Source organism: Lepidochelys olivacea (assembly GCF_965140295.1).
Source record: "Lepidochelys olivacea isolate rLepOli2 genome assembly, chromosome: 5".
Classification (NCBI taxonomy): Eukaryota; Metazoa; Chordata; order Testudines; family Cheloniidae; genus Lepidochelys; species Lepidochelys olivacea.
Genome location: NC_140415.1, coordinates 85,798,788 through 86,081,596, shown reverse-complemented (window position 1 = coordinate 86,081,596; position 282,809 = coordinate 85,798,788). Strand labels below are relative to the sequence as shown.

Below are 282,809 nucleotides of genomic sequence, written 5' to 3'. Positions count from 1 at the left end.
TTGAGAGTGGGAGTGAACCTCTCAGGTCAGGTCAACTTGCGGTAGTGGGGCTTAACCAGTGCTTTGAAGTTGCAACATCCAGATAACTAGGCTTCAGAGCCGGAGCTCCAGCCTGAACCACAACTTCCAAGCACTGTCTTGTACAGCTATTTTTAGAGCACTAGCACAAGCCCAACTAGCCCAAGTGTGTTGACCCAGGTTGGGAGGCTCACTCTAAAATGCTGTGTAGAAATACCCTCAGAGGCTCTACTGAGCATGTGAAAGAGGTGATTTTCAGGGACTTATAACTTAGCCAAATCTGAGTTATTATCCTGGGTCAGTAAAAGATACTTCTCTGACCCCAGTACCATTTCTGCTAAATTTCAAGTCCCTGCTCCAAACAATGGAGTGCTAGAGCTCTTATACGAAACTGTTGCAAAATATTTTTACCATTAGTTAAACTACCTATTTTTCCATAGCTTCATTCTTGTAGGGAGCAGTTTTTGCTGATACCTGGCATTTCAGGAAAGTATGACTGCAGAGTATTTAAGTAGACAGAATGTTATTTTCAAATTGTAATTCGACAAGGACATTAAGGTTAACACACTACTCTTGCAAAATGTCTCATGGGACTTTTAATGACCACAAATGATTGCTCGATGCCTCGGTTTCACTTCTCAAATAAAAGACAGCACTTCCAATGCTACCGAGCCCTCTGGCACCCTATGGGGACATTGGTTCACAACAAGAAGGAAAAATGCCACTTACTGAATCCATTTTCTACCCTACCTAGAGTTGATCAGCTATCTCTTATCCAAGTACAAACCAGGTACAGTCCTACTTAATTTATGAGATCACAACTTCAGGTAGCATGGCTATAACCAAGAAAAAGAATGTTATGATCTCATCTTCTTGGGAAGAGAAGTGGCTTTTTTAATAAAGTAAAAACCCCACAACAACTTCAATGTATCTATTCTAAGGGTATATCTCTGATATAGCATATTCTTTCTCTCTCACGCAGAAACACACGACCCTATGAAATTTCAAAGGCAAATCAGATAGCTGATGTAAATATTCAGAGGAATCACAGTCCGCATCAGTGTTGTAAGCAATAACTGGTGACTGTACTCTATTTCAATTCTTTTTGCAGGAAACAAACATGGTGTGGGTTCGCATCATTTAGATTTTCCATACTGAGCATTTGGTGGTTGCAGAGCTAATACAGTATCATGTTTATATTACCCTATGCCAAAAGGAAATGAGAGCAAAAAAATATCCTTTTGCATTTTCTCTTTCACAAATTCAAACTCAATTGCTTCAATGAAAAATTCCTGCAAACTCCCCCCACCCCTCCCAGAGTTTCATTGTGTTTCCATGGTAACCTGGTTGCTAAGGTTGGGCCCTGTGAATACATCAGAGTACTGTGTAGAGCTTTGTAAGTTGATCCTGTGGAAGGCCAGGTTGGTGGAAATATTGTTATTTAAGGGCCAACTTCTGATCTCAGTCACACCAGTGTAATTTGAAATACCTCCACTGGCTTCAGTGGAGTTACTCAAATTTTAAACCAGTCTGAGATCAGAAGTTGGCCCTAAATTAGTATCGCTTTCCTTCCTATGCAGAGTATTTCCTCAAAAAGTTTGTATTTTACATGATAATGCTCTTGTTGCAAGATATTGAAATACTTTTACTCTTAAGACAAGTAATTCTGTGAGATGACTTATGAAAATTGGTAAGCAAATTAAAGCTGTAACTCATTGTTCTCCACTAGTGGATCCTCTCTTATTGTCCTATTGTTAAAAGCCATTATTATGTAAAAAGGTAATAGTAGAGATGGGCCAGAACTAGCTCTAAATATGCATTTTGTGGCACAGGACCATCTCTGATAAAGAATTAATTTCTTTTCTTAACTCTTACGTGCTCCATCACAAACCATTGAGGGGAGAAAAAAGAATCAACAATATAGGGAGACCGTATTTTCAAAAATCAAACCACAAGATGCAACACATTTTCCTCAGTCTTCTTCCATCCCTCAAAACTACTTAATTGAGTCTCTCCCTCCTTCCCCTAGTCCAAATTCCATTAGGAGATATTTTCCTCCCTACCTTCCCCATAGGTCCTACTCCTGCTCTATTACTGGTCTTAAATCCCTATTAGTTTTTTTATTCTTGAGTTCTGACCTTTATACTGTGTCTTCCTGTTTTTATGAGTTTTCAAATTCTCTTCCTTTCTTTTCCAAGTGCAGGCCCAGTCAAGACTTCATAGACTTCAGGAAGTCTCCTGCTCCAGGCTCCAAGTTGATATCTAAGACTAGACGGGAGCTCTGTTGGTTGCAACACAGATTTTCGAGTCTCTCCTTCCACCTTGCCTCCCATTATACTCATAAACTTAAGGTCATGAAGATCACAGTCGGTGCTGCACCCTACAACCTCATAATGACCCCATATTCTGTGTCCTCCTCTTACATAGCCTCTCACCCTGCTGGAAATTGTAGTTCCATGTGGGCAGATATGTATTCATATGCTAAATAGCAGCCACTATCACAATCGTCAAAGAGACAGGACATGTACTGCCTACACTGCCTGACTTGCATTGAAATTTAGAAGCCAAAAAGATGCAAGATAGCAACTGAGACAAAACATTAGAATTTTGTAAAATTCTACCTTGGAGCTAAAACATGTCTGCAGCAGGATGACTACCCCCACTCCTGCCCTGAAGGGATTAAAGCAGCCTGGGAGAGGGCTGTGAATAGGGAAAGCAGGCTGATTGGGAAAGCAGCCACAGCTGTGGCCAGCTTAATCAGGGTCCAGCTGGCCCTTATAAGAGGGCTGTGGGCTAGAAGCAAGGACAGACTCTCTCTTTAGTTTTAGAGAGAGTGTCAGTGAGTGCAAAACAACCTGGCTACCTAGGAAGCTAAGAAGGGTACTTAAGATGGAACAGTGCTGGGGAGCTCCAGCTGAGCAAACCCCCAGGCTGCAGGCCTAGTTAAGGACACACAAAAGGTACTAGCAGGGTACCTGAAGTAGAGTAATGCTGGGGAAGGGCAGAGGGAACTAGGGAGCTCCAGCCTAGCAAAGCCCCAGGCTGAAGGCCTATGAAAGGGTACTGGGGCTGCAGAGGGGCAAACCAGAGATAAGCAGAGGGCAGCTGGTCCAAACCCCCCCCCCCCCTTGCCGATGAGTGGTTCATATTCTACAGTCTGCCCCAGGGAGCGGAGGCTAGATGGTGACTGGCAGTGGCCACTGAGACAAGGTGGGGCTAGAGGGTTTGGGGACACCCTGGGTGGGGAGACGTGGATTACTGCTGGGGTGGAACTCTGACGAGGAGGGCACCGAGGTCTGGGAGGGGCATGGGGGCAGGCGAGACACGGGCTTGCAGAGGACGCTCCTGGCTGGAAGAGCTAATTCCCAGGATGACCAACAGGAGGTGCTGCACTGGTAAGTCGTTTGCCCCACGACAATGTCCCTGAAACCAAGCTACTTCTGGAAACCTAGTGCAGAGGCTTACTCTACTCCAATATGACCATTTTGGTGTAAAATCACTTGAGATGTCCTAGATTTAGAAAAACTAGCTTTAGTGAGAAAAGCAACTATTAGGTGATTATATTTGCAGTCTGGTTATTGTTTAAGTGTAGTGAAAAAAAATAACTCTCTCTAGTCAAGTCCACACCATTCAATTCCTTTTTATTTATTAAATATATTAAATAATTCAGTAATTCCCTGTTCAGCTTCATTGCTCTATTCCTGTTTACTTTCTTTATCCTCTGTGTTTATAGCCTGTTTTTGTTTGAAAAGTAGTCTGACATATTTACAAACTAGTCCAGTTCTATTTGCTCTCTTTTAAAACTGGGAGTAAAATCCTGGCCCTACTCAAGTCAATGGGAGTTTTGTCATTAACTTCAGTGGGGCCAGGATTTCACCCTGGTTCTTTTTACACCAACCAATATTAGTGCTGTAATAATGTAACAACTACAGAAATTTTAAATGTTTCTGAATTTGCATTCAGAGACCAGTTTTGGAGCTTTCACAGGTACTCTGAGTACCTTTCTCAGACCTGAAGAAGAGCTCTGTGTAAGCTCAAACGCTCATCTTTCACCAACAGAAGTTGGTCCAATAAAAGATATTACCTCGCTCACCTTGTCTTTCTAATATCCTGGGACCATCACAGCTACAACACTTTTCTAGAATTCTGAAAATACTTCACAATATGAAAATATTAACAGTCTACATCTACAATGTAGTAGAGATACTCTTCCTGGTGTATGCCTAGCCAGTGTAAAACTATGGGAGGTTGGCTGAGGCCTCATGAGACTGGGGCTGACACTCCTTTAAGTTGGAAGGACAGATAGTGAGCAGGAGGAATCTGCTGTGTAACGAGGAATGTTTGTGACAAGGAAGGAAGAGGTGCTCAAAGCTCCTAAGCGGCTCTGTGAGCAAAGAACAGGAAGGGATCCTAAAGAAGCAAGAGTACTAGTGAACCAGGATGGAGAAGGGGAGGCTTAGCATGTGGAAAAAAAACCACTATGCAGAGTTAAGACTCCCAGGAGAGAAGTACTATTCCAGTGCAGTGTGAGCAGTGTAGGAGCTTCACATGATTGCAGTGATTTCTATTCCTTCCCAGAACCTAAACTGCATGAGAACAGAGATCCGCCGCCCCCCCACCCCTGCATAGGAGCTGTGTAGAAGGGGAAAGCAATAGTCATGTGGACCTCAAACTGTGCAGGAGCAAAAACAGCATTAATTCTTAGTGTTCCTTCTGGTGCTGCTACTGAGTGGCCAATAGCAGCACAGCTCTTGGACAGGAGGAGGTAATTCACCAGAGTAACAAGTGCTTTGTCTGTCTGATGCCCTCTCCAAAAGTCTGACAGAGAGATCCAGGATACTGGCAGCTGATAGGTGGTTATTGTCCTCCCAAATCCTTTGTGTCAATAAAAATAAAAGGTATAAAGGGTTTATAGCATTTATGGACTACATTTGATTATTCCTATGTGCTTGCCTAAGGTATAAAATTATGCTCCAAGGCTCAGTTCATTGAGAAATAACCTATGACTGGTGATAAATGCATTTTGATGGTATCCGAGCAATAATGACATTTAACACATTAATTAACAAAATGTCAGTTTGGAGATACGAGAGCCTATCTCCTGCCTGACTATAATCAACATGATTGCTCACATTTTAATACGTGTAAATAGGCTAAGTCCCTATCTATCCTTAGCAGACCACCTGGACCCTGATTGAGCATCTAAAACTCACCTCCTAAGCTCCTTTTTTCAAAAAGTTTAGCTTAGTCTCATTTTTAATGTTCTAATGTGTGCGATTTTGCCCACAACCATCATTCTCCTTTCATCAGAAAGTTCTGATAATGCATTCTCCCCTTTGGATTTATGAAATTGTCTTTTCATTCCTACTCTAAGTTCCTCTTAGACTCAAAAGTGCCTCAGTTACTCATTTCAGCCTGAATCCTTTATGGAAGGCAGCTTTATTTTTACTTGAAACAGCAGGGAAAACAACAATGTTAAAATTAGTATTTATCATGGTTGCTGTCAGATATACAATGGTTGGGTGCACAAGACTGTGTAATGCATGCACAGAGACAGGACCCTCAAATAACCTTGGAAATGTACATTGTGCACACCACAATCATCTAATGGAAAGGAAACCTATTAAAAGGGGCTAGGGCTGTGATGTGTGGGTGGACTGGCAACACTTACAATCACTGTTCCTTCTATCCTTGCTAATAAAATTTTAGTTTTAATGTTTTCTGACCAAAAATGTCTCTTTCAAAAGAAACACGAAGAGTTTAGTACCCCAAGAATTATTTTACTATGTTGGCAATGGTGATTGCAAAAAAAAGTGCAGATTGTATTTAACTGGTTTCATCCTACAGAAGTCACAAAAATAGAAAAGTGCTTTCATCTTCCCTTTCATGGATAAAAGATGACATTCCATATTCCAATAAACTTATACAAACATAGAAGACTTACTTGCTCCCTCTGCTGTGTAAAAGGAGGAAGAAAGCATAGGGATTGGGTGTGTCTACACTGCAACTGGGAGGTGTGATTCCCAGCACAGATGGACAGACCTGTGCTAATTAAACTCAGACTAGAGTGCTAAAAGTCTTAGGGCTTATCTACATTACCCTCTGGATTGACGGGCAGCAATAGATTCAGCAGGGGTCGATGCATCGCTTCTAGTCTAGATGCGATAAATCGAGTGCTCTCCTGTCAAATCCGGTACTCCACCAGAGCGAGAGGCGCAGGCGTAGTCGGCGGGGGAGCATCAGCCGTCTACTTACCACAGTGAGGACACTATGGTAAGTCGATCTAAGTATGTCGACTTGAGCTACGTTATTCATGTAGCTGAAGTTGGGTAACTTAGTTAGACTTTTTTTTTTCCCCTACCCTCTCAGTGTAGACCAGGCCTTAGTATGGATGTTACAGCACTGGTGGTGGATGGGGCTAGCTGTCCAAGCTTGGATCCAGGCAGCTAGCTATACCGTGTAAGCTACAGAGTAGGTTAACTCCTTCTAGCCTGCTAGGAGCAAAGGCCAGCTCAAATGCCACCCTGAACGTACCTTAAGAGAGAAATGGTCTGTTGGTTAAAGGTTTATTAGTATTATCAATTATTTGTATTACTCTAGTACCTAGGAGCCCTAGTCATGGACCAAGATCCCATTGTGCTATGCTCTGGACAAACAAAACAAAAAGACAGTCACTGCCCTAAGGAGCTTACAATCCAAGCATAAAGAGACAGCTGGATACAGACAGGTTGTCTCCTTGTATTCCCCCATCAGTGAGACAATACTAGTCAACATGATACTAGCCAATGCACAGCTACAGACTAGGGACCGAATGGCTAGGCAGCAGTTCTGCGGAAAAGGACCTAGGGGTGACAGTGGACGAGAAGCTGGATATGAGTCAGCAGTGTGCCCTTGTTGCCAAGAAGGCCAATGGCATTTTGGGATGTATAAGTAGGGGCATAGCGAGCAGATCGAGGGACGTGATCGTTCCCCTCTATTCGACATTGGTGAGGCCTCATCTGGAGTACTGTGTCCAGTTTTGGGCCCCACACTTCAAGAAGGATGTGGATAAATTGGAGAGAGTCCAGCGAAGGGCAACAAAAATTATTAGGGGACTGGAACACATGAGTTATGAGGAGAGGCTGAGGGAGCTGGGATTGTTTAGCCTGCAGAAGAGAAGAATGAGGGGGGATTTGATAGCTGCTTTCAACTACCTGAAAGGGGGTTCCAAAGAGGATGGCTCTAGACTGTTCTCAATGGTAGCAGATGACAGAACGAGGAGTAATGGTCTCAAGTTGCAGTGGGGGAGGTTTAGATTGGATATTAGGAAAAACTTTTTCACTAAGAGGGTGGTGAAACACTGGAATGCGTTACCTAGGGAGGTGGTAGAATCTCCTTCCTTAGAGGTTTTTAAGGTCAGGCTTGACAAAGCCCTGGCTGGGATGATTTAACTGGGAATTGGTCCTGCTTTGAGCAGGGGGTTGGACTAGATGACCTTCTGGGGTCCCTTCCAACCCTGATATTCTATGATTCTATGGTAGGCAGTGGTCTTAGCACAGTAATAGCCTAATTGTGGTCAAGTATTCTGTAGGTATCCTGGCAAAAAAACGAGCATTTTCAGGAAGGATTTGAAGATAGAAAATGAGTTAATTTTGCAAAAATTTCCTGGGAGCTCCTTCCAAATGTGGGGGGGGTAACACTGGAGGAAGCACAAAGGTACTTGTTTGGAAATTTAACAAGTGGGTGATGGAAGCTGGTATTGTGGGCCAGTCAGAGGCAGGGGAGCAAATAGGTAGAGTGGGGTTAGTTTTGAAGGGCCTCAAAACTGAAGATAAGTAGCTTATGTTTGGTGTGATAGAGGAGAGGGAGCCCATGGAGGGACTCAGACTGAGTGGATGACAGGTTGAGCTGTGTGAATGGATAGGAAAGGCCATGTCTTAGAGATGTTATGCTGAAAGAATCTAAAATATTTAGATGCAGCCTGGATGCGAGCACCTAGAGAGGTCTGAGTCAAAGATGACACCAAAGTTACAGGCCTGAATCACAGGCAGAATGGTGGTGGTGTCCACGGTGACCAAGAAAGGAGGGAAGAGCTTGGGGAGAAAGAGTTCTGTTTTATCTGTTACCTGAATAAGTGCTTTAGTTTGAGAACCCTCAACTCCTACTGTCTTAAATTCAAAACTAGCCAATGTACTAAGGAAAGGCATGCCCTCTTTGCATACCTCCACAGACTCCTCCAAACAAACTGTTTCAGTTTCAAGGACCTCCACAACCTATCCCCACCCAACCTATCCTCTCTCATTCGCTCTCAAACTGTTGGACCCCTCCCTCCGATCAGCCCATAATGCCAGCTTCCACCAACCACTTGTTACGTTTTCAAACTAACTCCTTCATGCTTTCTCCCATGCTGCCCCTCACACTTAGGACAAGCTCCCAGTAAATGTCTGCAAAGCTACTTCATTATGCAGCTTCTAATCCCTCCTCAAACTCTTCTTTGCCATGTTGCTTACAAAATCTTGACAATGGTTAGGCTGCTGGTGTGTTGTGGCACTGCCTATCACCAGTAATGTTGCATTGTTTCTGTCATCTCTTGTCTTGAACTGTAAGCTCCTCGGGGCAGGGACCATCTTCTGTTCCCTATTTGTATAGTACCTAGTACAATAGGCTAGTCCTGGTCCATTACTAGGGTTCCTAGGCACCAGGGTAATACAAATAATAAATAACAAAAGTTGTTTACCAAAAGTAATCCAGCCCTACTGTTGTCAGTAGTTTTACTAAAGTAATGACCCAATAAAATAATATTGTTTAAATAGTTGCTCAGGTCCTTAATGTGACCTGCACTACTTCTATAGATTATCAGATTTTTTCCCCCTGAAACAAGTGTGTGTTCAAAATAAATAAATGTTCCTGTCCTGAAGTTAGTCATAGGGACAATTTCATCATTTCCTTGACTAAAATCTTAATGAATGGTCTTGTGATAACATTCAACCTCCTTCTCTGATCCTTCTTTATGCAGAAAATAATTATTCTTCCTAATGTCTTAGCCACCATGCCCTCCTCTTGCATTTTCGCTTTGACTGTTCTTACATTACCATCTTTCTTCCTTCCTCTTGTGCTGCCATTTTTTATTAAGATGTTTCTTTTCTATTATTGTGGGTGGTCCAACCTCTACCGCAAAACTCTCAGCCAGGGAGGTACCCAGCTGAGATACATGATAGGGGAGAAGTGATAGATGTGTTACATCTTGACTTAAGTAAGGCTTTTGATATTGTCTCGTGACCATCTCATAAACAAACTAGGGAAATACAGCCTAGATAGAGCTACTTCAAGGTGGGTGCATTACTCATTCAAAAACTGTTATCAGTGGTTCATAGTCAAGCTGGAAGGGCATATCAAATGGGGTCCTGCAGGGATCAGATATGGGTCCATTTCTGTTCAATGTCTTCATCAATTATTTAGATAATGGCATAGAGTGTACACTTAAAGTTTGTGCATGATACCAAGTTGGGAGGGGCTGCGAGTCCTTTGGAGGATAGGATTAAAATTTAAAATGAACTGGAGAAATGGTCTGAAGTAAATAGGATGAAATTCAATAAGGACAAATGCAAAGCACTCCACTTGGGAAGGAACAATCAGTTGCACACATACAAAATGGGAAATGACTGCCTAGGAAGGAGTACTGCAGAAGGGATCTGGGGGTCATAAGCTATATATGAGTCAACAGTGTAACACTATTGCAAAAATAGCAAACATCCTTCTGGGATGTATTAGCAGGAGTGTTGTAAGCAACACACAAGAAGTAATTCTTCTGCTCTACTCCATGCTGATTAGCCTTCAACTAGAGTATTGTGTCCAGTTCTGGATGCCACATTTCATGAAAGATGTGGACAAACTGGAGAAAGTCCAGAGAAGAGCAACAACAATGATTAAAGGTCTAGAAAACATGACCTATGAGGGATTGAAAAAATTGGGTTTGTTTAGTCTGGAGAAGACAGAGGGGACATGACAATTTTCAAGTACATGAAAAGTTGTAACAAAGAGGAGGGAGAAAAATTGTTCTCCTTAACCTCTAAGGATAGGACAAGAAGCAATAGGCTTAAATTGCAGCAAGAGAGGGTTAGGTTGGACATTATGAAAAACTTAACTGTCAGGATAGTTAAGCACTAGAATAAATTGCTTAGGAAGGTTATGAAATCTCCATCCCTGGAGATTTTTAAAAGCAGGTTAGACAAACATCTGTCAGGGATGGTTTCGATAATACTTAATCCAGACATGAGTTTAGGCAACTGGACTAGATGACCTCTCGAGGTCCCTTCCGGTCCTGTGATACTGACTGTTACAATACATCAGCAACATAGGGTTAACAATGAGTGGTGTTGTCATGGAGTTGCAATGTGGTGACACCACATCGCGACATCAAATAGTATTCAGATTTAAAGGTTTAAACTGCATTAAGTTGTGATACAATGTTGGGGCCTCAAACCTCATTCCTTTGCTCTAAAATCCTAATATTGCTAATAATCTGGCTGATAAAATATGGCCATCTTTTAAAAAAAATTTTTTACCCCTTCTTGTCTTGAAAGGTGGGGATAAGTCTGCTATAAGTGCTAAACAGAATTGACTTGAATATATCTCACCATATCTCTAAACCTTTGTCCTATTGGTTTTAAAATTATTTCAATTAAGGGGATGAAGTAGAGGCTGCAGCTGTGCCATGTTTCCAGCTGTCATTTTGAACTGACGAACAGAGTTGGCAGGGAGGAGGACATGCATTTCCTGGGCGGGACAGAAGATGGCTGGGGAAGGAAAATGGATAAATGGGCACATACCTTACATATCATAGGCCTAAAAATGGTCAGATGTGGGGAGTTTACCATGAGACAGAGGCCAATTGCCCAGCCAGAGCAACTGCCATTTTAGAAACCTGTATGGTGGTGCCAAATGGACAGAATTGGGACAAGGCAGGGAGGGAAAGTGGGGGGCCTAGGAGTCTGAAAGGCTCCTAGCTCACATCCACTGAAAATGGCTGCAGACATGCGGCACCCAGAACAGAAGCTAACATGGCAGCATAGCACACTAATAAAGGGTAGAGACAGATACTTACATGTCAAGGTTCCCTCCATAGGATGTGCTGCCTCAATCCCAACTTTGGTTGCTGTGGGGCAAGGATTGGGCTTGTCTTCTACCTGCCTGGCCACAGGGTCCTGAGTCCTGAAGAGATCCTAGCTTTCCAGGGGGATCTCCTCACTGGCCTCCTTCTGCTCAGCCTCTGATGAATCTTGCTGCTTATGGAGGTACAGAGAGAGAGCAGATAGCAGGCTTTCTCTGCTAGATTGAAGAGCCCATTATTAAATACTTATTTCCCATCTATGTACTTATAGACTGTGATCAACTCACCCCTTAATCTTTTTGACTGAGCTCTTTGAGTCTATTTAGTTTATCACTATAAGGTCTGTTTTCTAATGCTTTACTCAATTTCATGGTTCTTCTCTGAACCGTCTCCAATTTATCAACATCCTTTTTGAATTGTGGGCACCAGAAATGAACACACATATTCCAGCAGCAGTTGCACCAATGCAAAATACAGAGATAAAATAATCTCTACTCCTCCTTGAGATTCCAATGTTTATGCATTCTAGGATCACATTAGCTCTTTTGGACTCAGCACCACACTGGGAGCTCATGTTCAGCTGATTAAACACCCCAATCCCCAAATCTTTTTCAGAGTCACTGCTTCCCAGGATAGAGTCCCCCATCCTGTAAGTATGGCTGACGTTCTTTGTTCCTAGATGTACACTTTTACATTTAGTTGTATTCAAAAGCATATAGTTCACTTGTGTCCAGGTCACCGAGAAATCCAGATCACTCTAATCAGTGCCTGTACTTAGAGAACAAACAGTCAAATAACCCACAGAAGACAGACCAAATGCACCATTCATCAAGTTCTGCTATGTCCAAGCACAGGGTCTGTGCTATATTGAATTGTCATGTGTACACAAGCATTTTCAAACCAGATTCACTCCACTTAATCTAGTTTAAACCACCCATGTGCACAAGTCTTTAGTGTGCACTGTTCCCAAAGCTCCACATATTAAAGTTATTACCAACCATTTCTGTCTGGCAGTCAAAAATTCATAGAACCATACTAAGATTACTGTTTGGTATTCAAACCTCAGGATTCCTTAGTGTTTTGGCAAAACCCAGGCAGTAATCAGTTGCACTTTCGTTACTGCTGGCAAAGGGACTACCACCAAGAGAGAATTCTCTAATAACAAAATATGATATTATATAGTCAACAGTTTAGCACTAGGATTAAAAACCTAACATTAATATTCTCAATTCACAGATCCCAAGTCCGGATGGGAGTATGGTGGTGTTCTAGTCTGACCTTCTGCATAACGCAAGACTTCTCCAAAGTACTTCCTGCTTGAGCTAGAGCATCTCCTTTAGGAAAGGGAGGAAAAAAAAAACACCGGACCTTGGTTTAAAAATTGCCAGTGATGGAGAATTTACCACAGCCCTTGGTAAATTTTCCAGTGGTTAGTTCCCCACTAAATTGTTTTGTTTATATGTATATCTTACCTAAAATAGGACTTCAGAATATGACCTGGCAATCATATTCACAACATTTTAATATGAAAATCTTTTGTTGACATTTGATGCAGAATGATGTATATCTAGTGCAAGGGTGGCCAGCCTCAGAAGGAGCCAGAATTTACCAATGTACATTGCCAAAGAACCACAGTCATACGTCAGCAGCCCCCCATCAGCTTCCCCCACCCTGGCTCCCACCGGCTGCCCCGCCAATCAGCCACATATTAACTTCTGAAGAGCAGCGTGTGGCTCCAGAGCCACAGGTTGGCCACCCCGAGTGATTCATGCACTTGCATCAGACAAATGACGATAGTATGTTAACAGAACTTGGACAAAATCTAAAAGTAAAAAAGGATACTAGTCTCTGTGTTTTGGATGTGTGCTATCTTATTGTGCTACCGTTGTTTTCTGATTACTGTATATCAAGGCATTTAATGTACTAGTAATACTTATGATTTTTATATGTAACATGGAAGCCTTATCTAAAGAATGAATGGAAATTTTTCAGAAAGTATCATAGGCACTATTGGAGGGGGAAAAAACCCTATTATTGCTAAAGAACTAATTGTGGCGGTGTATTCTAATATTGGCATTTTAGGGGATTGCTTTTTAAAATGCAGTCATAACAAATCCTTGTAAATAAAACGTTAGCATTTAAGATCATGTTATCTACTGTAGGTTTAATGGTTCTCTCAAAACAACTATACAATATACAATTTAAAGTATATTGCCAGTTTATTTCTAAGAGCTTTTCCTTTTTAAGCTATGTTGATTAACTGACTCGATTATACATATAGCTTGATCGAAGATGTGATCTATGAGCTCCGATTACAAGGAACTGAATAGCAAAATTAGTGAACATTTTCTTCTGTAATCCAGTTTATTTTCTCGTTAATATATAGTACTTGACTAGTAAATATAACCCTGCTTTCCCCATTACTTCCTTAAAATACATATTCACTGCAGAATGCCCATATCAGTGTTTAGAGCATATTAAACTCTTTTAATTCTTTAAAGTGTGCACATTAAAATTAGCAATAATATTAAATCAGTTTTAATTTCATCAAAGGAAGCCTGATACACTTACAAATAACTAGCCTTTAAAGCCTGCCTTGCTTTTCATTTTAATTAGGAATCATGTCACTTCAAAACTATCATTTGAGTCTGCTTGATATGGAAATGAAAGTCAGTGCTTGTAGGGTTAATCTGCTGAGTCGTGACTACTTGTAACTGTCAAATTCTCTCCAAGGATAAATAATTAAAGCTTCAGAAAGAATAAGCACACAGGAAGCAGTGGAGATTGGATGTACGTAGGTGTTGAGGGCATTCATTTTTACCCAATCGCTGAATAAAGAGCGCATTATTCATGCAATCTTGTTCATTCACTGCTACGTGACCTGCACCACAATAGGAGACTGCAGCATCCAGTGCTGAACTGAACTGCATTAGACAAGAAGGAAAGAACTGTAACTGTACCAGTACAAAGAAAAGGAGGACTTGTGGCACCTTAGAGACTAACCAATTTATTTGAGCATAAGCTTTTGTGAGCTACACCTCATTTCATACGGTTGCTACTCTGAAACCTGTACCAGTACAATATTTCAAACAAAAGAACAAAATGCTGCCCTGTAGGTGTATATACAGCCTGTGGTTAATGTTATACTGAGATGAGTTACAGTTCTGATGACTAACAGTGAAGCTGCTCATAAAAAAAGTATATTCTTTGTCATAGTTTTTCTTCATACTCTCCAATATGACTTGCAAATATTTGCCTTAAAATGAAAACTCTCCCTCTCTTTTAACCTCTCTCTTAAATTTGTGATTAAATAATCTCTTCCAGACTTTTTAAAAAAAAAACCTAACAGATGGATGCTGATCACCTATTCAACAATTCACACAGAAATAAAGAGAAAATATTATCTAAGAGCAGCTTATATTGTGAAATATAAAACCTGTAGCAAGGCACCTTAGCACTATAACTTTAAAAACCTCTGTTGGGTCTTTTTTAAAAGCTGAACGTCTTCCTGTCCTTTAAATAGTTCCTTTTTTCTCTATATACTCCATGGTATATACACCACTTTTACTCATTCTGATATCCATCTTTAACATGACACATCATAGCCCTTGTTAACACTTCTCATTGTATGTCTTTCCAGATATAATTGTTGTTTGCTTACCTACTTCTAAAACCAAAGGGAAAAAATGAACTCCCCCAACATGACTAAATCAGCTAATACAAATTTTAAAAAGCCATAATATAGGATCAAAGTCAAGGAAAAATATCATCAAGCTAGGCTTTGACATACCCAGAGGCAAAAGCACCACTCTGAGAGATTTATACCTTTTTTCCTAACTATGCAGTTTAGATACCAGGATCGACTACATCCAGCTTCATCATCTTTGGAAGTATATGTAATAGATTTAGATATTATATCCCAAGTCATGCAATGGTTGCAACCCTATTTAAAAATCAATAATGGTGATCCTGGAGAAAAGACTGAATAACTCTAACAAAAGATTGTTATTTTCAATGCTGTGGTAAACAGAAACTCAGTTCTATTTTGATACTAATGATAAAGGTCAAACATTATCCAGGATGCTTATAAAACAGAACTAAGAGGAAAAAAGAAAGGGAAGCAGAAAAAGCAAAAACACAAGAAATTGAAAAAGTGCAACCTTTGTATACAAGAACTGGGTCAAGAAGTATATTAAACACCTCTCCCCTTCCTCAGAGGGATAACTAAATGCCATTCTTATTGATAAAACTAAAGCGTCTCTCAGCTGGCTGAAACAGAGTATTATGAGTGGTGGAATAAAGCTCATAAATTCCTCACCTATAGATTAAGAAAAGGAAAAGTCAAATACAAGCAAATAAAAAAAGGAAAATATAAGATCACAGAAATTGTTGAATTCAGGAGGTTTTATACAAATCTTTATATCTTCAACTAGAAAGAGCCTATGGGAAAAATTAAGGAATATAATAATGAAGATAACATCCCAGGGTTAATTCAGAAACAACTGATTGATTTAGAAAGACAAATAGGGGAAGAGGAGGTTACAGAGGTGAATAAATCAATGTCAACACACAAATTCTTAGGACAGATGCATGCTAAGTAGAGCTTTATAAAATATCAGAAATCACTGCAGGTAAATTAACTACTCTACATAATGATTTGTAGAGAATAAGGAGGTTCCATATACACTGAAAGAGGCAGATATAGTAATAATACCAATGCTACAAAAAGACAAGCTGCTATCTTGCTTCTTGATGTAGACATGAAAATATTTTCAGAGACTCTTGCCAGATTCTTGCTATTCAGCACTGGTGAGGCCATATCTGGAGAATTGTGTCCAGTTTTGGTCCCCCCTGCTACAGAAGGGATGTGGACAAATTGGAGAGAGTCCAGAGGAGGGCAAAGAAAATGATTAGGGGGCTGGGGCACGTGACTTACTAGGAGAGGCTGAGGGAACTGGGGTTATTTAGTCTGCAGAAAAGAAGAGTGAGGGGGGATTTGATAGCTGCTTTCAACTACCTGAAGGGGGGGTTCCAAAGAGGATGGAGCTAGGCTGTTCTCAGTGGTGGCAGATGACAGAACAAGAAGCAATGGTCTCAAGTTGAAGTGGGGGTGGTCTAGGCTGCATATTAGGAAACAGTATTTCACTAGGAGGGTGGTGAAGCACTGGAATGGGTTACCTAGGGAGGTGGTGGAATCTCCATCCTTAGAGGTTTTTAAGGCCCGGCTTGACAAAGCCCTCACTGGGATAATTTAGTTGGTGTTGGTCCTGCTTTGAGCAGGGGATTGGACTAGATGACCTCCTGAGGTCTCTTCCAACCCTAATATTCTATGATTCTAAGAATAGAAGTAGTCCATCCTCAGTCAGTACACATTGATCAAATAGGGTTCATATGTAACAGAAAACTGAGTGATCACATTAGAAAAATTATTAGAGTAATTCATGATATACAGAATTTTTAAAAGGACTATTGCTATCCTTTGACACTGAGAAGGCCTTTGATAAAGTAGGGTGGTCTTTCCTAAAGACACTGCATTTGACGACAGATTTTGGAGGTGATATGACAACTTGGGTAACTATATGACTTTCTTTCTCTACTAGGATAAAAGTTAATGGAGAATATAGCAAAGAACTACAAATAAAGAAGAATCAGACAAGGTTGTCCTCTATGTCCCTTGTTGTTCACCTTCTTTATTGAACCTCTGACCCAAAAATACATCAGAATAATAGCAAAACAGGGGTTACCATTAATAAAAGATAACATTAAAATTGAGCTGTAGGCAGATGATGTAGTTCTAATGGAAACCAATCCACTACAATGTATGACTTGCATTCAGGATGTTAATAATGAACTCAGTGATATATCATGTTATAAAATTATACTAAATCTGAAATATTAAATGTAGGACTGGAGGAATGTATGATTAAATAACTACAAAATACATTTGAGTTTGTGTGGTATAAACAAATAAGCACTTAGGACTGAATATTTCTCCTAACCGCCATTGGTTCTATGAAATGTATTTTCCTTTCATTATTTCAAAATAGAAAAATGATTTCTCTGAACAGAAAAAAAACTATATTTGTCTTGTCCTGGCTCTATAGCTGTGCTAAAAATGAATTAGTCAACAAAAAATAACTTCCTGTTTCAAGCCCTACCAATATGGATACCAGAAAGAACTCTAACGGAAATTCAAACAAGAATTGTTAAACTTGCATAGCCCAATAAGTTCCCAAGAACAAATAGCAAAAATCTCTGTAAACTCACTCGAAAAGGTGGATTGGTAGTACCAATTTCACTAAAATATTTATTGCCAGCTCAGTTAAGATCACTATCAACCTGGCATAATAATGACCTCAATAAATGCTGGGTGGAAATCGAACAGGACTGAAATATAAATTTAGTGCATTGATTTTCTTATCCAAAAGATTTAGACCAAAGCAACTGGATAACAATCCAGGTGTCCGAATGACACTTTAGTTATGTTCACCTGTTTTTTGTGGCCTACAAATCTATATGTTGTGTAGCATTGTGTAGTTATAAATATCCAAACTTTTGGATAAATTAAATGAAAAACCAGGTCATCCCATAATCTTATTCAGATATCAAGCAAATAAAAAACTGGAAAGGAGAAAACTGAGAAATAGGGGGTCTCCTTACATGAAATAGTAATTCATTCTCCAGGCCCACTCAGGGCTGACATGTTGCTATATATACATGCTGCATGTGGGAGGTTTCCAGGTTCAAAGCTCAAGTTGTATTTCTGTTGTTTTGTTTGAGCTTGTCTCCTAATGCATAATTCAGACTCAGATAATTTTCATATTTGGGGTCCAAATATATGAATATTCAGAACACCAAGTATAAATCCCATCCAATCTTTAAAATAAGCTATTATACTATCCTCCTTCATATTAGTATCTCCCTCCCACGCGCACTTCTCTTTAGTTTTTTCTGCAGAAAGTAGCCCAGCGATCTTCTAATCACCTCTCCCTACAATGTTTGTTGTCTTCAAGAGAAGGCTGTTTTTTCCCATTATCTCTTCCTTATGTGGCAACTTGGTGATGAGCTCCTTGCTTCTCTGGGAGAGCAGCAAGGTAGACCTGTTTAAGTTTTTTCTCAGGTATCTGCAAGTGGGTGAGTAGCTTGTCCACCCACCTCAGTCAGTAGACCAGTGTACTCTGGGGGTGAGGATCTGCTGGGATCTTCAACCCCCACCCACTAGGAAGAGACAGGGCAGGAAATAAAAGCACCACCAGTTGCCTAGCTTTATTCTACAGAGTTTATTGAGAGGGTCTGAAGAACCTCTGACAAACAGCCTGTTGGAAGTTATATTGAATTACAGGATACAGGATGGTATCGCCAGACTTGGAAAATGCTAAGAAAGAAACAAGAAATAGTCAACTTTAATGCCGTATATTTTATACCCGTTCTACTCACCTACCAACAGTTTAAAAAAGATTTAATATTGGAGACTAACCAGTTGATGCATATAATACATGTTTTCTTAGCCAATTTATAATTAGACAGTAAGGCAAAAATAGTGATTGTGATTATTGTAAACACAGCCCTGAGCCTCTTCAAGAAACAAAAACTTGCTGAACTCTAATATCCTTAGATATAATTATCTCATGATAAACTAAGTCACTGGAATTATCCAGCTACTCAAATTTATATTCTGAAGAAAAAAAATGTGCATTTCCTATGATGATAGGATATGTTCATCACAGCTCGAGCTCTACATAAACTACATAGTCTATGCAGATTAACCTACTCCTTAAAACCTCCACACCAACTTACGCTGCAATGTCTGTAAGAAATATCAGGTATTTCTTTTAGATATTAAAAAAAATTCTGCCTACCATGCTATACACTAGTCCTTACTGAATAACCACATACTCTCACAGATATAACCCCTATCCATCCCCTCCCCCCTGCTCCTCTTGTATCATGGATGTAGTTAAGCCCCAATCCTGCAATAAACTATGCATAGGTGGACTTGCATACTCACACAGAAACTCAATGGCTTTACTGGGGTTCTGTACACAGTTCACTGTGGGTTGAGGGCTTTAGATTATGATCTCTTCAGAAGGTTCATATATTCAGGTGAATAAAAGTATTGGAAGCTATAGTAATACAATGAAATGAAATAAAATTTAAAATACCTTTATCTCAAGCACGAATCAGTATGTTATTTCAGTCCTTACTTTAATTTTATTTACTTATTGTTGTCAGTAAAATAGTGTAAGCAGAGTCTGAATGAGCTCTCCCCTGGCATCTAGTGGTGAGCTGTAGAAAGGGATTTTAGGAGCTGATCTCATTTGCATGGGCACACCCACCCTGCCTAGGTGCTCAACATGATGGGATTGCTTGCCCAATTGGTCACTTTTGGCTAGTGTGGGATCCCCTTTCTCCTTGTTATTGAGGCAGGAGTAATAAAGTCACTGATACCTAGGTCTAAGTATTAGACCTACTTTGGGATAGTGTCTCTGATGCAAGAGACTGCCCAGTGTGCATCAGCAGTGAGGCTCCCCCGCTAACAGCTGAAATCACAGAGAGCTGTGTTAAGTGGTGGGCCCTGAAGACACCTTGGTGCAGGGCAGCTGGCAGAGAGGTGCAGCCAGCAGGGTGGCTGGTGGAGAGTACCAGAGCAGAGCCCTGCAGAAACTTGTGGCGAGTCAATGCCTGAGCACCAGAATGAGTAAAGTGCCTCCTTATCTTCCCCACCCCACCCCCAGGGTGGGGAGGTGAACTCTGCAGATGCATCTCTGAACTCTGGGTCTGCACTGTCCAAAGGACAGCAACTGTGAGTGCAGAGAAGGGACAGGTACGTTAAAGGGACTTTTGGGTTGCTGGACTGAAGAACCTGAGGGGAAAAGGACACTGCCCAACTTACTTGGTGGTGGGTCTTTTGCTCATGGTTTATGTCTATAAACCCTGTTTGTGGTGTTTCCCTAAATTAATGCTGCATTATTTCCCTCCTTTTATTAAAAATGTTTTTGCTACACTCAGACTCTGTGCTTGTGAGAGGAGAAGTATTGCCTCTTAGAGGCATCTAGGGGGTGGTGTGTAATTGTCCCAAGTCACTGGGCGGGGGCTCAAGCCAGTTTTGTGTATTGTTGAAAAGGAACCCCTAGATACTGAACCCGGCCCTTGCTATCAACTCTGACTGGCAGAAGAGTTACAATAGGAAAAGAACACTTTTCCTTAAAATGTAGCTAAAATGAAAATTGGGAACAAGTACATTTTAGGCCTAGTTCTCCTCTCACTTAAAGTCAGGAATCACTCCAATGAAGTCAATTAAAATGATGCTGATGCACAAACTGTAGAAGGCTTACCAGAATCCTTTTTGCTTTAGAAAGCTTATTTTTAAAGTACATTGTAAAGACCCTTAGCCTTCTCGTTGGTCACCATCTTGAGGAAACAACAAGATCATTTTTTCAGAAGTCTCTCACAATTAGCAGCTTTGTTGGCAATTTCTGTAGAGAGATGAAGAAAAAGTTGAGCATAAAGACTACAAAGTCTGATTCTCCACTACCTTAACTTTGTGTAGATATTTACACTTGTGAGTGTAAGATGCTACTATTCTCATTTGGTAGAATTTTACACTCATTATGCCTTGTTTTATTCAGGTGTAAATGACTATATAAGATGCAAGGTAATTGAGAATCAGGACCTGCATTTTCAATTTCACCTCCTAGGTCAAGGTTGATGTTCATCAGCAGAGCAATGTGAGGGAAGCCTGTTCTTCAGATACCTTTCTGCACATGTACTATGGATGAAAAGAGGACATCACTTCCTGGGGCTGTCAGTCCAGCAACATACACAAGCACTAAAATTCACTGAAAAATTAGAAATAGAAACACAAAGAGCCCAATTCTGATAATTGCAGATGTCCCTTATCCATATTGTTATTTTTTTTTATTTGTATTGTGGTAGTGCCTAGAGATCTCAGCCATGGACCAGGACCCCATTGTACTGGTACTGTACAAACAGAACAAAAAGTCACTTCTTCAAATAGCTTACAATCTTAAGTAAATCCTGTTCAGAAGAAGCTCCATAGGGACCTGATCTATTCTGTGAGGACACTCAGGCTAGTGCAGTAGAGACTCATGAAGATCCAGAAGGGTGCAGGCAATTTATTCAAATGATCTGCACCTTGGCAGGTCTCCACAGATCCTGAACTTTTCAGGAGAGAGATCCGGAAGAGATACACAGAAGGACAGCAATAACCCAAATTAAAATCCATATCTAGGAAAGAGAGAGGGACCAAGTGGTTGGGCAGCTGAGAGTGGAAAGGGGTTCAGACAGTACATTCAAATCTTAATTGGAGGATAGGGAATTGGATAAGTCAAGAAAGTGGAAAATGTGATGGCTTTCCCCCTCCCAATTGCCTGCGTTGTGGAAGAGATCAACCAGTTCCTTTCTCAAGAGGCAGATGCTTTCATTTGGCTCCAGGTCTGGTTGGATGTGGGCATTCTTAGCCCTTAGGGTCTCCCTGGCAGAGAGACAGAAGGGAGCCTGCCCTCATGTTGGGATGTTGTGGGGAGACACCTCCTCCACAATGTCACTCCCCTGGTAATTTCTCCACCCAGAGCCAGTGCGAGGCATAAGCAGACTAAGCAATTGCTTAGGGCCCCAGCCAGCTGAAGAGGGCCCCTTTTAATTGTTAGCATGTCTTCTGCGGGGGAGGGGGGAAATATTCCTGCTTAGGGCCCCCACAATGGGCTAGCACTGGCACTGCTTCTACCATATGGATCAGTCAATGGGAAGAGCCATAGACTCAGCCACTGGAGGGATGGGCAGAGCGGATCAGCCACAGACCATTCCACAGCTACTGCTGAGGAGGGCGTCCCTCACCTGAGATGCCATTAGCATTTCATGAGTGTGAATCTTAACAAGGTTAGAGAGCTGTGGCCAGTCTCTGTATGCACTGAGGATACTTCACTTGATTTTGACAGTTTCATCTCTAATCCAAACAGCTTCCAGCATTTTTTCCTGGTACTGAAGGCAAGGCAAAGCTTTGTAATTACCCTCTGCCATTTAATGTGTGCATGTGTATATTTAGTACTCTTGAAAGGTGTTTAAGTAACAGCCCTGGAAACTGAAATCCTCTGTTTAACCATAGAAGAGACTTAACATTGTCAGTGAAACATGCAAGTTGCACCATCTGACAGGGCCTCAACGCTCACCTAAAAGGATCACCTCCCAAGCATAAGATTAAGGAGTCTTTTTTTCGAATCCAAAATCCAGGACAGTTTCATGGCAACATTTTTACAGGTATAAAATACTCAAGTGCTCTGCATTCTGCCTCTTTCCGTGATCTGCTTCACCTGGTAGAAAAAGCTCCAACTGGAGCCATGGAATAGATCAAGGCAAGGTTGATTTCTTGCTCTGCACTCCCTTTTCCTACCTCCATACTATCTATGGTTCTGGTGACCATGAAAAGGAAAAAAGTGAGATACAGAAGGACTGCCAGGTGCTTATCCACCTTCCTGTCCAACTCCCTCCCCTTCTTTTTTGAGGTCCAAAGCAGGGGTTTTGCATTGGCTAGTCTGTGTCATTGACTCATCTTACAATTTGCAATGTTGGTGCCTGATGAGCTTTGGCCTTGAACAATGGATGGTTCAGAACACCTGCTTACTACGTAACAAGAGTGAAACAGCACATACAAAAGTTTCTGTAGTAGTGTAGCATTATGTAGTTATAAATATCCAAACTTTTGGATAAATTTTATGAAAAACCAGGTCATTCCAAAAAGTTCTTGAGACACCAAGACAGCATATAAAAAATTATGCGATGCTCCCGAGAAAACTGAGACATAGGGGTCTCTTTAAATAGTAATTAATTCTACAGGCCCACTCAGGTCTTGACCTCTCTGCTGACACTCTCAACAACGATAACAGCACTAATTTCGGTAGGGATTAGTTTTGGTCCCAGTCCCATGGGAAATGACCACCAAACAGGCATAAGATTAAAATTTTCAGACACTCTGAGTTGAGCTGGATGTGAACTGACCTATAGGTAAAAAGCTCTCTTTTACCCCTATCCTCAACCATCCAGTTCACTAGCTATACTTTTTAACTTCTTCTTTGGGGGGAGGGGAAATTTACCCTCCCAGAAATGTTTTGGGGAAAGCTGTTTAGGGTTAAGAAAAGCTTGTCATTCGTTCTGATATTAATTTTGATTTATTGAATTTTCTCATGTAATATCAGATAAATGAGGGAACATGTTTAACTGCCAGATGATACATTAAAGCAAATAATCCAGTAATGTATCATCAATCATATGAGGCATGATTTTTTGTAACAAATTTATTTTAGCATTCTGTTTCAAATTTCTGCACCAGCAAAACCCTTTTCTCCATGTAGCTCCATCTGCTGATTGAAGAAATGTTACAAGGTACCATGGCAACGCTTGCTATGCTATAACACGTATTGAAGAAATACATTTCAGACTCATGAGGCATAACTAAGACATACAAACATGCACAAACACTAAGAAAAACACCCTGGAGCAGGATTACTTTGAAAAAAAATACCACTGATTTTTTTGTTTTAAATTAAAAAGACAATGTAGTGGGAAAAAATGAGCTTGCTTTAATAAAATGCAGTTTTGTGTTTTTAAAATGTATTAAATCCTGCAGTTTGAAATAAAATTCAAGAACTTGCAGTGGCTTGAATTGACAGTTTTGGTGCCTAGGCTTTACAGCTCAGTGCTCATCAACCAGTTCACAACTCCCCATGTTATTTAAAGGCAAATTCAGTCCTGTTCTTCACAGAATGCCCCTTAGCAGCGGCAGAGTGTGGCAATGGAGAGGAGGAAACAGAACCTTGTCTGGCTAGATGACATTAACGGACCTACTTGGATGGAAGCAGGCAAAAGCATGAAAGGTCCCACAGTGCCTACCTCAGCCAAGTGGAACCACTGGAGGGAGGATTTCTCCTCCTGACCCACCTACTCAAGCTAGAAGTTGGACTTTGCATTTACTCCTTGCAACGTTGTAAACAAATGTCAGTAGTTCATTAATATGAGAAATGCTATTCTAAACAGTCTCTCCTTTGAAGAAATGCAATGTGGTTTTCACTGCTAAAAATACAAATGTTTTTATGTAGAATACCACTCTTGCATTTGTGATTTCAGTAGGATTGTGGCTTATTGTTTATTTATATTGTCATTGATATACATGACAATGGATAGACAAGGTTATAAAAGAAAAAAAATTCATACATGAAATGGAAAGCATTTTATCTGCCACGACCTGAATTCAGGGCTCAGAGTTTCTCCTACAACAGCTGGTGACATCTCTAATATGGAGAATGGAACAGGTTAGTAAAGAAGGAAATAATTGTCAAATATTTAATTTTTAAATTATTTTTTTGTAACACTGGGGTAGAAATCTGTGGATTAATATATTTGCATGTGCTCCATCTGTGGAAACTAGGGGAAGAGATGTACTACAAAGAATTCAATATGCCAGCAGTTTTAATTTGGGATGTTCTAGTACAGCAGAATGCTTCCCCTTCATGAACTCCTGTCACTAAAGAATTGAACATAGATAAGAAATATTAGTATTCCAAAAGTGGAATAAGATATGGTAAAACTAGGTAGATCTCTGGGAATTACCCTAAAATAGTAAGTTTACAGAATTGTACTGTTCATGTAGGGACCTCTCCAAATCCCATTGAAGTTGAACAGTCTTTCCATTTACTTCAGGGGACTTTGGATCAAGCCCATAAGCTTGGGATGACTGTAGGATTAGAGCAGAAAAAACAAAAAGACTGACACACCAAAAAACAGCAACAAAAATGAAAATAAAAAAACCCTACATTTTTCAACACATCTGCAAGTTGCAAAACCAGGGCTCAACTCAGTATCCATGACAACTCCACTGATGTGTTGCTAAAAACAAGACAAAGGCATTAAGTTTTAATACCTATACAGCTAGCTGAATCAGTTTGTCTGAATCGTTGCTGAACTATGCATTGCTTAATTTTTATTAAATTCAGACTATTCCACACAGAGGTTTACTATATATCCTGAAAATATGTAGATGTTCTCCACTGGAAGAGCACCATCAAGTAAGATTTCAATCAGATGTCTACATAGAATGACTCAAAAAAGGGGGGAAGGGGAGACATCATAGAAATGTAGGTCTGGAAGGGTCCTCGAGAGGTCATTTAGTCCAGAGATTCTCAACCTTTTTCTTTCTGACTCCCCCACCCCCCTACATTCTATAAAAACTCCATATGGGCCAAAATACCTGGTTTTCTGCATATAAAAGCCAGGGTCGGCATTAGGGGGTAGCAAGCATGGCAACTGCCTGGGGCCCCATGCCACAGGGGCCCCCACAAAACTACATTGCTTAGGCTTTGGCTTCAGCCCTGGGGGGGCTCAGGGACCCAGACTTCAGCCCCATGCACTGGGACTTCAGCTTTCTGCTCTGGGCCTCAGCAAATCTAATGCTGGCCTTGCTTGGCGGCCCTCCTGAAACCTGCTTGTGGCCCCCCAGGGTGACCCAGACTCCTGGTTGAGAACCACTGATCTAGTCCACTCTTCTATGCTCAGCAGAACCAAGGACACCAAGACCATCCCTGACAGGTGTTTGTCAAACCTGTTCTTAAAAACTTCCAATGATGGGGATTACACAGCCTTCCTTGGAAGCCTATTCCAGTATTTATCTATCCTTATAGTTAGAAAATTTTTTCTAACACCTCACCTAAATCTCCCTTGTTGTAGATTAAGTTGATTACTTCTTTTCCTATCTTCAGTGGCCATGGAGAACAATTGATCACCATCCTCTTATAACAGCTCTTAACATATCTGAAGACTTAACAGGTCCTTCCTCAGCCTTCTTTTCTTAAGAAAAAGCATGTCCAGTTTTTTTAACCTTTCCTCATAGGTTAGGTTTTCTAAACCTTTTATCATTTTTGTTGCTGTCCTCTGGACTCTCACTAACTTGTCCACATCTTTCTTAAAGTGTGGCAACCAGAACTGGACATAATACTCCAGCTGGGACCTCACCACTGCTGAGTACAGTGGGACAGTTACCTCTTGTGTCCAACATATGACACTCTTGTTAATACACCCCAGAATGATGTTAGCCTTTTGCAACTGCATCACATTGTTGACCTATATTCAATTTGTGATCCATTATAACCTGATCCTTTCCAGTAGTACTACCAGCTAGTCAATTATTCCCCATTTTGTAGTTGTACATTTGATATTTTCCTTCCTAAGTGAAGTACTTAACACTTGTCTTTACTGAATTTCATCTTGTTTATTTCAGACCAATTATCCAAATTGTCAAGGTGATTTTGAATTCTAATCCTGTCCTCCAAAGGGCTTGCAACACCCCCCAGGTTGGTGTTATCCACAAATTTTATAAGCATACTTTCCACTCCATTATCCAAGTAATTAATAAAAATATTGACAAGTACCAGACCTATGATTGACCTCTGTATATGCCCTCCCAGTTTGACATGAAGCCATTGATAACCAGCAGGAGAGCTCCTGGTAATAGCTCACCTTAAGTGATCACTCTCGTTACAGGGTGTATGGTAACACCCATTGTTTCATGTTCTCTATGTATATAAATCTCCCCACTGTATTTTCCACTGAATGCATCCGATGAAGTGAGCTGTAGCTCATGAAAGCTTATGCTCAAATAAATTTGTTAGTCCCTAAGGTGCCACAAGTCCTCTTTTTCTTTTTGTGAATACAGACTAACATGGCTGCTACTCTGAAACCTGTCACATTTACCTAGTTTGCTTGTGAGTCTGTTATGTAGGACTGTGTCAAAGCCTTACTAAAAACATCAAGATATATCACATCTACTGCTTCACCCCTATCCACTAGGCCAGTAACCCTCTCAAAGAGGGAAATTAGGTTGGTTTGGCATTTTTGTTCTTGACACATCCATGTGGGCTCTTTCTTATATCCCTGTTATCCTGAAGGTACTTACAAAATTGATCGTTCAATAATTTCTTCCAGTATCTTTCCAGGTATTGAAGTTAGGCCAACTGGTCTATAATTTCCCAGGTCCTCTTTGTTCCCCTTTTTAAAGATATGTACTACTGCTGCCCTTCTTCAGTGCTCTGGGGCCTCACCCGTTCTCCATGAGTTCTTAAAGAATGATTGCTAATGGTTCCAAGGCATAAATTCAAGGTTCTGTATTTCTCCTACAAGAGATGACAGCTCTAGCAACTAAGAAAAGGCAGGGAGCCACAAGGGACTTAACAAGTTGAGAAATATGGGAGGACAAAAAGGAGATTTAACATGAAAAATGCAAGATACAACACTGGGAGAAAAAGATTTCAAATGGATCTTCAATGCAAGAAAGGCACCTGCAAATGAGCAATACTCAAAATTATCTCATGGTCATAGAGAACAATAAATTAAAGAAGTTCCCATGAGATATGGCAGCAGAAATGGCAGTACAGTTATGCGGTATTATACATACACAGGCATTGCCACAAAGAACAGAATAAATGGTCCCTTCCCTGTGCTGCTCTGGTGCAACATTGTATTCAGTTCCAGAACAAGTTATTACCAGAAATAGGTTGATAAACTATAGGGAACTCAAAGAAGACTAAAAATAACTAGGAGTACTGATTAAAGACACTAAATATGTATACTTTGGTTAAATTAATTAAATGGGGGACATAACAATCAATACCAGAAGGGTATAAACACCAAGGTCAGACAGGAATTTAGGCTTGTATAAGTAAAAAGTATAATAAGAAATAATGGAATTAAATTAGGAAAAGCAAGATTGAGTGGGGTTCCAATTACTCTTCCTTCAGAAACAAAATTCCCTTAAACTTCAACCAGAGCAGGATTGGGTACAAAAATACTAGGAAAAACTGACAGTGAGATGTAATGTATTAGTCCTCAATTCCACGCTCAGACTCTTATTTCAGCAATGAACCAGTTTGCTAATGGCTGACTCATCTTTGAGCCCAAGCTGACTTTAGCACCATGCTCAGAATAGGGGTGTCAGAAGGCATCCCTTCCTGGAGCACTCTTGTGCAGCGAGCCAGGGCACAACAGGCATGTTTGACTCAATTTCTCTTTCAGAGCCCCTAGAAGTAGTCCAAATAGTCTAAGTAGTCCTGTACGTCACGTAGAGCTCCTCACCATGCCCCAGCTCTGCAGTACTGCCTCACTCTCATCCTTCAGCTCCGAAAGCTAGCAGGCATCTCTCTCTGCTATTCTAAACATTCAGTTCTCACGGGCCTTCTCTGCCCTTGGGTTCTTTGGCTCAGGGGGATAAGAAGCTAGCCCCTCCTCTAGCTTCCTGATAATTGCTTCCTCTTTCAGGGAGAGAATGGTAGGGGGAGGGAGGAATTCCAGATCCCCAGAGACCTGCTCCACGCTCCTGACTCTCTGCCAGCTCCCTTTTCTTGATGATTTTCACAGACTTCTGAATCAGCTAGTCTTCTCCCTCTCAGGCTATGTTCACACTAGGAATGCTACAGTGGCACAACTGTGCCAATTTAGTATGAACACTTACTATAGTGATGGAGGGAGCTTTTCTGCCACTGTAGAAATCCACCTCCTTGAGAGGCATAAACTAGGTCAACAGAAGAATTCCTCCGTCAATTCTGAGGCATCTACAGCAGAGCTTAGGTCAGCTTAATTACATTGCACAGAACATGACATTTTTCACATGCCTGATCCATGTAGTTAAGCCAACCTAATTTTGTAGTCTAGACCAGCCCTCGGGCTCTCCCTGGTTCTTTATAGCCCCAGGTGCAGCTCCACCCTCTTAATTCACCAGACTGGCAGCACCTGTTCTGACACAAGGAAGCTGGACCTGCTTCATTTACAGGGGCCAGCAGCCATCCTGTGATAAAAGGGAAGGGCCAGTCTGCCAGATTTGGGGGTAGCTTTTCCATGGGCAGGAAAACCCTGACACAATGATGCAGGGCTGTCCTCTCTTGTGGCTTTTACCCAAGAGGGGACAAGCTGATCCTTGGTGTTTATTCTATGTCGTTTAGATCCTCCTACTTTTGGAAATGTTCCTACACCATGAAACTTAATCACATAGCATATAGATTTTCAGATGAAAATCTATCACTATCTGTACCCACAGGTACCAAAAGTAGACATGCACAGAAATTATCTGCAAAAATTCCATTATCTTCCAATTTTCTCAAAATGTTTAATACATTTTGATCTCCTGATATTACCAGAGCCAAAAACTAGGGAAAATACTAGCTTTTAAAGACCTTCTGGTCATTTAACATGGCACCAGTGAGCCCTCCAGTGGCTGTTTTAAATGTTGCACATTATAATGCATATTATAATAAAGTGTGTAAAACAAACACACAACAAAAACACTAATCCAGGAACCTATCCTTGCAACAAAGCCCGTTGCCAACTGTGTACACATATCTGTTCAGGGGACACCATCATAGGGCTTAATCACATCAGCCACACTATCAGAGGCTCGTTCACGGGCACATCTACCAATGTGATATATGCCATCATGTGCCAGCAATGCCCCTCTGCCATGTATATTGGTCAGACTGGACAGTCTTTACATAAAAGAATAAATGGACACAAATCAGACGTCAAGAATTATAACGTTCAAAAACCAGTCAGAGAACACTTCAATCTCTTTGGTCACTCGATTACAGACCTAAAAGTGGCAATTCTTCAACAAAAAAACTTCAAAAACAGACTCCAATGAGAGACTGCTGAATTGGAATTAATTTGCAAACTGGATACAATTAACTTAGGCTTGAATAAAGACTGGGAGTAGATGTGTCATTACACAAAGTAAAACTATTTCTCCATGTTTATTCCGCCCCCCCCAACCCACCCCCCCTCCGTACTGTTCCTCACACATTCTTGTCAACTGCTGGAAATGGCCCACCTTGATTATCACTACAAAAGGTCCCCCCTGCTCTCCTGCTGGTAATAGCTCACCTTACCTGATCACTCTTGTTACAGTCTGTATGGTAACACCCATTGCTTCATGTTCTCTGTCTATATAAAATCTCCCCACTGTATTTTCCACTACATGCATCCGATGAAGTGAGCTGTAGCTCATGAAAGCTTACGCTCAAATAAATTTGTTCGTCTCTAAGGTGCCACAAGTACTCCTTTTCTTTTTGCGGATACAGAATAACATGGCTGCTACTCTGAAAAGAAACATTTGTGACACTGCACTCCATATTCTTCATAGTTGTATTATTATGATATAATTATGATGCATTTTGTACACCATATATGTCTTGTCAGGTGTCTATGCAAAAGTTATGATTTGCTGAATATGATCATCCTAGTTGTATGCATGTATCATTTTTGTATCGGAAGTTCTGAATATTGACTAGGTATCTGTATTTCAAATGTGTTTACTCTGGGAACATCCACAGCTAGCCTTTCAGGTTCAGCAATAAAGAAGCTAGACAGTGTTGATGGCCCATCAGCAAAGATAATGGACTATGGAAGACTTAGCCTTCTTGTAAACATTTCTAGAGCTGGGGCACACCTGCTGGGAGACGGGGCTGAAGCCCCAAGACCCCCCCCCCCACTGAATAGAAGCCCCTACCCCACCACCCCACTGCAAGGCATAGGTCCCGAGTTCATCCCTCCTCCCATATGGGAGGCAGAGAATGGGCAGATTGGGGGCTTGTGAGCTGCACTTTAACAGTAAAAGAGCCGCATGTGGCTCATAAGCCACAGTTTGGACACCCCGCTATATAAGGTGAGGTGTGACATCATCTAGTGGCCTCACTCCTCACACAAGAGCACTCCTGGAAACACCAGAGAAACAAAGACTGAACTGGGGGAAATGCTGGTCCCAAGCTAAAGGGATTTCTAGCCTGTGTATGGAAACTTGGTGGACTGCTTGTATCATCAGCCAGAGTGAGAAATTGCTAATTCATATCAAATCTATCTAGTATGTTAGGCTTAGTTTATGGTTTTGTTTATTTACTAGGTGTGCCACTCTGTACCTCGGAAGAACACCCTACATCCCCATGTTCATCCTTATAATATGATTGTGTGGTATCCAATGCAAAGTTTGTCATTTGGGATGTCTTTGGATGGCTCATGATGCATTGTTGTTATAGTAATTATGAAAAATGAAGTGGGGGGTAGCTCCCTTTTATGCACTTCCAGCCAGCCAGTTATCTATAAAATCCCCGTTAGTAGCTATTCTCTACTTGCTTTACCAGTAAAGGGTTAAAAAGTCCATAGGTAAAAGGAAGGGAGTGAGCACCTGACCAAAAGAGCCAATGGGAATGCTAGAACTTTTTAAAATTGGGAAAAAACTTCCCCTTGGTCTGTGTGTGTTTCCTCTCTCAGAAAGGAGGGACAGAGCAGTGATGCGTAAAAAGCTTTGGGCCAGGTATGAAAATCATCAGATCATAACTAGAGAGTACTCATTTGAAACCCCAGATATGTAGGTAGATCAGGAAATGTCTAGGAAGACGTGATTAGGTCTCTCTCATTTTATTTCTTTATGGCTTGTGGACTCCTCTGTGCTAATCCCAGATGCTTTATGTTCAAAATGATCCCACCGCTGTGCCACCATGTCAAGGCTGATTCCCCATTCTGGCACTTCGAGTGCAGAAGGTGGGGGCCCGAAAGGATTCTAAAAATTAATACTGACCACTCCAGGCTTGTATTAAACCCCCAATGTTACAGCCTCTCTCTGATCTTAGATGGGTAGATGCTGCCATAACCCAAGTGCAAAAAACCCCTTTTGGAACCCAGGAATGCGCACTTGGGAATTCCTTCCTGTGGGGTACCCTCAAGCCCTTTCACCCCCACTCCAGGGAAGAGCTGAGAAAGAAAACAAAGAAAATTAGCTGTTGCCACCAGCTAATTAAACAACATATGCACAAACCTCTTAGGATGCAAAAATCCAATCCTGTTCTTAAAAAAAGGTAAATTTTATTAAAAACAAAAAAGAAAGAAAATACATTTGGAACTTAGGCTTTTTGCCAGATTTAAAAGAAAATGGTTACAAGGATTAAGCATCAAGATAGCTTTCTTGAGGTCCAGCTTAATGGCTACAAGCAAAACAAAAGCACCTGGAGTTAGCACAGAGGAGTACACAAGCCATAAAGAAATAAAGAGCAATAAACCTAAGCAGATATTCCTAAACATTTCCTGATCTACTTACATAACTGGGGTTTCAAATGAGTAGTTTCTAGGTATGATCTGATGATTTTTCATACCTGGCCCACAGCTTTTTACAGTTTCATTGCTCTGTCCCTCCTCTCTGGAAGAGCAAACACACACAGACCAAGGTAAAGTTTTTTCCCAATTTTAAAAAGTTCTTCCATTGGCTCTTTTGGTCAGGTGCTCACTCTCTTCCTTTTACCTATTGACTTTTTAACCCTTTACAGGTAAAGCAAGTAGAGAACAGCTACTAACAGGGATTTTGTAGCTAACTGGCTGGCTGGGTGTCCATATCCCCCCTTCATTTATCACAGTAAAGTTAGAGGTTGTAATTTTATGTATATAGTTATGAGGCTGAATATGTGTCCTCATGGCTTAAACCAAGCCCAGGCAAAACTCTCCAAGAGCAGAAGGGAAGTTCACACCTCATTAAGGCATGTATGGGACAATCCCAGCCCAGCCTCACAGGAACAAAGGACACGGGCCCAGGCAGCAACAAAGGATCTGTTGGACTCTCGAGTGAGTCACCCCCCTTCCCTTGGTCAGTTTGGGACTACAATGAGGTAATGCTCCCCTGACTCTGAAGCAGGGGGGAAGCCAAGAGGGAAGAAAGAACATGACAAAAGGGAGAGACATTTGCCATGCTCTCTCTCTTCCACCTCCATCTACAGACACCACCACCAAGCGACTGAAGCGCTGATCAAAGGAGAGAGCCTGGCTGAAGGACAACCAGCCAGCCTGTGGTGAGAAGCATCTAAGTTTGTAAGGGCACTGAAAGTGTTAAGATAATCTTAGAATGCATTTTGCTTTTATTTCATTTGACCAAATCTGACTTGTTTTGCTTTGACTTATAATCACTTAAAATCTATCTTTTGTAGTTAATAAATTTGTTTGTTTATTCTATCTGAAGCAATGCCAGAGACTCCCCTTGGGATAATAAGCCTGGTACATATCAATTTCTTTGTTAAATTGACAAACTCATATAAGCTTGCAGCATCCAATGGGCATAACTGGAAACTGCAAGACGGAGGTTCCTAGGGTTGTGTCTGGGACTGGAGATATTGGCTAGTGTCATTCAGTTGCACAACCAAGTAGCGGCTGGCCAAAAGTGCTCACTCATGTAGCTAAGAGCAGCTTACATGCTAGAGGCTGGGCGTGCACAGCCCAGGAATGGGGGTTCTCATAGTAGAGCAGGGTAAAGCTGGATCCCAGAGTTGAGGATTGGACTGACCTAGTGGATCACCAGTCCAGATAACGCCAGGGGAACATCACATTAGGTAATCTGCTTTGTTCTGTTTGCTATCACTTATAATCACTTAAGATCTATCTTTTTGTAGTTAATAAACTTGTTTTTTGCTTTATCTAAACCAGTGTGCCTTTGAATGAAGTGTCTGGGGGGAAATCTCAGCTTGATTAACACACGCTTGTTGCATATCCACATCGAGGGGAAGGCAAACTTTATTAATGAGCTTACATTGTACAAATCCCTATGCAGTGCAAGATGGTATAACTTTGGGTTTATACTTCAGTGAGGGCTGCGAGCCTGAGGAGCTGGGAAATTGGCTGTCTTTAAGTGGCTTAGGTATGCACCCAGGTAGCTCAGTTTGGGGGTGCGGCACCACCTGCTGTCATGTCGGGTGGTAACAGGGCCTAGTGAGGCTGGCCCTCCAATTAAGTGTCTCCAATCAAGAAGTGTGGGCAGGGCTAGCCCAGCTGGGTGATTAGAGGGGCACAGCGGTTCCCACAGCTCCCAGACTGCATCCCAGGGGTGACAACCCATCACAATATTCTTAAATTGTTTTTACATAGAAGTGATTTGTTCAGCTTCTATTTAATTTTAATCAAATTCAATGTCCCAGTAATCTTACACTGCTCTGTTCATTACATGTTATAAAAACCCAGATGCAAACTTGATAATACAATTTCAGCTCAGGTGCCATCTGTTCCCTCTCATGTCCCTGATCATTTTGAAAATAAAACAAATAAATAATAACTCAAAACAGATAAAACTAGAGAAACAACCCACAAAAATTAATGAAGCAAAATAAATGTTCAGAATTCTTTGTAAATAATACCTGCCCAGCTACAGTGTTTGCTTTTGTGTCATTGTGTTTGATTCCCATCATCTTCTCTCACCATGTTGTGTTGGACTTTCTCATTGTGTTATCCATCTAATTTACGCCGATACTGCCAAGACTTAAACATGTGCTTAATTTTTCACACAAGTACTTTCAGTGAAGTCAGTAGTAAGAATGTGTTTAAACCTTTGCAGGATCAGGGTCTTAGACTCCTTAGTGTAGGAAACTTGAGTGAGATTCACAAAGGGACTTAGGCGTTGAACTGATGACCATCACAGTGCTTACCTTTTAGGCACCCAGAAAATCACAGGAACACTCCTGTTCAAAGCCTCTCTTCACCTCAGGTAGAGAGTGGGAATTGAATGTTGATCTCCCACACCCCAGGTGAGTGTCTTAACAACTGAGCTAAAAGTTCTAAAGTGGGGACTGGCAGCACCACCTCCTCCTTTGGCTGGATTCTGAATCGGATCTGATCTGGTAGGCCTCTGAGCACACTTACGGGATTGGGCTCTGTGTACAACTTAGACAGATGAATGCCTATCTTCCCCTGGTCTGTGAATCGCTCTGGGGCTTAGGTAGGGAGATGGGCATCCAGATGCTTATCGGGAGGCAGCAGTGCACCTGCTCAGAGGCTGAAACTTGGGTGCCTAGGGAACTTTTACCTAGAAAGAGTAGGCAGTGAGTGCAGTTAGGCACCTACAGAATTTGGCAGTTGTTTTATTGATTGCAGTGAAACCAAAACTGGGATTTAGGTGCCCAAACCTGAGACTTTGTGGATCTGGGCTCTTATCTCTAGACTACTATGGACATGGAAGGCAATGAATAAATAAATAATAATAATCATTACATCAAAAACTATTGGCAACCTAAAAATAAAGCCATTTTCCCACTTTGGGGTGTTGTGATGCTGAACAGCCGATGAGGAAATTCTGGGCAGGAGGCAGGATTGTGCCTCCTCACACTCCATTTTCTTCTGCTTGATTCTCCAATTATTATACCTTGTAATCCTGTCTTTGAGATACCAGAGTCAGTTGCTATGGAAATAATCATTTCCTAAATTCAGTGTTATGATTTCGTTAAGCACAAGTATTCTTCAATAGTGACTTCTTTTGAAATCCATCTGTACCTTACTACTGTTCCAATCACTCCCCTCACAAGAAAACATCCAAGAGTGGAGTAAATGGAAGGAAATCTCAGCAAAATTATCCTCACAGAGATGATTTGCCATGAAAAACTCTATGGGCCCCCAAAGCCTGTGGATCTGCAGGGACCTGCCTCAATCCTCCTGAGCAACCAGGAGGCACATATGCAGAGGCCCTGTACTTCTGCTGTACCCAGCCCTATGCCCAGCCCTGGTAGAATGGCTCCATTGGAGCCATGCAACCAAGACTTTCCCCACATCTGGCTGCCCTGGACCTTCCTTAAAAGGGGAGAATGTTCAGAATTCTTTGTAAATAATGCCTGCCAGTTACATTGTTTGCTTTTGTGTCACTGTGTTTGTTTCCCATCATCTTCTCTCACCATGTTGTGTTGGACTCTCTCATTGTGTTCATCCATCTAATTTAACCCCTGATACTGCCAAGACTTAAACATGTGCTTCATTTTACACACAAGTAAAAGTGCATCTCTTTCCAGTCCTGCCTGGCCCACCCACTCCTTCCTAGCACATAAACTCTCCCACCAGCTCCCTACTTAGGGAATCATAGAATATCAGGGTTGGAAGGGACCTCAGGAGGTCATCTAGTCCAACCCCCTGCTCAAAGCAGGACCAATCCCCAATTTTTGCCCCCGATCCCTAAATGGCCCCCTCAAGGATTGAACTCACAACCCTGGGTTTAGCAGGCCAATGCTCAAACCACTGAGCTATCCCTCCCCCGCATAAGTTGGAAAACTTATGGATTTCCAGATCCATGGAGCACTCTCTTTAGTGTATGGGCTGCAGGAAGGACACTGCCATGACAGCAGCTCATTCAGAATGCTCTATGTGAGGTGTGATCTACACACGGAGGTTCCCCATTCCCCATTATGCAGGCACAATTGAGCCCTAAAATGCTACACTCTGTGGCACCAAAGATCTGTAAGTCTGATCTAATTTACAGTTATACCCACATTTTTACTCCTTTCCTTCAGTCTAACTCTCAAGCTGACAGAAGTAGCAGTTCAACTGTTGTTTATATTTCCAGGTCTGATTCTGCTCTCAGGTAGATACACACACAACCCTATTGAACCAAATTCTGTACGGTTATCAAATAGCTGCAACTCTAACTGATCTGAATTTGGATGAGTGGGTTTCCACCAACGAAACATTCTTCAGTAGAAGTATGTATACATGTTTTTGGGTAGAATTTGACTCAAGTGACTAGAAGTAAAAAACTGGAAAATTACAATATAGCTCAACATACTACTTCTTTCCTGAGAAGAAGAATGGCTCACTGGTCATGATACTAGTCTAGGACTTGGGAGATGCGATTCAATTCACGGCTCTACTACAGATTTCTTGTGTGATCCTGGGCAAGTCATTTGGTCTTTCTGTGATTCAGTTCCCAATTTTAAAATGGTGATAACAGTATTTCCCTACCTCCCAGGGTTGCTGTGAGGATAAATACATTAAAGACTATGAGGTGCTCAGATAATAGGGGCCAAAGACGTACTTTAGATAGAAAGTCACTAAGGTAAAGAACTGAAATGAATTCAGGACATACCATGCTTTGATTCTAAAGAAATCAGGGATTAAAGGTGAATTGAAAATAAAAAAAAAACAAAGTTTTTCAAATGTGGGGGCTTGAATTTAAACATAAATTCATCTTTACACTGGGGGGTGAGGGGTTTCAATCTAAGAGTATGTCTACACTACGAAATTAGGTCGAATTTATAGAAGTCTTTTTTTAGAAATCGTTTTTATATATTCGAGTGTGTGTGTCCCCACAGAAAATGCTCTAAGTGCATTAAGTGCATTAACTCAGCGGAGTGCTTCCACAGTACCGAGGCAAGTGTCGACTTCCGGAGTGTTGCACTGTGGGTAGCTATCCCACAGTTCCCACAGTCTCCGCTGCCCATTGGAATTCTGGGTTGAGATCCCAATGCCTGATGGGGCTAAAACATTGTTGCGGGTGGTTCTGGGTACATATCGTCAGGCCCCTGTTCCCTCCCTCCCTCCCTCCGTGAAAGCAGCAGCAGACAATCGTTTTGCGCCTTTTTTCTTGAGTTACCTGTGCAGACGCCATACCACGGCAAGCATGGAGCCCACTCAGGTAACGGTCACCGTATGTCTCCTGGGTGCTGGCAGACATGGTACTGCATTGCTACAAAGCAGCAGAAACCCCTTGCCTTGTGGCAGCAGACGGTACAATAGGACTGGTAGCCGTCATCGTCATGTCCGAGGTGCTCCTGGCCATGTCAGCCAGGAGGGCCTGGGCAGACATGGGTGTAGGGACTACATTAGAAGTGACTTGACCAGGTCATTCTCTTTAGTCCTGCAGTCAGTCCTATTGAACCATCTTATGGTGAGCAGGCAGGTGATACGGATTGCTAATAGTCCTATTGTACCATCTTCTGCCGGGCAGGCAAGAGATGAAGATGGTTAGCAGATCTATTGTACCATCTTCTGCCGAGCAGCCATGAGATGTGGATGGCTTGCAGTCCTTCTGCACCATCTGCTGCCAGCCAAAGATGTAAAAGATAGATGGAGTGGATCAAAACAAGAAATAGACCAGATTTGTTTTGTACTCATTTGCTTCCCCACCCCTGTCTAGGGGACTCATTCCTCTTGGTCACACTGCAGTCACTCATAGAGAAGGTGCAGGGAGGTAAATCTAGCCATGTATCAATCAGAGGCCAGACCAACCTGCTTGTTCCAATAAGAACAATTACTTAGGTGCACCATTTCTTATTGGAACCCTCCGTGAAGTCCTGCCTGAAATACTCCTTGATGTAAAGCCACCCCCTTTGTTGATTTTAATTCCCTGTAAGCCAACCCAATAAGCCATGTCGACAGTCGCCCCTCCCTCCGTCAGAGCAACGGCAGACAATCGTTCCGCGCCTTTTTTCTGTGCGGACGCCATACCAAGGCAAGCATGGAGGCCGCTCAGCTCACTTTGGCAATTAGGAGCACATTAAACACCACACATATTGCCAGCAGTATATGCAGCACCAGAACGATACCAGGCGAGGAGGCGACGTCAGCGCGGTCACGTGAGTGATCAGGACATGGACAGAGATTTCTCTGAAAGTATGGGCCCTGCTAATGCATGCATCATGGTGCAAATGGGGCAGGTTCATGCAGTGGAACACCGATTCTGGGCTCGGGAAACAAGCACAGACTGGTGGGACCGCATAGTGTTGCAGGTCTGGGACGATTCCCAGTGGCTGCAAAACTTTTGCATGCGTAAGGGCACTTTCATGGAACTTTGTGACTTGCTTTCCCCTGCCCTGAAGCACATGAATACCAAGATGAGAGCAGCCCTCACAGTTGAGAAGCGAGTGGCGATAGCCCTGTGGAAGCCTGCAACGCCAGACAGCTACCGGTCAGTTAGGAATCAATTTAGAGTGGGCAAGTAGCCCACGCAATCAAAGATCTGCTGATATCAAGGGTAGTGACCCTGGGAAATGTGCAGGTCATAGTGGATGGCTTTGCTGCAATAGGATTCCCTAACTGTGGTGGGGCCATAGACGGAACCCATATCCCTATCTTGGCACCAGAGCACCAAGCCAGAGAGTACATAAACCGCAAGGGGTACTTTTCAATAGTGCTGCAAGCTCTGGTGGATCACAAGGGACGTTTCACCAACATCAACGTGGGATGGCCGGAAAAGGTACATGACGCTCGCATCTTCAGGAACTCTGGTCTGTTTCAAAAGCTGCAGGAAGGGACTTTATTCCCAGACCGGAAAATAACTGTTGGGGATGTTGAAATGCCTATATGTATCCTTGGGGACCCAGCCTACCCCTTAATGCCATGGCTCATGAAGCCGTACACAGGCAGCCTGGACAGTAGTCAGGAGCTCTTCAACTACAGGCTGAGCAAGTGCAGAATGGTGGTAGAATGTGCATTTGGATGTTTAAAAGGCGCGCTGGCGCAGTTTACTGACTCGCTTAGACCTCAGCGAAACCAATATTCCCACTGTTATTACTGCTTGCTGTGCGCTACACAATATCTGTGAGAGTAAGGGGGAGACGTTTATGGTGGGGTGGGAGGTTGAGGCAAATCGCCTGGCTACTGGTTATGCGCAGCCAGACACCAGGGCGCTTAGAAGAGCACAGGAGGGCACGGTATGCAGAGAAGCTTTGAAAACCAGTTTTATGACTGGACAGGCTACGGTGTGAAAGTTCTGTTTGTTTCTCCTTGATGAAACCCCCCCGCCCCTTGGTTCACTCTACTTCCTTGTAAGCTAACCACCCTCCCCTCCTCTCTTCGATCACTGCTTGCAGAGGCAATAAAGTCATTGTTGCTTCACATTCATGCATTCTTCATTCATTCCACAAATAGGGAGATGACTACCAAGGTAGCCCAGGAGGGGTGGTGGAGGAGGGAAGGAAAATGCTACACAGCACTTTAAAAGTTTACAACTTTAAAATTTATTGAATGCCAGCCTTCTGTTTTTTTGGAAATCCTCTGTGGTGGAGTGGCTGGTTGGCTGGAGGCCCCCCCACTGCGTTCTTGGGCATCTGGGTGAGGAGACTATGGAACTTGGGGAGGAGGGTGGTTGGTTACACAGGGGATGTAGCGGCAGTCTGTGCTCCAGCTGCCTTTGCTGCAGCTCAACCATACACTGGAGCATATTGGTTTGATCCTCCAGCAGCCTCAGCACTGAATCCTGCCTCCTATCATCACGCTGCTGCCACATTTGAGCATCAGCCCACCACTTACTCTCTTCAGCCTGCCACCTCTCCTCCCGGTCATTTTGTGCTTTCCTGCACTTTGACATTATTTGCCTCCACGCATTCGTCTGTGCTCTGTCAGTGTGGGAGGACAGCATGAGCTCAGAGAACATTTCATCACGAGTGCGTTTTTTTTTTCTAATCTTCACTAGCCTCTGGGAAGGAGAAGATCCTGTGATCATTGAAACACATGCAGCTGGTGGAGAAGAAAAAAAAAAGACAGCGGTATTTACAAAAAAGACATTTTATAAAACAACGGCTACACTCTTTCAGGGTAAACCTTGCTGTTAACATTACATACATAGCACATGTGCTTTCGTTACAAGGTCGCATTTTGCCTCCCCCCACCATGTGGCTACCCACTCAACCCTCTCCCCTCCTCGTGGCTAACAGCGGGGAACATTTCTGTTCAGCCACAGGCAAACAGCCCAGCAGGAACGGGCACCTCTGAGTGTCCCCTGAAGAAAAGCACCCTATTTCAACCAGGTGACCATGAATGATATCTCACTCTCCTGAGGATAACACAGAGAGATAAAGAACAGATGTTGTTTGAACGCCAGCAAATATACAAGGGAATCATTGTACAACAAAGCATTGCAGAGTACGTGCTACTGGCCTGGAGTGGTAAAGTGTCCTACCATGGAGGACACAATAAGGCTGCCCTCCCCAGAAACCTTTTGCAAAGGCTTTGGGAGTACATCCAGGAGAGCCGCGAATGCCAGGGCAAATTAATCCTTTCACATGCTTGCTTTTAAACCATGTATAGTATTTTAAAAGGTACACTCACCGAAGGTCCCTTCTCCGCCTGCCGGGTCCAGGAGGCAGCCTTGGGTAGGTTCGGGGGGTACTGGCTCCAGGTCCAGGGTGAGAAATAGTTCCTGGCTGTCAGGAAAACCGGTTTCTCTGCTTGCTTACTGTGAGCTATCATCTTCTTCGTCCCCAAAACCTGCTTCCCTGTTGCCTCCATCTCCACTGAAGGAGTCAAACAACATGGCTGGTGTAGTGGTGGCTGAACCCCCTAAAATGGCACACAGCCCATCATAGAAGCGGCATGTTTGGGGCTCTGACCCGGAGTGGCCGTTCGCCTCTCTAGTTTTCTGGTAGGCTTGCCTCAGCTCCTTAAGTTTCACGCGGCACTGTTTCGGGTCCCTGTTATGGCCTCTGTCCTTCATACCCTGGGAGATTTTGACAAAGGTTTTGGCATTTCGAAAACTGGAACGGAGTTCTGATAGTACGGATTCCTCTCCCCATACAGCGATCAGATCCCGTACCTCCCATTCAGTCCATGCTGGAGCTCTTTTGCGATTCTGGGACTCCATCATGGTCACCTCTGCTGATGAGCTCTGCATGGTCACCTGCAGCTTGCCACGCTGGCCAAACAGGAAATGAGATTCAAAAGTTCGCAGTTCTTTTCCTGTCTACCTAGCCAGTGCATCTGAGTTGAGAGTGCTGTCCAGAGCAGTCACAATGGAGCACTCTGGGATAGCTCCCGGAGGCGAATACCGCCGAATTGTGTCCACAGTACCCCAAATTCGACCCGGCAAGGCTGATTTAAGCGCTAATCCACTTGTCAGGGGTGGAGTAAGGAAATTGATTTTGAGAGCTCTTTAAGTAAAAAAAAAAAAAAAAAAAAAGAAGGGGCTTCATCGTGTGGACGGGTGCAGGTTTACATCAATTTAACGCTGCTAAATTCGACCTAAAGTCCTAGTGTAGACCAGGGCTAAGTTACACAACTTCAACTAGGTGAATAACGTAGCTGAAGTAGACGTACTTAGATCTACTCAATGCAGTATCTTCACTACGGTGAGTCTACTGCTGCCGCTCCCCCGTGGACTCTGCCTGCGCCTCTCGTGGCGGTGGAGTACAGGAGTCAACAGGAGAGTGCTCGGGGGTCAATTTATCACATCTAGACTAGATGTTATAAATCTATCCCTGCTGGATCAATCGCTGCCCACCAATCTTGCTGGTAGTGTACACATACCCTATAAATTAAGACAGTCTAATTTTCAGAGGCCCCAGTCCTGCAACAAGCACATAATTAACTTTATGCATGAGAGTAGCCCCATTTAAATTTTCAAAATCAGGGCTTCAGCATGGGGTTTGCTTTTTATTCTAATTGTCAGGTTTCTTGCAAAGCCTGTGGTGCTATATAATTCACAAACAACAACAAATGATCGTGTGTCATCAACACATAAGTGTGATTCACGCTCAAAATCTTCCCAAACTATCAACTGCTTCAGTGATTGTTACTTATTAAGGCAGGGACTAAAGGTTCTTTTGGCACTAATCTGACTGTTCTACTCATCCAGGAAAATATTCTGTGCCAATTTCTAATAAGAACATGTTTGAAAATTGAACTACAGTAAAAGTACATCTAACTTAAAATTCCTCAAATATTTTGCAGAATTAAAAAAGAAAAGGCTGCAGAGAAATCTAATCAGAAATCATTATGTAGACCACAGATGAGAAGCTTTTCACCTTCTCCTTTCTGCCAAAATACAAGAAAACTATTTTTATTTTCATGTGCTAGGCACAAATCCTGGGTCCTGTGCATGTAACAGTAAGGCACAGATAAGTCCCTTGTCACCATGTATACTGGTTTACAATAGCCCAACAAACGCAGCATATCATCTTCTTGTCATGTCCTCATACTGCTTTCCACCACACCTGCGCACATCCAATTGCCTGATCATTGCACTCTGTCAGGTCATTGGAAGAGCATTTATGCTCAAGCAGCTGGCATCACAAAAGATGCTTCATATTTTGAGTCTGCTACAGTCTGGTATTGGACTCAGTGATGTAGCCACACTTTATCATCAGGTCTCTAGACCAGCCAACTCCAGTGCAGATGGAGTTGATCTGTACCAGGAGATAGGTGCTCAACTGGTGGCAGCTGGAGCACACGGGCTACAGTGTCATTCTCTACTCTTTTTTGCCATAACTGAACCCTTGGCTGTTTGGGTGATAGTGTTAAGGGGTTTAACATGGCAAGAAAACTTTGTTATGACTTCAGTTGACTCAGAGTCAGTGTTATATCATTACTCCTGGGGGAATTCTGCACTACTGTGCACTCATAATTAACGTGCCATGCATATTTTTAAATTTTTGCACAGAAAAAGAGCTTCTGGTGAAATGTTGCTGAAGTTCTGCCTTTTTGCCCACTAGAGGGCACTGTGGCTATAGAACACAGCAGGTCCCAGCCAGCTAGGAAAGAGAAGAATCCTGCAGAGCCTTCTTTGCAGTGGGCCAGGTCAGGAAACAGGAGCTATGGGGAGACAGACAGCATGGGGTTTGGGGGGGGGGTCAGACAGAGGCTCATAAGGGCTAGTGGGGGAGGACAGACTGGGGCAGGGGCTGAATGGGAGCGGAAGCACAGGGCCACAGTAGGGAGGGAGGTGCAGGGCCACATGGTGATGGGGGGAAATGGGTGTCTGCGTGGGGGTGGAGGGACACATGTGGGTGAAGGAACACATGAGGATAGGCGCAGATGTGCCTGACTGAATGGGAGAGGCTAGGGGTCAGCCAGGGTCTGCATGGGGGAAGCGTCTTAACAATCCCTCTCCACCCACCCACCCCCAAAAAACCCTATTCCATACTTTTCCCACCCATACCCAACAACTCTTCAAGTTCACACCCAGGCTCCTTCCCAGCAATTTACTTCCCTCTCCCTCAACTCTTCCGTTAGCCCCAACTCCCACAAGCCTTTGCACTGTTTGAGGGGTGTGGGAAATAAGGGTCTGTATTTTAGTTTAAATGAATTACTCATAATTCTATATTAATATGCCTAGTAAGGAATCTATTTGTCAAAAAACATTTCCTGAATCTTTTTTGTTGTCTGTATTGTTACAGACATACTTGCTGACAGGTATTTTGAAATAAATGACCAAAAATAATTGAAACTGGTATGATTATATTGTGTTATATTGACAAATAAAATATGCAGAATTTTTAAATACTGTGCGCAGAATTTTTAATTTTTGGTGCAGAATTCCCCCGGGAATATACTTTTTTTTTTCCCCCTCAAGAAAGGAGGAAAAATGGCTTCATGATTTAGATTTTGAGCTGAGGGTTTGACTACAGAATTCAACTAAATCGTGACGTGCACTTATGTTTTTGTCATTTACCTCTATATTGTCAATCTGGAAAAAGATCAACAGAAAATTTGTTTCTTTAGAAAACTATATTAAAGCTAAAATTAATAACAAATACATAATTGCATTTATACAATTATTTGACTGTGCGTAGATGGGTAAGTATTATTAGCCCATTTTACAAATGGGGGTACAAGTGGTTATAGGAGTCAATAATAGAGTCTAAGAATAGACCCTAGATGTCCTTATAATTCTGCCTTCTCAAGTATACAGACATGTTCTAGTAATCTTATATTATTTGTTCAATCAACTGGTGTAACCAGAGATGGGTTAGCACTAGGACCTCTTGGTTTAAACAATGTAAATGGAACCTGAAAAAGAGTTTTGTGCAAGCTTAAAAGCTAGGTATCTTTTAACCAACAAAAGTTGGTCCACCTTTGTGTCTGTACATGTAAATAGACACACATGCAGTTTTTCAGCTACCTAGAATCCTCAGTTAAATTTTTACTCTGTGAAGACAAGGGTATCCCAAATCATTGCCAGATATCTTACAGATATCCTGTCCAACAAAAGCTAGAAAACCAGCCCCAATACATCATGCATTAGTCAGTCTTAGTCATTAACTAGGATACCCAGTAACCGAGCTAAGAGAAAACAAGTACTGTGGTTGCCTGCTGGTGAAGTCAGTCTGTCCTTATTTTTGCCTTCATGACTCTTATGGATTGCTGGAACTGTGACTCTGGCACACAGCACTTAAATAGTTTTGTCATGCCAATGAAACACTTTGAATTGACTGTCTCTCAATAGCCTAAGAACATTCCTAAGTAAACATCTCAAAAAGCTAGAGCAGAGATATTCAATAGCCAGACCATAGGCCAAATTCAGACCGCCACGTGCTTTTGAACGGACCCCAAAATCTTTTCATTTACTTACTGTCATTATCATTGCGTTTATTAATTATTATTATATTCTCTGGAGGCTGGACCTTGACTATACCTTTGACCAAGAAATTTGGACCTTAACAAAATAATTGACTACCCCGGAGCTAAAGTAAAAGCATCCACACAGGGAGATACATTAGTGTAACTCTAGATTTATAATTACTCTGGTATAGTTTGCTTGTAAATTTTCACACGTAGACAAGCCTTAAGACTCAATCCAGATAAAACAAAGGCACTGTTGGTAGGTTATAGGAAGTAGTTGGATGAACTGGCAAGTATTATAACACCATCTGTTTGTCACTCAGGGCAGGTTTACACTTACAACGCTACATTGGCACAGCTACATCAGTGCAGCTGGGCTACTGTAGTGCTTCAGTAAAGATGCTACTATGCCAACAGGAGAGTTTTTCCTGTCAGTGTAGTTAATTCACTTCTGTGGAGGCGGTAGCTATGTCGACAGGATTTTTCACACCTCTGAGCAAAGCAGTTATACTGATGTAAGTTTAGAGCAGACCTGGCCTCAACTTTACAATTTAGGGGTATTGTTAGACCTATGGCCACTTTAGTTGGATAAGAAGAAGTCACTTTAGTTGGATAAGGAGAGAGTGACCATTTATTTTTGATATGGAACTGGTAATACTTTATCTACCCATGGCTTTATCACCTAAAGATTAGACTGTTGTATGTTAAGACCATTCCAACCGAACAGATGCAGCATTTATCAGTTTGCCTACTGAGGCCAGGAATTCATGATGGTATCTGGTATTTGCTCTGGCTACCCATGAATTTTTGGGTAGAAATAATGGTTTTAGCATTAACCTTTTATCCCTAAATGGGTATTTGCGAGAACTCCTCTCCTGTCATGCAATTCTGCTGCAGAACAAGTGCCCTTGGTCAAACTAAGGCATATTGAATCCTCATCCCACACTTGTACGGTACATGTATATCCCAATCCCTGGGTGCAAGCTTGCAAACTGATAGGTGTGTAGTTTCCAGCCTTATCAAGATGCACCCATTTATGCTCCTCAATAGGTACAAGGGATGTTCATTAGAGAAAATTCCCAATGTAATAAGCAGATGTACTACTTCCACTTGAGCCTGTTTTAAGGTCAAAATTATAGAGATGATAGTATCATGTTCATAATACGTAAAGGTGAGCATTTTCCACCATTGGTGATATTGTTTCTCAAAGGAGGATACCTGTGGGAATATGATTCTCTTGAATTCTAGCGGAATTTGTTGATCTATCCCATCTCATATTATAGACTTAGCCACTGCAAGTAACTATTGTTGGTACTGAATACAACTTAATGTCCCTAAAGCCTCATTAATGCATAAGTTAACAACTGTACTTGCATCCATTGTGGGAAAATTTTGGTTATATCTACTGTGGTGGAAGCTAATGTTGAGAAAGCGGAGGCTATAGGTTCAGATAAAGATGCATCATGTCCAGCTTCCCCTATGTGCTTGGCTAGGTGCCACTGATCAACAGAATTTAACATTTCCAAACTAGCTGCCACTCCTCCTAAAACTGTTGCTTCCAGGTCTCACTTATTACGAGTTAGAGTTTGTGAATGTGGTGGGAGAACTCCCTGCAACCAGGTTTTCCATCCTAATATTAAAGGAGCAATATAATATGCATAGGTCCGATGGATTGTGGACATAGAAATTTGCATGGGCACAATTACCTTTAGGAGTAAATATTGGGACTCTAACATGAGAGTTCTTGAGACATCTCTTTTAACAGTAAGAGGACCCATACGATATTGCGAGGGAGGTGGGATTACCTGTACTTCTCGCATTATCTCAGTTTCAAAAGGTGCCTTAAAGGGCCATAGTCCTGAATGCAGTAAAGTTACACTAACCACTAAATTACCTATACATATAATCAAGTTTATCATGGGGCTGTTTAGTAGACAAAAAACTTAGAAGTAGTATACTCAGGAGTTGAAACGTTACAACCATATTTCAGAGGGGCACAATTCCTGGTCAAGATTAAGCTAGAGTTATTTGGGGAGAGCATTCGGACCTTTATTTTGGTTAATTGAGGGTCCTGGTGGATCATTTCCCCATGGATGCAAAGCTCACCTGGGACTACTAAGGGAGGCATGTCTATTTTTATATAGATGTATTTTGAAACATTTCCAAAGGAAAGCATTAGTGAGCAATTTGCGAACATATCAGCCACAATATTACATTCACAATTTGGACTGATTTTCCTAATGGGCCCAGCTTCAGCTAGGAAGGGTCCCATTAGCTTGTTAGTTACTGCGAATGCTATGTATATATTCTGTCATGACCAGATGACAAACACCTGCTAGCTGATTGGATGCCAATGGCAATAGTAGCCGTTGTTTGTTATAGACTGCTTCTCTTTTTCTTTTTTCGGTGACTGGCTTAAATTGAACCCATCCTTGCTGCAAGTCTCCTATGAATTGCTTTGATCTTATCTTTTCCTTCCTTTGGGGCTACAATTTCGAGGTTGAAGGTTGTATTGTAGAAAGAATTGTGGGAACCATTACCTTGATATCCTCTTCCTATTCTTGGTTGAATATCTCTTCCTGAGACCGGAGTATGTCTTCGATGATGTTTATGCTTGTATTTAGCTCCACTTGCGAGTTATCAATTCCGAATCTTGGGAGGCCTAAGTCCTGCACAATCTCTGGTTGAATCATGCACTCCCAATGCTTGTTTTCATGTATCCTAAACAGATATATTAGATGGTTCCTATCCTTTTCCAAGTTCATATGATAAAAAGAAATAGCAACAATATACAATAAAAAGAATATGGTAGCACTTTCCATCTTCTCTGGATGTTTATACCTGCAGAAAGAGAAGAGAAGACTGATTAGTACTTCAGCCTACAGAGGTTTCTGATCTTCTGCTTTAGGTTTATGGTTGGAGTAACCCCCTTCCATGGCTTTAATTGGGTACTGTGAAATCATTTAAAAAAAAAATCTTTCCTTTTCTCAGTACTTAGTTCCAGCAGATACACAGTAGGACCTGCTTTTTGTACAATTTTGGTGGGACCCATCCATCTGGGACAAAGTACGTGGTACTGTTTGAGATATGATTTGAATAGGACATGGTCTCCTAATTCCCATTCCACTATTTTAAGATTCTCCCTAAGCCTCTGGTCCATGGCTTTGATATTGCTTTTGAGGTTGACTGCCACAGACCTTTGCACTTGTAAGCAAGTTTTGTACCCAAGCCTCTGATTTGTCTGGGGCAGAATTCCTCAGGAGGCACCCCTCCTGGAAGGCACCAGACTTCAGATGTCCTCCTGGGCCTTCCAGTCATGACCTCATGTGGTATAAATCCGTGAGATCCTACAGAGGATCTTATTGCCATGAGAAAGATGATGGGGATCTTTTCATCCCAATTCTTTCCAGAGGACTTGAATACTTTCCTCAGGCAGTCTTTTAAGGTGCGGTTGGTTATTTCGACCAGTCTGGACAATTGCGGGTGTCCGGCAATGTGAAATTGCTGCTTTATTCCTAATGCCACGCACACCTGTTTCATGAATTCAGCAGTGAAGGGACTCCCTTGATCAGAAACTAACTCTGGGGAGCCTGAACCTGCTGAAGAGGTTTCCAATAAAAGCTTTGGTGTTCGTCGCTGTACATCTAGTTGTCGGATAAGCTTCTATCCATTTGCTGGATGGATCTTAGACCACTAGACAATAATTACCCCTCCTTGATTTTGGCAAGGGGCCAATGTAATCTATTTGAAGGTGGTGCCAAAGGCCTTCTACATCTTGATGCTTGAGTGGGCCCTTTAGGATTCATGCATCAGGGTTGTTGACAGTGCATTGGAGATAGTAACATAAAATACAAACTGTGTCCCATTGCACAGACTGCCACCATCCTATAGTTAATATGCATTGCAATGTTTTTTCAGAAGCAAAATGCCCTTGTTGGTGTGCCAACTGAATCAGTTCCAATCTGATAACTCCAGGAATCACCAGTACAGGCAGAGAACCCTCCCCTCCTGGACCGTAATCTTGAGCCATTTTAAGCCCTGATTCATGGGTTGTAATGGTCCGGTGTTTATATTTTCCATGCTTTAGCAGCTGATGGAGCTCTGGGTCAGCTTTTTGTAAAGCTAGAATGTCCACACAGTCTACTGATGACTTTCTTGGTTTTACAGCGATTATTGGAGCTGGTATTTTATTCCATAATGCTTCTGGTCCCATTCTTGCTGCCTGCTTGGCTAATTTGTTAGCCATGTTATTTAAAACAGACTTCTCCCTGATTTTTCCTGTGAGCTCTGACCTTGAATAAAAATGTTTCTCCTGATTGCTTTTCTGCCACCTTCCATGCATATAACAGATATTCAGAATAGGTTACTGGATTGTTGTCACTCGTGGTCATATCTCTAGTTTTCCACATGATCATCCAGTTGATCAATGCCCTTACTACCTAGTCCAAGTCAGTACAGATGGTAATATTCTCGGCAGGGTCAGCATTTTCTAGAGCTGAGGTGACTGCAACTACCTCCGTCGCCCGAGCGGAGTGTTGGATTATTTTTTCCTGAAACATCTCTCCTATAGTAGCGTTCATGGTAGCAAAACCAGTGGCAGGCTTGCCATTATGCATTAGGCTGCTACCATCTACCACCCATATGGTTTGACCTTGATTTTTGGCATTCTCAAATTTCGCCTCTAATTTAAAAGGTGACTTGAATTTGAGCGGCGATGCATCCGGGATTGGACATTCATGATTGCTGGTGTTAGCCAGAAGCACACAGAGCGTGTGTGAGTTGACTAGGGGAGCCAATTTTCCTCCACACTGACCTGTTTGTTAATAAGAGTAAGCATCCAATTTGCTAACCTCAGGTGGCTAGTCTGCCTTTGGTTTGCCTTGCCAGATAAAACATATTTTACTGGTGTATGAGAAGTCCAGAGAAGCACCAGGGCAGTACCTGTGAGAAATTCCCAGTGCAATAGGGCCCACACCAAGGCCAAAACCACTTTCTCGCAACTTGTGAATTGTACTTCCACAGGACTTAACAACCTGGACCCATATGCAATCAGTTTTACTGAGCTACCTTGTTCTTGTAGGAGCACAGCACTGATAGCAGTGGATGTACTAGATATTTGAAGGTGGAAGCCCTTATTTGGGTTGCGGAATGCCAAGGCGGGAGCCTCCATTAAGGCCTTCTTGAGTGCCAACATGCCTCCTGTTGTGAGCCTCCCCACTCCCATGGTTGTTTTCTCCTTAGTAGAGCATACAAAGGTTTAGCCTTCTCACTATAGTTCTCAATAAAAGTCTTGCAAGAACCCCACTAGGCCTAAAAAACGACCATAATGAAGTGATGTCAGTTGGGGCTGGTAGTTTGGAGATAAGTCGCACCCTGCTTTCATCAGGGCAACTTCTGGTATAGTCTAACTCAGGGGTGGGCAAACTATGGCCCGCAGGCCGGATCTGGCCTGTCAGGGCTTTGGATCCGGCCCACGGGATTGCCCCCCCGTGGTGCCGCAGGCTCCGCGCTGCTCTCAGAAGCAGCCAGCACCACATCCCTGGGGGGGGGGGGTGGGAAGGAGAGAGGGCTCCATGCATTGCTTCTGCCTCGAGGCACCGTCCCCCGCAGCTCCCATTGGCTGGGAACGGGGAACCGCAGCCAATGGGAGCTTCAGGGGAGGTACCTAGAGGCATGGCAAGGGCAGCACACAGAGCCCTGTGGCGCCCCACTCCCACCCCCGGGCCCACGCAGGGACGTGGTTCCGGCCACTTCCTGGAGTGGCGCGGTGTGGGGCCAGGGCTGGCATGCAGGGAGTCTGCCCTGGCTCCGGTGTGTGCCACTGCCACCCCAGAGCTGCTTTAGGTAAGCGGTGCCGGAGCCCAAACCCCTCCTGCACCCTGCCCCCCAACTCCCTGCCCTAAGCCCCCTGCCTGCATCTTGCACCCCAACCCCCTGCTCTGAGCCCCCTGCTGCACCTACAACCCTCTTGCACCCCAAACCCCTACCCTGAGCCTCCTGCTGCACCCCAACCCCCTGCCCTGAGCCACCGCTGCACCCCACACCCTTCCTGCACCCCAAACCCCTACCCTGAGCCCCCTGCTGCACCCCAACCCCCTGCCCTGAGCCACCGCTGCACCCCACACCCTTCCTGCACCCCAATCCCCTGCCATGAGCTCCCTCCCACAGTCCACACCCCTCCTGCACCCCTGCCCTGAGCCCCCTCATGCACCCCAACCCCCTCCTCTGCCCCAATCCCTTGCCCTGAGCCTGTTCCTGCACACTGCACCCTCTCCTACACCCCACACTTCCTCCCGCATCCCAACCCCCTGCCCTGCATACAATTTCCCCACTCAGATGTGGCCCTCGGCCCAAAACGTTTGCCCACCACGGTCTAATTTAACCCCTAAATAGGTTACTTGCTGTTGAAGCAACTGGGCTTTCTCGGGATTTATGAGGAGCCCAGTCTCCTCAATTATTTGTAGCGCTTCTCCCAACACTCAGAGATTGTCTTCCCGAGATCAGGTGGCTATTAAATGTCATCTGTGTAACTGACAACATGCTTAGAGTTCTTCAGGGATTTCCTCATTGCTGAAACCAGCTTGTGACAGATGCTGGGGGCATTGTGCAGGCCCTATGGCACGCTGGTAAATATGAGAGGAGAGTTGTCAAGCGTAAAGGCAACTTTGTGTTGACATACCAGGTTTAGCGGAATAGAGAAAAAAGAATCAGTGAGATCCAGCACCGAATACCCCTGTGCCCCAACTGTAATTACCACTATGTCACAGTGTAGCACTCACCCCTGCGGTGCCTCCTGCTGGTCATCCAGAGAATTAACATTCCAGCCTCCAGAGCACCTTCTACAGGCCAGCGTCCCGCTTGCCTCTCCCAGTGCCTCTTTTACCCAGGGTGCTCCCCCTGGGCAGTATTCCCACAGTCTCTGGGTCTCCCCTCCCCAGGGAACCTCCACCTCACCTCAGTCTTTGGATACTGTCAGTCACCATTGAGCCCCTGCACACTGGGGCGGACTGCAGTGTATAAACCAATCATCACAGGCAAGGTGAGTTTAGACCTGCTGCCTCTGCCTACCCATGGGCTGCCCCCTGCAACCCCAGTACCTATCCTCAGCCATCTGCTAGGCCTGCAATCTGGGGCTTTTCCAGTCTAGAGCCTCCCAGCTTCTCTGGCCTTCCCCAGCCCTACTTCACCTCTGGTACACTCCCCAGCAGCTAAGCCCATCTCCCTCCACAGCTAGAGAAGACTCTCTCTGCTTCTGGCTCACTGCCCTCTTATAAGGGCCAGCTGAGCCCTGATTGGGATGTGGCCACAGCTGAGCCTGCTTCCCCAATTCAGCCTGGGAACAGCTTACTCCCAGCCACAGCCCTCTCCTGGGCTGTTTTAAGCCCTTTAAGGCCGGAGCGGGTGACCACCCTCTACACACCATTATCTCCGGATACCATGTGATCATAGGTGCCCTCCTAGGGGTATTTTTGTTTAGCCCTTGGTAATTGATGGTCCACCATGCGGTCCCATTGGCTTTTTTGATGGGCCATATGGGCGAGTTACACAGGCTGTTGCAGGTAACCAACACCCGCTGCTGGAGTAGGGCTTCTATAGTTGGGCATATACCCTGTTGGGCTTTCATCGAATAGCGATACTGCCTTACAGGTTTTGGGTTTGGGCCTTGGATGTTAATGCAGGCATTGATTTTGCTGCAGCTTAATTTTGATTTTGTGAAAACCCTCTCGTGTTTGTTTACCTCATTCATCACCTTCTGTTCCCAAGCTGGCATTTTCAGTGGTTGAGGGGCCTTAAACACAGCCACTCTATGTGTGACTGAATAACTTTGCCTTCCTTTCCCAGCTCTGCCAAGCTTAAGGTCTGATGGGGCAGATCGACTATAACTCCAAACCTGCTCAGCATGTCAATTCCAAGAATACCCTGCTCCTCTAGATCCTGTAACCCAAAAGACCCCTTCTGTTTTAGCGAACCTAGGATGCACATAATGTCCTTTGTAAATGGAATCAGGCTCTCTTTTTCATTATATGAAACAAAAGGCCTAAATTTATGTATTGGTAGTTGTATGTCATTTAAGTGTGTCTGATCCAAAATGCTGGTGGAAGCCCCTGTGTCCACCGGAACCTTTTGGGAAAATGTCCCCAAGTTCCCCTTTAAAGTAATTCTCACAGTCTGCCTTCCCCATTGATCATTTTGAAAGGGGGCCACTACGTTGGGGCTTAGGGAGCCTGAGCACCCTCAACAGGGTGTTTGCACAGACCCACCCTTGGAGGCGGCTATTGGATCCTTATCAGTCTGCTTCCCTTACTTGTATTTGATTAGTCTGGAAAATAGAGAGTCTAGGTTCAGTTTATCTACCACTTCTTGGGGTTTGTACTTATAGAGATGCTGAGCTAACACTTGCTTAGCAGCCCCAAATATCTTCCTTGTTCCCTTGGATCATATACTCTCTTGATCGATAAACTGATCTTTTATAAGACTCTGTTTTTTCTTGGATTCTATTACCTTTATTACCCTTAATTTGGTTGGTACCATTGTTAAACGCAGAAACGTGTTTTTGGTTGGTATAGTATGGGCATTGGACATTTGCTGGAGCTCATAGATTTCTTTAACCTGAGATTCCAGCTCCTGGTTTCCTACATGTTGTACATTTATAGGACTCAAGGCTAGCCTAATCCCTGGTCTGAGTCCCTGCAAATAAATACCTCTTAACTCTGCTGTATCATATGTTGTAACACCATTTATTGTTCTGCCCATTCCCGCAAGCCAAAATAATAACTTTTTTCTCAAAAAATACCTTTCAGGTTTTTCCCCATCTTGCTGTTGATCTGCATATGCCAAGCCCGTTACATTCTCTTGGGGGTTGAACATTCTAAAGACACCCCTATATACTTCAGTTTGGTTGTTATGCATATTCATAATGACATCAACTGGGACATTTGCAAAATCTTCCATTGACATACATTGCCTTAGCAATGCAATGAAATCATCGTGGGTTACAGTTGGAATAACAGAGATTCTAGGTAAGTACTCTAATGCAGTTTCCCGCATACACTTCCCTAGTTGCTTTCCCAGGGTTTGGGTTTGTTCTGGTGTTAACACCCTGTTCTCTTCCTTTACTATAGGAGCCTGATTTAATCCTGGATATCGAGTCACCAACGTGATGATTGGAGCCATAGGTGTTACGGGCGAACCATCATAAGTAGCATGGCTAAAATAATCTGGGGCAGTGGTGAGACTAGGATACATACTACTGTGATAGTCCTGGTTAACCATTTTTTTGTTATTATATGTACACTGGGGTTGATTCTTTTCCTCCACCTCCATTGTACTTTCATTGTCTGATGAGTCCGCATCCGTGCAATCCTCCTTGGTTTCAAAAGCCGCTAGAGGATTGCACTTCTGTGCCCCCAAAAATCCTTTGTCTAATCTGAGTTCCTTTTGAAGGTTAAAAATCTTAAACTGGCATACAATGTGATTTTGTTTTGAGGTGAGCTTCTCTCAAACCTCTATCAATGACTGTCTCACCACAGCCTGAACCTCTTTCAGTTCTACCTCCCCCTTTTCGGCTGCCCTCTCTGCTGCAGTAGTCCTTTAAAATGTTTCTCCAATTTGCATTTCTAACATGGAGACTTGGAGGGTTAAGGAAGTGATTTGGGCTTTTTCGGCATTTAAGTCCAAAAGGCATTGTTGGGCTCGTATATCACATTCCCGTTTCCCTTTCTAAGCAGAGAACTTTTTCCTTTAATTGCTCAACTTGATTTTGTAGTTCTCGGCCGGTTAAAGCCAGATCGTAAATTAAGGCGCTTCATTTTTCCTTTTTTTTAGGTTGTGGTTTGCCAATGTTATCTCTTTCAGTATTCGCCATCTGTGAAGACTGAATACTTGGTTCATGACAGCTCCTAGGGAGTCCTACCACACTCCCCTATAAAAGGTTGCAGAAAAATGTTTTTGGATGGAAAACCTTAATGCCAAAATTATGCGGGATCTCTACGCTGGTGGTTGACTCACCGAGAGCCACCGTTAGCTGTGAGGATATCTCCTTCACCGGCCCCAGCTTCGAGACTATCCCTCGCCTATCACAGCACGGTATTCCCATTCAGAAAAAGACAACACAAGTGCCTAATTAATCAGCCCCTGGACATTGCTGGGCAGCCAGTGCACTGTGTGCTGGGGTAGTTGAGCACTTACTAACCCCTATTGCCTACTTAAGGAAAGAAGGGGAGGGTTAAAACTAATGGATTCTTCCCACAGACCAGCAGTATTTATGTGCCAGTTGTCCTCCTACTGCTTCGGAGTTCGCACCACGACAGTGGATTTCAGAGTACAGGCTCCAACCTGAGCAAGGACATCTACTGCTATTTTTGCAGTGTAGACGTACCCCAGGTCTCCACCACTATTGTAATCTGAGGTAAGAACAGACAGCAGAGTAGTCTACAGTGCAATGTTAAGTGCAAATTTAGGAAAACTTGAGTTAGCAGAGGGGATTTATTAACGTAAGGCTTGAGCAGCTACATTTATTTGTAACCCCAGGTTAGGAATTGTTGAACCCTGATTCCCACCTGCAGATCCAGCCTATCCACTGCATTAAACAGGTCCAAGTCCAGCCACCCATATCCCAGACTTCCTAGTGCTCTCCCAAAATGTGTCACTCTGGCCTTTTGTTCATGGTGCAGTGTGGAGAAATTTGACTGTCCAGCAGACAAAGCCAGGCTGCCCATGGGATACTTCTAGGGTACTCCCAGAGAGAGCACAAGTCCAATGAGGCTATGTCTACACTGTAAAACGATAGGGCTTGAACCCTGATTCCTGGCTTGACTCAGGCTTCAACCCTCAACTCCCATAGGGTCCTAGGTGCCAGTTCCAGGTTAGTGTGATTGGGGAGCAGGGGAAGGAGTTAGGCTTGAGCCTGTCTGAACCCTGTGCTGACACTACAGTATAAGCACAGCCAGACCGCCTCTCACTGCTAGCTGCAGCAGGTAAGTAGCGCTGTGGGGGGGCGCTGCGGGGGACACGCCTCAGCAGAGGGTAGGAGACGAGCAGGATCGGCCCCTATGTCGGGAGGAGCGGGGCAGCTCAGCAGCCTGTCAGCTTCATCCGCACATGAAGCTGAAGGAAGTCTACAAACTGCTGGAACCCGCCCCGTTCCGTAACCGCTGGCAACCGCAACCCATCCCGCCCCTAACCGCCCCACTGCAGCTCACGAGGCAAGCGCATGTCTGGAGAAGACCAAACGGCCTGAGCGGGCGCACGCGCTGACTCCAACTCCCTCCCAACCTCTGCGCGCGCAGCGTACTTTAACCGTCCCACTCATATACCATGCCCTTCGCTCTCATGGCCTCTAAATGGTTGGTCGGGAGAAAGTGAAGGGTACGGGTGATGTAATTGTCTGACGTATGTGATAGCGCGCTCTGTGATTGGCTGGCACTGCCCGCCAATAAACGTTGAATTGTTGGATTCAAATTGAGTGGAAAGCTGAAGGGGTCAGTTAATCAGCGGGCGCTGCCTCAGGTTAAGGAACGCGAGCTGGGTGCTGCTGGTGTAGCTGCCTCCGCCATGGCCCACAAGCAGATCTACTACTCCGACAAATACTTTGACGAGCACTACGAGTATCGGTGCGTGGGTTGCTTCTCGCTGTCCTCCACCCCCTTCCGTGCCGCGGGGCGTGAGCTGGCTGGCCGGCCGCGCGCAGGGGCGTCCGGGGGGGAGGCGCGCGGCGCAGCGCTCTCTGGGGTGGGGGGTGTAAATGCTTTGCCCCGCTGCTCCCCTCCGGGGGTGTGGGAGGGATCACTGGCTCTTCTGGGGCTGCCAGGGGGCTCGGGTCAGAATATGGCGCTCTAATATCGGGACCCGACTCAGGCTCTCTCCGCCCGTCTCGAGCGCAGCCGCCGCCAAGTCCGCCCCGGGAAATGAGGGGAGGGCTGCTCCTTCCGCAGGGGTTGGGGGAACAATGGGCCCTGCGCGAGGAGAGGGGAGCCTGGGGCGGTCGGGCTGTGAGCGCTGAAGGGGCTCGTGAGCCAGTGACTAAGTCGCGGGCGCTGCTCGGAGCCGTCTCCCAGGGAAGCCAGGTTTCCTGGAGTTGATCGCGGGGGAGTTGCTGTGAGCTCACTGTCCCCGAAATTCACTGGGGACACTCTAGCGGCCATTGTTGAGCACTGGCGGGCTCGCAGGTCCCCTTACCCGCTCGGAGCAGACATTGGTGGGACTGGGTTTTACTACCTGTAAACAATCCTGATCTCTGGAATGGGGTGACAACAATGGCGACTGCCTGTTGGCCACATCAGGGGAGGTGCCTTTGGCTCCCTCCAGAACCTGACTCTGCTTTCGCTAGCTCAGAGTGAGGTAATTACTGCTCTAGTCACTTTATAGACGCTCAGTGAGACCACGTGGCCTGGGCAGATGTGCACTTAGCCTTTTGGGGTGTAGCTGTTCTGCAATGCAAGGGAGTCTTGGGAGGTTAACTTGAAGTGTATTAACACACACTACCCTGAACAAATCTTAGTAGTAAAGATGTCATGCTTTCTGTGGGAAGTTTTGCTCCGGGTATGTTGCTGACTCCTTATGCAGGTTAATGACATTGAGTGCAAGGCTATGGGATAGATGACCTCTTGCTTACCCCACTTGAGTGTTTTGTTCATTCAAGCTTGAAACAATGCTGTGTGACCAGTTTGCAAAAAAAGGGAAGCAGAATACACTGGTCTGAGAGGGAAGAGGTAAACAGACTCCACAGTGCCCTATGAAATACACTACAGTGCCTCTGTTTTGTGACTTTATTAAATGTTACTCTCCTGAAGATAGGTTTGTGATCTGCATGTACAGTTTGGTATTCAAGGGCAGAGGTGAGATTATGTTGGTCAGCAGTTGACTTGGCTGTGATAAGTGGTTTTAGGAAACATTCTTATACCACCAGTCCTGATTCACTTATCTGATCAAGTAGATAGGAGTTTCCTTTGTCTCTTAAACAATGTGGCAATAACCAAATGCCAGGAGCACTCTTTGCTTTGACTAGGCAGGCATTCTCTCCTGGCTCAAATATATTTCAGATGAAGTAGGGAATACCTTCCCTTACATGGCTGAAGGGTTAACATCTACAGTACTGGCTCTTGGATTTCAAGATTTAGCATACCACCTCTTTTTTTAAGCTTAAAAGTGTTTTAATATGAATACTTAAATCTGCATGAATTAAAACTATTGAATCTTTAAATAGCCCGTATATTGCCATTGGTACATCAACATGTAGAACAGTTGGTCTCTCTCCCAGGAAACTTGAGAACAGATGGTGGGCATCCTTCTAGCAGCTAACAGAAATAGATCGGGAGGGGCACAATATCTTAGGAAAAGTGCACTGGGCTTCCCACTGGTGGTCAGGATATTGCCAAGTTGCCTGATATCCTCCATCTGGAGGATATCGTTTTTCTGGTGTCTGGCAGACTGAGTCCAGCTTAAGACATTTCTCTAGGAAAGGCAGTAAGGGTTATAGCCTATAAATACAGGTGTTCTCAAAAAGAAAACTGATCTGTACTGTAGGATAACTTTAGTACTATTATATCTTCAACAGACATGTGATGTTACCCAGAGAGCTTTCAAAGCAAGTACCAAAAACCCATCTAATGTCTGAAGAGGAATGGAGAAGACTTGGTGTCCAGCAAAGTCTTGGCTGGGTCCATTACATGATCCATGAGCCAGGTAAATAGAATGACTGTTCTATTGCTATAATGGCACTTTTAACTGACTATGCAGGTACTTGTTGGGATTAAAAGGACACCCTGAATCTTCTCCTATTAGCAATACCCAACGTTACAGGAATCAAAAGATTGTCATAACTCTGTAGTTGCTTGGAAAAACTAACAGCAGTGGAGAAGCATTGGGGTCATTTTTTTGTGGGGGGAGAATGGGAAGGGGTGGAGGGTGTGGCTTCAAATTTCCTTAACACTTACTTTTTAGATCCAGGGCAGGATTTCTCTGGGTCTAACTAGTGGGCATCTCATGTCTAGTTTGTAGCTGTCAAACTTTTCAAGCCCTGAACTAGAAAACTAACAAGTTGCTATCTGTGCTAGATTAAAGCTTAGACACTAAGGGCTACTCTACACTGGCAACGCTCAAGTACTGCCGTGGCAGAGCTTTAATGTGCCTTGTGTGGTTATGGCATGCGTGGTGTTTTTTTTTTTTTTTTTTTTTTTTTTTTTTTAAAAACCACCTCAACGAGGAGCCGTAGGTCCCAGCACTGGGGCATTGTTTACACTGGCACTTTACAGTGCTGCAACTTGCTGTGCTCAGGGGGGTGTTTTTCACACCCTTGAGCAAGAAAGTTGCAGCGCTGTTAATTGCCAGTGTAGACAAGCCCTTCTGCAGTTTCCACGATATGCATCCGATGAAGTGAGCTGTAGCTCACGAAAGCTTATGCTCTAATAAATTGGTTAGTCTCTAAGGTGCCACAAGTCCTCCTTTTCTTTTTGCAAAATAAAAACTGTCGTCCAAGTGGCTATATTATAGCTGATTTGCTCGAAACAACAAAAGTTAAAGATTAGAAGATCTTAACTGTAATATTATAATCTTTGTATCAAAGTACAAGTGACTCAATTTCAGACCCTACTTTGGTACTTATCATGAGTGTTTAAAACTAGTACAAACCTGACTGACAGTTATGTTAACTGTCAGTGGACAAACTGCAGGTGATCTCAGTGGTCTTCCAAGTTCGCTGTTTGGAAGAACCAGCAAGCAAATTCAACCAAAGGTAGATTCAAATTTTCTGCAAGCATGGCCTTTCCTTCCAATGACTTACTGTATTTTACTCTCCTGCTAAAGGATGTGCATGCACCACTTGGCCTGAAGGTCTTGTTAATTGATTCAACTTCCTTGTTTAAACTAGACCTGCCTAGAAATCGGTCTAGTTAAATCAATGTACCCACTTGTGGAGACACTCTTGAGCCAGTTTAAAACCGACAAGCCAGCTCTCTACTAGAAAAGGTTGGCTGTATAGCCAACCTGTAGTGTAGATAATGGAGCATAAAGGTGCTCTTGCTAGTATAAGCCAATATAAACTGCATCTACATAGGAAGGTTTGGTATGGAAATGTTGCGAAAAATCAAACTCTACTGACTTTACGGTACTAGCAATAGTCTTCTGTTAAACTGATACAAATTCCTTACCGAAACATGATCAATGCTTATGCATTACAGTTACACATAGATATAATTTCACACTAAAATGTACTGATCAGTCATTTCCAAGTATTTGAAACTTGAGCATTCATGGAAATACTTAACTATTATAGTAATTCCCATCTTAATTTTGAGTGGCCTCTCTTGGCACCAAGGGTAAAACTTCTTAAAAGCACCTAATTGGCTTAAGAGCCTAAGTCACTCAGGTGCTTCTGAAAGTTTTACCCCATATAGAAGGGCAAGCTTGAAGGCACTAATAGGAATGGTCATTTTTCTTACGCTCAGTGGGGAGACTTAACGTTTTGTCTATTAAATGTAGTAATTGAGTACTAAGCTGCTGTACACAAATGTGCAGGACTGGCAATGATAAATATTGCAGGATAACATTGAAATTTGCGTTCAATCTTATTTCCACAGAACCACACATCCTTCTCTTTAGAAGACCTCTTCCGAAAGACCAACAAAAATGAACTTTTTTTTCTGGAAATCTTCTATTAAATCTTCTGGAACTTTATGTATATGAGTGTATATATGTTGGTAGTATTCAGTGAATACTTGAAAAAAATGTACAAAACATACATCCGTATCTGTGCATGAGCTGTATTATTCACAGCAACAGAGCTCAGTCAAATGCAATTCCAAGTAGGCTGCTATGGTGTCTAAAGATTAATAAAAACATATCCCTTTACTGTAATATAAATGCCTATTTGACTTTTTATTAAATTACTTTTGTTTAATAAAGTGTTCATGTTGCATGTCTATGTCCTGACTATAGACTTTCACTTATTACATGTATTTTTTTCTTTAGAAACTTGAGTAACTCAGTATTGAAACAATGTACAGCATTGTAATTACATATGTTTGACTAGTTCAAAGCCCATGGCTTCCCGACTCTTCACAAGGGGTCTAAAGATTTCTTAGAAAGACTTCACAAAAGTAAATATCTAGAATTAAGAGAGTGTTTATTTCTTATGTGTTAGCGGATCGGAATCAACTACGTAGAATTTAGGAGTTAAAGCTAAACTAGTGGAGGAGGAGGTACCTGTCCAAAACTGATCATGAAATCACTGCATAGGTGGAAAAAAACCACAACTGTGGCTTCACAGGGACATAGTTCTCTATGACATAATACCTGTCTCTGGGAAGACACAGTTGCTGGCTGACTACTCTGAATCAAGAATCTCTTCACAAAACAGGCTAATATAGGCTCTGCTGCCCCACAACAGAATGTGCCCCATCACTTTGCTGCGCTTAGGCTATTTGAGCCACCTCTCAAATCACTTTAGTATGATGAAGCTAGTCAGAAGATCACACTAAAACCAGCTGGAGAATGCAGTTGGCTGTCCTGGCTTTAAGATTATAAATATGCCTTGTGCTGCGTGAGTTTGCATTCAGTGAATAGCAAAAATTCCAGGCTATTCAGGTATTAGTTGTATCTGTCTGTCTTCTGACCACTCATTCCCTTCTGAAGAACTTCCTGCTATAATTTTATATCTAGGCCATCTCAAACCCAAGCCTGGCAATACACTTTCACAGCGTGTAGTGTAAATCCAAATCAAAGTTGCTATGGTAAGCTTACCCCGGCTATCTTAGCGGGGTGTATCAGCTCAGGCATCTGTATTTGTGGATTTCTAGGCAACGTGCAGGTATTTGACTCTCTACTATGCCATTATACATGAGTCAAAAGTAAACGACTGCTAACTGGGCCTTCTCCCTAAAGGTCTCTTGACATTAGTGCTTCCCTTTAGGAAGGCATAATTTGTCAAAAATCTAAGTATATGAGCAAGCCATGCTGTTTACTGGAGGTGTCAGCTAATATATTTTCCCCTCCTACAATAGTTTAGCTCATGAATCATGGTTAATACTTAATCACAGTGCAATAAGCTGTAGCCTGAGAATACATCCTTGAAAGGTGAATAGGATAGAGTAAGGGCTGTTCCACTGCAGTCAGTATATTCAGAACTGTATGTAGATTAAAAGCATTAGATTGTAGAATGGTATAGGTTGATAAGGCCATCGGGGCTAGAATCGTCTTGTTAGTACTTTGTAGAGCTGAATCTCAAAAATCATTAATGTAACTTCCTAATTATGTTGTAGCTGTGTTTGGTCCCAGGACAAGAGAGACAAGGTGGGTGAGGTAATATTTTGGGATCAACTTCTGTTGGCAAGAGAGACAAGTTTTTGAGCTTACACTGAGCTCTTCGCTTCTAAATTAGTCCCCTTAATTGTCTTAAAGTTCTATCCTTGCACTGGTCAATAGACATACCAAGTGCCTGTGGCTATATCAGATTTAACTTGGGGCTGGCTGTCTTTAGTAAATTACATGTTGGTATTTTATGTTCATGTTATACAAGCACATTGCTTTCTGATATGCTAAGCATGATGAAAGTTTAAACAATGAGATCCTTCTAAGAGTGAAAATGTCATCCTTGTTTTTTATTTTTCATATAAGTTAACTGATTTAGCTCAATGTAAATCAGACATTGGAAATATATTTCAGACATGTTACAAACATTGAGAATGGGCTCTCTACTAGTGCAGTTCTTCTATATCATTACTTCAGATTATTAAAAGATTTTGTGGAAGAAATAGAAATTTTACTCATGATCATAAACACACAGTTGCACACAACTGTCATAAAAATGGAACAGCCTCAGTAAAAAATGTGCTTGTGTATGCTTCTCACAATGGTGATGATAAACTCTCCTTGTTTCCTTGATGGAGTCATGTATCTGACCCACATGGCTTGCAGTGGAGGGCTGCAAAGACAACACATTCAGAGAACAGCAGCTATGAGTAAGTAATTTTTCCAAAACATCCTCAGATGAGTGATTACTAACTTTTAAAGGAAATAAAGAGACAACTTGGATGAGGTAAAATCTTTTATTGGACCACTTCTGTTGGTGAGAGAGACAGAGAAGCTTTCAAGCCACACCAAGCTCTACTTCAGATCTGGGAGAGGTACCTGAAGAAAAGCTCCATGTAACTTGAAATCTCACCAACAGAAGTTGATCCAATAAAAGATTTTATTTCATCAACCTTGTCTCTAATATTCTGGAATCAAAATAGCTCTAACTACATGCCATAAAGGACATTTGCATGAAAAGTTTATGGGATGCCCTCACAATGTTTTGTTGCTGGTGCAAAATCATACACTTGTATCAATTTTTGAATCTTTGCATTGTTATTGCTGAAATACAGGACAAAGAGGGTCCTGTATTGACTTGATGTGGAACTTTAGGCACTGCAATGTTTATCACCACTCAGTCATCAAGTTTTTTTGAGAGAGAAGACACCACACACATCAACTGGCAAGTACTTTGTTCAAGACTGCTCAGAAATATCATATGCGAAGGGGAGTACTGGGCACAAACTTCCATTCAAGAAATTGAATTTTGCATTGCTGATGTACTCATAGCACCACATTGATCCCTCTAAGACTTGCTTTCTTGATGGCCAAAGCTCTGTGGTTGGGAGTGGTGGTGTAAAGTATCCCCCCACACACACACTTTTTAAAATTATTATTTTAAATAGGAAGGAGGGAAGAAATTGAGAGGCCTTCAGTTGCCCCTACTCTAAGAAGTTCTCATTCTCTTTCTCACTATGTGTAAGAGCAGCCTTAGATGTTGTGTGCATGTGCCTATTAGCTGGCTCTAGGTGCCTTGTTTTATTATTACTGCACTGCTGTAGTACTGGGGAAACAAACAAGCAAATATAAATAGAAATGGTGAAAATGGAAAGAAAGGTGCCTGATTAATTTGTGCAGTGATTGATGGGAATAAAGTGTTCTCAGATGGTTGTAACAATCTTGGGGTTAAATAACAAACGAGTGAATGAAAAAGGCATACAACTTTAATAAAATTGGAGAGTATCTGTGGTGAACTGAGGCACACAACTATGCCGTGTTACCAACCCTTGCCTCCAGGGCACATCACCAAATGCCTAGGTTCATAATGTTAGGGGGCTTATTCCTTTGCCCACTTACTTCCCTGGTCCTTCTCACATGAACAGAGAGCAATGATACCCAAAGTCCAAAAGTGCAAACAATTTGATGTTTATTGGGGTGAACTTCCAGCAAGCATGATCCCAGTTTCCTTCCTTAGTATCCACCCTCCCAGCTCTGACACCACAGAGCCTTACCTGTGTCCCTGTTCCCATTCCCCGCAAAACATGATTCCAATTTTCCCATTCCCATTTCTGCCCCTTAGCAAAACATGATTCCAATTCCCTCTTCCCATTTCCCTCCTTTACTTCCTGATTGACTGCAGACTATATAGTAAAACTTGAGTTCTGCTTAGCTATACCTTAACCAATCATTTTCCTGAAATTTAACTAACCAATCCTAACATATTGTAACATGATTATTTAACCAATTATATCCCACTACCTTAATTAGTTTACACCCAGCAAAATTAATTATACAGCAGACAAACAATCACAGAACCAGAGAGAGATTATACAGACAAACAATAGGGAAATGGGGACTACAATGATAGAACAACACAGAAATGAAGATTTCACAACTACATCTCTAAAGACATAAGGGTTTCCCAGCTGTGTCTATTGATAAGTGAGTTCTTGCCTGACAGGATGCTATCAAACTAAGTTTCCTTTTACATCTTCTAGGTGCTTCCCTTTCTCTGGAGGTGATAGGCGTTATCGGGACAGGATTGTACCTAACAGCCCAATAGCACCTTATTTCAATGTGACTAATTTGGAATGTGAGTATGTGACCGTTTGCTTCTCAGCTTATGGCTGCCTCTGCAGCTTAGCCAAAGGCCTTAGCCCAAGAACAGGGCCTCAGACTGTCACAGTAAGAGAAGGCCCTTACACTGACAGACAGTGATTTTGATTCTTTCTTATATATCTCTATAACTAGCGAAGTGATAAGAATACACTTAAATTCTTAGAGTATAGGCGTTTACAGACAGGCCTGAATATCTATATCCTAACACATAATACTATCCCACATAAGGGAGCATTTCTAAATTATAATAGTCTACAAAATACCACTATAGTGTTTACTTGGCCATGAACTGCAAGAGCCAGATAAGAAGGAAAACCCTGGAAAACTGACAAAAATACCATAATTCCAAATGGATTATTTTCACAAAATAACACAAGCAGCTCTCCGTGAGCCACACGCACAGGAGCGCGCCACCCAGAGGCTTCAGGGAGTACCACCCAGTCTTGCGCACCGCCTCCAAACTCTCGGGTGGCAGGTTGGGCAGTGCGGTCATGTGACCAGACCAACAGGCTCCTCGTCAGTCCCTCGCTGCTGCAGTTGATTGGAAGGTGACGTAGAACCAGCTGCGCCGCGGCCCTTCTGACGCACCTGGCTGGCGTCATCGGCCAGTCAGACTCGGGAGCTGGTTTGGGGGAGAGGCGGCGCGCGGTGCTGTTGCCCTTCCCGACCAGCCATGGCCACGGAGCGGGAGCCGGGCACGGCCAGCGAGGTAAGGGCGGGAAGGCGGCTCTGGGCCGCGCAGCCCCCCCCCTCATCCGTTACATAAGCGGGGGCCTGGTTACACCACTGGCCCCGAGGCGCCCTATGCCGTTCCCGAGTCCCTGACAGCGGCGTCGGGGGAGCCCCCGAGAGAGTCACTAACCATCCCCGCGGAGCAGCCGCCCGGACCTGCCCCCGGGGGTCCATGTCCTGCACGGGGAGCCGGGTGGAAACCTCCCCCGGCGCTGGACTGCCCTGCGGACTCGTGTGCTCTGCAGCTCTGCCCTGGGGCGGGGTGGGGGGGAAGCAGCGGCGGCCTCAGCCTTGGCCCTGCGTGGGACGGGCTAAGGGGCTCCGAACTGGCCTTTGAGTCCAGTGGCTTTCTTTTTAAAGGGACCATCAACTTGAAATGATACTTTTGGTCTGAAAATACTTTACCTGCTGTTGCTGCAAGTACTCCACCGGTATTACTGCAGCTGAAAGGGAGCCGGGTCAGGGAGATACCTTGTCTTTAAGTTTTTCTTGTGCTTTTAACAGTTGTTTAGCCTTGATCTTACAATCAGATCCGTGCAGGTGAGCTCTGTGTGCGTGCAGAGCCATGTCCAGGTGTAGGGATTTGCTTATATATGGCTCTGATTGCAGTGGGAGAGGCAGGTCCTTTGCCTGTCATAAGTTTCACACTTTCTTTGTGAAGTCTTAGAACTTGTCTATATGGGAAAGTTATACTGGTGTAAGCTAAAGTGTGCATATAGATCTACTGGTATAACCTCCTGTGTGAACAATCTTATTCTGGTGTAAAGAAATGGCTCTTTTCTGCGTAGCTGGTGTTGCTTGGGAATGGGTTTAATTGATTCTGCAAACGCTCAAGCATGTATGACAGGTTTCAGAGTAGCAGCCGTGTTGTAATTTTACTCCTGATTAGTCCCAGTAGTGTTTGTCCCTGATTCTGCAGCTGGATCCATGCAACTGTTGACCTCTATGGCTCTCTGCATAGGCGTTGGGGTCTGCCTCCTCAGATCCAGTTGCAGGATTGAGATGTCAGTCCTGCAAAAACTTAAATACGTGCATAAGCCTTTACAGAATCAAGACTCTGTTGTTTGTGTGAGCCTTTCACGCAACATCAAGGAAGAGAGAAACTTTTATGAAAAGGAATATATGTTTATGAAACCACAAATAAGTAGGAGAGTCAGGAGCTTATGTAGTAACTGAAACATCTTATTAATTTTTAAAGATGGTGTTTGTTCTAATTATCCCAAAGAATTAAAAACCTTTTGTGAGTATTTTGGGCAGCATAGGAAACTAAATTGTGCGTGCTGATCTATATGTGAAATATACTTTTCTCCCAAAGCCCTGAAATAGTTATTTTTGTCAGATACTTGTGGAGGAGAGAAGCAAGTAATTCAGAGAAGTATATACAATATTAAGAGCATACTTAAAGGAAACTGCTTTAGAATGCTTCAAGTTCTTTGACTAAAATCAGTCTTTTTACCATTACAGCGTTATCAGCAGGAAATGTATTTGAATAAGCATTCAGTGAATATATTGCACCAGTACCTTAAGAACCAAAATCTCATGTTAAGAGACTAAACACACTGTAGGCATGGTGAAGTGTGTGTGTGTGTGTGTGAGAGAGAGAGAGAGAATATGTATGAAAGGAACCCATTACTTTTAAGAGTCAGCTATGCTATGGGATAGTCTTCTATTACATTCATTCTGTGAATAATGCCCCCTAGGTTGTGTGTCAAATATAAAATGTACATATATAACCAATATGGCACTAGATTCCATAGAGATCTCCCAGTCAGACTAAGATGTTCTTAAAATTAATGATCAACCCAAATTAAAAGTATTGTTATGGTTGGTATTATTTATGCCTTATTCATTTGTCTGGTAACTAAGCTTTAACTCCAAAAATAACTTGGATTTGTTTTTATACTCGTGTGTACATATTTCATGTCCTGTTTCTCACCAATGCAATCTATATTTTGTATTTAAATGGCCAGGATACATTTGACAACAGTTGAAGTGGACACACTTCTGAAGCCAAGAATCCATATTATCTGTTGGGTTGTAAAAGCCTTAATCCTCAAATTTCCAGGTGCACACTTAACCACAAGAGGGTGCTCATGTGCATTCTAAACACTGACATTACTGTCAGTGAAACATTTATATAAACAAGTCTCCATGTGCCCTTGCATGGATACAGCAGTTCATGAAGTTGACTTTGTTTTACTGCTTTAACAATGAGAACTAATAAAGCAAGTTATGCCACTGTCTTAGTTATGAAGACCTATATAATCAGCTTTAAAATGACTTACTGCATGTATTAGAATGAATGGAATTATGAAATAGTACTTTGTCCAAGCACAAACTATGAAGTGCAAGCAACAAGTAACATCAATAAATACATTCTGGTTTTAACTTTGGAGCCTCCTTTACATTCAGAAGGCCTCTTGAAGGCAGTAGTAGTCCAGCATGTGGAACACCTCCAAAATTGGGCATGTCAATATGAATATATTAGTGCTGTGACAATCTCATTAAAAAGATGTAGAATTTAATGTTTGATCCATATTTTTTAAAAAGTATGCTTATAGTCAGTCACACTTACTGTACCTTTGGAGACAGCTTTTACAATAATGCTAATAATCTGCTGAGATGATTAGTCACTTAATCAGTATAATCTGAAAATGGAATATTCTTATTTTTGCATCTCACATGTTAAGCAGGATCCTAGCATTTTTGTAATGTAGCTTTCTTTTGTGTATTTTCTGTTAAATGTAGGCATTATGTGGAAATAACTTTCCAAAGCAATCAAATCTTTGCTGTTTATTGTTTTCCCCTTCACTTTCCTTCTGAGAATTTTGTTGTTTCACAGCTATTAGTATTATTATTAGAACAAGTGAACAAACTAGCTCTTTCTTGTGCAGTTTTGCTCTCCCAGAGAAAAGGTTGGTTCCCCTCTACCCCACTTACTTTTGGTTCATCTCAAAATGCATGTATCCAAAAAACATTTTGTTTCTCAGGGCTTCAGGTTCTCAGCAGATGTCAAACCGTTTGTCCCAAAATACACGACAGTCACTGTGGCATGGTCAGAACCCTCAGAAGCATGCGTCTTTCCTACTACATACTACCCATGTGTTCAGGAACAATCTGTGGATAAGTATGTATTTTTCTGAATCTCATATGGGTAATTTTAACCTTCTAGTGCCTTGACTTTGACTACTTTTTCAAAATTGCAGTAGGAGCCTCTAATGCTTTAATTCTTCTAACTGTAGTAGTGCTTGCCCAATGGTTTAGACTTCTACATTGCTCTCTGAGTGATACAGATTTGGTACCTAGGTTGTTGATCCCAAAGACCTGGTATTGTGGAGTCACTAGAGAAGGACAAGGAAGAGTCGTGTTGCTCTGCAGTGCCTAATCTAGCTGATTCAGATGTGGTGTTTGGCTCTGGAAGGAATCACATTCAGTCCTGGGGTAGAAGAATGATAGCTATTGTTTCTCCCATCCATATAATAGCCTATGTATAGAAGGGGAAGGGAGGACCCTTGAGAATGGGGAAGGGGGAGCCTCTCCAAATGCCTTCCTTCTAGATATAAGGAATCTTCACGGTCCTTCCTTGGTGCTCTCCCCCCCACCCAAAAAAAACCAAACAAACAAAAAAACAACTTATTTTAAAAGGTAAATCTAGTAAGAATAAGATACACTTGCAAAAAACCCCCAAACAAATCTATTTTCAATGTAGCAGTTTTCAGGATTTCCAAAAGTAGATTTTACTAAATGGATTGTTAATGCTGTATATTAGGATAAGAAAAAAACAACAATTAGAAGGGTTGGGTTTGATATTCAGTAAGTGTCCTAACTTTTTTATTAGTTTCTCAGAATGGTAAGCATTGGTTTCATTTTAGGCATAATTGCAGTGTCCTGCAACTCATTTATTGCCTTAAAAAACCCCCAAAGATTGTGTTCTTTTTTTTTATGCCTTAACTGACTTTTCCCACGGGCGATCTCAGAATTGTGACAACATTTCCTTTGTATGCAGCCTGTATTTTGGATTGTTCTGATCCATTTAATGATGAGCTGAATTGAAGTCTGATTTATGACAGAATATAATATAATTAAAGACATAGTGAGAAGCACCAATATTGTGATTAAGGTTGCATTGTTGGGGACTTAAGTCAGAAAATGAAGGTTAATGGTTGATACACTATTGTGCATATTTCTCCATATAAATTAGGATAGGCTGAAGTCAAAACAACTCTTACTACCAGAGGGAGAGCATTTCTTCTTTTGTATTGCATATCTGAAGTATCTGCTTATTACAGAATTGAACAGATATATGAAAATAGGAAAACATCAGGCTTATAAACTCTGGCCACACTAAACTGGTTTTTAAAATTGGATATGCATAAGCTAACATTTGTTTGCTCAAATTGAGACTGTCACCACTAGCTGTTCACTTTACATCTGTAAATGTAATTTCTGTGGGAAATGTGTCTTCACTTTCAGAGGCCCGCTTAGAATTTGGCATGATCTGGGTGGTGGAGCCCTTACTGATATCAATTTAGAAAATGTTTCCTTTTCCTCTTTTTTTTTTAAACTTTCAGATACGTTGAATTTGCGCAAGTTGTATTTAAGGCTTCCTTTAGCCACTAAGCACAACCCAAATATCTACCATCTAAGCCAGTGGTTCCCAAACTTGTTCCTCCACTTGGGCAGGGAAAGCCCCTGCCGGGCCGAGCCAGTTTATTTACCTGCCGCGTCCACAGGTTCGGCCGATCGCAGCTCCGAGTGGCCGCGGTTTGCTGCTCCAGGCCAATGGGAGCTGCTGGAAGTGGCGCGGGCTGAGAGACAAACTGGCCGCCGCTTCCAGCAGCTCCCATTGGCCTGGAGCAGCAAACCGCGGCCACTGGGAGCCGTGATTGGCCGAACCTGCGGATGCGGCAGGTAAACAAACCAGCTCGGCCCGGCAGGGGCTTTCCTTGCACAAGTGGCGGAACAAGTTTGGGAACCACTGATCTAAGCACCTTTTACTATAGTGTTTTATTGGGATAAATTCTGTCCTACAGAGTACTATATTTATACTTCTGTTTTTCAACTGTATTTTAAAACAAGTTTCAGTACTTCATATTCCTTTTATTGTAGCGAAGTGCATTCGCACACATCTCTTAGTTGTATTACACTTTCAGTCCTCTCTGTCTTTTAGTTTAAGCTCACTCTTTACCACAAGGAAGTCTGGCAAAATAATAAAGAACTTTCCATCAACTGTTAAAGCTGAAATAGGGAAGTATAACTTTAAGTAAAGCAGAATAGTTTTGAAACTCAGTAACAAATATTTTTATAGGTAGAATCATTGTGGTTTTTGAATTTTAAATAACCATTATGAAAGTTTAACTGTAAAAAGGAGAGAAACATTAATATTTTAATCATGTTTGAGGAAAAACTTGAATTTTATAGTTAAAACTCTTATCTAGAAAGCAGTGAGTAAATACTTAATTGAAATTATGGACAATGCTTTTCTTGCAAAATATTATGCCTGCCTTGATATTGAACAAAATCTTCAACTAAGGAATGGTGTATTTATTTAGGCCACAGATGTGTGCAGAAGATGTGTCCTGGAATGGCGCTTCATCTCTTTCTCAATATATATCTGGTAGCGTTATGGGATATACTCCACTTGGTGAATACTCCAGCTCGCTGTCTTCATCCGATGCTGCACCAAATATGTACTCACTAGCCAGTGCACGGTGTAATTATAACAACTCTCAACACTACAGTCATTCCAGGATAGTTAATGAATGTGCCGAACAAATTTGTCCAGTCAGACAGGAGACTAGAAAGACTTCTAAGGTAGGTGAATAACCTCTTCTGTGAGCTTTAAAATGAATAATCACTATTTGTTCACTATTGCTACTACAACAGCATTTAGAGAGGTTTCAGAGTAACAGCCGTGTTAGTCTGTATTTGCAAAAAGAAAAGGAGGACTTGTGGCACCTTAGAGACTAACCAATTTATTTGAGCATGAGCTTTCGTGAGCTATAGCTCACTTCATCGGATGCATACCGTGGAAACTGCAGCAGACATTATATACACACAGAGATCATGAAACAATACCTCCTCCCACCCCACTGTCCTGCTGGTAATAGCTTATCTAAAGTGATCATCAAGTTGGGCCATTTCCAGCACAAATCCAGATTTTCTCACCCTCCTCCACCCCCCCCCCCCACACACACAAACTCACTCTCCTGCTGGTAATAGCCCATCCAAAGTGACAGCTCTCTTCACAATGTGCATGATAATCAAGGTGGGCCATTTCCTGCACAAATCCAGGTTCTCTTACCCCCCCCCCCTTTTTTTTTCTGGGGACACACACACAAACTCACTCTCCTGCTGGCAATAGCTCATCCAAACTGACCACTCTCCAAGTTTAAATCCAAGTTTAACCAGAACGTCTGGGGGGGGAGGGTTAGGAAAAAACAAGGGGAAATAGGCTGTGCAGTTTCCACGGTATGCATCCGATGAAGTGAGCTGTAGCTCACGAAAGCTCATGCTCAAATAAATTGGTTAGTCTCTAAGGTGCCACAAGTCCTCCTTTAGCATTTAGAGAGATGTTATTAGCAGTAATATAGACTAGATTTAGATTTTTGTAGCAGCAAGATTTTTTTTTTTTTTACAGAATCGAAGACCAGTAGAAGTATTTCTATGAAACTCTTACAATTCAAGTATGCACAATATTTTAAAATTCCACATCTTTTATTTGTCAAAATAACACAATATAATCAAGCCAGTTTCAATTAGTTTAATTTATTTCAAAATACCTGTCGTCAAGTACATCTAACAATACAGACCCCAAAAAGGATTCAGGAAATGTTTTCTGACAAATAGATTCCTTACTAGGCATACTAATACAGAACTGTGAGTAATAGTTCATTTAAACTGTGATACAGAAATGTATTTCCTGCACCCCTCAGAAGTAGTACAAAAGCTTGGGGGAGTCAGGGTAACGGAGGAGCTGAGTTGCTGGGAAAGAGGCAGGAAGTGAACCTGGAGCCTCGTTGGGTGTGGGTGGGAGAAGTATGGAACAGGTTTTTTTTTTTGGTTTTTTTTTTTTTTGGTGGGTTTTGGGAGGGCGGGGGATTGTTAGGGAGCCTCCCCCATGCAGACCCTGGCTGACCCCTAGCCTCTCCCATTCAGTCAGGTACATCTGCCCTGTCCCAGTACCTCCATTTAGCCAGGCATATCTGCATATGGCCCCTCACCCCCACTCACATTCAGCTCCTGGTTCAATGTTGTTACCCCACTAGCTTCCGTGTCTCAACCCCAGTCTGTTCCCACCACTAGCCTTTCTGAATCCCAGTCTGAGTGAGCCTCCCAGCAGCCCTGTGTGCCCTGCTCTGTTCACCCTCCCCCATGCCTCATGCCTGATTACCTGGCTCTGTGGGCAGGGTGCTGTGAGGAAGGCAGCCTCTGGCCTATGAGCCAGTTGCTCTCTCTTCTGGCACCACATCAGACCCTGGTGGGTGAAAGGTTTAATTATAGTGCAACCCCTTTCATGGCTTCCCTTAGGCTCCTTGTCAGAATCAGTTCTTCTGCGGGAGGAAAAATCTGTGGTGGACATTAATTCTGCACTTGCGCGGTGGTGCAGAATTCCCCAAGGAGTAATATATATTTGAACAAATAAACACGTCTCTGAACTGAGTTGTCAATTCTCCCAGTATTTTTGTGAGTTGCCACTTCTTTTGTGGCATTAAAATTGTCCTCTTACCATATCGCCAGAAATTCTTGGTGGGTATCTCAAGGTTTCTGACTGAGGTTAAAGAGATACTGCAGTTCTTGCTGCATCCATCAAAGGCCACAGGTAGGAGACTAAATAGCGGGGTTTGGATATCCGTTCCAGCTGCCACCAGCATAGGCTGCTGCTCTCTTTTTTTGACCTGCAAAACGAATCTCTATTTCCTTACTTGTGCTCACTGTAACTAGAGCTAAGCAAATAATCGATTTTTCTGGTTTGGAGGCCAAACCAAAAAATCTGAAATGTTTTTCGACTGAGATTGAAATTTTTCTCACCCAAAAACTTGAAAAAATTTGAAAAAACTTGAAAAAACTTTCAGAAAATACCACCACACCGTGTTTCCAAAAAGAAACTTGCTTCCCAGCACTGGCAGTTGCTAAGTGAAATTAGCATTCTTTTCAATTTCAGCTACTGCAGCAGAGCAATAGCAGTGGTGAAAATGATAAGAATGTCATTTTCTCTCAGCAGCTGCTGGTGCTCCCTGGCTCCCAAACAGCCCCACCATGCATATTGCCTAGGGCTTCCAGATTCCCAGCCCTGCTTGGACAGTCCACATGGCACCACTGCCATAGACCCTGGGATGCTGACCCCGGGCATCTAGGCTTCTGGGTCTGAGGCAGTGAAGCTGGAAGCTCTAAGATCCCTGGCTTGAGTTGGAGTTCTCAGGCCTGCAGACTCCCTGCTGCAGAGCCAGGAGCTGAGTCCCAGGTCAAGATGGGGCTCCCATGGTAGGGTGGGCATTTGACCAGTCCAAAAATAACTCGTCAAATATTTAAAGCAGTAATTTATTGGAACAGTAACGAAAAGAGTAAGACTTTATGGTCTCCAGTAGGCCTAGACTTAGCCTTAGAGTCTTATCCCTAATTGCAAAAAACAAGTTACTTAAATGAGTTGTTTTAACTCGGAAAAATGCAAAACACAATGAAATCAAGTTCTAAAAAATGAAAGAATGGCACCAGATGCTAGGCCGCTGCCTACATCAAGGCATCACTGGAATATTTGACCATGGTTGTTAAAAGCAGGTCAACTGACCAGCTTGCTAAGCCTGTCCCATAGTTTCCAGGCTCTCTGATGCAGAGCTAAGAGCCTAGAAGTCATGCAAACCCTGGCTCAGCTGGGTCTTCCAGGGCTGCCCTGGAGCTGCAGACTCTGGAAACTCAAGCCACGACTCCAGGGGGTTGCGGACAGTTTTCTGCAGAGCTGCTGTGGACCCTGAAATGCTGACTCTAGATTCGGGGAAATGATTCAGACCACAAAATCGACATTTTTCTGACCAACTCTCACTGTAACAAGCATGGGACATGTAATCTGTGAGACAAGTGGAGAAGCAGGTGAGCAAGGATAGTAAAGTGGGGGACCAAGAGGTGTAAAGGTGATCCAAAGAGTGTGTATGGTTCCCTTTCCCTGCAGGAAGTCAACTCTGCTGCACACTCTTAAGAATTGGCAAGGGAAATATGGAAGGGAGAAGAAGGTGGACTGCAGCAGTATCAAGAGTCTGGGGGACAGAGATTGGCAGGAGTCAGAGGTAGTGCTTTGGTAGAAGGAGAGCTGAGCAGAGCCACTCTCCATGGATGGTGAAAAAGGTGTTGAGCAGGGGACTATGTCCTTGAGTGGAGCAGGACAGGGCAATGGCCAGCTGAAGTAGAGCGAGGTACCCATTGGAGGGAAGGGCCTACAGAAGGGAAGGCATAGAGGAGGGAGCTGAGATTAGTGTTTGGAGAAGGATTCCCCCATCAATGAAAGAAAAATGGAGGCAGTCTTCCAGTCTATGGAGATTTTTTATTTGTGCATTTTAAGATGAATTTCCTGAAATCCTGAGGAAGGAAGGCAAGTCCCCAAAAAAGTTTACACATGTTTTAAAAAACCAAAGAAAAACTGCCACAAAACAGCATGATGTTAAGCCATTCTCTTGATGATTTTGGTCTGTTGTGATTTTTGAACTTGTTAGGTTAGCAGTTTTGCAGGCAGCATGCAACTCAGACTGCCTGTCCTGAAATTGCATCCACATAGCTTTCAGAGTAACAGCCGTGTTAGTCTGTATTCGCAAAAAGAAAAGGAGTACTTGTGGCACCTTAGAGACTAACCAATTTATTTGAGCATGAGCTTCCACAGTATGCATCCGATGAAGTGAGCTGTAGCTCACGAAAGCTCATGCTCAAATAAATTGGTTAGTCTCTAAGGTGCCACAAGTACTCCTTTTCTTTTTGCATCCACATAGCTGGCCTCTTGCGCCAGTGCTGAGCCCTGCTGACTCCAGTAAAACCCTGTCTTTGTGCGGTAGCCCACCCATGTAGATACAGTTGCAGGATCAGAGCCTAAGTATGCATTAGCATGAAGTGTCATGAGAACCTCAAGGTCCAATTGATTACAAATAAGTGGACTAATGTAGTTTTGTTGTCCAAACTGTGAGACATGCAAAAACTAAATAGCAGAAATAACAAAATGTAAATCAGATTTAATAATCTAAGAAGTTCCTCTGATTTTTATTGGTCCTCAAACTGTGTTGGTTATTTTAGTACTAATTTAAAGTCCAAACTCTTAAGGTTATTCTAGTTAAGTATAACTTAAGTTATGGTAATGGAAATATAGTGATCTGACCAAGTGTAACTAAAAAATCTTCTGGAAAGGTTTTCATTTATTCAATTGTTTCTTATTCAATTGCCAATTCATTGTTTCTTACAGAGGAGATCAAAAGGCGATGAGCAGAAATTGGGCAATAAAAGGCTTGATGGAAGTGAGTCATCAGACAGAACAGCAAATAGAAGTTCACTTCTTACTTCTGTGTACGGCAGAGATGCTTTGAAACCAGGTACAGGTGCTAATATGTGGCTTAGTTAAAATATATGCAGTAGAAATTATAATTGTTAATTATTTAGTAGTTTCTAGTTTAGTGTGACTATATGTTTCTGAATCTCGAGGTGCCAAGTCAAGGGGTATGGGGAGAATACTTCTTCGAGTGACTCCCTTTTTGAGAGAGGACCATGAATAACCTTATTTGCTGACTCCACAACATAAGGTAGATTGATATGAAGAACTTCCTAGGCAAGCAACTTCTCCTAGGTTCACTGTTAAATTATTCTTTCTGCATCTTTATTATAATGATTAGTGTACCAATATCTTCAAAATGAGATATCGTTGACCTAAAACTATTCTATTACAATCAGTGTGCTTGGATATCATGACATTTGAGGTGACGTAAAAATCTGGGTATAATTTAGTGATAGTTGGCTTCTTTGACTTTACATGTTTTAATTAGACAGGTCTCATAAAGCCATGAACTGGAAATCAAAACAGATTCCAAAAACCGAGTCTCTTCCAAAACCTGCTTTTGAAGTTACCCTTTCGGATTTCCCTAAGTTGCAGAGTCTGGGAAACAATGATGTAGTGGACCTACAAAAACATAAATGGGGACCGTTATGCTCAACTGAAGGCAATACTGCACTCTTGAGACAACCAGTGAGAACACAGACTTCTGCTTTGGTGACCACAGAGGTTAGTTGATGTTTGTACTTTGGAGCCTTGTAGAGTATTTCATAAAATGACTTGTTTAGTGATTCATTAAACCACTTGTGTCATCAGTAGGGTGATTAAGTAATACAAGAACAAGGGGCTGCCAAATGAAATTAATAGGTAGCAGTTTAAAAACAAACACGAAGTATTTTTTCACGCAATGCACTGTCAACCTCTGGAACTCCTTGCCAGAGGGTGTTTTGAAAGCCAGTACTATAACAGGGTTCAAAAGGGAGCTAGATAAATCCATGGAAGATGGGTCCATCGATGGCTATTAGCCAGGATGGGCAGGAATGGTGTCCCTAGCCTCTGTTTACCAGAAGCTGGGACTCGGTTACAAGGCATGGATCACTTGATGATAACCTGTCTGTTCATTCCGTTTGTGGCACCTGCCATTGGCCACTGTTAGAGGACAGGATACTGGGCTTGATGGACCTTTGGTTTGACCCAGTGTGGCCATTCTTACGTTCTTATGTAATTCTCCCCCAAGGAGTTCGGTCACAAATTTAATTAATGCATTATTTTTTTAACGAGCGTTATCAGTATGGAAGCACGTCCTCTAGAATGGTGGCCAAAGCATGAAGGGGCATATGAATATTTAGCATATCTGCACGTAAATACCTTGCAATGCCACTACAAAAGTGCCATGCAAATGCCTGTTCTCACTTTCTGGTGACATTGTAAATAAGAAGCGGGCAGCATTCTCTCCACTGTAAACAAACTTGTTTGTCTTAATGATTGGCTGAACAAGAAGTAGGACTGAGTTGACTTGTAAAACTTCAGCACCTACATTGTTTTGTTTTTGACTGCAGTTATGTAACAGAAAAAAATCTACATTTGTAAGTTACACTTTCATGACAAAGATTGCACTACAGTACTTGTATGAGATGAATTGAAAAATACTATTTCTTTTGTTTATCATTTTTACACTGAAAATATTTTTAATAAAAAATAATATACACTTTGATTTCAGTTACAACACAGAATACAATATATGAAAATGTAAAAAAAAATCCAAAATATTTATTTAATAAATTTAAATTGGTATTCTGTTGTTTAACAGTGCAGTTAAAAGTGTGATTAATCATGATTGATTTTTTTAATCGCAACTGATTTTTTTAGTTAAGCTCATGAGTTAACAGCCATTAATTGACAGTCCTACTTATTAGCAACTGATGGATAACAGCAACCCCTCAGGTGCCAGCAAAAAGTTGCTAATAAGTTGAATCTATCATAGTAAGATGCTTCAGTAGCTCATCCCCTCCTTGTTCCCTCCAGCTACTTTCTTACGGGGGGGCGGGGAATAAGGCAACAATCACCACCTCTGTGCAAGGCATTGCCTGTCGATTAATGACTAACTGGCATCAGCTTCAGCCAGTCATTAATTACCAGGAAATGCTCTGCATCTCATTTTTATTGCTAAAGTAAAGTAAGTCTGTGTTCTGATTTGCATTTCGTTCACATAATTGCTGGAGCCTGAGAGCAGGAGTGTCATGGAACCTTTTATGCCAGATCTCCACTGGCAGGAGGTATTCTCAGGGTGCCATTTCTACCCCCTTTTAAAGATGCTTTTTTACTAATTGAATGGTATAAAAGGGTCTTGGTATAGTTGCAGAATATAATCGGGCCCAGTGATTCTGTTCCAGATGAGTCTAAAAAGTTATGTACATTTGGGAGTCTTCTGTATTTAAGAATACAAAACAATATGTTGTTGCTTTGTAGAATGAAGCTTCCATGGAAAAGAAAGCTGTATCAAAAATTTATACAGAAGCAGGTTCAGTTTCCTCTTCACTTGATACTAGAGGTAAGTGCTGGAGAAACCCCAAAATATCTGCCACTTATTGGGTTTGAATTGACTCTGCATCTCCTTAATATAAAAGTTACAGTAGTGCTGAATGCTTCTTGAGAATAAAATAAATGTGCACATTTTAAAAATAAAAACCTACAATGTGAAAACTAACCAGTGAGAGATAATGAAGCAAACTTGAAACCAATTTCTCCTTCACTGAAGTGTCTGTGTGGCTTGAGGGGACACTTAACTTGAGTAATTGTTTTAATTGCTATGTAAATATCTTGACTTATCACAAACTACTTCCAAAATATATGTAAATAATGGATTTCTAATGCAGCGAGAGTTCTTAGTTTGTAGCAGATCTCTAGGTTTAAAGTTAAAAATTCACTTTTAAAAAGCAAAAATGGCAAAAGGAAAATTGTTCTTAGCAAACCACTTTGCATTGAAAATGCATTCATTTTTCTTTTAGGGCTTAGGTCTCCTCAGATTTTATGTATAAGCTTATCTTGTAGGGTTAAGAATATTTTATGGTAATGTATCAGTTTTTATGTTTCAAAACTATATCCATTTGTATTGCAGCATAAATATCTGCTCTCTCAATTAACCGCAAGTTGTTAACGGGTGTATATAGAATTCACAAGCTAATTGTCCCATTTTTGTCTGTGATGTCATGGACGTTTAAAGAGTAGTGCTGATGTACTTATTCCTGTGCTGCTGCTTTTTTTTTTTTTTAATTAAGAGAAATTATCAGGTATTGAAGTATTTGAAGTCTAGTGATCTTCGACTTCTGATGTTAAGAGTACTCCAAGTTTAGAGCTTTGCTTTCTATTAAAAAAAAGATCAGTAGCAAATTACAAGTACCCTTAACAACATTTAGTAAACCTTGATAAGCAAACTTGTTTTGAGTGGTTGACTACCTGGTTGTTAGTAGCTGTCTTCTTTCACTGGCTGGCTGAGTCCTTGCCATTACAAGTATATTTCATGCTGTCTTGCAGATAAAATGGATCCAATTCAGACTTCACTGTCTGTTTCTGTGGCTGCAGGGCAGTGTCTTGAGAGGAGAAATGCAAGGTCTTCGCTGCTTGAATTTGGGACAGTCTCTCTCTCTTCCCTTCCCCCCCCCCCCCCCCCCCCGAGATGGCAGAAGTGTTGTGAATACTTTTTTGTCATGAGCTGTGCTCTGGACTCGTGTTCCTTGCTGGCTGAAGGCCAGGATGAAAAATCTGGCTCAATTTATTGGCAGAGGTCATCAGTGCCTACTTTAGGGAGAATAGAATGCTAGCTTCTGCTAAAGAAATAGCCAACTATCAGCAGTATCATTCAGTATTGTGGCAAGACAGTTCTGAATATATGGCTGCCTCAGATCTCCTTGATGCAATCTCAGTACAGACTTGAGCACAGGAACTGGTAGCACTACTAGATGAACTCCTCATGTCTATGCTGATATTAAATCTATCTCTGCCTTTGATCCATTGATTGTGAGGTGTTGATGCCTTGTCTCTGAACCCCAGCAGGAGTAGATGGGTAATTTTGTTCTTATGGTCCATGTTGTCTCTCCTCTATTGAATAGGTAAGTGTTGCCTATTATGGAAGGCAGTTGAAGGGTTTGAGTTGCTCTCGCCCAGCCCAGCCAGTGCTGTCAAGATATCTGTTCAAATGTCTTGGTATAGTAGGGTAGACAAGGGAGGTAAGATGGTAATGTTTATTGGACCAATTTCTGTTGGTGAGAGAGAGAAGCTTTCGAACCACACAGAGCTGTGTGGCTTGAAAGCTTGGACTTGTCTATGCTTACATTTTATAGCGCTCTAACTTGCTGGCTCAGGGGTATGCAAAATCACCCCCCTGAGTGCAGCAAGTGTGAGCGCTTTAAAGCGCTAGTGTAGAGAGGCTTCAAGCACTGGCAGCCGCACTCCCAGCTCTCGGAGCTAATCTCCTTATGGAGGTGGATTACCAGGAGCGCTTGCAGTTGCGTGCGACCACACTCTCACTTCAAAGTGCTGCTGCGGGAGCCTTCCCACAACAGCGCTTCGAAGTTTCCAGCGTAGCCATGCCCCTTGTGTCTCTCACCAACAGAAGTTGGTCCAATAAAGGATATTGCCTCACCCACCTTATTTCTCTAATATCCTGGGACTGACACAACTACATCAATACTGTATACAACATTGATATGGTTGGGACATGGATAAGAGCTAGCTGGCTGAAGTTCAGCCCAGATAAGACTGAGGTAGTATTGGTAGTTTGAGTGAGTGGGAGAAGGGAGCTGCTGGCAGGAGGTTCTTAGTGTGAGGATTCCTACTTCTCTTTGACTCTCAGGGCACTCTTGAACCTTATTTCTTTATCAGGGCTATTGTGGGGTAAGGGGTGATGAGGTGGTATTTAAAACAGAGTTATGTTGGGGTGTTCGGTTTCTCATTTTGGCTTTATGGTGGCTGTTTATAGTTTTTTTTTTTGTTTTTTTTTGTTTTTTTTTTAAATCGAACACTTGAGCCTAGAATAGTTCGGAGGGGGGGTCCTCTTGCATTTAACTGCAGTTGTTTTCCCAAAACTTAATTTTCAGTTCTCTTTTGTAAATAAAAATTAATGTCAAAGCCCACGATCTGCATAACAACAAAGAAGTATGCATGCCCAGTGGAGGAAAAATGTAGTAAGGAAACACTTTGCTCTCTAGCTGCCAAGTAACTAATTTGAACAGCAGTCAAAGAAACTAAATTAAAAACATTCAGAATACCTTGTCACTAACTGTAGACGTGGTAGTATTTGATTAATTCCTAAACCTTTTAAATATTAAGTATCTTGTGAAATAATTTACCTTTAAATAGCTCTGAATATTTTTTTTCTTTCCAGCAGCCCTTCCTCCGACATCTGCACCTTACTCCACGCAGTCACATTTATCACAGGCCACCATACTATCGCAGGCTCCAAAGAGAGTTGTTTCCTCACCAGCCTCTGAACTTATTTCCAATAACCATTCTTGCAGCAAAGAAAAACCAGATGTTCAGGCAAATAGTAAGGTATTCAGAGAATTGTCTGTTACACTCCATTGATCTTACAGTGGTTCTCAAACTGTGGGTCAGGAACCCAAAGTGGGTTGTAACCCTGTTTTAATGAGGTTGCCAGGGCTGGCATTAGACTTTCCGGGGGCCGGGGCTGAACCCTGAGCCCCACCGACTGGGGCTAAAGCCCTTTAGGCTTTGACTTTGGCCCCCCCCACCTGGGACAGTGAGGCTTTGGCTTTGGTACCCCTGCCCAGAACGGCAGAGCTCAGGTGGGCTCAGGCTTCAGTCTGTCTTCTTGGTTCAGTGAAGTTTGAGAACCCCAACATCATCCATTGACACATTTAATGGCTTTTTTTTATAGTATCTGTAAACCAAATGCCTCTTTGCTAAGGTAGTTTAGGTGTAATTTTACGCTGTTTGTTAGAAGTGTTGTCCATAATTTTAAATTACACTTCTTCCACATCTTGCTGTCTTCAAAAGTTAAAGTTGAAACATGTCCTCTTTTAGGAGAAATGTTTTCTGCCCAAATCACTGTATCCAAGGTATGCTGTGATAATTGTGCAGTACGTTTACAGCAATATGTTTTCTGCTGTGCTCTAACTGCTGCTGGGTCTTAAATGATGATCAAACTCTGCCCATATGCTATCACAATGTAGATTGGTTAGGGCATACTTTGTTGTACATGTTTGATCATTTGCATAAGTTTGGTGTTTTTTTAAAAAATATTTTTACTTGTATTCTGATACTAGTCGTCTGTAAATTGTTGATTTACTCCACTCGTGGTCTTTCAATAGACAAAAACAAGAAATGATGCTCGTGAAACCGAGCCTGAAGAAGGATCAGAAAAGAAGAAGAAAAAAAAAAAGAAAAAGAAACCTAAATCAAATCCTGAAGTGGAAAAACCTCAAAATGACAGCTTTATAGTACAGGAACCACCGAGGATTGAGGTACAGTCGAAATGTGTGCACATTAAGGGGTTGGTATATGATTTCTAATTTGTAGAAACCTGGATTCAGGTCTGTGGTGTAGACTGATTCTGTATGTATATTTAAGAAGGTAATTTTCTCCCTAGTCCCAAAGTACAGTTGTGACCAGAATCCCAAGGGATCCAGCTGAGGTCACTCAGTTAAGGTGAACCCCAAAGAATGGGGCAGACAATCCCCAAAGCTGGTGGATATTCCAATACTTATATTTACCAAGCCAGCACAAAACAGCTTCCATAATAACCTCACTGGTTACCCAGAAACCAACAACACACTTTCCTTAAAGTAACCCAGCCTCAGGCCTCCACCGAGGCACCCACGTTAGATATGATGAGGATTAACAAATCTTATTCATCATACAAAAAAAGGTCCTACCAGTCCCAAAGGATCGGACATATTACTTCCCAAGTCAATGAATCTTCCAGATGTTACTTAAATACACGATAAGAATTATCAGCCAATTCTTATTAACTAAACTAAAATGTATTTAAAAAAAAGAAAAGGGAGAGAGGATTGGTTAAAAGATCAGTATACATACAGACATGAGTCAATCTTGAGATTCAGATTCATAGCAGAGATGGTGAGCTTGTAGATGCAAAGAGTTCTTTCAGAAGTAGTCCATAGGTTATAGTCCAATGTTTATATTTCAGGGTGGTCCAGTCAGAAGTGGGATCTCAGTCCTTGTGGCTTAGGGTTTCCCTGCATGAAACCTCAAGCAGATCTGAGATAAACAGGATCAGGACCCAAGGGTCTTTTGATACAGTTTTCTAGCAGCCACTTGACCATACAGTCCTGGGTAAACAATAGGCTTTTGATGTAACCTTCTGTTTCCTAAGCACCACCAGTAATTAGTTACACAAATTAACATAGACTGCCTAATGGATAAAGTGCTGCATCACAAACTTCAAAGAGACATATAGACATTGACATTATTTCACCCAAGATTCATCTAAATGTTAATACTCCCTTTTGATATCTGAATTAATAGTTCTAGTCACAGATGGCTAAACAGATCGTTCCTATGTAAAGTTTGAGTGCACACAGACAATTAGTATCACTTCTAATGTCTAACAATATAGGTTTGCATTTCAAAGTTCTAGCCAATCTAACATCGAATGGTCCTAATTACCATTTGTAATATGTCTCTATAGGTTGGCTCTGGGTTGGTTAGCCTGCAAGCTATTTAACCCTTTCTGGCTGCGTGTTACACTTTGTATAAGATTCGTTGCAATTATATAACAGTGGTAGCAATGATGATTTGCATGGTTATATTTTAATTAGACAATGTCACAACAGTATATTACAAAACCCTAACTGAGAAGTTAGGCAATTCAGACTCTGTATGTGACAATGGAGATCAGAGGGGAAAACAGGGTGTGGTAGCATGACCCTTGCACATGTTAAGTCCCACTGAATTCCACACCAGTTCTAGTAGATTCCTCTGCAGGATTTGCAGCCATAATGTGCATCATGACTACAAGCAACTAAAACCTTCAACTTGGGATTTCTTTTTGGTAGCAAAGGAAGCAATTAAAATCTGCTTCTTATTGCTTTGCTACACTGTACAGCTAACATTGTGTCATGTGCAGAGCCTTCCTTACCCATATGCAAAGTATGCAGCTGCGTAGGGTACCAGGAAATTTGGGGCTCAAAATTTCCTGGTGCCCTGGGTAGCTGCATGCTGCTCCGGCTCTTCCCCAAGCCCCCGCCCCTGCTCTGCCCCAGCCCCGCCCGCACTCCCCTGAGGACTCTAGAAGCAGTCGGGCCTGCACTCACCGGTAAGTAGAGCTACCTGGCCCCAGCCTGCTCCGCTCCCGTGGCTCCCAGCTGCACCACCGGTGAGTGCTGAGGGACGGTTCCCCCCTCCCCCCAAGGCTGGGAGCCAGGGGAGCAGAGCAGGCTGGGGTTGGGTCACTCCACTTCCTGCAGGAAGTGGCCAGCCCTGCTGCTCCCCCCTGCGGAGGCCTGGGGTCGGGGCCCCCCGCGGAGGCCTGGGGCCCCACACAGACCCCCCCTCCCTTGTGAGGTGGCTGCATAGGGCACCAAAATAGCTAGGGACAGCCCTAGTCATGTGCTTCAGATTAAGTATTATATTGGAGTGGGGGAAGATCCAGTTGATTTGTCCAATATAATTATTCAGGAGAAAATCAGGTATTCTGCTAGGTAAAGATTACACATGTACATTTTTGTGTATTACATGTTAAAAAAAAAACAAAACAGCCTTTTAATGGTAAGTAGTAACTCTGAACATTTTTCCCTAAGATTACGGAATTGTTCCTGTGTTTGTGCATTGGACAGCACTTTGTATGTTAATTTTTGTTTCTCTAGTAAATGAAGCAGTTTCCATTTGTTTGTGTGGCTCTTTCCTCCTACAGCAGTGGGGAGAGAGGCTTTTTCAAAAATGTGTGGTAAAACATTGAACTGACTGGGACTTGGAGGGCAGGACATGTGTAGGACCTCAGATTACCCTATTTTTTTGACATTGTCTACATTTTAAATTGGTTTCCCTTTTAAGATTTTCATATTAACCTTAACTCTTCCACCTTACCTACATATAACCCAATTTGGTCTTCAGATTCATGCAACTCCTGCTGAAATTGATCAATATGAAGGCATAAGTACTCCTATCTTTATATAAATGGTATATGTTTACAACAGACCTATTTCAAAATATGTGTGTAATTTGGGCAATTTAGGGTTACTGTGAGAGTATTAATGTAAATTTGTTTTTCCTGCCTCCAGAAAAGAATAGTTCTAATCAGCATTATTTTTACTCTAAATTCCTATTGTAATTTAGCTATTGCACAAATAAAACTGAGAAGTAGTTTTCATAGATAACATTCAGTTTTACTTAGTGTAAGTTGCATTTTAAAGTACATTTTGATTGAAAACTGTTTTTTTAATATATTCAAAAATTCCATTAAGCATAGTGTTATGGTGCTAATTGGCTGAGCAAAGAAGTCTTTCACTCAGCTCAGAGATGTCAGTCTGTTCATTACAGATATTTGAACACCACATCCTGTCAGTTCCAAAACTTGATGTTCTAAGCATCAGTGGGCAAAACTCCAACTGATCTGGGTAAAAATTGAAAAAACCTGAAGGGGGAAATAGGGGATTCATGGAGCTCCTTGAATCTTGTAGCAGCTTCAGCTACCTCTGTAATGGTCTTTAGATTGAAGAACTAGTTGATGGCAGCCATTAACACTTTCCAGTGTATCTATATCACCCATCTCAGATCTGCCTATCCTCCAAGTACAGTTTAAAATTGTTGACATCCTGAATTACTTACCTCCCAGTCAGAGAAAAAAAGAAAAGAAATGAGAATGTGCGGAGAGGGAATAGGGAGGAATGAGTAGGCAGGCCATTTGTCCTGCTTTTTGAAGGTTTGTTCCTATCTGATACAAAATTAGACGTGGCTTCCAGAGGAAGTGGAGACATGCCATTCCCAGAAGTACTAAAATGTCGTATTCTGGGAATATGTGAGTGGCCTTTTTAGGAATGAGGGCACATACAGAGGGGACCGCAGGGGTGGGGTGGGTGGGGAAAGCATGGAAAATGGTATGGGAAAGGGAACATGGGGGAGAGATGCCTACCATGTGGCAGAGTGGGGAAATGAGCAGGGACAAAACTCCTGGCATGGGAGGAGGAGGACAAATGGAACACAGAGCTCCTGGCATGTGGCAGCAGGAAATGGGGAGGGCACACAGAGCCCATGGCATGGAGAGAATGGAGGGCCATGCTATCTTTGGCCTGAGGTGGAGGGTGGGGTGGCTGCAAGGAGTCCCTGAAATTGTGGGAGATTGGAGCATGGCATACAAGGAGCTTGTGCGGAGAATGAAGGCAGTCAGGGAGCCTGTAATGTGCTTTTTTTAATGCCCTCGGCCTACAGAAGCAACAAGAGCATGGCCTTCTAGTTGGTTTAATATTGTATACTGCATACATGCATTCTCTGTGCTGTTGTTTCGCTGTAAACGTACATGGTCAGTTGTATCAAAACGTGCATATACTGATTTCTTTGAGTTCACAATTCCATAGGCCAAAACTTGTGGCACTCTATTTTGTCCCCCTTCTCTCTCACCTACGCTTTTTAAGTCAGAACTACATAACTGGAGGCTAGAGTTGGAAATGGGGGCTTTGTAGTTCAGAATGCTTGTAAATCATCTAAAGAGTGGTTCCTAAAAGGAGCCATTTTGTTACTTTTAACTGTCCATACTAGTTGGCTGCAGTACTGACTGCACTCAGAGTACAAGAAAAGATTCAAGGTCTGGCATCTGTTAATGCAAGCTTTTTTTTTTTTAAAAAATAATCCCTTCATCTCTGAATTGTTTGCTGCCAAATGCAAAATCTGTGCCTTCTGCAGCTTTTAAGCATTAAGATGTTGTTAATAATTGAAGGAGACGCACTCAGATCTGTGAACCTCTATACACCAAAACAGATGATGTATGTTTCTTTATGTGGAAGAGAGGGAGAGAATGTATATTTGATTTGTAGCTGGGAATTTGGAGCTGATTGTCTTCTTTAAAAATTATGGCTTGTATTTTATTTAGGATGCTGAAGAGTTTCCTGACCTGGCAGCTGCCGCTGACCGAAAAAACAGGGTGGGGGCTCAGAAATCATCCTATACTCCTCCTGTTAGCAGAAGGCAGCCTGAAGTAAGAAATCTTGTCAGATGACTCCCATACACTTGCTTTGTATCTCCAAAAACCGAACAGAGAAAAATGGAAACTTTAAAATGTTGAATTTCCATAGTAGTTGTGCTTCTATTTGGTGAAGAGGCTTGCTCTTAGAACGAGTAAGGGAAAATGGACACAGGTGTCTACTGCAGTGTTGTAGCCATGTTGGTCCCAGGACATTAGAGAACAAGGTGGGTGTGATAATATCTTTTATAGGACCAACTTCTGTTGGTGTGAGACAATTTTCCAAGTTTACACAGAGCTCTTTTTCAGGTCATATGTAAGCTCAAAAGCTTGTCTCTCACCAACAGAAGTTGGTTTGATAAAAGATATTACCTCACCCACCTAGACTCTCAGATGTCTGTTGCTGAGTATCTTCAGCTTCTGGCTCTGCAGCCTGATCAGTGTTAAATCTACTCAATTATATATCTAGGGCACCTAGAACACTACATTTCAGTGCCAGTCTGCAGCAAGGGTAAGAACTGTGCAGCTTTTTGGCAAAAGTAATCTACCTGCATATGCATTCCTTTCACTATTTTCCACTTCAAAATTACTCTATAGTGAAGGAGTAAATCTAAGGCTTGACCTGTACTATCAACTTATGTCAGCATAACTACATCGCTCAGGGGTGTGGAAAAGTGACATAGCTATACCAACCTAACCCCCAGTATAGACAGCACTGTGTTGATAGGAGGGCAGCTGTCATGTCAGCATAGGTAGTGTCTTGGCTAATTGCTACAGTAGCACTGTGAGTGGGTAGACAAGCCCTAAGCCATTTCTGTGTTGCACTGGAGTAGTGTTTATAAATCTTTGGGCTGTGATCTGCAGGGGGATAACAAAAGACAATCGGAGGGTGGGGTGTGTTCACAAAGTATTAAAAACTTTTATTCTAAAGCAAAAAATATAAAATTTCCAGAATAACTTGGAGGCAGCCCAAACCTTCAAAGTTTGTGAGATGAAGCATGGTCTCAAAACACACACACCCACCATATAGGCTTGTCATATTTTTTTTATTGTTGTAATAAATGTAGAGGGGTCGCAAAAATATTTTTCACCACCAACCAGAAAAGAATGAGACATTGCATTAGAAGAATCTAGGTACTATCATAGTAGGCAAACTAGAAATACTGAAGAAAGATAGAGGGCTTGGATGTAGTTGACTAATCTAGCAGCCAGTAAATGCTCACTGTTTCCTCACAGTGAGAGGAAACTCATTGCTTATTATTTCAGGTCTGGGTCACAGCTCCTGTTACTATAGGTAGACTTGACTACCACATGCTCCCTTTATTCCCCTGCAGATATTCATATTGCTTACATTTTGGTGTTTTAAGTCTATATGACTGGAGTCTAAACATTTTCTGTTCCTTCTTGGCACTTTCTTTCTGTCTTTAAATTTCAAAGGTACATCTAACCAAAGAGTCCTGTGACCGCCATTATCAAAATGATATGTCGCACTTGGGAGCTGTTGTAACAGCAGGGAAAAAAACAGGGAAACAGGCTTCATCTGCTATGTTGGAAAGAAAAAAACCTCAGGTAAACCAGTTCCCATAGAAAGTAAGTGATCATAGGCTGAAAATGCAATAAGGACCAAAAGATTCAAGCTTAAATGCAGGTGTATCTTTTTTGTATCTACAGTAAGTGACCTGATTCTTTAGTTGGAAGCACTTGGCACCTGTGAAAATCAAGCCACTTTAGATGTGAAGAAATTTGGCCAGTGTCTTCGCTTGTTTTTGCAGTATATATGTTTTAAGTATTGGAGGTTGTCCCCTTAGCCCAGGGGTTCTCAAACTGGGGGTCGGGACCCCTTGGGGTCATGAGGTGGGGGGGTTGCGAGCTGTCAGCATCCACACCAAACCCCCCTTTGCCTCCAGCATTTAGAATGGTGTTAATATATTTAAGTGTTTTTCATTTATAAGGAGGGGGAGGGTCGCACTCGGAGGCTTGCTATGTGAAAGGGGTCACCAGTACAAAAGTTTGAGAACCACTGCCTTAGCCCATCTGACTTGATCATGACGTGCCCTATCCTAAACCAGTGTCTTAAGAATTCAGGAACAGTTTGTGCTGGAGTCTGAAGGATATTACACACCCAGAGATTATATTCTCCCTTCTACATCCAACCATAAGCTCATCATTTTTAAGCTGTGGAAGGAAAGCAACTTCTCTCTAGGGCTGCAGTGCTGCCCCAAGCTACCTTTTAAGACATAAGCTGCCTTATTCCAAAAAATTCTTGCTGGATCAAGCTTGACTTGGGTTTATTAGCATTTTACTGGGTCTATATTGTTCTCTCTAAACTTTGAGAAATGCTTTTACTGTTTTAGTGAGCTCTTCAAAATTATTTCTATCTTGATGTCAAACAGGTGGTAGGGCAAGCTAGTAGTCAGCCATGCGGAGCTAGGTTGTAGCATAGCTCTGGTAATTAAAGTAAATCAGAATGCCCTAGTCTCCTGCTTCCTGGCTTGGCTTGTTATTGGGTTGGTACATTACTAAAATGATGATGGCTGGGACTATGAAGGAAGAAAGAGTTACAACAATTTAGGAAGGCAACCTTGGTTTGAGTATATTGCTTACTCTGGCATGGTTTGTGTACAGAAATCAAGAAGACCATGATCCTGCAGAGATCGTCTTGTGTCTTATTTAGGTAGCTATAAAATAACATTTTGTTAGTACTTTCTGCAACCTTAGGCCTGGCCTACACTTAAAAATTAGATTGACTTAGTCATGTTACTCAGGACTATGAAAAATTTTGCACCTGGAGTACTGTGGTAAGGTTGACCTCACCCTTGGTGTAGACACAGCTAGGTTGATAAAAAAAATTCTTCTGCTGACCTCACTACCACCTCTTGGAGTAGTGGATCAACTACATCAATGGAAAAACCATTTCTGGTGATGTAGGAAGTGTCTATGTTACAGTGGCACAGCTATAGTAAAGACATACCCTAAGTTTCATGTTTCTGCCTCTGTTAGGTTATTTATTTACAGTAATAAAAGCAAGTACATGGAGCTTCTGTAAATTTGGATCTAAAATTAATTTTGTCTCTGGACAGAAGAGGCTACTGAGAAGAATAGTGCCAGCCATGGAGGAGGCTACTTGCCCACCTTCTTGAATAGAGAGACAGGAATATAAGGCTATTTGTCAGATGACTGCACATAAAGTGGGAATCACTAGAGAATTCTTTTCAAAGAAAGGCCTGGGGAAGGGTGAAGTGTCTGCACCAGGCCCAGGTGTTGAAAAACAGCTGCCTAAAACAAAAATGCATCAACTATTTATCCTATATATTTCTGAAGTAAAATTAGTAATTCCAGTAAGCCTTTTTAGTAAAAGGTACCCTACATACTTCCCAAAGCAGAAGCCTGTTCAGTCGTGAAATGTCTGCTGAAGCTAGTGTAAAGAGGTCTTTGATGCTCCATTACAGTAGGTGTCAAAAAACATACATCATTAATCCAAAACAATCACTGTTCCAAAACATTAAGATTTGATGTGTTTTTTCCACTTTAACTTGTTTTAATCTTTGAACACAAATATTCCTGAATGAATGTGTCCATAGTATATTGTACGTCACAAGAAATGCAGCCTCTTAAGATCTGAAATGGGACAACCCCTGTTTTTTCCTGTCTTTCTTAGGAAGCTTCTAAGAGCAGTGGAAAGAAGAGTCAGATTCCAGTGAAGTTGGATTTGGGAGGCATGCTGGCTGTATTGGAGCAGAAGCAACATGCAGAGAAATCGAAACAGTCCTCAAAACCTGTGGTGCTTTCAGGTATAAGCTATGATTAATTTCCTTTTTTCATGTCAACTGTTGATTTCAAATATGGGAAATTTAAAAATAGCCTCACTTTTAATATGTGGTAATTGGAGGAATATACTTCACATTTGTGATGGACAAGAAAATCAAAGTGAAGCAAAGTTCTATATGAAAAGTTAAGATAGATAACATGGGGTGGAGGTAGGGAAGAACTACAATTTAGCTGGATAATATCTATTCAGATGGGTCGGAAAGATGACTGAAAATTAACCTGAAAAGTTGTCAAGAGGGGGACATATTTGGTCTCTCTTCTGCTTTATGATGTATGGGGATGGCTGAAGTCTGTTTTAGCTTTTTGTTTTTAAAATTAAAACTGTCAGGTCTTGTTTGCTCTTCCTTTGCTTGAGGTCTTCCTTATTGACAATTGGGGAACTGATAAGATTATGACATTGCAAGTGGCAAGACTGGAACCTGAGCAAATGAAAGTGAAGAGAATTTCAGTCAGTTTCATTTTTTTTTTAACACTGATTTAACTGAAACTCCTGACTAACACTTGGGAGAAAAGCTCTCTGGTAAAGATTCAAACCTTTCCATCTCGGCCCTTTCAGCTGAGGGCTGAGAACTCCCACAGCAATTCCCTGCTTCATGGAAGAGTTATCTAGGCAAAAACAAAAGACAAGACTAAGTGTCTGTTAGTTGTAAGGTAAAAAATGAGCAAAAACCTGGCTATGGTGAGGGAAAGAAATGCTTTCAAGCTTTATTTGTATATCCTAAAGAAACAAAAATGGCACAACACATTGCATTGTAGATCACCTGTAAGGAAAACTTACATTTAACTACATTAGTTCAAGTAGAAAGGAAAAACTTAGTAATCCATATCACTCGGCAATGATTAAGAATTTCTCTCCTTATTTTGGTACTGTGGAAACAATATACTGACCATATACAAATATTACCGAGCCCTTGTAACTCAGGGCTCAGTAACATTTGTACGTTGTTACAAATAATTTAGTAACAATAAATTATTATATGGTAAAATTAATTTCATAACTTTTTTTAATGCCATGCCATTCTTGAGATTTCAAAGGAATAACTGGATATCAATTATCGGTGTTTTTTGTCTTTGTTCACTGTGAGAACTTGGAATACTTTGCGTATAATCTCTCTTCTAGCATTAAAGGCAGCCAAAATATAATATTGGAGAGATTCTAGCAACTACAATTGTTAATCCTAAATCACAGAGTAGTTTTTAAAAGTACTTACATGAGGATAATTTTAGGTGGGGACAGGGCGAGTGGTGTAGCAGGAAGTAAAGCATCATGAATCATAGCGTCTGCCCCTGTAGTAGTAATTACATTAGATTACTTGTGTCTGGCATTGTCTCGTAAGAGGGATGAGAATGTCTTGGTTGTACCGAGGAGGGATAAGACAGCTATTGCATTATTAAGAACTTTTTGAGACTCAAGTGTTCACAATAAATCACTTGAGACTGAGCCAAAATTTGAGTCTGGCTTATAGGTTGTGAAATACCTTTATGCTAACAGCTGATATAGCTGCAAAAAAGTAGAGAATAGGAAAAGCCACAGCAATCTAATAGTGTGACAAAGATAGCATTTATTCACATTATTGCCTTTCTACCTTTGTGCTTCATTTTCAGAGTATGGTGAAAGTGAGAGAGTGGCTCAGTCATAGTAATTTAAACAACTTTAAATTTTATAAAGGATGTATATATATATATAGACATCTGTCATTTTAAAGAACTGGAAGGAGATCACATCTTAACTATGTTAAATTACTGACTTGTTTGACAGCTTCAGAGATTATTAAATGTCTGTTAATTGGTCCTAGAAACAACAAATAGTAATCTCTTAGGATCTGCCTTACATCATAGTTTAAATTCTAAATCATCAGCTGATTGGTTCTTGAGTACTTAAATTGAGCAATATCCTTATTTTGTTTTGTTATAACTGTTAACTGTTAGAGGGCAAGACAAACACACTTGGATTTATTAATGTCTGAAGGTAAAATGTTTGACTCTAAGGGCTAATTTTCGAAATGCTATAACCATATACAAACGACTACAGTATTTATATTTTTTGCCTTCAGGAATGCTAGCAAGGGCTCAGTAAATGTACAACACTGAGTAATTTCTTTGGGCATGGCTACACTTGCAGATGTAGAGCGCTGTGAGTTAAACCTGCCTCCTTAGAGCGCAATAGGGAAAGCGCTGCAGTCTATCCACACTGATAGCTGCAAGCGCACTGGCATGGCCACATTTGCGGCACTTGCAGTGGCATTGGGAGCGCTGCATTATGGGCAGCTATCCCACGAGCACCTCTTCCCATTCTGGCACTGTGGCTTGTGGGAAGGGGGCGGGGAGTGTGGGGCATTCTGGGTCCTGTCCCAAAGACCCGTGATGCATTGTTTCGCATCCCAGCATTCCCTTTGCTTCCGTCCACATTTGGTGCCATCTTTCAACGTTTTTTGTACTGCGTGCTTTGTCTTCCCTTTCGGTCTGCGGGAATGGAGCCCGAACTGCTGAGGAGTATGCTGACGAGTCTCGCCAGCGTGTCCTGTTTAGCAGTCAAGTTATTCCTTATGATCTAAAGTGACAGTGAGGGCTCCGACGATGCTATTGACTCAAGTAACGCATATGACACGAGTTTGCTTGTGGCATTCACGGACATACCACCATGGAACGCTGCTTTTGGGCTCGGGAAACAAGCATTGAGTGGTGGGATCACATTGTCATGTAAGTCTGGGATGATAAGCAGTGGCTGCAGAACTTTCAGAAGAGAAAACCCACTTTCATAGGGCTGTGTGAGGAGCTCGCCCCCACCCTGCGGTGCAAAGACATGAGATTGAGAGCTGCCCTGATGGTGGAGAAGCAGGTGGCTATTGCAATCTGGAAGCTGGCAACTCCAGACAGCTACCGATCAGTTGCTAACCAGTTTGGAGTGGGGAAGTCGACCGTTGGAATCGTGTTGATACAAGTTTGCAGGGCCATTAATTGCATCCTGCTCAGAAGAACTGTGTCTCTGGGTAATGTGCATGACATTTTGGCTGGCTTTGCACAAATGGGTTTCCCTAACTGCAGAGGGGCGATAGATGGCGCACACATTCCAATTCTGGCACCAGCCCATCTAGCCTCCGAGTACATTAATCGGAAGAGGTATTTTCTCAATGGTTCTCCAGGCGCTTGTGGATCACTGTGGGCGTTTCATTGACATTAACGCAGGCTTGCCCGGAAAGGTGCATGAAGCACGCATCTTTCGGAACACTGGCCTGTTCAGGAAGCTGCAAGCTGGGACTTTTTTCCCAGACCAGAAGATCACCGTAGGGGAAGTCGAAATGCTCATTGTGATCCTTGGAGACCCCACTTACCCTTTAATGCCGTGGCTCATGAAACCCTACACAGGAAGCCTTGACAGCAGCAAGGAGCGGTTCAACAACAGGCTGACCCAGTGCAGAATGACTGTGGAGTGTGCCTTTGGCCATTGCAAGGGCCGCTGGTGCTCTCTGGGAAGCTGGACCTGGCCGATGACCGCATCCCCACGGTTATAGCCGCGTGCTGTACCCTCCATAACATTTGTGAAGAGAAGGGTGAAAGATTCACTCAGGCATGGAACTCAGAGGTTCAACACCTGGAGGCTAAATTTGAACAGCCAGAGAACAGGGCTATTTGAGGGACCCAGCACGCGGCTGCAAGGATTTGGGATGCCTTGAGGGAGCAATTTGAGGCTGAAAGCCACCAGTAATGTCTGGTGCCCTGCACGGGAGTGAATTGCAGTGGTTCCAGTGTTGTTAGGAATCTGTGCTACGCTGACTTGCAGTTCCTGTTTCTTTCCTGGGCTAAGGTATCTTTTACTTTATGCAATAATAAAGAATGTTTTCAAAGCCAAAAAATCCATTTATTGAAAAGAAACATAACTGCTTGGGAAACAGAAAGGGCAAGGGGGTGGGGTGGGGAACAGGACAATCACAGATTTGTGTATGTCTTGTTATCATGCTCGACCTTCTTGTCTGGAGTGCTGTGCAACGCGTGCTGCATTTCAGGTTGGCTATACTGTATGGTGATGGGGGTTGAGTGCAGTGGGTAAGGGTCGTAGTTTTCAGGGCTGGGTGGTGAAGCTACAGGTGTTGGAGGCAGCTGGTGGCGGTAAGAACCCAGATGTTGGGGAAAGTGGGTTGGGGGCGACATGGGGGCACAAGGGAAAGAGTTTTGGGGCAAGGGCTGCAGGGGCGGGTGGGCGCAGTAATGCTCCGCCTGCATGGCTACAAGCACCTGGATAAAGTCCACTTGGCGCTCCATTATGCTTATCAGCTGATCTGTGCTTTGCTGCCAGAGCACCATGCTTTTGTGCCGGCTTTCCTCATTCTGCTGGCGGATCCTCCTTTCACTCTCCCGCCACTCCTACACTTTTCGATTTTCATTACTTGAATGCTGCATTACTTCATGCAACATGTCTTCCTTGCTTATACATGGCCTCTTTCTGATTCTTTGGAGTCTTTTGGCCGGTGATAACACGGATGGCTGAGATCTCAATGTTGCATCTGTAAAGGCAAAATGCAACACTTAACAGAGACAGCATTGTTTACACCAGACAGAGCAATGATTTCCCCTGTATTTAAGGGCAAGCACAATCTACACAACAGCATAATTTGCCTGTCCCAAAGCGAGCGCACATAACCCACAGGAGCCCCAAAATGGTGAGTAAGTACAGGGTCAAGCGTGACTGATTGTTTCACGACTGTACTATCCTCTGGATTTCTGTGCCTTGGGGAGAGCCAACAGCGGCAGGGGGCCCCTATACTGTACACTGTCCCCACATTTTCCACAGGAGTTCATCCTGGAAGATATCTCGCTGCTGAGGGTGACCTGGGAAGCAAGGGAGGGTCTTCTGCTGCAATGTGGATTCCGTCCTGACCCATATGCAGCTTGCCTGTGTGCAGCAATGGTCCTCCCGCCTCTCACGGCACAGTGGCGTGGACAAGTTAGCCTGACTGGGACAAGGAACACAGTGGCTCTCCCAAGAAACCTGCGTAAGCACATTGCCCAAGTTCTGGATGAGACTTTTGAAGAGATCACTGAGGCCGATTACCATGATGTGAGAGAGCCCATCAACACCCTATTCCGCATCTAGGCATGCGTGCAGCCCTAACCCTCCTCACCTCAGGAGCCTGCATCAAATAACTTCCTTCCCAAAATAAAAGCCGCTTACCGGGAACCTCCTCTGGTGTTTGGCCTTGCCCAAGCACCGGCTGCCACGACTGGCTACCTTCCTCCTGGCTTGAGAACAGCTCCTGGCTGCATGCATCTAGGGATTCCGGGGTGTCTTCCTCCACCTGGGCACCCTCGCTCCCGCTTTGCTGCTCCTCCTTCTCCTCCCGCCTTGTTGAACTGGGCTCTGAAGTGTCCATGGTGGTCCTCAGAATGGAGGTGAGGTCGCCCCCAACTATCGCGTCCAGCTCTTTATAGAAACGGCAGGTTGCGGGGGCACCACCGGAATAGTTGTTTGCCTCATGGGCTTTGCGGTAAGTATTCCGCAGCTCCTTCACTTTAATCCTGCACTGCAGTGCGTCCCAGTCATGGTCCCTTTCCATCATGTCCCTTGATATCTGCCCGAAGGTATTGTAATTCCTACAGCTGGAGCGTAGCTGGAACTGGACAGCTTCTTCCCACCAAACACTGAGGTCCAGCACCTCGCCATTGTTCCATACTGGGGCTCGCCTGGCACATGGAGGCATGGTCACCTGGAAAGATTCACTGAGAGCACTCCACACCTGGCTGAGCAAACAGGAAGGGGATTTTCAGAATTCCCAGAGAATTTAAAGGGCAGGTCTGACGGTTGGTCACCTGAGGGCAGGGCAGTAGAGTTCAAAAGTGATGACCGGAGTGGCTAGAACAGGTATTATGGGACACTTCTGGAGACCGATCAGATCTCACTATAGGACCAGGGCATCCATACAAACGTTATTCCACTCACCGAGGTGGAGTACCAGCAGCGCTGTAGCCGTGGAGTCAGAGCGCTCTCCGTGCCTTGCCATTGTGGATGGGTCGTGAGCTAGGGCACCTGGGGTTCCTTTATTGCGCTGTAACTCACAAGTATAGCCTAGCCTTTAATTATTTTTCTCCAGGCTGTGAATACGCAGGTATATGCATAGTTTGACAGATGTATTGGAGCCTCAGGATTTTATGCATATTACTGGACATGAAGCAGCACGTAACCTTTAGCTCTACCTACACACACCTTTATATTGCAGAACTTCCTTGGCTGTGTTCTCAACTCAGTTCTCGTTTACTAAGTCTAGCCTGAAAAGAGAAGCTGTCTTGTATCAGCTTTAAGTAATCTGAGTGCACAGTAGCTAATCAGCTCTGAGTAACTTGCTTGATATTAGAAAGATACTATGCAAATTCCCTTGAAAGCTCTAAGTAGAGGTGGCTGGGAGATACAAAAAGTGACTTGCAATATTTTCAGGAACAAGTGTGGCAATTTCACTCTGCTGTTACTTCTGATGTCTTATTCATTGAAGTACTAAGGTAAAATGATTTCTGTGCAGATCCTGAAAGTTTCATAGACTTAATGCATCTACAAATTCTTATTGGAAGCATGTTAGAGGAAAGATGGTCTAATGGTTAGTGTGCTAGCTTGGGACTTGGGAGATCCAGGTGCAGTCTGTGCTGTATCACAGACTTCCTGTGTGACCTTGGGCAAATCACTTACTGTCTCTGTGCCTCAGTTCTCCATCTGTAATGGGGATAATACTTCCCTACCTCATGGGAGCATTGTGAGGATAAATACATTAAGGATTGAAGTGCTGAGATGATGATGGGAGCCATATAAGTACCTTAGATATCTCGTTCATTTGTTACACTCCAGTAGAAATAGTGTGGTATTGGCTTGCAAGCAGTTCACAAATAAGAGGGGTGCAGGAGGTTAGACACATTTAACTTATTCACAACAAATAATTCTAGAAGCTCTAGCATATCCTTGAAGCTACCATAGAATCTGTTTGTGGAGGGGACGAAATCCCAAATGGCAAGTCTAGTAGAACTTTAGGTTTCCTAAAATATCCCAAATTGGATTGGTATGATATTGAATATAGCCTGCATTGCAATATTTAGCTTAACTTCTTCTCCATGTTTTTGAGATTGAGAGATCAGAGCTAATTAATAGAGATGGGTGGGGTAATATTTTTTTGGGAAGGAGCCGAGATAAACTGAGGCGGCTCTTCCGCCCGCCCCCTCCCCCCCAGCTCAATATTGCTTAAAAAATGTCTCTTTATATGGTAGGGGACCTGTTGCATATGACAACCAAACACTAAATTTGCCTTAGATTTTGTTCAGATGTTAACATTGAGTTACAGCTGTCTGATTAAAACTCTCTTATCTCAGTTGGCGGTGCCATACCATTGCTTTCAAAGGAAACTACAACAGTAACAAAAAATCAACAATTAAATCAAGGGAAGACACCACATAATCCATTGGACTCCAGCGCTCCTTTGGTAAAGAAAGGAAAGCAGAGAGAAGTCCCCAAAGCAAAGAAACCAACATCTCTTAAAAAGGTGCTCCAATTTATTACCTTTTATTAAATAGCTCTATTATCTTTTTAAGCAATCACCATCATCTGTTAAATGTATTAATCTGGATTTTAGCCTTCCTACAAATTCAGTTTTAGATATCTTTGATTTTTTTAAAAAAAAAAATCTTTGTATATGATGAAGCTAAATATATTATTCAGTGTTCCAAATCAGCATTTTCTAGTCCTAACTCAAGCCACTTTATAGCACAAGGACTGTCTATTATGAAAAAGTGCTCAACTCTTTGGGATGGGGAAACGTATTAAGTACCAAGTTTTTTAATTTAGCCAGACTGTGCTCAGTGCAGGTTTGGGCAGGATGGTCTGATCCCTAGTATAAATTAGAGCAGCCCGAAAGCTTCTCTAATTTCTGCCTGGTTGCCCATGGAGCTTTTATGGAAACTGAAAATATAAGGACATCCAGGCCCCTTCGCATACCTCTTTGGCATCCCTTTTATGGTGTGGGCAGTGGCGTAGCATTAGTTCAGTTTCACCTGGGATTCCTTAGTACAAGGAGATCCACATGGAGCCAGTTAGGATGGCTTAATAACTACTCTGTACTGCTGAAGTGCACCTGAAAATTGTACAATATAAAAACTATAGCTAACAAGCAGCAACAACGACATCACCCTTTGTTTATCAGTTTTCAGACTGTAAACTTAAGGGATGTGGACCATGTTTTGTGGGCTTTCTGGGGGGTTGGGGTCTGTACAGTGTTTAGTACATTTAGGAGCCATTGTAATAGGAATATCTGATTTTGCTTTTTCTTGTTTTTCCCCTCTTAAACTGGGCCCTGTGGTGTGAGTGGTCACAAAGCTTGGACCAGTCAACTGAGCCAGTAGCCCCATACATGTTACCTGCTGCAATAGCAAGCTATGCTGGGGGCTGTTGCAAATGCAGGGAAGGATGACTGATTTCAAGAAGCGGTCCACTGCTCTAGCTATAGCAGTACACTTGGAATGAGTCATCAGACTGGATCCAGTGTTACACAGCTTTCCTCATCCCCAATACTCCCCTTTATCACCCTGTACCACCACTCTCCTTTCCTTTTTGTCGTCTCTGTACCCCTCAGATTTGTCTCTTTTCCCTCCCTCCCCCATGCCTCACCCCCACAGTTGAGGAACACTGATGTACTACAAACTGACTGGATTTTACATAGTAGGATGGGAGGGAATAAAGCGTCAATCCAGCAAACTACCTTAAATGTGTATGCAATTGGACTACTCCCATATTTTACGTTCATACTTAAGTGCTTTTATCTGCCCCTTTGTTTTGGGCCAACTTTTTGCTCTGACTAATCCCTAATCTTCAGCTTTTCTCTGAGTCCTTGTAGTTGGCCACTAAAAGTCTCTCTTCCAGTTATGATGGTATCCATTAGAAAGCATCAATGTTAATGTAGGTGCAGAAAATTCATCTTTTCCCCTTTGATACAGAGGCAGGCTAGGGCATATGTGGCTTTTGGCTTGAGTCTTTACACTTACTCTGACATCAGGCTGCTTAAACCTGGTGTGAGGGGATACACCTACAATGAAGCTCAAATGTTAGTGACATGGAGTTGGTGTTTGTGTATTTGGTCTTGGTGTTAAAACTTGATTGTATTGGTGCCTGCCTGACACTGAACTGTTTAATGTTTAAGATTATTTTGAAAGAGAGAGAACAGCGAAAACAGCACCTTTTAGAACAGACAACAATTCCAAAAGATGATGGAGATACTGTTCATCAGTGTGAAGAACCCAAAACTGAAGATCAGACACTTACTCAGGATACCAAAACAGGTATTTCCTGATGCTGAATGTCTTATTTTTTTATTGGTATGGGGGAGGCTCTTTAATTTTTTTAAAGAGCTAACTAACTGGATACCACACCAGCAGTGTCACATTGCTGAGTAGACAATACAATGCGTAGGTGGCTGTGTGGGTGTAATTGCACTTGCTGCTTTAAAAAACTTTTACACAAGACTTGTGAAATGAAGATTAGTATAGAGCTCGGGCCTCCACTAGGGGTTTTCTAAAAGTTTTTTTTTGCAGAGAACAATTCCAGCCCAGCTAGAAGAGCATGTCCGAACTGATGTCTGTGCTGCTGGATAATTGCAAGTCTAGTTGTTGTTGCCTCCTTTCTAGGCACATTGGATTTACTGTATTTGTAATGGTGTCACAGCCCTGGTAAAGCTCCTCCTGCTGGACGCTCACCATGCTCTGTGATTGGGTCCTACCACACTTGGCCTGTGTACTCTTAAGCTTCCCATTGTGTCTTTTCTTGACCCCTCTGGCACACTTATGGGCACTGGCTCTGTCACCACTTCATTGAAATGGGGTCCTGCCTTCCCGGGGGCCTAAGCCCAATAGCATTGACACTCCCACCCAGACTCCCTAGAAGCTTAAACATACCCTTTCCCAGAGCTCCAACCTTGTGGGCACTCTGGATTTATACTTCACTTCTTCAGGGATTATAGACTTTGTATGGGTTCCAGTCATTTTACTTTAGCTAGCACAAGAAACATGCAGATGTACAAAAAACAATAAAATATCTATACACACTTCCCTGCTCAGTTTCCGCGCCACTCTGGCATAAGCCCAGAAAATGCTTCAGAGGCCTCTACGGTGTCAAGGATCCACTTCCTGCAGCCCATGACTTCTCTGAATCATGGAGTCTGTTTTGCTCCTGCAGCCAGCTTTCTGCTCCTGGTCTCTTCTCCCCCTTACTCTAACCCCTGCATACAGTGCTCTTCTGCTGTCTTGCACAAGCTTACTCTAAAATGGCTGGTGAGTGACCCTTTTTCATAAACTTCAGTCCCTTGTGTCAAGTAACCCCACTCTGCCCTTCCCTCCTCTCCCCATCCCTCATCGGCCTTGTCAAGTAAAGAAAGTCCCCAGGAAGTCCACGTACCACCACCCCTGGAATTCAGACTTGAAAAACAGGTTTGCCATGGGTGGTAGCTGTTTGTCCAGGGACGCTCCATATGAATGGATGATCAGCAAAGTTTAACAACCCTCCATTATTATCCTTGTGTCAGGTGCAAGAATTTCTTTTGTCAGTTCCTGTGGGTTTTAGCTCAATATGGAGGCAAACAAGCCCCATGTTGAAAATGAAGTTGGAAGTTTGATATAGGCATGCAGAGTCTCCAATATCAAACAGAATTTGTAAATTGTACAAAGATTGCCCAAATTGTCAAACCGTAGTAGCCTCCCAGGGAAGTGTTACCTAGCGTGCATCTATGTCTTTAGAGAATCTCTGTCTCTTAGGTCATCTGATCTGTTGTTATACCAATAACATAAAAACCAGCAGGATCTTATAAAGGGGATAAGGCAAAATGCCATGTTTATTGTGAATACAGAAAGAATCAGAGTAAGAAATCAGTTATAGCTGTAACATCTCATTCACTCTCATACACATACACACACAAGTTCTGCAAAGTTGTTATAGTTACCAGCCTAGGAGTTGTTCGTGCCAAGTCACTGGTCAGGTGGCCTGGACACGAGGACGGAGCAGGGCCGTGTCAGATGCTCCTGGAGGTTGGTTTGCAGAATCAGACCCAAAGTCAAGGAGTACTTGTGGCACCTTGGAGACTAACCAATTTATTTGAGCATAAGCTTTCGTGAGCTACAGCTCACTTCATCAGATGCATACTGTGGAAAATACAGAAGATGTTTGTTTTTATACACACAAATCATGAAAAAATAGGTGTTTATCACTACAAAAGGTTTTCTCTCCCCCCACCCCACTCTCCTGCTGGTAATAGCTTATGTAAAGTGATCACTCTCCTTACAATGTGTATGATAATCAAGATGGGTCATTTCCAGCACAAATCCAGGTTTTCTCCCCCCCGCCCCCCCCAAATCAGCGGCACTGCTATGGGTACCCGCATGGCCCCACAGTATGCCAACATTTTTATGGCTGACTTAGAACAACGCTTCCTCAGCTCTCGTCCCCTAACGCCCCTATTCTACTTGCGCTATATTGATGACATCTTCATCATCTGGACCCATGGAAAAGAAGCCCTTGAGGAATTCCACCATGATTTCAACAATTTCCATCCCATCATCAACCTCAGCCTGGTCCAGTCCACACAAGAGATCCACTTCCTGGACACTACAGTGCTAATAAACGATGGTCACATAAACACCACCCTATACCAGAAACCTACTGACCGCTATTCCTACCTACATGCCTCCAGCTTTCACCCTGACCACACCACACAATCCATTGTCTACAGCCAAGCTCTGCAATACAACCGCATTTGCTCCCTCAGACAGAGACAAACACCTACAAGAGCTCTATCAAGCATTCTTACAACTACAATACCCACCCGCGGAAGTGAAGAAGCAGATTGATAGAGCCAGAAGAGTTCCCAGAAGTCACCTACTACAGGACTGGCCTAACAAAGAAAATAACAGAATGCCACTAGCTGTCACCTTCAGCCCCCAACTAAAACCCCTCCAACGCATTATCAAGGATCTACAACCTATCCTGAAGGATGACCCAATGCTTTCACAAATCTTGGGAGATAGGCCAGTCCTTGCCTACAGACAGCCCCCCAACCTGAAGTGAATACTCACCAGCAACCACATACCACACAACAGAACCACTAACACAGGAACCTATCCTTGCAACAAAGCCCGTTGCCAACTGTGTCCACATATCTATTCAGGAGACACCATCATAGGGCCTCATCACATCAGCCACACTATCAGAGGCTCGTTCACCTGCACATCTACCAGTGTGATATCCATCATGTGCCAGCAATGCCCCTCTGCCATGTACAATGGTCAAACTGGACAGTCTTTACGTAAAAGAATAAATGGACACAAAACAGATGTCAAGAATTATAACATTCATAAACCAGTCGGAGAACACTTCAATCTCTCTGGTCACGTGATTACAGACATGAAAGTTGCGATATTACAACAGAAAAACTTCAAATCCAGACTCCAGTGAGAGACTGCTGAATTGGAATTCATTTGCAAATTGGATACAATTAACTTAAGCTTGAATAGAGACTGGGAGTGGCTAAGTCATTATGCAAGGTAACCTATTTCCCCTTGTTTTCCTACCCCATTCCCCTCCCCCTGCTCCTCAGAGGTTCTTGTTAAACCCTAGATTTGTGCTGGAAATGGCCCACCTTGATTATCATACACGTTGTAAGGAGAGTGATCACTTTACATAAGCTATTACTAGCAGGAGAGTGGGGTGGGGGGAGAGAAAACCTTTTGTAGTGATAAACACCCATTTTTTCATGATTTGTGTGTATAAAAACAAACATCCTCTGTATTTTCCACAGCATGCATCCGATGAAGTGAGCTCTAGCTCACGTAAGCTTATGCTCAAATAAATTGGTTAGTCTCTAAGGTGCCATAAGTACTCCTTTTCCTTTTGCGAATACAGACTAACACAGCTGCTACTCTAAGGCCCAAAGTCCTCAGTCTTCAGGGTCTGTTTTTATAGGGATTTATCCTCATACAAATTTATAGGGTTTGCTTCATCATGCTGTTCTCATGTTCGAGGTGATAGTCAATCATGCTGATGGCACAGCAATGACTAAATGATGTTATCATCTTGTTCTTCAGTTCTTCGGCCCTCCTGTCCTTGGGGCACAGGGTTATCGGGCTATCTCATCCACTGCTTTCTTCAGCCAAATGATCTAATTTTAAGGCTGGCACCTCAACCTGTAATCTTTCATTTCTCATTTAATCATATGTACGTACAGTTACACTCACACTCCAACGTATATCCTGTCACATCTGCATTTTATCATCTACCCATCCTTTAACATAACCATTCTAAAATCAGTGGGACATGGCAGACTTTAATAAGTTTATTCATCCCACTTGTTACATCTAAAAGGAAACAAACAAGGTAAGCATGCAAGAGTGGGGGGTTCACAAATCTTATTCTGGAGTTTAGGAAAACAAAGTTGTACCATCCATAAAGAACAGCTGTTATCTTGTTACTTTTAGAACAATCTGTGTCTCTGGATGTGCTTCTGCATTTAACATTGATCTTGTAAAACTGACAGGCAATTTCAATTAACACAGACTCAGCAGGGTGGCTGAGAAACGTATTTCTTTCTAATGGTGAGGCCAAATTCTGGGGTCTGCTGTGGAGTCACTCTTTCTTACATTTCCCATATCAGAAATATACCAGTTATTAATCTAGTCCAACGTTGTTCCTCTGCCAATATAGATGGCTAACTCTTTTGTCTAGTCTGAGGTATTCAGCAGGGATTCCACTTCCACCATTTCCAAAAGGAAACTGCTCCACACAGGCTAATAAATCATATTGTTACTGAGGGTTTTAAAATATCAGCTACATTTCCCTTTCTTCACTGTATTCCATTATTCCCAATTAAATCTGTACAGAATAATGCGGTATATGTTATGAATATACATACTTGAATATACTTCAATTTTTAAAGAATTTCTCTGAAAATCCTGAATACATGTAAAGAGAACTAAACTTCCCCTGTATTTGTAATTGTGTTTATCCATTATAATGAAGATTGAGACTACTGAACTGTTTAACAGCCAGTTTTCCAAGTGTTCCAAAATCCACATGCTTGCTTGAATTGTTTTGGAAATTGCTGTGCCCAATGGAGGCCTGAGATAGGGCAAGCCATTACCCTCTGATCCCACTGAGAGTTACCAAAAGCAACTACAGCATTTGCTCAAGAAACTTCCTGAAAAAGCCCAAGATCAAATCCGCACAGACACACCCCTGGAACCCCGACCTGGGATATTCTATCTACTACCCAAGATCCATAAACCTGGAAATCCTGGGCGCCCCATCATCTCAGGCATTGGCACCCTGACAGCAGGATTGTCTGGCTATGTAGACTCCCTCCTCAGGCCCTACGCTACCAGCACTCCCAGCTACCTTCGAGACACCACTGACTTCCTGAGGAAACTACAATCCATCGGTGATCTTCCTGATAACACCATCCTGGCCACTATGGATGTAGAAGCCCTCTACACCAACATTCCACACAAAGATGGACTACAAGCCGTCAAGAACACTATCCCCGATAATGTCACGGCTAACCTGGTGGCTGAACTTTGTGACTTTGTCCTTACCCATAACTACTTCACATTTGGGGACAATGTATACCTTCAGATCAGCGGCACTGCTATGGGTACCCGCATGGCCCCACAGTATGCCAACATTTTTATGGCTGACTTAGAACAACGCTTCCTCAGCTCTCGTCCCCTAAAGCCCCTACTCTACTTGCGCTATATTGATGACATCTTCATCATCTGGACCCATGGAAAAGAAGCCCTTGAGGAATTCCACCATGATTTCAACAATTTCCATCCCACCACCAACCTCAGCCTGGTCCAGTCCACACAAGAGATCCACTTCCTGGACACTACAGTGCTAATAAACAATGGTCACATAAACACCACCCTATACCGGAAACCTACTGACCGCTATTCCTACCTGCATGCCTCCAGCTTTCACCCTGACCACACCACACGATCCATCGTCTACAGCCAAGCTCTGCGATACAACCGCATTTGCTCCAACCCCTCAGACAGAGACAAACACCTACAAGATCTCTGTCAAGCTTTCTTACAACTACAATACCCACCTGCAGAAGTAAAGAAACAGATTGATAGAGCCAGAAGAGTTCCCAGAAGTTACCTACTACAGGACAGGCCTAACAAAGAAAATAACAGAACGCCACTAGCCGTCACCTTCAGCCCCCAACTAAAACCCCTCCAACGCATTATTAAGGATCTACAACCTATCCTAAAGGATGACCCAACACTCTCACAAATCTTGGGAGACAGGCCAGTCCTTGCCTACAGACAGCCCCGCAACCTGAAGCAAATACTCACCAACAACCACATACCACACAACAGAACCACTAACCCAGGAACTTATCCTTGCAACAAAGCCCGTTGCTAACTGTGCCCACATATCTATTCAGGGGACACCATCACAGGGCCTAATAACATCAGCCACACTATCAGAGGCTCGTTCACCTGCACATCCAGCAATGTGATATATGCCATCATGTGCCAGCAATGCCCCTCTGCCATGTACATTGGTCAAACTGGACAGTCTCTACGTAAAAGAATAAATGGACACAAATCAGATGTCAAGAATTATAACATTCATAAACCAGTCGGAGAACACTTCAATCTCTCTGGTCACGCGATCACAGACATGAAGGTCGCTATCTTAAAACAAAAAAACTTCAAATCCAGACTCCAGCGAGAAACTGCTGAATTGGAATTCATTTGCAAATTGGATACTATTAATTTAGGCTTAAATAGAGACTTGGAGTGGCTAAGTCATTATGCAAGGTAGCCTGTTTCCTCTTGTTTTTTCCTACCCCCCCCCCCAGATGTTCTGGTTTAACTTGGATTTTAACTTGAAGAGTGGTCAGTTTGGATGAGCTATTACCAGCAGGAGAGTGAGTTTGTGTGTGTATGGGGGTGGGGGGGATGTGAGAACCTGGATTTGTGCAGGAAATAGCCCAGCCTGATTGTCATGCACATTGTGTAAAGAGTTGTCACTTTGGATGGGCTATCACCAGCAGGAGAGTGAATTTGTGTGGGGGGGTGGAGGGTGAGAAAACCTGGATTTGTGCTGGAAATCACTTTAGATAAGCTATTACCAGCAGGACAGTGGGGTGGGAATAGGTATTGTTTCATATTCTCTGTGTATATATAAAGCCTGCTGCAGTTTCCACGATATGCATCTGAGGAAGTGAGCTGTAGCTCACGAAAGCTTATGCTTTAATAAATTGGTTAGTCTCTAAGGTGCCACAAGTCCTCCTTTTCTTTTTGCGAATACAGACTAACACGGCTGTTACTCTGAAACCTTTCCAGTTTAGAGGTTGTTTGAGCAACTGTTTCCAAAAGTACAGCCCCCCTAAAATCATATGACATCAAAATTGTACGGTGCTTACAACTTTTTTTGCATACACCTGGGGCTCACACTATGGCTCTGATATCCATCCCAAGCAGGTGATCTCAGTGTTTGGCACCACTGTTTCTTTGGGAAATCAGTGTTTTAAGTTATACAGACTAAAAGTTGATCTACAGTGTTGCCCACACCAAGTTGACAAGCCACAGAAGGGCATTTGCGTATGTGTAGCAGGAAGCACTCTGTTGAAGCCAAAGGCTTTCCAAGCAGCCTGATATAGTAAGTGGGTGGCTCGTGGTGATGATGTGGCCACTGAACCTGAGTAGTACCCATGTGTTGTAAGTTTGAGTCCTGCCTTTGTCAGTCTCTTGATAATGTGGTGTGCACATTAGTTGCTGACTGTCTACTCTTGGCCAGGGTCCTTTTAGAAATTTTACCCTGAGAGCAAAATTTATAGTTTAACAGCTATATTTCAAACTATTCTAAAATCCATGTGCATACTTATATTTTTCTTTAGAAGTATTGTCATGGAAAATAGTATTAACAAGAAGGAAGATTGAAGACTCTGGTAAACAATAAGCTTGGGGCAATGTAATCATGCCACATGCTCATCACCCGTTCCAAGAACAATAGAGTTAAGGCTAGATCTACTCTTAAAAAGTTAAGTTAACCTAGATATATTGTTCAGGGGTGTGAAAATCCACATCCCTGAACAATGTAGTTAAGCTGCCGTAACCCTGCTCTAGACGGTGCTTTGACAGAAGAATTCTTCCATTGTCTTAGCTACTGTATATCAGGTAAGGTCTACGCTACAAACGCTCCATCGATGCAGCTGCAGCGCTTTGATGAACACGCTCTAAGCCGACGTCAGGTTAGTTACTCCACCTCCATGAGAGGTGGTAGCTATTTCAGTGGGAAAAGCTCTCCTGCTGACATAGGGCTGTCTGCGCAGGGGGTTACGGTCGGTATCACTATTGCTCAGGAGTGGATTTTTCACACCTTTAAGTGACTGTTATACTGAAGTAAGTGTGTCATATAGACCTGACTTCATGGAGCTGAATTAGCTATAGTGATTGGAGAACCCCTCCTATTGCTGTAATGAGTGGCTATATTTTAAGTGCTGCAGCAGTGTAAGTGTAGCCGTAGTGTTACCCAGAGGTTTCTGAACCCAAAACTATGGTAACTAATCTTCATTTCCCAGGTGGTTTCAGGAAATAAATCAATGGGGGACATAACTCTTCCTTCTGATAAATGATTGGTGCACTCAAGAGGGCTTTCACTCAAAGATCTTTTTTTTTTTTTTTTTGCGCCTGAAGTGCACATCTGAAATAGTCTAGAGCAACCCAGACATAGTTATCCAAAACCTGAGATGGTGTTGAATGGTCAGTGGCAGGTTTCTGGTGGCCAGCCTTCCTCCTAGTCTCTGGGGACTTAGATGTCAGCCTCCTAGCTTGTAGAAATCCTCTCCGAACTTCTCCAAATTACACACACTAACCTTTTAATAGGTTTGTTCAGAACAAAGGACATAACTCGTAGTAACCCCTAGTGGACTACCAATTTTCCTAGCATCAGCAAAAACCTCAGAATTCTACTTGTCACCAAAGCAACTCCTAGTCATAACAGCATAAAACTCATGGTCATAGATACCCAGGTCCAAGGTCCGTAATCCACACTTCTCCCACTCTCATGAATCTGTCACTTACTCTGTCCTTATTAGCAAAGCTATCACTGCAGCTATTTCGCATGCTTATGCAAACCTCAAGTTATTCCTGACTTTGTGGTGTTCTCGCTTGCAGTTAATGGTGGCTAAGTGCACAAAATGGCTGTGGTTATGTCAAGTCCAGTTCTCTCGTAACAGTAGCCTGAGTGCTCAAAGAAAAGAGAGTAGCTGCAACTCTCATCAGTGTCAGAATGATCAAAGTGGTTGCTGAGCGTTACGAAGTGAACCCATAATAGAAAGCTGTATTCTAATTGTTGGTGTAAAGTTTACATTTTCAAATGTAAAACCATGATCCTGGCATCAGTCAAAAGAGTATTTTTTATTTATCATGAAAACTTAACACAACAAATTTCAACTGATAATCATCAATCCCATCTCTGCCAACCAAGGGATCATGCCTATCAATTTTATTTCTTAGTGATGTGTAATTATCTAGAAAAAAGAACAGGAGTACTTGTGGCCCCTTAGAGACTAACCAATTTATTTGAGCATAAGCTTTCGTGAGCTACAGATGCATCCGATGAAGTGAGCTGTAGCTCACGAAAGCTCATGCTCAAATAAATCGGTTAGTCTCTAAGGTGCCACGAGTCCTCCTTTTCTTTTTGCGGATACAGACTAACACGGCTGCTACTCTGAAACCTATCTAGAAACAGGGATCGAAGGAAATGTCAGACATTAGAAAAATTTTAGTCACGTTGTCCTCTTTAAAACAGTCACAGCAAACTTCAAACTGTATTTTCCCCCGTAAATTGCTATAGAAAAATTGAGCAGTGCACAAACTATTTATTTATTTTTTTAAAATGATGCTCTAACCCAAATGTGTGTAGAACTTTTTCACACCTATTAAAATGGAAATTCTGTGTAACCTTAACTGTGGTGGCACTGCCATCCATATATTACCGTGCCACATTAGGGTCAGGGTTAGAGATAGTGGTGCAAGTTGGAATTACTTTGTCAAGGGATTCTCAGGTACAGCCGCCCCATGAAGAGCTCAAACACTTCTGAGCATAGTGAGATTATCTTGAAAATTGATGTACTTCAACAGGGGCTGGGGTAGATTTTTGGGATAGTGTGGGAGGATAACACCCATTAAGATGAATAGGTTAATTCACACTTCTCAGAGTTAAGGTTGATTAACAGTGTCTCATGCCCTTTCAGAATGTCTAATACAGCTAAACTTCTTAAAACCTGGAAATACAAAATTAAAGTACATACCAGCCCTGCACTGCCCTTCAACCTTAGCTGGTCTCTTTGAGTGATGCCCTGTACAACATCTGACAGGTGCCGTAGCAGTCTATCTTTGCTGATGATATGGAGCACTGTGGGGATACAGCATGAGTACAATAGGAGAAATCGAGAATGGTGAAGTTGCATTTAGGTTGGCATAATGAACAGCAGTTGGCTATACCTGGTGTATATTCAACCACGTCATCTGCTCTTTCCAAGCAGCCAGTGTTACCAGGTGTCACCACCCCCTTGAACCTTGTCCTGTAGATTTCCCCCTGGAATATTACTTGCACTTACCTCTGCTCTGTGTGCTAGCAGACTGCTACAAATCCCCATGGCAAGGATAGACTGTTGTGCTCCTTTACTTGCACAACTGACATAACTTAGCCCAGAAAGCAGATGGACCTCTCCTCGTTACAGTGGCAACCTGCTGCAAGTAATCTCTGCACTGTACATTCAGCTGTCCCTGACGCAGTAAAGGGCAGTTGGGAGTGCATACAGGTGAATGAGAATACAATTCTGGGGGCAACACCACACCATGTAAAGTGGCATACTTAGTCATTCCTCATATCTGTTTATTGTAGGGCAGCTGTGACTTATATTGTATCTTGCGGGTCCAATGGGCAGACTTAAAGTGTTGGCACAGGGCTGGTGTGTACCATAACTCTATTTCCTTTCCTGGTTTTCAAGGAACTGCCAGTTAACCATAACTCTGCATTAACAATGTTTTTAGGATGTGAATTTTTATCTAATGCTGCGTCTTAGCCAAACCTATCTAAAATTGAAAGATCTGAATCTACAGGGAATAGATTGTAAAGCACTCTGGTCATATTTTAATAGTACTTGCTGAGTTATTCACTTCAGTAATAGAAATGATCCAAATAACCCTGAAACAAGTAAAAGCAGGGCTTGTAGGAACTACCTATTCTATTTCTGTGTAGGAGAGTCCTTGAGTTATATTCTCACTTATAGATCAGTTCAATTTTTCATCTGCCTTTTATAACACAAATACAACAGTTTATTTCTTTATGCTTAGATATAGCAGATGATGATCCCATAACCTCAGTTTCCGTGGCTCAGGGCGGTTCAGAAGTATTCCTGGAATGTAAAGTCCTCAAGGATTCTACAGAAAGTTCCTCCAATCTAACACAACTAAACTCCAGCCTTCCAAAAATTCATAGCAGGAGATTTAGAGAGTAAGTATTTGTTAGTATTGACACTTCCTTTATACTATGGTACCACAGGCAGGACCTTGCTTGAATAAGGTAAGTTACATCAGTAACATTCTGTGAAATGCTAACTGAATTTTAAACTCACAACTCTGAATTCTTATTTTCAGCTATCCTGCAGGTTGGCACCTAATAAGTGACATGCCAGTAAGCAGCAAGTGCAGTACTAATATGTCATCAGTCAGGCTAGGAAGGCAAATCCAAGATCAGCAGAGGAGAGGAGGATAATAGGTTTAGTGACGGCAAAAGGAAGGAGCAGCAGATACTCTTAGAAACATAAACACCTTGCTTATAATGTGGAATAAATCACGTAGTTATACAGTAAAACCTGTGTTATCTGGGCCTGTACAAACCAGAAAGCTCTCTAAACTGGCATTTCTAACCGTCATAGAAAGCCCGGTTTATAGTCCTGTTGGTGCGTGGCCGGCAGGCTCTCTGCATGGCTCCCTACCCAGTTCCCTGGAAGGGGTGATGTGTCCCTGCTGCTCCTAGGCGGAGGAACAGCCATGAGGGATTTGGAGTACAGGAGGGAATGCGGGGCTGGGGTTTAGGTGTGGGAGGGGGCATGGGGCGTGAGCTCAGGAATGGAGTTTGAGTGTAGGAGGGGGTGCAGGGCAGGGAGTTGAGGCACAGGATGAATTTCGGGGTGCTGGATCCAGAGGATGCTCACCTTAGGCGGCTCCCCACAAGTGGGGACCTGTCCCAGCTGCTCCTAGGCAGAGGCACGGCAGATAGTTCTTGGCCAATGGGAGCTGTGGAGCCAGCACTCGGGGCAGGGCGGAGGCAGTGCGCAGAGCCGCCTGCTGCACCTCCACCTAGGAGCAGCCTGGATAGGTCACTGTTTGTGGGGAGCCGCCCGAGATGAGCCCCCCCCAGATCGGGCACCCCGAAACCTGTCCCCAGCCCTGTGCGCTCTCCCGCACCCAAACTCCCTCCCAGAGCCTGCACCCCCTTCTGCACCCAAACTCCCTTCCTCTTAGTTAACTGGCATTTTTCACTTACCAGCAGCCCCCCATACTCCAACATGCCAGATAAAAAAGCTTTTACTGTACTGAGAGAGAGAATTAGGGCTCTTTCACCTTTCCGAAAACACTCTTATTATGGTTAGAATATTTCTTTGTTTTCTGCTGCCAGACAAAATGATAGAGAGGTACAAAGCAGAATGTGATTAGCAGGATGACATGTTTGTGTTGCATGGAAAAATCAAGGGGACAAGTTAGTTGCCCTCTTGTACAAACACTTTAAATGTTGTTACGATAGCAGCTGTGTGTACGTGTTTCCTTTTAACAAGAAACTTTGGTTATTGTGTTTTTGAACAGCAGGTCAAAGATCCACTATAGGAAAAACGAAACTCTGCCATTGACGTAACTGTTTAATAAGTGTTGCTTTCATCTTCATTCTTCAGAAAGGCACCACAGCCTTTTTATGCGTCACGATTTAGTTAATGTAAAAAAAGTCACTTTTTGTATTCCCTCTATCCTAGGTAACAGTAAAAGCAAACTTTTAATTGCTTTTTTTAAAGTGAACAAATTTCTTGGGTCCACAGTAACCGAACATTATTGCACTGAAATGGCAGATAGGTCTGGATATGCTCAGGGCTACTCAACCAAAGAGATCTTCTATTGCTTGGCATTCAGGGTGAAGGATTCTTTTATACAGCTAGATTACATTGTTTTGGATTTTAATGGGTTTGTCCATTAAACTGTACTGAGGTAAATCTGAAATAATAAATGAAGTTCTTCTACCAAAAAAATCCCACTGAAATATAAGACTAACCAATATGAAACCTAGTTTCACTTGTAAGATGAGTAATGGTTAGAAATAGGAGGCCAGATCTCACCCTTCATGGTAATACCTGCAGGAAAGGGCAAGAAACTCTTTGGCTCCCCTTGTGGATTATCCCTGCATTCTTCTGGTGTAAGGAGAGTTAGTGGACTCCAGTATACCTCCAGAGCAAGAAAACAAGGGTCTGACTTGCAAAGTGCTGGGATCTGTGGGGATACAGGACCGTCCATACAAAGGCCCTATGAATCTGTAGCCACTTACTTTCTGGTAGCCTGGCTTCGTGGTGCCAGGGATTCCCTTCAATACAGCTGTCCCCAAAACCCTTTTTTAGAGTGGTTACCAGTGTTGAGGAAGTCTGTGGGAAACTTCAGTGTAGCTGTCTAAGGCTACGTCTACACTAGCACTTTTGTGAATAAAATTTATGTTGCTCAGGGGTGTGGAAAACAGCCCCCCACACACCCTGACTGACATCGACAGAAGCTCCAGTGTGGACAGCACTATGTCAGTGAGAGATGCTCTCCAGCCAATGTAGAGCTGACGGGAAAGCTCTCCTTGTTGCCATAGAGAGCTATATGAGAGACCTCACAGTGGTGCAGCTGCATCAGTGCTGCTGTAAGGTCTCTAGTGTAAACAGCCTAACTTTCCACACTGATTTCCACTGGGTGCTAAGAGGAATGAGGTTCATCTACTCTTCCTGTGGATCCCCCTCCATGGGCAGATCACAAGGGGATCTGGCCCAGAGATAAGTAAAATGATAGTTGATTTTCTCCCTTGCCTTTGGCTCTTGCTCCAACTTTGACATTTCAATCTTGTTATAGGTGACAGTGCTATAAAAATCAACTAGTACTTCTACAATATGGTTGCTATCTCTTGATTCTTATGAGTGAAAATAGGCTGTGGCATTGGGAGAACCTTTTCGTTAACAAAACTTGTCCTTTTTCTTGATATCATGTCTTGGTATAACTTGATACAGGAGCTGGAGTGTCAAGAAACAAACCTCCCTATACCTTTTTAATACACTGAAAAACCTGGAAAACTTTTTTTATTGTCCTGTACATAGAGCTTGTATTTGAGAGAGTGCAGTTATGTTTGCGATTGCAGAATATTTAACACTTAAACAACTGATTCTTTTTTTCCAGTTACTGTAGCCAGGTACTTAGTAAAGAAGTTGATAGTTGTGTGACAGATCTTCTAAAAGAACTGGTTCGTTTCCAAGATCGCTTGTATCAGAAAGATCCAGTGAAGGCCAAGACAAAACGCAGACTTGTTATGGGACTCAGAGAAGTTTTGAAACACCTGAAGTTGAAAAAATTGAAATGTGTCATCATCTCTCCAAACTGTGAAAAGATTCAGTCAAAGGGTAAATGTTTTACAAAAAATCAAGTTTTATTTTCAGAAGATAAATGTAGAACAGACTTGTTATATTGATGGTAGTACCCTTTGAGGGCCACATCTTACACTTGGAGAAAACTGGCATGGAAGACCAATGATTTATTGGTGCCTTCCTTGAAAAGTAAATCAGATTAAGGAATGTGAAAGCAAATGACTGGTTGGAGGACGTATCAACTTGTCATTGACGTATTATTGCAATGTTATAAGTACATCTCTATCCCAATATAACGCGGTCCTCGGGAGCCAAAAAATCTTACAGCGTTATCTGTGAAACCATGTTATATCGAACTTGCTATGGAGGGCCGAGTAGGGAAGGCTGTGCCTCCCCAAACAGCCTGGCCCCACCCCCATCCGACCGCCACCTACCTCCTGCCCCTTGACTGACCCCTCAGAACCCCCAACACCATCCAACTCCCTCTGCTCCTTGTCCCCGGCCGCCCCCCGAGACCCTCTGCCACTTATTCCACCCCCGCCCCCTTAACATGCCGCTCAGAGCAGCGTGTCCAAGCCAGACATGCTGCTACCATAGGCGCCGACTCCGTGGGTGCTCCAGGGCTGGAGTACCCACAGAGAAAAATTGGTGGGTGCAGAGCACCCACCGGCAGCTCCCAGCTCTCCTCCCTTCCGCCTCCTCCCCTGAGCACACTGCTGCTGCTCTGCTTCTCCCCTCTCCCTCTCAGGCTTGCTGTGAATCAGCTGTTTGGTGCGGCAAGCTTGGGAGGGAGAGGGGAGAAGCGGAGCGCTCTGGGGAGGAGGCAGAAGTGAGCTGGGGCGGGGAGCAGTTCCTCTGTGGGCTCTCCCCCCCCCCCCCGCCCACCATTACTTGCTGCTGCCCTCCCTGTGCCCCGCCCGCTGCCTCCCCTCTTCCCTCCCAGGCTTATAGATTCATAAATACTAAGGTCAGAAGGGACCATTATGATCATCTAGTCCGACCTCCTGCACAACGCAGGCCACAAAATCTCACCCACCCACTCCTGCAAAAAACTTCTCACCTATGTCTGAGCTATTGAAGTCCTCAAATCGTGGTTTAAAGACTTCAAGGAGCAGAGAATCCTCCAGCAAGTGACCTGTGCCCCATGCTACAGAGGCAGGCGAAAAACCTCCAGGGGCTCTTCCAATCTGCCCTGGAGGAAAATTCCTTCCCGCCCCCAAATATGGTGATCTAAACCCTGAGCATATGGGCAAGATTCACCAGCCAGATACTACAGAAAATTCTTTCCTGGGTAACTCAGATCCCATCCCATCACAGCCATTAGGCCTATTTACCATGAATATTTAAAGATCAATTAATTACCAAAATCCTATTATCCCATCATACCATCTCCTCCATGAACTTATCGAGTTTAATCTTAAATCCAGGTAGATCTTTTGCCCCCGCTGCTTCCCTTGGAAGGCTATTCCAAAACTTCACTCCTCTGATGGTTAGAAACCTTCATCTAATTTCAAGTCTAAACTTCCCAATGACCGTTTATATCCATTTGTTCTTGTGTCCACATTGATACTGAGCTTAAATGATTTCTCTCCGTCTAGTATTTATCTTGCGCAAGCCTGGGGGGAAGGAAGGGAAATGCTTTACCGTGTTATATCGGATCGCCTTATATCGGGGTAGAGGTGTAACTACTGTTCAGATTACTGTCTTTGATCTGTGATCTTGAAGTGATTTTGCTTTTAAAAGTTTTCTTTTTTTGACAGCCATACTTTACCAACACTGCATTGTTTCATACTGTTGATAGTGGTGCTGGTGTGTCATCCAATCTTTGTTCTTCAAATGTAGTAAAATCTGGAATTTAGTAGCAGTGTTATCTGAGGATTCTTGTTGATTCAAAGGGAGAATTGTCAGATTAACCTTTTAGAAGAGTAGATCGTACAGTACACTATCGAGCTTCAAGTAATGTTTCTGTGCACTGCACATTCATAAGTATATTTTAACACATACATTCTGGCATTTCTAAACGCTGCATCTTAAACCCGTAGCTTTTACTAAGGGACTTCTGGCAGTAATGCCTTTTAGTTATAACTGGATTGAATAAATGATACTTTTTGAATAGTCTCATTCTCAGTTCGCTGTCTGTTCCAGGTGGGTTGGATGAGACTCTACATACCATTATTGGCTGTGCCTGTGAACAGAATATCCCATTTGTCTTTGCTCTCAATCGCAAAGCTCTAGGACGCTGTGTGAACAAAGCAGTGCCTGTCAGCGTGGTCGGAATTTTCAGTTATGATGGTGCTCAGGTGAGTTGAACAAAGACACTGGTTCATAGCTTTAATTATTATTACTGTGTGTGTGTGTGTGTGTGTGTGTGTATATATATATATATATATATATATATATATATAATGCGTACAATAAAGACCTGACTCTTAGGCAGCTAGACAGTCTCTGTCTCACTCCATTCTCTGTATTAATAGTCGACAGGTCTATTATAATGTTATACAGAATTAACTTTATAATGTTATACAGAATTAACGTTTATTTCCACACCACCTTTCTCCTTTTTGCTTTGTTCACAGATGTATTTTTGGCCAGCTCTCCGCCTCTTCTCTACCCAAATCTGCTGTTCAAAAAGCTTTTCTTGAGGATAACTGGTATTTTAAATACCTGATGAGATGTCTGGAGGGAGAAGCCTAGTGGCAGCCCTTTTTTAAAAAACAAAAACAAAAAAAACCTTGTTGCAAATTGGGAGAACTACTAGGAACAGAGAGGGGGATACTGAATGTTTTTAAAAGAGACATTTGAAAATGTAAAATCTTCCTCTTCTAGCTGGTAGAATATTAGTTTGAATAACTTTTCAGGAAGGGGGACTAAATTTTCAAACTGGTACATAATAAAAATAGTATTTATAACCCATTAAGTTCAAAGCAATCTATAAAAATGCTATAGCAATACATGTCAGATGTGTGGCTAAAACCACACATTGCTTAAAAATGTACCTTTGAGTTCCTCACTGCATCAGAAAGTCTCTTGATGCATTTCCCTGTTTATCATTAACCAAAACAAGATAAAACAGTTACTAAACAAAATCCAGGTACATGGTTTATTCTGTTTTGCCTGCTCATGTGCTTATTTAATATTCGGAGTAGAAGGCGTGCAAAAACTGTACCCTACATCTTTGCACACTTCAACAGAGAAATATGGTTTAAGCCATAATAGTGTTTCATGTTCTCTTATCACTGGTTTCTCTCTTACTTTTTTTCCCGTTAGGACCACTTTCACAAAATGGTAGAACTGACAATGGAAGCCAGGCATGCATACAAAGATATGGTGGCAGCTTTAGAGGAAGAGGCCGCTGAAGGGGGAGGAAGTGAAAAGCACAGCACAATCTTAACCACTCAATATGAAGAGAAGAGCTTGTCCAAGACTGGTAAAACGCCCCATGTGGAATCTGATGAGGATGTACCAAATTACAGTGAGTGTTCAGTGGTTTATTCTTTGTGTTCAATCAGTTTTCCTTCCTTTGTACTAAAATTATCTGATCAGAATCTTTGTGAGGCAGTGCAGACTAAGGATGTCTGGTTAGGAAGGGCAAACATATCTCTTTGGCCCATGACCTTACCAGACTTCATGAATTGAAGTCCAGCCTGGTCGCTGTTTGGATGGGAGACATCTAAGGAAAACCTAGTTTTTCATGAAGTTATATGGTTGACATATCTGGGTATGTCTGCACAGCAAAAGCTTTGCATGGGCTAGCCTACCTATGCTGGATTTAATTCAGCTAGCGCAGGTAGTAATAGCAGTGAAGTCAGCAGAGAGCAGGCTAGCAAGCCAAGTGTAGTCAGGCTCAGTGCTGGGCTTGTGCTACCTGCGCTGTTTACTAAGTTACCCATGCTAGCTGGGTTTAAGTTAGCTCAGGTAGGCTAACCTGTGCACAGCTTTTGCTGTGTAGGTGGACATATCCTTTGTAAATGGCACTCTTCCTTTAAGTAATTTCTGAAATAGTCCACCTGGTGGTAGATGGCATATGCTGCTCTTTCATATAAGACTTGTAACAGAGCTCCTGACTGTTTGTTTGTGGCTAAAATTCCACTGGTACTTCTTGTAAGATTAGTTGGCCCAAGCAGACTGGCTAAATTCTGATTAGTTTGACAATTTGCTACTACAGCTTCAAATATTCTTCTTTCTGTCCTAAAATATTTCTATGCTGTATGAAGGCCTTCAACCCTGTAGGTAACTGCATTTGCAGTACTGAATGAATGATCCCTTTTTGTGTATATCTGTGTGCATATTAGGATCTGTAAATAAAATGTGCTCCTGATAGAGCATTAGAAAGTTATTAGTCAGTTCATTACTTTGAAACAGCAGTAGGCAAATGAGTCTGTATCCGTTCCTAAAATGCAGCAAATAACATAGGGTTTAGATAGTCCCCCTGGAGAATTTTCAGATTATCTTCCAGCAGGTGCTTGCAAAGTATGTTGGCTTAAGAGTCCCTTACATGCTGATTTCTCCCTCAGTTCTTACATTGTCCTTCATACCGGGAGATTGAGCATTTCAGTGCTTAAGTAGGGTTGTCTGTGAATACTAAACTGGGGGGAAGAGAATCTGTGGGATACTCTAGGAGAAATTTAAAGTGACTTTCATACTAATATTCTGTTCTTTGTTTATAGTCAAAATCTGGAAGAGAAAGCTTGAGGAGGAGTATAACCCTTATACCTTGGAATTAGAAAAGATTGCTACTACTGAAATGCTGACCTTGAATTTAGAAGAGCCTCAGTAAAGCTGGATCATATTTTATTGGGCCTTATTACTTTTTACATAGATATGTAAATATTGAATTATCTAAAATCAGTGGTCCATCTAAGCTGTGAGGTGTAGCAAATAAAGTAATCTAGGAAACGTTTAAAGTTGGCTAAGACGACTATTCTGATCTCACTTGAAATGCATTGGAATGCATGAAACATTGGCTGATTCTTACAGGTTTCTGTATACTTGACTGGCTACTAAAGCTGCTGCTGCTTCATTCTTTGTATTAGAGAATTAATTTGAAGGGAGGAGAAACTCGTTTTAACCCAGGACCACTTAGGAATGGGCTTGTTTTAATACATGCCATGTTTTTAAGGGTTGGTAAGGCTGATTACTGCTGGTGTCTGGTGCCACAAGTAGGGCTAGCTAGAAAACAAAATTTCAACATTTGTTTGAGACGCAGAAATTCTGAAAACCTTCATTTTGGGAAAATATTTCACGTTGCTGGTTATCTGCCTAGAAGGGTCTTGTTAATTTCACTTTCTCCCTGCAGGCAGAAAGTGAGATTGATAAGAACCTTCCAGGTGGGAGCAGTCACTTTAGTTTTTCCAATAGAAAATTTGAAATTTTCTTAGAAAAACTGGAAATTTTCTGAAGGGAAAATAGCCTCCTCTCCCTCCCTCCCCCTCCCCCCCCAACAAAAATCAAAATTATCAACCAGCTCTAGCGTCAAGTCAACTAAAATCTCCCTTCCTTCACTTGGGGCATGCAGCAGCTGGGAGGGGGATGGGGTAATGAGTCAAGAAATTCCTGAGAGATGGGGAAGCTGGTAAAGTTAAAATGGACCACAAAGGAGATTCCTACCCTAAAGAGCTCTTAAGATCTGATAGAGCCCTTCTGCTGGCAGAGCTTAGGAATGCTTCAGGGAAAGAGGTGGGCCAGCCTGTTCTGTCCCCTCTCTCCTCTTACAGAATTTCTTCTCTGCCTTAGGAGTACCACAGCTTGGAAGAAGCAGGGCTATAGCAGCGGTACTCAATTCTGCAGGGAAGGGCTATTTCTTCAGCACCTGCTGCCTGCATTTTCTTTAGCTGTTGTCCGGCTGCCTCAGCCAAGCCCCAAGGGCAGCCATTTGTGTAGCACTGTTGCATAAGGGAGAATTATACAGCAATGTGCTTGGCTGCATAAACACAGTATGTGAGCTCTTAGCCCTTCCCTTCAGAAGAATTCGTCAGTCTTGTTGCTACTCTGTTTTTTTAATGTACAATTGTGTATTTTGATTCAGATAATGAAGACTTAATTTGAGGAAAAAGAACTAATATGTTAGAGCCAAGACTGACTGTATATAATTGTGTATCAAATGTAGAGAAGTTTTCTGAAGACAAGCTTAATTTACTTTTGATATTGAGACTTTTTTTAAACTGGACATGTACCTGGTGGTGGTAGAGCACTTTTGTGGGAGGTTTCTTTTATAAATAGCAATGCTTTATATATTTTTAAAATGAAGATGGCACACTTAATGGAGAGGGCCAAATAGTGTAGCAGAGTATTCAGATTTGTATAAGGGTGAAAACCAAAATTAGGATTTCTGATTTCAATGTGTGCAAAATAAAATGGGTGTAAATCCCAGATGCATCTAGTACCTCTGTGTCGTCCACTATGCACTGCATCTAACTTCTCAGAGCAGCTTTCATTTCAGCTTCTCTAGCACAATCCTCCTGAAAAGCAAGTGCCAGGAGGAATCACAGGTAAGCCAAAAGCGACAGAGGTAATATCAAGTCAACCTTGAAATGATTTTTAAAGTATAAAACTGATGTCATTTTATCGTATGTAAGACACAGTATATTATTTATATTGATTTCAGAAAATATGGTTGGGGTTGTCGTCTTTCTGACTTGCATAGCATCCTGTGGTTAGAGCGTAGCTAATGCTTGAGATTGATGTGTGAACCACAGTCTTATGCTCTGGGGAGTAGTCAGTAAAGGAGACAAAGCAGCTCTGCTTTGACACTGAGCTGATCACTGGATAGGAGATTGTTCTACTTTTCCATAATTGCAGCTGACCTTAACTTGACTTTGGGAGTGGGGAAAAAGTTCAGTGCTGAAAGATGATTTGGACTGGCAGTAGACATTCTTGGCCCAGTAGGAGGTTGCTGTGTACTCACAGCAATGCAAACTGTTGTGTATGAAGGTAGTTATGGTTGCACTCTATTAGACTGTTTATTGCTGCAAATACCACTACAGGAGAGGTTTTGGTTTGTTTTGGCAGGGGGCCGGTGTTGGGTAGGTTCACTGCATCATGGAAAGCTCTCCAGCAGCTGAAGAGGTAGCTAGGTTTTTGCTTTACACAACTTCCAGAAGGCAGAAGTGCAGATGATAGAGAATCTGTATGCTCTAGGGTTGCTACTCTGCACAGGTCATTTTGCACTCCATAGAAGTGCATAAACATGACTGTTAGCCAAGACTTAATGCTAGCATCCTTAGCAGTTTTCATTGTAACAAATTTAGGGAGTTACTCACCCATGTCCTCTCTAAGAAACCCACTGTGTGTATGGTGAGAGCTGTTGAAGGCAGAATTAGTGTGGAAGATGATTAAGCAGTGAATAGATATTTGTCCTTCAAAACAGCTTTTGAGGGGTTGAAGTGTTCAACCTCATCACTCAACCATCCCCTTTAAGACAGTAGTTCTGTGGGCAACACTGTAAGAGAATCTCTGCTGGATTTCCCCCCCCCCCCCCTTCTAATCCTGTTGCTTAGTTTCCAAAGTGTTTTTACTTTGCATTGCCACAATGTGCTATGCTTCCCACAGTTTGAGATCTAGCTTAAGTTAAAGCCAGCCTCGCTGCCAACCAACCCCCTCTGCTGGGCCAGCAGTCAGTTATAACTTCTACACATTTCATTTTTCAGTATATAAAATCACCTGATAGTAGTTTCCTCCCCATAGCGCCCACTTTTTTGGGTGGTTGGGAGGGGGGCAGAAAGGCCTGTGGTGTGCTGAATTACAGCCTAGCCAATTGTAAAGGCTTCCTTTCTCCTTGAGACTTTGGGTCACTGGTGGGGGCAGTTCTTGCTGAGGTAGCACAGCAGTAGCACATATCTTTGTGCTCGCCCTCTTTCGCTTTTTTTTAACAGGTAAAGCAGCAGTATTTTAAAAAACTGATTATCTTCCGTGCTACCGCAACAGACCTTAATAGCAAAAGGAAGTCAGGTCACTTGTAGTTTCGGGTAGGAAGAGGAATTGGCCTATTTGCTCAAATTATGCACAGGCAGGTGAAGTGTAAAGTAACCTAAACTGAGGGTAATGTTCTGAGAACAACTTACAATGTATGTCAAAGAAGCTATCAGTACTTCATAGTAGGCAGGTAACTTCATTTCTCTAAAGGCTGGGTGTATTTCAAGTGTTTCTCTTCGTTAGCCATTGCACCCCAGCATAGCAGTAGTCTTAGCAAAGCCTCTGATCACCACTCCTTTAGGACTTCAATAGTGTAAAAAGGAAGGGTCTGATTTTGCCTTTGTTTTGCTTATTAGTGCATCCAACCTTTTGCTCCAGGAATGTCACTTAGTGTGTCAAACTTTTTGAAGTGGGAGGACTTTGGTCCTCTTTTTCACAACTGTCATTGAGGAAATGCAGCTGGCTTCTTCATCCTAAGATCCACAGCTCTTAGAATGATACTTCAGCATTGGTCAGTCACTGGCAGGAGGGGAGTGTCCAGTCCCTGAAGTTCCCTTCAGTTTTTCCTGGCACATTAACCAGGCCCCCCTGATTCGAGAATTCCAGCCTGTTAAGTCTAAACATTTGAAATGCAATGTGTCTCATTCCCAGCTGTGTCCGAGGGCAACATTTGATTTTAGGGGTGATTGTCCCCTCATTTCTGCTTCCCCTTTTGATACATTTGCAGATGCTGGTTCTCCTACAGGCTTGCTGGGAGCTGGGGGGGAGTAGGAAGAAGAGTGCTAGACTGAGAAAAGCCAGAGGCAAAAAGGAAGGCCTGTCTCTCCAGCTGCCCCCTCCCTCCTCCTTACCAGTTGTCTTGTGTGGGGCTCTGCCAGCTCTGTGGGTAGAGGGCATTTTTTCCTCACAGCTCAGGCCCAGTGAAGTTGGCTCGTCTCTTGCCTATGGAAGAAGGGGCAGGTGGGATTGGAAAAGAACAGGCTCTGGGGCAAGCAGTCCCATCTCCATGAGGGGAGCAAAGCCAGAAGGGCATTTGGAAGACCATGTTTGAGCTCCTACAGCCTGCACCAGCAGCCATGCTTCTGACTGCAGAGCTCAGCTACCTCATGGATGGAGGGCACAGGACACAGCACAGCTGCTACCAATTCCAGAAAGTGGTAAGGGGCCTTCAGACCCAGCTTCCTCCTGCTGCTGCCACCTCTAACACCCTTCTGCCCAAGGCAGTCAGGGGCTCAGCAATTCTAGCTGGTAAATTTTTACCTGAAATATTAACCTCTCTTACTCAACAGGCCCTTCACAGGCAGCCAAGCCTAGGCTGGCCTCTCACAATGAAAACTCAGCCCAAAAAATTAAATATGAACTATCAAAGTGCCCCTGCATGCTTTCACAAGCAGTGCTAACATGAGTGGACAGTATTTCACATATGGTCCTTCTCAACCTAAAAATCACGTGGCCTCTCCCGAGGTAGGGAAAGGGGGGATTTAAATCTGTTTCAGGGAAACATATGGGACTTTGATCCTTGGGATTAGCTACTGTGACAAATCTGTGCATTGACAGCTGGAAACTGAACTTAAAGTATGGACTTTGCACCAGCCAGTAGAATAACTACCATGTTAAATAAAACCCCGAAAGGTTTTATTGTAGGTATATTAAATGTCCAAAGAAAAAAGCCAAGTGGCTGGAGTGCGATGTGTTTAGCATGTTATGAATCTTCCTTTTTTTGATGATTCCCAACATGAAATGCTTCCTTAAGGCAACCAACTTATTCCAGTTTCATGATGTCATAGAACATGACCTTCGAACCTCATTCTGCTCCTCACTGTACTATCCAGATTGGACATGGGGAGCTTTCTCAAACAAGACCTAGTATTGTACTTCTAATTCAGAAGGTAGGTGTAAATTCTGTAAGTAAATTAGAAATGCTGTTCTTCGGTTAGGCATTCAAGTTCAGTCCTTATGAGCAGGGACAGTCTCAGGGCAGAATACTCATATCTTCTGTACTGAGACTGCCTTCATCAAATTCTACATATTATGCATCCAGTCTTCTGCCAAAAAAAAGGAAATGGCATTGGCTAAGTCTTCTCCAAGGGCCGATGTCCATGTCCTGCTTCCCATCCTAGAGGCGAACTGCTACGAAAATCCCATTGTAATGGATCTGTGGACCCTAGAGTCAAGTGGATCACTGAGATGAAAATTGACATTCAGGGACTTAAATTTTACTTAATGAAGACAAGCCCACCATGCTTTGCTTGAAGAAATTGTTATTTTTCCTCAAAGTATATTTAACAATTTGAAGTATTCTGGCTGTGGAAGTGCTTAACAAGAGGGAACTTCAGGCATGGGGTATTCCCCTGCTGCCAGGTCTGGTCCCCAAGCTCCAGGCAGGCTCAAGTACCATTGTAAAAGATCTGTAGAGCTTGCTGCTTAAAGAAAGGAATTATTCAGGTAAGCGGGGAAAAGTTTTATTTCATATAAATTCAGGGTTAGGGAGAGAATACAATACTTTTTGAATGACCATTCCCAGCACAATCAAGCCAAAGCTTTTATATAAAAAGTGAGGGATTTATGTGCAATGCTAACAGTGGAAATGTTGAGGACAAGAGAAGAACAAGTAAATGTCTCAAACTTTTTATTGATCCTTTGCAGAAAAATAAAACTTATTTTAAAACAGCACTGTGAAACAAGTAGGTTCCCAAAATTTGATTGGCTACCTCACTGTTAAGTCTGCAAATGTTTACTAGGAATAATAAAAACAATCCTGGTATCACATGAGCCCTTTATCAATTGCTGAATATTTGTTTAGAGATGTTTAGCATAAATCAGACTTGATCTTCCACAGTACCAAATATTATGCATATTTTGTAGCTCATTGTGTGCTGTGATTTACAGTATGCCAACTATTTTCAAGTCCTGTAAGTAAATATTTACTGTACCTTAAGTTGTCAAATTTTGTTTATACAAGTTTTCCTGTACCAATCAACAGAAATTTAACTTCAAAACAACCTTTGTACATTAATACTTTTCATGAATTAGTTTTCAATTTAAGGTCTCTCTATGTCCGTGATGAATCACACAGTAGTTTCTTTTTGAAATACTATTGTAGCTTTGCTGCCTATTTATACAAACAAGGAAAGTGAATTTGCCCCCACCAAAAAGGAATGTTCTTTAAAATGCCAGAACAGACTTTCAAGGTAAATCTTACTCTCCCCCATTACTTTTCTGAAAAATAGAAGTGTTCCAAATCCTTGTTAAATCTCCACTGCTTTAATAATGTTAAAGAGCATCACAATCGAAGTTACCTCGTCTGCATAAAACAGGATTTAGGGGTTGCATTACAATGTTTGAGCACCACAAGTCTCAGTAGGAACACTTAGTTCTTTTTCTGCTAGTTATTGAGGAACAGGTATCAGGTTGTTCAAAAGGGGTAGGGGAGTGTCTTGGTAGTAGATAAATCATTCTTCAGTGCAATGAGGAAATCCTGTTTTGCCTAAATTTTCAGCAGAGTCTCCTGAACAGCAAGCCCCCCTGCCAGCTACCTATCTGCTGAATCCTTTTTCAGATATGCTGGTTAGAGTACTGGAAGCCTCATTTTACAGACATTTCCTTGTCAGCCAACTCTTACTCCTGTCTCTGTCCATTAGGGCGTGTCTTTCTTCTTGCAACTCTCCTGAATGAACAAGACAATTTCATTTTACTTTAGAAATCTAGATTAAATAAAATCAGCTTGTTTAACATGAAAATATTAAAGCCAATCCTATGAGCTAGCAGTAGATCTATCAAGCTGAATTGTCATGCCCATAAGGGTATGTTATCTCTTGAATCTGCTTTTTCCTCAAGACCAGAAGCACTGGAAGTGGCTACATGGAACCAAGAATCTGGTCATCAGACTGGTGGTGCAGAGGGGCAATAATGGCAGCTTAAGGGACATACCCACAGTCTTTGGTGTTGGGGTAAAAGGGATCAGCCAGGAAGCAGCCCTGTGGCTCCAGCTTTGCTTAGCAGCTGTAACAGTCCCTTGGAGGCAGGAGCAGGTTGGCATTATTTACAATAGCCAAATAAGCCCCTGGTCTGTACACTTCTTAGAGAAAGGAACAGAGGTAGGAGTAGTGGAAAGCCACTTCAAATCCCCACCCCACATTGGTCCTACTGATAGTACCATCCATTTCATAGAATCAAAGGGGAGGAGGAAGGAGAAAAAATACGCTCACACTTCACTGATTTGTCTTGGTCCTAAGGTGGACTTTGAGTTGATGACAAAATATCCAGGTATGATTCAACTGGCTGGAGACAGGTTGGTGTTATCTATAGGAACCTGGATTTCATTCCTAGCATCAACCCCCAAGGTACTAGATCTTAAAACACCAGAGGAAGGCAATTTTTGTCTAGAAGTAACTGAATGACAAGCAGGCAGTACTATATATGGACTACAAATGGAATCCTATGCTGTTCTCTCAGTTCAATATAGTGGTAAGTCAAAAATAAGGATTTTCAGGCTCCTCCCCCTCGCTCACTTAAACAGCATAGCACAAGACAACATGCATGTCAAGAAACTTACCCAGGTCGTCTTCCAGCTTTGCATCATTGCATGATGTTCACTGACTGCACTTTTCCAGCTGTCATACCCCTTTACCCATCCAGCCTGACCAGCACTATCTGAAAATTGTAAGTCATGAAACAAGCTACATGAATAGGCTGTGATTAAATAGATGAGTATCTGCCATTGACTTCAGGGGAAGCTTTGAAAAACGTCTGAGTTAACATCAGTGGAGTTTGGAGAGAATGTTGGTGCTCTCTTGATCCCCAGAATCAGTAGGCACCAGAGCACTTGGCTAGATTTTCAAAAGTGCTGAGAATACAACAGCTCCTATTGCCTTCAGAGGGAGCTGATGGCTACACTCAGCCCCTTTGAAAATCAAGCTCCTTATTTAGATATGTACAGAGGGATTTAGGAGCCTAATGTTAAGCACCTACTTTTGAAACCCTTCAGCAAGTGGTTATTCTGGAAATTTTAAGTGACTTCAGTAATATAAATGGCAGGGGGTTGAAGTAGCTACCAAACACAGTAAATCAGTACTGGAAATATAAAAAGCTGACAGCTGTATTCAATCAGGAAACTAAAAATCCAAGCTTGTCTAAATGAACATGTTTTATGGTTGTTTCGAAATTACCCGTCAGCAGACTACCTGTTTTCATAACTCACCAACTATGTAGTCTAGAAATGAAACGACAACAGCAATCACATTAGTCAATATGGATATGCTACTTATTCCTTCCAGAAACAAATGCAGCCCTCATGGGAATAAGCCAGCCTTTTAAATATTGTGAACTAGGAATCCCTTCTACAATAACATCTGAAGTGGACACTAAATTTACTTAGAAATTAGTGTTTTTTTTAATAGTAACAGTCTTCAAGCATGTATATGGTCTTTATAGGTGAGCTAATTTTAAAGCTGTCCTCCCTGCATCAGGCCAGGATAAGCAGTGCATACCCACTGCAAGAGCCTACCTTTTCCTTCCACTGTGATGAGCACTTTTGATGTTTTATTTCCAGCTTTTGAGAGGACTGAACAATGGTATTCAGAGTTTTCTGCTACAGCATCTTTCACCCAGCTTAGAATATGCACTCTGCCATCAGCCAATGCATGGGATTGCTCACTGACACATGCTTCCACTTTCTGTCCATTCTTCTTCCAGACAAAATGTGCATCACTGGGACCTGTGAAAATCTTAGTTTAATTACTGAAGAAACCATTTGTAAGAAATTAAAAATGAAGAGAGTGTCAAATGTAGATTAAAGTGTGATGAAACATTAACATGAAACCCTGAAATTGTGATGATTAGACAGCACCAGATTCTGGATTTTAGAATATAAATAGCTGAAGATAAGAACTGTTCTGAGGGCTCTGTTTGTTCCTATGGTTCTTGAGTGCAGTGTGGTCAGAAGACTGGGACACCAGTGTTGATGAGCAGGTAAGAATAAAAGCTTAGCACTCCAACAGAAAAGATTCTCAGGGAATTGTTAAGTGGGAAAGAAACACCTGGATTCTGACATTCTCAAAAGTAGAAGCCACCCCTGAAAGAAGTAACATGATTGTAGACTGGACAGTGAGGGAACCTAGGTAAGCCCGTGTGCAAGAGGTGCAGCACTTGTTTTCTTGAAAAGAAGACCAATACCAAGTACAAGCCACTAGCAGAAAAAAGGCCAGAAACTCAGAGCCGTTGAAGATATTAGGTGTAATGGACGCAAAATCAGATGAAACAGAAGAGACATCACAAATGTCAGCAGGGTAGTCAGATAAAGGAGGTGAAAGAACTTGGCATCTTAGGGTAAGAGGAGCAGAGGGCAAATAGCTATCTAGCCTTTATGCCTAATCACCAATATTCATACCATCCGTGAGGAACAGAATGCAACCAAGCTAAAGATTGACATTGTTTTCTTGGGATAAAGTAAAATAGGGGCTATCAAAGACAGACAAATGCAATTCTGCTTGGTGTGTACAGTTAGGAATTTAGCGGAGACAGATATAGCCCAGATAAAGAAAACAGGGATGTATGCTGTCTTTGGCTTTCCATATCGAACAACTTAAAAAAAAAATCCATTACCATTCTGAAGGCAAGTCCTGATGTGCCCATGTGACCTATAATCAAACACCCTTATTGATGAATAGAGGAGGGAAGATAGCAGTGAGGCAGGTGGTCTTAGGCCTCTTTTTGTTGACAACGAAGGGAGGAGACACCATATTAGAGAGACTTACCTACATTGCAAGGGGTGGATTCACTGACCACTACTATGAACTGTATAATGAGTTGATTTGGATTAGTGATTGTCACATAAGAGGGACACTGACCTACATTCAAACAGGCAGACCTTATTAGGTAGGCTTTGCATGGAAAATGGAGAACTTTCACATTAGTGTTCTACCACCACACCCGATGCAGTAGGCATTGTACACATACCAAAAAACCTTCGTCCTTATCTCGGGTTTCAGTAGACAAAGTGGAGTGGTTTGGAAGTTAAAGGAATAAGAAAAGCTTCCTGTTTGTTAAAATACCTTACACAAATGCAAAGAAACAACAAAGTGGTAGTGAGGATGAATGATGGAGATTATGATCTAATTAAACCTTGATAGGACCATTCTGTAAGAGCAAGATAAAAGGGAAGAGATAGGAGATTGGCACAATATATTTAATAGTACTTAGATACCAGCTGATAATCAAGATGGGAGAGATTAAATTATTTGGGAAAAATATATAATGAACTGAAAATACCCAACCCTCAACATCTGCAACAGCCCAGGTGTGCAAGAAGACAATGGAAATGAAAGTTTGCTGGACTATGCAGGACACTGGTATTTTAGCTTCCCCAGTATCTGTACAGTAAACTATACACTCAAAAAACAACAAGGTCAGGATTAAAAAAAACAAAGGCCACACCAATTCTGTGATTTAGACTGATAATTAAAAGGACTCTTGTGGGAGTAATGCCCACAAGAAACTTGAATTCAGGATACTAGTGAATTGGGCAAGGATAGAGATTTTCTTGTTATTCTTTCTACTGATCCCAGATGTGTCATCGAAGTCCAAGGATATTTTAATTTCAGGAAATCAAATCTTGGAATTAAAAATTTAGATCCTGATTCTTCAAAGCCTTACATAGTTTCCTACTGACTTTTCTAGGCGAGGAGAGTGTTTTATTGGCCTAGGTGCCATGCATACCTCTGGTATTGTATTGATAGTAATGTTGCAAGGGACTGCATTCTTGCAAATAAAGAGTAACAAGTTAATATAAGTTTTACTATCCCTGGAAATGGAGAAGTGAGAAATGATCCACCACAAATATGGAAGATCAGTTTAAAAAGAAAAAGTTGATTCTAACTAAAAAGTTAGAAGACATAAAATGGACTTTTGCAAATGTCAAGATAAACGCTTGGAGAGAGAAAGTCCATTGATACAGTGGAAGGGATAAATTTAGTAATGACTTCAACAGCTGAGGAAATTAGTTGCTTTTCCAAAATTTCTGAGAGAAATTGAAATTTGACCAATTGAAAGTCTAGAAATACTTGTTAAAAAGAGCAAGCTAGAGAATACTGTGAAAGTTTGAACAGAGAACAGCTACTAGGTAATTGGTTTACTAGTATAACACACTTCATTTTATGACATGTCCCATAAGAATTCATGTGACCTTATCTAATCTTATCTTCCCACTCAGTTGGCATCGTATCATATATATTACTAATCAACTAAATTTAACTATTTGTTGCTTTTAGCAGTGACCTAACCCAGAAGGGGGAAAAGAGATACTAAGCTATACTAAGCTAGTAATTTGCCTGGTTCACTATTCAAGCTTTTCAACAGTTGCAATATGCATTTTCTTTTAAATGAGCTAGTGTAAAACTATTCAGTGTACTCAAGTACCACAAAGGATAAGAATGCAGTGTATGACAAGCCATCCTAGATAATACTAACTCTTCTCAAGACCTTGCAAATATACCAGTGTCTGGATAAGTATATATATTTCCATGCAAAAGTAATTGTACAGCAGAATATCAAGATGACTGGCACTAGAAACAACATAAATGGCATACACAAGAAGATGAAGCAACTTATTCCCTTTCCCTCAAAATCCTAATTCTATTCAAAATACAGATCTTCACTCATCCTCTTGCTGTTTGGAAGAGAGGGTCCCGTGATTAGGCCCTTGCTTGGGACTTGGGCTATCGAGGTTCAGTTCCCTGCTTTATCAGACTTCCTGTGTGACTCTGGACAAGTCCCCTCTCTCTGTGTCTTCGTTCCCGATCTGTAAAATGGCTAAGATATTTCACTATCTCACAAGGTTTTTGTGAGCATAAATACGTTAAAGATTGGCAGGTGCCCAGACACCACATAAGCATTTAAGAGTGTCATTTTCAAACAAATGGATTCATAGTAGTTCAGCTACTAACTTTACCAAGTTTGATTTGAGCTACTTACTATCTTGACCTTCTAGAATGTCCCTTTTTCCTACAGTAGTGGGCGGGCCATATCATGAAACAGCACGTTTAATGCAGAAGACCATTTCCTGCAAACTTATTTTCAATTAATTAGAAATGCAAGTCAGTGTGATTTCATGCTATTTCCCATTTATACTGAAGTGCCAAAAGAGTTGCCAAGCGCCTGCTCTGTTTTCATTACCAAAACAATCTCAGTTCTTAAAAATCATAATGGTCTTGGAAAGGCTTCAGACGCTTTAAAAAAGCTGTAGTTTCCAAAAACAAACAAACTTGGGTTTGGCAATCCCTTTAGAAACTTCCTTGTTCTGGTTATCTCACAAGGAGTGTGATCCTGGGTCATCACTCTGGGGAGTCACTGAACAAGTGACTACTTTGCTGTCTTCCCACAAACATCCATCATATGCATAGTCAACAGTACTGGGATTTCCCACACACTGCAAGATTTTTGCACATCAGACTTTTACAACAACCAACCAGGATGCAAACAACATGTTTGTACCCTTTTTGGTCTGCTTGGGAAAGAAAGCTTTACTGGCCTTTCTGCACGTTTCACGGTAGTTCAGTCCTGATTCTCTAATCTAATCACATCTTCCACTATGGTACTTAGTTTCATTTGCTCAGCTTCCCAGAAGCATGCAAAAGGTTAAAAAAAAAAAAAAATTGCTAGGAAACATCTTGATCTCCCCAATCTTCTGGTTTACATTAAGTACTATATTATGATTTGCATAAATCTTGATTCAAACACCTGTTATGTGTAACTCAGCTTTAACTCTCCAGAATCCTCTGAGATACATTGTTTCTGTAAGTGATATTTAATAGATTCAATGAAAGAATGTCTGCTAAAGTTTCTTGCAGAGATGTGCTGGTGAATCCAATACAAAGGACTGTGCTTCTTTTTAAATTAAGTGATGATACCAGATGATAGAAGTATTGATACTGCTGAGAAATAGTTGGCAATCATATGTCATAACTAGAAAATTTATAGTTTCCTTTGTATTTATGAAGTGGATAGAACACAGATTGAATACAAGAGAATTGCTCACTGAGTGACCATAGAATTTCATATCTTGGGGTCTTCAAACACATTTAAACAAATACTTACATTCAGTTGTTATCCTCTCTTTGTGAGTGCTTGAGAGATTTAAAAAAAGGATTATAAAATGAAAGAAAAGGATCAAATTAATGCATAATAATAGGAGTGCAATATGCATCAGAAGCTATTCTGCACATGTAACCATCAATATAGTAAAACCAACCTTAGGAAATGGACTTTTCAGGGGTGTCATCTCAAAGCCACTGTTTCAAGCAAAGTCACTAGTTACAGAAAGCCATCAAAACTTGGACAACTATTTGGAGATTTACTTGAAAGGAGTAAAATTAATGGTCTGTCATATATTCACATAAAAAAGCCCCACGCACCACTCTCCCAACAAGCACTGATCTTGAGACTGAACTATTCTTTTCCTCTGGAAAGCTCCTCCCGGTCAGTATGGAGTGATTGTCTGGGTAGTGAAAAGAAGCTTGCATTACCTGTGTTATGCTTGTGTGCATATATACAAGGCTTCATTTTCCAGAGCTGCCACCCTAGTACATTTCACACAAAGCCAACATTTTTAGACTTAACACCTTTGAAAATCAGAAACTTAAAGTTCCCCCAGCTCCAGTTTACATCAATGGGAGCTGCAGATCCTCATCACCTCCAATTTGGGTCACTTTTTAGGTGCCTAATTAGGGATTTAGGTGCCTAACTTTAGTCACTGAAATTTGAAATGTTCTGAATTCCCTTAAAAAATTACAATTTTAAAAAGCAAAGTAAAAAACTCTCCAATGTATGAACAATACAGCTGCAGATGTTCTACCGGCAATATGCAAGAATACACTTAGAATACTAAAATTCTACTACCAATTTACTGATTATTAAACGGTTCACTGTATACAAACCTAATCCTGAAACAGAGTGCAGACTGCTTCCAAAAAACCTCTGAGATACTAATTTAAACAGCTCATTGGAATGAGCTGTTTCCTTGACAGGAGAAGCAGTAGTACAAGAAAGAAAGATTGCCTGAAGGAGAATATTGGAAAATCCTGGGTCCTGTGGCCAAAAGGCTTCCATGCCTTGCAAAAGAGGGGAAGAAAGTGAGCTTCCACCACTTAATGAGCCACTTAAAGATGCATTATGTAGAACACAAGAAATGCTGTCACACTGCCACTACACAATTTAATGTAGTATTTTTCCAGAATCATGCTATTCCTGGAGCTAAAATGAAGAAGCTTAGATCAGGTCTCCCTGAAGGTCACTCTAAGATTATCAAGGATGGAAATTAAATAGTAAAGGAATGTGACTAGTAATCAGGTAAAAGCAAAGAGTGAGCTGCTAGCAAGAATAAACAGCTTAGAGTTGTACCTAGCTAATCTCTAAAAGTCACCAGTGAATTGATATGCAATGAACTTTAGTGATTAATCAGCAATGGCTGCAAGGGAATCAGAGAACCTTCATCTCAGAATAGAAGGGCTTTTGTACTAGCCTAATGAAAATTTACTCTGGCATCTCAGGTGTGTGCTAAAGCAGGATAACAAGAAGGACTCTTTGTACTGATGGTTGGAATGATGAGAGAAAGGCACTATAAAGAGAGCCAATAGAAAAGGGTGTCATTAATGGTGTACAGGTATGGAAGAACAGAAAATATATACAGATAGAAGATGTGGCTGGCAGCCATGGAGCTGGTTCAGAACAGCCCATACAGGAATAGTGACATTTCTTAATCTCAAAAATGAGAGACATATGGAGTAACAGCTGGTCTACAGGTTTGGTTTGAACTGAACATACTGTACTGCAATAAAAAAAAATTAAAACATCAGAACCATTTAGGAATCCCTCATCCAAAACTAGGATTAGGTTTTAACAAACTGTATAATCTGGTTGCAGAAAAAATGATCAGGAGCCACAGGACAGAAAAGTGAAAGGCAAGATTAGTCTTTTCAAAGCAGTGAACAGAAAAAGAGAGAGCATGCTTCAGGTGGAGCAATTCCTGTTACATTAGAAAGGCAACTACCAATACTATTCTTTGAACAGTAGGCGAATGAAAACTGGGTGTTAGGCTGAGTGATTCTCTATTTGGAAACTGTAAGGGCTAGATGAGAAGCAGAACTCTTGAGGGCTTGTCTAAATTACCCACTAGATCGATAGGCAGCGATCAATCTAGCAGGGGTCAATTTATCACGCCTAGTCTAGATGTGAGAAATCAACTGCTGAGCGCTCTCCCATCGACTCCAGGGCGAGAGGCGCGGGTGGAGTCAACGGGAGAACGTTAGCTGTCGACTTACCACAGTGAAGACACCGCAGTGAGTAGATCTAAGTACACTGACTTCAGCGATGTTATTCACGTAGCTGAAGTTGCATAACTTAGATCAATTCCTCCCCTAGCGTAGACCAGGTCTGATTGAGTCACAGGCTAGCTGATAATGAACTGATACAACTGAAGCAGACGTAAGAGCTGTGACTCAGCAAACCCCTGTGAACAAGTAGTAAGAAAACAGGGCACTTGCTGAGGGAAAGGAAGTTTCTTGACATGAACAGATTGCAACAAGTCCACAGAGATATGACCTAAAGTGTGGTCTGCTGTTGCGCTTTCCAGATAATGACAAGGAAGATGTTTGTATGAAGGTACCAGCTCCTTACCCCTGTAGAAGAGAAAGTGGATTAGCTTCAATAGAAGCTAAAGTCACAAAGAGAAACATGGGAAAACAGATCTCTCTAACTCCTGGACAGAGGGTTCATTATGTATCATAAAATACTGTTTGTTTCAATTAGCAGCCAATTCATATCTAAAGAACACAACCTGCTGCTTGCACAAAACTGGATTGTTTGTTAAATTACTGCTAAATTTACAGAATAGCTACACTGAAAATGTGTTGATGTCAGCCTTATGGAAAAGATTAAATAGATTGCACATGAAATGCTGCACGTACAAACTAAAAACAATAGAATGTCTCTTGTGGGGAAAAATATCCAGTCACCACTGCGCAATACACATGTATGAATGTAAGACCAAGCATCTAACCTGAAGATGGTAAAAAATGCAAAGAGAACAAACCAGAGGACCGCTGACCTGTCTACAAGGCTGGAAAAGTCAGTCCACTTACGACCTATTGCTTCCAGTGTGTCAATAGTATGAATTTAGATATCAGCTAGGTGGGTCCAAGAAGGGTCTCACAAAAGGAAACCTACATAGTTGCCTGTAAAAGATAATACATGTTAGAAAGCTGAACACTAGGGATTAGTGGGATTACTTAGTTTCCAGATTATGGGTTTTCTAATTTAAAGTACTCTAACAGGTTGGTAGCCTCTTGCATCTAGTAGCAGGGATAAGATGTTCATTTTTTAGTTTAGAGGTAAGGCAAAATAAAGTTCAGCTTCCCAGACTGTTTACGGAGAGCATCTACATAGCCACTGTCTGGGGGCAATGGGGAAGAAAAGCATGTACCAAAAAACCCTCTAACTGCGGTGCTCTAAAGTGAACAAGGGAATATGTCCCATCATTTTACCTTCATCTTTTGGAGGAGAGGGGATATGGTGTGAAGAAGGCTAGAGAAGGGCAGAAATTAAGTTTGATCCTTGCTGGGGTGGGGGGAGAGGTACATAAAACCTATATACAGCAGGTGAATGATTTCAGCAGGAACAGTAAAAGTTAATGGGATTTACTCAGGCTCCAGATAATGGAAATACTAGCAGTCTGAAAGGTAAGGATTTTTCATTAAAAGAGCTGATCCTAGCTGAAGGCAGAAAATTAGGTCCTCATTCATATTCGTGACCCAACACTAAGCAAGGACACCTAATCACCCCTTCTAAGAGAGAACATGGAAGCTGGCAAAACATATTCTGTTTATAGTCCTTGAATGTTCTTAATATAATGCCTCATTGCTGCAACATGGGTCCACGCATATCACTGATCAGTAATGCATTTTACAATCTAGGACTGTGAAATCCAAATTCTTACTGGTACCAAGGGCTTAGCAGTAAATCTTGGCTTGCTAGTCTGGTCTAAGGCACTACAGAACCTATGATATACACATTAGGCATGGGGGAGGAGATCAAAGAATGGTTTAAGAACTTTATCTGTATTATAAAATAAGAGAGAGGCTAAGATATGAAGTCTAGTAAAACCAATCTACAAAGAACCCCTCTCTCTTCTGAGAGTCTTGGAGTCCACTGCAAGAATCTACACACCATATTTGGGTCAAAAACATACCACAAGGTAACTCAGAGTGCAGACTTTACAAGCTAAATTCAGTATATCTAGATGCTTATGTCTTATCCTTCGTCACAGTGTAAGTTTACCACAGCTGATTTTGTAAACAATTTGTTCTTGTGTCTTGCATTGTATGCCAGCTCAAAATATCACTTCCTCCCCCACTTGGAATCTCTTATGAGAGAGACTGAATCACTGATTTTAAATAACATGTGTGAGTGCACTGGGTTGGCAGCGGGAACACTGGTATTTTAATAACCAGATCAACTTATGTAACTGAGACAAAGGCTATGGCTACACTACAGTTTAAGTTGACATAAATTGTGTCACTCATGGGTGTGAATTAGCCACCTTCCTGAGCAACATAGCATGCCAACTTAAACACCGGTGTGGACAGTGTTAAGTTGGCAAGAGAGCTTCTCCCACCAACAAAGCTACCGTCTCTTATGGGAGCTGGAGTAATTAAGCCAACGGGAGAGCTCTCTCCTGTCAGCTTAGAGCGGCTACACTAGAGACCTTACATCTTACCGATCCTAAGTACTGCACTAATCATTATGTAATGCACTAAGCAGCAAAGTGGTAGGTTCATACAGGTATCCAATGGTAAGTTTTCTACCCAAGTTAGAAGGTACACATCATCGGCTGTATATTTGAGTCTCAGGAGATTATTCACTTTCTATAATAGAACTCAACAGGGTACATTGCCAAAAGAGAGTAGAGATCTCCTTATTAATGTAACACATAGATACCACTCTAAAATTAATTTTAAAAATGTACTTCAGATCTTTGAAGTGTGATCAATAATGCAGTGATAAAATCCCACTGCAAAGAATCAGATTTCACATTGTCTTGATCTTAACTTCCTTGTTATTATTAGTTACAAAAACCCACCAGACTGATGTACCAACTTAAATCATCCAATCTCTTAACAGTGAATGTGCATAAAATTTATAAACAAAATTCACTGATACTTTGTCGAAAACTAAAATAAAAAATACCACTACTGTTTGTAAGGTGCATTTGAAAACATTACATACATGCTAAGAATAACTATTATAACTACAATACCAGTTCTAACTTGAGAAAAAAACCTCTCGAATTTTTAAGGGAAAAATGTTTTTTATAGCATTGCCATTTTCACTATGCTGGTTAAGGTAGTTGTTTGGAATATATGAATGGTATACTAGAACAATGTAATCTACTGCTGTACCTAATGATTCAGTAGAAGGGGAAAATCTCATTGATCCTAGCCAATTGCACAATATTATACTATGGGGGAATACATTTCTCTCTGATCTCAGCTGCTGATTTATAATTAGGGCCTTACCAAATTCACAGCCATGAAAAATGCGTCACTGACCATGATACCTCGTCCCCCACCCGTGAAATCTGGTCTTTTGTGTGCTTTTACCCTATACTATACAGTTTTCATGGGAGAGACACGTGTTTCTCAAATTGGGGCTCCTGACCCAAAAGGGAGTTGCAGGGGGGTTGAAAGGTTATTTTAGGGGGTCGCAGTATTGCCACTCCTGCGCTGCCTTCAGAGCTGGGTGGCCGGGGAGCGGCGGCTGTTGGCCAGGTGCCCAGCTTTGAAGGCAGCACCCCGCCAACAGCAGCACACAAGTAAGGGTGGGAATACCACACCCTGCCTCCCTTACTTCTGCACTGCTGCCTTCAGAGCTGGGCAGCCAGAGAGCGGCAGCTGTTTGACTGAGGGCTCAGCACAGCAGGCAGCAGTGCAGAAGGAAGGGTGGCAATACCATACCAGGCCATCCCTACTTCTGCGCTGCTGCTGGCAGCTGCTCTACCTTCAGAGCTGGGCTCCTGGCCAGCAGCCGCCGCTCTCCAGCCGCCCAGCTCTGAAAGCAGCGCCGCTGCCAGCAGCAGCGCAGAAGTAAGGGTAGCAGCACCGCAACCCCCTCCCCCACAACTCCTTTTTGGGTCAGGGCCCCTACAGTTATAACACCCTGAAATTTCACATTTAAATAGCTGAAATCATGAAATTTACAGTTTTTAAAATTCTGTGACTGTGAAATTGACCGAAATGGACCATGAATTTGGTAGGGCCCTATTTATGTCCCAAAGAGGAATGATATAACCCTTGTAATTCTTACCCCGTTGATTCAGAGTTTATACCATTTAGGCCTAACGTGCTCCAGGCTAAATTTGTAAACAACCATCTAGGGGCTGGAGGATGGTACAGACTTTCACTTAAAATGAACCAACAATGATAATTGTCCCCATTGCAGTTATTTCTTTTAGGGGTCCAGGTTATACTGCATTCAGTTTTGTCTTCAAATGTATCAATGTATAGCAACCGTCAGTCTAACAAGGGAGCTGTTTTCTGTTTGTTCAGATCTACCATTATCACCAAGAATTTAAAAACATTACATTAATTTCAAAGGTTTCCGTGAAGATGCTGTTAACTGACTAGATATTTTTCCAGAAAGGGGGAGGGAAAAAGAGGTGTGAAATAATATTGGCATTTAGAATTGTTTTGCATACAAGATAGGTGTGATCGGTCAAAGCAGGGTCACTGGTCTCTGAAACAGGAAGTGCTCAGTTAACAACATTATAATGAGTCAATAACAACTGTAGGCTCTCAACGAATTTGAGACATAAACCAACAAAAGCAAAGACATTCTTAGTCTAGTTTAACAGGACTACATGCTTTTGATGCAAGTCTTTCTTCAAAGGAATTTAGTTGGTTGTGTAAGCTTGAGTGACCAGCTTTCAGGCCTTGTCTGTTAATATCAATAGGGACAGTATTTTTCAGCCTTGCAGGTTACCTTTGATACTAAAAACAAAAAAGAAATAAGGGGACACAGATGTATATGTAAGGCATAAAGATATCTCAGTAAAGATCAAGCTCCATCAGATTACTATATCCACAGAGGCCGATATTAAATAGTCCTGGGCAGTCAGTTTCAGATTAGAAACAAAAGGTTTAGGGACAACCTAATACAAGAAAGAGGATATAAAACTGGTTAGCAAGTTCAAATTTAGCATCCCCGCATGAAGATAAAGATAAACCAAGCATGGATTAATAATGACTGTGCAGATTAAAGTCAAGGGTATGGGCTGTAGCAAAGAGAAAGCACCACATTATTTTATACTCAAAATTAATTTACTGTCCATAAAAATGTTACAGTAAAACCTCAGAGTTATGGACTGCTCTGGAATGGAGGTTGTTCGTAACTCTGAAATATTCATAACTCTGAACAAAACGTTATAGTTGTTCTTTTAAACATTTACAACTGAACATTGACAATACAGCTTTGAAACTTTACTATGCAGAAGCAAAATTCTGCTTTTAACCTTCTTAATTTAAATGAAACAAGCACAGAAACAGTTTCCTTACCTTATCAAATCTGTTTTTTAAACTTTCCCTTTATTTTTAATAGTTTACATTTAAACACTGTGAACACTGTGCTGTACTGTACGAGCTTTTTTTATTTGTCTCTGCTGCTGCTTGATTGCGTACTTCCAGTTCCAAATGAGCTGTGTGGTTGACCAGTCAGTTTGTAACTCTGGTGTTTGTGACTCCGAGATTCTACTGTACAGATAAAACATTTTAGGAAGTATTCAAATACTTTTTTTCTAAGGGATTGGATGGCTCTAGAAGACATGAGGCTTTTCACCTCTAAGTTATAAATTTGATTTAGGAACAGCTTGTTTATGAGCCATCTGACGGCTGGTCAGTATTCTCAAACTCTGATCTATGAACCACTACTATTGACCTTTCAACTGGTCCACAGAAGTAATAATTAAAAACCATGTACTGATGGGAGGTAAACTCCAGGAATAGCCACTCTCAGAGAAGGAGAAAGCTTGTGTGGAGGTGTATATTGTTTTATTCTTTTGGATTATCAATAAAACCAAACCTCAGGCATTTGTCTGAACACTAGCTCAGGCATGGCCTGTTGAGGACATGATAGATATGCATTCTCTCCAGAGTTATGGGTAACACAATCTGAAGTATTCTCAAAATAACTGTGAGGCTCATAGGGTAACGTCTACACAGACTGAGGTAACAAGCCTCCCGGCCCAGAGCAATGGACTTGGGCTAGTGGGACTCATACTAGTGCTCTAAAAATAGCTGCCTAGACAGCTCTCTGAAGTTGCAGGTGGGGCTGGAGCTGAGCCTTTGAAGCCCAGGGATAAGGGTGGGCTTTAGAACCCGAGCTCCAGCTTGAGCCACAACTTCAAAGTGCTGTCTACGCAACTGTCGACCTTGGCTGGGAGACTCGCTGCCGCGGCCTGTGGACACATACCCTAATGCAGAAGTTTAAAACAAGAAGCGTAGAAATGTTTGCAATGGTAATTCAGTGGAAGCAATATTTGTCCTGAGAAGTGAGAAAGAATAGCCTTCAGAAGTCATTTGTGATTTTAAAGAATTATGGGTCTTTTTTCCCAGTAATATTACAGTTGAGGTTTAAGGGAGGACGGGGGACTATTTGTTTGCACCATATTTTGATAAAGTAACCCTCAAATGGTGATGTGCCCAATCAGGGCAAAGTAATTAAAGGGCTTATTACCTGATTAAGGTATAAATAGCTCCTTTAAAATCTGCTTCTGAACTTAGGGAGCATTTATTGTCATTCACATGGGGTTGTCATTCAGGCTGGAGAGTTGGGAAAAAATAGTAATGGAAAACCTTCAACTTCAGAGAAAAACATCTGGGGAAGGCAGAGTCCCCAAAACAATGAAAAGCAATATTATCTGAACCTGAAAGCCAACACCACAAGGTTTCTCCCCATTACCGCTAGACCACTTAAACCTTCATTGACTCTGACCTGTTTTTATTCTTTTAGTAAAATGAGAGCAAACATAATATATAACTGTAATCACCATTAACAAAAGGAGCTGTATAGCTAGCTATCTGTACCCTCTAGTAGCTCAACCCCATACAGAGATTAATGAGTCTGCTACTGCCTGTGAGCTAATGAGCCTGATCCCTTAGCTCAAAAAATACAGCCTCATGATTTTACATTCAGCAGTGTCCTGGGTCAGTCCTCACAAACAACCAATTATTACAGAAGGAAAACTTACAAAAGAGTATCCTTCCAATCCCATTTCTTAACCTCATTAAAACTTCCACTAATGCCAGCCACCAAGCTCTGGGAGGCTCCTGATAAATGTTGGTTTCCCAGATATGATGTCCAAAATCAAGAGAGAACTCTCTTATGGCATGATTATGAGAGTCTGTTCAGAGAGAACATTAGCTGATTCTTCCTGCCATTACAAATAATGTTAAATGTGGAACACATCACTCCATTGATCTCTGGACTTTCTCCAGAAATGTTCAATGAAGCTGTGAAGTAAAGATTAAATTCCGTTAAGGTAAATTATAACGACCTCAAGCGGGCAGACAAACTATAACCAGAAAACTCCCATTAATAAACAACAAACTTCATCAGTGTACATAGTGTTCCTGCTTGTTTTTTAAACATCTATTTTAGTCAGCTCATGCTGGAGTGATGGGATAGAGTAATATATTTATCTTTATATTCACCCTCCCTTGGTGACTGTTCCTAATGATAGAGGATTAAAACGGGGAAAATTGGCAGATCACTGTTACACCATCCATGACATACTACATTTTAACAAATAAATACTTATAATTTCTCCAAACTTAGGCCACAATCTTGCAATTGCAAGTGCAGATCTTAGCATCTCTATGAAGTCCTACTGACTACAATAGAACTCTGTAGCTGTGTATGTTGGCAGATCCTGATGCAGGCTAAGTGCCAGTTAAATGACAAATAACCCCTTCAATAGGTTGCACATCTCTGGGGCTGGTGTTTACCTGGAGCAGCCTGCCATGACACACCACTGAATATTATGGAAAAGTTAATCATTTTGTGGTAGAGTGAGTGAGTGAGTGTGTGTGGGGAGGCTCAACCAGTGAAGGAGAAGGAACTATAATTGTCCCACCTATGAACTTACTTTACTATTTTTAAACAAAATTCTCTGTTGGTAATATAGCCAAAACCCTTGTGTCCTAGACCTGAATTCTTCACCAGAAACCCCAGAATCATGTGGCACTCTGCCCCCTCCAGCCAATTCCCCCTATCAGGAGTATAGCATTCTTTTTGTTATTAAATTCAATTTATTTTAGTATGCACCAAAGATTGTTTACACATGCTGCGAATTTCTAAATCCACAGAGAGTTGTTGCATTATAGAGATGATTAGGGGAAGCTGGAGATTTGGCAGGTGGGTGACCAACTGTTTGGTCTTCTAGGACCCTGGATAACATAGGAGATTTTGTTCTTTTGTAACCAGCAGGCAGTTAGGCTTTTGGTAATGGGAAGAATTGCATCCTTTTGGACAGCAGAGGTGACTTTAATTTTGGGGTAGGAAGATAGGAATTCTTTCCTCACCTCAGCACAATTTGACAACTAGCTCTCCCCCCTGTACCCATGCTGCTGCTAAAATGTTCAGCCGTGACCTCGTGAGCAATGTTTCCATTTAAGGTATATTATAGTAAGTCTTCAGTGTTAATAGGACCTTGAGATGAGTGGGAGAAGTTCATACCTTTTTAGAACTATTGCTTCAAGGTGTTTGCAGACTTGGACAGACATCATTTACATTGAATTCACATTCAACTGTTTTCTTCCTAACTTAATTTTTTAAAAATAAAGCATAGATTCTGGAGTGCAGTTATGTGGTAGTTTATGTGGCTGCATTATACGTGGGCTCCTGCTTCTTCGAAACTATAGCATTTATTTCTCCACCTGGAAGACAGGATACTAGGCTAGATGGACCTTTGGTTCGACCCAGTATGGCTGTTCTTATGTTCACCCATGCCATGTTATTCTTCTCTGTGTAGCAAAACACCATATTTTATACTGCAGGTAGTACTGCAGGCAATATGACTCCTTTATGGTTATTTCTAAGTAAGATATCACCACTATTCTCTGCAAGAATGCAAACTGCTCTTAATAGAAAGCTTGTTAGGTAACTAGTGCTGCTCAGCAGTAAAAGCAGCATACACTGTTTTCAGAAGTTCCTGCAAAGTTGTGGCCACTGCTTCAGTTTGGTGATTTTGTAATTTTTCAGCAGTGGAATGTGCCCATTCTGCCAGCTGAAGATTCGTAATGTTTCAGAGGAAAGCAAACAGCTCCAGCCTCTGCAAAAGGCCCAATAGTTTGATGCTCTCATTTGAACCCCACAGGTGGCTAAGTTGACACCCTGAATAAAAACACATTTCGTTTTCCCGTATCATTGTTCTAGCCTGCAGAATTTCAAAAGTAAAAATTTATGACATTATCCAGTTCTTTTCAACTATTTGTCTCTACCTTCTGTGAATTCCATAGACTGGCTTTAAGAAACAATTCCTTTTGTTTTAAATTTACTGCCATTTTTTTTTAATTATAATTTATATTTGAGAGAGAGAGAGCACATGAAAACAAGTTAGAACAGACATTTCCAAATACCAATTGAAGAGACACTACATTGGTTAAAAAACAATTTTTAAAAATAAACAAGTTTCCTACCTACATTACTAACATCAACTTAGATTATTGAAACAAAGAATATTTACACATTTTCTTTTTACTATTTATGCTGTTTGCTCTTTGCATTTCCTCATCTTGGACAATAACATAATTATTTTCACTTTAGTTTATAATAATCTTAAACTTGCTACAACATTTGTATCGCAAACACTGAAAGAAATGTTTGTTAAACAGTTTCCACTAACATTTTTTTTTAACTTATGGAAAAATGGCCTTCAATTTTGTAAAGGTTTATTTTATAAAACAAAATATTTTGATCAAGTTCAATCTGAAAGTTGTCCATTAAGAAACATATGCAGAGGCACAGCAAAATGAAAAAAATGCCTTACTTCTAGGGCTAACAGTCTACCAAACACTTCCAAGTCTATTCTTCAAATCAGAAGATAAAAGCGTTTAAGAACATATTTTCTACATGTTTCGTTTCGTTTCGTGCTCCAAAACCCCCAAAGTAAAATTCTTTTAACTCCAAACAGGACAAATTCTGTACCACATACCTGTTAAAGACAAACTATGAATTTCTGAAAAAATAATAGCTTTGGCCTCAGAGTTACAGCTTTCAGCTGACATATACTGTGACATGAAAGATAGCAAAATAATAAGAATTTTACCAGACCAAAAAAATATGAAAAGTAATTGGTCAGGTCTAGGTAATGTTCAACTCAAATAAATGCAAGCCAGTAAAATTATATAATGAAAAAAAGATCATATAAACCATGAGACTGAAAATGTTTATTCATGTGAGTGAATTTACATATGGAAAGCCACTATTCAGCAAACTACTTAAGCACATGAATAATTTAATTAAAGGCAAGGGACTATTACATGCTTAATGATAACGGCATGCTTAAGTATTTTGCTGGGCTAAGGCTGAAGCATTTACAGTACAGAATTCAGGCCTAACCCTGAAAGATACTAAACACCCTCTGCAGCCACTGATTTCAGGACAGATCCTTAGACTTCCACATGCCATTTATTAATCAGGACATGGGGATGGATACAAAATATGCAATGGAGAAAGTGTTGGTTTACAGAGGGTCTTCTTACTTACCAGTGGCTTGACAGAAGAGGTGAAAGGTCCCCTGGACACTAACATGCTGTGCCTGGTCACTTAGGAAAGGCGGTAACAACATGACCATTACAAGCTCTGTGCTAGCCCAAACATCAGGCATGGTATTGGTGGGTGAAGGAGGTGAATCACTTCCCACACAGGACAAAAAGGAGGTACCAGTAGGAGGGAAAGGTATAGAAGATGAGGCTGTGTGACAGAAGAGGACAGAAAAGAAAAAAGAGGGCACTAAGGAAAAAAGTTTTAAGAAATACATAACACACTGAAGAAATAATGCAAAAAGGACACATGAGTTTTAGAAGGATGACAAATAAAAATCACTAGATTCCTGGAAATGAGCTCTATTCACTATCTACCCCCTAGGAATTTGAAGCTGAAGAGAAAACCTCTGTGAAATTCATTACAGAAGTCTCATTAAAGAAAAGCACAACTTAAGGCTTTACAATATTTAAAGTGGTTTCACTATGTACACTGGATGAAAGTCAAGGATATAATACAACTTATTTTAATATTTATTCTGTTGCTTTTCATATGTACATGATTAAAAATAGAAAAATAAAACCAAACTGAATCTTATAAAATATAAACTGTTTACACTAAGATGATCTATGTTTGAATGAGAGGTCAACAAAAACAACAAAAAGAAGCCTGGGCATACTGCTATTTACTCTGACAATTCTATTTCTAACATTTACAGAAAGACACGATGGAAGAAACAATTCTTCAGAACTGTACCACACAAAAAACTTTTACAGACAAATAGAGCCGCTGTGAACCAGGTTTAGAATGCTTGTACTTTTTCCACTTGCAGGCATGATTCATGTGACAATTCAGCTAACCAATTCTTTTGAGCAACTCCAGTTTCAGTCTCCAGTTGCATACGAGATTGGTGGAAGTTATCCAGAAATAGTGTAAAATTGCAAAGACTTCGTTTTTAAAGAGAAGTTCAGTTACTTTTGAGTATAAAAAAAACTGCAGTGTTGTCTTGTCTAGCTATCAACTGCAGCAAGTTTCCCCCATTCAATTATTACATCAAATTCTTCTAATAAATTCTGAATTGGTTCCACAGAGCAAAAACCTCTCAGAAAGGCATGGCTAAATGACAGCTGCTTCCTGTGCCATTTCACTTAAAAATAAAAATCTAGTTTTATATAGCAACAGAATGCAATGGTGTCCATCTTGTTGGTTTTTTTTTAAATCTTACCTATGTTCCTGCAATCCCAAAAAAATAACATTATCTATTCAAATGACTGTTGTACCTAAATTTCTAGAAAGCAAAAAGATAGCACTTAAAGCAAAGATTATCCCTGAGAATCTTAAGCAAATCAAACCAGCTCTTTCCCAATGCACATTTAAATCTAAAAGGTACACAAACAGCAATTTTTAAAAATTAATTCTGAAACCCATTAAAGCTACCCAACTTGCCAACAGATTCAAAACATTATACTAAGAATAAGAATCACTAGAAGCAAAGAAATGTCCCAATCTGGACAAAATGCTATAATTTACCAATCTGATAAACTAAACTTCATTTCCAATTTGGAATTAAAATGAAATTATTTTTTTTTTAAAATGGCAGCTAAAATATGTGCAGACTGGAAGTATTTTATTTAGTTGATTGCATTAGAGAGTCATTTTTATTGTATGGAAGGAAAGGGATTAAATAAAACAGTAATTGCATTTGCAACTGTTAAAAGTACTCTGAAAAATCCTGGAACAAACATGGTGATCTGCAACTGGCCATTTTTTAAAAACCATGAAATACGATTATCGGATACACCAGTACATTGTTTTCTACTCTAGTGAGGTTTGAAACTGGCGTGCTGAATCTTTTGAGCGCACATAACCCTCTATGGCTAAGTTGTCACATCCAAAGTATCCGTGCTCAACTAATTAACCGTAAGAACCACAGTTATTTTTATGCTTAATGTGGAGGAATTTCTCCTTCAGTCACCCTCTGCATCTGAGTCAGCATATTTTAGTTCACACTTAACATCAAAAGGTTTGTCCTTGACTTCTTTGTGAGCCTGCGAGGAGACATCATCATGTTGAACCTGGCCATTTCCACAATCTGGTTCAGTCTCATATCCAGTGTCATGAGCTGGCTTTGGATGCTCTCCAGTTTCATTCTGGATAATACCTTGCTCCACTAGAGTTTCTTTTACACTTTGCTCACAATCAGAAAAATCTGATTTGGGTTTTTTCTTACCAAGTAACATAGCAGAGCGGAATTTTAAACACTGGCCTGGTAAATAGCCTTTGTAACAGTTGTAGGACAACAGGCTTAGGAAGAGAACAAAAAAGAACAGAAAGAGAAACATTAAAAGGAAATTATCATTTGACTTTAAGAACATTGTCTTTTCGGGGACTCCATCAGGAACAGAATTGAAGATTTCAGGGTTGGAGGCTGCGCTTGTTAGGATGGGGCTGATTGGCTTTGTAATTATCCTTCCTGTTGTTATTGATATAATCTGGGTGGTTGAAGTTTGAGCAGTAGACCCTTCTGTTGGTACAGTTGACATTTTTGGTACATCGGTATTACCTTCTGTCTGTGTTGCTGGTTGGATTGGACCCACAGTACTAGGCTGGATTTTTTTCAGTTTCAAGACATGTTTAGCCACCACTTGAGAAAATTTCTTATTCTTCACTTTTTCTTCTGACAAACACTGATAAATACCACTATCTTCTTCTGATAAATTGAAGATGAGCAATGCTTTCTCCAGAAGACGATACTTGGGGCTCTCAACTTTCAATACATCATCTTTGAATTTCCAAACTACCTGGGCCAGGTTGGATTTTTGAGAACATTTGAGTTCTGCTGTGCTCCCATGCTTGAATGTATGCTGCAGAGAATTCTCTCTTACTTTATCTGGAACATCAAAATAAATTTGCAAAGTATCAGCAATGATTTTTGATTGCATTAATCCCTATAGTTTCATGATTCTGATAGTTTTAATGGAAATATAAAGTTTACTCCATGAAGTCTACCTCTATTCCTCAGTTTGAAACAGGATTACATCACCACCAACTAGGTACTTTTTAGTTCACACCAGCAGGGTTTACACAGGACAGTTAGAGCGCAACACTTCAGAGTGCTCTCCAGATCAAACCCTCTTAGTCCAGACTGTGGTGATGGGTAGACAAGCCCCTAGGCCATGAAGACATTCAAAGTCTGAACAAACCACCAAACAACAGCTATGCCTGAGATAGTGAAGATACTGAGGGATATAAAACCTCAGACTTTAGGATTTACACTAACTTCTTAATTTAAGAATTAGGATTAGGCCTTTACGGGGTAGATTATCCCACATCTTCCTATTAAGGAGTGTCTTGCACCTTCCTCTGAAGGACCTGATGCTAGCCACTTTTAGAGACTGCCAGGATATTGGCCTAGATGGACCACAGGTCTAATCCCATATGGTAATTCTTATGTGTAAGTAGTACATTTTTGAGTATGTAAATATTGTAAGCATCTAAAATATGATATTGATATTACTCAGAAATATCACTTATCAGTTGTAACACACTAACCCCCCCACACCAAAACAAAACACAATTAAAAAAAACAACATATACACAAAACCTATACAGCATGATAAAGCTAAACAATCAGCAAACAGCATTCTGAAAGTGATCCATACAGTGCTTGATTTAATAATAAACATGGTAAAGTAAACCCTTTGAAAGCCTCAGCTACTGCAATGCAAGTCTCCTGGAATCCTAATTCTCCCCAAGGATTCCTTGATGTGGTGACAGCAGCAACACACACATTACAAAAAAGAAAAGCTGTGATTATTTGAGCTTTCAATACCCTGGAGCATCGTTTCAGCTACTCTAGATATCTGCTCAGTGGTATTCAGAACCTTTCTCCCAACCATAAATCAGTTTATCTGAAGATCATTTCCTTTGCTCTAACCATAATAATCAGTTATTTCTTAACACTGCCATTAAAATTCCCAAGTCAGCTAATAAGTATCAAGAATGTAATTAAGGACTTCAATGTAATTCCTTACGGCAAACATCATTCTCATTCATAAGCAGCAGCTGCAATGGTACACATTCACTGTATTATTGCACTGACTGTAACTCTATGCAATGTATGTCTATCAATACAGCCATTCTAAGATAATACACCTATTGTACAGATTCTCAAATACAATATATACAACTGAAGTTTAAACACATGAAATGGAAATGCACCTTGATAAATAAAAATATAAAACAAATGAATAAACATGACAATTTAAATGCACCATATATTTATTTTTTAAATCACTTTTATAAAAAAACAAAACTTACCAGGGCAGGAAGAGGCATCACCACCTATGTTCTGAATCCAATCCCTATACAAATTAATCAAGCATTAGAAGTTGTAATCATATATTCCTCACCACCACCCCATAATTAAAAGGATCAGGATAATGATGATGCTTAAATTATGCAGACAATAGTCAACTAATAGGAAAATCAGAGTTTGAAGATACACCGCGTGCATGGACCATGAATATAAATAAATTGTTACAGCGTGCTTCTTGTTCATTAATGTCAACTGGACTTTTTAAAATTAAAAAAATTATAAATGATAAATAAGGTAACAAGTGTATCAATATTACATAATTTTGTCAGGGAATATTCACACTACAAATGTAGAGTTTCTTATTGCTAATCGCAGGACAGTCAACAGGTGCTATTACCTTTCAATTTCATCTTCTTTAAGAATATTAGTACAGGAGGCTTCATGTGATTTCCAAGCACAGTAGGGATCTCTAGCTAGAACACAGTCAACACAAGTGCTGTACTTGTCACAGAATGCAACAGGAGACTGAACCACACCAGAATTGGAACCTGCATAGAGATACCTTTTGCCCTGCGGATGTAACAGAGAGAGATCGTCCACAATCATCCTCTGGAAATCATGTAACAAACATATTACATTCATTAATTAACCACATTCTTAGGACTTGCAGGCAGAGAACAAGAGGACAGCCAAGAAAATGATGGATAGACCATCTACAGGAGGACAGAGTGGATATGGGGCAAGCATTGGACCAGCAAGCCTGGAAAATACTGATCCAGTGACCCAGCCCAGTTAGCTAAGGGGAAAAAAAAAAGGGGGGGGGGACAGAAGAAAAAAATTAGGACTTGAGGGGGCATATTATAAAATACAGATATATACTAGTAGAGGACTGGTGGGAGATGAGGGAAGGAGTACTTTGTTTTGAATAGTATTTTAAAAAGGCAAGGAAGCTGTCTCAGCGTGGGGGTGTGGATTAGATGATCCCTCAAGGTCCCTAGCAGCTAGGGTGACCAGATGACCCAATTTTATAGGGACTGTCCCGAGTTTTGGGTCTTTTTCTTATATAGGTTCCTATTACCCCCCACCCCCTCTCCCGATTTTTTCACATTTGCTGTCTGGTCACCCTACTGGCAGCCCTACATTTCTATGATTCTATGATCTTGACAGTGTTCAATGACTGGAAAAATGAGGGGAAATTGTGAGCGTTATGAGTGCTTGTAATAGGAGTAAATATTCAACTTTAAATCTAAGAGTCATCCATCGATTTAGAGCTGGGAAAACAACAGATTTTTCGGTTCACTGGCAATTCCAAAATAAAAAAATGTGTTTCAAGTCAACCACCACATTTTCTTTTGACAAAACTGAAATCTTTTATTTAAATTTCGACCGTTAAAAAAATCAAAAAACATTTTAAAATAAAAGAAAATTGTAAAACTAAACATCATTTTGAACCAAAAAAAAAAAAAATCAAGAAGTTTTGTTTCAAAAAGGTCAAAACAAAATGTTCACATTTTTTCAGAATTTATATGAAGTGTTGTTGTTTTTTTAAAACCAAAACAATCTGGTAAAACTGACATGAATTAGCAGTATTGCTGAATCTGCCTTTCTGAAAAAAGTTTTAGATGAAAAAGTTCACTCAGAGCTGCGCATGCAAAGCCCATGCTGCTGAGGACTCCAAAAAACAGGAATGGATGGTGGGTTGTGGGATCCACACTGACACCAACATCTCAGAGACTCACAGTTACTACAGGGTAAGGTAACTTCTCTCTTCTGAGTGTGTCACAGTGCAAATCCCACTGCAGGTGACTGGCAAGCAGTATCCTTCCTGGACTGTGGGAGTGAGGAGTTTCAGTTGCATTAGACAAATAACTGAAGTACCACTCTCCTGAACTTGGCATCAGACCTGGTTGCTGTGTCACAAACATAACGTTTAACAAAGGTCAGTAGGTTCTTCCACGTTGCTGCCCTGCAGTTCTCGGATACAAACACATTCCTAAAGCAGGTCAAAGATGCTACCTGTGCACTGGTGGAGCATGCCTTGATATTTGGAGGGAGAGACTCAGCAAATATCTGACAGCAGGTAGAAATGCACTGTGATCCACTTAGAGATCGTTTCAAATGAGATGGCTTGGCCTTTTGATGGGCTGGATATGCCCATAAGGAGGCAGGGAGACCAGCCTAAAAGGTTGGTTAAGCTCTGTTAAGGTAATATAACAAGGCTCCTGAAATGTCCAACATATGTAGCTTCTTCTCTCCTGGGGCTAAATGAGGTTTCAGGAAAGACTGGCAAGTTGACTACTTTAAGTGAAATTATGAAACCACTTAAGGATGAAGTTAGGTTGTGTTCTCAGAACGGTCCCTATGAAGAGGCATTCCTTCCTGTTCTGCAGAGCGCCACAGTGCAGATCCTGATGGACAACACATCTGTAATGCACTTACAAATAAGTAGTAAATAAGCTCACAGGCACTTGTTCATCCCCTCTCTGCCAGCAGGCCATCAGACTGCAGACTTGGTGTCATCACCATGAAGTAAACCCCACTGGCTCTGCACCTTTCAGGAGTCAGTAACAGTCTGGCAGACTTCTTAAGCAGACGTATACTGACATGAGCATGAGTGGTCACTGCAGAATTCCATCACAGAACTGATATTTCACCATTGGGGGACTTCTATAATAGATCTGTTCATTACAGAGGACACCACCAAATGTTTTAATTTCTGCTCTAGAGGGGGCATGAGGCTGACCATCTTATCAGACACCTGCCTGCTCCAGTGGTCTCCAGGCCTCCTGTATGCCTTTCCACCAATTCTCCTGAGCTTGAGAGTAATATCTAAGGCTACTCCAGACAGGCTATATTGATTGTTGATAGCTTCCTACCAGCCTGATGGCTTGGACGTTGGCTGGCTGAGTACTACCCACAGGGACCATTCTTGACAGGTTTGAGAAATTCTCATGCTGCCCAGGAAGCCATCTGCTAGGAAGACTTACTCCTCCAAATGGAATGGTTCTCCGTATGAGCAGTCCAACATAATTTAGACCACATCAAAGATCCTCAAGTACGTGCAGCATTTGAAGCATTCTAGATTGGCATTTAGTTCTCACAAAGTCCACCTTCCTGCCATACTGGCATGTCACATTCTGATTCAGTAATATTTGGTTTCACATCTGATGGCATCAAGGTTCCTCAGAGGCCTCCTGATACTTACCCACCTGTCTCCTATGTGGGATCACAACATAATCCTCCTGAAATCAGTGAAGCCTCTGTTTGACAGATCACCTTACCCTCAAGATTGCCTTTTTCTGGTGATTATCCTCTCAGCTTGAAAGGTTAGCAAACTCCAAGCCCTTATTGCTAGACCTCCTTACAATGGCCCTAGGCTCCAGGACGTTCATACGTACATTCAAATAGATCTGAGACCATATCCCTTGCATCTGCAGATGGTTCTGATGAGTTCCCCAATCTATCCCCAAGGTGTCCATGATGAATGTCATAATCAAGAAGAGGGCAAAGAGGGGCACCCCCCTTTGTATATTTCCTGGGCCCAGCCACCAAGTGAGCTTTCGCAGGACATAGGGTGAGACTGTGATTCTCTTGATCATACAGTACTTGGACAGGGAGTACACTGATCTCAGCCTTAGCTCTAAGGGTTGCAGGTGAAGTCTGGCAATTGGCATCACTTACATACTTGCCAACATGTGACCTTGTAGCCCCAGACATATCCAACATCACTGTTGGATTTGATTTTATTGGATTTATTTATTGTTGGATTTGATTATTTGCCATTGACTGGAGAGACTGCAACCTGTCCATTCTCTGGGAGATAGGGCAATCCTGGATAGCCCGGAAATTGTCAATATGTTGAATATATGAAATTTCTCTTATGACAGATGTCTCCTCTCTAGGAACTCTAAAATTCTCATAAATTCTTGAAACAACTTTAAACCATCCAGCACTGGCACCAGTGCAGAGACACTGCCTTGTTGGGTGATGAAGAGAGATTTTTTGGTCGTTGAGTGGGGCCAGAGCAGCAACAACGTCCTGAGTCCAGTTCTTGGTAGTCCTCTCTCTCCAGGTCTGGCCAGGGATACCGTTGGGGAGAGCATCCTCTTCTTAGAGTGCAGTGGAGATTGGCTCCTAGAAGCACGAGGGGGGACACGAGTAAGCCCACTAGGACTATGGCAGCATGCTGTAAGGCTACTGCTAGCTTGTTTGATATTGGCCAGTCCACAGCCATTCCTGATGGGGGCAGTGGTTGAGCCCTGTAGGAACAGCTGACTGGCCTTTTGGAGATACTGCCCTTGGATCTCAGAAGAGAGGATTCTCTGCTTAAAGGGGACCAGAAGACATGCCCCGGTGACAGGGAGAATGAGTAAATCTCTTCTAGAGACAATGCTAAGGTATAGGCACTCTCATTACACGGTCTGCAGTGGTACCAAAGATGGTCCTGCTTTCTTGCAGGGTCATGTCAGTTCGCTTTATTTCAATTGTAGGGGTCGGTATGGAAGGTTGTGTCACTGGTACTGGGATTGGTGTCGGAGAAGTTTTTTTCTCCGTCACAGGCTACTCCTTATCAACAGCCTTCAGTGCTGTGGGGGATTTTGTGGGTCTCTCTCCCGAGGCTTTAAGAGGTCCATCTTTGTGCAAAGACAATAAGCTCCACATGGATTCTCTGGCTTTGCATTTGGAGAGGCCCCCTTGGAGCTGGGCTTCAATACCGGTGGTGTTGGTGTCAATGCACTCTGCTTTGGTGCTGGTGATGCTGATGCCAAAGCGGGTGCCAGTCTTTCCTTGATGTTATCTTTTTCTGAGCTGGTCTTAAGCACCACATGTCTACTAGATGAGGTGCTGGTAGAAGCTGCCTTTCTCTTCAGCTCTGAAGACACAGTCATTGATTGTTCTAGTAGACAAAACTTCAACCATGTGTCCCATGATTTACATGCCTTCACAGAGAACGAGAGGCATACTAAGTATCTGCTTAGCACATGGGACTCTCCTACATAGGAGAAGCATCTGCTATGCTTGTCTTTTAATGGAATTAGTCTATTGTGGGAAGGGCAGGCTCGCAGGTTTATAATCCACCATACTGCAGTACCCTGTACAGGAGAGGGGTGTTTATGGGGGTATGACCATACAAATTCAGTCCAGATGAGTCTAGGTCATTCACAGCAATTCTGAAGAGTTTGGGCAAGGAGAGTTCTGAAGAAGTTTGGAAAATTTAGCTAGAGAGGGTTAGACAGTTATCAGGTTTCATCTCACTGCTCCAGGCGATATCAGGGACCTGGGAGAAGGTTGCAGTCACCCTGCACCTTATGCTCCTGCATAGGAGTCTGAGTAGACACAGTGCCCCTACATGACCCTAACAGACACTGCTGTTCAAGAGACTCCAATCTCATGGGCATGAAGCCCATGGGCATGCACATCTACCGTGGGATCCACACTAACACATACTCAAAGAACCAAAAAGAAATTGGTGAGAAAGTTGTGGGGGAAAATGGAACAGGAGACATGACTACAAAGGAAACATTTAATATATATATTCTCCCTGTGTGCGCAATGGTTACCATTAAAAAAAATATCAAGGGTTGCTAACAGTTATTGCACATTGATGTTTGAGTTATTATTTTATTTCCCTTTACTTAGTGATTGAAATAAATACAGTATCTGTTGGTTAATACTGACAGACTGGCAATTAGTGTGTGTGTACGTGCGCATTTTCCATTGTGTCTGGTAAAATTAAACACAGAACAACCCACTTTTGAATATTAAAATATAATATTAAAATATTATTTTATATTAATTTACAAGTTTTATTTTAATAAAATAGTTTAATATAATATCGTAGCATATATTGAATTAGAACATAAGAACGGCCACACTGCATCAGACTAATGGACCATCTGACAGCGGCCAGTGCCAGATGCTTCAAGGGAAATGAACAGAACGGAGCAATTTAGAGTCATCCATCTCCTGCTGGCCAGTCCCAGCTTCTGGCAGTTGGAGGTTCAGGGACACCTGGAGCATGAGGCTGCATTACTGATCATCTTGGCTATTAGCCACTGATAGACCTATCCTCCATGAACTTATCTAATTTATTTTTTCAACCTAGTTATCTTTTGGCCTTCACAGCATCCCACAGCAACAAATTCCACAGGTTGACTATGCATTGTGTGAAGAAGTACTTCCTTTTGTTTTAAACCTGCCGCCTATTAATTTCATCGGGTAACCCCTAGTTCTTGTACTATGTGAAAGGGTAAACAACACTTCCTCCATACCATTCATGATTTTATAGACCTCTATCAATTCCCCACCCTTAGTCATTTCTTTTCTAAATTGAACAGTCCCAGTCTTTTTAATCTCTCCTCATATGGAAGCTGTTTCATACCCCTAATCATTTTTGGTGCCCTTCTCTGCACCTTTTCCAATTATTTTTTGAGATGGAGTAACCAGAACTGCACACAGTTTTCAAGGTGTGAGCGTACCATGGATTTATATAGTAGCATTGTCATATATTCTGTTTTATTATCTATCCCTTTCCTAACAGTTTCTAACATTTTTAGCTTTTTTGACTGCCACTGTACAGTGAGTGGCTGCTTTCAGATAATTATTTAAATAATGCTGTTAAAATAGTTAACATCCCAACAAAAAGTCATAAAGGCAAAAGGGAAAAGGAAGGAATTTAAATAAGTGATTAAAACTTTTTTTTAAATGATAGTTTCTTAATTATATGCCCCATATCATTAAACTAGCTCTTATCTCTCAAATAATTTGAGTGAAGAAAAGAAGAATTTTCATTACATTTCTTTTGAGAGTAGAAACCTTTTATTGCTTTTGAAATTCTACTTGCATAAGATTTTTCTGTGGTGCAGCACAAATACATGGACGACACTGGAAATTACCTAGGAATCTATGGACTGGGAATGCGTTATCACACTGCAAACCCATCCACTAAAACAAAAAGTGGGCTCTCTGCATTTACAAAGTTTCTCTTCATCTTCATGAAAAATAAGAAAGCTTTCCAGTGACAGGTGCTGGAAAAATACACTGTGTAGGGCTCTATGAAAAAGAGGCAATACTGCTGACATGCAAAATGTATTTAAATATCATAGAATCATAGAATATCAGGGTTGGAAGGGACCCCAGAAGGTCATCTAGTCCAAACCCCTGCTCAAAGCAGGACCAATTCCCAGTTAAATCATCCCAGCCAGGGCTTTGTCAAGCCTGACCTTAAAAACCTCTAAGGAAGGAGATTCTACCACCTCCCTAGGTAACGCATTCCAGTGTTTCACCACCCTCTTAGTGAAAAAGTTTTTCCTAATATCCAATCTAAACCTCCCCCACTGCAACTTGAGACCATTACTCCTCGTTCTGTCATCTGCTACCATTGAGAACATATCAAGACTCAGCACAACAAGGCATAGATTGCCTTTCAGATACAGTGGTAGCCTCCCCAGTCGCAAGCTTCACGGCATTTATTGATCACCACAAACTTGTAAAGGTTAGGATAACGATCTTACATTTATAAAAAGTCTTTCATTTCCAATGAGCCCAAAATGTTTACAAATGCAAGTAATTCCATTGACATTTATGGCACTACTACTGCGGGTAAAGATTACATGCATAAATAAGGGTTTGCAGGGTCATGTCCCTAACTAGTGTACAAACTACATACAGAATGATCATCCAGATCTTGTCAGAAAACCACCCAGCAATTTCTTGACAGTACAGCGCAAACTAGACTAGAGTTTAGGACATGCAGTGAAGAATCTCTTTTCCATTTGGAACAGCAGGGGAATTTCAGTAGGCAGAATGCAATGATCCATGCTGGAATGTGACCAGGACACTGGAATTAGACACACCTATTCTTATGAAAAGTACACTACAGAAAAATCTGGTAGAATTTATATTGAAATGAATCATATCAATAACATTTGCAGATGACATCCTTGCTATAGAACTCCATTTGTTGGTTTAAAAATTCCACAGAAAGGACACCATTCCCTTAAATTCTACAGAACTTTTCCATAAGGGGTAATGACTTCTACTTTATATTTAATCAGAAAACTGGTACCTCCAGCAGCAGCAGAGTAGTTCCTAATATCATGCTGGGGAACTGGTTCTAGTATAGACTTGGGGAGAAGAATGCCACCTACTGAAACACCAGTATCTCTTTCTTCCCCACCTATGCATTCACCCTTGGAAGCTTCCCATCCACGTACCAAATGACCCAGCCTGACTCTCCTTATCTGGTGATGTCAGACAGTATCACAACACAAGATGTTATCCTATATTCTGAGTATTATTTCAGGGATAGTCACATTTTCCAACAAGTCCTTTTCTCTTTCTTCACACTACTGGGGTTACCCCCTTTTTTTTTTTTTTTTTTTTGGATCTTCCACAAAATGTCCTCAACACAGTCCTGTTTTTCACGCTTACCTTTTTTGATGAAAGCAACAGTGTCTGAACTGGCTCAAAATTTTGGAAAAGCTGTATTTCTTCAATAATATGCATTCCATTTTCATAGCTAATAGCTTTATGCAGGGCTCCTTTATCTGAAATATCCAAGCAATACACCTAGTAAGGACCTCAAAGAAGAACTGTGTGTAAAATGTGTATGTTTGCTATAGCTCGCATCAATGATCTTCACTAGAAGACTTCATGAACGATAATACTTTGTGTTCCATCACACAATGTTGACATGCACTGTAAACATTAACAAATTAGGTCCCAAGACAGCCAAGTAACATCAGTATTTCAGCCTCTATTTTACCAAGAGGGAAAATGATGCACGAAGAGGTTAATGGCCAGAGTACACTCCAACTTAAGTAACTGGTAAAACTTCTGTTCATTTTAACAGAAGAAGGATGAAATAAAACACTGGAAAATGTCCTTTTTTCCTGCCTGTCGAAATTCTTGACTTCTTGTCAAAAACCAAAACCTGAAAAATTGTGGGGGTTTTTATGGAAAAAAATCAGAAGTTTTTAGACAAGCAGACACTTCTCACAAAAATTTCTGTTTAGTCAAAAACTCAATCTTCCATAAAAAAAATAAAAGTTTAAAATGGAAAATTTTCAACCAGACATAGGATTAAGGGCTAAGTGGCTTGCTCAAGGTCACACTTAGTAACCCAGTCCATGTCTAGAATACTAGGAGCTAGACCCAGAACTCAGACCTTTTCATATCCAAGTCACATGCTTTAATATTAGATTATGTTTCTTCTAGCATATTCCTATGATTCAACCATTAGACTAGATTAAAAGAACCATGCCTAAGAAAATTTTCTCTTTAGCAGTTAACCATCATATCCAGTCTATAAAATCTATGGTACAATTCTGTTGGAAGCATTTAATTGAGACTATATTAAATTTAAATAGAGATATTATGGCTATAAATGTGATTTTTTTTTACTCTTGTGCAGCCATTAAAATGTTCCATTAATTATGTTTTCTCATTTAATTCTTGGAACTTCAGTGTATTTTCAGTTTGAAACAAAATACTGCAAAATTTGTTAGTATCTAGTACAAAGTACAATTTGAGCAACTGAGCCAAACACAACTGCTGGACTTGGTAACTAAGTTTGTTCAGGACCATGTTATTGTAAATGTGAGAGAGGAAAAATGTCCATTTAGCATAACTGTAGAAGGAAGTGCAGAAAATCTGGATGGGAAATAAAGGGAGAGACTTGATAACACTGACTGACCTGAGTCCATGCCAAAATGTGTTCAGGCCAATTTGGCAACTAAGTGATGATGTGTTGTGCTAACAGCACAAAGGCTTTTCTCATTTTAAAATCCTGTTTTGTACCAGAAAGTCTACTGTCTTGTCAAATATGATCCACCTGCCCCAGTTTTTAAATCTTTGCAGTATCTGTTTGTGTATTTTAAAATTTCCATTCCCTACTGATTTTTAACCTTAAATCACTAATCTGTATTGCACATGTGAACTAGGCCAATCTCCTTGTGTGGTATATTCATTTCCTAATTGGATCTGCTTCACTAAAAGGAATTGCTTATTTTATTTTGTACTAGAGAAGGCAAGTTATTTGAAGACTATTCATGAATGTTTGGTTAGGTCAGGCGGATAGGAAGAAGGGAAGGACCCCTCTGAAATGGACATATACACAGATCAAACAGGGGAAGTTAAGCATTAAAGGAGACACACTTTTATCATGTCAATTTCCATATAACGCCAAGAAAAACATAATTTTGTATTCTCCTGAATTTCAAACGCAGGGACACCTTGATTAAAGAAACTAATATGTACTTAAATACAACCGTAAGAAATAAAAATATTTTGTAATTGTGAAACCTTTGCATCAAAGGTCAGAAGAGCTTTTTGTTGGTTTAAATTAAATATAGCATGAAAATATCCCAGGTGTCGTTATCAGGCACAACAGATTCTAAGTTGTAGAGACCTACTAGTATAGCTGTATCTATGTGGTGTGGCACTTTAAAGTCACCCTTTTTCAGTATTACAGAAGAGTTCTTCAGGGAAATTAACAGTAGAGAGGAGGAAGAAGAGTCTCTCAGACAAGTCAAACACAAAACTACACAAAAAAGTGAACTCACTTTGTAGCTTTCTGGGAAACATTCAGATTTTTGTAAATTATGCAACTACCATTTCAGTTTCACCGATTTGCCAATGATCTTTTTTAAAACAAGGAATGCCCATTTTTGTGACATATACTGGACTGCCAAAAGCATGTCTGGGGTTTTTGTTTGTTTGTTGAAAGTGAGAGTCTCTCACTCTTTAAACTCACACTTTTTTTTTTTCTCCAATTAAGAGATGGTCAAGGTGAAGGAATGGCTAATCCTGGTCTTTTCTTTAGTTATTTTGATGTTAGATTAAAATATTTATTGGTCCCTGGCCAATCCTCGCCTTTTTACAGGCAGACGCCCTTCCCTACATGTGTCTCTTACAGAAGCAGATGGTACAGCACTTGGCTCCCAAAGACAAAACTGACGTTTCATACAGCAGTTATTGGAGATGCCTGGGTAGAGGAGGACGAGGAATACATGTGACCTTCCCCTACCCCTGACCTATTTGTCTCCCTCCAGAGGTTGATCCCCTTCCTACAGAGCTACCTGCTCTCCTCCTTTCCATCTGCCACCAGGAAGACTTAGGGCCTGTTTGCTTCCGTGAGCCTCTTTCAATTCAATCCTTCTCACACTGCTTGTAGGGGCAGGGGCATACAGGTGCATTGTAGGCTGCTGCTGCTAACTGAAACAACAGCTGGCTATTACCTTTAGGCAAACAACACTGTCAAAGGATACTGTTATTGGCCTTTCCCCTCCTGCTGCTGATACAGGGAACTCTTCAGCAAGGAATGAAACTTCAGAAAAGACGACGGACAGTTTGGAGGACCCTAACACATCTACAGTTAATTTTGTGGGGATATTTTTTTAAATGGACCAAGACTGGCCATCATGGCCCTTACTTTTTAAAAAGCATGGACACCAGTTGGTATGAAAGTATTGTTCATTCTGTTTGTTGACAATATATTTCACCCTACTGTACTAACAGAGACTTAAAATAGTGTAATGCAAACTCACCTGTACTAATAAACATAACATCATACACGCTGCCATTGAGTGCTGGGACTCTGTCTACCACGATCTGTGTATACCTCACATCTCGTTTAATTAATCTGGGTCTGTCCCCTATCGGGGCCACTGAGTCATCCATTAGAGGGTGATCTTTAACAAACTGTAGTGTTTTGTCCGGTAAATTTAGAGAACTCAGGTAGTTCACTGCTCTTGCCTCCTTGTTTATACACTGTCAAAAGAAAAATTGTATCATTTGTTTTTACCATATTGTACACTGTTGATAGCAGCAACACCTGCTTTTTACCAATCTTATTTTTAAAGTTATAAAACACTGTAGGAACATAGGCTCTGTTCTTTGTTATTTCTCTGTGCAGTGCTGAGTACAATGGGGCCCAAATCCTCACCGTGTATTCCCAGGCACAAATAAATACTTACATACATACTTGCTGTTTCAAAGGGATCGCTGTTTTTTAAAAGATCCTATTGACATAATATGATTGGGCCATCTGTAAAATGGGTCATGTATTTAGTGTACACCTTTCAAAAAGAATGTTTAATATATCTTTGAAAGAAGCCTGATGGCTAAAACTGTGGAAGTGCACCTTTAAATAATAAAACTCAAACCAAACATACCCCTCAACAGTTTTTTCAGGTGCGTACTCATATTTTACAGCTTCCTGGTTTGCACAAATACCAGGTCTCAATTTGTAGCAGGATAAGTGAACAAATATATTAGGCATTGGACCCAACCAAAATATATATTTAAACACCTCCCCCGGGTCCCACACTTCTAAGCTACAATCAATTTACCATGCCCCTAAAATTAACTAATATGAAAGCAGAAAACATGTAAAAGCAGAAAAAGAACTGTAAGGACCCAATCCTATAAACACTAATTACTGTGAGTAGTGCTTCCTAGTGAGCAGTCCCACTGAAGTCAGTGAGATGACTTGAAAGAAAGGATTGCAGGATTATGCACTACTTTTGTTCCTATTGATCTAGAATACACTTTTACACTACCATAATGTGCTGTGCCATCTATTTAATTATAAGACAATTTGTTACCAAAAACTGAAAAAATGAATATGAAAATTGTGATATAAACCAACTCTGTGAACTATAAATAGAAACTACTTCATTGCTAGATACAAAACTTCAAGATCAATCAGTTGGCAATATGGCAGTGATTAAAAGAAAAAAAAGTTTTCTAAGGAAATAGTATCCATATCAGGGCACATATATTAACTAATATCCTTCTCTAATATTTTCCCTGAATTTTTTATAGGTTCTTTCGTATGTGCAAGAGAAAAGGAACTGCTGTCATCCAAGTTTATCCAAACTTACAGCTCCAGGTCGAGGTTTAGGAATCTCTCCATTGTATCGGACCCACTTTGTATGAGACTGTTCTACTGTGGCACTCTGCATATACTTTCCTTTGGAGAAAACTTCTTCCACAGTAGACAAGTTGTATGCACACACGGCTGACAGCCCCACATTATTCCTAAAATTAAACAGTGGAAAATGTTACCATCTTACTGTGTGGTGGTAACCAATTGAGATTAAATTCAATTTCTGGAAAAAGATTAAATGATACTCACAGTTGTGGGGTAAAAACTCCATAAATCACTGGTTCCTTCAAACTTGGAGACTTTAGAATAAAAACATCATTGATAATGTTGAAAATTAAATTCTTGTCAGGTGTGGTACAGATCAATCTGGCCTTGAGAAAGGAGGTCCATTTTTTCTGCAAAGTCCTTAATCCTCCTTGGTCCCTCTTTCAGAGGGGTTGAGGGAAAGAGAAGGAAAATGTAAGGTATATTTTCTTTCTTAAATAAAGGTTCAACACATACAACACTTATGTACTATCTAAAATTTAAACTGAATAGTCATGAATAAAAGCAAAAAAGCAACTAAAAGATACAACAACAAACAAATTAAACAATGCTGAAGAGGTTTTTTTGGATACAATAGAAACAATGTAGAATGGTTTCTCTCAGCACACACAGATAAGTGTTATAGGGCCAAATTCTACTCCCAATTAAGTTGTGCAGCTCTGAAGTCAATGGAGTTACTTAGATATATGCTAATGAGTACAAAAAGAAAAGGAGTACTTGTGGCACCTTACAAACCTGCTAATGAGTACAGATTTTCTGGAGGGAAGATGAAACTTACGACAGCTTCAAAGAACTGTATTACAATAATAGGCAGTAAATTGAGCTGAGCACAGAGCTTTAAAAAAACAACAACTGTACATGGGACAACAATTTAAAGTAAATAAAGCTGCATTATAACTGCACTTACAAAAGAAATAATACGATGTCTATTCTGTGATCATCTCAAAATGTTAGTAACTTAAGATCTAGTCTGGCAAACACATATGCACGTATTTAATTTTACTTCATGTGAATAGTTCCTAGGAGACAATGAGTATTAGGGCCCAATCCTTAAATTAGGGTAAGTACCATGAATAAAGATTTGCAGGTTCAAGGCCTTTAAAATAAGAGAGATCATTCAACTACTGAGACTGTATACCCAGAAATATAATGAAATTAGTTGTGCAGTGACTATAAGAAATTTTACAATATTCGGGATCTCAAACTTCAGCTGTGCTACTAATCTTTAAAAGCAGGCATCTCAGACCCAAATCCTTGACAGAATTTCCTGCCCTTTCTTTAAGGCTGCTATGCAGAATATTGTATAAAATATGCTAATTCCAAAAAAGCAATCAAGTATTTTTTTCCTCTTTTTAAGATAGTGTATGCATATAGATGGGTAATCTGCAAGTGGTTCCAAATAGATAACAGTTAAAAAGCTATTCCAAATTTTATGGTTCTCTCACTTTAAAGCATTGACAAACTGTCAGCAGGCAAAGGACCATACTAACAAGACCAATGTAAATTTGCCTCAAGCTGCTGGAAGATAGAAGCCTCCAGGGAAACATTTGTTATTGGTGTTTTAAAATTAAATTAAATTAAATTAAATCAACGTAACAAAAGTTAAAACAATAAAATGTTCTGACCTTATAGAAATAAAATGTTTAGATAATTTCTCATTGCAATTTTGATTAAATCAATACATTCCAGCAAAACATTTTGTATTTGTATAATCAGCATCTTCTGTTCCATCAGAAAATTTTCACACCAGCTCTAATGAGTAGAGAATCAACTCAGCCTGCCATATCCAGGTTTAAACACATTAAATGTGACAGAATCAGGTTGCTGGTGATTGTTTCTTTCCAGGCTAGGACACCTCTCCATGAAAGTACTACCTGTCACACCACAGTGAAGAAACTAACCATCTCTACATAAAAAAAAGCCTTATTTGGCTGGTCTGTAACCATTTAAAAATAACTCATAAAAGTCCACAACAATCACCCTATGGGCTCAGTTCTGCTTCTACTGAAGTCAGTGTAGCCTTTAATGCAAAAAAATCAAAGAATTGTTTCTGTGTTGTATAAAAGGGAAGGAAAGGGTAACCATCATCATTACTTTTTCAGCTGGGACACATGCTGAAATCTTACTCACTTCAGTTGTAGAGAGCTTAAAAAAATATTTGTTTTCACAGGCACCAACTAGACTGTCTGAGTAACTATATTTAGGTACAGAAGACTGATATGAATATTTGATTTGCTAAGAATAGATCTGACTACTTTTAATGTGTGTGTAAAACACAATATGAAATATCTTTTATATCTTGCGGATGTTGTCTCAAAATTGGTTAAAGCAAATTATTAGATTGTGTCCCACCTTGCACACTCTACTTATTCTTGGAATCATCAACTTTCCAACAAATTCATATTCCACAGACATCTCAGTGAAAAAGAAGTACACTTTGTCATCTTCTTCTTCAGTGCTGTTTTGATCTGCTCTTATCACATCAGCAAAAACAAAACTGGGTTCTACGGATACAAATAAAGAGAAGCATTCTACATTAATAGCTACTTTTTCATTATTTCGTCATTTTCCTCTAGAGTTCTCTAGGACCATCCTTTCTCCCAAACCCCACGTTGTGGGCAACTGCACTCCATTTAGAAGGCCTGGAAACGGCTCCTCCATGAGCCCATCAGTATTGTTCCTATTTGGATAGGGCTGCTGGAGAGCACAGCTGTGTGAAATATTTGCATTCCGACTCAAACTGATTGGAATGGAGTTACAGGTTTGCGATCCCAAGATTTCACATGCCCACACTCAACAGCATGATCTGAAGCTGCTTGCCTATCTGATCATCTGTCTAGTCACCCTCCCTGGCCAGCCTCCACCTCCTGTACCAACAAGCCCTAGGACCTGCTGGAAGAAATGCAAGGTAAGAAGGGGAAAGTGATGCACTACGGTTCATGCTCCTTTGAGGTTTGAGTTAACTAAATATGAACCTCAAAGCAAAGGTGCAGGGGTTGGTCAGTTTCCATTTTCTGAAAATCCTTTCATGAGTTGAACCCTATCTGCACAGCCCAATTGAAAATCCACCCAACACACTCGCAAATTCAGCTGGCTTGGAGTACAGGTCCTTAAACTGAACTTGAAAACATGCTGACAGGAGGGTAAGGACACTTTTTTCCTTATCATCTAATAGTCTGGCTAGTCATGCCAAAGCAAGGTGAAAGGTGAATGGAGACAGGATAGACTGTACTGCTTCTGGATCATGTCAAAACCTGAACGTCCTGATGATTTTCAGAGTCAATGCCACTGAGACTCGAAGTCTCAAACTAAGTATTTTCTCTCTCACACACTCAAACAATTAAAAAAGTAAACAAAACACCTTTTTCTTCTAAAAACAGAACATAGCAAGAAACAGCACCTCAGAGCCATCACAAAATTGCCTTTTTTCTTTGAATATATCCATGGACTTCAAGGTAACTATGCTCAGAGATCTGAACTTTTATAAGGGAAAAAAATATCCATTTTGGCCTTTTTTTATGTATTAGGAAGAGGTTTTAGTGGTAGTAAATAGGGAAATGTGGTAGGAAAAACCTTCAGTAAAGGAAATTGGCTTAGTTGCCTTCACATTTACTTACCATTAAGCCAAGGTATTGCATATTCTGTTCTCAACGGGCTCTGATGAGAGTTTCTAGAAATAATAGGCTCACTTCCCAAGAAGTTATAGGAAGTTCCTGAATAAAGCTCTCCATCTTTAACATAGAAAATAAAACACAATAAATACTTCAAGCCATACTACTTATTAAGTAACAAAAAGGTATAGAAATATTTCAAGACAAGTTTTCAAGAGAATATATGGTAATTTAAACCTCTCTTGAGGGAAGATGGCAAGAATTTCCTATATATTAAATTTGACATTTTTAGTGCTTATGTTTCCCCTCTGATCTTCTTTAAAGCTGATGTTTTTATATCTAATTTGTTACTGTTCTAATACAACTTTGATGGCAGAAAGTTACCAGGATTGCTCCTGCAGTAATTGTGAACGCATCTGCTTACAGCTGATTTATATTGTATACATAAAAATATAAATGAACCTAAAATATACCACTGAATTTTTGTAATTGAATAATTCTTTAGAAATTATTCAGAAAAAGTATAGGATATTCCTGCAAAAGTGAATCAAACTGAATTAATAAGAAGAATTTAAGGATCATAATCCAGTAAGTGTGTTCCTTCTGTTTCCCGTTTCATATTAATTTAAACTTTTCTTCCATGGTCTTGCTATATAAACATACAACCACAAACTTCACTGGTTTTCCCATATGAAGACTTAGTGTGGTTTAACCCTCTAATGATATGTTCATGATCACTGATTTCCCATTAATCTATTCTGTTTGGAGAAGAAGAAAGTATTCAGCCCACTTACTTTTTCACTTTTTAATTTACTGACACACGTTTTTAAATTACTTATATTTATACACAGATTCTTCTGCAGTGCAATTTTCTTTCACTGACAGTTTCATCAGATACTAAAGTGATGGGTGCTTTGGAAATACAATCTGGTGAATGAATGACTATATCAATAGCTATCATCTGCTTGAACTGAAAATCCTAAACATTATTCCCAAAAACCCAAAATGAAAAAAAGTCTAAAAACTATGAATTGCTGCAAGTTTTATGTTAAAAAAAATCACTTCAATTATAGAATACAAATATTTTGATGTGTGTCTAAAAAAAACCAACATCACAAACCCTGGTATTATGTCCTAGTGAAAAGATTAGGGCATGATGGAGGAGAAAGAATCAATGATTTTGTATTGATGATGTCATTAAAGTTTGAACTTACCAACCATAACTGATGTGTAGCTTTGGGCAGGGTCAAATGGACATCTACCTTTACCATCTTCATTTTTACCTCGGAGTTCAAATGACGTTAAATTCTATACAGAATTAATTTAAGTTAAACCAAAAGAGTTACATTCTTTACTTTCTAATTCAAACAATACATGTATGCAGTCAAAAATAGCTGTATAAAAATATAAAAATAAAGTTTTCTGTATTATTAATACTAAACATCAAAAGACACTTTAAGAGACCATATATTGAATTAAAAAACAAACAAAAACCTTTAAGTAATAAAGAGAGGAAATAACCCAACAGCTTGGGAGCACAAAGGGAGGCGGAGGAAAGGGTAGTGGGAGGGGAGAAAAGAGTTCCAGACAGATGAGGACGCCCAACTGAAAAGGTGCAGGGAGAGAAGACAGTTACGAGGTGAAGAACAGAGAAGTGGAGAGAGAAGTCAGAGGAGGTGGTTACAAGGTGGGAGAATTAGTTTGAGAAATGACTATGCAGAGTTTTGAAAACCAGAGATGGACAGGAAGACTGTGAAGTTGTCAGATGATGGGTGTGACATGACCCTATTTTTGGAAGTGTGGGAGTAATCTGTCTGCAACTTTATGGACTTCCAGATATTAAGAGAATAGGGGTTTAGCAAGACCACTAAAATGGGAAAGGAGCAAAAAAAATGGGGGGACTGAATGAATAAGGACTTCAAATGAGGCAGAGTCAAGGGATGTACGAATTCTGGCAATGTTCTGGAAGTGCTGATATGCAGACTCAAAGACAAGCCACAGTCTAAGATAATTCCTAGATTTCTAGCCTTGGGAACACAAGTTAAGGGGAGCAATAGTGGAGTTAGAGACATGGAACAGGAAGGATATTTTGTTTTAACCTAGAAGAAGGACTTCACTCTGAAGTATTCAGTGATATGAAGCTCTGGAATACCCATGAGCTGATAGAGACAAGATAGGCAGAGACGGGAATCTGAGAGAGGTCAAGGAGAGACAGAAATGGGTATCATCCACACAGAGTGTCAATACCATTTAAAACTATGTATTTTGGCTACTGCAAATTTGCATCAATAGAACGTAATGAAAGCAAAGCCTTAAAGTAAATATGTTTCTGTTAATAACCAAGCTAAATCAATATTTTGTTAAAGGCTTTGTACAGGAAGAGTGAAATTAACCTCCAGACTCTGTGGTTATCATGAGACAGTATCACACCCGCTGGAAAACTATGACTGGCACTGGAATTCCAATTGCCTTAGGAAACAAAGATTAACTCATCAGGTACACTTTTCTCGAGTTCACCTTATTATTTAAATGAGCCGGTTTAGCTGGTTTTAAAGTTATTATTAAGAGAGAATGCATAGTCACACTTACCAGATGATCACAGATTGGCTGAAATGCATTTGTGCCACACACATAGAGAACATTATCATTCAGCGGTTGTAAGACACGCACATAGTTAAGGCACTCCGTCTGTAGTATGGAAGGAAAAAATAAATCCATTCTGATCAGCCACAACTTCAACATTATAATAGGAACACAGCTGACAACAAGCTATGTTGTCAATTCTTCCATTTCTACTCCTCATGTTCTATCACAAGCAGCATTTCATATGTTTAAAAACATACAGGGCTAGGTGATATGATCATTATTGAGACCAGAATCCACTCTAGCTGACTCCCTAAGAGCAGCATCCAGTGTTATATTTTTGGTGTACAATTGTTTCTAATATGCCCATTATCTCCTAAGTGACCAATTTTGCTTCAGAATTAATATGTTCGTATACAATAGCTAAAATTCGGATTCACTTGGATCTCAAAATTTTGTCTCAAGTCTAGTTCAGATAAAATGGCCTGTCATAATCCAGAAGTAAAGTCTTCAATCTGCCACACATAAATGTCACTTAGCTTCAGATTATCATTTCCTGGATTTTTGTATATACTACCACTCTGATGTGGGCAGCAATCATTATGACAGTTAACAGCTCCTAGTGTGTGAATTTGCCATGTCCACAGGGGTTTCCCACTACCTCGGATGGCATGCTGTAAACTTAGTGGTTTTTATAGCTTCCTGCAGCCTTTTGGGATGCTGGTGCTGGCAGCCCTCACTTTACTCAAAAAATAAACATCCAATTACAGCAATTAATTCCTTTAGCTTTGGAATGAAACTGGCAGTTTGGACATAGCTTCGAATGTCAAGGGAAGAGTACAGATTCAAAATGCTGAAAACCAATGAGAATGCTTGTTAACTCTGAACACCCATCTGTGTTTATTGACTTGATCAATAATCCCTATCTGTATTGTGAGCCTCATTTGGCAAGTTCCTGGTGGAATACAGAAAGACACCACCATTGTTCAAAACATACTGGGAGCTAGAATAAATAAGCATGCACAACATAACAATGAATACACACAGAAAGTCCCAGAGAGAGCAACAGAAATTCAGTGAAAAGAATAAAGGATGAGACAACAGAAACCATATGAAATACCATTAGGTAAATTACATATAGCTAGCATAAAATACTCAAGAACCAAAGTAACCTATGTGAATTACGGCAGTGTTTCTCTAACAGTTGATCGGGACTCTCAGAGTAGTCACAAAAGGCAATCAGGGAGATCACAAGGTACTGAGAGTTTTATTACAGTTCTAAAGCAAATAAAATAAAATTTCCAGAATAATTTTAGGGCAGCCAAAACCTTCAAAACCTGTGAGGTCAAATGTAGGAGACAGGGTAGCAGTAGCAGCCCCACTCCTTTCATGTGAGCACAAGTGACTCTCTCGCAATACACTATCGCACTCTCCAGCTCCCTGCACACCTTTTCTATTCAAGTGCAAGTGTTCTCTATCACCACTCACAACACACGCACGCACACAGAGTATAGACTTATCCATATTATCATTGATACAATTACTATAAAAGTAAAAGTAACAAATTGAAGCAGGACATAAGGAAGTGACAGCCTGAAAACATTGCAAAAACTGTACCAGAGTAAGTAGTTAAAGTGCAAAATTAACTGCTGCAGTTTACAAAACCCACTGCAATTAACCATTTGCTGGAATTTTTTTTTATAAATTATCACTCCTAAATAGTTACATTCAAAACACTGTTGAAAATGCTTTCCAGAAAACTAAATTCATAATGCTTTGCTGAAAGCTAAAGGACAAACAAATTCACCTGTTTGGATTTGCCCTTGTCTGCACATTTAGTTTTTTTGTCTTCAGTGACCTTCCAATACAACTGGGGGAAAAGAAGCGAAACAAAAACAAGTTCAGTGCACTTCACATTCACTTGAAAGCTATTATTAAGCGCAATGCATAATACAGAGAGCAGATCATGTTTAAAAGACAGTCTGCTGCAAATAAGTCATTCTGCAAGTAGCTGTCAGGGACCCCTCAGTGTTTGTCTTTATCCTCTGGGGAGGTGGCATTTCTGAATGCATGTGCAGTAATAGAGGTTTCAGCCACGGCCAGCACCTCTTAGAGTTCTGTACAAAGATATACTATGACGTTTCTTCTCAAATTATTAATGAAGTTCCCTGTGTTGTGTTTACTAGTGAGATAAGATTATGGTAGTTTTAGAGACTTCTACATTAAAAAAGCTGAGGGAAGAATACAATTTTTTTGGGAAAATGTCAATAATTCCTGGACCGTTATGCAGCTAAAAGGGCTTCAGTGGCTGTACGTGTCACCATGGATACTGGACTGTGTCCAGTATATCTATCTCCTGGTGTTTTTCACTGAATATCAATGTGGTTCTAGAGTAGTTTTGCTTCTTAATATGTTTCAGATAGTTTAAATGAAAATGATCAACTGTTGAAGAGGGATCAGTTTTACGTGCAGCTGAAAATCAATATAATCACGGGTCATGAGTATTTCCTTACACAACTTTGTGAATTAAACTTAAGAATCAGAAGGAATTTTCTCAAGACCGTTCTAGGTGAGAAACTGTGCTCTCTCTCTTAAGGTACGTCACGCTCCTTTCCGAAGACCCTAAAGTACATATACACACAACTCTAGCATGGATATAAACAGCAATGTAGATGGTGAAGCATTGCTTAGGCGAGTCAAAGATGTGCCTGAACCCCATAGGTATGTACTCAGATATATACCCTCCATGGCTCTCTATTTGTTCAAGCAGTGCCTGCCCGGTACAGTTTTAGCAGTAGAGTGTTCCACTGCCTCTCCTGCAGCACGGAAAGGCTCCAACAGAGTGAAGTCAGTGGGGAAATGCTCTGGCAGCTCCCAGCTGCTGAGTCTTTCCTCTCTGCTTCCCCCGTGCCACAGCCTTTCATTGACATGTGTAGCTACACACCGCAGCATGGACGTAGTGTGCTTTTCACTGCGACTTTCAGCTACGCATACCATAAACACTACTGCAAGAGGTGTGCAGTGTAGATGTAACCTTAGAGACACACTGCAAAACTTATAGCCCAGGAGGAGACTGCTGGCTTTAAGGAACCTTTGCACTATCCCTTTGGATAGTTATGGAGTGTGGAGAGGCCCCACTACAGGGTAATTCAGACAATGCTAGGGGTCGGTTAAAGTTATGGCAGCCTGTCCTATGGCCTAAAGTGCTGCCTAGAATCTCTGCAGTGCTGTTTGTTGTAGTCCTGCTCCTGACGAGCCCTTTCTGCCTCCAGCATGCCCCCTACACCAGGACTTGAAAAAGGGTCCTTGAAAGGCAACCTTGCAACTGTCTCCCACAGTGTCTGCACCAGATACAAGGCTTTTCAGACCCCCGTAAGCCATTCCAGCCCTTAATGCATCATAAAGGGACCATAGCAGGGATGAGGATCTCATCCTCTGGCTATTCAAAATCAAGATGGCCAACCTAAACTAAACCCTCACAAAGTTTTAAACACATGGAGGGGCAGCAAAACATTTATTTCCCCCCTGATTCTGTTCCACATTAGAAATGCAATCATGCAAGGAGCTCTGCACCTTACACACCCAGTCATAGCTTCATAAATGAATGATTTATCAAGGTGGCAGCAAGGCTACAGAAGCCTCTAACTCCACCTTCAAATTTATTTTACTTGACAGTAGCCAAGATACTGTAACAGGGAGGCCGTTGTACACCTCATTCATGGTTGCTGAAGATGGCTTGTTGTTTTTCTTTTTAATTTTCAAAATTAGAGCTCAAAATTTCAGAATTTAGGAGGCAAAGCACAAGTTTTCTACAAAAATGTCACCAAAATGGCATTTATACAAGAATCTGTTTAACATTTCTAGGTAACATTGCTAGGTAACATGAAAAAAATACTTAGGAGTTTAGAATTAGAAAAAGCACAGTAACTAGTGCTTTCAGGGTGAATTTTCAGAGTAATGTGCATGGATGGAGCAAACTTTCAAATTCCCACTAATGCTCACGGGAATCACAAGGTGAAATCACCTATTTGGCAAACCGAAAATTAATCCATTAAAGAATAAAAAATACATTTTTAATTTCAAAAAAATCCAGTGTATTTAAAGCAGTTCCAGACATAAAATACCTCAGTGAATCTTTACTAGAATGTTTTAAAATTCACTATTTCCTTCTCACCTTTCCTGTTTTTCAATGACATTACAAAATTACCTGTAATTTTTTCTTCCTGAATAATATATATGTGCAACATAAACACAAATATATTTACTATAGTCTACACACTATAGCTACATGAAATATCCTACTATCTATAACATTAGAAAAACGAATCTACCCCAAAAAATTCTGGGATGCAATTTTTTTTTAAAGGTGGATAGGAAATTAAAAATGCATACCTACCTCATGATGTTTTTCAGCAATATTCACTGAATTTAATGCAAAGATCACTTCTCTAGCTCCTACATATAAAACGTCTTTGTCATCACTTAGTAATAAAGTTGAATAGTTAAACACTTCTGGCTCCTGAAAATGGACCAGTTGTACTTCTGTTAAAGTAAAACAAACAGTGATGTGTAAAGAATGAAAACCATTTGAGGACTTTTTTTTTCTAATCTATCTAACCAATATTGCAGTACTTTGACAACATCTTAAAAGCAGCAAAACTGAACATAGAACCCTATTATAATAAAAATATTGGGGTCATCAAAAAGAGTAGTTAAATCGTGGGTTCAGTTAGTCAGGAGTTTGGGGCTGCAGCACTGACATACAATTGCTTTTTCCTGGATTTCAGTTTAAATTAATATCTGGGATTTGTGCTGCTGATCTCAGTTTAATTTACAACTGGGATTTCAAACTACTGCACATTTGTTGCATCTTTATTTCATATTGTGTACACATGCACACAACAGTATACAAAAAATGACATTAAAACTCTAGAGGTCTGCCTTAAACTTTAACCCTCTGCTTCATTCTTAACTAACCCTCTGCAAGACTGAACAAAGTGTTAGACTGCCCAACCAAGATGCACCTTGATAGGGGTAGGTAGAAAACTACATTTACCCCCATACACCAAACTTGCATTCACAAGTGCCACCATCAGCACAGAGAATAGTATCATGCTCTCGCAGGAAACTGCTTTACTCTCAGCTCCATGTGCTGCAAGTGAAATGGATTAGGCTGTCATTCTCTGATCCTAAAGTGAGATGAGTACAAAAGAGCAATTCAAAATGGCCAAACTTTGCAACAAAACGCTTGATAAGGGAGTGAGGGGAAATAGAAGACACAGGCCACTCCCTTTACTTTGGGCTTTCTCGCTGCCCTCCTGAGGCCTGGAGCTTTCCTAATCAGTCACAAATGCCTCGGAAGGGAAACGAGGGCTGGCAGGAATTAGACAAATTATTGAGCAAACTTGTCAGAAAGCTGGAATTTTCTCAGAAAGCTCTGCTGCAAAGAGGCCTGGTTGAGCTGCCAGCTGCTTGGGAAGCAGGAAAAACTGGGGGAAACTTCAGAGACACAACATAAGAATGGCCATACTGGGTCAGACCAAAGGTCCATCCAGCTGAGTATCCTGTCTACCGACAGTGGCCAATGCCAGGTGCCCCAGACCATGTGAACCGAACAGGTAATGATCTAGTGATCTCTCTCCTGCCATCCATCTCCACCCTCTGACAAACAGAGGCTAGGGACACCATTCCTTACCCATCCTGGCTCATAGCCATTAATAGACTTAACCTCCATGAATTTATCCAGACAGGGCGTTCCCCTACTGGACAGGTTTGGCCCACACCAAAGGTGCAAACAGCTGAAGTACCATTGTAATGGATTTGTGGACTAGAGCTAATTAGGAATTTTACGACAAGTTGCTTTTGCATCAAAACCAAAACAGTGAAACTGGATCGGATTAGATGAATTTCCCAACTCGAAAAAGCATAGAGAAAACAGTTTTCATATTGTTAAATCATTTTGTTTTGACATTTTCTCAATGAAGATATTCTCATTTTCTGGTTCAAAATGACTTTTGGTTTCAAAATATAAGCTTATTAGACCAAAAAGTCAAAATCAAAATGAAACTTTTCAAAATTATTGAAACATTTTTGATCACCTAAATTGAGGGGGCGGGCCAACAGTTTTTCATTTGTGAATATTTTCAAGATTTTTACTTTTTGTCCCAATGCAAGATGGAAAACAAATATTCAAATACTCAAAAATATTCATGAGATGGGAAAACCATTTCCTCTGTGGGCCTTAGCACAAAGAAGAAATTTTCTCCGCGAGGAGAACTAATGACCAGCCAAGCTCATGTTTAATGCCTATCAATTAAATTTCTCACTCTCATTTCCTTTCCCTCTATCAATTCTTTCCCTCATTTCTGTCTACCCTTTTGTTCATTTTTCTGCTCTACCCTTTATACCAGTAGTGAGCAACCTGTGGCCCATCAGGATAATCTGATTGCGGGCCGTGAGACATTTTGCTGACATTGACCGTCTGCAGGCACGGCCCCTCGTAGCTCCCAGTGGCCGCAGGTTGCCCACCACTGCTTCATACTATACCCTATCTTCATTATCAGCTCCTTTCTGCTATCCCCCAATCTTCCTCTTTTTCACTCTCATTGCATGTGTATTTGAAACAGAAAGTCGCCATATTCCCTACTAGTAGTGGGGCAGTTGCCCCACTTTGGCAGAGGAGGGGTTAAAGCAGGCTAAAGGGAGCCTGTGCAGAGAAGGGCAGAAAGTTGGCCAGGCTGGGCCCTCTATAAAGGCTGCAAAGCAGAGGAGGCAGCAGCCTCTTCCTGACAAGCAAGGGAGAAGGACTGTTACCTGCCAGGTGGCGGCTCCTAATGAAAAGGGCCAAGAAAGTGAAAGGGCCAAGGGGAAGTGGCCCAGGGTACACAGGGAGAATAGGAGATTGAAGGAGGGCAGTGGGAGGCTGCTGCTAGAGGGTCCCTGGGTCGGGACCCAGAGTAGAGGGCGGGCCTGGGTCCTCCCCTTACACCACACCTTACCATGGAGGAGCATGACTGATGTACTGTGCCTTGTCCCTGGGGCAAGGGACTAGACTTTGGGGAGGCAGGTGGCCACGAAGGCAGGTGCAGACTGAGGACTGCTGATATCCCTGGAAGGGGGTGCGGGGGGGGGGGGGGGAGAATAGAGCAGGGGCACGGCCAGAAGGCTGTGTTCAGAAGAGGATGCCGCAAGCCAGGGAGTAACGCGGGTTCCAGACAGCACAGCTGAGCAGGCAACGGGTGGGACACCACCTGCAGAGGGCATTCCATGGCTAGGACATCGCTAATTCCCAAAGCAACCCACAGGAGGTGTCGCAGTGATGAGGGCCCGACATGTTACACTACTACATAAATCTTTTCCAAGAGAACTAATAGAAAATCCCGCACCCAATTAGAAGAGACTGCAGGCAACATGTTAATGTATAGCTGTTGTGTGAATTTAAATTGGGAGTTCAATTGGAAATATGCATAGTTTGGCTGGAGCCCTATGATTTTGGTGCATGTTTGTATTTAAACACACCCTAATTTAGCAATATAGCAGAAAATTCCAGATTAATACTAGGTATGGGTATATGTAGCTACATATTTTTGTATAAAATTTGTTTTCTCTATGGTCTTTAAAGAGTCTTTCATAATGCAGGAAACTGCATCTGATATTTCAAATATTTTTCCAAAGAATGTCCCAGGGCCCCCCTCACAATATGCTAAAATTCCCCCTTCTGAGTGAAATATGAATGTAAGAACATATCTCCATATAACATGCCTAAGACTGACATGTAACATTAAAAGCTGTATGTGCCTAATGGAGAATAAGACATTGTGGTGCTGGACAGAGAACAAAGGAGCAGTTGTGTTCAGGGGCAGGGGTATACATCAGAGCTAAATCAAACCAAGAGAAACTACTGCTGTTAACTATAGTCACCGCTATTTGGGAGCTCCAAGATGCCTAAAGCTTACATACAACATTTTTTCTCCAAGGTAATAAATCTTATATTCCCATGTTTCCTGGCTCTTTATGCCCATTAACATGGGAAATATTTTCAGGGCCTTATGCCAGTATTTTATTGTGGTCCTAATGTCCATGTATATTTTCCTGCAATAAACTCATTTGTACTTGACATCTGTGCTTAAGGCTATTTCTTCACACTGGCCATAAGCTTGCTTCGCTACACACTGCAAGCCTCTCATTTCAGTTGCGGAGTCAGGAAGAGTCAAGGACTCAATGGTATCCTTCACTCAGGATTTTCTCCTTGCCCAGTAAAAACAACCTTTATGGTATCTAGAAAGAAACATCACAGACATTACATACAGTAGCTCAACATATTTTATTGCCTTATAATCCGTGTTCCAAAAATTATTCAAGTCCTGGGCTATACAGAGCATGTAGAATTCCATAGATTTACTTTTTCACCCCATATTTGTTCCATTTATGCTAATAGAAATCAGAATGGTTATGAGTACTAGGTGTGATAGTGGCCATGGGGGAAAAAAACGGCTCAGTGAAGAAGCTGGATTGTGTTCCAATTCCATGTCATCACATGGCAGATGGAGAAAGGATCAAATATTTATTTGCTCTTTATTTGGTAGTTTATACTGAGATGTGGATTTATACCTAAGCACACAAACCCATTGATTTATAAGAACTTACATTTCTATCAAGCCTTCAGAATGGACTGAAGAATTTTAGCTTCAAGCAACAAAAGGGGTTGCACATCTAGGCACATGCAAAGTCCCCCTTACCCCACATCCCTACAAAGTTCTCCCCTTAATAGTAATTTAACTTTCTACATTTCTTTTTCATCAACAGTAACAAGAGAGATACAAAGGGAAGAACAGGGCTTCAATTAACAATGAACTGATCTCAGTGGCTTTGGGACTGATTAGGACCAATTGCAACTGTAAATGAAATGGCTACGCAAAGTACACAATACTATACATTGACACACTCCAACAGTTGCTAAAAGGTTCTGAATGGTAAAATGACTGCACTGACAAGGTACTTCTACTCACAAAACATCATGTCTGCTATGGTATTATTTCAAATCCTATTGCAATCAATGGGACTTTGTCTTGTATTCACACTCCACTTAAAGCTCTACTATGTAATGTAAGTGAAAGTAAAAAAAAAAAAAAATTACAACAATAGTTATTGTGCAAGTACAACAGCTGTGTTCCAGAGTTTTAAAAAGGCATGAACTGCTTAGCAAGAAACTGATTTCACAATTCCATCCACCCACCCAAACAGTACTGATAGGTCTTCTCTGAAAAATTTTGCCGCACATCTTTCTGACAGGATGTGATTTAGATCTAAAGAGACTTATTGGACATGATTGCGAATTAGCAGGAATGTAAATAATTCTGTTTTAAACTTTTGTCCAGATTTTATTTTATGCTAAGTAGCCTTGGGCTTCTGACTACCTCTCAGTTGTGGACAATTTCTCCTAAAGTTTGTCCATCATGAGACATGCTAGTCTCTTTTCTCTGTCAATCCTGCAAAAGGATTGAGCATAGCTGGGGAAATGTACAGAGACCTTCAGTGACTCCACTCGCCAAAAAAGTGCTAAGATCCCCCTAAACTCAGTTTTTCCTATGTAGCAATACAAACAGCTTAGTGGCTATGATTAAGGCTAAGATTTTGTCTCAGATATTTTTAGTAAAAGTCACCGACAGGTCACGGGCAGTAAAGAAAAAATCATGGAAGCCTGTAACTTGACCCTGACTTTTATTAAAAATACCCCTGACAAAATGGGGAGCCTAGCTGTGGGGTCCTCATACTGTATGCAGAGATTGGACAGCTGCCGGGGCAGGTAGGGGCTCATCGCTCCAGGGTCCTGTGTTCCCTGTAAGCTGTGCGCTTGGGCAGCGTGCAGGAGAGATTTAAGTGCCGTGCACAGCTGGCAGCATTTGTTCAGGTGCCCCTCCCCCATGTTGCTCTGTCCTGCAGTTGCTCCTGGGACCCTGCTGGCTGTGCAGGGAGGGAAAGGGAGGGTGTGCTGATGTCAGGGTGTCCCCCTCCCCTGTACCCCATCTCCACAGAGCAGGACAGGGCAGAGGGGACAGCCTGGCTCAGGAGGACTCGGAGCTGCTGCCGTCTGAATGGTGAGTGTCTGAGTGCACTGTTTCTGAGATTTCCCCAGCAACCAGCTCGCACAGTCTCTCTGTCTCACTCACAACACACCACACACTTGCTCTCCCCCCACCCCCGAAGTACCCCATTTCCACAGAGCCGGGGAGGGGAGACAACAGGACTCCGGACAGAGCAGGGGAGCTTTCAGTGAGTGTCTTAAAGAAACAGCGCACAGCTTTCCCCAGCAGCCAGCACACACACACACACACACACACACAGTCTCTGTCTCTTTCACACTCACCTCCCAACACATACTTGTATTATTGTTGTAGTTAGTTCTTGGTACTTCCTGTAATGCACATACTCTCTGAAATTTTATTCTTTCAAAGCGTACTGGTCTATGCAGTCCATAATTTTTATTTCTCTTACACTTAAATTTAATTGAGTCCTGAGTTCTAAAATGCCTAATCTGTCCTAGCTGGAGTAATTATCCCTATGGTAAATTTTTAAAAATATATATTATATCTAGGTTTTTTGTTTCTACTGGTGGCACACATAGGCACATACCTCGGGTCACATATCAAAATGTATTCCACACATGAATGGAAAAAATTAGAGGGAACATTGCCGTGGTCCCCTGGCTCAGAGCTCTGGGGTACCCCCGCCACCTGCAGCGGCCAGAAGCTTTGAAGGATCCCCAGCACCCTCAGCGGCTTGGAACTCTGGGGGGCCCCGGCACCTGCAGCCACGGGGAGCTGCGGGATCCTCCTGCCACCACGGGTGGCGGGAGGACCCTGCAGCTCCCGGACGACAGGGCTGAATTCATGGAGGTCGCTGGAAGTCATGGGTCCTGTGACTTCTGCAAACTTCTTGAAAAAAAATCGTAGCCTTAGCTATGAAACGTGACAGATAAGGATTTACTCTTTCTTGAAAGGAGGCAGGCACTTTTCCGTAACTCAGTAAATCACATGAGAGAGAAATGACAATAAATTGAACAAAAAATTCCATACTAGTAATATATTATAGATTTTTTTCAGCAAACAAAATCTGAATTAATAGGTTACTTATTAAATGCTCTAAGACACATTTTCCCCTGACTCTGACTTTCCAGAACTTTCTATTGCTGTAATGATGCTTGATAAAAGAAATACATGCAGGTGTCGCCTTATGTACCGTATGAAGACACATCCTAGGAATTTTTCAATTTTTTTCATATCAAGAAGCAAACCAAGAAGTTTTGGCATATTTTTCACAGCATAGAAACAGTCAATTAAACGAACATTTTTATATTGTTCTTTTTCCTCGTAGTGAAGGGTCTAGTCCATGCTTTTCAAAAGTGACTAGTGACTCTAGGTTTCTATTTAGGGTGCTGAAAATGGAACAAATTCAAGGGGCCTGGTATTCACACATTAGCTCTTTCTGAAAATCAGGCCCTAGAATCACTAGTTACTTTTGAAAATGTTAGCCTTGATCATTCATTCAAGTTTCATAATAGCAACAGCTAAGCAAAGTCTCTGTTAAATTGGGGGTTGAGGAGTTAACAAAGAGACTGGCAGGGCCCATATCACATTAATAGTTTTCTGTTACAAAGTGTTTAAAGAAATTACATAGAACACCCACACCCCATTTCACTACTTAAGTCATTGTTCTTACCTCTATGTTCCCAAGTGATCCTTGGTACTGGACCAAATGCTGCTGCTGCTCCAAACAATAAACCCAAAGCTGCATACAAACTAGAGAGCGCCATGGTAAGAGTCCTTGCTCTACGGAAGTTGGAGGATAACTGCAACAATTAATGTTCCTTTTGCGAGGAAATCTCCAGTTCCAAATAGTATGTTACAGGGTAGACATTGCCGAACTTAACGTTGCAATAAATGGGTTGGAAAGATGTTCCCAAGCCTATGCATCCAATAGATTACTTCTCGAAGGTAATACACATTTTCCGGGACGCAGAATACAGAGATTGTTCACACTTTCCACAGTGTTTCTCAGCAATTATTCTGCCTCTTGAGAACATTCTTCCGATTCATCTTAGTAGTAAATGAAACTGCATAGAGGAAAGGGGGTGGAAAAAGAAAAGAGAAGGAAGTGGGTTGAGTTTTCAACAAGATCAATGACTTACAGCCTGTCACGGTTCCTCCCCCACTCTGAACTCTAGGGTACAGATGTGGGGACCTGCATGAAAAACCTCCTAAGCTTATCTTTACCAGCTTAGGTCAAAACTTCCCCAAGGTACAAAATATTACCCCCGTTATCCTTGGACTGGCCGCTACCACCACCAAACTAATACTGGTTACTGGGGAAGAGCTGTTTGGACGCGTCCTTCCCCCCAAAATACTTCCCAAAACCTTGCACCCCACTTCCTGGACAAGGTTTGGTAAAAAGCCTCACCAATTTGCCTAGGTGACTACAGACCCAGACCCTTGGATCTTAAGAACAATGGAAAAGCATTCAGTGTTTTACAAGAAGACTTTTAATAAAAAATAGAAGTAAATAGAAATAAAGAAATCCCCCCTGTAAAATCAGGATGGTAGATATCTTACAGGGTAATTAGATTCAAAAACATAGAGAACCCCTCTAGGCAAAACCTTAAGTTACAAAAAAGAGACACAGACAGAAATAGTTATTCTATTCAGCACAATTCTTTTCTCAGCCATTTAAAAAAATCATAATCTAACACGTACCTAGCTAGATTACTTACTAAAAGTTCTAAGACTCCATTCCTGTTCTGTCCCTGGCCAAGACTACTACAGACAGACACAGACCCTTTGTTTCTCTCCCTCCTCCCAGCTTTTGAAAGTATCTTGTCTCCTCATTGGTCATTTTGGTCAGGTGCCAGCGAGGTTACCTTTAGCTTCTTAACCCTTTACAGGTGAGAGGAGCTTTCCCCTGGCCAGGAGGGATTTCAAAGGGGTTTACCCTTCCCTTTATATTTATGACACAGCCACATGGTATTTTTGGCAAGTACTTCAATAGCATTATGCAGAGTTTATAAAAAGAGTAATTTTCACAAATTACATGATTATAAAATTATACTTTATATGATAACCACAGGCAACTATTGACAACAGTAATTTCCATCTACTACCCATATTATAATTCATATTTTGAGGCACATAGTACTGCCATTTATGTAGAGCTGAAAGTCTACTCTGCTTTACATCTTTTCCTGCCTTTAAACGTGGTGGTTGTTTTTTTTTTTTTAAAAAACCCTGCTTTTCTGAAATATAAAAAAATAAATACAATGGTGAGTTTAGCAAATTTATATTTCAACATGTTCTCTTCTGGAATCATGTTGAGACTAGAGCTGACAAAAATGTTTCACCAAACTGTGTTGAAAGAAAACATTTCAAAAAAGTCAAACCATTTTGTTTCAATGTTTTCAAAACACTGATTTTTCAGTTTGAAAACTTTTTTAAAAAATTTCCTTCAATTTTTTTTTTAATTAAAATAATTGAAAATACTTTAATTTGAAATGAAATATTTTTGTTTGACCCAACACACAAAGAATTTAAACTTTTTAATTCACCAAAAATTTTGAAAAAATTTGTTTTCAGTATGAGGCAAATTTGTTTTCCCCATTTTTTCAGAGTTCTCAACAAACCAAAAAAATCCATTATTTGCCCAAAATGAAATGTTTTTGCTCTTTCAATAACCTTAATTTTTTTATGGTCAGTCTACTTCCTACTCAAAAGCTCCAAATCAGTCATCAGAGATGTGTGGATCCAAGACACAAATACAGGGCTAAATTCTCATATCCTCACTCATGTAAGGGTATCATAATACCTTATGCCACAAGCGGTTTCACAGAAGTCAATGTGAGTAAGTGTAACAGGCTGGGCCTTTCTCTAAGATCACACTTGAGTGGTTTCAGAGGCTCTTCTCCCACAGTTCTTTTCCTGCTTTGGAACCGTATTCCAGCCTTTCCAGGATCTCCGGTCTGGGGGTCTTCCACTAACATTCAGTCTCTGAGTTTCCTGTAAAGGTCTGATTTATTTATAGGAGTCCAGTAAGGCTGGACCCCAGGTCAGGGTTTATCTTTGCCCCCTGCCCCACCGTGATCAGCTCTCGGGTCTGTTAAGTCCTTGTGGTCAATGGAGGCTTGTCAGCAACATTTTTAGGGTATTATTAATATTTGGAATCGAACAAACAGGCCAGCATGCCCTTAAGAGACCGTCTTTCTAGCACAATAGTACTTAATAAACCACACATTTTAAAGGCGATTTGTAAAGGTTTTTCTGGTTTTGTTTTTAAATCCCCCTTCAAACGTTAGTTAGATTCCAGAAGAGGAACAAAGCAAATGTAGTTAGCATTTACCACCAGCAAAAAAATCCTGAGAAAATCCTAGCTACAAATATTCTCATTTCCCTGACACAGCAAATTACACTGCAACCAGAACAAAGATTTGAAAAACTCCTTTCCACTTTAAACCTGTATATTCATTCCCTATGTTTATGGTACAGTGGTTGTGATGTCATTCAGTCTGGCAAACAAATGAGTAAGTCTGCAGTTCAGACTTCACGGGATATCAGAGAGATAACTTTCTTAAAATACAGCACTAGCTGTGTTTCTAATAAATTATATACTCCCCCTCTGCCTCCCATCCTTGGAATCGTTCATGTTTAATTACTTACCCTACAGGAACTGCAGGTTTTCAGGATGATTTCCCATATGTATATTCCACGTTTGGTGTGTGTACACGCTATGTACTGGAGACTGATTCTTTTGGTCAGCAGTAACTGTTGTAGCTGTGCCTGAGCCCTGAGTGTCCTTGTGCCTCCAGCTGAGCACATAAAGGGCAGGGCTACCTCAACCATCTCTCAGTTCCTTTACCCCACAAAGTCTGGATGTTATCAGACTCTGTAACAGGAGGGATGGGGGGCAGGTCAGCGAATATATACGTATGGAGCACACATCTTGAAGAATTACAGTAATAGTAAGGTAAGTAATCATTTCTTCTTCTTCCAGAGCTTGCCTATGTAATATCCATTCCACTCGTGCCGATTCCTACGCGGTGATCTAGTCACAGGAGGTGGATACGATGTGCTGCAGTAGAAGTGTTTTAGGGCATTGCTATACTGAGTGGGAACCAGTTTAGTATTTTTATTTCCTGTAATTTAGTAGAAGTGTAAAAAACAGAACAACTATTTTTGTAAAATGGCAAAACATTTTAGTTTCTTTTGGCTCCCCTTCCAGTTGAATGGTAATTTCTTCTTCTATTCTATCACTTAGCTTACTGAAGAGACTTGGTAGGTCCCCAGTCCACATTAATCGGTTTTCCTCTCTCCTCCTCTCTTGTTCTTTCTTTATAATTACATATCACCAATATCACAGGAGCATAGAGGCAATCATTTCTCTCTACCATTTATTTAATAGGCAGCTGAAAATGCAATGACCTATTAACCCTCCTATAATATGAGAGAGAGGTCTCCAGAGTGATACTGTTAGTGTCCTGTAAGCTTATGAGTCCCAAAATAGAATTATTTTAATCCTATGGCCCCATGATGGAAAAGTATTAATGCTTACTAGTTGCCATGGCTACTGTCTTGGGCTATCTCACCTTTCTTAGACTATGAAAAATGACAAGGAAAGTCTGGAACAAACAAACTACATTATCTTCTCAAACTGAGGAAGAATAAAAATTGTCTGGTTGGCTCATTAAGTGCTCATTTTTCAATGTTAACTGAAAAGCCTTCTGGATGCCCGGCAGAAATATGACATTTTATACTCCCTGTGTTGATCTGCAAATGAACCAATCTATAAAAAAATTAAATTTGACTTACAGGACATAGTCTGTTTAGGGCCAACTTGTGACACAATTAAAAATATATATAGGTAGTTTGGTACAAAATATGCTGTACTGAGGGACACAATCCTACAAGGTGGTGTGTATGCTCATCCCCCATTAGTTTCAGTAAAAGCTGGAGCGTGACAGGATCTGGCCAAATCCACCACAGCAAAAATTACAGTATATATTTATATACAATATACACAGAAAATGCCTAGGATTTACCATTTTTGCAGTGTTGAAAATTGTTTGTAGGGGCTAGTTCATTCATACTTGCAGGGAACTTATCCCGAGTGTGCAAGGTTTCAGTATGAGACTGCTTTGATGTAATTCAAGTGAGAGAAAGAAAACAATGCAGAATATACAAAACCAGTGGCCTGATTTTCAAAACTGCTGAGCTACTGCAACTCTCATTGACTTCAATGAGATTGATGAGTGCTCAGCACTTCTGAAAGTTAGGTAATTGTGAAGAGATTTAATCCCAAAAATGAGCCATAATTTGTCCAAAAACAAGTAAATATTAGAAAGAATACATAAAGCAACCTTGAAACCTTAAGTGTACTATCAACTTTAAATATTTAGGCTATGTTCTTCAGGGCAACGAATGTTTCTATGTTCTGTAACACATCTATAAGTTTTCAGTGGCAGATACATTTAAAATAATAATACATGATGTTAAAACATATACTCTGCTGCCAAGAATGTTTTCAGTCATCATTTGGCTGCAATTAATCATGATACAAAGGGCACACTGCCTGTATGATCTCTCCATAATGCTCTATATCAACAGTTGACTGAAATACCACCTTTATACAAGAAAGAAACAATTAACAGAGCACATGGCAGTTTGCCAGGGCACAGCTGGAATTCCAGAGCTGTGAACGTCCCTGTGTTCATCAATAATGCTAGTGCACAGACAGAGAAATAAGAGATGTCAATTTCTGATGCAGCAAAGGAAAAATAGGGAAGTAAAACACCTACTCAAGAGGGCATATGGAATTGGTAGACAAAGCCTCCATGGTTTGAAAATTTTATTACATAAACAATGGAGAGTAAAACAGTAAAGTCTAAAATACAAAAATGGGGAGCTAGATGGCTTAAAATACTGTTATAGAGACAAAGACACATTCACCTCTATGTCACCAGCTTGAACTTGCCACAGGTTAGTAGTGACTGAATGTTAGTATGCTTGGTGGACTGTATGGAATGATTTAGTCTCTCGGGCCATTTTCTGCCGGAGCCATATCCCTACCAAAAAACGAGCACTGCAACAGGCACTATTGTTGGCAGACTTAACAGAGAGACCAACGATGAAATGGGCCTGAAAGAAAAACTGCCTTCGTATCGCTCATGGTGGTCAGGATGGAGGCCCCCAGTAAAATTAAAAGCAGTCATAAACAGGATCTTATTAGTTAAATTTTCTAACAAGCTTAAACTATACCTGCACTGCCTATAAAATACACCCACACCCTACAACAATTCTAAGAGATGCATGATGCAGACTATTCTCAATTACTTTAAAAGATTCAATATTATAAAGTCCAGAACCTTCTATGCTATCTGTGCAATCCCAAAACATTATGATTTACTGTCATATATAAGGCAAGGAGGGCCTGGGAGCAGTCTTGTTGCAAAACTAGCCCAAGGTTCGTTTACTCTAGCATTTATCTTAGTATTTCTCACCAGTAGTGGGAGCAACAGTGGGAGCGCTGGTGCAAACAAGGTACCAGTGTGTTAAACGCTCATCTAGACCTTCTGTACACAACATGACGATTTAAACACAGCCAGCCAGACAGCCCACAATAGTGCCTCTTGATGGAATTGCAGCACTGAGTAATGCAACAGTGGAAACTGTTAAGGAAAAATACTAGTATGGTCACACTAAATGAGTGAAATGCTACTAGGTAGCATCTGTTAAAACAATGGGCCTCATGATTTTTGATTAAGAAAATACAAAGGGAAGCTTGTAATCCTGGGCCTCATGGAAGCACATCTTTTTTATTTTTATTCAAAGATTATATTACATTTTTGGATAAATAGAAATAAAAGAGGGAAGGAAGGCAAAAAATCTCTATTTGGCAGTGAAATGGGAAAAGAAGCTGGAAACCAAAGGGTGGCATTATCAGAAGTGGTAGAATTTGTATGCAACAACCAAGCTACAGTTTAACAAAAACAACAAAATCCAACACTCTACAAAGCTAATCAGAGGGTCCCAAATTTTGTGATGGGAGTTTAGAGTTCTCCAAACTCCCGGTACAGATATTTGGAAGTCAGGCAGATGGATATGGAACATTTGTTCCTTTTCTTATTTAAAAATATGTTTGACTTAATTATTGTGCTGTAGTTCAGGGGGAGCACCAATAGTTTTTATGTCTAGAGAAATTAGTATGTGCCACCCTAACATACAGCTGGTGGCAGCTGATAGTGCTAGGTAACTTTCATTGTCTGCAAGGGAGAAACATACAAGAAAGGAATGCTTATTTAAAATGTTCATAAGTGACTGGCTTCTCTACATAATACTGGGATTATTGGTTAATATAACATCCTTCAGAATGAAATTATTCTACGGATTGTTGAAACTGGCAGGTCACAAATAGTGAGATGTAAAGACATTCTCCACCCCATAATCAAATGAAGCATATCTTTTAAAAGGCTAGTTAAAAATCCTATTTATTCCCAAATGTAAAATATAACAAACAGGGAGCCTAGGATGATTAGATAATGATTTGTTAGATTCTTTAGTAAATGCTACTGACTCTATTCCATATTAAGTTGAAGAACAAAGAACAAAAACTAAACCGAACAATCTTTGTAAACTATAGAAAAAAATAGGGACTTCTGTGATCCACTTGCTATGCAACAAATAATCTCCACAACTTTGTTCTATGTAAATCCACCTCTCTCCTATCCATTCATCTGAAGTTCTCTCTCTTTGTTATGGCTAATGAAGGACCTGTCTACACCATTTAAAGCATGATGGGCTTCCTATGTGAACCAACATAAAGCCACGTCACAATCTTAGAGAACTGCATTTTAATCCTGAAAGATTCCTAGTCTAAAACCCAATTCCCTAACATGGCTTCGAGTATTTCACAAGCATGCTGCCCCGTTCTTATAGGTGAGAATCAGACATGAAACATGAGACAGAAACATGTTACAACACAATCTATGAACATGGTTATTTTTGCAGTGTAATAGAGTACACTGAGCATTAGGCTTTAAGCGCATTCTGGGGTAGGTATCTATCCGTTGTCTGTAAAACACCATGCATAACTGTGCCACACTATAAATAAATAATAATTTTGAAGTAGCATTCAATTCTGGCAGTTATTAAATTCAATTCTGCTTATTAAATCAACCCTCTGATAAATCTCCTGTGTCCAGAGTTTATTTAATGTGTTCTTCAGGGATAGGGAATTTTTTCCTCAGGTATCTGTATCAAATATTGTTGATATGATACAGGATTTGAGGCCAATAACATGTGCTTCAAATCCAATTCTACTTAGCTGCTATGGGGAATGTTTGCCAGCTACAGCTATGATAATTCAGGTTATAATGAATCTGGAAATGTTCCATCAAATTTTAAACAAGACTTAATTTATTTGTTGAAGACACCTTCCAGGAAAAATGATGGGTCTAACATTAATCCAGCTTCTAATTTATGCTTTCTAATCAAGAAGTAACTTTTCCAATTACATATATTTAATTACAAACACAGCTTGCTCAACTCGATTTGCTTGAAAATTTCAATCAATTTTCAGAATGCATCATAGAAACTGAACTGTGAAAGAGTATACAATAGTTCTGTTAACTGCATCTGATTCACGTTTCTTTCACATTTGATTACATCAGCCTTCACAACATCTGACACTGATGTACATAGTGGTTTTTTGTTTTGTTTAAACACAAATTTATTTTTTTACTATGCATACTGCACTGTGTGTTTCCTTTTCCACTTGAATAATCTTGGAGGATGGAAACAGAACAGTCAGGCTCATATTTGTTTCAGATCAATTTCACTTACAAGGTCTCCTAAACTAGAAAAATACTGAAATGTTTGTGTTGCAAACACTGGATTTAAAGAATCCCTTCAACAAATAAACAATTTCCATTACATTTTTTAATAACCATGAAACAACTTCTCCTTTCTATACTGCACCAAAGATGTGGTCCATTTTGTGACTGATTACTTAATGGAAAGACCATTACTATAAACAGAGTGTTGTAACGTACATGCCAATGTGTAGTTCAAAATTTAACCATCAACATTTAGTGCTACACGGTTGTTATCTCTAACATGGCCATGCAGGGTGTAAGAAAGACAGCAGCTCTAGGTCCCTCCACAGCAAGTGATCTAGGTCCCTCCACAGCAAGTGAGAGGAGAGGGGAGCAAAGCCATGACCGCTCTCCCCAACAGAGGCAAACAGAAGTGGTAGGCACCTTTTTCAGGGCTGCAGTTATTTACTTCTGCCCCTACTACCATCACCATAGACGGAGGGGAGCCACAATTCCCATATACTCTGGGCTGACCCTAAAGGATCACTCTAGCCCATGGGAAGATGATTAGTTTTTCCCTTTACATTTTTATATCTTCTACGTTTGCACCACTGACCCTCACATTGGGCATACGTAGGTAGTTGTTGGCCAGTGAGGTTAAGGGCCTCGAAGTGAGCATCTCCTCCAGCCCAACATTAGCTGCCAGGAAATCTTCTCCCAGTCAGCCAGAATGGAGTAAGTAAGTATGGTAGCTTTTGAAGACAACTGAATATAGCAGATTGTTCTTTTCATGATAATTGTTTAATTATATGATTTCATAGAGGCACATTATTGAGGTAAGGGTGAAAAAAATCTCACTAATAATGAAATAATATTTTAAATTAAGTCTATCAATTTAGAACAGTATTCTGAATGCAATGGAGCCGTGGTGAGGATTAATTCCACAGGAGCTTTCATGGACTTTTCTTGTCTAATCACATTTCTATTGGCTGCCTGCCTGTCCAGGAGACATTTGTAGTAATACCATACAAATAAACTGCTATTCATAGTTTGCCAATAGCTATGACACAGTTACACACATTAGCGCACTGGGACTTGAATATCAAATTGACATTCCCATCAATTCCAAAGATTCAAACAAATCCAGGCGTCCCCCTCAGGATCTACCATCTGTTCTAAAATTTTCACAAAAGCCTTAAAACCACAAGATGCAGGGAGTTCCACAGAGATTGTATTATATTTTCAACCTGTTGAAATATTAAATTATATTCTTCTATATCAGCTAAGATTTCAAAGCCCATACTGAAAAATTATTTATTTCGGTAAGTTATTTAAGTATGGTGACTTTTTTTTTAAAAACCCAAAAAGTTACAGTCTGAACAATCATTCTTTGTAAATTTTCAATAAAAACCTCCCAACTAATTATTTTGACAATTGTGACTAAATTATGAAAGGTTAAAGAAAACATCCACTGGATTACAGATGAATGAAAGTATGGAAACAAGTTAAATTCATTATATTCATCTTCAAGGAAACTTTAATTTTACTGTAATTCTTTTACATAAATTGAACATAAATCCTTCAGCATTCTAAAAGGGAAAGTGCTCACACCTCTACTATAAAACAAACTGTATGAAACATTAACCTACTAAAGGTACTTCTGAGAATTTAGGATAACTGACTAAAAATAACTGCACTACCCTCCTCTTTAATATAATTTACCAGTAGAACCTATCACTCATGTGTACTCCTTCCTGTAACTAGCCTTTTGAAACGGCTGCTACTCTGAAACCAATCAAAAGGAAAGAAATTTAGAAGAAAGCCTCCAGACAAGCAGCAGCTCTCCCCATCTTTTATTATTTATTTATTTATTATTTTAAGGTCTGGAACGGTAGCATTCAAACAAAAACATCCACTTTTCTCACCAAAATATAGTTTCCATTCCAGAGGTCGGCTGCTGAAAAACACATATATACTCTTGCTGCTAATGCAAACACTTCACTCGTACAAAAACCAGCCAAACCGCCTCAATATAGTTCAGTCTTATCAGTAAATTTATTTTAACACATACAGAAGCAAACCGCAGGTTAAACAGCCAAATAGTAATGAACTACCACAACTGCATATGCTATCAACAGATTGTTTTCAGAATGAATTCTCATGAATAGCCTGTGTGGTTCAAGAGTTCTAAAATAGAACAAGTCAGTGTATAAAAAGGTGGGTTAGAGCTTCTGAACTGAAATATTGTAATACACATAATTAGCATTTTGTTTTAGTAATGTGGATATCTAACATATCAAAATAATATTTGCTGCTACATCAGTTTCCATCGTTCTACCCTTATGCTGGAATTCTATGACATCTCCTAATTTGGTGCATAACAGGAATGACCAAGAGGCAGAAAGAAAACAAGAATGGTAGAGCAGCAAATGAGCTAGGACTATAAATAAAGATCAATGCAAAAGTAATCTGCCCATTCACTGCTCCTGCAGCTTCTGTTTTCATGGCAGTATCTAGTACCATATCTGCTATGCTGGCTATATTTTAGCTCATATAACTATATCCTGGCCTGCAAAAAACTAAAAGATAGCACTTTGGAGAGGAAATCAGTAGCATCACTCATGGACTTACAAACAACAACTTAAGGTTTTCACATCTACGACTTTCTGTGGACAGCCGTCAGCTTACAGAAATCCTGTGCTTCACCGGTGTTCTTATTAAAAAAAATAAAGATAAGTAAATGATTTGTTTCTGAAAAGGTATTGGGAGCTACTTTAGTCTACTACAATTAAGCAATTTATTTATAGTTCTCCAAACCATTCCTCAAATACTCTTTTTTTTTTTTAAGTCAAAAATTCAACTCAAACTGCATGTTGGTGCTCTCTTTTATTGTTCCCACACTGTCATAGATTCCAAGGCCAGAAAGGACCACTGTGGTCACCTAAGTCTGATCTCAAGTATAACATAGGCCATAGAACGGTACCAAAATAATTCCTGGAGCATATTTCTTAGAAAAACATCCAATCTTGTTTTAAAAATTTTCCATGATGGAGAATCCACCATGATTCTGGGTCAATTGTTCCAATGGTTAATTACTGTCGCTGTTAAAAATCTATGCCTTATTTCCAGTCTGAATTTGTCTAGCTTCAACTTCCAACCACTGTTATACCTTGCTCTTATAGACTGAAGAGCCTAATGCTAAATATTTGTTCCCCTTATAGGCACTTATAGACTGTGATCAAGTCACTCCTTAATCTTCTCTTTATTAAGCAAAATCGATTGAGCTCTTTGAGTTTATTGCTATAAGGCATGTTTTCTAATCCTTTAATCATTCTCATGGGTCTTCTCCAAATGCTCTCCAATTTATCAACATCTTTCTTGAATTGTGGGCACCAGAACTGGACACATTATTTAAGCAGTGGCTGCACCAGAGCCAAATATCAAGGTAACATAACCTCTTTACTCCTACTCTAGACACCCCAGTTTATGTACCCCAGGATTGCATTAGCCCTTTGGCCACAGCATCACACTGGGAGGTCATGTTCACCTAATTATCCACTATGACCCCTGAATCTTTTTCAGAGTCACTGCTTCAGAGGATAAAGTCCCCATCCCGTAAGTACTATCTACATGTACTTTATTCCTACAGGTATACATTTACATTTAACTTTATTGAAACACATATGGTTTGCTTGCACCCAGTTTACCAAGCAATCCAAATTGCTATGAATCAGTGACCTGCCATCTTCCTCATTTGCCACTAGCCCAATGTTTGTGTCATCTGCATATCAGTCATGATTTTATGTTTTTTTGCAGGCCATTGATCAAAATATTAAATAGCAGTGAGGCACAAAGTGGTCCCTGTGAGATCCTATTGGAAACATACCTGCTCAATGATGATTCCTCATTTAGACCTATCAGTTGGCCAAGATAAGCTTAATACATAATGCAAAAGAACACACTATCACAACTAATTGCAGCAGAAAGTTCCTGCTCCTAACTAACAAACCACACTTTGTGTTTGGGAGACTGCATCTTCTCATGTGGCCTCAACAATTATCTTATCCTGGTGACTCACAATCATACCTTTCTATTCCCTCAGCCCTATTTTGCATCTCAGCCTGGCTCTGTGACACTTCCTCCTGGTGTCTTGCTCTCAATTTAAATTTAGCATGGCCAAAACTGAGCTCTTTCACTTTCCAGTCCCCATCATTCCCCTGCCTCCCACAAACCTCGAGTAAAGGCTGGTCAGTGAGAGCCCGAAAAAGGACAAATCCTATTCCTGCACTCACACAAAAAACCTTAACTCCAACATTACGTATTTTACCACCACACATTATTTTTATATATATAAACTGTAATATGAAGTTGGAGTTTATCTTGGACATTTGAGAGTTTGTGAGGAAAGGAACACATGCATTATGAATGGTGACCTGTTGGAATTGAAAGAGAGGTTACTGTGGAGCTGAAAAGTCTATGAATGTTCTAATTGCAATAACTGAGTGATAAGCATGAATGCTGAAGTTGGTCTGGATATTAATTGTAGGCTTAACTCGTGATTTCCTTGATTTTTAGTGACTGTGTTGATAGAAAATGTATTTGAGCAACCTGAACTCTTTATTAACAGAGTGGTGTGTTTGGTGATATATATTTATTAAAAACTCCTCTGACAGGGGATTTCATCTTATTTTCTGCCTAAATGAGTGACTAGGATACTAATTAAATTTTAACATACAAGAGTAAATATTAATTCTAACTGTTCACTACAATTTCAGTTAAAGCATACTACTAAGTCTCTCATCACGAAGTCCAGCAAAGAACAAGGATTCCAAGATTACAACTGTCGGGGGGGAGGGGGGGGAAACGGGTGTTGGGGATCCATCCAACACTGAGCAAATGAAAGACCAAATCCAACTTTGCTTCAGATTCCACTTTTAAAATAAAACTGTCATTTTCTGGCCTTATACAAATTGTTTCCCGAAAAACTATGATGAACTAGGGCATGGACACTTTAGAGCAGTCAGCAGATGCTCTTCCAGAAGCAATGTCAGAAAGCATTTTTGTGGTCACTAAGCAATGCACTTCATTAGGACAAAAGATACTGGAGTATCTGTGCACTCAACCACCTACATGTATGAATGCTCGAACAACATATCATCCGCACATTTTAAAAAAATAATATTTCAATCAATACACAGAGAAATACTGTTTCCCTCACCATACACATGCTGTTTATTATTTTGGGAGGTCCTCTGAAGTGTAATCTCATCCTCTCCTTCTTCCAGAGGAAGGGCTTCAAAATAATTTGTTGGTGCTAGTAATAGCAGAGCTGAAAAGTATGTGGAATTATTTTTCTTAAGATGAGGGGAGGGGAAAGAAAGAATTTCCATGTAAATTTAAAGGTCCAATATTTTATCAAATACCAAGGGCAGAAAAACTGCTCTACTTCATTTGATAGCTAAGATTCCAGGTTTTTAAATGCTGTACGGTATTATGCCAGTGGTTCCTCAGTTAGTGGACCCTAAATTGTTCACATCCTTCACAGTACGCAAACACACAAACCATTTACTGTGTAGATCAGAGTGCTTTCAGTATCCCAGCATCCAAGACCAGTCTGCCCCGAAGACAACTCTACTGGTAAAGGACATTCTTTTTTGTATTAAAAAAAAAATGCACATACCACAATAGCAATAATGAAAAGAAAACAAAAATCCACTTTGAATAAACTGCCTTCCCCCTCCAGGAAAAGCGATATGAAACCAATTTAAGTAGGGGTGGTGAGTAGGCAACAACAAAAAACAATTGCGGATTGGTTCTGGTTTGAACAGGGGGTTGGACTAGATGACCTCCTGAGGTCCCTTCCAACTCTGAGATTCTATGATTCTATGAAAAACAAAAATAATCCCACCAAGGAAAAGACCCTGATGAGCCCTCTCTGTTTGAAAAGGTGAAGAGACCTTGAAGTTTCTGATGACTTTTAGAACATGCCTGCAGTAGTGTCAAAAACTCCCTAAAGTCTGGAGTGCCCTCATGGCATTTGTGGAGAGTGAGGGAAGGAGGAGAGGTCAAAAAATAATTTCAACATGAAGTAAAGGAGTGAAGAGTTTTAGTTCCTCAAAGAAAGGACATGTCTCAGACCCAAGTTCAAGGATCCACTTAATATTTTAAAACAGACAACTTAAACCCATGAAGTCAAATTCTCTGCTGGTATAAGTTGGTGTAGCTCCACTGACTTCAAGGGATCCTTGCCATCTTACACTAGCAAAGGATTTAGTTCAGGTTCTTCAAAGAGGTAAGCAATATAACTTACTTTATTTGGCTATATGTAACGGACAAACCTTGCCCTCAGTTCAAAAAAGCTGAACCTTGAAGCAGTATTTTAAAAATGTGATTACAGTCCAAGGATGGAATTTACGTGAGTTCTGTAAGAAACAAACCTCTCACATCCCAAGAAACAAAAAACAAAGGATTGCCTCAAGCTCTAGTGAGTCATGAATGGTCATCCCTAATTCATAAACTTGAGCTAGGTTCATTTAGGCTTATAAGTACACTGATCTTATACTGTAAGTATACCATCTTATACTGATCACTAAGCATATTTTCCACTATCATGTATTTTCTTTTAAAATTTCTCTCTCATATACTCTGTGTGTGTGTGCGCACGCATACACTCATTCATATATAATTCAATACTAAACTAAGTGAACACAATTGCAGACAACAAATGCTGAAATGCGTGTATACTTACAAGACTTAAAAACACAGTGTTTTCTGTCATGTGTTAATGTATTTGTTCCATTAATGGTAAGTAACATAAATCACTAGAATTACAGAAGAATTATCTGTACCTTTGTGCAAGACTGTGTGTTGATATTAACAATGTGAAGGTCACTTTGTGACCTTCTCACTAATAACTGTGTATCAGAAATCTGTAGTGTGTTTGTACCATACTACCACCTCTCACTTTGTTAAAAAAACACAGGTGCAGATCTTTCAATGTAGGTACTTCAAATTTCAGTCAAATTATGTGAGCATATGGGATTAATAGAAGTTTTGGTTGCTGAACAGGATCCTAGTAATGCCAATGAGACTAACTCCAGCAAAGCCTAACACAGGCTTTTTTCTTATGCTAAATGAAGAGTTTATGCCAGAGAAGAGTCATTATTATAGTTGATGATTAACTTTTGAGAATTTGGCTGGTGCAGCGATCATCACATTATGAAAGGGGAAGGGTAGATGTGAAAGTCAGCTGCACTGGGGAGGTTTTGTCTCAGCAAGTCTGCAGGAAATGTTGACCACTTTAGTTGTAATTTTCTAGTCCATGCATGCCAAGCAAAGGAAGAGAAATAAGAACTTTTCAGCATTACAAAATGTCAGAAGAACCATGACAATATATGGAAACATTAATTGAAGGCACATTTGTGTTCATGTACTTCCTCACAGATATAAAATCGAACAGTGGGATATAAAAAGCTGAGAAGACATCAGAACTGTACACCGGCCACAACTTAGCTCAAGTGGAAATACTGCAATTTGTCAAGTTTCGCTTTCAGGTTAAGAAAGCAGAAGTGTGACTAGGTGCATAACCAACCCATAAGCAAAAATAAATTGTGGTCTAGACAGACCTGTCAAAAAATTCAAATCCATTTACAAAAAATAAACCTATTTTAGTCAACCTGTGGAACTCATTGCCAAGGAAAGTTCTGAAGATCAAAACTATAATAGGGTTCAAAAAAGAACTAGCTAAAATCAGGTAAGATAGGTCCATCAAAGGTTATTAGCCAAGATGGTCAGGAACACAGCCCCATGCTCTGGGTGGCTCTAGTTTCTGACTGCCAGAAGCTGGGAGTGGATGAAAAGCGACAGATCACTCAATGACTGCCTATTCAGTTCATTCCATCTGAAGCACCAGGCACTGGCCACCCTCGGAAGACAGGATACTGGGCTAGATGGACCCACTGGTCTGACCCAGTATGCCCATTCTTATGTTGTTCAAGATTAATTTTTTTAATGGCAAATCAAAAAACTCCACACAATGTAGTGGGTAGATATCTAAAATTTTCAGGATTTATAAACCTTGTAATTTTTAAAACTTAAAGATGCAGCCAATATACCAAGGATGGCCAAACTGCGACTCCTTTACACTTAAAGTGTGGCTCACGGAACCCCCCACTCTCTGCTGACCAGACTGTGGGGGGGAAGCTTGGGGCTTCTGCCCTGTGGGAATGGGGGGGGGTCTCAAGGCTTCAGCCCTGCAGGAAGCAACTGCTGGGGCTTGGGGCTTCAGCCTCACAGCAAGGTGGTGGGGCTTCAGCCCTGCAGCAGGGTGGGTGGGGCTCGGGGCTTCTGCCCTGCAGGAAGGGGTGGGGTCTCAGGGCTTCAGCTCCTAGCCTCACCACCCTGCTGCGGGGCTGAAGCCCCTAGCCCTGGCAGGCACCTCCCACTGTTGGATCATATTAAAGAAGTTCTGTATTAAAATCACAAATGAGTTTGATTCCCCAGAGTTTAAATTCCAGGGTAGTACTAATTAAGAGGTCTCTTGGGTTTTGGTACTGTTTCTCTCCCTCTGTGTGTGAAACTTGCAAGCTGCTAATTGCGTTAGTACATTCTAAGACAGAGTCTGTTCTCAAAGCAGTTCGCACAGAGAGAGACTCAAAGCAATACTCTGTAACAACAGAAACAGCATCCAGAGACTCCCCGCCCTCTTGTTGTATTAACAATTGTGATTAAAATAGAGATAGAGGATGTATGTGGGTGGATGCTTGGTGTGGATAATAACTGAATGATCAGGGAGGTGCCAGCCTAAGAATCCAGTGTCCATCGGCTGAAGAAGGCGGCAAGTGGAAATAACCAGAGGACCCCCAGAGGGCAGACTGGAATCCACCCAACAGCCTCAAGAATGGGAGAACCAAAGAACAAGATAACATCTAGCAGCACGGAGCCGTCAGGAATGTGCTATCTGCTGATTGATTCAGCAACAGCATGATGAAGCAATTCCCACAGACTGGCATAGGAAGAAATTCCTATAAAAATAGACTCTAGAAAGTGAGACCTTTGGGGTCCGATTCTGCAAACCAACTTCCAGGAGCATCAGATGAGCATCTGACAAGGCCCTGCTCCCTCCTCATGTCCAGGCCACCTGGCCAGTGGCTTGGCATGAGCAACTCTAAGGCTGGTAACTATGATAACAACCTTGCAGAACCTGTGTGTGTGTGTGTGTGTGTGTGTGTGTGTGAATGTGTGAATAAATAGGAGATTGAATGGAATGTTATAGCGATAACTAACTGCTTACTATGATTCTGTCTGTATTCACAATAAATGTGTTAATTTTGCCTTTTCCCCTTTAATAAGATCCTGCTGGTTTTTACTTTATTGGTATAATACCACGGGGCAGAAGCCCTGAGCCCTACCACTCAGCCACAGGGCAGAAGCCCTGAGCCCTGGCAGGCTTGCCCAGCTCTCAAAATTCTGAAGATTTCTCAAACTTCAGAGAGTCAGTAAGTTTGGCCACCCCTACAACATACAATATTAATTTATTCTGCAAAAAATCGAATGCATCCATTTTTGTTCTGGAGAAGAGGCCCTACCAAAGTCCCTCACTTCTGATCCCCACTACAGCTTCAGGGCCAATTTAGTGGTCCCACCATTTTTGCCAGAGAAGAGACCATGGACATTCCTCATGGAGCTTATCGTGTTTCTGAAATAGCACTCAACACTGTTTGGTACTGTTCACACTTCCAGTTAAACAACGTTCTGCTGTTATCAGCAATGCATATATTGACGAGATTCCTATGGTTTCAACCCAAAACCATGTATGACCCAGGGCTTGCTTGAAACTTTCACAGACCTCGTGAGCATGTCAAAAGAATTAAGTCTCACAACCCTGTGACATAAGCAAGCATTGCCCTGTTTCTACGTTTGGGGAAATGGAAGAATAATGAGGTTTAGGTCAAAATTTTCAAGAAACTGTCCCCTAATTTTGAGTGCCTCAGTTTTTAGGTGCCTGATCTGAGACTTGTCCAAGATAACATAAAAAGCCTGTAGCAAAACCCGGAACAGAACACAACTAATTTGAGTCTAACTCTTGTGCTTAAGCCACAGGCCACATTTCCTTTTCAATTCCTTCCTAGAGTTTTGAACTCAAAAGTTACAGAAATTGTATCCACATTTCAGCATCAAGAGATATGAAGGGGGAATGGAACTCATGTTGTGTACAGCAAGGTTAGGGGACACAGCAAAAAAAACCCCTAAAATAAAACTAGGGGATGGAAGACAAAGAAAATAAACAATGATACCCAATTGAGGTTACATTTTAGGAAACCTTTTTTCCTTCAAGTTCCTCAAGACACTGGAATATTACAGCAATACACTTCATGCTTTTTCCAAAAAAGCAATACTCACGTGCCACACATTTATCTTAGTACAGTGAAGAACAATTTGCAATCCCCAGATGGGTAATAAAACTAGCAATGAGATACATACATCAAAATTTGTCACCTCACATTAATTCAAATCAATTTAAATTCTTGCCTTACAGACTCATATTTATTAAAGTTATATTTTATTTTATATTAAGGGTATATTACTTTCACCAAGGCTAAATTTTATAGTGCTGTAGTTTGTTTTTTGAAACAGTTTCACAAGTTACCATGTCTTCAAATTCTCAAAAATGTAATTAGCTCTCAAACAGAGAGGCATAAAACAATAAATCTTATTAGCTCAATTACCTTCCCCTGCTTCTCCTCCCAACATATTTCCCCAGGTCACTGGAACAATTAGCTTTAATGATGACTAGTGTGCAGAATGCCAAATCAAAATAGGGTACATATATTAAATGTGGAGCTTGTAGAATCTGTCAGGGTTCCCTCCCTACTCTGAACTCTAGGGTACAGATGTGGGGACCTGCATGAAAGAACCCCTAAGGTTATTTCTACCAGCTTAGGTTAAAACTTCCCCCAGGCACAAATTCTTTGCCCTTGGACAGTATGCTGCCACCACCAAGTGATTTAATAAAGAATCAGGGAAAGGACCACTTGGAGTTCCTATTCCCCCAAAATATCTCCCCAAGCCCTTCCACCCCCTTTCCTGGGGAAGCTTGAGAATAATATCCTAACCAACTGGTTACAAAGTGATCACAGACCCAAACCCCTGGGTCTTAGGACAATATAGAAATCAGTCAGGTTCTTAAAAGAAGAATTTTATTTGAGAAAAAGGTAAAAATCACCTCTGTAAAATCAGGATGGAAAATAACTTTACAGGGTAACAAAAGATTCAAAAACACAGCAGAACTTCCTCTCGGCTTTGTTTCACAGTTACAAAAAACAGGAGTAAACCTCCCTCCAGCAAAGGAAAAACGTACAAGCAGAACAAAAGATAATCTAACACGCCTTGCCTGGCTTTTACTTACAATTTGTAATATGAGAGACTTTTAGGATGGTTTATAGGAGAAGGAGTTTTCTGACCTGATGCTTCTCTGCTTCCCAAGAGAACACACAAAACAAAGCCTTCCCCGCCCCCCCAAGATTTGAAAGCATCTTCTTTCCCCGTTGGTTCTTTTGGTCAGGTGCCAACCAGGTTATCTGAGCTTCTTAACCCCTTACAGGTAAGGAGAAATTCTAGGCTACCCTTAGCTGTATGCTTATGACATACATAACATGCTGCGCTGGGCATCACAAAATGGGGAAGAGATGGCCAGCCCTCTGTGGAGATAGAGGTGGTTAGGGACTATTTAGAAAAGCTGGACGTGCATAAGTCCATGGGGCCGGACGAGTTGCATCCGAGAGTGCTGAAGGAATTGGCGGCTGTGATTGCAGAGCCATTGGCCATTATCTTTGAAAACTCGTGGCGAACCGGGGAAGTCCCGGATGACTGGAAAAAGGCTAAATGTAGTGCCAATCTTTAAAAAAGGGAAGGAGGAGGATCCTGGGAACTACAGGCCAGTCAGCCTCACTTCAGTCCCTGGAAAAATCATGGAGCAGGTCCTCAAAGAATCAATCCTGAAGCACTTGCATGAGAGGAAAGTGATCAGGAACAGCCAGCATGGATTCACCAAGGGAAGGTCATGCCTGACTAATCTAATCGCCTTTTATGATGAGATTACTGGTTCTGTGGATGAAGGGAAAGCAGTGGATGTATTGTTTCTTGACTTTAGCAAAGCTTTTGACACGGTCTCCCACAGTATTCTTGTCAGCAAGTTAAGGAAGTATAGGCTGGATGAATGCACTACAAGGTGGGTAGAAAGCTGGCTAGATTGTCGGGCTCAACGGGTAGTGATCAATGGCTCCATGTCTAGTTGGCAGCCGGTATCAAGTGGAGTACCCCAAGGGTCGGTCCTGGGGCCGGTTTTATTCAATATCTTCATAAATGATCTGGAGGATGATGTGCATTGCACTCTCAGCAAATTTGGGGATGATACTAAACTGGGAGGAGTGGTAGATACGCTGGAGGGGAGGGATAGGATACAGAAAGACCTAGACAAATTGGAGGATTGGGCCAAAAGAAATCTGATGAGGTTCAATAAGGATAAGTGCAGGGTCCTGCACTTAGGACGGAAGAACCCAATGCACAGCTACAGACTAGGGACCGAATGGCTAGGCAGCAGTTCTGCGGAAAAGGACCTAGGGGTGACAGTGGACGAGAAGCTGGATATGAGTCAGCAGTGTGCCCTTGTTGCCAAGAAGGCCAATGGCATTTTGGGATGTATAAGTAGGGGCATAGCGAGCAGATCGAGGCACGTGATCGTTCCCCTCTATTCGACATTGGTGAGGCCTCATCTGGAGTACTATGTCCAGTTTTGGGCCCCACACTTCAAGAAGGATGTGGATAAATTGGAGAGAGTCCAGCGAAGGGCAACAAAAATGATTAGGGGACTGGAACACATGAGTTATGAGGAGAGGCTGAGGGAGCTGGGATTGTTTAGCCTGCAGAAGAGAACGAGGGGGGATTTGATAGCTGCTTTCAACTACCTGAAAGGGGGTTCCAAAGAGGATGGCTCTAGACTGTTCTCAATGGTAGCAGATGACAGAACGAGGAGTAATGGTCTCAAGTTGCAGTGGGGGAGGTTTAGATTGGATATTAGGACAAACTTTTTCACTAAGAGGGTGGTGAAACACTGGAATGCGTTACCTAGGGAGGTGGTAGAATCTCCTTCCTTAGAGGTTTTTAAGGTCAGGCTTGACAAAGCCCTGGCTGGGATGATTTAACTGGGAATTGGTCCTGCTTTGAGCAGGGGGTTGGACTAGATGACCTTCTGGGGTCCCTTCCAACCCTGATATTCTATGATTCTATGACAGAGTCAATCTTTGTTTTGCAGCTGTGGACATGTCGACTTCTCACATTCTCTCCGCTTCCTTTTGGCAGGACATTGATCATTCTTCTAGATGAACAATTGTGCTTCAATACCAATCTTGCTAACAGAATGTTGGGAATCATTAAGAAAGGGATAGATGGAATCTCCATCGTTAGAGACTGGGACTTTTCATAGAACCATAGAACATCAGGGTTGGAAGGGACCTCAGGAGGTCTAGTCCAACCCCCTGCTCAAAGCAGGACCGATCCCCAATTAAATCATCCCAGCAGGGCTTTGTCAAGCCTGACCTTAAAAACTTTTCATCTTGGAAAAGAGACAACTAAGGGAGGATATGATTGAGGTCTATAAAATAATGACTGGTGTGGAGAAAGTAAATAAGGAAGTGTTATTTACTCCTTTGCATAACACAAGAACAAGGTGTCACCAAATGAAGTTAATAGGCAGCCAACCAACAGGAAATATTTCTTCACACAGTGCACAGTCAACCTGTGGAATTCTTTGTCAAAGGATGTTGTGAAGGCCAAGACTACAATACGGTTCAAAAAAGAACTAGATAAATTCATGGTGGATAGGCCATCAATGGCTATTAGACAAGATGAGCAGGGATGGTGTCCCTAATCTCTGTATGCCAGAAGCTGGGAATGGGTGACAGGGGATGGATCACTTGATGATTACCTGTTTTGTTCATTCCCTCTGGGGCACCTGGCATTGGCCACTATCGGAAGTCAGGATACTGGACTAGATGGACCTTTGGTCTGACCCAGTATGGCCGTTCTTATGTTCATCCACACAAAAACAAATACCAGCCAAAACCAGGCTACCATTTTTCTACCACTTGTTGCTAGGTGACTCTTCATCCATTTGACTGTATGTTAATGGTCGTAATGTACTGGATAAAAGTATAAAACTTTTTAAAATGTAAGGTTCATTTGAGCTTTCTTGTTCTTTCCACTGGGAAAAGCTGTTTATCATCTTTGGTTCACCTTTAATTCAGAAAAACATTTATATTACAGTATGTATGTAAGAGACTGAATAGCCTAGTAGCAAGGACAGTGGGTCCTAAGTATCGTAACGCACGAAGCAAGCTGCTCCTAATGAGCACAATCCTGGAAGGTGTAGAAGGCTCTCAGATTCTCCAGGATCAGACCCAAAATCAAATATCTGTTCAACAGGAAAGTTCATTGTCCATGTACTCATCACTTTTCCATGCCAGAACTGTGTGTTTTACACCAGCTCTTCTGAGCAAGGACACTTTAAAAACATCAAAACTGACTATAATTTTTTACTATATAATATGCTTTGAAAGACTTGCAAGTCCATCCTAAAAACCATACATGTTAAATTGACAACTATTATGCAAGTGCACTTAAACAGACCCTACTCTCAAGACTTCCAGCAACTCTACTGTCAGATAGATGTATATCTGATCATGTCACTTGACATCAACTTGTTGGAAGCAATAAATATATAAATAAAAATTCTTTGCTTAAATATTCTTAGCAAGCTTATAGAGAGGAATTCAACTATCCACAACATTTCAGTATTTATTTTTTAAACTAAATATTATCAATGTACAAAACAGATTAGAAGAGCTAACAAGGTGATTTACAGTGCTTCAGCCTAATCAGATATAAGCTGTTCTATCTGGTTTCTATGTTATTCTCATAATGAAAAAAAATTAATAATTAAAATAGTTAAAAATAAAAGAATATAAAAAAAGTCTTACATAAGATGGCCAATACTGGAGGAGAAAAAAGAAATTTGAAGTTTCCACCAAAATCTAAATAAACTACTCTACATTTTGCCTAGGAGGACACTTCAATTCTTGTTGCTTCAATTGAGATACACTGGATAATTCCATTGAGAACAAGTTTTCCACACATCTTAAACGATTTCTAGAACTTTAGTAAATGCATTGCCTAAATAGAGTGTTCTACTAACAATTCCAGAATATGAAATTTTTTAATAAGGTTAAAATCATTGCTAATTTCAAGAATTTGGGTGTCAGAGAGAGTGAGAGAAGGCTTTAATTTGTAGTTATATCACAGTGTTAACACCTCTTGCAATCTTATAAAAATTGCTAAACCCTCCTTTCAAGGATCCCATCCACAATTAACATCCTCAAATAAAGACAACATAATCAACACACAAAAGTTGTGTCAACAACCAGAAAATGCTCTACTACTAAAATAATTTTTTAACACAGAATTACACAGGAGAAGCCTAAAGCCACACAAAAATATTAATATACCACTGAAAATGCATAACATAACACACAACATATAATTGAAGATAGCTTTGAAGTGCTGTGTCCCCTTTTAAATCTCCCTTCCTAGCTTCCTGGACTTCTGGACACAGCTCAGACAGGAACTCTACTTTAACGTATTGGGTCCAGTACAAGTAATAAACATTACTGGTCACCTTGTGATCTCGGCTGCTTGCCTTTTAATTCCTGATTCTGTCTAACACACAGCACATTTTTATTTGGCTTGTAGAGAAGGCAGAGAAGGCCAGCATGTCTATCATCTTCTGATCAAAAGTCCAAAACAAAAGATTAGCAGTTGGGCCTAGGGAAAAAAGTTTATGTGGAAATCTATATACTGGCGCTTAGCAGTCATAGTAAGTGGATATAGCATAGCACAATATGAAAAATTAGGACATGACATATAGCAGCCATAATTAAACTTTAGTAACAGTGAGACTAAACTGCTTACTTTTGATGGTTAGAGTTTAAGTTGTGCTTCCATCTTATTCAACCAGTAATATTCCTGAACTGCAACCAGATCAAATTTTAATGAACACATTACATTAATATTTCTACAGTGAATATACGCTTGAAAAATTCTGGCTGCACCGGTCTTTCTTTTCCTGCTGTAAATCTCATGATTTTATCTTAGTCCCTTACACATTTAAATTAAATTAAATTAAATTAAATTATTTCTGTTTTCCACTACAGTTTTGTTTGGTCATTTTTAGGAACAATGCAGGTGATGTGTGCATTCTATGTTGTAATATTAACCAGCTAAATAAATTTACACCAATTTACTACAGAGAACCAACAAGAGATGGAAAAACTAATAGATCTGCTTATGTGTTTGTTTACTGAAAGGAGCGTTTGTGTGTATGTACTGATTTGTTAAACTTTCTTTCTAGATATTTTATGTTTTTTGCACAGTTTCAAAAATAAAAATGAAGAGTTACATACTGCGCTTAGGGTATGATCAATATATTTTCAATTCATAGAAAAAGTTCTCTTTAGAACATCAGCACTGGACTTTAAACATTTTACAAAAAGGCTAGAAAACAGTAAAATTTTAGGGATGATGGTCTTATACACACCCCATCTTCAAAACTGCAACATTCATATTTTAGTAATATTCATTGTTGTATCAGACCCTTAACTACTTATAGACACAAATCAAACTACGTGCAGCATAATATGGTTCAAAAATATACCTTAGTAGCATGAGATGAAATTATGCCTGAACACCTTGAGTGGGGGTCTCATTTATTTTCTCCTCAGTTGATCTGTACAACATACACATCTAAAGAGCGCAGCTAAAATGACAGGTTATCCACTTCCCAAAAGGCTATAGTTCAAAACAGAAATAACTAAATCACACAGTGCTGCAAATAAAACATCTCCACGCAGTTTAGATAAATGAGTGACAAGGGTGCAAGCAAGGGCGCCACTCACTCCTTTCACTCACTCAGATCCAAAGGCTGACTAATGCCCGGTAACCAGCCATCTCCCACCGCTGTTCAGCATCTCATTTCCAAGTTTTGATGATAAATTGCAGAGCTACTGACAAGCAGCAACAGCAGCAGCCACTGCTGCCCACTCATGCCAGCCTATTCAACTACAGCCTATTCAATCCTCCTGTATGCTATCATCAGGCGAAGAGACATGGCTTCCAAAATAACACAGAATGGTCATATGACTGTTCAGACCACCCAGGTGTGTGTACACATGTACAAAGTCAGACATGCATTCCAAAAAACAAGGGGCAGGCCATCTTACTCTGAATACAGCCTTACACAATAAAAATCTCATTGTCCTTCAATTAGTGCCACACTGACCTTCTAAACAGAGCTAAATAACCAGATCATGAACCATTAAACTGATCCATTGGGGAAGACTGCATGAATATTTCAATGTATTATCAGAACAACTTAAATCCTGAGAGTTTACAGAACTTGGTTATTATTCCTGAACAGAGAAGTTATATTGTTAATCCGCAATGTAGAGAGAAGCTGTCTTTAAAATTTCTCCTCACTGATGCCCAAGACCCTAAAGTAAAAGCAGAGCAATGGGTTATTTCTTCTCTTAAATTATTCCATTTAAATTGAATACAAAATCATTACTGAGCTATTTGGGGAGTTTGCAAATACTTTATTTTCACTGCCTTGCAAATAGGCAGTTTTGAATCATCTAAGTATTACTCATGATGGTTATTTTATTGTGCTAGATTAACAGAAGTGGCATATCTTTTACAAAACCTCCCAGTTAAGGTTGTAGCCATAAGACAAGTAGGTGTATCTCTAGCAGAAGAAACTGAGTTGAGAAAAAATCTCCCCACTGTATTTTCCACTACATGCATCCGATGAAGTGAGCTGTAGCTCGCGAAAGCTTATGCTCAAATAAATTTGTTAGTCTCTAAGGTGCCACAAGTATTCCTTTTCTTTTTGCGGATACAGACTAACACAGCTGCTACTCTGAAACCTGAGTTGAGATTGGAGAAGTGGTAGTTTTCAGTACCAAAAAGAGCATTGCAATATTAAAATACAGCAACAGTGGCTTATTGAGTCGGGTGGCAAACACTTTATACTCCGAACTACCATCGCTATGGGAAGAATAGTATCTATCTTTAGTTACTTCCATTTTCCTTCTTTATCATGGCAACAAATTGGTGAAGGAATGGGTAAGAGGTGTATTCATTCCCAGCCAGGTCTCACTATGTTCTGGCCACCTCCTCCTAGGAGAGCTTGCTATCCTCTGCCAAAAGATCTTCATTCACTCTGAAACTAAATTAAAATAAGGGACGCTCTTCTTCAATCACTAAGCAGTATCAAGCACACACACATAGCTCTTTAAAACACCATAAATCATTATTTTATCAGCATAGCATGTTCTAGAATTTAAAAAAAGGGAAAAGAAAACAACAAACCAATGAAAACACACCCACTGTTTGAATACTAGGACAAAGGAAACATACAATTCAGTGCATTTATTCAGAATTTCTGTGTAGGTATACTGAGCAGGCTTGGAAAATTTACTCAAACATCTACTAACCCAAAGGCTAAGCCTATCAGCTTAATACCTGTGAAAGAAAAATACCTGTGAGACAAAGTCCCTGAATGCCATGCCTCCTACCAGTTATAGGAATAAAGTAATTGTATACTGATTCTTCTGTACATGTATTTAATTGTAACATATTGCCAGTCAAACTTCTATTTAATTTTTTTTTTCAGTGTAACAATCTCCTTTTGCTGTTCTCATACATTCTTTCTCTTCCTGGAAAATAGATCATAGTTTGTCCTCTCCTACATTATTGTCAGTTTGTTTCCTCTTTACTTTCTCTCTCCCCACCCTACATTGTGCTATCTCCTCTATATTTTTAATTTCTCCTTTCTTTTCAGCCTCAACTCGCGCTCTCTCTCAATAGATGTTCACAAACACACAAAATGTTAAAAGAACAAAGTAAAGCACATCTAAGTCAGGAAAATGCCAGAATTAAAGACTGGCCTGTACAAGCTTAATTTGGCCCACTTGTACATATGCACTGATACAGTCTTTAAATATATGATCACATACTCTTTTCCCCACAGGACCCTAGTCTCATGCATTGCACGGAATGGATGATGCTCATCTAATGAGCAACTATTCAATATTTTGTTTTATCTTTCTTGTTCAGTGTGTAGCCCCATGCCTTGTTTATTTACTGGACACAATTACAATCCTGCTACAAAGACAGAATTACTCATTTCTCTGTGGACTTTTCTATGGTGCTCATCTCTAGAGTATCTGAATATTTCACAAATATTAATTTATCTTCAAAAAACCCTTGTGAGGTGAGGTGGAGGTACTATCCGCATTTTACAGATGGGGAGTGGAGACACAGAGTTATTACAGGTCAAAAGTATCCACTAATTTTGGACGCCCAATTTGAGACACCAAAGATCTGTTTTTTCATAGAACTTTCCATTTTCTAGTACTTCATATGTTCAAAGCACAGTTCCAACCAACTTCAGTTAGAGCTGTGAGTACTCAGAATTTCTACAAATCAGACCTCAGGGTTTCAAGTCAGGCCCCCAGAAGATGGAGCACATTTCGGGACCACTGTGAAAGGTATGGTTTAAGTGACTTGAACTCTGTGGCTCAGACAGGGGTAGAATCCAGTTCCCCAAACAGCATTCAGCTCCCTTAACCATGAGACCATCCTTTCCCTTCCTGCAATCCCCTGCCTCATTCACTACACACTTTCAATTACTGTAACAAATGACGCTGGAGTCCTAAAGAGTAGGTCTATCCTGTGCACTGAATGAGACAGGGGCTTGTAGAAAAAATTGTTTGGAACCATGTAATTTAGACAAACTTATGCACAGTGGGGCCAAATTAAAGTTGCATGACAATCAACCTTAATTCTGGCATTTCCTGACTTTTGAGTGCTTGAATTTGCATCCTTAATAATCTTCTTTTAACTAGCTACCAGCTCTACCCCAACCTACACGTGCACACCAGGCTACTCTTTTCTAATTCACCCCATCAATCTATTTCCTACACACACAAGCATGCCTATGTACACACGCCAACCAGAACCCACACTTACACACATCCCCTCATCCCAATCCACTGATAAGAATAATCCGAAAAATCTTACTAGACACCTAATAGCCACAGAACTAAACTATTACCCAAGGACGGATAATGAGGATAGGAAGCTCTCCTGGCTGTTCAAGGGCCACACCAAGGCGAGAAGCCAAATTTCCTCAGCTGGGATTCCTACCAGAGTACTATCACTCTACACATGACAAATGTGGAGCTTTTCCTTATTTCCCCCAACCCCTTTTGGCTGCTGGGAGGAAAAAGGATCATTCTTTCTCTGTCCCAGTCCTCTTTGTCCCACTCAGAGTCTACTGGCTGCTGCAAAGGAGTGCTCACCACCAATATACACCTCCATCCAGTCTTCTTTTTTGGGTTTTCTTTGCTTATGCATAACTCCCAGTTCCTCCCTCTGCTGCTGCTCACAGCTTCTATCAGCAGCAGAATGATACTGACCCAATTCTTCTAAGCTTCATTGCTGCCACTGGGTTATGAATTGCAGCAGTTACAAACAAACAAGATTCTGGTCAGTTTTTCTTTGCTGCACATTAGGAAAGCTATGAGCAGCAGGAGAGACACCAGAAATGTCAGCAGACACTTTACATTCAGGTAATACTGGGAACATTATATTTACAATTGTAAGGGCCAAAACCACTTTTTAATGAAAATTTAGATTCTGTGAAAGCTGATGGCATTTATCTGGAACAGAAAAATAATTGCCACAGGCAAGCGGAATTTTCACGCCCTAGGTATTAATGTACAAGTGCTGACTGTATGTACAAAGAAGTGTCTGAGATATAGTACACACACATACGCACTAACCCCCTTCCCTCTATTCAAACATACAGATGCTATATTTCACAAATGCTCAATACAGCAATTGCAAAAATTAAAGATGTCTATGGGTCTTAATAATCACTTCTACACTTGTGAGCAGAAAAAAAAAATTAGAATAAGAAGAGTGATTTTTTTAATCATAACCATACTAAGCTGTTCAACTTTGTGGCAGAATGCAGCTGACTTTATAGCTAACATTTCACTATGTGAACTGACAGAAATATTTGCTCACATAAGCTGGTTAAATGTGATTCAGCTCAGACATCTCAATGGCTTAAACAGTCTTTGTTAGGAGATGTTTACAAAATATCAAAAAGTAAATACACACACCATCATATCACAAGGTTCCTACACAATGTACATATGGGGCTGTGAAAGAATGAGGCCATATTTTTCATATTGGTGTTTCTTTATCTAGTATACAGTAATAATTATAGCATAGTAACATGATTAAAACAATGTTGCATTGAGTGTTTTTCTCACAGAAAAGACAAATAGAAGATAAGAGTTCTAAAATGGACCAGCATGGGGAGCAGTTCATTGCAGCTCTGTTGTATTAATTTAGATGGAATAAAGGTCCAAAGAGTTAAAGGTGTTAACATTACTTTGTGAATAGTTAGTAATGCACAAAGCCTTGGAAACAAGCAGGGAGAACTGGAGGTCCTGGTGATGTCAAGGAACTATGACGTGATCGGAATAACAGAGACTTGGTGGGATAACTCACATGACTGGAGTATTGTCATGGATGGTTATAAACTGTTCAGGAAGGACAGGCAGGGCAGAAAAGGTGGGGGAGTAGCACTGTATGTAAGGGAGCAGTATGACTGCTCAGAGCTCCGGTATGAAACTGCAGAAAAACCTGAGTGTCTCTGGATTAAGTTTAGAAGTGTGTGCAACAAGAGTAATGTAGTGGTGGGAGTCTGCTATAGACCACCGGACCAGGGGGATGAGGTGGATGAGGCTTTCTTCCGGCAGCTCACGGAAGCTACTAGATCGCATGCCCTGATTCTCATAGGTGACTTTAATTTTCCTGATATCTGCTGGGAGAGCAATACAGCGGTGCATAGACAATCCAGGAAGTTTTTGGAAAGCGTAGGGGACAATTTCCTGGCGCAAGTGCTAGAGGAGCCAACTAGGGGGGGCGCTTTTCTTGACCTGCTGCTCACAAACCGGGTAGAATTAGTGGGGGAAGCAAAAGTGGATGGGAATCTGGGAGGCAGTGACCATGAGTTGGTTGAGTTCAGGATCCTGACGCAGGGAAGAAAGGTAAGCAGCAGGATACGGACCCTGGACTTCAGGAAAGCAGACTTCGACTGCTTCAGGGAACGGATGGCCAGGATCCCCTGGGGGACTAACTTGAAGGGGAAAGGAGTCCAGGAGAGCTGGCTGTATTTCAAGGAATCCCTGTTGAGGTTACAGGGACAAACCATCCCGATGAGTCGAAAGAATAGTAAATATGGCAGGCGACCAGCTTGGCTTAATGGTGAAATCCTAGCGGATCTTAAACATAAAAAAGAAGCTTACAAAAAGTGGAAGGTTGGACATATGACCAGGGAAGAGTATAAAAATATTGCTCGGGCATGTAGGAATGTTATCAGGAGGGCCAAATCGCACCTGGAGCTACAGCTAGCCAGAGATGTCAAGAGTAACAAGAAGGGTTTCTTCAGGTATGTTGGCAACAAGAAGAAAGCCAAGGAATGTGTGGGCCCCTTACTGAATGAGGGAGGCAACCTAGTGACAGAGGATGTGGAAAAAGCTAATGTACTCAATGCTTTTTTTGCCTCTGTTTTCACTAACAAGGTCAGCTCCCAGACTGCTGCGCTGGGCATCACAAAATGGGGAAGAGATGGCCAGCCCTCTGTGGAGATAGAGGCGGTTAGGGACTATTTAGAAAAGCTGGACGTGCACAAGTCCATGGGGCCGGACGAGTTGCATCCGAGAGTGCTGAAGGAATTGGCGGCTGTGATTGCAGAGCCACTGGCCATTATCTTTGAAAACTCGTGGCGAACCGGGAAAGTCCCGGATGACTGGAAAAAGGCTAATGTAGTGCCAATCTTTAAAAAAGGGAAGAAGGAAGATCCTGGGAACTACAGGCCAGTCAGCCTCACTTCAGTCCCTGGAAAAATCATGGAGCAGGTCCTCAAAGAATCAATCCTGAAGCACTTGCATGAGAGGAAAGTGATCAGGAACAGCCAGCATGGATTCACCAAGGGAAGGTCATGCCTGACTAATCTAATCGCCTTTTATGATGAGATTACTGGTTCTGTGGATGAAGGGAAAGCAGTGGATGTATTGTTTCTTGACTTTAGCAAAGCTTTTGACACGGTCTCCCATAGTATTCTTGTCAGCAAGTTAAGGAAGTATGGGCTGGATGAATGCACTATAAGGTGGGTAGAAAGCTGGCTAGATTGTCGGGCTCAACGGGTAGTGATCAATGGCTCCATGTCTAGTTGGCAGCCGGTGTCAAGTGGAGTGCCCCAGGGGTCGGTCCTGGGGCCGGTTTTATTCAATATCTTCATAAATGATCTGGAGGATGGTGTGGATTGCACTCTCAGCAAATTTGTGGATGATACTAAACTGGGAGGAGTGGTAGATACGCTGGAGGGGAGGGATAGGATACAGAAGGACCTAGACCAATTGGAAGATTGGGCCAAAAGGAATCTGATGAGGTTCAATAAGGATAAGTGCAGGGTCCTGCACTTAGGACGGAAGAACCCAATGCACAGCTACAGACTAGGGACCGAATGGCTAGGCAGCAGTTCTGCGGAAAAGGACCTAGGGGTGACAGTGGACGAGAAGCTGGATATGAGTCAGCAGTGTGCCCTTGTTGCCAAGAAGGCCAATGGCATTTTGGGATGTATAAGTAGGGGCATAGCGAGCAGATCGAGGCACGTGATCGTTCCCCTCTATTCGACATTGGTGAGGCCTCATCTGGAGTACTGTGTCTAGTTTTGGGCCCCACACTACAAGAAGGATGTGGATAAATTGGAGAGAGTCCAGCGAAGGGCAACAAAAATGATTAGGGGACTGGAACACATGAGTTATGAGGAGAGGCTGAGGGAGCTGGGATTGTTTAGCCTGCAGAAGAGAAGAATGAGGGGGGATTTGATAGCTGCTTTCAACTACCTGAAAGGGGGTTCCAAAGAGGATGGCTCTAGACTGTTCTCAATGGTAGCAGATGACAGAACGAGGAGTAATGGTCTCAAGTTGCAGTGGGGGAGGTTTAGATTGGATATTAGGACAAACTTTTTCACTAAGAGGGTGGTGAAACACTGGAATGCGTTACCTAGGGAGGTGGTAGAATCTCCTTCCTTAGAGGTTTTTAAGGTCAGGCTTGACAAAGCCCTGGCTGGGATGATTTAACTGGGAATTGGTCCTGCTTTGAGCAGGGGGTTGGACTAGATGACCTTCTGGGGTCCCTTCCAACCCTGATATTCTATGATTCTATGATTCTATGATTAAACAGTGTTAAACCAGGTTTGGGGCGTGGTATACAGAGACCGTAATTTGTTAGTTTTACGGCAAACATGTAAGAAACTTATGCCATGGTTTAGAAATTTGTTAACTAAGATATGTAAAAGAAAAGGAGTTAAAACAAGTTATAATGCAGTTTAAAACAGACACTGAATGATTATGCAAAACAATCAATCAAAACCTTTTCAAGTTCCTTTTTAAGAGAGGATATCAGTCAGAATTCCTTACTGAGTTGGACAACCCTTTTTTGGGGTTAAGAGGGTAGCTCAAGCCTGGTCTATATCTATTTTTTGTACTGATATAGTTACATCACTTAGGAGTGTAATTTTACCAAAAAAATTATCCTGGTACATCTCCTAGAACAGACCCAGTTATACAAGTATAACAGTGCTCATACCAGTATAACTTATTTCCATACAGGAAGGGGAATAAGCTATACCAGAATACGCACTTTTATACTGGTTTAACTGTCCACAAAGGGGAGGAGTGTGTGTTGCACCACTTATGTCAACTATACTGGTATAGTTAAAGTGGTACAACCTGTGTGTAGAGATAAGGCCTCTGTCTCCATACTCTCTTCAATCCTCAGTATCTCAGTTGATACCACAAATACATGTACCAATTAAAGCCAGTTGTGGTGGTAGCTTTTATTATATGAACACCTGTCTTTCAGCAATTAGTAATTAAGCAGCGTAATTGCCTTTACACGCCATTTATTGCCACTGTTTACTATTAATTTCCAAAATAAGAAGGAAAAAATAGTACAACATTTAGCAGGCAATCCTGTATGCAAATCTCTGATTCAGGTTATGACACTAATAAGCTACAATACAGAGACAACTCAATGCTCAAAAATGTCTAATTTCTCTCTCTTCCACAGACATAACAGTCTACTCAGTGTTCATCTCCAAAACCAACAGGGACTTCCAAAACCCAGCCCTGCACCAAATGCTGATAGACCATAACTAAAGAAGGAGCTCTATTCTCAGTCTTCAGAGATAGGAACAAAGACAGAAAAGAAGTCCCAAAAAGAGAAGCAGGCAAGCACTAAAAACGGAGAGATTGATTTTCATTTACACTAAGGTCACTTTCAACCATTCTAGCAGTGTAAAGGGGCCTTAAAGTGGGTGTGGACCCTTAGGATACATGTACATCACACACTAAGCCCAGACTCCAATTTGGGTTTGAGCACAAACCCCCCCTTCCATCCACATACATATCAGTCTGATTTAGGTCAGCAAGCACTCAGAATCCAGGTCCTAGTACCCTGGATGGGGCCGTGGGTTGGGGCGGCAATGTTCGGGGGAAGACCCATTGTGACCCAGGTCCAAGCCCTGTCATTTTTCAGTGAGGATGCAGGTCAAGCTGCAGACCTGAGTCTATATCTGTATATTTTGTGCCATGTTTGGTCAAATTCACTTTGCAATCCAGATATGGGGAAAGATTTTAAAGAATTTTATTTCTCAAAGTGCAAATAGCAATTTTTGCATACAAAATTTAATTCCTTTAACTTTTTTCTACATCAGCCAATTCTTTCTACCCTTAAAGTCAAATCTTAGCATCAAGCAAGATTATAGTAAAAATCCCACTGACTTCAACTGGACCATATTTGACTCTTACAACAATAATATTCTCTGTAAATCCACAGGAAACATCTACATTCTGTCCAGTTTAATGGATGAAACAACACTGATACAGTCTGTAACCATGTCAAATATATGTGGAATTGCACATAAATATAAGAATCAACTTAATTAAGATACACAATAACCAAGAGCTCCTGAAAAAATCATATTTGTTCTAGAAAGAGAAGGGAGAAAGTGATACACTACATACATTTTAATATAAAAAATTATTCATAATATTGGAAGTCTTTTTAGCATTTTGCGACACTTTTAATTCTACTATAATAATAAATCATAATACCACCACCCAGTTCTTAATGCTACTTATTACTGGAGCGCAAACAGGATAGCTTTCATTTAAACGTTACAGTTTACAACAAACTAAGTATCCATAAGACTTCTCAGAGAAAACTTGGGGGAAGGGGAGTGTTGGAATTCCCAGAATGAGATCAGTAATATCCTAGTAATTTATCCTTCAAACACAAGGTCATTTTCTTCTCTCAGATTGTGGAATGTATTGATTCTAATTAAGCACACAGTCTCCTGCAGCAACAGTAGTTAATGTAATGTCTGGGTCAAAGGGTTTCCGGAATTCATGCACACATTGCAAATTCATCCTTGAAAAACATTTTTTTTAAAATATTACTTTCTATGTAATACAAATGGCTTTTTTTTAAAAAAAAATTTGGAAATTTCATAGATAAGTGCACCAGTAAAGCACATCTGGTTTGCCAGTTTTAGGTATAGTATACTATTTCAGCAGTACTTGCTGCAGAATTCTTATACAGTACTCAAGTATTCGATGCAACATTGTTATAGCTGGGTAGGCCCACAATTAGCTGGTATAAAGATTTCATATACAGCTATGTACATGATATTTGGTGCAACAGCTACCTCCAACTGTTACTAGTGTTGGCCCCCTTTCACAGTTCACATTCAGATGATCTCCTTAAAATGCCCCAGGCATAACCCAACCCATTTAAACCCATGCCCATGGCCCTGGGCAAGATACACCATGAGCCAACCATGGAGCCCCACCGTAAGAGCTCAGTCCTCCCAGCAGCTCCAATCCTGTTTTCCACTAAAGGTGGGTTGATATCAAATTTGTAACAAAGGGGCATCGCCACCCATCCCCAGCCTCTTCAGCATCAGAAGAATCAAGCAACAGCTCCCATTCCATCCCTGCTGAAGGGAACCTAACCCCTGGTGCCAGGGCCAAAGAACTAATGTTGTATTTCTGTGAAACAAATTAAATGAACCATACAATCTGTGGAGAGTGGTGCAGGCAGGTGCCCACTTCCACCCACCAGTGGCCACCACTGGCCCATCTGCAAGGATGAGGCCCACCCATTCAAAGTCCTCTCAATCCAGCACCATCTGTAATGGACAGTGTTCCTTTCCTGGTTTCAGTGGGGTTAGGACCATTGAAATATTACAAGAAAGGCTGTTAGTACAACTCATTACTAGGCAGAATGATTGATTGGTAGATACCTAAACATTACATCTGAGCCTCTCTTCATTTGTCCATCACTCTTTTCAAACATCAAACACAATATGACTACATAGTTCAGGGCGGAGGCTTGGCTCCAAGGGAAGCACATGCTTAACTTTCAAGTGCCTAAAATTAAACGTGTATTTCAATGCTTTGCTCATCGGAACTCAAGTCCGTAAGACCCCACCACTATGGAAATTTTTCATCAGCAGTCTGGATAAATACACTAGAGAATCATATAGCAGGAATATAAAGGAGGAGGAGGAAAAACTACCCTTTGGATTCTGTCCTTGCTCTCATCCTCAGAAATTAAATTCTTACCATAACTAGAAGGGTACAGCACAGCGCTACTTGGTGTTTTCCAGAAAGGGAAGGCAATAGAAAAAACTTTACAGCATAAGATCAAAACAACCAGAAGAAAATACAGATAATTTGTCTCTCTGACTAATTATTCACGGTTAAGGAGGCCAAAAATAAAACTGTCAGAATCTATTATCTCCTTTCAAGATATACAACACATGTACAGAAGTGAAATTAAAGAAATAGGCTATCATCTTAGTGTGTTCATTTTAAATTACAAATCATAGCTTCCACAATCCTTCACTCCATATTTAACAAAACAAAAAACAAAAGGCATTTGTATTTCTGGCAGCTTTTATGAAAGAATTGCCATAAGACAAAAGTCTGCAACCTCCCACTTGTTCAGCCGCAGAACACTAGTACAAAATAGTTTGATCTGGCCAGTTTTCTTCCCCAAGCAACAACTGCTGTCCTTATTCATGAAGAAAATTTAATGAAGCCATCTGCCCCACTGTTCAGAGAAAACTAAAAATATCCTGTATTCAGTTCTCTTTCACATTCCACTAGCTAACATCCCAAGGCTGCACTTCTCACAAACAGTACTCCAAGAAACAGAGTGAATATACATCAAACATTTTATATATTTAGTCTGTCACTGATCACAAGACTTGTACCCTCAATAATTTACTTTATTGCATATTACTGTTTCACAACAACCGCCTATTAAACAACCTCCTATAAAATAATGTGTCTCAGTATCTAGATGTTAAAAAATTAGACTCTCACAACAATTTAAGCCTTTGTTGAAAGCACTAATTTCATTATAAGAAAAAATGTTTACGCAGCATGTTAAATAGATTCCTTAATTTCAACTGTTCCGGGTGTTTAAAATAATCATAGAAGCACAGAAATGTAGGACTGGAAGAGACCTTGAGTGTCATCTAGTCCAGTCCCCTGCACTCAAGGGCAAGATGGTACCATACACTATAATCATTAATTGTAGTCAAGAATCAAAAGTCCATATTCTTTCAGTTTTCTCCAAAATAGTGAGTAGGAGATCCAAATTCTACTCCTGGGGGCAGGGACATCCCTAGGGGGGTGTAGGGCCCGGGGCATAGGCACTGACTTTATATCTGCTAGGGGGTTTCTATCCAAGTTTCTATCTCTTCCCCCCCCCCGACACCATCCAGGCCCTGCTCCCACTCCACCCCTTTTCCTTAGGCCCCACCCCCGCCCTGCCTCTTCCCATCCCTGCTCCCCACCCCCCACCCCTTCCAAGCCCAGTTCCGTCTGTGATGGATTCGGTCACAGAGATCCCCCTCGGACTGTCACCTGAGATGCTGGAATTACCTCTGAGCCTGTTTTCCACTGCCAGCTTGGGACTCCAGAACCCGGCCTTGTTGAGCCAGACATGCTAGTCTACTACAACACAGACCCAAGTCTGGTCCATGCCCCCAAAGCTGAAGACTTTAACCAAAAACTGCTCAGCAAGTCACTTATCTCCAGCACCCAGATACCCAGCTCCCAATGGGATCCAAACCCCAAATAAATCAGTTTTATTCTGCATAAAGCTTATACAGAGTAAACTCAAATTGTCCACCCTCTATAATACTGATAGAGAGATATGCACAGCTGTTTGCCCACCCAGGTATTAATCACTTACTCTGGGTTCATTAATAAACAAAAGTGATTTTATTAAGTATAAAGAGTAGGATTTAAGTGGTTTCATGTAATAACAGACAGAACAGAGTAAGTTACCAAGCAAAATAAAATAAAACATGCAAGCCTAAGCCTAACACATTAAGAAACTGATTACAGATAAAATCTCACCCTCAGACATGTTCCAATAAGCTTCTTTCACAGACTAGACTCCTTCTTAGTCTGGGCCCAATCCTTTCCCCGGTACAGTTCTTGTTAGTTCCAGCTCAGGTGGTAACTAGGGGATTTCTCATGACTGGCAGCCCCCTTTGTTCTGTTCCACCCTCTTTAATAACTTTTGTACAAGCATGAATCTTTTGTCTCTCTGGGTCTCCACCCCACCCACCTTCTAAACGGAAAAGCACCAGGTTTAGGATGGATTCCAGTACAGGTGACATGGTCACATGTCTTGTGAGACCCCAAGCCTCCATTCTTTCCACCCTGACTCAGAAGGACACAGGAAGGCTTACAAGTAAACAGAGCCATTTACAACCAATTGTTCTAGTTAATGGGAGCCATCAAGATCCTAAGCCACCATTAATGGCCCACACTTTGCATAATTACAATAGGTCCTCAGAGTAATACTTCATAGTTCTAGTTTAGATACAAGACTGATACATTCACACAAATAGGATGAACACACTCAGTAATTACAAGCTTTGTAATGACACCTTACAAGAGACCTTTTGCATAAAGCATATTCCAGTTACATTATATTTACACTCATAAGCATATTTCTATAAACATATGGAGTGCAACGTCACACCACCCCCTCCCCTGAGCATGCTGCACCCTTCTCCTCTCCCCTCCCCCCAGTGCCTCCAGACACAGCAAAACAGCTGATCAGCGGGGTGGGGGAGGGGGGCGTGCTGATCTGCGGGGCCCACTGGCAGGCAGACGGCGCTGGAGGGAAGGGGGACTCCTCCTCGCCCCCCCCCACCTCACCTCCCCACCTGCCTCTTCACGAAGCAAGGTCACCCTGATTTCCCATAGCCTAGGGACAGTTCTGTCTGGGGGAATTCAGTCCAAATCACTAAAGCAACATAAGCATTTATAAAGCCATACTGTCCTTTACACCAGTGGTTCTTAACCAGAGGTATGTGTACCCTTGGGGATACGTAAAGGTCTTCCAGGGAGTACATCAACCCATCTAGATATTTGCCTAGTTTTACATGAGACTACATAAAAAGCATTAACAAAGTCAGTACAAACTAAAATTTCATGACTTGTTTACACTGCTCTATATTCTGTACACTGAAATGTAAGCACAATATTTATATTCCGATTGATTTATTTTATAACTATATGATAAAAATGAGAAAGTATGAAACATTTCCTGTAATAGTGTGCAGTGACACTTGTATTTTTATGTTTGATTTTGTCAGCAAGTACTTTTTAAGTGAGGTGAAACTTGTGGGTATGCAAGACAAATCAGACTCCTGAATGGGGTATAATAGTTTGGAAAGATTGAGAGCCACTGCTTTACACCATTCTAGCAATGTAAAGGAGGCTTAAAACTTTTACACCTGTTTTATACTCCTGGAGGAATTCTCAAAGACAATGAGAACAATTCACTAAGCAGGCAGGCTGCCACATTCTGCTCTGCCTGAGGGGACAGAGCCTGCCCCACACCTACATCCTCAGAAACACCCCAAACCCCTGCCCCTCCATGCCAAGAATGCCACAATAGCGAGTGAGAGGGACAGACTGTCTTTCTCACACACATATAACTGCCCAGCCCCCCTCCCCTCCTGGCGGTGATTTACATCTCTACCGGCTGCTCCGGGTGCCTGAACTGACCTGCCTGCGCTGCCAGGAAGGGGCATGTGACTGCTCTTGCAGCTTCCCTTTGCTCCCCCATCAGAAGTCATGTGCTGAAAGAAGCATCCATGGATGAAGCTTGAATGAAGGCATAATGCTGAGTAAAATATGTACAGAGCCCCATGTAGCCAACCTACAGATTTCTAAGAGGGGAATTCCTTGCAGAGTTGTCACTGAGGTACCTTGTGCTCTGGTTGAGTGGGCCTCACATCTTATTGGGGAGGGGTTTCCATTAATTCACAGCAAAGCAGAATGCAACAAGAAATATATTTGGAGAGTCTTTGTGATGAAACTGCATCATTTGCTTGTGGATGGACACAAATATTCCCAAAAACTTCCTAAAGCTGGGTTTCTCAGCCTTTTTGATACCAGGGACTGGCTTGCTGCTTTCCTAAACTGGGACAGTGAAATCTAAGGGATTGGCAAGGAGGCTGCCATGGACCAGTCTTTGAGAAGCACTGTCGTCTGCAAGTAAAAGGCCAAAGCTCTAAAAAACATCCAGCAAGTGAAGCTTCTTGTTGTCCCTGTTATCATGAGGTTTGTGGATAGAAGATAGGTAAATGTATACTTTGACTGAAGTGAAATCTGGAGGAGACCTTTGGGATGAACCTGGAGTGCAATATCAGAGACACTTTAATCCTTATTAAACACCTGTAGGAGGAGTTTACTACAAGAGCCCCGTGCTCACCCACTCTCCTGACAGAGGTGATTGCTGTTAGGAAGGCCACTTTCATGCAGAGGTATAAAAGGAGGCCGAAGACTTTAACAGTGGATTCATAAGCACTGACATCAATAGGTTCAAGTCCCAGGAAGAAGAAGACTGAGTAGCTCTCCACTACAGGACAGAAGGTATTAAATGCTACTAGATGTACAACCAGCGAGCTAGTGGATAGATCCAGTGACTTTAGAGATAGAAGACAGTTCAAGATGAGAGTGATCCCAGAGTCCTCTGGAGGTATGTGAGGTTGCTGACACCAAAGAGAGAACCACTTCCATTTGTGGCATAACATTTCCTTCTAGAGGTTTTTCTGCTATTATTGAGGATGAATTGGATCTCTTCTGAACATGCTCTCTCTCTCTCTCTACGTTTGTTGTCTGTCCAAGAATCATGCTGTCAGAAGGAGCGATACCGGGTTGGGACTATTGGTTCTGTCCCGATTCTGAGTTGGTAAATCCAGGAACAATTGTATGCATGCATGGATGGAAATGTCCTGCGGCACTGAGTAGTGGAGGTCCCACTTGTGATCCTTTTAGGCAGGGTTGGCCTTCCCATGAGGCGAAGTGAGGCAGCCGCCTCAGGTGCCAGACTATGGGGGGATGCCACTAGGACCCAGAGTGTAGAAAATTGTGTCTGCTGCTGGTGCATATGTATTCTCTCTGCTCTAGATGCACAGAGATGGTGGAGTGCTGTGCTGGAGGAAGGAGGGCACAAGAGACATAACAGGCAGGTAGGAGAAAAGGTGAGAGGGAACAACAGAAAGCAGCAGGAGCTGCAGGGAAGAGAGGAGGAGGAGCCTCGTATGTACCTCTCTAGCACCCCCAGGAGCCTGGACTGATTAACACCAGCGTCTCAGGGAGCTTCCTGTTTCCTGCTGCTTCCCTGAACCCACTTGAGGAGAACAGACAGTAAGTTGAAGTAGGAGGAGCCAATTAGGCCTTTAAGATGCTGATATCTTCCCTCACTCAGGCCCTGCTACCAGCCTGCTTATTTGTCCCCTTCAGCTGAGTGTTGAGAGCCACTATAGCTGACACAGAACAGCAGTTATGAGTGAAAGAAAACACTCCTCTTGGGCAGCATTCAGAAAAAGAAAGCAAGCAAGCAAAGGAAGCTTTTCTATCTAAGCAGGAAGGAGCTCTTGTGAGATACATAGACACAAATGTTCAGTGAGCCTTCCAGCCCCAGTGAGGAGATGCCTGAACTTCCAGTTAGTCAGAGTGCAGGTGACCAGGCAGCTACTGCAGCATCCATATCTCCATCTCAAATGGATGTAACCATGCACATTCCTGAAGAAAAGTGTAGATCAGAGAAGAGTGTGGTGGAGGTGCAAGAAACAACTGCTGCTGACTTTAGTTCCTTAAGTCTAGATGATCCAGGACTGTGGACTCACTTGAGCAGTAACCTAGGGACTTCCTTGTACAGCATGGGCCACAGCAAGTGAAAAAAGTCATGTTCCCCAAAGACAATGAAAATAGAAGTTTCCATCCAACACATTACTGGCATCAAATCCCCAATGGTGACAAAGTGGAGAGGCCATTGCTTATGTACTCAAAAATTCAGAAGGCTGCATACTGTTTTTGTTGCAAACTCTTCCAGTCTAATGTTCCAGCCACATTGGGTTCTACAGGAACAAAGGACTGGAAAAATCTGGCTAGAAATCTGGCATGCCATGAGAAGGCAGAAAATCTCCAGAGAGCATTCCATAGGTGGAAGGAGCTTGAGATGAGACCAAGGTTAAAGGCCACCATAGATCATCAGCATCAAGAGAAGATTGCATCAGAGTCTCTTTACTGGCAAAATGTTCTGAAAAGGCTCATTGCCCTTGTGAGAATGCGTGCTACCCAAAACCTAGCACTGCATGGCACTTCAGATCAGCTGTATGTGCCAAACAATGGAAACTTCCTTAAAATTGTGGAGCTGATGGCTGAGCTTGATGCTGTACTCCAGGAGCATCTAAGAAGAGTCACCACCCAAGAAATGTACACACACCACTACCTTGGAAAAACAATTCAAAATAAGACCATAGAGCTACTGGCAATGAAAGTCAAACAGAAGACTGTGGCAGATCTGAAGTCAGCAAGATATTACTCGGTTATTCTGGACTGCACACCTGACATCAGCCATACTGAACAAATTACTTTAATGGTGCATTTTATAACAACAACAGAACCTAGTGAAAATGTCCCTGCAATGGTGACTGTCAGAGCATTTTCTAGAATTTATTGACTTTGATGATACTACAGGAGCTGGTATGACAAACGTGCTTCTTAAAAAAGCTGGAAGATACGGGAATTGCAATAGGTGACATGAGAGGTCAGAGCTACGATAATGGTGCCAACATGAGAGGAAAGAACAGAGGAGTGCAGACACGGATCCGAGAGTTAAATCCTCGAGCTTTTTTGTCCCATGCAGTTCTCATTCATTGAATTTGGTGGTCAGTGATGCAGCATCAGCTTCTAGTGAGGCTGCTGAATTTTTCAAATAATTCAAAGCATCTATTTATTTTACTCTGCATCAGCTCATCGATGGCAAATTTTGAAGCAACATCTGGGAACATCCTCTCTGACACTGAAACCATTGAGTGCCACACAATAGGAAAGTCGAGTGGAGGCGATAAAGCCTATCACACACCAAACTGGGAAGACAGATGATGCCATAGTTGCCATTATGGAGGATAATGCTATGACAGGAACTGTTCGTGGGAGAACGGTGGCAGAGGGAAATGGAATCACCAGAAACATACATAACTTCAAATTTCTCTGTGGCTTAGTGTTGTGGCATGACATACTGTTTGAAATAAATGTTCTAAGCAAGAGACTCCAAGGTGTTGACCTTGATATATCTAGAGCAATGGAACAACTGGACAAAGCAAAGTCATACCTACAGTCTTACTGGTCAGATGAGGGATTTCAAAACGTTCTACAGAGTGCACAGAAGTTGGCAGAGGAACTTCACACTGAAGCTATTTTCCCACCCATTCAAGAATACAAGAGTCACCGAAGAAGACAACGACATTTTGATTACAAGGCACGGGATAAACCCATAAGAGACCCCAAACAACAATTCAAAGTTGAATTCTTTAACCAGGTGCTAGATTATACAATACAGTCAGTTGAACATTTCATGCAGCTCAAGGAACACAGCAGTATATTTGAGATGTTGTATGTTATTCCAAAACTCCTCACTATACCTGAAGAAGGCCTACACCAGCAATGCAGGGCACTGGAGACAGTGTTGACACATGATGACATGCGCGATATTGATGCAAGCGATGTAGGTGATGAACTGAAAGCCCTTTCAAGATACATTTCAGCAGGATCAACTCCAAAGGCTGTTCTGGAATATATGTGCACAAATAAGATGACCACCCTCTTTCCAAATGCTTTTGTTGCTCTGCGCATACTTCTAACACTTCCTGTAACAGTTGCCAGTGGAGAAGGAAGGTTCTCCAAGCTGAAGTTAATAAAAACACATCTATGCTCCACAACAACACAGAAGAGGCTGGTCAGCCTTGCAACCATCTCAATAGAGCATGAGCTGGCCCAGACTGTGGACCTTCAGGAAGCAGTTCAAATCTTTGCAACCAAGAAGGCACGGAAAGCACCACTTTGATTATTCAAACAGATAAAAATGCCAGTGTTTACTATGCAGACGAGAAAAGTTACATTTGCTGTTCAGGCGTTTGAAAGTTAAGTGTTACTTAAAATTTTTGAACAAGGCATTTTAAGTGGTTAGTTCTCCTTTATTGGGGTAGGTAGTAGAGCAGTACCATGAGAGAAGTAGAACAAAAAGGTGGCAGAATAGGTAAAATCTTCCTGCAAGCTTCATACACTGCTAGTCTGAGAACACTGATGTTCTGTTTGGGCTCTCACAGAGTCTGAGAGCCCTGAGCGACATGGTCATCCAGGTGCACTCCCCAGCCCAGTATGGAGGCATCCAAAAGGAGCTTCTTTGTGGATCGTGGAGACACAAAGGGGACCCCAATGTGTGTTTCTTTGGTTTCCCACCAGGTGAGTGATGTTAGAATGCTCTGAGGAATCAAGATTCATTTGTCCTTTGTCTACTGTCTAGAGAGTAGACCTCCACAACCATGCATGGAGGATAGCACTCTGCAAAGGGAAGCTATACGGCCTAGAAGGAACAGACAGGACCAAATAGTTATCTGGGAGCTCAGTCAGAGTTGGGCAATGAGATCCCTCACTGCAAGAAATTTGTCCTGTGGTAAGCAAGCACTGGCTGAAATCAAGTTCAGATTCATTGCAATAAATTCCATAACTTGTGTGGGGAATAAAGTGGACTTTTCTAGATTGACCCAAAGTTCCAACGAGTGAAAGATGTTGAGTAAGGAGAGGGCTACGATCTGTACTTCCTGATATGACCATCCTGTGAACAGTCAGTTATTGCTGGAAATAAGGCATAATTTTTTTAACAAGACAGTAGTTAACCATTGCAACAATTCACCAAGGTTCAGGGATGGATTCCCCATCACTGACAATATTTAAATCAAGATTGGATGTTTTTGAAAAAGATATGCTCTAGGTATTATTTTGGCAAAGTTCTATGGCCTGTATCATACAGAAGTTCAGACTAAATGATCACAATGGCCTTGGAATCTATAAGGTAAGGATATACTGGGCTGCTCTGCCGATGCGGATACACTGCTACCATGGAGAACACCCTCCTGAAAACTCTAGGGTCCACTGAGAGTCCAAAGGGAAGAACTCCAAATTGACAATGTTCCAGACCCACTCTGAAGTGCAGGAATAGCCTGTGCACTGGATGAATATCTATATGAAAACAGACATCCTTCAATCAAGAACTGTAAACCAGTCACCTTTATTTAAGGAGGAGATTATGGAGGCCAGGGTGGTCTTCCTGAATGGTATATGAAGATACTTAGATGTCTTAAGTCCAGGATGTGTCTCCAGTGTCCCTTCTTTGTGTGGATGAGGAAGTATCTGGAATAGAAATTCCTCCCTTTGTGTTGAGGAGGCACTAGCTCTATTGCCTGTAACTGGATCAAGGAGGCCACTTCCTGTTTTGAGAAAGGGGCTTTGGAAGGTGGGTTTTGGAGTAGGGGTGGAAAGAAATTGTGTCATGTAGCTGGTTAAGATGATTCTTGGACCCATTTGTCCAAGGCGATATGCTGCCACATTGGTAGAAAATGGCCCAGGTGGCCACCGAAGGATGTGGGGACTACTGTAGAGGCTGGTTCACAGTTCACAAGGGTGCCATCAAAATGACTGCAGGGTGGGAGGCTGGAGTTAAGGAAGGAATGACCGCAGGGCGTTATGACTTCTGCTTTGTATCCTTTTGTGCTTCTTGGGGGCTCATAGGCTCTTTGATGGTACAAGGGCTAGAGATCAGGATGGTGCCTATAAGGAGGCAGTTTGTAGTACTTACTCTGAGATGCCAAGGAGTATATTCCAAAGTAATGGAGAGTGGTGCGGGACCTTTTAAGAGTATGCAGTGACTTGTCTGTTTCCTCACTGAAAGGATTAATGTCCTCAAAAGGGAGATCTTCTACCACCTGGGAAACCCTAATGAATGACGCGTATCTCATAACAACCAAAGTCACCATGTAGCAGGAAGCAGCCCCTTTTCTTAGAGGATTTGGGAGCGGATTTCTCCCCTTTCTTATAAGAGTGTTTGCCCTTACCCTGATCACATCTTTGTTTGGATGAGTCCTTGGGTCTGACCTCTGAAGATGCAGAGCAGGAACTCTAGCTGCGTTAGAGCAGGAATGCTAGCAAAGCCTGAGGACACTGAGTGGTTCCATCTCAGACCATGAGCAGCAGAAAAGAACTGGAGAAGTGGTCAGTCCATGCTGTGCCTTGTACCCTCAGTTTGGAGCATGAGGAGATGCAGAGCCCTGGCGCAGACCAACAGATTTGGCTAGTGAAAAACTTTTAATCTCAGGCACATGGAGCACATGTGCACCCACAATGAATACCTACAGAGACCATTACTCAGAGAATAATTTTGAAATATCAAGTCAAGTAGCCGTCGCCTCTGGCATGTCCTACATACAGAAGATTGTGAGGGCATCCTTGCAGGGCATTCTTATTGCTGTCTGCTGCAGTTCCTGTGCTGGGAGAACCCTCCCTGGCTCGAACTGGGACTTTTATAGCCACTTTACGGTGCATAAAGGGCCAAAGTAGCATAAAGGGACAGGAGCAGGAGTGAGGATTTCAGTCAGGACAGGTAGACCCGATTCTCAGCAGGAAGGAGGGAAAAGAAAGACCCTGGGGCAGAGATAGTAACCTCAGAATAGAGGCGAAATCCTAACAAGTTAATTTTTTTGGCAATGTGGAAATTTAAGTGGATGGTGGACTCGAGATACTAAGATTAATAAATCTATACTCATTAGTCCCAGACTTTACTGGAGGGATGTGGTGTTAGCAAAGAGTGAGAATAATAAACAAAGTTATCACTTGTAAGCCATATGATTCCTGATGTATCAATGACAAAAGTTATAGGAACAAGTGATTAGAAAATGAGGGAAGGAGCTTTTTTGTGCTCTTATATTATCTTTGTTGCCTTCCCACTTCATTGACTTTAATGTTGTTAATCTTGATTTGAACTGCTGTAGGGTAAATGAGAACCAAGCCCTTGAACTACAGTTTTTAGCAGGTAAAGTTTCTATCTTTTTCATTCACATTTATCAGAAAATTTGGTACATCAGAAATCAGATAAAGCATAGAAAACATAATTTACATTCAGATGCTGGTTGAATTAAACATTTCACTTGCCTACCACAGTGCTGAAAACTATAAGAATGGGCAATAAAATCCCATGCGAAGAAATATAGGCACAAAATGACAGGCATCAGCCAAAATTCTGTAACATAGTAGATTTACAAGGTTACATTTCATACAGTGTAATTATATTGTGAATTCCTTGAGGCAAACAACCCTATCTTCCTATGTATTTGTAATATATTAGCACAATGGGATCCTGATTGTAATTGGTCAATGGAGATGTTACCTCAGTTCAAATGAATAATAGAAGAAAAAGTAGTTAATATTTGATCAATTTAAAATTGATGTTTTTGACCTGAAGAAGAGCTCTGTGTAAGCTAGAAAGCTGGTCCAATAAAAGATATTACCTCACTTGCCTTGTCTCTCTAATATCCTAGGACCAACACAGCTACACCACTGCATATATCTTTGACCATCAATTTCACAATTCAAAAACAATCTCTTCCATGATAAGGCCATTTGCCAGTCAGTCTTCCCTCCACATTTGGATTATATAGCCTTTAAAGAAAGCTGTCCTGGATTGTTAGGAACTCTGAAAAGGAGCAAACTAAATCTAATGGGTTTTAGAAATGTCTCTCTTATTAATTGTTTACTGGGAGCCATTTTACAATACATGATACAACTGCAGAACCAGTGTAACAATCATATAATGAATAAGATTTATGCCACCTGCAGAACTGTGTAATTTCAGAAAACAAGTCTAAAATTAGAAGAATTTGCTGTCGAAGGCACTAGTGGAAGCTCTTAAACAAGAATTTAAAGAGTTCCCTTCCACTTCATCATTTAAACAACAGCTTTTTCCCACAAGCCAAGTGAGTAATTTGATGACAGCAGCAATAGTATTTAATACACATGCTAGAAAGAATAATTTTATTATCCTTCTATTTCTTTCTCAGTTGTCACATATAATATTCCTCAGCAAGTTTTCAAATTTAGTCTATCCTTTTCTAAAAGGCTATCCTTGTGAGCCATTCACTTGTTACAAAGTGTTCAGAATGTGTTTATAAAGAGTATCAAGTCAAGACTACAGTAGCATTATGGAAGACATTTTTATCAGAACAAGAAGCCCTGTAACAAGGGATTTGGGGGTTTTAATATGTAATGTTGCTCCATATATTTTGTATAATATGATGTTTGAACATCAATGGAATTATTTTTTTTTAAATTCATCATCATCATGCTTAAAATATATAGAATATTAACAATACTAACTTCCAAACAATGGTCATGATTGTTGTAATGTACAACCCAATTAGGAATTTCAAAACCATCCCTACCTCCCTGTAGAAGGGAGTATCAAGGAAAAATATATGGAAGAAAAATAATGTCCAAACTATAGGGAGAGTCAAAGAACGAAGAAACAGAGAAAGAAACCGATCCTCCCCGCCCCCCACCCCAAGCCTAAGAATGTAACAGACCAAGATACAGAAGTGCTTCTAATGGTATTGATTTATTCTATTACAGCCTGGGAGTGTCGGGTTACGTGAGGAGGCAGGTTGATGCATGACTGCACATGGGGGGAAACGTTTTTTAAATAATGATACTGATCTTGTTCTACTGATGTCAAGTGACAGTGTGTCTTAAGACGACGGATGAAATCTTTAACAGCTCCTTAGAATTTATTACATTTTTCTAACTTTCTTGAAGATCCTCTTTGCACTTACAAAGATTTACTCCTCTTCCCTCAAAACAGACTGAGAAGAAGACAAAAGAGATAAAAGTGGTTTTATTCAATAATATTTCATAGATACCATTATTCCTTTTGCCTTTCTCAATTGTTTTTCTTCTTCTTACACTTGTGCTTTCAAGAAGTCTTTGCCTTTCCAAGGCACAGATCAAATGCTGCATATGATTAGAGCATGTGGGATCATGCAGCAGCACCTCCATACTACAAAGAAAAACTGGCCCTGGACTTGAGCAGAGAAACAAAGTAATAGTAATAGTTCTTATACAGCACTTTACATCAACAAATCTCAAAGCACTTTTCTGAAGGAAGGAAAATTCTGGAGAGGCTTTTATGATGTGTGAAAACAACAGCCACTTTAGGCCAATCTTTTGGGATGCTGGGTGGCTAAACTGTGCCACACCAGTGATGGAATCTTCTTGTAAAACTGGACTAACATGCCCTGGGAGAATTACCCCAATGTAGGGGAAATATGTAGTAGCATACAGCAAGCCTACTGACTCCTACACCACCACCACCCTTCTCTAACCTACAACACACCTGGCTGCTGGCAAAGAGAACCTGAACAGAGCTTCCCTACAGCCTACTGATCCTCCACTGCTGTTTCAGCACCCTGGGGTTTATTGGCAGGTGGAGCAAGTTTAGAGGGGCAAGGGGGGGGATCAGCCCAGCACAAAGTGGTCTCAGGACTGGGGACACCCAAAGGTAAGTTTTATGACATCTTTGCATTCCATTGCTCCCAAGTTGTACTGCATATAGTTTGGCAGGATACCCAAGATCTAGCTTTTCATTTTGTCTCCCAGGGAAGAAATGTCTTTATCTGGATAAGAGATTATAATGAAAAACAATTATCTCTGCCAGAATGCACATGTACTGGACAGTTACTGAAGCATAACTACAGATTTTCCCAGTTATGCAACTCTGACCTTTGATTGTTACTGGGTGCTTGACTTGCATAATCATTTCTTTTCAATTATACTGAGAATATGCACATTTCTCTACTAGGACTGGCCTTAGTACTCTGAATTGTTAAGTTGTTTGACAGCAACAAAAACACTTCATCCTCATTCCCTTCAACTGAAGCAGTAAAATTTCAAAAATGTACATGACAAATTCCCAAAACAGAAAAGAAAACAGGGTTATGAAAAGCCCAAGAGACTAATAAAAAAGTAAAACCTTGATTAATTTCTCTTTTTCCTCTCTTCCTCACCCTACAGATCAAAAAGGCTCTTACCTATACTTCCTAAAGTCAATGAACTATATTTTTGTTTACATTGCTTACAATATGAGAATCCCAATACCACCTTCTCAATTTCATTTCAAAACACAATGTAAACAAAAAAAGATTCTGTTTCTATTGGACACAAGAGCCTTGCGAAGGAAAAGAGATAAAAGAAAGGCAGTGAGGAAAAGAAGAATAAAGAGAAAGCCAGTTTTGTTTTAAAGTTATCTTTCAGCAGTGTGACAGACCATTTTGATTTCTGTAAAAAAATTTGTTTAAAATTTGAATAGTGTGTTAAATTTGTCATTACAGTAATTTGATTTTCTCTCTCAACTCAATAATAAATATACCATGAAGCTAAAGGCTCAGGAAATCTGAGGTGCTCACAGGAAAAAGATTTAAGTCTCTGAGGGTATGTCTACACTACGAAATTAGGTCGAATTTATAGAAGTCGGTTTTTTTGAAATCGGTTTTATATATTCGAGTGTGTGTGTCCCCACAGAAAATGCTCTAAGTGCATTAAGTGCATTAACTCGGCGGAGCGCTTCCACAGTACCGAGGCAAGCGTCGACTTCCGGAGCGTTGCACTGTGGGTAGCTATCCCACAGTTCCCGCAGTCTCCGCTGCCCATTGGAATTCTGGGTTGATATCCCAATGCCTGATGGGGCTAAAACATTGTCGCGGGTGGTTCTGGGTACATATCGTCAGGACCCCGTTCCCACCCTCCCTCCCCCCGTGAAAGCAAGGGCAGACAATCATTTCGCGCCTTTTTTGTCTGCTGCCAGCCAAAGATGTAAAGGATAGATGGAGTGGGTCAGAACAAGAAATAGACCAGATTTGTTTTGTATTCATTTTCCTCCTCCCCTGTCTAGATCACACTGCAGTCAGTCACAGAGAAGGCGCAGCGAGGTTAATCTAGCCATGTATCAATCAGAGGCCAGGCTAACCTCCTTGTTCCAACAACAACGATAACTTTGGTGCACCATTTCTTATTGGAACCCTCCGTGCAGTCCTGCCTGAAATACTCCTTGATGTACAGGCACACCCTTTGTTGATTTTAGCTCCCTGAAGCCAACCCTGTAAGCCGTGTCGTCAGTCGCCCCTCCCTCCGTCAGAGCAACGGCAGACAATCGTTCCGCGCCTTTTTTCTGTGCGGACGCCATACCAAGGCAAGCATGGAGGCCGCTGAGCTCGTTTTGGCAATTAGGAGCACATCAACCACCACACGCATTATCCAGCAGTATATGCAGCACCAGAACATGGCAACGCGATACCGGGCGAGGAGGCGACGTCAGCGCGGTCCCGTGAGTGATCAGGACATGGACACAGATTTCTCTGAAAGCATGGGCCCTGCCAATGCATGCATCATGGTGCTAATGGGGCAGGTTCATGCTGTGGAACGCCGATTCTGGGCTCGGGAAACAAGCACAGACTGGTGGGGCTGCATAGTGTTGCAGGTCTGGGACGATTCCCAGTGGCTGCGAAACTTTTGCATGCGTAAGGGCACTTTCATGGAACTTTGTGACTTGCTTTCCCCTGCCCTGAAGCGCATGAATACCAGGATGAGAGCAGCCCTCACAGTTGAGAAGTGAGTGGCGATAGCCCTGTGGAAGCTTGCAACGCCAGACAGCTACCGGTCAGTTGGGAATCAATTTGGAGTGGGCAAATCTACTGTGGGGGCTGCTGTGATGCAAGTAGCTCACGCAATCAAAGATCTGCTGATATCAAGGGTAGTGACCCTGGGAAATGTGCAGGTCATAGTGGATGGCTTTGCTGCAATGGGATTCCCTAACTGTGGTGGGGCTATAGACGGAACCCATATCCCTATCTTGGCACCAGAGCACCAAGCCGGCGAGTACATAAACCGCAAGGGGTACTTTTCGATAGTGCTGCAAGCTCTGGTGGATCACAAGGGACGTTTCACCAACATCAACGTGGGATGGCCGGGAAAGGTGCATGACGCTCGCATCTTCAGGAACTCTGGTCTGTTTCAAAAGCTGCAGGAAGGGACTTTCTTCCCAGACCAGAAAATAACTGTTGGGGATGTTGAAATGCCTATATGTATCCTTGGGGACCCAGCCTACCCCTTAATGCCATGGCTCATGAAGCCGTACACAGGCAGCCTGGACAGTGGTCAGGAGCTGTTCAACTACAGGCTGAGCAAGTGCAGAATGGTGGTAGAATGTGCATTTGGACGTTTAAAGGCGCGCTGGCGCAGTTTACTGACTCGCTTAGACCTCAGCGAAACCAATATTCCCACTGTTATTACTGCTTGCTGTGTGCTCCACAATATCTGTGAGAGTAAGGGGGAGACGTTTATGGCGGGGTGGGAGGTTGAGGCAAATCGCCTAGCTGCTGGTTACGCGCAGCCAGACACCAGGGCGGTTAGAAGAGCACAGGAGGGCGCGGTACGCATCAGAGAAGCTTTGAAAACCAGTTTCATGACTGGCCAGGCTACAGTGTGAAAGTTCTGTTTGTTTCTCCTTGATGAAACCCCCCGCCCCTTGGTTCACTCTACTTCCCTGTAAGCTAACCACCCTCCCCTCCTCCCTTTAATCACCGCTTGCAGAGGCAATAAAGTCATTGCTGCTTCACAGTCATGCATTCGTTATTCATTCATCACACAAATAGGGAGATGACTACCAAGGTATCCCAGGAGGGGTGGTGGAGGAGGGAAGGAAAATGCCACACAGCACTTTAAGCACAGCACTTTAAAAGTTTACAACTTTAAAATTTATTGAATGACAGCCTTCTTTTTTTTGGGCAATCCTCTGTTGTGGAGTGGCTGGTTGGCCGGAGGCCCCCCCACCGCGTTCTTGGGCGTCTGGGTGTGGAGGCTATGGAACTTGGGGAGGAGGGCGGTTGGTTACAGAGGGGCAGCAGTGGCAGTCTGTGCTCCAGCTGCCTTTGCTGCAGCTCAACCATACACTGGAGCATTCTGGTTTGGTCCTGCAGCAGCCTCAGCATTGAATCCTGCCTCCTCTCATCACGCTGCCGCCACATTTGAGCTTCAGCCCTGTCTTCAGCCCGCCACTTACTCTCTTCAGCCCGCCACTTACTCTCTTCAGCCCGCCACCTCTCCTCCCGGTCATTTTGTGCTTTCCTGCACTCTGACATTATTTGCCTCCACGCATTCGTCTGTGCTCTGTCAGTGTGGGAGGACAGCATGAGCTCGGAGAACATTTCATCGCGAGTGCATTTTTTTTTCTTTCTAAGCTTCACTAGCCTCTGGGAAGGAGAAGATCCTGTGATCATTGAAACACATGCAGCTGGTGGAGAAAAAAAAAGGGACAGCGGTATTTAAAAAGACACATTTTATAAAACAGTCGCTACACTCTTTCAGGGTAAACCTTGCTGTTAACATTACATACATAGCACATGTGCTTTCGTTACAAGGTCGCATTTTGCCTCCTCCCACCGCGTGACTACCCCCTCAACCTTCCCCCCTCCCTGTGGCTAACAGCGGGGAACATTTCTGTTCAGCCACAGGCAAACAGCCCAGCAGGAATGGGCTATACTGAGTGTCCCTGAAGAAAAGCACCCTATTTCAACCAGGTGACCATGAATTATATCTCACTCTCCTGAGGATAACACAGAGAGAGAAAGAACGGATTTTGGTTGAATGCCAGCAAACATACACTGCAATGCTTTGTTCTACAGTGATTCCCGAGTATGTGTTACTGGCCTGGAGTGATAAAGTGTCCTACCATGAAGGACGAAATAAGGCTGCCCTCCCCAGAAACCTTTTGCAAAGGCTTTAGGACTACATCTAGGAGAACCGCAAATGCCAGGGCAAAGTAATCCTTTCACATGCTTGCTTTTAAACCATGTATAGCATTTTAAAAGGTACACTCACCAGAGGTCCCTTCTCCGCCTGCTGGGTCCAGGAGGCAGCCTTGGGTGGGTTCGGGGGGTACTGGCTCCAGGTCTAGGGTGAGAAACAGTTCCTGGCTGTCGGGAAAACCGGTTTCTCCGCTTGCTTGCTGTGAGCTATCTACAACCTCCTCCTCCTCATCATCTTCTTCGTCCCCAAAACCTGCTTCCGTATTGCCTCCATCTCCATTGAAGGAGTCAAACAACACGGCTGGGGTAGTGGTGGCTGAACCCCCTAAAATGGCATGCAGCTCATCATAGAAGCGGCATGTTTGGGGCTCTGACCCAGAGCGGCTGTTCGCCTCTCTGGTTTTCTGGTAGGCTTGCCTCAGCTCCTTCAGTTTCACGCGGCACTGCTTCGGGTCCCTGTTATGGCCTCTGTCCTTCATGCCCTGGGAGATTTTCACAAAGGTTTTGGCATTTCGAAAACTGGAACGGAGTTCTGATAGCACGGATTCCTCTCCCCAAACAGCGATCAGATCCCGTACCTCCCGTTCGGTCCATGCTGGAGCTCTTTTGCGATTCTGGGACTCCATCATGGTCACCTGTGCTGATGAGCTCTGCATGGTCACCTGCAGCTTGCCACGCTGGCCAAACAGGAAATGAGATTCAAAAGTTCGCGGTTCTTTTCCTGTCTACCTGGCCAGTGCATCTGAGTTGAGAGTGCTGTCCAGAGCGGTCAGAATGGAGCACTCTGGGATAGCTCCCGGAGGCCAATACCATCGAATTGTGTCCACAGTACCCCAAATTCGAGCTGGGAACGTCGATTTAAGCGCTAATCCACTTGTCAGGGGTGGAGTAAGGAAATCGATTTTAAGAGCCCTTTAAGTCGAAATAAAGGGCTTCACTGTGTGGACGGGTGCAGGTTTAAATCGATTTAACGTTGCTAAATTCGACCTAAAGTCCTAGTGTAGACCAGGGCTCTGTATATTCAGCTGAGGATCTGGCTACTACCCATATTCCAGAAAGTACTCAAGTTCTGACAGTAATACCTTACAAAAAGCTGTGGCATAAAAATTAATCTACATGATTTAAGGATGTTTTAGGATACTAAAGGGGAAAAAGTGAAACTAAGTATACTAACAAATTAATCTTAATTTAGCCCAAATGAAATTAATAGGCAGCAGGTTTAAAACGAACAAAAGAAAGTATTTCTTCACACAACACACAGGCAACCTGTGAAACTCTTTACCAGAGGATGTTGTGAAGACCAAGACTATAACAGGGTTCAAAAAAGAACTAGATAAGTTCATGGAGGATTGGTCCATCAATGGCTATTAGCCAGGATGAGCAGGGATGGTGTCTCTGGCCTCTGTTTGCCAGAAGCTGGGAGTGGGCAACAGGGGATGGATCACTTGGTGATTGATTACCGGTTCCATTCACTCCCTCTGAAGCACCTGGCCTTAGCCACTGTCTGAAGACAGGATACTGGGCCAGATGGACCTTTGGTCTAACCCAGTATGGCCATTATTATGTTCATTGGATTACAAGAGTAGGGTGGGAGGGACAACACAATTCCAGTATGAGAATAATCTGTGGAAAAAAATATTAACGAACAAAGTCTGAACTAGTGACATCCCTTAGCCTCTTAAAGAGTAATTCCTTCGTTAACATCATTATTGTGAGAACAACAGATACTAAACTCTACTCTCCCCCGCCCCCTCCCTGTAACTGATCCCATCATTGCCTGGTTAGATATGAATGCACCGTATTTGTTAACCAGTACACTGATGATCAAAAGGGGAACAAAAATGAATTGTAATATCTGAACAGCCAGACTTCATGGCAATTAGAAATTCTTCAATAAAAACTAACAGGCATCATCTTAACTCAAGCTATAGTGACAGTTGCACAGCTAAACCCCACATGTGCAGCTGAAAAAAAATCCTCATAAGAGAAAAATAATGGCCTTGTAACTGGATTACACATTAACCTACTCTACACTATGCTTAGTATTGTGTCAATATTTGTAAATAAAGAATTCAACTTAACTAAATAATCCTGAGCAACCTCATATAAATCATTTCCAGAATAAAAGTGAAAGTAAGAAATTAAATGTGCGTCTTAAACATTTAGGGCCTGTTTGTGGCACTCTCACTAGTACCAAATAGTACCTTACTCCTCAAAAGTTCATAGCTCTTAGATCAGTAGTTCTCAAACTAGGGCCGCCGCTTGTTCAGGGAAAGCCCCTGGCAGGCCGGGCCGGTTTAACTGCCGCATCTGCAGGTTTGGCCGATCGCGGCTCGCGCTGGCCGCAGTTTCGCCACTCCAGGCCAATGGGGGCTGCAGGAAGGGCGGCCAGCACATCCCTCAGCCCGCGCCACTTCCCACAGCCCCCATTGGCCTGGAGCAGTGAACCACGGCCAGTGGGAGCCGCAATCAGTCAAACCTGTGGACGCGGCAGGTAAACAAACCGGCCCGACCAGCCAGGGGCTTTCCCTGAACAAGCGGGCGGCCCTAGTTTGAGAACCACTGTCTTAGATGGCCTATGACAGGAAAAAAAAGTGGAAAGGAAGTGGCATTGTTGGCAGAAAACACAGTTTGATACAGACAAACTCAAACAAATAATTTTTACAGACCAATGCCCTTGTAGTAATGGAGGCAGGAAGGGCCTGAGAGCTAGGTATTATTATTACCTTTCTTCTGCCATAGCGATCGCAAAAATCACACCACACAAAACTTTTCCTGACTGTAAATCACTAAGTGGAATCCACACTGCTTTCACTCTTTCCCAGCAGCTCTCACTGCAAGGAATTCTCATATTTCACAGAAATCACCTGCACCTTGGATGGGCCATGAAGACCGAGAGGCCAAGCACACACCGGAAACATAATGGCTTTCTTCCAAGAATTCACCTATTCACACATGTTATAGTCATGGAAGCAATGATGACAGTCTGCTTTTCCTGGATAGGCAAGACAGTAGACCTCTCAAACATCTCCTTTGTGGCCACCCACCCTAAACCACGCAGTAGTCCAACCAATCCTAAAAGGATCATCTCTTGACGCTAGGGACCTTGCAAACTACCACTTAGTGTTGAACCACCCTTTTTAAAGCAAGCTAACCAGAAAGCTAGCAAAAAGGAGCCTCTGCAACTCTGCCTATTCACCGCCCATAATGTATCCTGGTCTTTCCCAGTCAGGCTTCAGGTCAGAGCAGGTACCAAGACATCATTTGTAGCTCAGATGGATGACCTTTGTCCGCGCAAAGTACATCCATACTTATCCTGCTGGAACTCTCCAAAGCATTTGAAACTGTTGATCACCAAATGTACCTGTCCGGGAAACTGCCAGGGTTCACAGAAATACCTTGAAGTGACTTCTTAAACTAAACCCAGGTTGCCGTTATGAGCAATTGTTCCTTCAGTGTCAAAGACCTCACTTACAGAGTCCCATAGGGCTCAATCATATGTCTACAGAGCATCATTCAACATTTATATGAAGCCATTGGGAGTGGTGGCTTGAGCTAGCACACTAAAAATAGCAATGAACTACACATAACTGGAGGCTGCATTAAGGTTTTTTTGAAAATGTGGCCTTCATATTTTATATGCATTTGAATATTTAAATCAAATTATCTGTGTTTGTGTTACAGAGAATATTAAGGACATGGTGATACTGCCATAACATCTATTGAAATAACCACATAAACATTCTTTATGAATTTTTCTATATAAAAAGTAATGAAAGAAAGGTAATTATCATCATTACAGAGACCTTGCTGAAAAATCAAGGTGACACACAGGCTTAGCATCTATCATCCTACCATTAGGTAGCCACTAGAAATAATTTAATGCACAATTCTAGACAGCGTTATAATTTTAAGAAGTGCTGTCTTTGTTGAACATTAACTGTGTAATTGATTTATCTAAAACTTAAAAGCTATTTACCCGTGCTGAACACATTAAATGATCAATCTGTTTCACTTAAGGGTCAGCTCCTTTTTGCTCCAGACACACAAATCAAAGGCACAGCAAATAGAAAGTAGCACAATTTACTTAAAAATTCTATTATGTATAAAATATCTACATGCTGTACGCACAAGTTTCTCTAGAGTAGGTACAGTTTCTCTTTGTCCTTGCAACCAGTGCAATAAATCTGACAGAACAAGGAGTAATGGTCTCAAGTTGCAGTGGGGGAGGTTTAGGTTGAATATTAGGAAAAACTTTTTCACTAGTGAAGCACTGGAATGAGTTACCTAGGGAGGTGGTGGAATCTCCTTCCTTAGAGATTTTTAAGGTCAGGCATGACGAAGCCCTGGCTGGGGTGATTTAGTTGGGGATTGGTCCTGCTTTGAGCAGGGGGTTGACTAGATGACCTCCTGAGTTCCCTTCCAACCCTGATATTCTATGATCACACATTATACCATTATAGCTCAGAAAATGAACTGACCTGAGCTCATCTGACCGAAACATATAAAAGAAAATACTGTGTACCTATTTAAAAGAGAAAAGCTTCAAGAGTATACTCTTATAGACAATGTGAAACATTAAACAGAAATCTGAGTCTAAAACCACAGTCTTTCACAAAGGAATTCCTATTTATTTTCAGGCTTTTATTAATTAAATCAAAGTTCAAACTGGGTCAGATATATATAGTTTCATTTAAAAAAAATCAAATTATACATTTTACAGAGATTCATGCGCCAAATGAGCTACCACAAAAAACTCAAATGTGAACCCTCAAGTTGGAATCTAATCCTACAGGCATTATTTGTTCCTTAAACCTTGCTTTATTACACAGGTCATGCCACTTTAAACTTTTAAGTGCTGAAGAATCACATTCAATTTAATTATGTACATTTTATTCTTCAGGCATTCCTCATCACGTAGATTCAAGACCCATCATGCCTAAAATGTCCTCTCTGCCTCAGAAAAAAAGATTAGAAACCAGATGCTCTGATCTGGCTCCGTAATGCAAAATGTTTAATACAGTGATGTTTGTCTGGTCTTATGAATGTCAGAAATTTCATTCAAAACCAGCCTTCCTAAGAGAACATCCCCATATATTTTCAAAATGAACAAGGCTTTTGTAGCTAGCAAAGCCCTTACATTCTTCATTGTCAAAATCCGGATATTGCTTCTCAATGAAACTTCCAGTATCTTACATAAATATTTGATGAAAAATAATACAAATCTAAAGAAATTAAGTGCTGATCGGTGTAACAATTTTCATATTCAACTTATAAAATTAGTCTGTGTACTGCTTACGTAATAATGAGTTTATTTCAAGTCAGATGTACCAATACATGTAGGCGGGACTCTCCTTCCAAAGTGTGGGTTAATCACAAAAAAGACTGATAAAAGGCAAGTAGAATTCTGAAAAACACAAGCTCACCAACCAGCTGCTTCCTTCCAAGTCATTTCCAAAAGACAATCGCTTGTTCACCAGGAAGGTCCTTCTCTAGATTGTTACATGGTGTAATAAAAATTCATTTTACAAGTAACACACTAACTTTTCTGTATACTGCATTTAATGATGGACAACAAATTACAAAAAACAAACCATCTAATTGGGACCAAAGAGATTAATCAAAGCCAACAGAGTGAGTTATAACTTTATTGTGAGAAATCCCCCCAAATCGCTAAGGGCCAGATTCTGCCACTTTTGCTCACTTTGAGTAACACCTTACTCCATGAAGTACTCCTTGATTTAAAATTGGGTTACCTGCAGAGTTAGGTGCTATTCAAGGCAAGAAAGAGCAGCAAAATTTGGACCTCAGTGACTGAGACCAATCACTTACACCAAGTCTTAAACTGAGCTGAAGATTCTATTACTGCCAGATGTCTGAGACAACATACCACACAAGAAACAGATTTTTAGGGACAGAAGGAACCATTACAGTCATTTAGCCTGACCTCTGCGATAGCACAGGTCTTAGACTTTCACCCAGCAGTTTGTGAATGAAGTCCAGTAACTTGTGGATGACCAACTGAATAACTTTTAGAAAATTATCCAGTCCCGTTTTAAAGATTAAAGTAATGGAAACTCCACCAGATCCTTTGTCTTCCAGTGGTTAATTACTCTCATTGTTAAAAAATTGTCCCTTATTTCCAGATTGAATTTGTCTAGTTTCAGCTTTTGAGTCTTGTCATTGTCTTTGCTAGATTAGACCTGACTATCAGATATCTCTCTATCTTTACGCGCTGATATTTTATTTTTAAAAAATGCATTACAAAGCTGAAAGATTTCAAAAGTTGCAAAATGAGATTATATAGAACAGCAAAGCATGTCAACCCATGTAGGCCATACTTACAGGATGGAGGACTCTATCCTGGGAAGCAGTGACTCTGAAAAAGATCTGGGAGTCATGATGAATAATCTCCTGAACATGAGCTCCCAGTATGATGCTGTGGCCAAAAGAGCTAATACAGTCCTGGGATGCATAAACAAGGGAATCTGGAGAAGTGGAGAGGTTATTTTACTTCTGTATGTGGCACTGGTGTGACTGCTGCTGGAATACTGTGTCCACTTCTGATGCCCACAGTTCAAGAAGGATGTTGATAAATTAGAGAGGATTCAGAGGGACCCAAGAGAATGATTAAAGCAGGGGTAGTCAACCTGAGCCTGAGAAGGAGCCAGACTTTGCCAATGTACACTGCCAAAGAGCCACAGTAATACGTCAACAGTCCCCCCATCAGCTCCCCTCCACCCCGCTCCCAGCGCCTCCCCTCCCTTCCCCGCACCTCCCAATCAGCTATTTCATGGCATGCAGGAGACTCTGGGGGGGAGACAGCAGGAGGAGCGAGGGCACTACAGGCTCAGGGGAAGGGGTGGAGTGGGGGGCAGGGCCTGTGGCAGAGCCGGGGTTGAGCAGCGAGCACCCCCCGGCACATTGGAAAGTTGGCGCCTGTCGCTCCAGCCCTGGAGTCGGTGCCTAGACGAGGAGCCGCATAGTAACCTCCGAAGAGCCGCATGTGGCTCCAGAAGCACAGGTTGGCCACCCCTGGATTAAAGGATTAGAAAACATGCCTTATAGTGATTGACTCAAAAAGCTCAATCTATTTAATTTAACAAAGAGAAGACTAAGGGGTGACTTGATTACAGTATAAGTGCCAATATGGGGAAGAGATATTTAATAATAGGCTCTTCAAGCAGAGAAAGGTATAACGTGATCCTATGGCTGGAAGTTGAAGCTAGACAAATGCACACTGGAAATAAGGCATAAATTTTTAATGGTGACAGTAATTAGCCATTGGAACAATTTACTAAGGGTTGTGGTGGATTCTATATCATTTACAATTTTTAAATCAAGATTGGATATTTTTTCTAAAAGATACGTTCGAGGAATTATTTTGGGGACGTTCTATGGCCTCTGTTTTACAGGAGGTCAGAGTCCATGATCACAACGGTCCCTTCTGGCCTTGGAATCTATGAATCAAGACAATCCAGTAAAAGTTAAACCTGGAGATGGAGTTTTTTAAAAAACTCCAAGAAAAAAAAGCAAACAAACTTGACTTACTAGAGCTTTTAAGTAAATACCAAGTACTTAGTCCTAAAAAGATAGACTTAATTATTTTCTCAACACAAAACTGTTTCTAGATGTGTTTTTAAACTTCTACAAGAGGATTGGATAGAGGGATGTGGGAGAGGGTTGGTGGTGAACTGTGATGGAATGAACTATTTAAATAACTAATATTTCTTTACTTTATAAAGTGTATTATGCTATAAACCCCTAGTATTCCCCCCCCCACCCCATGCAAAGGTCCAATGCATCATTAGCGTGGTAAATTAAACATGAAAACAGTGCTTAAATAAAGGTAAGGCTGTAACTTGAGCCAATAAATGCAGTTATATTGAATTAAGCCTCTCACTCCATCCTCCTTATGTGGGTCAGTGTGCACATGCTACATGAGTTCACTCACTAAAGGGAGGTCTTTGTAGTAATCTTACACCCAACTGCATGTCTTAAGGCTGAAATAACTTTTATTCTGAATTCCTTCTTATTTAAATAAACATGGTTAAGTGCGGAAGATATATGCATTTTTGATAATAAGAGTTTGTTATTTAAATGACTCCACCTCAAGCATGGGAACATTAGCATAGCAAACATTTTCTAATATGCTTCTTTAATCAAGTAGAGATGCACAACTTTAAAACGTTATAAAGACATGATCTGGAAATGAAATATAATTACTTAACAAGCCAATATGTTGTAGAACATCTGAAAATACATGACTTTGCTATTTTAGATACAGACAGGCAAAAATAGAAGATTAGTGTCTTTTTTGTGCCTCCCTATCTCTCTTCCTCATTCTCTTTTTTTTGACCTGGTAACATTTTGAACTTGATGGCTAAATTCTGATGATAGGTTTGATCTGTTGACTTTCAGAAAATAAACTGGTTGTTTTTTTTTTTTTTTTTTTTTAAGATGCTTCAGTCTTTAACCATTAATAAATCAATGGTGTAAAACTTGGTGAGTCAGGAATACACAATTTCTTGTGAACAGGATACCTACTGCTAACAATCATGAAGATGTCAGTTTAGATGATAATCAGTTACTGTAAAACTATATATTCTTGTATTTATGTTCTTAATACAAGAAATACTTCAGCACCATGAACCTAAATGTTAATCCTCATGAGACATGTGGAGTCTTAAGTATCCCCTTTCACAAGGGCTTTTGGTCAAATACATTGTGTACTTCAGTGCAATTTATCTTGACAATTACTAAAATACACAGTTGTATTGAAAAAGAGATTTTAGCCATTTCATTAGCTTCACAAAAGAAATGAGTTTAATTGCTCAGGTTGAATTGCTTTTTCTAATTGTCAGTAGAATGTGTTAGTCTTTATACAGTAAAGACTCCTGATACATTTCCTTTTGCATTAGCCAGGCCTTCTGAGAAATACATGGAGAAACAGAAGATTTTTCTCTATACCCCTCTCCCACAGGAATGCATAGAAAATAAACTCCTAGGATCTGGTACACAGAGTAGAAAAGTAATAAAAAAAATCTATAGTCTTTGAGCACATGTTAAAGAGAAAGACCTAATCAAAATATGATACAAACAAACACAGAATCTTAATGATTTTTTTTTAATAATTTGTCTTTTATTTGTAATCCATATGTTGTGCTGGTGGTTGTTTCCAAAAAAAGATATTTAAAAACTATTTTAGCTCCATAACCTTTGCCTGCCCTTCATTTTTATCAGCAGTATGTGGCTAGTCAGCCAGAAAATAAAATTAAACACCTTTTGAGATTACCATAGTATTCTAAGGGTTTGTCTTCACTGTCAGTAAATGATAACTAACAGCCTGCTAGCTTTAGCAAACCCTCTGTAAAAGCCCAGTAGAGACAAGACACTGTAGTTTTTACCACAAGGTAGCTAGGTGAGGTCAACACTATACCTATACCCATGGTTCATCTCACCTAGCTACTGCATGATAAAAACCACAGTGCCTTCTGTCTACCAGGATTTTGCAGTGGAGTAGCTAAAACATCAGCTAACCTACTTTAAAAAGCATAAGAGACAAAAAACCCACCTTTAGTTTAGTGAAGACAAAACCTAATATACGTTGTCGTGTAAGTGAGCAATAAATATTCATCCTCACTGAGCCATCCATGCACCGTTTGCAATCACTAGCCTTAGACTAACTAAACTCCTAGTATGCATGTGTGTACATCCCCAGGTCCATCAGTTTGGACTCATGGGTTATTCCTCCCTTTTGTTCAAGACAGACAACTTTCTCAGTTGCCTTCTCCGTTCTTTAACTCATTTCCCCTACTTCATCAGCAAATAAGCAGCCACAGCAGCTCTGTTCCTTGGAGTAATATTCCTTTATCTGCTGAGAGGAACCTTCATAAATGCTAGTTTTCCCTCTATTTTATCCAGTCTGCAACTGAAAGTCTTCCCCGCTGCCATTCAAACTAGAACTATGAAGAGGAAGATCATTCCTTCACCCAAGTTTTCACCAGAAGCAAAAGCTTTTAATCTTTGCATCTAACTGCATTCTGCTGAATCTGAGGGCCTTGTCTACACTGACAAGTTTCTGAACAATAAAGCAGCTTTCTGCAGTGTAACTCCCGAGGTGCACACGCTGCCAAGCCGCTTAGTGCGCAGAAACTGCACAGTTGCAGCGCTGTAAAAAAACCCACCCCGATGAGAGGTGTCCAGCTGTCTGCGCCGGGGTACAGCGCCGCGGTGCCAGTGTAGACACAGTGGTCGATTACGGCCCTGCGACTGGCCTCTGAGAGAGGTCCCACAATGCCTGTTCTCGCCTCTCTGGTCATCGGTTTGAACTCTACTGCCCTGCCCTCAGGCGACCAACTGTCATCCCCAACCCTTAAATTCCTTGGGAATTTTCAAAGTCTCCTTCCTGTTTGCTCAGTAACGCGTGCAGTGGTCTCAGCACATCTTTCCAGGTGGCCAGGCCTGCTCCACACACAGAGCAATCCCCCACTTGGAACAACGCTGAGCTGCTGGACCTCATCAGCATTTGGGGAGAGGAGGCTGTCCAGTCCCAGCTGAGCTCCAGCCGTAGAAATTATGGTACCTATGGACAGATTTCACGATGCATGACAGAAAAGGGCCATGACCGGAACACAGTGCAGTACAGGGTCAAAGTGAAGGAGCTTTGGAATGTCTACCACAAGGCGCGGGAGGCAAACCACTGCTCCGGTGCTGCGCCCACGAGCTGTCGGTTCTATAAAGAGCTGAACACGATACTCGCTGGCGACCCCACCTCCACTGTGAAGGCCACTGTGGATACTTTGGTGGCTTGCGTGCCAGCTGAGAGTGGACCGAACCAGGAGGAGGAAATCTTGGACGAGGATATGGAGCGGGAGAGGGACCCAGAGGCAGAGGATGACTCGCAGGTCGGAGACGCATGCAGTCAGGAGCTTTTCTCTACCCCAGAGGGGGCTAGCCAGTCACAGCTGTTGGAGCTTGGCGAAGCACAAACAGGAGAGGAGGCCCCTGGTAAGTGGCTTTGATTTTGGGGGAGGGCATGGGAAAGGGAATCACTGAGGCGAGTTGTTGGGGGCAGGACAGTTGCAGAAAACAGGCTTGCGTCTGTATGATGCACATACCACCACATGCCTATTCTGAGCAGCGGAACAAGGTGTTGATTGACTCCTTCACTTCACGGGAATCTGCCTCAGAGATCTCCACAAAACTCTCATGGAGATACTGGCCAATCTGCTGCCGCAGGTTCTTTGGCAGAGCTGCTTTGTTTCTTGCCCCATTAAGGGTAACTTTCCCGCACCACTCTGCCGTCACGGGGGGACCATTGATGCACACAGGCAAGCCACATAAGAGCCAGGGCAGAAGACCCTCCCTTAATTCCCTGCTCACCCTAAGCAGCAAGGTATCTTCCATAAGGAACAGAGCCTGTGGAAAATGTGGGGACAGTAATGATTGTAAGGCCCCCCCCAAACAGTGCTGGCTCTCCACAAGAATCACGTGTACAGTACGGTCCTGGAATACTGATTTCCCCTGCCTCTTCAGTTACTCACCATTTTGGGGGTCCTGTGGCTCATGTGTGCTTGCCTGGGGTCAGCCAGCTAGTGACAAGTATGTGAATCGTGGCTGTGTTTTAAATCACTGAACCAGTGGTCTGTGTGTTGCAAACAATACTGCTTCTGTAAAATGTTACATTTTGGCTTCACAGATATAACCTTGGGAGCCCAGAATCACTCTTTGTTATCGCCAGTTGAATGGCTGCTCAGAATTAGAAAGCATCCATGAAGAACTAAAGAGGACTTTCTACGTGATGTCATGATGCACTCAGCCACTTAGAAACAAGAATTGAAGGAGTGGCGGGACAGCGAGAAGAAGGACCAAAAGGAGAACGCGGTACGCTAGAACAAAGCCATGGAGCGGCTCTTAAACATTATGGAGCACCAAGTGGACACGCTCCAGGCACTATTAGCCCTGCAAACCGAACAGCTCCCCCACACCCACTCTCCCCTGCAGCCACTGGCGAAAAATTCTTTCCCATGCCCTCCCCCAGACACTGCCAACACACTCTTATCAACCTTCTGGCTCCAGTCTGTACCCATTGCATTCCACTCCTCCCCCGTCACAGTCCAGCCCTGCGGACACCCAGTACCCACTGCACTCAACACCCATCCCTCTGCAATGTCACGCACGTTGCCCAGAGTCACAGTCTTTTGGAGCAGGATGTGATTAATGGCCCTGCACACTTCCGTCAACATGCATCCAATGGTAGACTTTCCCACTCCGAACTGGTTAGTGACCGATCGGCAGTCTGGACTAGCCAGCTTACACAGTTCAATCGCCATTCACTTCTCCAACGGGAGGGCAGCTCTCATTCTCATGTCCTTGCACCATAGGGCTGGGGCGAGCTCAGCACACAATCCCATGTATGTGGCTTTCCTCATCTGAAAGTTCTGCAGCAACTGCTCGTTATCCCAGACATGCATCACGATGTGATCCCATCACTCAGTGCTTGTTTCCTGAGCCCAAAAGTGGCGTTCCACTGTGGTCAGCACCTCCACGAACGCCACAAGCAATCTCATGTTGTAGCTACTATGCATGGCGAGATCAATTTCGAACTCCTCTGGCCTTTGTAGTTTAAGGAATAACTCCACTGCCACTCATGACGTGTTGGTCAGGGCGAGCAGCATACTGGTCAGCAGTTTGGGATCCATTCCTGCAGACCGGAGAGGCAGAGCGCGCAGTACACAAACTGTTGAAAGAGGACGCCGAATGCAGACAGAAACACAGGGATTGCTAGAATGCGAAGCAATTCATCACGGGGCATTGGGACTGGACCCAGTATGCCCCGCAACCCCCTCCACCTTCCCACAACTCTTAGCGGCAGAAAAGGAAGAGATGCTCTGTGGGACAGCTGCCCAGAGTGCACCGAATACCACTGCAAGTGCCGCAAGTGTGAACACACTATTGCTCAGGCAGCTGACAGTGTGAAAACACAACAGCGGTTTCCCTTCAGCTCTCTCTGAGTGGTGCTGTAACTGCCAACGCTGTAACTGGGCCAGTGTAGACATATCCTGAGTCCTTTGAGTTCCTGACTGAATCAGGGAGGATGTTGCTTTTGAGATGTTTTGCCTTCTTCTAGGGTTTCATTCATAGTTGAGGGTTTTTCTCCCCTCCCTTTGCAATAATCTATTTCATTTGAGTTCTTATAATGATGCTCATCATGGTAGTCTCTCATGATGTTGACTTCTTAAAGTGGATTGCATATCATTTTACTTTATCCAGAGTCAGTTAAAAATGTCATGCTTGTGAAAGCAAACTGGCTTCCAGGATACCTGGCTGTCACTACAAGCCTTCCCCCACCTCTAATGCCCCTGCACAGTTTCTAAGCTGCAGAGCATAGCAAACAACGGGAGAGGCATGGTATGCTGAAGAGGGCATACTCCATAGGGTAGTCCAATGGGCACATCTCATGCTCTGGTGGCACCACAATCTCTCACAACCACCCCCATTGTAGGGAAAGCAAGACTTTTTGAACCCTGTCCCCACCCGCTTCTGTACCCTCCCTCTGGCTCACACTTTTATTTGATAAAAACAAAAAAACACTGCCATCACACACCTTTACATGTGTTTTCTTGGACTAACAGTCTTTCCTCTATCAGTGGGTATCTTTCACAGTTCTCCACAGGCAGATTCTGCAGCACTGACCTGGCACCATGCACCTATGTCATCCTGCATCTAATTACTTAGGCATACCCTGGAATGGCCTAACTTTTTAGCAGTAACTTCTATTATGCTCTGCCAACCCACACAACATAAAATTTGAAAATCCATGCAGGCTGCTAACCCCATGGCCACACATCAGTGATCAAAGAATGAGCACTCTCTTCCCAAAGCACACTTGTGCTCAGCCTATCTGAAAACTCCACTGGTACATAAATTCCCCTCAAAGGCCTGCTTAGGATTTAAGTCCCTATTTACCTGCATAAACTGCTTTGGAAATTTCATCCCAGATTTAATAAGAAGTTGTAAAGAAGAGTCTTAAAAATACACATATCCAATGCTGGCCTGACTTACAGTGTTTTAATACATTTCAATACAGCTTCTCTGTACCTAGTACTGTTCAGCATAATCATACAATGTTCTCTCTCTCTCTGAATGTTTTAGCAAGATGCATTTAAACATAATGTGCATAAACATTTTCATTGCATATCTGTTTCAACACTGTCCTTACACTGTGTCATGTCATTTATTTCTCAATTTGTAAAATGCACCTATAAACAACCATGAGCATATAAATGGCCATTATAAAATACAATATAAGTATTCAGATAGAAATGTCCACTGGAGGGAAACTTCCGACACTGCAGAAGAAAATTAAAAGCACCCAAGAAAATGCTGAATGGACAAAGACCTTTTAATATGTTAGGAAAGTGGAAAAAAAAAATTTCTGACTGTCAAACCAATGTAAAAGCAAAGTTCAGAGTTGAGGGCTGTCCAGACACACACACCCTGAGCATGCTTATCACCATCCCCCCAAACTTTTACTTGTCTTTGTGACAGTCTGCATAACACTTTGGCAGAACTCAGCTGCAGGAATGCAGCATAAGGAGAGGAGTATACAAGTTTTGCTACACTAACATTTTTGAGCAAATCTCTCCCCATTACTACACGAATCAGTAGTACTAGCATAGCCTCAGCTCAGACATTTGTGCTCCCACCATTATTACACCTCATGGAAATGCATGGGTAATGCAATGCTAGCAGATTTCCCCCCAAAATGGTAGTGTAACCATGTAAGGTTTGGGAGATTAAAATCAACACCTTGAAACACACCCATCAACAAATAGGAAGCCAATGCAGTCTACTGGCATAATATTCAGTGTGAAAAGCCAGTTACATTCTGCAATAGATGAAATTTTCAAAAGGTCTTCAAGGATAGTACCCTGCATAGCACACCATAGTAGTCCAATCTGGGGGTGACAAACGTCCAACAGCTGAGAAGAGGTCTGCATTCTAGAGGAGAGGTCGTAACCCACCTCTTTGCCACAAGATGATGAGAAATAATGCACATATAAATAGATTTTTCTTGTCTACTCCTTAGTATATATTCATGTTTGCTGTATGTGAAACTATGAGTAGTGGCGGACCTAAAAAGTAGGCATATTCTTCTCAAATCAAGTTAGCAGATACAACTTCCACTATGTACTCTGGAAGTTTTTCCTGGTCTCAATAATATCACTTCCCATATACAGCCAACTAGCTCTCGCCAAAGCCCCAGTCTCCACTAGATTCCCAGACAAAAAAAAAAACTATATTAAGCTGGAGTTACTTGTAAACACATTTTAGTAAAAATAAAAAAAAACCTTCAAGAATAGCGAACTAATCCTAAAAACCCATTCGAACCCATATGTTCGAAACCTACCGTCAGTTAAGTGATATCCAGATTTAAAGAGATTTTCAATAGGCACAAAGGAGAGTTAGACACCCAACTCATTGATTTTTAATGGGAGTTGTGGACCTAACTTCTTTTTTGTGCTTTTGAGGATTTTTCACCAACTCAACAGAATTTAAACCAACATATCTTTGTAAGTGTAATTTAACTTAACAATATGTTGCAGCCCCTCAAGTTCCTGTAAAGCACTTAAACATCTTCCTCATTTTGTATCCAGCCATTCTATAGTTTTCCCAGAGGGATGAACAATAATGCAACATATATTTCCAAAAAAACTCTTCTCAGGACTCTTGATCATTTGCATCTCTGGAAGCTAACACAACTGGGTGACTATGTCAGCACTATTTTTATAAGCCATTTTAATTATTAAAGCCAGTATGCACCACTGGATCCTGCTTTGACATGCTGTGTTTTACATCCCCATCTGGTCCTTGTTCATACTGCTAAAGCAAAGACGGACTAATCCCAAACATTTGGGATTCTTTTAAGGACATTAGTTTCATGGCAGTTCTTGTGGATGTTATTTTATACTGATGAATGCAAACAGTGGGAATAACAATGTCTACCTTGTCTACAAAATAGAACAATACTAGCTGCCTGGACCATCTTAAATTACTGATTTTTAACCCCTTTCGTACATAAATTAAGTTCAATACAATGCAAAATTGTAGAACTAGTCCTAGATTTTTCCTTCATTTTCTTTTACTATCTTGTTATGATGCAGGTTAGAGTTACTGGGGGGTTGGGTCACACTGTATTTATGGAAACAGCACGTATATTACCTTACCTAAGAAAAAGCTCTCTGCAGAGAGCTTACACAAATGTTCACATTTGGGTCAATCCCCTCATCATGGTAACTGTTAAAACTGATGAAGAGATTAAAAAAGATAGATCTACTTTGCATTTTTAAATATTTATCCCTCTGATCTCACAAATAAAGTTTCCATGACTAGGCAAGAATACAAAAAACGTCAATACATGGTGTGATAAAATGCACAAGGAGAAAATGTAAAATCTTTCATAAAGGTGACTTATTTTCAGCAACAGGCTATACATTTGCTTTCTGTGAATAGAACAAACTAATTTAAGTGAACACAGATGGAACATTAAAGCAGCAATAGTCTACTAAAATAACAAAGTAAGGGATGGAAATCCACACAATTTTTGTCCATGGAGACAGGAAAATCCCTCTGCAGCATCTGCAGAACACTTTAATTCTAATCGCTATCACCCAACATAGAGGTCAAATTGTGGACCAGGTTAACTAGCTTGTCAGCTAGGACTAAACTTGTCCCTCATCCTTAGTCACTTTTTCTATTAAAAAATAGAATATAATAACTGAATCCCACTAGGACCTACTTTCCTACTTCTCCTTACTGCCACCCATACAGGCCATGCCTGTTGGTGACAAGTGCAGCACAGCAAGCTTCTTACAGGGGCATAGCCCTTTTAAGGACAGAGTTTGGGGCATTTTAGTCACCAGAAGGTCACTTTATAAGCAAAGCTCTTGGCTCAGTATTAGAGCCTGGAGATGGTCCATTCAAGCCAGGCACAAGGCCCAGTGGAGCTCCCAGTGCAGAGAGAGATAGGGCAGCAGCAAGATTAGTAGGAGGCCTTGCTAGGGTGGCTCTATGAAGCTATGATACAAGAAAAGTACCACCTGTGGCACCTTAGAGACTAACCAATTTATTTGAGCATAAACTTTCGTGAGCTACAGCTCACTTCATCGGATGCTGTAGCCCACAAAAGCTTATGCTCAAATAAATTTGTTAGTCTTTAAGGTGCCACAAGTACTCCTTTTCTTTCTGCAGATACAGACTAACACGGCTGTTACTCTGAAACATATGATACAAGAGTGACTGAAGCATGATGTAAGGGTATCTATGAAGCCCAGGACAAAGGACAAGTCAGGATTTGAAACCTGGATACAGAGGTGAAGGTTAAATACTTTTTGTTGAATTATATTAATAAACCACCAGGTCCTAGAGGAGAAGGCTCTCACTTTTTACACAAGTCACGAGGCACTGATCAAAAGAAGGAAAACTGAGGCACAGCAGCATACTCAGACAGAGAGGACACAGTGACCTTGTGCAACATCAAGAAGCATAATTGAAAGAAGAGTGATTTTTAAAACAGAGCATCGGGTTACCACCAATCAACTTAAAGCAAACTGATTATAAAATATCTCAGTGTCTAAAAATACTGCATTTTGCCATTTTCAATAATATGTATAATTATCAAGAAGCTGGGGCAAATATTCTCAAAGTACTCAGATGGAGCATTAAGCAAAATAATTCAATCTCTATTTAAAATAAGTCAGCCCACCCAGTTACCAAGTGCTTTAGTACACCACACAAACCAGGGGTATTACCAACTGGGAATATACCAGTCTGAAAGAAAAAAGAAAAAAAAAGCCTCTGGCTGCAGTGTAATATATGAGTAAGTGAGGATGACAAATTAGTAGACAGACATTAGCTTCAGACACAGTCAGATAAGAGTCATTCCTGTCTGCACATTTCCTGCTACTCATTGCATAGGATTCATAACTTTAAATTGTGAAACCTTTTTTGCAAAAATCTGTTGTGAACAAATATAAGTTCTCTCAAGAGAGAAGTCTGACCTACCCTTTGTAGGGAATGTTTCATTACTTACCTGTTAATTTAGTTTCTCTAAATTGTTCCAGATTCTAAGGTTTTGTTTCTCTCTACCACCTGCTGATAACCCTAGAATATGAAGAGCCAAAAGAGAATGATAGAGCAAAAAAGGGAATTTTTAGTATCTCAAGATTGAACAGCACATTTTTTAGATCGCTATATTTACTGACCAAAGCTACCTCTGAAACACAAGCTTGTTTGTATGTCATTGTTTGTATTTTTGTTGTTACTGCTGACTGAATTTAACGGTTGACCTAACAGAAAAGCCTAGTAAAAGTTAACAGCTGCATTCATATTTTGATCTGGGAACCATACACAAGTGGAAAAACTAAAATATTTTAAATTAGACAGTTGAGACTACACAGTTCAAATTTCAAGTTAAATTATTGAAAACATTTGTAAATTTTGTTTTATTTCCGTTTCCCCTGCACTGTGTGGGTGTGCAATATCATCAGCACTGACCACATGCATTAACATGATGACAAATCTAAAATATTAAAATTTTCTAATAGGTTCTCATTGCAAGGGAAGAAAAAGTCTTTTAGTAACATGGTAGAAGGTTCTGATGGCCCCTAAAATACAATTCTGAGCCTTACAAATTCCTCTAGCTAGAAGGCCAAATGACTAAAGTAGAGTTAATATTAGCATCACAGCTTGAAAGGGTGAGCTCCAGCACCACACTGATAACAGAGGTGTACTCAAATTAAAAACATTTAAAAATAGAAATACATATACTGGTTATTCAGTATCTACCTACAGTACAGTATGAGCAAATGCATCAACTTGCTACAATAACCACACACCCAAATAATATATTCTAAGCACAACCATAGCTAAGAGAAGGCTTTTCCACTTAACCTTTTAAAGCAAATGCTTAAGTGTGATGTTATTGACATGAACTGTGACCTTATAGACCATTGTTGCAACCAGTGTCATACAGTGGCACCAAATCTTGTATGGAGAGATCAAGTGAGGTGTCTACAACAAAGTTATGATTTGCTGATTACGATTATGCTATCTGTATGCATGTATCATTTTTGTATTTAAAGTTATAAGTACTGGCTCTATTTACTGAATGTTAAACTGTGTGGTCATGTAAAATAAATAAAAATGCATGTATAAAAGTCTCAGCAAAGAATTTAAGCATGTATAAAAGCATTTATATATTTAAATGCATGTTTAAATGCATATTTAAATATGCATTTTTAAATATGCATTTAAATGCGCATTTAAAATGCATATTTAAATATATAAATGCGCATTTAAAAATGCATATTTAAATATATAAATGCATTTATATATTTAAAAGCATTTATATATTTAAATGCATGTATAAAAGCTTCAGCAAAGAATTTAAGCACATGCTTAAATGCGTTTCAGCAAAGCACTTAAACCCAGGCTACACTTTAAGTGAACGTTTAAAGTACTCTGTTGAAGAGGGATGGACCTCTGAATAGAGACAATAGTACATAGATGAAAAGTGAAAGGAGGAAAAAGATCTCAGTCCAACACGTGCACAAAGATAAAGTCAGAGTGCTTTACAATAGGCTGTAATTTGGAGGACTGAATCAATTTATAGTTTATTTGAAGAATCCAAGTTAGTGTAACAGATCCTAAATCTATTAAACAGATTAAACAACTCTATTTTAGTAGCTACCCTTTCCTATTTGCATATTGACTCAACTTTACTGAAACCGTTTAAGTGAGGGTGAAAGCAGTACACAGGTTCTCTTTAGCGAGGCCCAAATTATATGATGTTTTTACAAGACAACGGCCTAGTGCTGTCTCCTGAATTATTTCTTATTGTGCCAGATCTAACATGATAAAGCAGTTTCCTGTGATCTTTCAATTCATGTAGACTTATGCAGATGCCTAAAACTTAATTTCCCTCATATAACTTATGCTATATAGCTGTTCTCACATATCTTTTTCACACAGATGTAACCAAAAAGTCTCCCTCGCCTCTAGGCAATGTAGAGATTTGTTATCAAGTAGTAAGTCCTCCGAGACAAGAATGACAGCTCTGTGGAGGCCTGCTGCACTTAAACCCCTATGTAGCCTAAACTGGATTTAGGATCAATACTATATTCTTTAAAGCAAAACAAATCTGGGCAAAGTACAATCTGCATATAAGGGCATCTGCAATACATATATGATCCTCACGTTATAACTGTAAAATATGATGCAGCGTAACACTAGATTAATTTCTATTTAGTCAACTGTAGAAACAGAACATTTTTTATTTTATATCTGATCTTAACTTTGCTCAGTAAATCAATCATAAACTAAACAATTAGCTATGCAATCCAGAAAACCCTTTTGAATGGGACTGACTGCATTTCTGCTGGGGGAGGAAGAGAAATGCTAAAATATTTTCTTTGTCCTTGCCTTATATTTTTCCTGCAAGGCCCCATATCATAGTTAACATCTTTCTGGCTGAAAATGATTGGCTGGGACTCCCTTTGGAGACAGTCAACGTCACTCACTAATCAATGGAAGCATGGTTGAGTGATATAAGGCACTTCCAACTTCTCCCTGGGGGTAAGCACAGTGCCTCAGCAACACAGCACTATCTGTCAAGAATTAAAATGAACTTTTAAACACTGTATTCACCTCTATGAAGGAAGAGTCCAATATTTCAATAAGCCAAAAATAATAAAGCTATAATCATTAGACCACTCACAATTAAGACGCTTACATTTGTAAGTAATTTATTCCAAAGAATAAATTTTCTGATCCATATAAAAGATCAGAGAAAACTACTTGGAAAACAAAAAAAGAATGCCATTTCATGAAGATCTGAAGAAATATGCACACACATTGGTGACACTATTGATGACAGCAAAACACGTAGGAAAATGGATTGGTCTTCCATCGGGATAACAAGACAAAACAGTTACAAGGTCACATACCAGTGGTACCATACACCAGTAAAACTAAAACAGATTTATAAAATGAGACCCAATTTACAATGAAGGACATGGAAACATAAAATTACATTCCTATATACATGGTGAAAGTACTTCATAAAACAATTCTGGACAGATATTTGCTGGCTAACTGAGAAAAAAACAGGCAAGTGGTTACCAGTGGACTTTATGGTACTTTTATTTATCTACCAGGAAATGGAATATCTGAATCAAAGTGACAAGAATTAATCAGCCATCTACTAATAGCAGTCAGCACATACTGTGAAGTTATTCCAGATGGAAATGCCAACATCTAGAGATTATTCTGCAGCTATGTTTCTTCAAACAAATCCAATCACCTTTTTTTCTATTGTGCACACTGCTAAAAAAAATTTATCTTGGCCCTAATCAACCCCATTAAACCCAATCTTGATTATTGTAACATCATCTTTCCCGATACCAACATTCCCACTCCCATCCACACCAATATGCAGCTGTTGTGATCACCTTCCCTGATCATCCACTGTGACACATTTTAATCCTATATCTGACTCCCTTTTTTTCACTGCATCAAATTCAAGTTTTGTCCATAATCCCTCCATACCTTGTTGCAGCCCCAATTCTCTATTCCCCATTTCCCCCGACCTGCTAATCCCCCTGCCCTCCCAGCAAGCATTCACATTTGTAATTTATTTCTTTTTGGGAATAGCTTGAGCATCTTCTGAATTATCTGATGTATTCAGATTACATTTCCCCCCAAATAACACCCACTGCCCCGAACAGAGGAAGATTTTTGCAACAAGCCTAAAAATCTCTCTTCAGATTTCTGCCATGGGTAGGATTCAAATTGATACTGGCTGGGTGTAAGTCAGGTTCAATGGCCAAAGCATGTCCCCTTTAGCCCCAGAGATCCTGTTAATATTGGCTGGCTAGACACCCGTTTGGGTACCCTGCACATCCGCCGTGTAAGCCATCAGGATCAAGACTGATGGCCATGTTTCAATCTGTAGAGTTTAACTCTTTCTTGAATAAGATTTTCAATATTGCTTCCCCAAAGAGGTAGTGGGTGCCATGCACTAGCTGGAGTAAATGTTGAGCGACTGAAACCCTTTGGGACCTGATCAGATCCATGGGAACCCTTTGGTCAAATAACTCCAAATCTGGATCACTAATCCTACCCCATACCCACACAAGGCACAATACATTTCAAGGCATTTCAAAACAATGCAGATTTTAGAGCATTTAGAAGAGTCATCCTTTAAACGAAAGGGCTTCTCAACCAACTTTACTGATAGTGGAGCTGGCGCTCCGTTATAATTATTCCTGTACAGTGTAAGTATTTAGATAGCTACTTTAATGCACAAGAGAGCTGTTATACGATATATATTAAGAATCACCAGCACGTTTTCTATCCTGCAGGTGCCTGAAAAAGAAATGCTCAACTGCTGATCTTCCAACTCCACAGCTGCTTTTCTGCTCTTCCCCATTCGTCAAATAGACTTCTGACAGTACATGACCATCCTAGAAAAGGGATTTTTGAGTGAAGTCAGACTTTTTAGTACATTTATTTTCTCTTCTTGCCAGCGAGGCAGACAGAGCATTATGGTCAAAGTCCGTAATCATTCCAGTCTCTATAGAAAAAAAGTCTCTATATAGAGATAAACTGGAATTAATGAACTGTGATGTTTAAACAGTATGAGCCCGATCCTGCCAATACACACAAGTAATTTTACTCATGCGAGTAACCCCACTGATACTACAGGTACAGATGTGAGTTTGCAGGACTGTGCCTTAGGCTACATAATTTAAGAACATCCTGGCACTTTTTTTATTGACAAAGACAATTTAATACACGTACAGTAGAACCCTATTTATCCGATCCTCCATATCAACTGAACCAGCGCACACAGGTAAAGAAGCTGGTGATCTCTCCTGTGGATGATAGATGGCGCTGCAGCCTTTCACCTTCCCATTCTCCAGATTATCCAAATTTTTGATTATCCAATCTGGTTCCAGTCCTAATTAGATCAGATTAATGGGGTTCTCCTGTAATATCACCATAAAATATAATAAATTGCACAAAGCCCTTGTAAAGACTAATATTTGGCTCAAGTAGAAAATATACATAACAAAACTCTCTTTATTTATCCCCCTGACACTGAGAGGAAGATTTTTTTTGGCACACATCCTAATGATAGCATACATTTTCCAGACCCACTACACTGCTCTGATGTGCATGTGGCAGATATGGCAATGTCCTGCAATATCCTGGACCCAACCTATTGAATTAAGTTTAAGTATCTTAGGTGTTCATTTTATTAAAAATGGAAATGCTTGTATATTATTGTGGAATTCTATGTAATGTCTCAAGGGGAAAGAGATGATTGATGTAAACCCTGGTAAGTATTATGAGCTTCAACGGACTCTCTTAAACAATTCACTTCCCCCTCCTCCAGTTATACAAAAACCCAATGTTTTAAAGATTTGCTCTGAGGAGGGGACCTTTGTCAGCTGAACACCTCTTACATGAAGACAAGATCAGAGGCCCACAGTGTATAAAGGAGCGAGTCTCAGATTCATGGGTGTGTTTGTTCTGAGCCAAGGCGGTTATGATCTAGTAATCACAGAAAAACCCTTGCTTGGGGTTTGATGAAACGTTCACCTACCAGGATAATGCTTTTATCTTAAGAATAAATGTACTTGCTTAGAAACAGCTGTGTGGTAACTTAACTGTGGCCAATTACACTGTTTATACCCTCTGAGGAAAAGGCAAAGCAGGCCTGCAGAGACTGTCTGACTTGCTGGGGAATTCACAGTGTAAGCATGGAACTGCAGCCTGAAATACCCTAGTCAGGAGGAAGAGAGACATGTCTGTGCCCAAAAGAGGTGACAGTTGGGGAGCTAGAAGCCTGCATGTTGGTGCCCATGCTGGACCCGGGAGTTGCCCTAAACTGTGACAATGCGTACCAGCACCAAGCACAGCGAATAATATGGTCTCTGTGTGTTTTGTTACTCCTAAATGATGTAGCAGTTCCACCATTTAAGCCAACCTAAAATGTGCAACTTTTACATACAGTTCATCACTGTGATTAATAAGATCTGTGTACTCTTAATGGGAGTTATAAAGTACTACATTCAGACTTGTTTAAAAAGGAGGTTTATGTATTTCTGTAAATTAAAGAATATTATAGTTAAAACTCAAACAGGAATATAACTACAATAGTTAAATGAATGGCAACTAAAAATATTGACTCTGCCTGAATGACGCGTCTAAACAGCCTACCTAATATTAAACTTGTAACATAATTTCAAAAAAAAGTTTTAAAAATTTCCATGAAGTCCAAGCTCCACTTTATAAGGAAATACGCTTGTATGTTTTTATTAAGAAAAAAAAAAAATAACAGACCACCATCCAGTAGGCATTCCTCAATTATATAAAAATAAATAATGAATGAAGAAAGAAAAGCCATTCAAAATTAACCAAAAAAAAATTTTTTTTTTATTAAATGAAATTTCATCACTTGGTTTTAGCTCAGTTTTCTGCCTTTATATGCAATGGAAGCCATGAGACAATAAAGCTGCTGTTTTTCATTGTGAGCACTAGCCATGTGACAGCGTTCATGAACACAAGAGCAAAAATAGCCTCAAATATATTCCCAGAGCATGGCCTGCTGAAATTAACACAGCGGTACAAAATTATTTGCATTTTTCCACTTAAGTGCTGAACTCTGTAGACATTTACCTTTCTGGAATCTAAGCAATATAACAAATTACCTTAAGATTAAAAAAAAAACAAAAAAAAACCCAATTTTTGTCCCACATACTCCTAGAGATTTTTGTTAAGAGATTTTACAGCCTTACTTTCAGTACTTTGGTAACATTAGTACACCTCTTTGATGATGAAATATAACAGCTAATATAAATATTTTAAACAAGCAGCTTTTCCAACTTTCAATTTGCAAAGTCTTAAAATTCAAAATACACGGTCTTGTTCAGGTACATAGAATCAAAAAGGTATTTAGAGGTTACACAAGTATGGACTGATATCAAGCCCACTAAATTCTTATAGTTGATTACAATGAGCTTTGGATCAGCCCCGAAGAGCCTGATTCTGCAAAAACTTCTATGCAAACTTAACTTTATTAACATGAGTAGTCCCACTGGCTATAATGGAAATACTTATATAAGTTAAGGATTTGTGTAACACCTTGCAGGATCAGGGCCAAAGCTACTACACTATGATGTAACAGAGTCAACCTAACAAAAAAAATGGAATTAAGGCTGCCATAACTCATGCCTGTTGTGCCATTGTCTTATTTGCGCATATTTGATTTCTGTAGTACTTTAAATGAGTACAGACTTGCTCCTGTGTGCCCATAAATCTTGCATAAAAGTCAGCTATTAGAAGCATGCAATGTAGCCCAAGCAGCCAATTCAACAAGAGCATAAAAGAACAATGGAGACACATGCAGAGACATGCATGAGGGGTCAGGAGTGCAAGGTAAAACAATGCCTAAAATTACTGTTTTACTCTAAGTTATGAATTTGACTGTACAATCAGAGATTTTATAATATACTTAGTGAAAGATAATTGAAATTGTACTGATTTAAAATCCTAAAGAGCAAACAGATGATTTTTCCTTAGCATAGAGGGCAGAGAGAAACTTGCACACTTTTTTAATGAGTTCTGTCGAAGTTTATGACAGAACAGAAAGCGGGATGGAAATCAAAAATTCTGGGAAAGTTCATAATGTAGATAGCTTGGTCATCAAGAGTGCTCAGGGCCAGATTTTCAGAGGTGCTGAGCTGCTTCCACTTTAACTAGAAGTTATCTAAATTGGGCACCTAAAAACTGAAACAGCCAGAACTAACCAACTAACCAAAATCTGACCCTTAATCTCTTGGCATCTCAGTTTTCCCATCTATATCTACCCACATGCAATTTTGGAAATTTTAAGTGAAGTATTTTCATTTCTTCAGATTTCACTTTATGGTAAAACTTGTGACCCTAACGGAGATGGGAATAGAACTTGGAACCTCTGGCTCACAGTCCTGCACTCAATCAAGAAATACATGGGCCTTCCACAGAGACACTATTACCACCACAAAACTGGATTTTTGAATACAGTGAAGCATGCAAACAGAGAGATTTCAGTCTCCTGAAATACTGAGAAAGTTTTTAATTTCAGGAGGTACAGAAAGCACAAAAGCTAGCTGGCAAAATAGCTCACTAAACTGTTTCCAGTTATTTTGACCAGTTCTACTTCTGATACTATTCACAAGATATACATCATAGATAAAAGCCCGTTTGGCCTCTAACCACAAGTTAGAGTATGCAAGATTTTTTCCAGTTCCACCCGCTATTACAGTACTTTGGTATAAATCTTGGTATCTATGTTCAAGAAGAACAATCCATTCCATCTCTTCCACCCCTTTAAGGAATCAATGAAATTCTGATGGCAAGCATCATTTCAGGCAATATTTCCCCTTTTCTGACGATTAACTTTTGGAACAAACTAACAAGGGAAGTGGTGGATTCTCCATCTCTTAATGTCTTCACATCAAGACTAGATGCCTTTCCGGAAGATATGCTTTAGTCAAACACAAGTTACTGGGCTCATTAGAAGTAACTGGATGAAAGCCTGTGATCAGTGTTATACAGGTGGTCATACAGATCTAATTCTTCCTTCTAGTCCTAAAATAAATGACTTTACTACCACATTAAACAGATCAGATACCCAGAAAGACCACCTCATATAAGAGCATCTCATACATACAACTCAAAAAAGCTGTTCTGGCAGAGAGATTTTCTTTTTTTTAGGGATTTAAGAGTCTTCAAATTCAGAGGCTTCTCTTTGGCCCAACTGCTGACCTATGACAAATTCTGCCCTCAGATTCAACTGCAAATGAAAACAAATGAGAGTTGCATGAGAACACTAACCGAGGGCAAAATTTCATTCTGAGTTATTTTAGGCTGTTCACTCTCAGATATATCTTTATTCTGATTAAAGTGCATCTCTTTCACATGTAGGTACTTACAGACCGTGATCAAATCACCTTTTAGTTTTCTCTTGGATAAGTTTCTTTAGTTTCTCACTGTAAAGGCATGCTGTCCAAACCTTGAATTAGTCCTGTAGCTCTTCTCTGAACCCTTTCTAATTTGTCAACATGCTTTTTGAAATGTAGACACCAAAAAGAGACACAGTATTCCAGTAATGGTCTGACTAATGTTATCTTCAGAGGTAATACCACTCTCTACGTCTATTTGATATTTCCCTGCTTACCTATGCAAGGACCATTCGCCCTTTTAGCAACAGGAGCTCCCATTCAACTGGTTATCAGTAGACTTGGAAGGACAGATTTTTATCAGTAAATGCTGGTAAACACTGATTTCACCATACACACACAAACTGGAAAAAATATTTCCATAGATAATAACTGAAATTTGCAGACAAAGTACAAAAAAAGCTGCTTGAGAACTTATTATAGTTTGATTTAAGGATATTTACTTTGTACATTTTCATGTGATGTTAACAATTTGTGTTTTAACAGTTACAAAGATTTAACTTTTTGAATATCAACACCTACTGTCATTAAATTATTGTCTGACCCCCACATTGTCTGACCCCTCCTTTAATTTTCCACAATTATGAAACTTTTGATTTATAAAAATAGGAAAAAATGCTTAAATAAACATCGATATTATCCATCAAAATTATAAAAAAGTAAGAATTGAATTCTGCCACACCTAGTTATCTACCATTACACCTAAGTCATGTTCGTAGTCACTGCTTTCCAGGATACAGTTCCCATCTTGTAAATGGGACTTATGTTTTTGTTCATATTAAACAGAAATCAGTGAGTATAAAACCAACCAGATGCTAATTATTTCATAATCTCAGAACAAAGCAATTGTCAAAACACAGTAACAAAAACATCTTGCATTCTATTTCAGATGATATGGCAAGACTTTGAAAGGATATTCAGGCAGACATAAAACCAGAAAGATATAAAGCTCATAAAAGCCAACAATTGAATTAAAGAACAGGAGACAGGCATTGAACAGAGATTACTTTCCCCCAGGGTCTGTCATTTCAAAAGCAGGAGAAAGAGGAGTTCCTAAATATCAACATGTATGATCAGCTGTGTGATCAAGCTACATACATAAGAGGCCCATTTAAAAAGCACAAGTGCAGGGAGAGCCTTCTAAAATTGAATCTAGATAGAAAAATTCAACCACATGTGAAGTCAGATATCAGTATCATCGAATTGGGAATGTTTAATACTGACTGGCTTTACAGTTTCCTTTTCATTTCATTTCATTTCACTTTTCATTTTCCTGTGTACCGAACACAATATTCCCCCAAAGTAAATATATGTGCATTAGAAATGAAAACACTACTATCTTCTCTACCTCACTTCAGTTTAGGAGACAGTCCACTTTCTCCACTTGTCATCTCACTGAATATCACTAATAATTCTGTTGGCACTCTCAGTAAAATCCTGGTCCCATTAACTGAGTGATAAAACTCATATGGACTTCAGTGGGACCAAGGATTCCCCCTTCCTCTCCTTTTTAAGAGTTTTTTTTTGGATGGGTCTATATATACACAGAGGTGAATACATGCACCGTTCCCTTGTCTGTGCCTGAAAATAGGCTTAATTTTGACTGAAGTTAAAAAAGCATAAGGAGAAATATGTACTTTCTTCTTCTGAAGCTAGTGAAAATACTGTGAAAAATAAAGTAGTACTATCTTATGCAAAAACAAAACTAGACAGTTCTAATTAGCAGAGCTATCTATTCTCATTCACCTAATGATCCCTTCAATTTTTAAGCAATGTTTTCTTTTTATCACATCTACATTTCGGCCTTACAGAAGGGTTAAGTTTCTGATAAGTGGGCTCTCCAGTTACAGCTAAGTAAAGGAAAAGCTAATACATATGCATGAATTCTTAGCAAACCCTGAGCAGTTGTGCAACTACTGTGTGGAGATGGTTATGTAGAATTTTGCCTCCTGGGGATTTGTGCAACTACTCCTTCTCCCTCACTCTCATCAGGAGAAGGCCACGTGGGCATGTCCTACCAAGGTACATTAACCTATTTAGCTAATATTCCTGTTTCATAATGGATCTTCTCTCTCCCCCACACATTTCATACCCATTCTTCTGTTCCACCCTTTTTGGGATTATTTCACTGCTCCTAGAGCAACTTCCATTGGCGAAATCACAGCAATGACCTTGCATTAGGCCTCAATCCTACAAAATAATCCATGCAGTGGGTAGGTCAGTGTGGCTTAATGTGAGTGCAGAGATCTGCCCACACTTGCAGGATCAGAGCCTATGTCTATCAATGTATGCAGTGTGAAGCTATGCAATCTTCCAATCTGTTCCTACAGGCTTTGCTGCAATAAAAATAGACTGTTCTTACCAAGCTTTATCAAAACAAAAAACGAACAAAATCTTTTTGAAATGTTGGCTACAAATTCTAACAAGCTAAGCATACTTGTAGACTCTAATCTATCTCCACACAATCAATATGGTACATTTGCCACATTTTGGTAATGTTAAGATCCCAATTTAGCAAGATACTTGAGCATGTGTCCAATTTTATACACGTGAATAACCTCACTGATTTCAGTAGAACTACTTACATGAGCAACTGTTTGCAGGATCAGGATCTAAAAATGCCCACAATGAAAACTCAAGGCTGACTTGGTGAAGTCAATCTAAGAGACTATTTAAGCAGCCCACAATACTTATTCCTTTACATCACAAGTGAAACTATACTTCAGAATTGAAACAAAGTGTAACATTTAACTGCAATAGTGTTATGTATTTAATTTTTTAAGAATTTCCTGCAGATGCTGAGGATGCCAGGATGTTAATAAAACCACTTAAGGGGACAATTTCAAGTTAAATTTGACACAAACGGAGTGTTTTTCTTCTTTTAACAAGTATTCCCCCTGCAGTGTTTGCAAACCAAATACTGTACTAGCACATAGAGAAACAATTATCCTGCTTTCAGGAGCCAAAGGGTTAAAATTGGCAGAATCAAGTGACCTCTGTCATCAAACATATATTCAAAGATTGTGAGTAAGCACAGGCCTGTGAACCAAGGCTATTTGACTTCGTCCAGGTCTGCACTATAAATCTTTGCTGGCATAGTAATATTGGTGCATAGGGGTGCAATGAGATGTGATTTGTGACTGACATAGCTATGCCACCAAAAACCCCAAAAGTAGATACAGTTTTGCCAGTATATGCTGCATAAATTCTAGGAGCACTTACTGGTTCAGTATATCTATACTGGCAAAGCACTCCAACTGTCCACCTGGTCCTTGTTTATGTTCCTTTAGTTGTTTTCTTCCAAATCAATGCAAATCTGGCTGAACTGGACAAAACAACAGTGTCAATCCTTATTGCCAATTTGAGGATTGATTAAAATTAGGCTAGCAAGAGCCTGGAGCCTTCCCTCCTACACCATTTTCTTCAGGAGAATGAAGTCGTCAGAAAGATGTGAACCATCAGAAGAGATATAGGTAAAGTTAGAAACCTGTAAGAAGTCAGAAAAGATCTAAGTGGAGAAGGAAGCATTAGAACTAAGGCAACATATAAGGAGAAAGGCTGAAACACAAATCTAGGACGAGTGACAAATATAGGCAGTCCTACTGAAAAGTTAAAATACTGCTAATTAAGACAACATACTTCTACATTTGTGACACATAGAAAATAGTTGATATAAAAAGGGAGATTCAACAGTCTTTCCTGCGAGAAGCTAGAAATTATATGACACTTTGGAGATAATAGACATTAAATAGCCTAATCCCACTTTTAAGGAAAATGTTCTGGCCCAAAGAAAATTTTCAAATCCTTAAAGAAGGAATGAAAGATTCACAATTCCTGAATGGCCAGACATAGTCAATGCGATGCTTCCCAGGGGGCACCCACCACCTGTGCTTAGTGTGAGGAAGCGTTGTCCGTGCCTGCCATGGCTCTGCTCCCCGACTTCACTGGTCACAGGCAACTCAAGTTCTGAGCTTAGCCTACGCAGGCTCCACTGTAATGATAGGGCCGCTCAAACTCCTGAGCCTCCCAGCATCCCCCTGGACCGGCCAGTCCCTGTCCCAATCTCAGGACACTCCATATTTACAGAGTAACTGCTCCCAAAGGAACAGTACGCTTCAGCTTACCTGTTACACCTCAGATCCCAGCTCCCCTTAACACACAGCAATTAATAATGTTTACAGTAAAACAAGCAAAAGTTTATTTGTCAAAGAGTAGAGATTCTAGTGAAAGCAAGTAGAAGTACTGGAAACAAAATGGTTACCCATAAAATATAACATGCATTCTAGACTGACTTACTTAATTACTGCAAGTTCTTACAGAGCAAAAGCCCACTCCAAATCCTTACAGCACATTACAGCCAGGCTTGGCTGTGATCTTCCATTTGTGAGACAAGTCTTTTGCCTCTTCAGTGGGAAGGTTCACTGGGATACCTCTCCACCCTCCCCAATGCTCCAACAATCTGTTGTCTTCATTCATAAACCAGATCCCCTCCCGCTTTTATTTCTTCCTGTAAATTTCTTCTCTTGAAGATTTCACAATCTCTTAATGAGTATTTTGGCTCCAAATGCAAACTGACCTATACTGCTGAACGGACAATACACAGGTTTCAGAGTAACAGCCGTGTTAGTCTGTATTCGCAAAAAGAAAAGGAGTACTTGTGGCACCTTATAGACTAACCAATTTATTTGAGCATGAGCTTTCGTGAGCTACAGCTCACTTCATCGGATGCATGCCGTGGAAACTGCAGCAGACTTTATTTATACACAGAGAATACGAAAAAATACCTCCTGTAGCTCACGAAAGCTCATGCTCAAATAAATTGGTTAGTCTCTAAGGGACAATACACAGTGCCCAGCCAAGGAGAAAAGCTTCTACTGCCTGGAAAGAGCCAGTCTGAGTCATATCACCCCGTTTACCTGCCTTAATGCCAAGGCTTTGAAAACATAATTTCCAGTATAGATACATAACTCCTTAAATATTATCCATACATACATTTTGCAATGATTATGATGACTAGTGGGCTACTGGCTCTCAGTACAAACCTCACATGCACCCTTTGGAGAATTATTGCGCACGTATTTGAGCAAGAAGATCTCTATAAAACTTTGTTGTCCCCCCTCCCTCATGCCCTCTGCCAGATGGCACAAAAAGGTTCCTGGGTCACAGTCAGAAAATGCAATGAATTTTTCACAGAATTTATTGTGAAGAATATGTCCCCTTTTTCGTCCAAAATTTTCAACTGGCTCTAGCCCCCCCCCCCCCAAATTAACATATGGCTCCAAAATAGTGACCTCAGAGGAAAGTACCAAAAGGGCCTCCTATGAAGCAAGAACCTAGCTACGGAAGCAAACAAGCTTGGCCTAGCCAACAGTGACAAGACCAAACGCAAAGGAAGAGCCCGAAAGTTCTGCTGTACCCATGTCCATCAGTCATCCACAGTATCCAGTACACTAGGAATCAATCACACTCTCATACTTCCAATCCAAGCCAAGATGTAGTTAAGCAGACACCTGACATTTAGCACAAACGAATGATGAATTTGATATGTTATATATTGTTCTTCAGTTGAAGAATTTAAAGATTAGACTTTCAAATGAAGTTTCTAACTGCACCATAACGTAACTTCATTTGCCAGTAGACTTACAGATAGTAAACTGCCAATACTAGAGGTAATTACTTAGTGTGTGTCACATAAGTACTTATGTTTAAAGTTGTCTTTGAAGTGATACACTCTGCTGAACTCCCTAAACATCATTGGGCTGTAATTTAATACCTATCTATTTCAGCATCTGGCCAGCGATAGTCACAGACAATATTTGTATTGATTTTAAAAGGTGTTTAACATTTTAATCCAAATATGTGTGTGTGTGTAACACACACACACACACATATATATATATATATGTATATATATATATATATATATAAACTTCCAGTTAGTTATATTTAACTTTCTATGTAATGTCACAATATTTTTACTTCCTCTGAAGTGTGAATGAATTGCAGATGAAAACTATGTGGTTATTCTACACTGAAACGTACTATCAAATGCTATTTTACTTCTTTATTGTTTTAGTTACTCATTCAATTTAAAAAATGTAATTTATTAGACCTTAGAGCTTCAGGGCTTCCATTTATTCAGAGAGCAAAAGCAGTATCTTTTTCCATTTCAATACCAAGTCAGCCTTCCAATAGTTTGTCAACATCCATTTTAATATTATTTGGGTTTATCTATATTGACTGACTGCTTTTAGAGCATGAGAATCTGAAAGTGAACTCACTAGAAACTGACTAGCCTATTTTCATGAGGAAATTATTTCAGATTTTATAAATAAGTTATCTGTTACATAGGTAAAGATTTTTAAAAGATGTAACCTCACTGCTCGTGAAACTATTATACTTTAACAAACTACAAGATGCTTGTTTCTCCATATAGTTATTGGGAAATATAAACCCTGCTGCAGCTCCAGCTTCACTATAAAAAAGTGATCCATCTGAAACTTTACAAGCTGATTTTATTATATTTTTCTGGAAAGGCAAATTAACACGTGGTTTTGGGGAGATATGGGGATTCAAAAATAAAAATCATCTACCATTTTTATTTTGTTATACCGTGTTTTTTTAGCAATCAAGTGTCAGATCAGGGAGCAGACTCATTTCTTATCCAGATTTATCTCAGGATTTCAGGCATGTTTTTGCTTGTGGTGAACTGAGAGCCTTTTATTAATCACCACGGTATGACTAAACAAATGGGATCTCAACAAATTAGAACACTTATGCAAAGAGGTAGGAGCGCACATTACCATGCATTCCTATGAATATGTACAAATACGAATACTGTAATATTGCATCACTTTTAGGTTTTATATGTATGAAACTTTCATAGAGCCATAGAATATCAGGGTTGGAAGGGACCTCAGGAGGTCATCTAGTCCAATCCCCTGCTCAAAGCAGGGCCAATCCCCAATATTTGCCCAAGATCCCTAAATGGCCCCCTCAAGGATTGAACTCACAACCCTAGGTTTAGCAGGCCAATGCTCAAACCACTGAGCTATCCCTCCCCCTGATCTCTCACCAGCATCTCCCTTTGGTTCCTCACCAAGCATGCTGGCTTTTATGGACTGCAGTCTAAGCTGCCTATCTCTCCCCATGCATTGTATAGGGAACCTAGGTGCCTAACTCAGGCTTTGTGCATTGCAGTGATCGTCCTGTGATTTTCTAGGTGCCTAAAAGTTAGATGTTACAATCTTCAGCGTTACAACACCTAAGTCCTTCGTGGATCCAAGCCAAAGTGATTTTCTTATGGTCACCCCACAGGCCAGTGGTAGAGCAGAAACAGAGCCCAGGTTGGTCTCTTAACTCACAGCCTAGTGCCCTGTCCAGACAGCCACACTTGCCTCCCCTATATGAGGTTATAAATCCTGCTTCAAGGATTTTCTTAACAGAGGCTTACAGGTAGCTGCATGTGTTTTTTGGTCAAAGATTCTGAGTTCTATTTTCCTTGACACTTGTATACAGCTAGCTGATGACTTCTTGCTTCTATAGATCATTATTAAGAGTATACAATTATAGTAAAGCTTTCTAGTGTGTTAATTTAAAATTTACATGTGGAAAGGTAAGGGACTCTATATTGTAACTTGGCTTTCTTCAATTAGACAAAATTATAATTTACATTCTAACCAGCCTCTGATAATGTGGACAGATTGCTGAAAAAGCACCTTTAGGAGAATATGAGCATTTTGCCTGGACACACAAATTCTAGTGATTCTGAATGTACAAATATAAACTTTTTGTAGTCATAACTTATTCTTTAGGGTGGGAAGGGCAGTCATGGTGTATTTACTTAGGGATAACTAAGATGGGCATAAAGACTTTTAGTTTTCTGTGCAGTTGCATCTGGGAATGAAGCAACATGTAATCCATGTTCACGTTTTACAAAACAAACAGTGTTGCAATTCTGAGACCTCTTTAGAGATTCTTTATTCCAGAAGGACAGTAAAGATGACTTCTCCATGTTTTTCAGCAGGATGTTTTTTCTGTTCCTAACCAGAACAAAAGTACTGTTACTAAAAATTAGTTTTAGAACTATAACAGAGATGTAACATTCTAACCTCAAAACATAAATATTGATTCATAAAACTCACTGCACATCAAGATTATGCACTCATTTTTCAGTCACTAGATCACTTCCCACCCCCCACAAACATGCTTCCTCCCCTCTTTATGTGTACAGTGGTGAACTCATTGATATCTAATAGGCACCCTACACAGTGAGCTTCTTAAAACTTAGTATTAGCCTATATCTGAGCCAAATCCTGGCAGAACTGCACACACTGCAGCAAAATTAGAACATGTTGGCCTCATTACAGGAACAAGTAAAATCTCCAGGTTCAATTTCACTTGCTCGCTCACTCCAAATTATATCTGTGGGTATATAACATGGCATGGGCCTGATTTTAAGAAGTGTCCATGCATAATTTACCCTGGACCTAATCTACATGTTCATTTATATCAACTGCATGTGCAAACTAGATAATTATGCACATTGATGGCCAGTTAAACTAGGAAGTTGGTCACAAGGTGACTACCCCTTATAGGGAGATAGGGCCAGCCAAATCTGTGTCATAATTAATTAGCTGCTTCCCAGATTGAGGGGGTCCATTAAGAGGGACAGGTGATAGCTTATAAAAGACCTGAGACAGATAAGTCTGGGAGTGGGCAGATTCCTGCAGAAGACCCTAAGCCAGCATCTGAGAATAGTACTCAGGGGAACCAACTTTTAGGGCCGAATATATGGGAACAGGTGCCAGAAGGTGGGTTGCAGAGAAGCTGTAAAGAACAAAGGAACCTTTTTTATTTGTTTGGACTTTTTTAGTTTGACTTTTGCTGGAAGAGGCTATGTTTGTTTGGGACTTAGCCAGAGAGCTAAGCCAATCTCTAGCACAGGTATGAGGAGAGCTTAAGGGACCTACTTCGGAGAGGGAAACTGAGGTAGGGAATGCTGCTGTGCCACACTTTGCCAGCAGGGACCACGAGGAGGCAACCATGCCCCTACATCAGGGTCACACATTTCCTAGCTTCTGTAGGCCAAGCGTATTGCACACATCAGGGGATCATTCCATCCTTTCATTTCCTCCTCCCCACCAGGTCCCTGTGTGCATGTCTCCTTCCCTCCATACAAAAGGTTCTGTACGTCCCTCTCCCTTATACCATAGTCCCCCATTTTGCCTTCCATGCCAGGGCTGTATGCATGCATGCCCCTATTCCCTCCCCACCCCCATGTTATTTTCTCCCACCACTATTCTTCTTTATGTCTGATAGATAAGTCATTCCAGGTATCAACATATTAAACTACACTGGGAGGATAGGCAGAGATGAAAGAGGAGTACTCTTATGTTGGAAGGCATTAAACCAATTGTTAGATCTACAGATTATGACAGAAGTGCTTGAAGCTGCAGCTTTGCTAAAGAACTGGCTGGGAGGGACTTCATGTACTCCCAATTTTCCCACTTTTTGTTTTCCCTAAAATCAACAGGGTTGTGGTCACTGATATCTAGATCTTTTCCTGACATTTTGGAGTTGGCTGGATGCAGCATTCAACAATTGTCAGGTTAGACAGACACACACATGGAGAAATGCTGCCAAGTGTAAGGCCTTCGCCAGCTCAGCCAATTACTCCTGGGAGAATTCTGCACCACTGTGCACATGCAGAATTCATGTTCCCTGCACATTTCTTTGCTTCCTCACAGAAAATTATGGGGAAGCAAAGGGAAGCCACATGAGCAGTCAGGCACCCTTCCCCAGCAGCACAGGTGCCTACTTTTGGGTGCCCAGAACAGCCGGAGGAGAGGTAAATACTGCAGTGAGAACCAGGCTGGGATGCTCCCAGCTGGCAGCTCCTACCCTGCGCTGGGCTCAGCTGCTAGTCCTGGTTGTGCTGAAGGCAAGGAAGGAGAACAAGACTTCCTCTTCCCCTGCAACGAGTAGCGGGGTCAGACCCACACCCAGAAATCTTCCCAGCTGCAGGAAGCTCTGCACGCCCCCCAGCTGCTTCTTGCCCCCATCGCTCCCCAGCTGCAGGGAAGGGGTCACTGTATGGGGAGCTGCTCCCCTGTCCACCCAACCCCTGTGCATCTGGTGCCCCTCCCCCAGCCACCCACCCACCCAGAGGCAGATTAGTGTTTTATGGGGTCCTGGGCCAGAGCAACTGGGGGCCCATCCCCACCCCTTCCACCTACAGTCCTCCGCACTCCTCCCCTGGTGCTCCTGCCGGGGAGCAGGGTCAGGGCACAGGGGCTTGACCTGATTTCCAGCAGGAGTGCCGGGCAGAGTGGGGCAAGTCCCAACACCCCAACTCCACTTCCCAGGCAGACAGATCAGGGCAAACCACACTGGTTCCTAGGGTCCCCTACCTATTAGGGACCCTATTAGGTAGGTACTGCACAACAGAAGGATAGTCCCTGTCCCCAAAGCGCTTATAAGTATTTCAATAACCAATGACATGTTATTAATTTTGTTGTAGAAAAAAATGTTTAAGTGATACTTCCAAAGTTTCCACTGAACCTGTAATGACAAGTAGAGAAATGGACACGAATGCTTAAATGTGAGAAAGGAGCTTTTTTTACTTAGGCTTGTGACCATTTTTTCTTCTACAGGATGGAAGAAGCAGGGTTTTGAGGTGTTTTAAGTTTTAATTTTCTTCCCTCTACCCACTCCCCACAGAAATATCAAAAATGCCTCATCCGGTCTCCTTTGGGTTTGCCAGTTGACTCACAGCATGTTTAATGTGTCCTGGCACAGCTTAAATGAAGGGGTATAAACTTTGAAATTTTAAGAGACTTTCTCCGAAACATTAATCAGACACTGAAGTTAAATAGGTGTTAAGAACAAAGGTCAAAGTGTTTTAAGTAATTTGACTAAAAATCCATTTCCCACTCTGCTTTTACTCTTCATATGTCATATCACTAGTCTCCAGTCATTATAGTGCTTATTTACGCTAAGAAAACAGACATTCAATTCACTCTCAGCACAGCTCTTCTGGTGGTAGCCACAGTAGAAATTGTTATATAAATGAGACTCTGTGATGGTGGTAAAAATGCTAGAAGTTACCAGAACCTTGTCTGCACTAGTGCAGCTGAAGCTGGCAGAAGCATAGGTGGGATTATTTTCCCCCACCCTCAACATAGACAACTCTCTAGAGTTTTCCAAGATAGAGAAGACCTGAATGTGAAACACGAACAGAAGTGTGTGTGTGTGTAAGAATACCTTAAAAGTCATTGATTACACCATAACATTACATACCAAGATGGATTTTCCAACACTGCCAATTTTTAAATCGAGATTGGATGTCTCTAAAAGATCTGCTCGAGGAATTATTTTGGGGAAGTTCTATGGCCTGTGTTACACAAGAGGTCAGACTACATAATCACGGTGGTCTCTTATGGCCTTAAAATCCATGAGTCCACAAAGTAACAAAATAGAACACAAATCCATACCTCTTTCCTTTAAGGTACCATCTCATTGTTATATATCATCTTATGCATTTACTACTTCTTGCATTCTCTAAAAATGAATCATGAAATATGAAATCAGTCACATGAATAAGTAACTAAGGTTTAATTTAAAACAAGAAAAAACCTACTAAGTTTACAAACAACACAAGTGACCTTGCACCTTGAAAAATCCCCTTTAGACTCATGTAAATCACAGAAAATTTTGGTTCTTATAATGATCTGCATTTAAGTTTCACTGTATAAATTACGTCAGTCAACTTTGATAAATACCACTCTCCGTCACTGTCATTTCTTATTTCAATATGTCTTTGCCCAACAAATACTGTTGAAAAAAGAACAGGAGTACTTGTGGCATCTTAGAGACTAACAAATTTATTAGAGCATAAGCTTTCATGGGCTACAGCCCACTTCATCAGATGCATAGAATAGAACATATAGTAAGAAGAGATATATATACATACAGAGAAAGTGGAAATTGCCATACAAACTGTAAGAGGCTAATTAATTAAGATGAGCTATTATCAGCACGAGAAAAACAATTTTGTAGTGATAATCAAAATGGCTCATTTAGACAGTTGACAAGAAGGTGTGAGGATACTTAACATGGGGAAATAGATTCAATATGTGTAATGACCCAGCCACTCCCAGACTCTATTCAAACCCAAGTTAATGGTATCTAGTTTGCATATTAATTCAAGCTCAGCAGTTTCTTGTTGGAGTCTGTTTTTGAAGCTTTTCTGGAGCAGAATTGCCACCCTTAAGTCTTTTACTGAGCGGCCAGAGAGGTTGAAGTGTTCTCCTACGAGTTTTTGAATGTTATGATTCTAACTATATGTTCCATTCTATGCATCCGATGAAGTGGGCTGTAGCCCATGAAAGCTTATGGTCTAATAAATTTGTTAGTCTCTAAGGTGCCACAAGTACTCCTGTTCTTTTTGCAGATACAGACTAACACTCCTGCTACTCTGAAACCTGTTGAAAAAAGGATATTTTCCTTGAACATTTGAAATACTCTGTATTCTTTCATCAGAAAATGTTTCATTTCCTACATTAGACAAAAAAAGCAATGACAACAACTGCTTTTTGGAATTTCTTATTTTCTAAAGCCAACAAACAAATCATAAGATATCTATAAACATTACAGAATTTAAATTAGGGATGTAAAAGCTTAAACATTAACTGGTAAGTATTAGGTTCAGCGTTAACTGGACCTTAACTGTTAACCCCAGTGGCTGGCGGGACCCCATCCATGATGGGCAGGTGAGACCCCAGCCACAGCCGTACCGGAGCAGCTCCAGCCCCAATCCCATCCACAGCGGGCAGGCAGGACCACAGCCCTGGCCCGCAGCCCCTGCTGCTGGCCCACTGGAGTGACCTCGGTTAATGATTAACTGGTTAAATGATATAATTTTAATTGTGTAACCGCTTAACTTTAAGCAATATTTATATCCCTAATTTAAATAATATTCCAGAGTAATTCCCTTATAGCAGCACCATTCACATTGATCTAAAGAAGAAAAAGACTCTTTGGTTAAAGTATTTCCTAGAGACAATACATATCTGTTGATTTACACAGCACTTTCTGCAGACTATGTACGGCAAGTCTTAGATCTTACAGTAATTAACTCTTGGCTTTAAAACAAATAGACTATTTCAACACTGCATGTAATTCAAAGAACTCATTATTTTCACTAACATTTGTAACAAAATACAAGCTATGTTCTACTTCGTAAGACAAAAATTCTTACTACAACAAATGTTCAAGTAAACAGGTATTGTGCAGGTGGTATGTGAGAGAGTTGAAAGGAGCAGAGCAAAGAGAGCACATGCAGCCCGCTGCAACCTCACATCATGGCCAAGCGGCTCCACACAGCTGGTACCTACTCACCATGCCTCCACAGTCCTCCCTCACAGGATTCACACAGAGACAGCCACTGTAAAACAGTTTGTGCTATGGCAACTGGGGAGGGCTCCTTAGGGAAATGGAAATGGCAGGGCCAGGGCATCCAGGGGATTCATGTAACTCTCAGGCAGTCTTTATGGCAGGACTCATAAAAAGCCCCAGAAAAAGTTCAAAGCCATTCTCCTTTGGCAGAGGGCAGTTGTACTCATGCAACGTATTATTATGTCTGTATAATACAATAGTTGCTTAAGCATTTTTTTTTAAGTGACCCATCTATTACTAGGAAACAGAAAGCAGCAACAGCGTTGGTTAAATGAAAGTAAGTCTTCACACAAATCTTCCCTTGAATCCTTAGGATATGTCTACACTGCAAGAAGACACTTGCAGTTGGCCCATGTCAGCTGACAGGCTCGTGGGCCTCAGGCTGTGGGGCTATAAAATTGCAGTGTAGACGTTCTGGCTCAGGCTAGAGACCGGGCTCAGGGACCCCTAGGTTATTAGGTCTGTTAGGCCTCTCGTTCCACAACTTCTGGCCCTTCATCAAAATAAATAAATAAATAAAATCAGAAGAATAGTGGAGTCTTGAAGTTTACACTACATTCTGCTGTTCCACTCAGCAATTTAGGTTTTTTCTATAGCAAGGCCACCATTTTCCAAAGTAAACACTGATTTTGTGTTAACTTTTGAATGCCCAATTTGACACCTAACTAGACCTGTGTGAATAACTGATTTTTCTGTTTGCTAACAGTTCTTAAAATTGGATCAAATGGAATGTTTTGTTTGACTGGAAACTAAATGTTTTGTTTTGAAACTTTTTTAGATTATTTTAAATAATATTGAAGGAAATCTGAAAACAGTCTTCTTGAACTGAAAAATCAAAATATTTTATTTTGAAATTGTCAGAACAAAACATTGTGGTTTTTTTTTTCCTAAATGTGTTGGTTTTTTTAAAACTGAAACAATTTGGCAAAGTCGACACAAATTCTCAAAATGTTTCAGATGACCCAAATCCACATTTTTCAGTGGAAAAAAAGTTTCAGCTGAAAAATTTCATCCAGCTCTTCACCCAATACCCAAGTTTTCAGAGGCACTCAGGATTCATAGCTCTCATCAGCTGGAATGGTGGGTCCTCCATGCCTAATTTTTACAGGTACTAAGTGTCTGAGGTTGGGCATGCAAATTTAGTTACTGCCTCTTATAATCTGTCTGAAATACCTATTTTGTGAGCACCTAGAGAACTGTGTAAACATTTTTCCTGTTAGAAAATTGCAAACTTAAGGCCTGATTTTGCAGTTGTGTCTGAACACGCATATCCCTGCCCCTGTATGAAACCCACTGACTTCAGCGTTATTCTGCACGGGGTCCACCTGTGTGGATGCAGTTGCAGAATTGGAGCCATGGTTAGTAAATGCAGTGTAGAGAGTAGGGATGTAAAAGGTTAATTAGGCTTACCATTAACCGGACCTTAACCGTTAATCCTGGTGGCACGCCGGCCGCGCAGGGCCAGCCAGAGCAGCCCCAGCTGGGCAGGCAGGACCCCATCCACGCAGGGCAGGTGGGACCCCAGCCCATCCGTGCTGGGTGGGCAGGCAGGCTTTGGCGGGCTGGCCAGCCGGCGGAACCCCAGCTGCGGCGAGCTGGAGGGCCCCAGCCCTGGCCGTGCCACCGGGACCCCAGCCCCACCAGGACCCCAGCCCCTACCTCCCAGCGCTGGCCCGCCACAGCGACCTCAGTTAATGGTTAACCAGTTAAACAATGTAATTTTAATCATCCCTAGTAGAGAGGGCCTTGAATGAAATATTTACGTCCCTAGTAGAGGGGGCCTTGACTGAGAACAAACCAACTATGGCAACAGCAGAAAACCCTTGTAGCACTCCAAGGGCAAAACTGGGCCCCTACCACATCCCCTGCATCAAAGGAGGACCCTAAACACAGTGGGTTCCACTTTGTGGAGTTAGCAGATTACAAATCTGCAGAGAGGTACTTTGAACTGCCTACAGGTATCAGAGGAGTGTACTCCGATTCCTGTAACTGCAGCAATGCATTGGAAGATTTGAAGGCAAGCGAGTAATCAAATTTGCCACTACACGTTGTCTGGTCAGAACGCCTCACTTGGTGGGAAAAAAAAACCAAAAAACAGGTGCTGAATAAGCTAGGGCCTCAGTAGGGGCTATTAAGCTTCTCTGCCTGAAGCAGAGAATTCTGGGTCTTCCAGGGCAAACCTATGCAAAGTTTGTTTGCTCAGATTTTGCAGAGTGGTCAAGGATTTGATCCAAAATATGGTTGCAGAAACCTGTACACAGTCAAAAGGTAAGTTCAGAAGAGTGGTTTTTGTGTTGCTTTGTTTTTTAAGAACAACTAAAGCCATGATAGTTATTTTAGCTGGGCAGGAAGGAAAATGGCTCCTTTCACAAAGAATGAGCTTTTCAGCTCTGCTGGACACTAAAGATATGTCTACATTGCAATAAAACACCAAGACCCAGGCGATGGGGCTTCGGCTTTCTACCCTGGTCCCCAGCAAGTCTAATGTCGGCTCTGCCAGGCAGACCCCCTGAAACCTGCTCGCCTCCCCCCAGTGGGCCCTAGACCTCTGGTTGAGAACCAGACATAATCCATCCGCATGCTAGGGCAGGTACAGTCATCCCCCACAGGATGCATTATATATTAATATCAATACATTACATCTAAGCCAAAGTATGCACCATTGAAATTTATGATCACTGCATTATCTTTATGCAAAAGAATTATAAACTGGAGATTGCCTGGTGTCTAAACCTCAGAACACATTACCAAATAACATATACCTTAGACTGACAGCACAGAAGATTTTCATTTATAATTAGCTTGAGGGCAAATAAGAATTGACAAGAAACTCTGATGTCATTTCATGCATCTTTTGTAACCTCATCACCTCTGCAAAAAGCTGATATAAAATCTTACCACAGCTGAGAAATAAAAGAATACACAGTGGTTCTTTGAAAACATATGCAGCAAGTTTCCAAACATTAAGCATCAAATACAGGCTTGATTTCTGTTTCATGTGAGAATGAGATTTTAAACAGAAATCCTGACTTAAGCACCATGATACCACAAGTTCAGTGCCAAGCAATCTACACCTTTTGATTAGAGGTAAACAAGCCACTTTCCTGTTCAATGAAAATGTCTCAGATTGGTATTTACCAAAAAACAAGCAGCCAGCTCAAATATCCTTTACTTGTTGATCATGGCAACACACCAAGAGGTTCAACTCAGTGCAGCCAATCTGCTACAACAGGTGCAGCTCAGACCAACAGCGTCCTCTTCTCTATTTGGAATAACAAAACCAAATAATACGGTTGTGACCAGAAGACAAACACAACACCACAAAACGTATTGCTTTACCCCACCCAAACTGCCTGAGGATAGGACTCCCAGTGCAAGCTTAAACCAAACGAGCAGCCTCTCCTTTTCGCTAGGAAGCTGGAGTGGAGCTGGTGAGAGAGAGAACCAGATTTGGACTGCAGGGCTGGAGCAAGGGGGACAACAGGCAGCGGGGGCAAACAGGGCTGGAAGGGGAAAAACTGATGAAGCTGTCAAGGAGAGACAGGAGGCGTCTCTTCCAAAGCATCTCACGCCAAGGCAGAAGTTTTGTAATGGGTCTGAGCAGAGCTTAAAGCTCGCTATTTCATTTTTCTCCAGCGCTCCCTCCTTCAGTTTGTCACAGCTGGAGAAAGCAGCAGCGCCTCGGCCTTCCCTTCACTCCTCTCCCAGACTCTCCCTCCTGGCTCCTTTAAACTGCTGCACAATCCGATTGGCGGGGGGGGGGGGGCGCAACCCCAGGGAGGATCAGCACTTTCACAGCTCTCCCCTTGTGACCGTGAAACGCAAGTAGAAACCTGCCTCTTTACATGAGACAGGGACCGGAACAAAGCGGGTGTGGTTTGTCCCCAGGCTTCTGGGGAGCTCGTGTCCACGCAGGTTCCCCACTCAGGTCAGGTGCGTGTGTTCACACGCAACGCGAACGAAGCACCCCCCACTGCCCGCGAGGCACGGCGGCGGGGGGGGGGTGTCACCCCACTATCCCACCCCTCCGTTTCCCCGCCAGGCTGGGGCGGCTGGCAGCGCGAGCTCTTGCTTGGGCAACAGCAGGGAGGGAAGCGGCGGCGGCTTTAGTGGGAAAGCGCCGAGCCTAGCCCTGGGAGAACCGGAGCCGCGTTGCAAAAGGCGACCTGTGAAGCAACAAACCCACCCGAGAGAAGCGGTCCCTTCCCCTCACCCACCTCCCCAGCCCCCCGCTCCGGAGCGCCACTTCCCAGCCGCCTACCATCCCCCCGAGCCCTGCGCACAGATTCTGCCCCCCCCCTCCCCTGCCAGCTGCCCCCACAAACACCCTCCCCGCCGCGGCAAGCCGAGACAATTCCTCCCGGGCCTCCGGCCAATCCACCCCTGAGCCGGCCGGCGCTCCCAGACACGGACCGCAACCCAAATCCTGGAACCGTAGATGCCACTCACTCAGCCCGCAGGCGGCGGCGGCGGCTCCGCGTCCCCGCGCCGCTCCAAAGAGCTCGGCCAGGCAGCCGTCGGCGTGCAACGTGCACGGGCAACAGCTCCTACCTGCCAGGCTGCAACTCCCCCGCTCGCGCTCCGCTTCCCGGGCCGCCTTCCCCTGCTCTGCGTGCCGCTGCTGAGGCGCCTGCAACAGGGGGCAGCAGCAGCAGCAGGAGGAGTTGGTGCCAGTGTGTAACAAGTTTGGGTTGCCCCGCAGTATGGCGGCTGGTGGAGGAGGGAGCTCAATGCAGCAGCCCGAGGGCTTGTTGCCCTGCCGAGAGCAGCTCCAGGGGGAGGGGATGCCGGGGGCTGTGACTTGGGGGGAGGGGAGCTGTAGGCAGCCCGGGCTCACGCTGTGACCAGCGAGGCAGATTTTGATAGTTGTTTTCAGAGGGAGATTTTGGTCAATAGCTCGGGGAAGCAGGCACAGAAAAACCTGCCAGCCTTGGGCTGGGGGAGGGGAGAGCACTTGCAAACCCGGCCTCAAAATGATGATGGAGTGTTAGCTGCACGTCTAGGGAGAGGGGGGGTTCTGACGTTTTTGTACACAGAAACCACGCTACATTTCCATACACTGCTGCTGGTAGCTGTAGGCACTGACAGACTAAAGGAGAGGAAGACCTTTCTCTTCAAAATACCAGGGCTGGACATGGAAACCTCCAGAACGGAGGGTTTTTCACCTGTAACCGACGTTATTTCTCATTTGTGTGCCATTTGATCCGGCCTTGAATCATAAACCTGGATGTCTTTCTTCTCACACACAGACACTGTATAATCACCTGACTAACCCAGGCAAGATTGCTCCTGCTGAATATTCACAAGTGCCCTGACTACTGTGTCATCTCCTGTATATAGAATGAAGTTATGTAGCTGAGACAGAAGGAAATGGAGAACTAGTGTGTGAGTGTGTGTGTGAGAGAGAGGAGGGGGGATACGAAACAAAAAACAGGAAAGGAACTGTCAAACACTAAAGATTGCCTAGGTGTTGGGAGACCACAGAGACTAGATGTGATAGAAGAACCAGTAGCCAAGGCTTACTTTACACAGGTACTTTATGGATGTAATTTCATTTGGTGTCAAGGGGACTATTCGGGAAGCACACACATACATTGTTTTGTAGTTTTAAATTAATTCCCTTCACACATCATCTAGGCCAGTGGTTCTTAGCCTTTCCAGACTGCTGTACTCCCTTCAGGAGTCTGATTTATCTTGCCTACCCCAAGTTTTATGTCACTTAAAAACTATTTGCTTACAAAATCAGACATAAACATACAATGTCACAGCACATTATTACTGAAAAATTGCCACTTTCTAATTTTTACCATATAATTATTAAATAAATCAACTGGAATATAATATTGTATGTACATTTCAGTGTATAGGATACAGAACAGTATAATAAAGTCATTTTATGTATGAAATTTTAGTTTTTACTGACTTTACTGGTGCTTTTTATGTAGCCTGTTCTAAAACTAGGCAAATATCTAGATGAGTTTATATGCCCCCTGAAAGACCTCTGCGTACCTGTGGTTAAGAACCACTGATCTAGGCACTATAGCCTTTGACAGCTGGCCCCCTAACCGACTGTGCAACACTGACTTTCTCCCACAGTGACTTCACTCTCCTGCTCCCTTGTCAAAGGATACCACCACAATGGGAGGTTTAAAGTTGGTCTGACCAACAATAAGCTCCAGGCTAGTTCCCTGGTACTAGCATGACAGAGCAGCATTGCGTGGCTTTTGCTACCTTTTTAGCTATAGCTTTAGCTTTTCAATAGTCGTTTTTCTTTTTTCTACTTCTGTGCTTCCTTATATGCTATCAAAAGGAAAGGGGATATCCATTTTTCAACCAGAACGGAGCCACCCTTAATGAAAAAGATGGCAATTGCATACAATAAATCAACCAATCATTGATTATTTGATTGTGTACCATTTGAGGGTACCTTAATGTATTTATATTGAAAAAATAGAGTTGGTACCTTCAGAAACCTATCAAGCTGCGCACTAGCTACCTATGTAATCAACTGATGTTATTTCATTACTCTTGTCCACCCCCCTTGCTCCTTTTTATTCTTCACACCCACCTTCTGCAACTTGTCTTAAGCTAGACTACAAAATCCGGACTGGGACAGTATCAGTGCAAAACACAACAGGGCCCAAATCCTGATTGGGGGCTTGCAGCAATAGCACAATACAAATAAATAATAATAATTAATAAGCAAACATATACTGTGCAACAGCAATTTCAGTTAAGTGTAGACGACTTTATCTGTAATATGAGGGGAGCAGTAGCCTGGCAGAGGAAAGGAAATAGGCCAATGACTATGCAGATGTGACCCATGATGCTTCTGCTGAGTCACTGATGAGTTTTTGATTACAATCATATCCTATGCAAAGCTATGATAACTGTTGTTTTATTTACATTACAGTATAGGTGAATATGAACCGGCACTGCAGACACACAATTTCTTAATCACTGGGGCAGGGGTCAGCAACCTTCAGCATGCGGCCCATCAGGGTAATCTGCTGGCAGGCCGCGAGACATTTTATTTACGCTGACTATCCGCAGGCACAGCCCCCCGCAGCTCCCAGTGGTCGCGGTTCGCCATTCCCGGCCAATGAGAGCTGTGGGAAGCAGCGCAGGTCGCAGGGACGTGCTGGCCACCATTTCCCACAGCTCTGACTGGCTGGAAACTGCAGCCACTGGGAGCTGCGGGGGGACGTGCCTGCAGACAGTCAACGTAAACAAAATGTCTCGCAGCTCACCAGTGAATTACCCTGGTGGGCCATGTGCTGAAGGTTGCTGACCCCTGCACGAGGGCCCTACCAAATTTATGGCCCTGAAAAACACATCACGGACTGTGAAATCTGGTCTTTTCTGTGTTTTTACCTTATACTATACAGATTTCACAGAGGAGACCAGCGTTTCTCAAATTGGGGGTCCTGACCCAAAAGGGATTTGCAGGGCGTCACAGTATTGCTACCCTTACTTCTACGCTGCCTTCAGAGTTGGGTGGCCAAAGAGCGACGGCTGTTGGCCAGGTGCCCAGCTCCGGAGGCAGCGCCCCGCCAGCAGCAGCGCAGAAGTAAGGGTTGCAATACCAGACCATGACACCTTTACTTCTGTGCTGCTGCTTTACTTCAGAGCTGGGCAGCAGGAGACTGGCAGCTGCTGACCAAGGATCCAGCTCTGA

General features: G+C 41.4%; 3 protein-coding genes across 7 annotated transcripts; 2 read left to right on the top strand and 1 right to left on the bottom strand.

The window, feature by feature from the left end:
- The first annotated feature begins 56,657 nt into the window (after window positions 1–56,657).
- On the top strand, window positions 56,658–61,131 carry CKS2 (CDC28 protein kinase regulatory subunit 2). Its single transcript, XM_084629536.1, has 3 exons — window positions 56,658–56,826; window positions 58,770–58,897; window positions 60,790–61,131. The coding sequence occupies exons 1-3, from the start codon at window positions 56,768–56,770 to the stop codon at window positions 60,840–60,842; spliced, it is 240 nt and encodes a 79-aa protein (XP_084485662.1). The 5' UTR covers window positions 56,658–56,767; the 3' UTR covers window positions 60,843–61,131.
- A 4,566-nt stretch (window positions 61,132–65,697) lies between these two features.
- SECISBP2 (SECIS binding protein 2) lies at window positions 65,698–121,419 on the top strand. The gene is made up of 18 exons (XM_084629070.1): window positions 65,698–65,828; window positions 68,842–68,978; window positions 71,404–71,665; window positions 76,290–76,416; window positions 76,864–77,099; window positions 78,840–78,921; window positions 81,754–81,920; window positions 82,700–82,852; window positions 87,436–87,540; window positions 88,963–89,094; window positions 91,184–91,316; window positions 98,698–98,867; window positions 100,518–100,656; window positions 111,733–111,892; window positions 114,850–115,070; window positions 117,180–117,334; window positions 118,305–118,509; window positions 119,705–121,419. The coding sequence occupies exons 1-18, from the start codon at window positions 65,793–65,795 to the stop codon at window positions 119,812–119,814; spliced, it is 2,730 nt and encodes a 909-aa protein (XP_084485196.1). The 5' UTR covers window positions 65,698–65,792; the 3' UTR covers window positions 119,815–121,419.
- A 1,107-nt stretch (window positions 121,420–122,526) lies between these two features.
- Window positions 122,527–280,039, bottom strand: SEMA4D (semaphorin 4D). 5 transcript variants are annotated; one of them, XM_084629075.1, is made up of 19 exons: window positions 279,581–280,039; window positions 180,922–181,315; window positions 173,600–173,745; window positions 171,011–171,073; window positions 169,210–169,308; window positions 167,835–167,928; window positions 166,627–166,740; window positions 165,362–165,513; window positions 163,214–163,389; window positions 162,960–163,116; window positions 161,622–161,844; window positions 158,506–158,621; window positions 150,470–150,642; window positions 150,075–150,118; window positions 148,318–148,644; window positions 145,758–145,964; window positions 128,455–128,664; window positions 127,504–127,601; window positions 122,527–126,615 (listed from the first exon to the last, which is right to left on the bottom strand). In XM_084629075.1, exons 2-19 carry the CDS (start codon window positions 181,013–181,015, stop codon window positions 126,586–126,588), a joined length of 2,523 nt encoding a protein of 840 aa, XP_084485201.1. In that variant the 5' UTR covers window positions 181,016–181,315; window positions 279,581–280,039; the 3' UTR covers window positions 122,527–126,585. The 5 variants fall into 5 exon arrangements, with proteins under 5 accessions (XP_084485201.1, XP_084485200.1, XP_084485197.1 ...); XM_084629074.1 differs by lacking the exons at window positions 122,527–126,615; window positions 127,504–127,601; window positions 128,455–128,664; window positions 145,758–145,964 and adding an exon at window positions 183,055–183,245 and having other exon boundaries at window positions 147,355–148,644; window positions 279,581–279,679; XM_084629071.1 differs by lacking the exons at window positions 122,527–126,615; window positions 127,504–127,601; window positions 128,455–128,664; window positions 145,758–145,964 and having other exon boundaries at window positions 147,355–148,644; window positions 279,581–280,034.
- Window positions 280,040–282,809: the final 2,770 nt, after the last annotated feature.

What these genes read in the sequence shown, in the direction of transcription:
- CKS2 (XM_084629536.1), top strand. Translation starts at nt 56,768, where the DNA reads ATGGCCCACAAGCAGATCTACTACTCCGACAAATACTTTGACGAGCAC. An exon ending in GACGAGCACTACGAGTATCG is followed by an intron (nt 56,827 to 58,769) that starts GTGCGTGGGTTG and finishes TATCTTCAACAG; the next exon opens with ACATGTGATGTTACCCAGAG. An exon ending in TTACATGATCCATGAGCCAG is followed by an intron (nt 58,898 to 60,789) that starts GTAAATAGAATG and finishes TTATTTCCACAG; the next exon opens with AACCACACATCCTTCTCTTT.
- SECISBP2 (XM_084629070.1), top strand. Translation starts at nt 65,793, where the DNA reads ATGGCCACGGAGCGGGAGCCGGGCACGGCCAGCGAG. An exon ending in AGGAACCACCGAGGATTGAG is followed by an intron (nt 82,853 to 87,435) that starts GTACAGTCGAAA and finishes TATTTTATTTAG; the next exon opens with GATGCTGAAGAGTTTCCTGA. An exon ending in TGAAAAGATTCAGTCAAAGG is followed by an intron (nt 115,071 to 117,179) that starts GTAAATGTTTTA and finishes TGTCTGTTCCAG; the next exon opens with GTGGGTTGGATGAGACTCTA.
- SEMA4D (XM_084629071.1), bottom strand. Translation starts at nt 181,015, where the DNA reads ATGGCGCTCTCTAGTTTGTATGCAGCTTTGGGTTTATTGTTTGGAGCA. An exon ending in CTACACATCAGTTATGGTTG is followed by an intron (nt 166,741 to 167,834) that starts GTAAGTTCAAAC and finishes TCTATGTTAAAG; the next exon opens with ATGGAGAGCTTTATTCAGGA. An exon ending in CTAAACCTCGACCTGGAGCT is followed by an intron (nt 161,845 to 162,959) that starts GTAAGTTTGGAT and finishes TTCTTTTGACAG; the next exon opens with TGTATAAACAAGGAGGCAAG.